The 259750-nt window shown below is 40.8% G+C and overlaps 2 protein-coding genes across 2 annotated transcripts; one reads left to right on the top strand and one right to left on the bottom strand.

Moving 5' to 3' along the window:
- The first annotated feature begins 42585 nt into the window (after window positions 1-42585).
- On the top strand, window positions 42586-142335 carry LOC132821356 (rho guanine nucleotide exchange factor 4-like). Its single transcript, XM_060833938.1, has 13 exons — window positions 42586-42669; window positions 47795-47908; window positions 52803-52955; window positions 64304-64486; window positions 66611-66673; window positions 71599-71712; window positions 77563-77757; window positions 96446-96625; window positions 114590-114822; window positions 116831-116960; window positions 121044-121175; window positions 136567-136813; window positions 142238-142335. The coding sequence occupies exons 1-13, from the start codon at window positions 42586-42588 to the stop codon at window positions 142333-142335; spliced, it is 1926 nt and encodes a 641-aa protein (XP_060689921.1).
- A 48812-nt stretch (window positions 142336-191147) lies between these two features.
- On the bottom strand, window positions 191148-237882 carry fam168b (family with sequence similarity 168 member B). The gene is made up of 7 exons (XM_060834913.1): window positions 237756-237882; window positions 209002-209086; window positions 208272-208352; window positions 204278-204420; window positions 202039-202216; window positions 198958-199089; window positions 191148-196435 (listed from the first exon to the last, which is right to left on the bottom strand). The coding sequence occupies exons 2-6, from the start codon at window positions 209069-209071 to the stop codon at window positions 198977-198979; spliced, it is 585 nt and encodes a 194-aa protein (XP_060690896.1). The 5' UTR covers window positions 209072-209086; window positions 237756-237882; the 3' UTR covers window positions 191148-196435; window positions 198958-198976.
- Between the last annotated feature and the right edge of the window lie 21868 nt (window positions 237883-259750).

Genomic DNA, 259750 nt, shown 5'->3' with positions numbered 1-259750 from the left:
GTCATCACAAGACTTCTACTCATTGCTGTTGAACGTGTCTTTCATTGGAATCAAAGCCTATGTTATGATAATAACTTTTATACCCAAATGTTGTTTAATCAAGCACTGAATTTAGATTTGGAATTACAATGTAATTTTGTCAATTCTTCAGGAGATATTGGTCAAATATATTGCATTAAATTAAATTGTACAGGATTAAGTTGCAAAGAAAAAATTTTGTTGTCCTACAATGAGAGATTGTCAGACACGCACAGAAGAAGCTGCAACGAAACTTAACTATGGGTTATTAAAAGTTTGTTAGGGAGAAATTTAACTTCCATAATGTCAAAAAATAAAGATTAGAAGATGTGGTGTCCAGTACAAATATTGATTGATTTTTTTTTTCCTTGGGCTTTAGTGGATAGGGAAATTGTGAAGGATGTATAATAGGTGGCACCAGCTGAACCTATTTTGCAGTCTTCAAACAATATGAGTTCTGTTGTGCAAAACAATTACAGTCTGAAATTGTTAACCTGATATTGTGAGATAAGGTCCACCCCTCAAGCACTGATCATGGAACAAGCTAATCAACTGGGTACCAGCATTGCATGTTTGTTACCAATTTGGTGTGAAAGTGTTTCAGTCACATTAATGTGTACTTCCTATTAGTTAAGTCAATTAGTTAAACGAACAATTATGTATTTCAGATGTAGTGTAAATAGCTATTAAGTACCATGCAATGAACCTTAATTTTCTTTCAAATATGCATGTCTACATATGCTAACAGTAGCTTAGACTCATACTAACAAGAAAGATTAGCACCAGTGAGTCGACCCAAGGTATCCCAGATGGCTCAGGTGAATGTAACCATAACATATATAATACTGGGGAGCAGCAACGTGCTCTCAAAACAAGTTCTGCCTCCTTCAGTGATTCTTTCCTACAAGTGGTACCACAGCTTCAACAAAACAGAAACATCGATGATAATAAAATACATTCTTTCTCTCTCATAACCATTTTTTCTAAGCCAAAACAAGTTCCCACAGTCTAGCTGTATGCGCACAAATGATCTGAAATAACGAACTACTGTATTACTCCAACACCTGTTGGGGTGTTGGGGTAATTCATTACTGGGGTGCCTTAGGTTGGGGTTAAACAATGTGCTATTAGTACTACAGCAGACATTGTCAGATTCAGTCCCTAAAGGGTTAAACACAGCCATGCAGGGAAAACTAACAATTGCAAGACTGTCTGTCTGGGACCACATTCCCTGATGATTAGATCAGGTCAGCCAGAACCAGACCATCCACCTGGGAATTCAAAACCAACAAAGGAAAACCGGTAATAGTTGAAAGGTGTAAATTATACCATCGAAACAGAGTATGGATAAATTGAATGCCGATGTCCCCGATGATGTAAATCCCCATTGAAACCAGCGATAAGTTATAATGACTGTTGATCAACCTTTGTAGAACTATTGTCTCAGTCAGGGAATACGCCTAGGCAGAGAGACGCATAGTAATGAACTTAACTGGCTAAACAATGGACTACTAATTACTGGGACGGAAACTACCGGACCCATGAGGGCTGAATCATTGTACAAACACAGTAGGGGCTCGACAGGCATAGTAAGGGTTTTGACAGGCACCTCAGTATGGCCAATGAGAGTCCAGGTCCACTGGCACACAACCGAATGGACCAACGAGGAGGCCTGACGAGGAAGGTGGAACTGAACACTCAGAAGAGCGGGGTTTAAAATATCGTCGGGTCCGCGAGGGATTTCAGAACGCGCGCCTTCTCCGGTGAGCAAAACTGCTCACTGTACAATTCGGTCTCGGAATAAAGAAGTCTTTGTACCTTTTGAATCTGGCCTGGTGTCTCATTCCTCTGAAACGAGCACGGGGTCGGCAGTCCCGACCTAACACACCTTACATTTATACACTGCCTTTAATATGTTAACACAGTCTGAGCATTTCACAGATGCAGAATGAGAAAACAAATCTAAATCACATAATAGATTATAAAATCTGAATCATGGGCTCATTCAAAAAACCGACTTTTCAGATTACTCTTAAAGACAAGAAGATTAAAAAGGGGTTAAAAGGAGGGATTTCTGGAGTATGAGGTGTAGAAGACAAGTGTATGGCATATGGCATTGCTCTGTCAACAAATGTGTGTGCTAATTACACAGTTCCTGGACATTGAATTTCAATGTTTGTGCTTTTTATTTTGATGTTTTCTTTGCTATATTGAGCAATGTACATAGTTGAGGTATTTTTATCATATAGGCATTTTACATTAAACTTTATTGAGAACATGCCACAGTCATTCAGGCACTCAGCATAAAGCCAGCCCTCCATTCTCCTAAACAATGATTGATTTTTATTATATTATTTCAATAGCTGTAATATTCCTTTTGGAATTCTGGTAGATTGTGACTTATCTGGCACAAAATTGATTTTTGATGCAACTACAGATTCCAATTTGCTTTAGGTGCGAGTGATACTTCTCAAGAGTAAAAAGGAACCTGTTGTAGAGTGTCAAAAAGTCTCCAAGACAGCATTGCTCAATTGATTGGCGTGCTCAGTGAGGCTGGGGACATTGTCTCCACAATGAAGTCAATTGTTTTGGATCCCTTAACCCAGACTGAAGTCAGTCTTAAACTCTCAAAACAGTCCCACCCTCTGGAAATAGTTGGAAAGCATCCACCCAGATGGTAGGACTAGGACAAAAACAGAAAGCGCTGGAGAAACCCAACAGGTCTGGCTCAACCTGTGGAGAGAAAAAAAAACATGGTAAATACCCTTGGGTCCAGTGGAGAACTTGCTGATTTCCAGCATCCACAGTTCTATCTGTCCCTTAAAAAGAAAGTGCTTTCCCAGCAAACTGGCAGAGGGAATGTTGATAAGCAAATTGGAACACAACTCCGGGTCCAACGGAAGTGCAAACCCAAAAATATTCTGGTTAATATTGCATTTTAAAAATAATGTTAAAGTCAAGTCATGGCAGAGGAAGCAAAGTGTGACACATTCCATTTCTAGGCATGTAAATCAGAGCAGAATATTTCTCACACTGAAATTCTACTTCTTACTACTTCGTGTATCCACAATATTTCAAAACTGTTTCCCTTTCCTTCGTGAGCAATACAATTTATGCCTTGATGCTTTTGAGTCAATTTGTGGGTGCTATATTTGAAATTTTATAAAAACATCAACAATTCTGAACAGAGGGGGTGGAGTTTTAACTTTCTGAACCCTGGCCTTGGGAGTCTGGTATAATGAGGGGAACTTGAATGTGTCAATGGCAGATTAACACAGCAATTGCATTTGTATCGGATATCCAGATGGCATATAGATAATGTTGTTTGACTAATAATGCAGAGTTAGGCTAGTGTCCATTAGTTATTCTATATCCTATGAATGAATTTAAAAAAGACCGCCTCAGATCCAAGTTTCTATTGACTGTGTTTGTAATAATTGCTTCAGTCATGATTTTGAAGAAGTACAAATGCTGACCTCGTCAGACACACAGACATTCAATGAATAGATTTTTTAAAATTACATCAGTTGGCATGATAACAACACTCCTGAGTCTATTTCATTTTGAACTATTTAAAAGGAAATTTGAACCTGCTCAGTTCATAGATGCCTCTCTAAACCTGACAATATATAAAGGAATATACTCTTCCCTGTCCAAAGGAGAAAATACAGGTCAAAGAAAAAAATTAACAAACAGTATCTTTTGTGGATATACTCATTTCAAACAGGTATGCTGTTTTGGAAAATGTAGGGGATGATGGATTCTCAGGGGAACGTAGCACGAGCAGCCAAGGTTCTGGTATTGAGACTGGCTCTAATGCAATGAGGGGTACGTCAGCTTCCCAGAGCTCAATTGTGTAGGGGATTCTGTAGTCAGAGGTACAAACAGATGTTTCTGTGGACAGCAGAAAAAAAGTAGAATGGTGTGTTGTTTCCCTGGTGCCAGGATCAAGGATGTCTCAGAGAGGGTGCAGAATGTTCTCACGGGGGAGAGGGGCCAGCAAGAGGTTATTGTCCACATTGGAACTAACGATATAAGAAGGGAAAAGATTGAGATTCTGAAGAGAGATTACAGAGAGTCAAGCAGAAATTTAAAAAGGAGGCCCTCAAGGGTAGTAATATCTGGATTACTCCCAGTGCTACGAGCTAGTGAAGGCAGGAATAGGAGGATACAGCAGATGAATGCATGGCTGAGGAGCTGGTGTTTGGGAGAAGGATTCACATTTTTGGTCATGGGAATCTCTTTTGGGGTAGAAGTGACCTGTACAAGAAGGATGGATTGCATCTAAATTGGAAGGGGACTAATATACTGGCTGGGAAATTTGCTATAACAGCTTGGGAGATTTAAACTAGTAAGGTGGGGGGTGGGACCAAGGGAGATAGTGAGGAAAGAGATCAATCTGAGACTAGTACAGTTGAGAACTGAAGAGAGTCAAACAGTCAGGGCAGGACAACAGCGTTTCTCTTTTTGTTCTCACTCTCTCTCTCTCTCTCTCTGTCTCTCTCTCTCAAACTTTGCTCGTTTGGATGTGATCTATCTGGACTTCTGGTCTCCTTCCTATTGGAAAGATGTTGTGAAACTTGAAAGGTTTCAGAAAATATTTACAAGGATGTTGCCAGGGTTGGAGGATTTGAGCTATAGGGAGAGGCTAAACAGGCTAGGTCTGTTTTCCCTGGAGCGTCGGAGGCTGAGGGGTGACCTTATAGAGGTTTACAAAATGATGAGGGGCATGGATAGGATAAATAGGCAAAATCGTTTCCCTGGGGTTGGGGAGTCCAGAACTAGAGGGCATAGGTTTAGGGTGAGAGGGGATAGATATAAAAGAGGCCTAAGGGGCAACATTTTCATGCAGAGGGTAGTACGTGTATGGAATGAGCTGTCAAAGGAAGTGGTGGAGGCTGGTACAATTGCAACATTTAAGAGGCGTTTGGATGGGTATATGAATAGGAAGGGTTTGGAGGGATATGGGCCGGGTGCTGGCAGGTGGGACTAGATTAGGTTGGGATATCTGGTCTGCAGGGATGGGTTGTACCGAACGGTCTGTTTCCATGGTGTACATCTCAATGACTCTATGACTCTATGACAGTAAGAAGATGTCACTGGAAATCTAAGGGGGATGGCAACAGAAATGTGGAATCATAACTTTCATTTAAGATCATCCAACTTTGATAATACTAAATTAATTTCTCTAATCTCTCATAGACATATGAAGTCTTCTGAAGAGGTGGTGCAGAGGAGGGTGAAGACTCCTTAGAGGAATTCACACATTCAGAATGCACTCTCAGCATTTATTCAGGTAACACACACCAACCAAGATACACTAAGACAAGTAGCTGTGTTTTCATCTGGTGTTACATACATGACTATACTGCACAACTATTCAGTCATTAATTAGGATTTGGTAAGCTTGAGTGTGATCACTAAAAAAAAGGAGAAACTAAATCATAGACAAGCAGCTGTAAGGTGAAAGCAGGTATTGTGTGAACAGATTTTATTCAGGAACTTTACAATGAAACTGGTATGTCACCTTTGCATATTTCTAAGTCTCAAAACACAATAACTGTGAGGTGATACATTTTGGAAGGTCAAGTACAGTTGGAAGCTATAAAGTGAATGGCAGAACCCTTTGAACTATTGAAATGCAGAGAAATCTGTGTGCGCAGATCCACAGATCACTGAAGGTGGCAGCATCTGTATATAAGGTAATAAAAAAGGTCTATGGCATGTTTGCCTTTATTGAAAGGGTATAAGGATAGGCAAGTTATGCTGCAGCTTTATAAAACTTTAGTTAAGCCACACTTGGATTATTGCTTACAGTTTTGGTCACCATACTATCAGAAGGACGTGGCTGCTTTGGAGAGGGTACAGTAAAGGTTTACCAGGATATTGCCTGGTATAGGGGATTCTAGCGGTGAATAAAGGTTGGATAGACTGGGTTTGTTTTCACTGAAATGCAGGAGGTTGAGGGGCAACCTGATAGAAGTTTAAAAGATTGTGAATGGCATGGATAGAGTAGCAGATATGAGGCTTTCTCCGCAGGGTGGAAGAGTCAATTACAAGGAGACAAAGGTTCAAGGTGCAGGAAGGGGTGGAAGGTGCAGGGGAGTTTAAAAAAAAATGTGCGAGACAGGTTTTTCACACAAAGGATGGTGGGTCCCTGGAACACGCTGCCAGAGGTGGTGGTGGAAATAGATGTAATAGTAGCAGTCAAGAAACACCATGAAAAATACATGAATAGAAAAGAATTGATGGATACGGATCCTGTAAGTGTTTTAGCATGGAAGGGCAAAATGTGTTGGCACAGGTTTGGAGGGCCTTAAGGCCTGTTCCTATACTGATTGACTAGCAAAGAGAAAATGGGAGGGAGTGTACATTTACTGGTTCCTACGCAGTTTCATTTTTCATATGGAGATCCAACCATACTGTAGGATTTTTCAGGTTCAAGACATAAATGTCACCATGGCATTAGAGTACAGATGCAGTAACAAGCTGCAAGATGGTAAATCTCACTGAGCTAAAGGCCTGTGACTACTTGAGCAGCTCACAGAAGTCATGCTTACTTTTGATACTGCAACTAGTGTGATGATTGAATGGTATACTTTTCATCTGAGATGCCAGATGTAAGTCCATAAAACAAAATGTAGCAGTACTATGATAATTGGCTTTAGGTGTTGCAAAAATGTGTTCATAATTGAGATGAATTGAATATAGTAGTTGGGAGGTCATGTTGCGGCTGTGTAGGACATTGGTTAGACCACTTTTCGAATACCTCCTGCAATACTGGTCTCTCTACTATAAAGTAGGATGTTGTGAAACTTGAAAGGGTTCAGAAAAGATTTACAAGGATATTGCCAGGGTTGGAGGGTTTGAGGGCTAGGAAGATACAGAATAATCGGGCACTATTTTCCCTGGAACATCGGAGGTTGAGGAGTGACCTTATAGAGGTTTATAAAATCATGAGTGGCACTGGTTGGGTGAATAGCCAAGGTCTTTTCCCCAGAGTAGGGGAGTCCAAAACTAAAGGGTATAGGTTTAAGGTGAAAAAGATTTTAAAGGGACATAAGGGGCAACTTTTTTCCACGCAGAGGGTGGTATGTAAGTAGAATGAGCTGCCAGAGGAAGTGGGAAGGGTGGTACAATTACAACATTTAAAAGGCATACCCATCCAGATATGATTGAGAAGCTTTTCGACGGATGTAGGTCAAGTGCTGGCAAATAGGACTAGAAGAATTTAGGATATCTGGTTGACATGACCAAGTTAGACCAAGGGGTCTGTTTCTGTGCTGTACAACTCTATGACTCTATGTTTGAAATGTACATTTTACCTTTAGAAACAAAAGTGTTAAAATGCAAACATCTGACTGAGAAACTTATAAGTAACCTTGAAATACATAGAATTCAAATGGACATGAGTTCAAAAGTGTTTTTTTAAATGATGTCAGACTGAGAAACAGGACTTGAAGCATGGATGAACTCATCACAGGAACTCTTAGCAGAGTTATTATATCTATAATTATCATGTTAAAAAGTTGATAGCAGCAGATTTGCAAACAGTGATTTGTTTGTCTGGAGAGAAGACAATTCCATCCATTAGAAATATCAATTATTTTAACAAGGCGGACCAATGGAAGTAGTGCTATACAGCCGCAACATGACTCTCAACTACTATATTCAATGCATGCATGTATTCAACATGGATGCTGTAACTGGAAGTCTGTTTGTGTGGGATTTCAGAGGGGTCCAAGCCAGGTGCCTCGCTTTCCGGGTTATAGATATATATCAATGAATTTAGACAGAAGTGCAGTGTATATGATTCAGAAGTTTGTAAAGGATACAAAAATTGTTTGTGTGGTTCATAGGAAGAATGCTGTAGATAGCACAAGGTTATTAATGGGCTTGTCAAGTGAGTATGGAATGCACAAATGAAACTCAATCCAGAGATACATATAATGTATAACCTATTTGTGAGAGCAAGGCGAGGAAATCTACAATGAACAGTAAAATTCTGAAACACGCAGAGCAACAGAGGTACCTTGCAGCACATGTCCGCAAAAATTGAAGGTTGCAGGATGCTAGTAGACAAGATGTCTAATAAAGCACATGCAAATTGTATTAACTGTCTAAATTTAGCCAGCTAGCACCAAGGGGATTTAGCTCAATGGTAGAGTACCTGCTTGTAGGTCATCTAGTTCCAGGTTCTGATCTACATATCCCCTTGGTAATGTGGCAGAATATGTTCAAGTGACCTGCTCCTATTTCTTATTTTCCAAATATTGTATGTCGTCAAAGTGAAAAAAAAAACTTTTTTAAAGAAGTAAACCGGTGCAGAGACTGAAAGCGCTACAAAGGAATAAATATGCATGGAAAAGACTTGAATTTAATTACTTCCTCTGTTAGCTAGGCATGAGAAGTAAGAGTTGAGGTTAGCATGATGTAAGACCCTACTTAGGCCAGAGCTAGAGGTTTTGAGCAATGAGTTACATGAAGGATGTGATCACATTTGAGAAAGTGCAGAGGAGATTTATGAAGGTTTGTTTTAGCTTTAAGGGGAAAAGATTGGGGTTGTTTCTCTTGGAACAGAAGAGGCAAGAGGATTTAATTGAATTTTACAAAGTGCTTACAGAGGCTGAGATAGAAATATAGGAATGAAATATTTCTCTTTAAAGAGAGATCAGTAACCAGAGGGGTAGATTTAAATGAATTGATAAGATTAGTGGGGTTGAAATTTCTTTCGCAAAGATGGTGATAGGTGCCTGGACCTCTGGATAAATTTGAAAAGCGATCAAGAGAAAAAAAGTTTTATCATATTTAAAATTTGATTGTAAATGAACTTGAAGTACGATAACTTGCAGGGTTCTAAGATTTGGTAAATGCAAATTAAGCCAGATCATTCTTTCCCAGCTGGTGCAGACATGATTAGCCAATGAGGAGAAAGTGAGGACTGTATGATCAGACAATGGCTAATTTTTTGTGTTTCTATTTCTACACAAATATTTTGCTCCAGCCTCGTGTTCTGCATGGATTCAATAATTGCAATAATGGAATCTTACATATTTAACAATCAGAAAATCTACAACATGTAAATCTTTTGTGCAGTGTGTACTGCAATTTAAAGGGGGGTGTAGGAATGCTTGCATTGAGAAAGAATGGATTGAATTAAAAGTCAAAGAAAGAATTAATACAGTTTTGACTACATATTACAATATTAGCAGAGACAGTGGTCTGTTGATAATATCATTGGACTAGTAAACCAGCGATCGTGCTAATGCCAAACTCGAATTGGAAGCTTGTCTCAGTAATGGTACTGAAACTATTATCAATTGTCCTAAAAACCCCATATGGTTCACTGAATATCTTTGAGGGAAGGAAATTTGCCATCCTTGCCCAGTCTAACCTTCATGTGATTTGAGACATATAGCAAGGTGGTTAACTCATACCTACTGACTGAAATGGCTTAGCAAGTTAAGCAGTTGTACCAAATTGCTTCATATACCACTCAGACTGCATGATTCAAGGTGGTGGCTCTTCATCCATCTTCTCCAGGACAAGGATGGACAACAATTTCCTAATTACCCACATTCCATCAAGAAATTTAAAAAGAATGCAATCAATAAGAAAAGAGATGTTTATCTTCAGGCACACTGAAGTGTCGAACAAACTAAGGGGTGATAGTGCTGAGTGATGTTAATTATCTAAAATTAGACAGAAAGCATGAAGGGGATATTGCTGGGTGGAAAAGTAATTGATTCAGGTCTGAAATTCCTTTGGTAAAATGGCAGAGCAGGCTTAAATGACCTGCTCCTATTTTATATTTCCAGGTAATGTACGTCATCTAAGCAGAAAAGAAAACCTTTTTGGAATGCAGCCAGCAGTGAGATTAGAGGAGCTAAAATGGATTTTTTTTATATATTAAAAAAAACCCTTCATCTTCATATCACCTTTCCCAAGTACAGGACATCCGACTATACTTTTGAAATACAGACATTATTGTAATGTAGAAAACACATCAAACAGCACATGCACAGCAAGTTCCCACAACTATGTGATAATGACAATTTAATTCATTTTTATGATGTTGATCAAAGGATAAATATTAACTAGATGCCAGGGATAACTTGCTCTTATTTGAAGAGTGCCATTGTATCTTTCACATCCACCTGAAAGGATATGTAACATCTCCAACAATGCAGCACACCCCTAACCAACTGACTCAAATAAAAAAAAACAAGAATGCTATAAACTTATACTAACAGCTGAGGACAAGCTAGTGAGACAGTTTGTTTTTGGACCCAACAATTTGATTTAGTTCTAAGATTTAAAATGGGAGAAATAACTAATATGCAACTTAGAGAAGAATGAGGAAATCATGATTACCTGACGGCATGTCTTGCAATGGCTTAACCAGTTGAATTGCCAAGGAAGCAAATGTTTTTGTTGCTCTTACATCTTGTCTAAGTTTGATATAATCAAGCAATGCTATTACAGTGAAGGCACCACTGGTTAAACTGCCATGTCAGATATATTTCAATTCAATTCAGGTAGATGAATCAGTACTGAACAATTTATGATACAGACACAATCATGTGCAAGCAAATGCATAGACTGGGTTGCTATAATCAGAGGTTGAAAGAGCTTATGATCATTAAAGGAAACGTAGTCCATATTTTAACATGGTGCTGGTATTCTGAAACAAGAACAGAAAATGCTGTAGTTTGGATAAAAATTCAAATCTCAGAAGGTTAACTTTCTCTTTCTGATGCTACCTGATCAGTTGACTATTTCCACAATTTTTACTTTCATTCCACATTTTAAATTGGACCTCAGAATGAAGCAAACCCTATTCTAACTGCTGACTGTTTACCACCCAAATACAAATATCAAAAACCATGCTGCCACCTTGGCTCAACCAGCTCGAGGAATAGACAGGATTATATCTGCCAAGAAAAGAATACTCCAATATTTCATCTGCAATTGATTGAAAGTAATCATGTGAGATTTGCTAGCAAACACTTACAATCTTATGTCTATGACAATATAAAAATAAACGGTACTTAAAAACTTACAGGAGCGTGAGACTAAATAAAAAGTCCAACTAGTTCACTTTCTACCAACATGATACAACAACAATGGAGGTGTGGCGTAATTGTAATGATCAATCCCTGCACTACCAGACCCTTTTTACTTTTGATTGATCTATTTAGATCAGTTGTGAATCAGCTATGTAGCATTTAGGACTCGTAGCCAGACCTTCTGGCTCAGACAGAGAAAAATCACTACACCAAAAAAAATGTTAGGAAACACGATCAAAGTTACTTTATTCCTCCCAAGCATGCAGCAGCTGCTGCTTATCATATCACAAATTACAGGTGTTTGCTATGATCACATTATCTAGTTCTTTTAGAATCCTGAAAGGAACAATCATATCATCTCTCAACCTTACCAACACAATTTGAAGTTAATCAATTTATGCCCAATGATTGCTCATTATATGCTAATCCCCTCAATTATTCTCTAACATGCAGAAAGCAAGGATTAAGGGCTCCTGTGGTGTAATGGCAGTGACCCTACTTCTGAGGCAGAAGTTTCAAGTCCCGCCTACTCCAGAGATATGCTGTAATATATTCAAACAGGTTGATTTGAGAATTCTTTTTCTTAACTTCAAAACATCAGCGATCCATTTTGATAGACAACGGACAAATCAGTACACTTCCAAATTGATTTAATTTCACCTCTGGCCAATGTGATATCTGTTAGAGGGGTCATCATTTCTTGCCAAGCAACTGTTTCTTTGAGATGATTCTGAAAATCAAATCTGCCTCCATCTCCTGCACTGCCACCACTCTGCCCCATCCTGAAACCTCACAACCCACCGCAACAAACTATTAGGCCAGCAAGCCATGAGCTTAATTCATTTTAATAAACAGAAAGTCGTAAGCTCCCTGACTGTAACAAGTTGCGATCTGTAACAAGGTGTTCCATCCATGGTGAATGCTCAATTACAAAATGACTTGGATGAAGGAACTAACTATATTGTAACCAATTTTGCTGTTGATCTAAAGATTGGCAGGGAAGCAAATTGTGAGGAGGATACAAAGAATTTTCACTCCCAAATTAAATTATGTAGAGTGTATCAATTTCTATTTGTGTCTTGAATGGTGTGATTTGTCTCCCAGAGTTGGGGAGGGGATGTGAAGAGGTTGCTAACTGGAGTTGGGGATGGCCTCACCAGAAACAGTGTGCATGCAACTACAAGGGCTGGCAGGTGTACAGGTGAGCTGGATGGAAGCCCTGCCTTGGTGATCTGGGACTTCAACCCAGTTGAAATAAGACCAGCAAACCAAAAAAATACAACTACGCCCTCACCCCTCACACTTTGTTACTGTCCGTACGCTCTCCATACCCCATCCATGCCAGCTCATGTCATCTTACTCAGCTTAAATCCATACCCCCATAGTCCCTCATTTCCTCCATGCCAATATATCTCCTTCAATTCATCCCATACAGCCTCTCAAATACTCCATGCCAACTTACCTTCAAATTATGTCTACCCTTGAGCCACCATTCATCCTAGAGTCCTTGTAGTGCCCGTATCAGTAGTTCCAGCTCATGCCAACTCATGACCCTCACCCACTACCTTTGCCCTTATGTTCTCAATGTCATCTCATCCAGCATTCACCTTAGGACCCATGCCAGTTATCAATAATACAATAAAGCATTTTCACTAATAAAAGCATAAACAATGCATTTAAATTCTTTCAAAAAAGGAAAACACTTCCTTTAAGTATTTAATTCCATGTAAAATCAAACATTGTACTCATAACCTACATCAAAGGTAGATAATTTATTTACAACCACAACAAGCTGTCAATCAAATTTGAACATTCAACCCTCATTGTGAAATTTACAGCCTGTGGAGAAAGTCAAGCAGAACCAAATCTGAAATGGTAACTCAGACTTAACTCAATGCTATTTTTCTCAACTTCAATGTTTTTTTCAGACTTAAAATGCTCAAGATTTAAATGACCTGACACTTGACAATTTGACACCAAAATAATCCACTTTTAACACATACCTATTACTAAAAATCCCAAAGGGGTTCAAAGGATATCTGAACATCTCCCAAAATACACCTCACCTTTCTCAAAACAATAATTAATTTTTTTGTAAAAGGATACGTGACCCTTCCCAAAATGGGCACTAGGGTCTATCCAAAAGGATACCATACATCTCAAAAGGATGATAGTACTTTTACATCTGTTCCTGAAATGTCAAAAGATGTGTTTTGAAAACCTTATAATGAAAATTGACAGCAGAAAGCTGGGAGCGGGTGGAGGAAGACATAAAGGAAAATACGGAAATTCCTCCCACTCAAATTTCCCTCCCTCCACTGCATCCTTCTAACAAAAATCATGGGTTTCATGGTGAGCAGATCAGGGGGAGCTGTTCCATTCTCATGAATTATCAGGTCAAAAAGTCTACAAAGTGCCATTGGTCAGTTAAGCAACTGGACAGAAAATTTGCAAATGGAGTATAATATGGGAATATGTAAGGTTGTCTGCTTTACAGGAAGGATAGAAAAGCAGAATATTGCTGAAATGGAGAGAGCTGGGTTTCCTTGTACATGAAACACAAAATGTTATATTAATGAAGTAGGGAAATCTTGCGAAAATGGATTATGATACACAGCTTTGTTTTCCTTACTTAAGAAGAGATATGGACCATTGGAAATATTTCAGAGAAGGTTGACTTCTGTGAAGAAGTAATTGTCTTTTGGGAAGAGTTTGAGCCATTTTGGGCATGGACTTAGAGCCATAGAGTCATAGAGATGAACAGCACAGAAACAGACCCTTCAGTCCAACCTGTCCATGCCGACCAGATATCCAAACCGAACTTAGTCCCACCTGCTAGCACCTGGCCCATGTCCCTCCAAACCCTTCCTATTCATATACCCATCCAAATGCATTTTAAATGTTGCAATTGTACCAGTCTCCACCATTTCCTCTGGCAACTCATTCCATACACGTACCATCCTCTGTGTGAAAAAGTTGCCCCTTAGGTCTCTTTTATATCTTTCCCTTCTCACCCCAAAACTATGTCTTTGGTTCTGGACTCCCCCACCCCAGGGAAAAGACTTTGTCTATTTATCCTATCCATGCCTCTCATAATTTTGTAAACTTCTGCAAGGTCACCCCTCAGCCTCCCGACAGTCCAGGGAAAACAACCCCTCAGCCTCTCCCTATAGCTCAAATCCTCCAACCCTGGCAACATCCTTGTAAATCTTTTCTGAACCCTTTCAAGTTACACAATATCTTTCCGATAAGAAGGAGACCAGAATTGCATGCAATATTCCAACAGTGGCCTAACCAATATCCTGTACAGCTGCAACATGACCTCCCAACTCCTGTACTCAATACTCTGACCAATAAAAGAAAACATACCAAATACCTTCTTCACTATCCTACCTATCTGTGACTCCACTTTCAAGGAGCTATGAACCTGCACTCCAAGGTCTCTTTGTTCAGCAACATTCTCCAGGACCATACCATTAAGTGTATAAGTCTTGCTAAGATTTGCTTTCCTAAAATGCAGCACCTCACGTTTATCTAAATTAAACTCCATCTGCCACTTCTCAGCCCATTGGTCCATCCGGTCAAGATTCTGTTGTAATCTGAGTTAATGTGGTTCTGTTCGCCGAGCTGGAAGTTTTTGCTGCAACGTTTCGTTCCCTGGCTAGGGAACATCATCAGTGCTATTGGAGCCTCCTGTGAAGCGCTGCTTTGATGTTTCTTCCGGTATTTATAGTGGTTTGTTCTTGCCGCTTCCGGGTGTCAGTTTCAGCTGTAGTAGTTTGTATGTGGGGTCCAGGTCGATGTGTCTGTTGATGGATGTTCTTGCCCCTTCCGGGTGTCAGTTTCAGCTGTAGTGGTTTGTATATGGGGTCCAGGTCCATGTGTCTGTTAATGGAGTTTGTGGATGAATGCCATGCCTCTAGGAATTCCCTGGCTGTTCTCTGTCTGGCTTGTCCTATGATGGTAGTGTTTTCCCAGTCAAATTCATGTTCCTGGTTGTCTGAGTGTATGGCTACTAGGGATAGCTGGTCGTGTCGTTTTGTGGCTAGCTGATGTTCATGGATGCGGATTGTTAGCTGTCTTCCTGTTTGTCCTATATAGTGTTTTGTGCAGTCCTTGCATGGTATTTTGTAAACTACGTTAGTTTGGCTCGTGCTGGCTATTGGGTCCTTTGTTCTAGTGAGTTGTTGTCTGAGTGTGGAAGTTGGCTTGTGTGCTGTTATGATTCCTAAGGGTCGCAGTAGTCTGGCTGTCAGTTCTGAGACGCTCCTGACGTATGGTAGTGTGGCTAGTCCTTTTGGTTGTGGCATGTCTTCGTTCCGTGGTCTATCTCTTAGGCATCTGGTGATAAAGTTGCGTGGGTATCCGTTTTTGGCGAATACCTTGTATAGGTGTTCCTCTTCCTCTTTTCGCAGTTCTGGTGTACTGCAGCGTGTTGTGGCTCTTTTGAATAGTGTCCTGATGCAGCTTCGTTTGTGTGTGTTGGGGTGGTTACTTTCATAGTTTAGGACTTGGTCCGTGTGTGTTGGTTTCCTGTGTACCCTTGTGGTGAATTCTCCGTTGGGTGTTCTCTCTACTAACACGTCTAGGAATGGGAGTTGGCTATCCTTTTCCTCTTCTCTCGTGAATCGTATTCCTGTGAGTGTGGCGTTGATGATTCGGTGTGTTTTTTCTATTTCTGTGTTTTTGATGATTACAAAGGTGTCATCGACGTATCTGATCCAGAGTTTGGGTTGGATTCGTGGTAGGGCTGTATGTTCTAACATTTGCATAACTGCCTCTGCTATGAGTCCCGAGATTGGTGATCCCATGGGTGTTCCGTTGATTTGTTCGTATATCTGATTGTTGAATGTAAAGTGTGTGGTGGAATGGACCCGGACCATAGAACAGGCTATCACTATAGGACAGAACAGGACAACACTTCGCAAAAAAACGGCACTAAAAGAAAAAATGGACAAACTAACCCACAAACAGGAGGACACTACAACACACACCTGGGTTAAAAACCTCTCCCACAGACATGGAAAGAACTATACTGGCCAAGGGACTCAAATACAACTACAGGGATGCCAACACAGCAGACTTCCTAGCAGCACTAGAATGCACACTCAGGAACAATGGACTGACAGAAGAGACACAACAAACAGTGAGACAAACGGTCGTACCTATGATGATAAGAAAACGACATACACATAACCTCAACACCAAGGAGAGGGAAGCACTGAAAGCACTGAAAAATGACAAAAACATAATCATACTACCGGCAGATAAAGGCAGAATGACGGTCATCTTAGATAAATCAGACTACATCAATAAAGCACAACAACTACTCGCAGACACCAACACCTACCAAATGAAGGATTCCGATCCCATACCACAACTCACCAATAGAATAATCAACACACTAAGGAATCTACAAAAAAACGGACAGATAACCAAAGCGGACCAGCAAAGAATGAAACCTGAAAGCAACAACACCCCCAGATTCTACGGACTACCCAAAGTACACAAACCAGACATCCCACTCAGACCCATAGTATCACTACCAGGGACACCAGCATACAAACTGGCCAAAGAACTACAACAAAAACTGAAACATCTAGTCAGCGGATCCAAACATTCCATACAATCAACACAGGAATTCTTGGACATCATCAGGAATACACACATAGACAAAGAAGAAACCATGGTATCATTCGACGTGACGGCACTGTTCACATCAATTGACAAAACCCTAGCCAGAGAAACAATAGCCAGCCTACTGGACATACATAACAGAACACAGGAGGCCGAACCTATCAACAAGGACGGCATACTTAAACTACTAGACCTGTGCCTCACCACACACTTTACATTCAACAATCAGATATACGAACAAATCAACGGAACACCCATGGGATCACCAATCTCGGGACTCATAGCAGAGGCAGTTATGCAAACGTTAGAACATACAGCCCTACCACGAATCCAACCCAAACTCTGGATCAGATACGTCAATGACACCTTTGTAATCATCAAAAACACAGAAAAAGAAAAAACACACCGAATCATCAACGCCACACTCACAGGAATACAATTCACGAGAGAAGAGGAAAAGGATAGCCAACTCCCATTCCTAGACGTGTTAGTAGAGAGAACACCCAACGGAGAATTCACCACAAGGGTACACAGGAAACCAACACACACGGACCAAGTCCTAAACTATGAAAGTAACCACCCCAACACACACAAACGAAGCTGCATCAGGACACTATTCAAAAGAGCCACAACACGCTGCAGTACACCAGAACTGCGAAAAGAGGAAGAGGAACACCTATACAAGGTATTCGCCAAAAACGGATACCCACGCAACTTTATCACCAGATGCCTAAGAGATAGACCACGGAACGAAGACATGCCACAACCAAAAGGACTAGCCACACTACCATACGTCAGGAGCGTCTCAGAACTGACAGCCAGACTACTGTGACCCTTAGGAATCATAACAGCACACAAGCCAACTTCCACACTCAGACAACAACTCACTAGAACAAAGGACCCAATAGCCAGCACGAGCCAAACTAACGTAGTTTACAAAATACCATGCAAGGACTGCACAAAACACTATATAGGACAAACAGGAAGACAGCTAACAATCCGCATCCATGAACATCAGCTAGCCACAAAACGACACGACCAGCTATCCCTAGTAGCCATACACTCAGACAACCAGGAACATGAATTTGACTGGGAAAACACTACCATCATAGGACAAGCCAGACAGAGAACAGCCAGGGAATTCCTAGAGGCATGGCATTCATCCACAAACTCCATTAACAGACACATGGACCTGGACCCCATATACAAACCACTACAGCTGAAACTGACACCCGGAAGGGGCAAGAACATCCATCAACAGACACATCGACCTGGACCCCACATACAAACTACTACAGCTGAAACTGACACCTGGAAACGGCAAGAACAAACCACTATAAATACTGGAAGAAACATCAAAGCAGCGCTTCACAGGAGGCTCCAATAGAACTGATGATGTTCCCTAGCCAGGGAACGAAACATTTGCAGCAAAAACTTCCAGCTCGGCGAACAGAACCACAACAACGGACACCCGAGCTACAAATCTTCAACCAGACTTTAAATCTGAGTTAACTTATTGCTGTCCACTACATCTCCAATTTTGGTGTCACCTGCAAACTTACTAACTGTACCTTTTATGCTCGCATCCAAATCATTCATATAAATGACGAAAAGTAGAGGACCCAGCACTGGTCCTTGTGACATTCCACTGGTCATAGGCCTCCAGTCTGAAAAACAACCCTTCACCACCACCTTCTGTCTTCTACCTTTGAGCCAGTTCTGTATCCAAATGGCTAGTTCTACCTGTTTTCTGTGAGATCTAAGCTTGCTAACCAGTCTCCCATGGGGAACCTTGACAAACGCCTTACTGAAGTCCATACAGATCACATCCACCGCTCTGTCCTCATCAATCTTCTTTTAATTCTTCAAAAAACTCAATCAAGTTAGTAAGACATGATTTCCCCCGCACAAAGCCATGTTGACTATCCCTAATCAGTCCTTACCTTTCCAAATGAATGTACATCCTGTCCCTTAGGATTCCCTCTAACAACTTGCCTACCACTGACATCAGGCTCACTGGTCTATAGTTCCCTGGCTTGTTCTTACCACCCTTCTTAAACAGTGGCACCACGTTAGCCAACCTCCAGTCTTCCGGCACCTCACCTGTGACTATCGACGATACAAATATCTCAGCAAGAGGCCCAGCAATAATTTTCTAGCTTCCCACAGAGGTCTAGGGTACACCTGATCAGGTCCTGGGGATTTATCCACCTTTATGCATTTCAAGACATCCAGCACTTCGCCCTCTGTAATATAGACATTTTTCAAGACATCACCATCTATTTCCCTACATTCTATATCTACCATGTCCTTTGCCACAGGATTCTGGGTAATCCAAGATGGGGGATGGGAAAAATTTCTAGCTGTAACAGCTGTTCCTTTTTTGAGGTATTTTAGGTGTTGGAAGTTATTTCCTTGAATTCCAGGAGCAACAATTACTGTTTATTATGCTGTTGCATTGTTTTGGAACTTTGGGAAAAAAAGTCAAAACAACAGCAGTTTTAAAAGGAAGAGGTACACTTTTAATGGGCGGCACGGTGGCACAGTGGTTAGCACTGCTGCCTCACAGCGCCTGTAGACCCGGGTTCAATTCCCGACTCAGGCGACTGACTGTGTGGAGTTTGCACGTTCTCCCCGTGTCTGCGTGGGTTTCCTCCGGGTGCTCCGGTTTCCTCCCACAGTCACAAAGATGTGCGGGTCAGGTGAATTGGCCAAGCTAAATTGCCCATAGTGTTAGGTAAGGGGTAAATGTAGGGGTATGGGTGGGTTGCGCTTCGGCGGGTCGGTGTGGACTTGTTGGGCCGAAGGGCCTGTTTCCACACTGTAAGTCTAATCTAATCTAATCTAATCAAAGGAAGCACATGGTGAGGTCAGTGCAGGAGAGAGAAAGAGAGGAAGAAACTGACACCACAGTGAACCTTCACAGTTACTGCCTTTGCTGTTTGAATTCGCTGGACGCTGGAATGCGTCTGGGAAAATCAATAAACAGTGAAATTCACAACTGATCTTGGAGGAACTATTTGTGCAAAGTCACAGCACAGCACTGATAAGTCAATAGTTTTAAGTGTGGCCTACAGAAAGTTTGCACATGTGGAGTTTGCACATTCTCCCCGTGTCTGCGTGGATTTCCTCCGGGTGCTCCGGTTTCCTCCCACAATCCAAAGATGTGCGGGTCAGGTGAATTGGCCATGCTAAATTGCCCATAGTGTTAGGTAAGGGGTAAATGTAGGGGTATGGGTGGGTTGCGCTTCGGCGGGTCGGTGTGGACTTGTTGGGCCGAAGGGCCTGTTTCCACACTGTAAGTAATCTAAAAGTCTGCAGTAGTGAGTAGAGTGGGTTTTTTCCTGATTATATGTTGAGATATGTCCCTTGATTAAACTTAAAATATAAGCCATAACTATTAATTTAACCTGGGGCAGTTTTTTGTAGAGGAATAAGATGGTGTTATTTACTGGGTCTGTAGATTGTGAAAGAGCAAAATTGGCCTTTGCTAGAGTGATATGTGCTCCTTGTCAGATGTGGGAGTTTAAGGAGAGTTTACAGGTTACTGTGGATTATATCTGCAATAAATGCTGTTGGTTGCAAATCTTATCAGATCGAATGGATCGGTTGGAAAGACAATTAGAGACAATGAGGAATTTGCAATAGCAGCAGAATGTGATGGATGGCAGTTATAGGAAGGAGGAAATGTCGCAGGCACAGAGATGGGTTAACTCCAGGAAAGGTAAGAGAGGTAGGCAGATAGTGTAGAAGTCTTCTGTGGCTATCCCCATTTCAAAGAAATATGCTGTTTTGGAAAATGTAGGGGGTGATGCATTCTCAGGGGAATGTAGCATGAACAGTCAAGTTTCTGGTATTGAGACTGGCTCTAATGCAATGAGGGGTACGTCGGATTCCAAGAGATCAATTGTGTTAGGGGACTCTCTAGTCCGAGGTATAGACAGATGTTTCTGTGGCCAGCAACAAAATATCAGAATGGTGTGTTGCTTCTCTGTTGTCAGGATCAAGGATGTCTCAGAGAGGGTGCAGCATGTTCTCAAGGGGGAGAGGGGAAAGCAAGAGGTCATTGACCACATTGGAATCAATGATATAGGAAGGGAAAAGCTTGAGATTCTGAAGGGAGATTACAGAGAGTTAGGCAGAAATTTAAAAAGGAGGTCCTTGAGAGTAATAATATCTGGATTACTCCTGGTGCTATGAGCTAGTGAGGGGAGGAACAGGTGGGACCCAGGGAGATAGTAAGGAAAGAGGTCAATCTGAGACTGGTACAGTTGAGAACAGAAGCAAATCAAACAGTCAGGGCAGGCAGAGTCAAAGCAGAGAAAAAGGTAGGACTGATAAATTATTTCAAAGCAAGAGGCCTAACAAGGAAGGCAGACGAACTCAGGGCATGGTTAGGAACATGGGACTGGGATATCATAGCAATTACAGAAACATGGCTCAGGGATGGACAGGACTGGCAGCTTAATGTTCCAGGATACAAATGCTTCAGAAAGGATAGAAAAGGTGGTAAGAGAGGAGGGGGAGGGGTATTTTTGACAAGGGATAACATTACAACTGTATTGAGGGAGGATATTCCCAAAAGTACATCCAGGGAAGTTAGTTGGGTGGAGCTGAAACTTATTGGAGTTTAGAAGATTGGCAAAGATGATCTTATTGAAATATATAAAAATCTTGACAGGGTAGATATTGAGAAGATGCTTTCTCTCTCAGGGTATTAAAAGTTAGCAGGCACAGCTTAAAAATAAAGAGTTTCTCATTCAAGGTGAAGATGAGAATGTATTTATTCTCTCACAAAATTGTTAAGTTATTGAATTCTTTTGTCCAGCGAGCAGATACGAGGAGATTATCGTATGATGAGAGGTTGGAGAGTTTAGGATTATACTCTCTGGAATTCAGAAGAATGAGGGGAAATCAATTGAGGCATTCAAGATGATAAAAGGTATGGATAAATAGACTTGCAGCGGATGCTTCCTCTTGTGGAGAATTCTAGGACAGGAAGTCTTGGTCATAGGCACGGGGTAGCAAATTTAAAACAGATTTGAGAAGAAACTACTTCTCCCAAAGGGTTGTGAATCTGTGGAATTCACATCCCCAAAATGTGGTGGATGCTGGGACAGTGAGTAAATTCAAAGAGGAGTTTGGCAGGTTTTAAATTGGTAATGGTTGAAGAGTTATGGAGAGAAGGCAGGAAAATGAGGGTGGAGAGCATATCAGACATGATTCAATGGCACAGCAGACTTGATGGGCCAAATGGCCTAATTCTGCTCCTATATCTTATGACCTTATGAACTTAGGAGCAGTAGAGATCAGGTCATTAAAATATACAAGCGTTGGAAGTGTGGGGCTTATTCCCAAAATGTCGACTCTCCTGTTCCTTGGATGTTACCTGACCTACTGTGCTTTTTCCAGTGGGACACTTTTCAACTTTAACTCTCCAGCATCTGCAGTCCTCACTTTCTGTGTTGAAATATACAAACCTTGTTTGGACAGATTTTTGATTGACAGAAGAGTGATGGGGGACAGGTAGAAAAGTGGTGTTAAGGCCATAATCAGATCATTTGTGATATAGCAGAATAGGCTTGATATTTCTGCTCCTATTTTTTATAAGCAAATAAGCTTAAGTTTATCAACACACTTCATCCATCAATGCCATTGATAAGGCATAATTATCAAAGTGTTTAAGTAAAGCTTGAAGGGGAAATATAAAGTCTTCTGGTTGGGAGATCATTATTTGCCAAAAGCTGGACCCCGATCTGCATCTGTTTATCAGAAATGTAAACAGTACAATATGCATAACAGTATTTCTCAGGAATATTGCAGACAAATCCTTAACAAAGCATCATGATACAACTATGTTTGTGTTATTCATGGATTGTTACAATACAAGATTGCACAAGGGCGGCACGGTGGCACAGTGGTTAGCACTGCTGCCTCACAGCACCAGGGACCTGGGTTCAATTCCCGCCTCAGGCGACTGACTGTGTGGAGTTTGCACGTTCTCCCCGTGTCTGCGTGGGTTTCCTCTGGGTGCTCCGGTTTCCTCCCACAGTCCAAAGATGTGTGGGTTAGGTGAATTGGCCATGCTAAATTGCCCATAGTGTTAGGTAAGGGGTATAAGTATGGGTGGGTTGCGGGTCGGTGTGGACTTGTTGGGCCGAAGGGCCTGTTTCCACACTGTAAGTAATGTAATCTAATCTTATGTTTAAAATGCTGCGAGTAAAGAGCCATGGTGATGGGCAAAGAAACTTTCACATTCTGACAAAAAAAAGAGAAATTTCCACATGTGTGTTCCACATTGTGTTTAGGTCGCAACATAGAAAACACCGTGGCAGGTAAATAGCAATAGCCAGCCTGTTGTGTTTTCAAGAGTCACAAAGCTCAGGATTGGCTCTCTTTATATTTGAGCTGGAGAGATCGTTGCCTGCAGTTATCTGGACAATATGGAAGAGAAGAAAATTCAGTAGTAGGTCTTAACACTTGATTTCCCACTTATTCAACCATAATCACACTAGATTTGATATCGTGAGATAGCAGATAGAAATCCAGGTCAAACATTTTTCCATGTTAATTTGGGCAGCACAGTGATTTACCACCACAAATTGGAAAGTATTTTGAAGATAAATCAATCCACTTCTTGACTTGGGAACAATCTATTCAATGGTGTTTAAATAAATAGTTGTTTTTTGATAAGGAATTTGAGTATTGCTGAAAAAAGACACATTTTGCCAAAGCTTTAAATCTTGCAATCAGCAGGACTTTGCAAGAGGCCTAATGTAAATGTTTTATACTGAATATGATGAGAGTGCCGATTGGTTGACAAGTGGACTCTGGTTGGTAGATGCATTACCATAAGAATGCACAAGCTAGATGATAACTGACAGTTAACTGCCTAGCTCTGAACAAAGTTGCCCCAGGTGGAGTCAAACTAGGGAAGTCATTGCACTGAACAACAAACCAAAGAATTTTTATCACCTACTTTCTTAACTTGAAACAGATGCAATGTGTGTACATGTTCTGTCTGCAAAGAACAGTGTGAACTCTGTGAATTAATATATGTTGTTTCTAAAGCTTTAGTTATGTAGTTTTTCTCTCAGCAATGCTCTTGTACGTAAATACTTGTAAGCTCACGATACAGCAGACTTCTGTTGACATTATGCTGTTTAGTCTCAGCTACTGAAGATGCCACAAATTTCCTTGAGTACCATTTTGCGGAAATGTTTCTCACCGAGTTGAATTTCCGATGATTGCTACCTTCACTCCTTGTGTGGCATATTGATGAGTTTGCCATCCTTTAAGGCAAGTCTTGAGTCAACAATGTGAATCCCTTGATGCTGTTTGAATAACCAACTGTTTAAACAAGAAACATCACCAAATCTGCCCAGCTTCTGTGATGTCACAAAGTACACTCCATCTCATACACACACGGTGTGAGGTATGACAATGTCACAGGCAATTTCCCTTCATTGTTATATTGTAACCAATCAACACAGCAGAGATGGCTTAACACATGGTGCGGAGTATCTCTGCTGAGCTGTTCCCAACATCTGCCAGCTCCTTGGCATTCTGAACAGATTTAAAGTAGCATATTCTCTCTTATCTGTTTGATACTGGAGGGACAGTTGAACCATTCAAAGTAGAAGGATTTCAGAGGTCATCAGTAGAAGGATGGCAATTCAGATTAATTAGGAATAGGCAGAATGGGATGAGTGGGAGCCTTTGCAATGCTATCTTGCTGTATGGCTGTAGCTGCACTGACATTGATGGGCTAACTCCTGTCCCACTATAACTATATACAGACTGTTGTTGGTTCTATATTTCTAGTCTGACAGGATGTCTCTCACTGTGATACAGCCTGAAACCATGAAGTGGTCTTTCCATCTGTATCCTCTCCTTCCTTTTTAATAGAGTCATTGCTCCACCTTATCAAATGTAGAGTCATTGATAAAAGTAGCTGTCAAATGAGGAACCGGTTATGCTTTATAATTGCTATTAGCCACCTTGCGCACTCATCAGCTTTTTCAAACATCTCTCCAGTGAGTCCCATTCCTATGCTCTTTCACTATGTTCATACAATGTTTTTTTGTGCTTCCCCCGTTTACCTAATTTCTTTAGAACACTGCTATTTAGTATATTTCTGCCACCCAGTCAAGCAATCCATTCTAAATCCTAACCGGCTATAGGGTTAGGGTTGAATAAAAAATGTTTCCTCCATGTTGCCTTTGATCCTTTTGTCAATCCTCCAAAATCTGTGTCCTCACTATCAATCCTGCAGTTACTGAAAAAAAAGTTCCCTTTTAATTTCTAAACTCTTTTTGATTTTAAGGCACTTCTATCAAATCTCCTTCTTTAGCCTAAGGAGAACAAACCCAGTTTCTCCAATTTATCTACATATGTGTAATCCTGTCATGCTCGATATCATTCTAATAAATCATTTCTGACAATTGTTCAAAGCTTTCACATTCTTCACAAAATATGGTTCCCAGAATTGGACACAATACTGCTGCTGAATGAGTGTTCTGATGAAGAATCCTTGATCTAAAACATTATACTTCTTTTGATTAGTAGCTGACAGATCTGCTCTGCATTCGTAGACTTTGTGTGTTTTCTTTCCAGTTCTGTTGTGATTAATCAAATATTAGGATATCATATTGGTTTGGCCTAAATTCCTGATTTGCACTCTACATCTGCAAGTCCAGAATCCCATATACTTTATTGCTTTGTTTACCTGCCCAGTCAACTTCAACAATGTTTGCACAAAGATCCCAAAATCTCTGTCTCCTTGCAACCTGTAACATATCGTGGACAAATGCTGTCCATTATAATTGCAAACATATTTTTTGTTTTTTCCATTTTATGTGGTGCTTTGAAGAGGTTCAATGAAATTCCAGTTAAATTGGTGCAGAAGAAGAAACAATTTATAAAGCAAGGAAAGACAGATGATGATAATCAGTGAGCTAAGATCAAGACTTAAGGGTATGCTTGTCAAATCAGGTTCAAACTCCAGATGCTAATGTCTGTGAGTGAGAGGTGTGTGCAGCTGCTGCCCATGGATTTTGCCCTGAGATGCTGTACGACACACTGAGATAGCCATCTAACACTTGGAGAATGTATCAGTTGCTTGTGTAGCAAATGTACTGCATGTTTATTCAAAGAAATGACCATGTCAGAAAGTAGGTGGGACTCATCCACAGTCCAGTCAAGTGTGGGCTATTGTCAGTAAGGGGGACCAAGTGCCATGGTGGAGGCAGATGGTGGGATTACTGAACTCCCCTTTCGCAGCTTGAACTGGTCTGGGAGGAGAGTCGTCCAGTAATGTCCGGACAGAGTGTGCTGCATCATCCTGGCATTCTGTGCTCTGCCCAGTTGCAACAATAGGCAAAGTGATCGATGCTGAGGAACTGGAGGGATTGGAGCTGCCCTCTGAGGAGGAGGAGGTGGAGGAGGACAAGAACACTGGGGAGGAAGAAGCTCACCATGTACATGACAGAGCTCAGATGTGTCAGGTTCTAGAAGCCAGCCAGGAGCTGATTGACACAGTTGACCATAAGACCATAAAATATAGGAGCAGAAGTTAGGCCATTCAGCCCATCAAGTCTGCTCCACCATTCAATCATGGCTGAAAAGTTTCTCAACCCCATTCTCCCACTTTCTCCCCGTAACCCTTGATCCCTTAATGCTCAAGAACCTATCAATCTCAGTCTTAAATATATTCAATGACCTGGTCTCCACAGCCTTCTGTGGGAGTGAATTCCATAGATTTATCATGCTCTGACTGAAGAAGATTCTCCTTATCTCTGTCCTTAAAGGTCTTCCCTTTATTCTAAGGCTGTGCCCTCAGGTCCTACTCTCGGTAGATAAGAATTGGGTGCAGCAGTCTGCTATGAAATATAAAGTAGCCGTTCGTCATGGTGCCAGCATTTGGTTGGCATTATGTCGGCAAACTGTAGCCTTTATTTGTTTTGTTTGTATTGACTTTCACCATCTGCAAACAAAAGCTTCTGTTTGGAATTGTCCCATTACTTGCCTATATGTGATGTTCCCTTCTGGATGACCACAAACAATAGGTCTCCAGTGCAATTTGAAGACAGAGTAGTGGTGATGTAAAGAGGGTATTTAAAAGGGATATTACTAAGAAGAGGTAAACTGTACGGCCTGGTGGTTAAAAAAAACTACCAGTGTGAGAGAATGGACTTATATGTGTGAGGAAGTATTAGCTGTGCCAACTAATATTTGTCTTTTTCTTTTAGCTTACAGCTCTGTCACAGTTTGATTAAAAACTTCATCAACTTCATCAAAATGAATGAAACAGTTACAAGTCTTGCTTTGAAGAAAAAAACAATTTTATTTCCTCAAGAAATGCACACAAACTATTGGATTAAATGATGTAGAGATGCTGGTGTTGGACTGGGGTGTACAAAGTTAAAAATCACACTACACCAGGTTATAGTCCAACAGGTTTATTTGGAAGCACCAGTGATCTGAGTGCTGCTCCTTCATCAGGTGGTTGTGGAGTATAAGACATTAAGACAGTGAATTTATAGCAAAACTTTACAGTGTGATGAAACTGAAATTATATATTGAAAACGACCTGGATAGTTTTTTCAGTCTCTCATCTTTTAGAATGAACATGTTGGTTTTAGTTCTTTCATATCTAGGTCGCAGTCAAGATCCGTAACCCTTTTGGGATCTTTCCTGCTTTCCTGCATTTCTGTAGAAACTCCTGTTCTTTGTATAGGTGTGATAAGGTGAAAAGAACATCAAGTTGTGCCAAACTTGGCATGTTGCCCTCATGTAGGCACTGAAATAAGCCAAGTCACTTAAAAATAAGGGACAGGGTAAATAAAAATGAGGGTTGCCTGGCTTGGAGTAGGAGGCGAAGTAAACAAGGGCGGAGAGCAGCTAGGCAGGGGCAGAACACAATAAGGGATATTGATAGGTTTGAAGGTCAATGAGGTAAACGGAGAAGTACTGAGAGAGACTCAATTAAACTGTATAAATTGTGGAGGAATGTTTGGATCGGGGTGCCTAATTTGTTAGCACCCATCCTTGCAAAAACGTTTCAATAAAATTGGCTGCTTCAGAATTTGTCCCAGACTGAAATTTATTATATTATGAGCTTTGTTTGTCATAATTTGGGCACTCGTCGGGGGTGTCCATCATCACCAGTGGGGTAGGCACCGTTAATGGCTGGGAAGATGCGTTCCGTTCCTTTTAGAACGGTCCTGTGTTCCTTGGCAGTGGGTTTCCCCATCTGGTTGACTGATCGAGATCCAGTGAGAATCTATCTGAACCAGGCGAAAGGTTGTAAGTAGGCACAGGAGCCAGTCATCTCCGTGCACGGACAAAGGTAGGAAAATTAACTTTTAAGTACTGCCTTGGTGGCTGGGATTGAGTTCTAGTGGTTAATAAGGGACTAACAAAGGAACTCATTATGAACTGTGCCAAGGGTAAGGAAAAGGCCTCCGGGAAAAAGAAAATGGAAATGGAGGCAGGGTCCCTGACAACATACCTGCAGAAAGTCCGTTGGGCCAGATGTTGTGGAATAGGAAAAAGATAGAGGGGAAAAGATAGGAAAAAGATGATTACAAGGCAAAAAGATCGGAAAAAGATGATTACAAGGTGAAAAAATAGGAAAAAGATGATTAAATATTGTTGCTTTGTTTGGACTAACGAATCCATTCTTCGTCCCGCCATCTTCTGGCCAAAGTACGGATCAGACAAAAACTGTGTTTGTAAATATTTGAATTTATATGTCAACGGAAAACAGCCTTACAGTCAGGAGGGATCAGATTATGCTTCGTGTCGGAAGGGCTAGTAGCTGAATGGCTACTGAGGGTACACTTTGTAACTAAATCATGGCCAGGCATCCAGAAAATGATTCAAAAGATAGAGGGGTGAAGTGAGAAGCCTCTAGAGGAGTCATTGTGGGAAGCTCAGAAAGTGTCTGTGAAATACGCTGTGTGTGTGTGAGAGAGAGAGAGAGAGAGAGAGAGAGAGAGAAAAAAAAAGAGCTGTACAGATAATAGAAACTGTTTGAATGCACATTTGTTTGTTGGCAATTGAATGTTTGTGGTTTGTTCCCTGCAGCTTGAGATCCGGGACTGTTTTGAATCTGATTTCTATTATGGAAACTTTACATGATTTCTTTTAAGCTTAACGATTTTACAGTGATTATGAAATAAAATGTTAACTCCTGTTCTTTTTACAGGTCATGACTGCCTCACTATCAGTTTCTAACTAATCTCTTTTATCCTTACATAAAAGTGATTTATGGGGGACAGTTGAAGTTTCAGTTCAACATTAGATCATAAAAAATCATCAAAAAAACTATGGTTAATATTGGCGACCATGGATTCGGCCATTATTCATGCATTAGAAGTTTTTTTTAACTTGAATAGACAAATCCTTTTAAGGCAGCTCTGGTTATTTCATGACCTATAGCATTATAATTGAGCAATAACTGGTTAGGACTACTTAAGAAAACTAATTTTGGATTTAAATTAAGGGACTAAAACTGTGTAATTATAGTGGATTTCAAAGTTGAGAGCTGTATGCATTTTACATTTTAAATATTAAATACTGAATCAATGAATTTGTAATATATAAATATATATTTACAAGTAAGGTTCCAAAATGTATGGTTAGGAACAGGCTTTAAAGTTAAGCAAGCATAAATCGATAAATTGGTATTTGAGAATACAGGGAGAAAGAGGCTTCTGGTAGTTGAAGTTAGAGGGTGAGGTTACAGGGAGCAGAGGCTCCTGGTATTTGAGGTTACAGGGAGCGAGAAATATGGCAATATTTCATTAAAAAAAAATCAAGGTCTAAACAAAACATTGGGGGAATGAAGAATGGCCATTAGGTGGCCCTAAAGCAGTTCAATTGGTTAAATCAGCTCAGCAAATGATCTGGCAACGTAATATGAGAAGCAGAAACAAAAAGGCAAAAATAATGATAGCCACGGTTGATGAGATAATAAAGAAAAGGACAAACCTAAAAGGAGCAGGAAGCCGGAATGGTGGCGGGCAGCATGTTGAAAATAAAGGGAGGAGAAAAGATCAGGAAGGAGGTGTTAAGGGGTCTGGTGGACAGGAACAAGGATCGAAGTGGAAATCCCCACAGTCGGGATGTTATTACTGTGGAAAGACAGGTCCCTTTAAGAGAGAGTGTCCAGATCTGAAAAAGGAAGCAAAGGCAGTACCGTTTATGAACCTTGATGAAGAATAGGGGTGTCAGGGGTTCCTGCCCTCGGGAACCCACCAGGAACCCTTGATAAATTTAAAGATGGGACCTTACACAGAGGACGTAGTTTTCCTAGTCGATACGGGGACAGCAAGGTCATCTTTAAATTTTAAGCCCAAGGCAGTGGGATTGAAAGGGTTAATTGGATTATGGCGACTGTTTTGTGATGAGAGGCATGAAGAATCAGTTTTGTGCTCATGACAAGATACTGCCACCAATTTGGGGATTGAATTATCTGCAAACGGTGCTGTGAAATCTGTCGCGGTTCTTAAAAATGAATGTGCTCAAGCAAAACAATTACAGACACAGAATGGGAAGTCACAAGTGACTGGTAAACAAACAGAACTGCTCAACTACAGGTTTTTAAATGTTTTAGTCACTTGTTGCGTTTTCACCCTGAATTATACAATATATAATTAATAATTAATATTTATAATAAATCAATTGTGTTAGCCTGAATCAATATTAACTGACATGATTCCTTCACACTCTCTCAGTGATCTGTCATATTGATTCATGGTTAATTTAAAACATGACTGCATTAATTCATTGTTAATTAAAGAATGGGAAGCTACATTACTGGCCAGAGTGTGTGCAGGCAGTGGCAGCAACAGCCTTATTGGTAGAGGAGAGTCGGACACTTACTTTTGGGGGAGCCTTAATAGTCAGCACCCCACACCAGGTACGGACCATATTAAATCAGAAAGCAGGACAATGGCTCACAGACTCTAGGATCTTGAAATATGAGACAATCTTAATAGAACAGGATGACCTTCTGTTAATCACAGACAGTTGCTTGAATTCAGCTGCACTTCTGTGGCTGTCTTACATCAGGGGAGCTAAAAATGTCTTGCGGGAAAAGCGCAGCAGGTCAGGCAGCATTCAAGGAGCAGGAGAATCGACGTTTCAGGCATAAGCCCTTCTTCAGGCTCATGCCCGAAATGTCGGTTCTCCTGCTCCTTGGATGCTGCCTGACCTGCTGCTCTTTTCCTGCAACACATTTTCAGCTCTGATCTCCAGCATCTGCAGTCCTCACTTTCTCCTTACATCAGGGGAGTCACTGGAGAGTGCAAGCAATGTGTAATTTAGTCTTAAGGAAATATGGATGCAAAGGGATAAATACAATAGCCAAATAGATAAGCGAGAGATGCATAATGTAAAAAAAACCAAGAAGGTATTAAGGAAACAAGTCCCAGGAGGGAGAGAACCTGGGCTAAGACCATTTCAGGGCATTCAGGTAGCTTATACCGAACTACCCTGAGTAGGAAGACTGAGGTATATGCTGGTAATGGTTGATCACTGATCTGGATGGGTGGAGGCCTACACTTTAACCACTGCCACCGCAAGTGGGGTGCCCAAGATAGTACTTGAACACATAATCCCCAGATACAGGATAGTGGAGTGTTTAGATTTGGATCAGGGAACTCATTTTACTTCCAGGGTACTCCAGGGAGTGATGAAGGGGTTAGGAATCTCCTGGGAATTCCACACCCCTTGGCACCCACCTTCATCAGGAAAGGTTGAGAGAAGCAGTTATCTAAATTAGTAGTAGAAACCAGACTCCCTTGGACTAAGTGTTTACCTATAGCCCTTTTGCGAGTATGAACGGCCCCAAGGAAAGATATGGGGCTGTCCCCTTATGAGATATTGCTTGGCCTGCCCTATCTGGAAATGAAAGGGGAACTGCCGACCCTGGAGACTAAAGATCTGTTCTTAAAGAAGTATATACTGGGCTTGTCCTCCTCTTTGTCTTTCCTCAGGAAACAGAGTTTGTTGGCACAGACTCCACCCCTTGAATTTACCATCCATCCGATCCAATCAGGGCATTGGGTCCTAGTCAAATCATGGACTGAGACCAAATAGCAACCAGACTGGGAGGGGCCGTACCAAGCACTCCAGACCACTGAAACAGCGATAAGAATGGCAGAGAAAGGCTGGACTCACTACAGTCAGATCAAAGGGCCAGTGGAATCTCCAGTTGAGACAGAAGTCTGGAAAGAACCACTTAAACTTAAGCTGAAAAGACTTTAAATAATAATTATACAGTAACGGCATGAGCGTGGGATAGTTCCTGTAGTATTGTATGCTCAGCTCTCGGTACTTCAATACCACTGTAGAATGGGAAGAATGTTTAGGTGCACTATATTAGCTTTTCTAGTCTTAGGATTCTGTCAGGCCATGGTGTCGTTGTCTTACTTAGTGATAACGGTTCCAAAAAGTACAAATCCACAAGTCATAGAAACGGATGCCTGCGGCCTGGTGGATTCTGGAGATGTAAGAGATCAAAGGCAATACAGTAACTCAGAGATACATCTTAGGTTCAATGAAAGAGGTCCCAAAAGGGAAGCATGGGGCAAGACTAACGGGAGGAAAGTGTCCTGGAGAGAGACGTGTAAGGGATATCTTTGGAATAAAGAATGTAAAGAATGGCAGAGGCAGGAAGGCCTCAGAGGTGACCTCTTGATTAATCTACTCATTACAGAACACCGAGGTCCCTTCCGGCCAGCTCTTGACTGTCTTGATAAAAAGTGTAACCCAATATATTTAACAATAAAGAAAGTCTCACGGTATGAAGCGGTTTTAGGGGGAGAAACCTATCAGGGCCAGTTAGACCAAATGTTTGGAATAGAGATGAAAGCAGATGGAAAGGGGTTCCTGGGATGTTGTTTAAAAAACAGGTAAAAATCAGAACCCGAGTAGGGGAAAGGAATAGTAGAGTCCCTTACTCTGATCTTAAGGTGATAAAAGTTGTAGAGGTAAAGGACTTAAAGCAGACCATTGAAGTAGAAACAGGATATGGGGATACAAATGCCTGGACTGAATGAGTAAAGTATACTGTGAAAAGTCTGAATAAAAGTAATTGTTATGCATGTGCCTCTGGGAGGCCCAAGTAGTCCCCTTTCTGCTCGGGGGGAAACGAGACAGGAGGGGCATGAAATGCATGATCGCCCTATATCAGGATGAGACTGCATGGAGTAATAAAGATTGTATGCCTCTTCTATTAAAGTTCCCTCCTTTAAAGAAGGAAGGTTTAAAGACGCCTCCCTTCCCGCTATGTTTATGGCCATGGTCGGAAATCACATATCATGTGTAAACAGGCGAGAAACAAATCGGTCCAGATATCTGGGGCAGCTGAAATCATGTACCAAAATTGAGTCAGTGACGGAAAAGGGAGGGAACTATTCAGCATTAAGGATTCTCCGAACAGATCTGTGGTGGTACTACGGAGGGAAAATATTGAGACCCACCCTACCTCCAGATTGGAAGGGCATGTGTGCGATTGTACAATTCGCAATTCCGTTCACCCTGGCATTTGAAAAGAAAGAGATAGTAAAGTAAGAGATCACTATTGGGTACTTCGTTTGATGATCAGGTATATCTAGACTCTATAGGAACCCCAAGAGGGGTACCTGATGAATTCAAGACTCGTAACCAGATCACAGCAGATTTTGAATCAGCCTCTTCTGGTGGGTAACAGTAAACAAAAATGTGGACTGGATAAGTTATATTTTCTATAATCAGCAAAGGTTCATCAATTACACTAGACACGCAATTAAAAGTATAGCCGAACAACTTGATGCAACCAGCAGAATGGGCATGGGAGAATAGATATGATCCTAGCAGAAAAAGTGTGTGTGTGTGTGTGTGTGTGTGTGTAATGTTAGGAGGGAGCTGTTGTACCTTTATTCCAAATAACACAGCCCCAGATGGGTCTGTTACCCGAGCCCTGCAAGGTCTAACAACACTAGCCGAAGAACTAGCTGAAAATTCAGGAATCAGCACATCACTCACCGGGTGGCTAGAATTGTGGTTTGGAAAGTGGAAGGGTGTGGTGGTTTCAGTCCTTACCTCCTTGATCGTAGTGATGGGAGTACTAACCGCAGTAGGATGTTGTATCATACCTTGCGCACGGGGGTTAATCCAAAGGTTGATTGAAACAGCTTTGGCCACACAAATGCCCCTAAAGAGCAATTGGGGGGAAGAGCTCTACCTGTTAAACAATGAGGGAATAAGTGACCTCGGGGAGATTTCCAAAATAAATGAAATTTCGGAAAAGATGCTGCTTAATTTGGAAGCGACATATAAGATAACAAATGATAATTAAAGAAAAAGAGGGAAATTGTGGGATAAAGGTAAAACAGTGTTACTTCTGCAACCATAATTGCTTATTAATATCAGTATATAATTGTTTCAGCCAAATCAACAATTGCTTATTAACACCAGTATCAGCAAAAAGCTGAATTAATAATTGCTTATGTAAGGTAAAATGAACTAACACCAAGAATGGAAACTATGTGAAAGAAATACATAATTGCTTTTCATTAGCTGAAATGTGCATACAGGAATGAAGTGTGCCTGCAAACAATGGTAGATGTTACAGACAAACGGATAAGGTGAAAAGAACATCAAGTTTTGCCAAACTCGGCACGTTGCCCTCATGTTGGCACTGAACTGAGTCAAGTCACTTACAAATAAGGGACAGAATAAATAAGAGTGAGGGTCGCCCGGCTTGGAGTAGGGGGAGAAGTAAACAAGAGCGGAGAGCAGCTAGGCAGGGGCAGAACACAATAAGGGATATTAATAGGTTTGAAGGCCAATGAGGTAAACGGGGAAGTACTGAGAGAGACTCAATTAAACTGTATAAATTGTGGAGTAATTTTTGGATTGGTGGGTGCTACTTGTTAGCACCCATCCTTGCAACAACGTTTCAATAAAATTGGCTGCTTCAGAATTTGACTCAGACTGAAATTTAATATATTGTGAGCTTTGTTTCTCACATTATCTAAGTGTGTGTTTTTTTATGATCCATCTACAGCCCCGATGGCAATCCTACTGGACTATAGATCAACAGTGTGGGCCCAGCAATTCAGTATAATTATGTTCTAATTATGATGACCTTTACCACTAATAATACCAGACTATCAATTATCACTGGGAAATTCCTCCATTTAAATATTTCTTATTGGTATCTGAGAACATGGCTGAAACCAAAGCACAAGCCAACTTAAACGATATAAAAAAGCTACTGGAGACGTGGGAAATTTGACAGAATAAAAAGCTCCTGAAAATATTCAACAGGTCACACAGAATCTTTGGAGAGAGAAACAAATTTAATTTTTCGGGTCAATGACTTTTGTTAATTTTGTTTTGACCAAATATCATCAACCTACTAGTAAAGGGGTGTTGTTTTAATATACTTAGAATCTATACTAAAGTTCAGGCCACAGCTGGTGAACTGTTGTTCCTCAGGTTACAAATATGACCTTCACAATGTATTTGTGTGAGGCATTGTGACACAGAATGTTCGCAACTGCAATCCTTGAGTCAATGGATTGCCCGATTGTCTTGAGATCACTTCCTGTTGGCATGTTACTAGAATAAACACTTACATCCCCATGTTGCCCACTTTAGAACTCAATGTGTTAAACCAGGACCTTTTGAATTACAACTCAGGTTGGAAAAAAGATTTAACTTGATTTAATCAAGATTAACTTCATGGGTAAGTTACAAGTTGATCTTCATGTGGTAAACTTCTTTCTTGGCCTTCAGATTTCCTGTGTTGTTTCTCATTGTGAGTTGGATTTAAAACTGTTGCTAGGAAAAGCACTGGCAATGGAGTACATAATTTGGAAAGAAATTTCTGAGAGATGTATTTAGGGAGTAAAAGCATTTATTGATTAGTTTTCAGCACATTTATATGGCATGGACTATATCAGACCTTTTAAACACCTTTTAAAGGCAATATGTGGTGACATTGCTGAAAGGAAGTGAGAGAATATGCTATTCATTTATTATATGGTCAATTTTTGACCCAATTAAAATATAAAAAGCTAGCTCATGGCTAAATACTAGCAGCTGGTGAGGTACTAAAACAACTCAGTGAGAATGGGTCACTTAATAGCAGACCAGGGCTAAACAGCTTAGGTCATGATAGAGAGGTGGAAAACTCATGAGACAGTATGTCAGAAACATGCAGCAAGGCTACAAGAGACCCAATGGAGGCAAGACTGCACAGTGGATCCTTTAAAGATTAAATAATCCATTGAATGCAAGAGAATTTAAAAGAACAAAAGCAAGAACGAATTTTAAAAGCTTCTTTCAGGTGAAGCTTTTGATTAGGCAGCAACGCAGTGGTATTTTAGCAAATGACCACAGCTAGCACCATGTGGTATTTGCCATCACCTCCAGTATGTGGAACTGGGTAATGGCTGCTGCAGGTAGTTCATTCCCATTAATCCTCTTTTGTTTTTGTTTGATCTTGGGTCTGTTTTGGGATAGAGAATACATTACCATAGATAAATACATGGTTCTAAGAAAATCATTGTATGATTGCAAAAAACAAACACATTTTGTCAGGCATATCACTGTAGGATCTTAATAGAGTCATATCTACTCCTTCCAAAAGCTAGAGTTGAATTCTTTTTATCTGTTCACACAGCATGTGTGACATAAGTGGAGAGAATGAGTGGAGTCAATGCAAAAATAGGATATTAACTCTTTACAAGCCATTATCTTAAACACAACCACCTCAAATATCGTTGGCTTCCATTGTCACTGCTGTAATAATTTATAGGAAATTAGCTGTAGAAGTATCTTAGCCAAGAAATATAAATCACATAAAAAGGGAAATAAACAATTAAAGGTAGATATATTAATAATCTTGATTGAAAACTGCATGTTTAAGCATAACAAACAGACACAAAAGAACTGGCATAATGGAAATAGTGCAACAGAGAAGTCCTTGAAAATTCTCATGCAAAATGTAATGGAATTGCAGGAGTATGATAGCTTACCTTGTTTGGTGATCATGCAGTGAATCAGAGCGTATGTTATTGCAACCAGTCTCTTTGACATTGACATTGGTGGTGGTAATGCAATTTGTAGTGATCCCCATCTCTGATCAGGACCTGATGGCTTTCATATAAAATGCAATGCTGATTCAATATTCCTGAATTTCAAAAGAAAGTCTGAGATCTTGTTACTGACAGTTTGAACCTGAAAGAGTTAACTAAAATCCCAAGAAAAGCTCTGCCCATCAAGAAAAAAAAGGATTATTCTTGGGAGGAGCTAACCATTTCCTGATTTGTTCTCAGTGTGAACATTGTGAATGAAAAATAATAATCTGAATGTATTCTTAATTGAACCTAAGGCTTCACAAAAGACAATTGTCTGTTATAGATGTAATGTAACTAGCTATGCAACATGCAATAAACCCTACTTATCATTCAAGGAGAATGAGCCTATCCTCTACCGAGGGAATCATGTGGACTTCCTTTCCCATCCTATGCAAGGCTAACAACAGCAGGAAGAATTGGTGATTGCAAATTTTCCCAAGATATCCCAGATCTTATTCGATATTTAAATGAGAGATTGCAGGTCTGACAGTCTTGAATTGATTTCCAAAAAGGTCACTGCACATCTACCTTTGCTCCCAAAAGGAAAAGGTAGGCCCCAGGATCTGTACACACACAGTATTGGAAACAAACAACCATTTAAAGGATGAATGGAATTGTTAATGAGTTAATTTTATTGATTCAGTGTTATAATTACTATTGAGTTCTGATTTTACCAAAGGTATCATTCGAAACAGGACCCTGTTTAATTCAGAAAATAAAACATCACTTAGTCTTTTTTTAAGACAATCACTGAAGAAGTAGAGCAGGAATCCTCTGACATATTCAACGAGATCCCAATTGAACCATTACCAAACATGCAACACTCTGGAAAACAGGTAATGATACCATTACTCTGATAATATAAGGGACAAATCATAAAGTTGCACTCGTCCAAGCAGATCTAAATTATTCATAACATGTTTATCTTTTAGCTCAATTGTTCCATGACTGACTATTTGGCTCAAAATGCAAAGTATTGCTGACATTATAAATCAGAAATATAACCAAAATACATGGTGAAACTCTTCAAAGGTATGTATAGAAAACAAATCAGCTTTTCAAGCTAAGAACTTCAAAACTAGAAAATACTACAAAGGTGACAAGTTTTGGGAAAATTGTTGAGGTGGAACAAGGTCTGGGTGAAAAACAGAAGGGATGGGAAAGGGATGACAGGTGTGAGTTAAGTAGTAAATCTGAATAACAAAAATGTATAGCACTGCTGAAGGCAGAAAAAATATGCTGAAGAAGGGGTTAGAGAAGTTGTAATATGATTTATTTATCAATTGACTGAAATATATACAAACCTAACAAATCAATATCAGCTTTATAAATAAAAACAAGTTGAAAGATTTTGCAATTTTCATTTTTGATTTTTAAATGGCAAACAGTCATGCCCATAGACACAAAAAAAATGATAATAAAATGTATTATCACATGCAATATATAGTGACACATGTATCAGATGTCCACCATCTTGGATGATGGGTTAACACAAATGGATAATCCGCTAACGTGATAAGCTATCCCTCAGAAATTACATTATCACGTGTAGCTTTCTTCCATTAATTTGATCAGTTTACTCCACCAGAACAATTAATGCTAAATATTGCTGAAAGAAGACACACTTTGTCGAAATGTTTACCTTGCACTTATCAGGACAATTCACAAGAATATCAATTTAATGAGAAAAAATATCATTAATAATGTATGTGAGGAGACTGTTGATTAGTTGGCAAGTGTACTCTGATTGTTAAAGGTGCTGCCATAGAGAATGCACAATTAATGCTGATCTGGTTGTCAGATCTGATCTAGCTGGATATAGTCAGTTGCTTGTTGTAAACAGTGGAAGGGTTATGCTGTTTAAAATAATCCATCAGTTTTTGAGACATAGAACAGCATTGAAATTCATTTTCCACGTTATTGATTTGTATTTTGAGTAGGAGATCTTTTTGGCTTGAAGTCAGGATCTGGTCAGTGACAAACACCACTTGTGTTGCTACTACATAGTATCCCAGCATGAAGCAGCTGGCTTAAACATTAGAGATTCTTCACACTTCCTGTCTAATCTGAAAGTAGACTAGGTACTTTTCAGTACCATGAGTGTCGCTGTTAGGGCATTTCTTGGTTTTAGGTGATACCGAGCAAAAAGTGACCAGGGTAGCCATTATTCCATAGGTTGACATTTATGTGCCTGATTTCAGCATCAGGATTGCATGGGAAACAAATGGCTTGGGCACTATTTATGACATTGCCTAAGAAGCTTTTATTATAAGCTGTGGAATGGTTGGAGTCCCAATGTGTAAACTTACCAGTGAAGGGAGGTTTATATTCGACACGATATCCTAACATTAGATGTGATTCTGCAATTGAACAACATGTTCTGGATAATCCTGAGGATGCAAAGAATGACATTGACAACCAATTTAGGATTGCAGTGCAGTGTACTTGTGTGTATTGGAAAATGCATATATTTATACTCAAGGCACTGTTCTTTGTAAGCAGAAAGAACACACATATTGCACCTGTTTCAACTCAAACATTGTAAGGTAAGTTGGTGAAATGGATTCAAATGAGGCAGAGTGAAGGTGAAGATTTGTTTTTGAAATTGGAAGCCTGTGATCAGTGGTATACCCCAGGTTTTGGTGCTGGGATCCTTAATGTTTGTTATTTGGATTCACAAATTCAAGAAGGAATTAGATATAGTTCTTAGGGCTAAAGGGGCCAAAGAATACAAGAAGAAAACTGGAACAAGGTTCTGAGTTAGATGAATAGCCAAAGTGAATGGCAAAGCAGGCTCAAAAAGTCAAATGGGCGTTTCTGTTCCTGATGACAAACCTGGATGGTTTGGCTCTTAAAGAAAAGGCCCAGGTTGACTTACTGTGATGAAGGTGTGAAGTTTGGTTAAAAAATTCTTTCATGGAATGTGGGCATCATTGATATGAACAGCATTCATTCTCCATCCATAGTTGGCCTTGAGCTGACTGTCTCTCTAGGCCTTTGCAGATAGCAACCATATCACAGTGATCTGGAGTCACATTTGGGAAGATGGCATATTTCCTTTGCTAAACCATGTTTATGAAGTGTGTGTGTTTTTTACAATAATTGACAGTGGTTTTATGGCCACAATTAGGCTAGCTTTTAGTTTCAGATTTTATTGAATTCAAATGTCACCATCTTCCATGGTGGGATTCAAACCCATGTTTCTGTAACATTAGCTTGGGACTCTAGATTACTAATCCTGTGATGTTATCACAACAGCACCACTTCCCCTATAGAAGTGAGCAAACATTTTTGACTAACGAGCTCAGTACTGTAATGCAGCTAGCTTTCTTACACCTCCAATGTATTCTCAATTTCAAGTGTATTCTCACACATTGTTGGGTGCACTACATATTTCATAAATACACAAAGTGAACTTACCCTCAGAAACAATGCAACAAATCACAGGTTAAAAATAAAGCGGCTAGCATAACACTTGTGTGAGGATCTTTCTCAGAAATGTGTTGGTGCTGGGTGGAATGCCCTGGTTCTGAATGTGGACTAGCAAATGTTCCTTGAAGGAAGACCCTTCCATCCAAATGGTAAGTGTAGTTTTTAAAACTTCTCTTAAAATGGAGGCACAAGTGGGGAAACAGAATTGCTGACCTGAGCTGCTGTGCCCTCCTTCCCTATCCTAGAATCTACAACAGGAAGACGTTTGGATCAATTTGGTCCTTTTTACCCAGAAAGCTTCCTTTGTGTGGACAAATAGGTCACCAGCCGTGTTTGAATGAGTTCCGAGGCTCAAACTGGAACATGCTTTCCACCTCCAGACTCCAGCACATGCTTGGTGTGTGATACTCGCTGCAAGAGTAACAAATTTATAGTCAACTGTATTTTCCCTGACTTTAAAAGACAGTTCCTTCTGGGAAAATTTATATTATTTTGATGCTAACATAAAATTCTCTTCTGTTTATTAAGCTAGATTATGACAATAAACCAAATGAACAGGTGTGGATGGCACAAACAAGGGCGGAAACTGTGAGAAAGCTAATACCCCTATCCCACATATACACAATAAATAACAATATATAATAATAACAATAATACAACATCCAAATAGCCACTATATTTTGTCTGCAATTTGGGGGCTAAAACTTTTCACCATGCTCTCAGTATGGTTTATTGCAATTTCATGTAACGTCTTTCCCAATTTAATGCCATTAGAAAGAAGAACACATGGGATTTAATACATTAATGATGACTATGTACCTGATTAAAGTACTCTGACATCAACTGTATACAGCGTCGAAAAGTGTGGCACTGGAAAAGCACACACAGCATCCAAGGAGCAGGAGAATCACCATTTTGGGTATTAGCCCTTCATCAGGAATTTGGAGGGGGAAAGGGGGCTGAGAGATAGAAAGCAGGATGGGGGTGGGAGTGGGGGGTGAAGTAGCTGGAAAGGTGATAGGTAAATGCAGGTCAGGTTTGATTGTGATGGGGAGGATGAAACAAATAAGTGGGAAGAAAGATGGACAGGTAGGATAGGTTAAGAGGGCATTACTAAATTGGAGGGTTGGATCTGAGATAAGATGAGGGGAGGAGACATGAGCAATCATGGTGAAATCGACTTTGATGCCATGTGGTTGGAGGGTCTCAAGATGGAAGATGAGGAGTTCTTCCTCCAGGCATCAGGTGGTTTGGGTTTGGCAATGGAGGAAACCAGGATTTGTACGTGGGAGGGTGAGTTGAAGTGGTCAGCCAACAGGGCAGTGGGGTTGTTTGTGTGCCAGAGATGTTCCCTGAAACATTCCATGAGTTGATGTCCTGTCTCCCCGATATGGAGGAGATCACATCAAGAACAATGGACACAGTAGGTGAGGTGTTTGGATGTGCAGGAAAATCTCTGCCAGATGTGGAAGGATCCTTTGGGGCCTTAGGTGGAGGTGAGAGGCGGGGTGTGGGTACAGGTTTTTGGTGCCAGGAGTTGGTGGGGACATAGACCTAAAGAGGGAGTCACAAAGGGAATGGTCCCTGCAGAATGCTGATAGGGTGGGGAGGGGAATATATCTCTGGTAGTGAGGTCTGATTGTAGATGGCGCAAATGGCAGAGGATAATGCACTGTATTCGGAATGGTCTTGATGTGTTTTCTTCTACACTGAGGAGACAGGATGCCAACTTGTGGAACACCGCCCTGAGGTTGGCCACTTCAACTCCCCGTCCCACTCCGCCAAGGACATGCAAGTGCTGGATCTCCTCCATCGCCAAATCCAAGAGACCCACGCCTGGAGGAAGAACCCCTTACCATCCACATTGGGACCCTCCAACCACATGGAATTAATGTTGATTTCACCATTTCCTCATCCCCTCTCCCCCCCATCTCATTCCAGATCCAATCCTCCAACTTGGCATCGCCCTCATGAATTTTCCTACCTGTCCATCTTCCTTTCCACCTATCAGCTCCACCTTCCTCTCTGACCTATCACCATCACCCTCCACCTGCACCTACCTCCCGCCTTCCTAGCTACCTTCCCCACAGCCCGACCCCCACTTTCTTAGATATCTCTCAGTCCCCTTCCACTCACATTCATGATGAAGGGTTTATGCCTGAAATGTCAATTCTCCTGCTCCTCAGATGCTGCCTGACCTGTGGTGCTTTTCCAGAGCCACACTTTTTGACTCTGATCTCCAGCATCTGCACTCCTCACTTTCTCCTATCAGCTGTACACGGAGCACAATGAGAGAGTCTCAAGAGAAACCTGTCATGGAGCTGGAGGAAGAAAGCAGAGAGGTTTATTTGGTAATGTGCAAAGATATACAGGTACATATAAAGAGAGTTATATTACAGAAAGTGAGAGACAGCCTCATTCTAACATAAGAATGAACCAGGGATGCGAGGAACTAAGAGTAGTGGCAGCCCAATAAAACCAAAGCATAATCAAAGAGTGCAAGTGATACATCCATTACCAAGTGAAACAAACGAGAGGAAAGCTATAATAAATAATACTCTCTTAAAGCAGGAAGAACATAAGACCATTAGGAATAGCTGCAGGAATGAACCATATTATCCTTGGGTCTTTTCTAACATTCTGTAAGTTAATGGCAGAATATATGTATTAATTCCATTCTTCTGTCCTATGTCATAGCTCTTGATTTCCCTATTGATTAAAAATCTATCGATATAAGTCTTAACTATAATCAGCAACTAGACAGGCACAAATCTCAGGCAGAGAGCGTTCCAAAGACTCATGAGCCTCTGAGTGAACAAAGTTCTCATAGTTCTAAATGGTAGACCACTTATCCCGAGGCAGCACTTTAAGACTTACATGTATTTTAACCTAATCACTTCTAATTCTTCTGAATTCCAGAGAACACAAGTCCATTCTACTCAATCATTTCTTAACCTTCAATCCTCCAACCCCGAATCAAACAGCTGAACCTTCAGTGCTCTTCCACTATAGCAATTATATCCTTGCTTAGGTAAAGAGACCAACCTTGTACTCCAGGGATGGTCCCACCAAAGTCCTTTTTGATTGCAGCAAGATTTCTTTCCTCTTATACTTTAATCATTGTGCAATAAATGTCAAATGTCATTTGGCTTCTCAAGTGCTTGCTTTTTCTCCAAGGACACACAGATTGTTCTGAATCTCAACATATACTGAATCTCTCAACTTTTAAAAAATTACTCTGCTTTTCTATTCTTCCTAATGAGTTGGCTAATTCCACACTTGCTCATGTCACATTCCACATTGCAAATTCCCCAGCCACCTCATAGACATCTAGTCATTGACATAGCTTGGGTTCTTGAAACATTCCTGGAGTGCTGAAAATGATCTGTTTATTCCTATTGTCAGATCCAACATGCTTCGTTTAATGTTTTTTCTAACCTTCTTCAGTTACGTTATGACTTTATGTGATTTGTTTATCTGTAATCCAGACCATATCATTCTTCTACTCCATTTATACTCTTATTTTTCAAAGTGTATATGACTTCCTTATTCTTCCTACTGAAATGGATGATGGTACTATCTGCAAAATAAAAAAAGATTTGGAGATTTCCTTGACCTTTATAGCCAATTATGAACCTCTTCCCATACTCTTAAGATTTAATGATAAGTAAGGGAAAAGTTAATGAAGTTGATGCTATGTTCACAACTTTGAAACAGGATTTGACAAGGTATCACTTAATGGATGTTATCAAACCTCTCAGACTAAAGTGATATGAATACAAAGATGATCAAGAAGCAGAAAGGAAAGAGTAATGGTGAACATTTGTTATTTTGAAGACTGAAAGTTTGATATTCAGAACACTGTTCACTTTAATACCTACTAATATCCCGACTTTAATATACACAGCGAAATTTCAAACATCGTAAATGAGACAAAACTCATATATAGAGTAAACAGTGACAATTCAGGAGGACATAGATTATCAAAATAGACGCACAAATGGAAGATTAGAAAGGCAGGAGGCTGGAAGAACACAACAAGCCAGGCAGCGTTAGGAGGCGGAGAAGTCGAAGTCAGGAAGCTCCTGAAAAATGGTTACATCCAAAACACCAACTTCTCCACCTCCTGATACTGCCTGGCTTTCTGTGTTCTTTCAGCCTCTTTCCTGTCTAGTTTGGATTCCAGTATCTGCAGTCTTTTTTTGTCTCTGCACAAATGGCAGATGACATTCAACACAAAATGAGAAATGACACATTTTGGTGGGAAGAACAAGGAAAAAAATATGAACTGAATGGTTAAATTTAGAATGGAGAGCAGGAACCTGGGATGTGTTCACAAAATCTTTGAAGGCAAGCCAATAAATTAAACAAACTGTGAAACAAAATCTTATGGACTATTGACCTACAAAAACAATGAGTGTACATTACAATTTTATAAATCGTTTGTCCAGCCTTAGCTGAAATACTTTATTCAAACCTGAGTGCCACACATGAACATATTTATTAGGATCTGGAATAGGCAACTTAGCCTCTCAAACCTGCTCTGCCATTCAACCAGACCATGGCTGATCTGATTACTTCACATGCCCGCCTACATTTGATTGACTATTTCTAACTTGTTCATCAGGAATCTATTTACCTTTGTCTTAAAAACACTCAAGGACTCTCTTTCTACTGCCTTTTAGGCTGGACAGCTCCAAAGACTCTCAATCATCTGAGGGAAAATATTTCCCCTTATCGTTATCTTAAATGAATGACACCTTATATTAAGTACTTGGTTCTAAATTCTCTCAGAGTAGGAAACTTCCTTTCAGCATGTCTGCTCTTCCCTCATAATAAGACAATACACCCATTCCAGGTATCAAACAGGAAAATTGGAAAATTTTCATTTCTCTTCTTCATTTCTCCTTCATAATTTACTTTCCTACATATCTTTGTGTCATCAGAAAATTTATCACACATGCCTTTGGTCCCTTTGTCCAATTAATATAGAAAAACTATAAAACATTGAGTGCCTAGCATTCATCCCTGTGGCAAACCACTTACTTTATTTTGCTAACTGAAAAATATTTCATGTTCACATATGCTCTGCTTCCGGTGAGCTCGCCAATCTTCATTCAGGCTAATAAGTCCCCCTGTATAACAGGAACTTTTATTTTCCTCGAATATTTTTGATGTGGCATCTTACCAATGCCTTCTTGAAATCTACATGCAGTATATCCACTTGTTCCCCTTTATCGACAGCACATGTTACAATCTCAAACAACACCAGCCAATTTGTTTACCTTTCATATAACCATGTTGATCCAATCTAATTCCTTGGCTTTTTCTAAGTGCACTGCTAAAACTTCTTTAATAATAACTTCAAACATTTTCCCATTGAAAGGTAGAACATAGAACATAGAACAATACAGCACAGAACAGGCCCTTCGGCCCACGATGTTGTGCCGAACATTTCTCCTAGCTTAAGCACCTATCCATGTACCTATCCAATTGCCGCTTAAAGGTCACCAATGATTCTGACTCTGCCACTCCCACAGGCAGCGCATTCCATGCCCCCACCACTCTCTGGGTAAAGAATCTACCCCTGACATCTCCCCTATACCTTTCACCCTTCACCTTAAATTATGTCCCCTTGTAACACTCTGTTGTACCCGGGGAAAAAGTCTCTGACTGTCTACTCTATCTATTCCCCTGATCATCTTATAAACCTCTATCAAGTCACCCCTCATCCTTCGCCGTTTCAATGAGAAAAAGCCTAGCACTCTCAAAATTTCCTCATACGACCTATTCTCCATACCAGGCAACAGCCTGGTAAATCTCCTCTGCACCCTCTCCAAAGCTTCCACATCTTTCCTAAAGTGAGGCGACCAGAACTGCACACAGTACTCTAAATGTGGCCTTACCAAGGTCCTATACAGTTGCAACATCACCTCACGAGTCTTGAATTCAATCCCTCTGCTAATGAACGCTAATACATCATAGACCTTCTTACAAGCTCTATCCACCTGAGTGGCAACTTCCAAAGAGCTATGAACATAGACCCCAAGATCCCTCTGCTCCTCCACCTTACTAAGAACCCTACTGTTAACCCTGTATTCCGCATTCTTATTTGTCCTTCCAAAATGGACAACATCACACTTGACAGGGGTGAATTCCATCGGCCACTCTTCAGCCCAGCTTTACATCATATCTAAGTCCCTTTGCAGCTGACAACAGCCCTCCTCGCTATCCACAACTCCACCGAAGATGTTAAGCTAACAGGCCTGCAGTTTCTTGTTTTCTATCTCCTTTCATTTTTTTTCCAAAAAATTAGTTATTTAGCATTTTATGAAATATATCATTGTCTTAAAGTGGGTGCAGAAGGAAACCACTAGAATTAAAGCAGGAATGAGGGATTACAATTACTTAGAATAATTGGATGGCCTGTCGTTATTCTACTCAGAGCAGAGTAAGTTAAGAGGAGATTTGATTCCATTGTCCAAAATCACACATGGTAGAAGAAATGAGAAGTTTCCAGTGTTAGATATGTTGGTAACCAAAAATGTTTGCTAAAAGAATCATCGGCGACATGAAAACACAGTAATTTACACAGCAAGTTATTCTGATCTGAACTGCACTGCGTGGCAATGTGTTGGAAACAATGTCAATGATAATCTTTAAATTGACGAAACAGGTGAAGGTGAAACATAAAACAAGCCATGGGAAATGCGTAAGGGGTGGCATGGTGGCTCAGTGGTTCGCACTGCTGCTTCACAGCGCCAGGGACCCGGGTTTGATTCCAGCCTCGGGCAACTGTTGTGTGGTGTTTGTACATTCGTCCCGTGTCTGAATGGGTTTCCTTCGGGTGCTCCAGTTTCCTCTCACAATCCAAACATGTGCAAGTTAGGTGAATGGGGCATGCTGAATTGCCAGATGTGCTCATGGATGTGTAGATTAGGTGGATTAGTCAGGGATAAATGTAAAGTAATGGGGAATGAGCTTGGGTGGGATACTATTTGGAGGGTCAGTGTGGATTTGCTGGGCCGAAGGGCCTGTTTCCACACTGTAGGGATTCTAAGAAAAATTTTAATTTTATAATTCCCACGGGGTCAAGATGATGAGGCTAATGACCTTACCCTGTGCAATACTGTTCTAGAATTTGATTGCCTATCCTCCAGATTTCCATTCTGAACACACTTTAAGTGCATTAAAAATTTTTGTTACACTAGGATATCAAATAAGCTGCTTTTCTAACCAAAATCTTAATCCATATTTAATTGAAGCTTGCAATGAAACAAATCCCCGCCATTATTTTGAATATATAATTACTGGCTCTTTCTTCACAGCCAGTTTCTTTATTTGCATTAGTTGTTATTATTATAATTTGCTGTTGACTGTCAAAATATCTTACGAAGCAACAAGGGATTATCTTGTTATAATTTTGATGATATCTGATGGTGGCAGAATTATATTTTGCTTTAGATTTGAAAATAGCACATGTTTCTTCTTTTGAAGCCATTAACTGCAAAAGATTCTTATCAGATGGCATATAAGGACCATGTGTATGAACTGATTGAAAAGGGAACCACAACTAAAGATGTACAGAAACCTGAAGTATCTGAACGAAAGGTAAGCAGTAGTTCTGATGAATGGAGGAGACTGTAGTAAAAACTTGAAGGTATATGTCAAATATGTGGTCCAGGCAGCAATTCACAAAGCACAATATTTGCATATTTATGACAGAATTCACTACTAACTTGAGATCTTAATCAAAAACATCACAGAAAAAGCTTCAAAATATTCTGGTTACTAAATGCTCAAAAAATAGGTACAAGGATCTGATTGTGTAAATAACCTACATCCATTGCTTCTAATGCAGTCAGCAGGCACACATCTGGCTGTCAGTTAATTTGCAGATTCAGACCAGATAGCCATGATGGGCAATGCCAAGAATTACCCCCAACAACCCAGATGCAGCATTCCAAAAAAATTGTGGACCTCACATGAATTGTCATGGTCAGTGAATGTTATATTCAAATGCCATACCCTATTCTACAATTGAAATAATACTGGGAGAGCCACTGCTATTGGCATATGCACGGGAAATGGAAGAGTAGGATTCATTCTGAAATGTCATCTTCACTCACGTCTGGGGACTTCTGCTAGAATTCAAAGAACTGTCCAATGGACAAGCTAAGCAACAGCCTGATGTAGTCAAATTCACTCAAACTCAATGTCCTACACGCTGCGACAACCGTCAGCATTTGGTGACCTGCCACACGATGAGTTTTCATAGCAATATACAATCAGAAGTAAGGTGATGTTCCGATTCCAGTGACCCTTCTTCAGAACTGATAATAGCTCGGAAAATATATGATGTCAGGAGGTGTGTGGGGTGGTGATGGACTGAGTGGGTACGTAGAGATGGATCACAGAGAGAAAGAATGATAGTTAGTCAAAGAATTGAATGATCGTCAGCCAGGAAAGGAAAAAAGTGGTTAGCAATGCTACCTCACAGCGCCAGAGACCCGGGTTCAATTCCTGCCTCAGGTGACTGACTGTGTGGAGTTTGCACATTCTCCCCGTGTCTGCGTGGGTTTCCTCCAGGTGTTTCGGTTTCCTCCCACAGCCCAAAGATGTGCAGGTCAGGTGAATTGGCCATGCTAAATTGCTCTAGTGTTAAGTAAGGGGGTAAGTGTAGGGGTATGGGTGGGTTGCACTTCGGCGGGTTGGTGTGGACTTGTTGGGCCAAAGGGCCTGTTTCCACACTGTAATTCATCTAAAAAGCTGTAAATGGGGACCCTAAGCAGGTGAAAATAAGTTGGCTGTGCTGAAAGAAGTACACAACATGACAGGGCCTAAGGTTTACGGGTGGGGAACGGATGTAGCAAAAAGCATTCAGGTTCTAAAAGTTGTTGAAATTAATATTAAGACCTGAAGGCTGCAGGGTCTCCAGCTGAGCTTCGCGGGATCACATTGCGTAGAGTACAGTGGTCTAGATTGACAGATGTGCAGGTAAAAATCACTGCTTCACTTACAAGGTGTGTCTGGAGCTAAGGATAGTGAGGAGGGAAGAAGGGCAGCACGGTGACTCAGTGGTTAGCACTGCTGCCTCACAACACCAGGGACCCGGGGTCAATTCCTACCTCAGGCAACTGTCTGTGTGGAGTTTGTACATTCTCCTCGTGTCTGCGTGGGTTTCCTCTGGGTGCTCCGGTTTCCTCAAATGGTCCGAAGATGTGCAGATCAGGTGAACTGGCCATGCTAAATTGCCCATAGTGATAGGTGCATTAGTCAGGGGTAAATGTAGGGGATTGGGTCTGGGTAGGTTGCTCTTCGGAGGGTTGGTGTGGACTTGTTGGGCCGAGGGGTCTGTTTCCACACTGTAGGGAATCTAATCTAAGAAAATCTAATCTAAACGGGCATGTGTTGCACATTCTGTGATAGCATGGAAAGGTCCTGTGATTAAAGGCGTAATTCAATTAAAGGTGTATTCCAATCTTGAGTCAGATTGGTTCTATTTCCAAAGTAGGTATTTGTAAAATGTCATATGGATTATAAAAAAAAATTGACTGCCTACAGATTGTGTACTTTTTGAACAAAATAAAATGTATCTGCAAATACAATTCTGCAAATGCAAATTCGCCCCATGGACTTACATGTGTGTGAGTGCATGTGGGAGTGTGAAAGAATGTGCATGCGCATTTGTTTGATAGAATGTGCACATGAGTGTGATGTAGTATATGCGTATGTGCATGGATGTGAGGGTAGGTGGTGTATGTGTGTGTGCCTGAGTGTGTGTGTGTATGAGAGAGGATCTGCATGAGTGTGTGTGTAAGTGTTTATGTGGGCCTGTTGTGTGAGTGTGTGTGAGAGTGTATAGTGTGGTGGGGTCACTTGAAGTGTGACATGAACCCAAGGTCTCAGTTGAGGCCATCCTCATGGGTATCGAACTTGGCTAACAGTCTCAGCTCAGCCACTCTATATTGCTGCATATCAAGTCCAGCTTAGAGAATGGTCACCCAAAGATCTGAGGCAGAATGTCTTTGACTGCTGAAGTGTTCGCCAACTGGGAGGGAACATCCCTGTCTTATGATTGTTGCATGGTGTCCATTCATCCATTGCCGTAGCGTCTGCTTGGTCTTGCCAATGTAGCACACCTCGGGGCATCCTTCCCTGCAATGTATCAGATAGACAACATTAGTCGAGTCACATGAGTACCTGTCGTGTACATGGTGGGTGGTGTTCCCACGTGTAATGGTGGTATCCATGTTGACACTCTGACTCATCTTGCAGTGGTTGCCATGACAGGGTTGTGTGGTGTTATGGTCAATGTTGTCCTGAAGGCTGGGCAGTTTGCTGCGAACAATGGTGTGTTTAAGATATGGTGATTGTTTAAAGGTGAGAAGTGGGGGTGTAGGGATGGTCTTGGTGAGGTGTTTATGCTCATTGATAATGTGTTGTGGGCTGCGAAAAAATGGCCTAGTTTCTCTGCTCCTGGAAATTACTGGACAATGAAGGGTACCCTATCAGTTGCATCCTGGGTCTATCTCCTGAGGAGGTCATTACGGTTTCTCACTGTGGCACATTAGAACTGGTGATCGATGAGTTGAGCATCATACCCTGTTCTTATGAGAGTGTCCTTCATGACCTTCAAGTGTCTGTCATGTTCCTCCTCATCTGAACAGATCTTGTATGTATGTAGAGCTTGTCCGTGGGGGATGGCTGTTTTAATATGTTTAGGGAGGACACAGTTTAAAAATACGGGGTAGACCAGTTGAGACAGAGATGAGGAGAAACTTCTTCACCCAGAGAGTGGTAGATGTGTGGAATGTTCTGCCCCAGAGGGCAGTGGAGGCCCAGTCTCTGGATTCATTTAAGAAAGAGTTGGATAGAGCTCTCAAGAATAATGGAATCAAGGGTTATGGAGATAAGGCAGGAAGAGGATACTGATTAAGGATGGTCAGCCATGATCATATTGAATGGTGGTGCAGGCTCGAAGGGCAGAATAGCCTACTCATGTACCTATTGTCTATTGTCTATTGAAGCTGGAGAAGTGTAGCATTGTGAGGTAGTCTGTGGGTTAGTGGTCATGGTAATCAATGCAAGATGTGTTAGAGTGTTGACATGGATTGTATCATTACACGTGGGGACACCACCCACCATGTATGCGGCAGGCACACATGTAACTCAGCCAACATTGTCTATCTGATATACAGCAAGCAACAATGTCCCAAGACAAGGTACAATGGTGAGACCAAGCAGATGCTACAACAACAGATGAATGGACACCATGCAACAATCACCAGGCAGGATTGTTCCTCCCCATCAGGGAACACTTCAGCGGTCAGGGACATTTGGTCTTGGATTTTCACCTGATCATCCTCCAAGATAGACTTTGGGGTGTGCAATGATGCAGAGTAGCCAAGCAGAGGCTGGTAGCCAAGTTTGGTTCTCATAGGGATGGCTTCAACTGGGATCTTACGTTCATATCATACTGCAGGTGACCCAAGCACACTATACACTCTCACACATACTCCTACATACTTATAGATTCATGTAGACCCTCTCTCATACACATATTTTCTCTCAGGCACACACATGCACACCCCACACACTCATATCCTTGCACCCACCCTCTCACAGGCATATACTCCATCACACTCACGCTCACACTCTATCAAGCATGCACACACACACACACTTACAGTCTTTCTCTCTCACTCACACACACATACACACAGAGACCCCCCCCCCCCACACACACACACACACACACTCTCTCACTCTCTCTCTGCCACATGCACGCACACACACAGGTAAGTTGATGGGATGAAATTGCATTTGCAGAATTGTATTTCAGATACATTCGGTTTTGTTCAAAAAGCACACAATCTGTAGGCAGTCAATATTTTATATAATCCTTGTGATATTTTATAAATTCCTACTTAGGAAATAGAACCAGTCTGACTCAAGATTAGAATACAGACAGACTGTAACCTCACACCTTTAATACATTGCCTGAGCTGAGATGTCACCTTTTTACCTCAGGAATGTGACTTGAAAGAAGTTCTGGGATTAACATGTTAATGAATCAATACTTGCAATCCATTCTAAAAGATGAAAGACTTAACAGCAACCTAGGTTTGTTCAGTATATTGCATTAGTGTATGACACTATGATCTTTTGCTATAAATTCTGTGTCCTATGATCCTGCTCCACTAGTTACCTGATGAAGGAGCAACATTCTGAATGCTTGTACATCCAAATAAACCCGTCGGATTATAACCTGGTGTTGTGCGATTTTTAAGTTTGTCCACCCCAGTCCAACACCAGCGCTTCCACGTTCTGAAGGCTAATTAGGGATAGACAGCAAATGCATGCTGCAAATCTCATATCACACAGAGAAATAATTAAAAAAGAAGTCTGGAAAGTATTCTCTCTGACTTTTCACAGTTGAGCTTTATTAATGAGTGAATTTTTTTATTTCAGTAAATAAAATTATTTATTTCTGTTCTTGAAGCTGGAATATGAGCGAAAACAATATGAAAACATTAAGAAAAAAGAAAAAACTAGACATAGCTTATCAAAGAAATCTCAACCACACACAGCACAGGTAAAGAACAATGATTTTTCATCAGCAATAGAGATGAATGAAACATTAATTGACAGTAAGGTATCGGTGACAAGGCAAAATGTCCAATATTCTAATCCTGTTCTTTTCTTTTGTACAAATAATTTTAGTGCCTAGTTTAGAACTATTTTTAAAACTTTGGGTCATCTAATATAGCTGCATTTTTACCATAAAATGAGCTGTTTCATTCCTTTTCAATTAAAAAGCAATGCAAATGTTATACACCAGATGCTGAGAGTATAAATAAGAATCTTTTAATGGCACAGCCTTTGCATTGAGCATTGTACCTGGCAGAAGCTTTTCAATCTGACAGGATCCCTGATAAAGAATCAAATAAAATCTAACAAAGACCTAAAAAATTGTATTTCCTATTTTTTCTAATTACAATTATGATTATGTTAAATTCCTTGAATTGTCTTTTATATGTTCTAATAGCATGATTAAAATTTTGACTTAAAGTGATACATTTCTCTATTTAGGCTCGGAGTTAATTTTCTACAGTTGCATTTCTGGTAGCTAAGGGCAGATGCTGCCATTATGCACATGTGTCATGCAGAGTTTCTCATAATTCTGGGGAGTTTAAGGAGAGTTTTCGTGTTGCTGATGATTATATCTGCAGGAAGTATCTTTGGTTGTAAATCCTATCAGAACGCATGGATTGGTTACAGCGGTAGTTAGAGGCAATAAAGAACTTACAGGAGCTGGGGGGTGTGATGGATGGCAGTTATTGGAAGAGGGAAAAGCTGCAGATACAATCAGGTAGATGGGTTAACCCCAGAAAAGGAATGAGAGGAAAGCAGGTGGTGTAGGAGTCTGTTGTGGCTATCCTCATCTCAAATAAGTATGCTGTTTTGGAAAATATAGGTGTTGATGGACTCTCAGGGCAATGTAGCATGAACAGCCAAGTTTCTGGTACCGAGGATAGCTCTAACATAATGAGAGTAATGTCAGGTTCCAAGCGATTGATTGTGACAGAGGACTCTAACAGAGGCACAGACAGACAGTTCTGTGGCTAGCAGTTAAAAATCAGAATGGTGTGTTGCATCCCTGGTGCCCGGATCAAGGATGTCTCTGAGAGGGTGTTAAATATTCTCAAAGGGAGAGGGACCAGCAGGAGGTCATTGTACACATTAGAACTAATGACATAGGAAGCGAAAAGGATGAGCTTCTGAAGGGAGAATATGGAGAGTTAAGCAGGAATTTAAAAAGTACGCCCTCAAGGGTAGTAATATCTGGATTACTCCCAGTGTTATGAGCTAGTGAGGGTTGAAATAGGAAGACAGAGCAGATGAATGCATGGTTGATAAGCCGGAGTATGGGAGAAGAATTTACATTTTTGGATCATTGGAATCTCTTCTGGGGTAGAAGTGGCCTGTACAAGGACAGATTGCACCTGAAATGGAAGGGATCTAATATACTGGGAAGGAGATTTGCGAGAGCTGTTGGGGAGGATTTAAATTAGTAAGGTGGGGGTGTGGGGAATAGGTGAGACCTAGGGAGATAGTGAGGAAAGAAATCAATCTGAGACTGGTACAGTTAGGAAAAGGAGAGTGTCAAATAGTCAGGGCAGGCTGGAACAAAGCAGAAAACAAGACAGGACTGATAAATTAAATTGAATTTATTTCAATGCAAGATGCCTAACAGGGAAGGCAGGTGAACTCAGAGCATGGATAGGTACATGTGATTGGGATATCATAGCAATTACAGAGATGTGGCTCAAGGATAGACAGGACTGCCAGCTTAATGTTCCAGGATACAAATGCTACAGGAAGGACAGAAAGGGAGGCAAGAGAGGAGGGGGAGTGGTGTTTTTGATAAGGGGTAGCATTACAGCTGTACTGAGGGAGGGTATTCCCAGAAATACATCCAGGGACATTATTTGGGTGGAACAGAGAAATAGGAAAGGGATGATAACCTTACTGGGGTTGTATTATAGGCCCCCCAGTAGTCAGTGGTAAATTGAGAAACAAACTTGTAAGGAGATCTTAGTTATCGTCAAGAATAATAGGGTGACTTTGGTAGGGGATTTTAACATTCCAAACATAGACTGGGACTGCTATAGTGTTAAGGGTTTAGATGGAGAGGCACTTAAGTTTTTACAAGAAAATTTTCTTATTCAGTATGTGAATGTACTGCTCGAGAAGGTACAAAAACTTGACCTACTCTTAGGAAATAAGGCAGGGTAGGAAACTGAGGTGTCAGTGGGGGAGCAATTTGGGGCTAATTAATGTAATTTTATTTGTTTTAAAGTAGTGACGGAAATAATAGACAGGATCTAAAAGCTGAAATTCTAAATTGTTGGAAGGCCAATTTTAACAGTATTAGACAAGAACTTTCAGAAGTTAACTGGGGGCAGATGTCCACAGGTAAAGGGACAATTGGAAATTGGGGAGCCTTCAAAAATGAAATAATGAGAGTCCAGATACAATATATTCTTGTTAGAGTGAAAGGAAAGGCCGATAGGTATAGGGAACTGGATGACGAGAGAAATTGATGTTTTGGTTAAGAAAAGGAAGGAAGCATATGTCAATTATAGACAGCAGAGATCAAGTGAATCCTTAGAAGAGTATAAAAGCAGTAGGAGTATACTAAAGAGGAAAATCAGGAGGGCAAAAAGAGAACATGAGATAGCTTTGGCAAATAGGGTTAAGGAGAATCTAAAGTGATTTTATAAATATATGAAGGGCAAAGGGTAACTAGGGAGCGAATAAGGTCCCTCAAAGATGAGCAAGGCAGCCTATGTGTGGAACCACAGGAGATGGGGGATGTACTAAACGAGTATTTTGCATCAGTGTGTACCGTGGAGAAAGACATGTGGGGAAATAGATGGTGAAAAATGTCCACATTATAGAGGAGGAGTGCTTGATATTTTAAAATGCATAGAAAGATAAGGTGTACCCTAGAACTCTGTGGAAAGCAAGGGAAGTGATTGCTGGGCCCCTTGCTGAGATATTTGTGTCATCGATAGTGACAGGTGGAGGTTGGTTCATGTGCTGCCACTATTTAAGAAAAGCCAGGGAATTATAGACTGGTGAGCCTGACATCGGTGGTGGGCAAGTTGTTGACGGGTTTTACATCATTTGGAAAGACAAGGACTAATCAGGGATAGTCAACATGGCTTTGTGCGTGAGAAATTATGTCTCATGAATGAGATTGCATTTTTTGAAGAAGTAACAAAGAGGATTGATGAGGGCAGAATGGTGGACGTGATCTACATGGACTTCAGGAAGGCGTTCGACAAGGTTCCCATGGGAGACTGGTTAGCAAGATTAGATGTCATGGAATACAGGGAGAACTCGCCATTTGGATACAGAACTGGCTCAAAGGTAGAAGACAGAGGGTGGTGATGGAGGGTTGCTTTTCAGACTGGACATCTGTGATCAGTGGAGTGACATAAGGTTTGGTGCTGGGTCCATTACTTTTTGACATTCAGACAAATGATTTGAATATGAACATAGGAGGTATATTTGGAAAGTTTGCAGATGATACCAAAATTGAAGGTATAATGGAGAGCAAAGAAGGTTACCTCAGAGTACATCAGGATCTTGATCAGATGGGCCAATGGGCTAAGCAGTGGCAGATGGAGTTTAATTTAGATAAATGTGAGGTGATGCATTTTGGAAAGGCCAATCAAAGCAAGATGGTAAGGTCCTGGAGATTGTTATTGAACAGAGAACTTGAAGTGCAGATTCATAGTTCCTTGTAAGTGGAGTCACAGGTAGATAGGTTAGTGAAGAAGACGTTTGGTATGCTTTCCTTCATTGGACAGAACATTGAATATAGGAGTTGGGAGGTCATGTTGCTGCTGTACGGGACATTGGTTGGGCTACTTTTGGAATGTTGTATGCAATTCTAGTCTCCCTCCTATCTGAAGGATGTTGTGAACTTTGAATGGGTTCAGAAAAGACTTATAAGGATGTTGCCAGAGTTGGAGGATTTGAGCTACAGGGAGAGACTTGAATAGGCCAGGGCTGTTTTCCCTGGAGCATCAGAGGCTGAGGGGTGAGTTTACAGAGGTATATAAATTCATGAGGGGCATGGATAAGATAACTAGACAAGGTCTTTTCCCTGGGGTGGGGGAGTCCTGATCTAGAGAGCATAGGTTAAGGGTGAGAGGGGACAAATTTAAAAGGGACCTATAGGGAAACGTTTTCACACAGAGGGTGATGCACATATGGAATGAGCTGCCACAGGAAGTGGTGGAGGCTGGTGCAATTACAACATTTAAAACGCAATAGATGGGTATATGAATAGGAAGAGGTTGGAGAGATATGGTCCACAGTGCTGGCAAAAGGAACTAAATTAGGTTAAGATAGCTGGACCGAAGGACCTGTTTCTGTGCTGTACATCTCTATGACTCTGTAACATTTAGTCAGCTCACCTAGTCTAATCTTTACAGAAGTTATCTGTGTCTATTTTGTTGTTGTTGTTGTTCATAATTAGATGAAGAACACAGGAATAGCAGTAGCCATTCAGCCGATTAAGTTTGTTCCATAACTGAGTATAATCATTGGTTTTCAAATACTTCTATGCTTCTTACCCATATGTACCCCATTACCATTTACCCCACTGGTAATTAGAAATCTGTCAATCCTTTGTGGAACACACTCAATGATTCAACTTCCACATCCCTATGGAATAAAGAATTCCAAAAATTCATAACCCTCTGAGGAGAAAATAAGTGTCTATATCTCAGCCCAACGTGGCATTCTTAATTTATGCCCTTTAGTTCTAGACTCCCCGTGTTGGGGAAACAACCCATCTGCATCTATCTCATCTATCCCTTAGAGTATTTTGTAGGTGTCAATGAACATGTTAGAAGATGAATTTACACACCTTAGAATTTTTATTTCTTCTTGAATTAAGGCATTGTATTTATTTTCTCAGTGATAATTCAGATTGTGTGCCTGAAAAATGTTATTTCAAGTTGTGTAAATTTGACAATGATTTAAATATGAATTGGCAGATTATTAGAGCAGGCCTTCAGCTAAATATCAATGTTAAAGTTATTTTTATATTTCAAAAACTGTACCAAACTGAGATTGAGAGATAAAAGTCACAGACGTCTATATACACACACCAGCAGAGAAAGAGACAAGATAGGCTGCATATTTTCATGACTTAATTCAAGTTGTTAAAGGACTTTTGCCCAAAATGTTGATTTTCCTGCTCCTTGGATGCTGCCTGACCTGCTGTGCTTTTCCAGCACCACTCTAATCTTGGCTCTAATCTCCAGCATCTGCAGTACCCACTTCTATCAAGTTGTTAATTCCTTTCTGATGCTTGAGATATAAAGTGAAAGGCTTTGATGAACATTACCTGCAGTTTGTTAATAGAATATATAAAAATCATTGTATTAGTAGCTGTAAGACAGAGGAAATGAAAAATGAACAGACATTGATACACATATACTGAAATTAGTTATCAAATGTTCAATAGAATTTGTGCTGTTGGATTCAATAATCAATCCAAAAACAAATCATGCTGAAAGTTGTGTGAATTATAAGAGCCATTTCTCTCCCTCAAATTTCCTGAAACACATTCGAAAAACAGCAGAAGCAAAATTTATTGTGAGTCCAGAGCAATAGAGTCATAAATTAGAGTACAATTAGCTTCTTTTTAAATATTGCTTTTCAAATTTCCTTGATATTAACAGTTATAATTTATGCAGTTTCATTAATCATTCTGAAAATGGGTTTATTATCAAAAAACTATTTGCAATATTATGATAATAGTAATTTAAAATAATTTAAACTGAGATGTGTCCCATTTGGTGGATGAAGCTGCTTAAACCTGATGTTTTTAAACTAATGAGAAAGATCTCAGAAATTCAAATGGCATTGATCATAATTTACAGTTCTGTGAGTTTTGCCTACATTTGGCCAATTCCAGGCAAACTGCACTGACAAAAACAATACAAACCTGCAGAAAATCCAGTTCAAAATTTAAAAAGCATTCTTAGTCATTTATAAAACTGTAAGCTGACTATTGTTATGACCATGGATTGTAACCCAGATCATCTATGGATATATTGAACTTTTCCTCACAACAAGTGCTTTTTAAAAGGATGTCAGAGAGCCAAAAATGACTAAGAGTGTAAATTTTGACCAAGATAATTCATCAACAGACTGGAAGACTTTTGTGGATTATCTTCAGCTTTGAAGAAGACTGATAATTTCACACCTAATAGATGTCAAGGAAGTTCCAAAATGAAGGACTTCAAAGGGAGAAAGACATTGCAAACCAAATACAATCTCCTATGTGTTATCAGAGACTGAACATGATGTGAGAAAAGACTGCAGTCTAAGAAAGGCATGTTTGTGTTATCCCCTTTCAAGAAAACACAAGAAAGAGATTAAAAGTCAGTTTTAACCCGAGCCTGCATGTGCTAGCTGTTGAAAGTGTGTGCTGTGAGGGTTATGGTGGAGAAAAAATTCTGGTTATCCCTGCATTGCTGGTAAAAGAAATTAAGTCTACCCTCTCTCTTTGTTGATAGCCAGAAGGAAGAAAAAAAACATACAAAAATTGCTCTTTACTTTTACATGAATTTGATGGAGAATATGCTCAAGTAGATTTTGGTACTGCCTCTTTGTCCTTTCCTTGAAAATAGAAGACAATTCTAAATTTACCACTTAAAAAGAAAGCAAAACACTTCAAGGCACAATTCAGGAGTGTGATGGAATACTCCGCACTTGCCTGGATGGGTGCAGCTCCAATAACACTCAAGAAGCTTGACACCATCCAGGACAAAGTAGTCCACTTGATTGGCATCACGTCCACAAGAATCCATTCCCTCCACCACCGACGCTCAGTTGAAGCAGTGTGACTATGTACAAGATGCACTGCAGAAATTCACCAAAATTTGTCAGACAGCACCATCCAAACCCACAATCACTTCCATGTAGAAAGACAAAAAGACGGGATGAAGCAGTGAAGGGTACAGGCTCTGAACCATGTAGATGCCTTCAGGCAAAGCACTAATAGAATTGAAATATCTTATTACAAACCATCAGCTCAGATGAATAAAAAAAGATAAACAGAAAAAAAGAGCCAGGTGTATGTATCCTGTAGGAGACAGTATTAACGTCACACATGAAGTCATGTAGTCATTCGAGTCATCAACATATGATATTCTACATTATGTTAACCAACTCCATGAAAATAAAAATGGCATCATGATGAGGGGAGAGAGACTTACTGACAATGTGGAAAAACTTAGAGGGTAGTAAAAATTGCGCACTTTATTTATAAGGTTATTTTAAAGGGGCAACGTTTTCACGCAGAGGGTGGTGCGTGCATGGAATGATCTGCCTGAGGAAATGGTGGAGGCTGGTACAATTACAGCATTTAAAAGGCATATAGATGGGTATATGAACAGGAAGGGTTTGGAGGGATATGGGCTGGGTGCTGGCAGGTGGGACTAGATTGTGTTGGGATATCTGGTCGGCATGGACAAGATGGACCGAAGGATCTGTTTCCATGTTGAACATCTCTATGACTCAATAACTCTAAATGCAAAATGCACTCTGTACTTTGAACTTATCTCCTAACCACCTTGTCCTCTGTATGTATTATGTACTTGGACTAGTGTAAGAAATCCTTACTTCCTGTTTCACTGAACTTTCATATTGCAGAAAGTAGGTTTTCATTGATCCATCTATCTGTGATCGGTAAGTAGTGAGTAATCTTCATAACAGACTATTTGCATTATTAAACTATAAAGGGCAAGGAATGGTTTCACATTAAAATCATTCCTGATCGCAAGTGTTGTACATCTGGTTACAGAAGTGCAAGAACATTGCAATGTGTCAGGGAATGACATTACCTGCATTCTTTGTACCAGGCAGCAATCACATGACTTACAATATGGTCTCTGATTCAGACAGTGATCAAAGACAGAGAGTGTGACTGTGGTAAGGAGACCCAGAATGCAGGAGTGCCAGCTCCTGCAATCATTCAATACGTTTGAAATTCTCTCAGTTTTTTTTGAGAGAGAGTAGAATCTGTGACCAAACTGATCATGGATTCAGCAAGGAATAGTGTAATCGTTACAGAGGATTAACACCATTCTCTGCAGCAAAGAGGGAGAATTCAGATGGTTGCACTATTGCCTGGTGTCAGATTTCAGAATATTTGCTCAGAGATGGAAAGGAAATTACAGCAGGTAGGAGATGATCCAGTGCTCATGGTCCATGGAGGGAGCAACAACGTAGTGAGAACTAGAACAGAGATTCTGTAAAGAGAGTATGAGAAATTACTCTCTAAATTAAAAATCATAAATTCAAAGATTATAATCTCTGAATTATTACCAGAGCTGTGTGCAAATTGGGATAGGACACACAAAATTAGAGAAATGAATATGTGACTCAAAGACTAGGGTAAGAGAAATGGATTCCAGTATGTAGGCTTCAATTTATGGGCGTCTGGTGACAGTCGAGAGTAGGTGCTGGAAAAGCACGGCAGGTCAGGCAGCATCTGAGGAGCAGGATAATTGATGTCTTCCTGATGAAGGGCTTATGCCCAAAACATTGATTCTCCTGCTTCACGGATGCTGCCTGACCTACTGCGCTTTTCCCGCACCACACTCTCAACTCTGGTCTCCAGTATCTGCAGTCCTCACTTTCTCCCACTGGTAACAGAACTGGGGAAAATAGGGTTGTACCGGTGAGATGGTCTACACCTAGACTGTGTTGGGGCCAATATTCTTGTGAACCATGTAACTGGGGAAGTAGAGAGAGTTTTAACCTAAAGAGTTGGGGAATGGGATCAAATGTAGAAACAAAGTTAATAGGAAAATAGCAATACAAGAAATGAGAGAATGGTAAAAAAGGAAGAAAGAAAAAAAAACAGATGTTACAAAGGTAATAAAAAGATTAAACTAAAGTATTTGTATCTGAATATGTGTAGCCATGAATAAAAGTAGTGCATGTTAAAATCAATAAATGTGCTGTGATAGACATTATGGAGATATGTTTGCAGGATGATAAAGATTGGGGATTCCTGAGAATGAAAGGTTATATGGCATTCAAGAACAATAAGAAGCTAGGTAAAGGTAGAGGGGTAGTAGTGTAAATCAAAGTTGACATTTGTACCATATTTAAAGTTGACCTTAGTTTAAGAGATCAGGATTCCTGATGAAGGGCTTATGCCTGAAATGTTGATTCTCCTGCTTTTCGGATGCTGCCTGACCTGCTATGCTTTTCCAGCACTACACTCTCAACTTTAAGAGATCAGGGTGCAGAATTGGTCTGCATGAGATAAGTAATAGAATGGGAAATGAATCACTAGTGGGTGTTGTCAACAGGCCTCCTAACAGCAATTACAATGTATACAGGAAGAACTATTAGATATTTGTGTTAAAGGAATGGCAATAATCAAGGGTGATTTTAACTTACATATTGGAAAAACTAGATTGGCAGTAGCAGCCTAGATGACATGCTTATTGAATGTTTTCAAGGTATTTCTTCCAGCAGCACATTATGTAAGTGTATTGAGAGAAAGTTATATTAGACTTGGTATCCTGCAATATCACACAATTAATCGATTACATTAGAGTAAATATGCTCCAAAATAGCAGCAACCACCAGTATAATTGGATTTTACATGTAGTTGGAAAAAGAAAAGATATTGTGTCCAAGGTTAGTTTTTCAAACCTAAATAAGGGCAGCTACTGGAGCTTGAGCTCACTAAAGTGAACTGACTTAATAGCCTGTGGGACAGATGAATAGCGACACACAGTAACAAGTATTTAAGAGCATATTTCAAAATATTCAGAACAAGTATATTCCTGCTATAAAGGAAAATACGAAAGGGAAGACCCCACTATTTGTGGTTACCAAAAGTAACTAGGGAGAAGATCAAAATTAACGAAAAGGAATGTAACTGAGTAAAGATGAGCAACAGGCCAAACAATCAGAAAAGAACAGTATAGAATGACTAAAATGTGAATCAGAGGAAAGATTTAGAGAATGAGAGGATGCTAGGTGGGAATGTATAAATAGATAGCAAGAATTTCTGCAGACGGCTAAAAATAAATTCAGTAAGTAAAGTAAGTGAGTGTTGGTCCTTTAGAGGGTGAGAATGGGATGTTAATAATAGATAATAAGGAAATGGCAAATGAAGCAAGGAAACATTTTGCTTCTGTCTTCACCATAGAAGGCACAAGAAAACATTCCAGTAGTGGCTATAAAACTGTAGGTAGAAGGGAGAGAGGAACTTAGCAAAGTCATGATCACTCGGGAAGGAACTGATGAAGGCACTGATAGAGCTTTGGAATGACAATTTTGCCAGGTCATGGTGGACTTCACCCTTGGTTATTAAAGGAGGTTGTTAATGAGGTCATGTAATGGATGCATTGGTGCTAGTTTTCCAAAATTTCCTAAATTTAGGAATGTTTCCATCAGACTGGCAAGTCGAAAATATAACCGTCATCCTGTTCAAAAAGGGAGAGGGTGCAGAAAACAAGAAATTATAAGCCTGTCAGTTTGACATCTGTCATGGGGAAGGTGTTACAATTAATCATGAAAAAGATTATTATTATGCACTTCGAAAGATACAAAGCAATCTGGAAGCATCATTAAAAGATTAAAGGTAATCTTATTTAACCAATTTCTTGGGAGTTCTTTGAAAGAGTAACATTGCATTGTGGATAAATGAAAATCTTTAAATTTACAGGACTTGGATTTCCAGACGGCATTTGATAAAATACCAAATCAAAGGTTAATTTAGAAAATAAAGCTCGTCTGTAGGAGGTAGCCGATAGAAGATTGGCTGGGGACTGGCAGAAAACAGAATATGCATCAATGGATCTTTATCTATTTAACAGGATATAACAAGTGGAATCCTGTGATGTTTGTGCTGGGTCCTCTACATTTTATATTAAATAATAGGAATATATAGGGCAATGGCGGAAGAGCAGAGTAGAGCAATAAATTGAAGAGATACACTAAAGAACTAGTAAAAATAGAGAGTGATGAATAGTCTTTTGTTCTGTATCATGCTATATCCTATAACTGCATCTACAAAAAATATATTTCACAAGGTAACATTAACTTCACTGAAAGTTATTTTGGAAAATAAACACTTCACTGTGGATCATTGTGTGTGTCTATAAGGTTTTAAACATTAATTTTCAATTTAGGTAGGTCAGGCTTTGACTCATCCAGTGGCATGTACAGATTGAAGGAAGTCCATTCTGAGCAATTATGTAGCTGCTTTAGAAACATGTTATAACAACCAGAATTCCATATTGATCTTTACTTTGTAGCTCCTGCTAAATTGTGTAAACAGCACTTGAGGGTGGACCAAGATCTCACTATGAAAGCAACTGTATGAGATGAATTGAAGCAATTTCAGAGACTTTAATACTTGTCTTGCTTTTGTTCTTGAAGCTGAAACCTGAAGAACATGTATATGACCCAGTTGCTGAAGATTCCGAGTGGCATGAAGAACACATCTATAATACAATAGCAGAATATCAGAATTGGGAAGAAGAACCTGTATATGAAACAATAGTGTCATATAGAGACATCATGAAGCTAAGAACAGATATTATTGATACACAGGAAGATAAGGTAACATAAAATATTTAAGGAGAAAATACAATTTAAAAAATGTGGGATGTTGCATTAATATAGTATCTTATCATACAATCAGGCTGCTCCAAAACGTGGAATGAATGATATTTGAAGTGTAATGGCTTTGTTATGTAGGCAAATTCAGGAGCCAACACGCAAAGAGCAAAATGGCGCAAATAGCAAACATGACAAATAGACGAATAGCCTCTTTGTATTTCATGATGCTGATTGAAATGTTTGTCAGAAAATGTGGAGAACTTGCTTCTTTGGAGACTATATTTGATTGAATACATATCTAGGTGATACTACAATAATGTCTCATACAAATGATGTCGATGCAGTGTTCACCTAGTATGTGTTCATTTCCCAGAAATGGGGTTTCAACGCATTGGAGTGGATGATCATTTCCTGTTTTGCTGGGGCAGTAGCAGGATATAATTGGAGACCAATTATCATGGGCCCACTTGTGACTTTTGAACAAATCTAATTTTAGAAAAACAGCACTTTACATTGTAATCTAAAACCTGGGGACTGGTGGTTAGGTTGGCTGCTGGTTTTTGGTGCTGTAATACAGTAAAATGAGAATCCTAAAATGACTTTAGGAACCAATTACCATTTTCACATCAATTAATGCTGGTACCATTGCTTCCTCATATTACCCAACCAACCATATATGACGCTGATTGAGAAGTAGCCATTTACTGCTTTTAATGGGATCATGCTGATAGATAATGCTTAAAGTCAGTATAGCAGTGATTTCTGATTAATCATAAAATTCACTGGTAACTTTCAATGTCTGGGTTCCTTATATCTTTGCTGCTGTTTCTATCTGCCTTCCATTTCAGTATGCCATTTCTCCTTTTCCTCCCCTTTATTGGATTTCTGCGATCTACTTCAATTTCTGCACCAGCAGAATTCTCAACTTCCCAAAGTCACTGGGCTTCCTATAGGCAGGGTGAAAATGACGGGTATTGGGTGCCCAGCATTTAGGTCTGATTTCAAACATGGAGATCAATTGGTGAGATGCTCACCCAACTCCTTCTCAATCTTGGAAAATCACAAAAATCAACCCTACAAGTTTGTGAAGCACAAGAATAAGCCATGTTCACTCTCACTGACTAAAGAGAAAACAATGCACAAGATACAGTCTGTCACGATGATCAGTGCAATGTTATAGCAACAAAGGGATTTTGATGTAATGAACTTTTTTCAACTGGATTTCTGAAAGACAAAGAGGACATGATTAAGACCTTCACGACTACAATAGTCATGATATGAAAAGTATTTAATATGTTTCTCTTCCCCGAAATATAATCTAATAAAAAGGAAATTGACTTGTACTTACTTGTATGCCATTTTTTACTACTGTAAAATATTCCAAAGCACAGCACACAAGTGAAATAGTTTTGAACTTTAGTCATCATTGAGGTATAGGAAGCATTGCGGCCATTTTGCACACAGCAAGCCCTCAAAAATAGCATTGTTAAAATGACTGGGTAGTCTCTGCTTATGATAATGATTGAGAACCAAATACTTGGGCCATGACTTCGAATAACATTCTGATCTTTTCGAAATTATGTCATAGAATTTTTTACACTTGAGACTATAAGCATGTTGTCAATTTAACATTTCATCTAAAAGATAGCACCTCCAAAATCACAAAACATCATCACTACTCTATTGGAATATCAGCCACAACTTTTGTGTTTGAGTTCTAGTCTGAACAATGAACCTGCATTCTTCTGTAACAGAGACAAGAACATCATAGCTAACCCCAGAAAGAGAATGGAAAAAGATCATATGCCCAGCTTTGGCATTATTCACACCAGATTCTAAGCAACTGAACTAACTGATGTTATGAACCAGTCAAGACCCATCTCAAAATATTTTAAGAAGGTAGCCTAGATCTTAACTTTTTCTTATGTTAAAGGCAAAAGTAGTGTGCTGAGTTCCATTTGCAATTCGATTGGCCAAACTATTCGATGTTAAGCAAAACACAGTTTATTTAAACTCTATGCTTAATATACAACAAAAGAAAGAACTTAGAATAACTTAACTGTATTGGAAAACCTAACTGAACAATAGATAAAATAACTACAACTAATTACTGTTCCATTATAGGAACATCCCATAAACATTCCCTTTGGCAAAAAGCAAATTCCGAAAAATAGATTTGTTTCACAGGTAATCCAGCACCAGAGAGAAATCCCAGCTTCTGGCTGTAATTGAGAGAGGGAAAAGATAACTTCTACTTCTTCAAAACTCCAGTAACTTCTGCCCTGTTGAGACTCCCATAGCAACTGCTTAAAACTAAACCTAAAAACTAAAAGAAAACTCGAAATCCTAGTCTGTGAGAGCTGGCCACACCTACCCAGCCTGCTTCTATTGTTCCAACTTAAAGAAGAATGCCAAAGCCTCACAAGCTGTTTATATTATGGGTCTTCACTAGCCAACTCAACATCTCTGCCTTAAAACCGTTCTTCAAAAAAAAACTCAGGACAAAATAGCTTCTTAAAGCGACAGCATTGTAACACTAACCATCATAATGAGAACATTTCTGTATTATTTGAGAACATTCCTTCATTGAAGGAAATGCAACAACAACAGTCTGAAAAAGAACTGTATGATGTAGGCAGAACAACACTTAAAATCAAATGAATTCTGCGAGTATTCCTAAAATAAAGAGACAAATACTATTTGGGACAGCTGTATATTATCAGAAACCAACATCTCTTACCTCTGAACAGAAACACAAGCTTCACTCTTAAAATTCTCAGTATGTTGAAGAATCTCAACCAGCTGAGAAGTCAAATTCCACTGATAAATGTAAATTTACTCATCAAGAAGAAAACTTTATCATTCTCAGAAGTATGCTCTTGAAAGCTAAGACAAAATATGCACCACTCAAAATCAACCTAGCAGAGTAACTCTTCACAATTGAGAGATCAGAAGATACTAATAATTTTACTGGTATGAAGGAAGAATTTAACTGTCTTTCAACATCAGACAAATAATTAAAATATGATCATTGGACATCCCACATGCCACAACAATTAAGAGTGAGTAGTAGAATATGACACTGCCAATTTAGATATTTAGAAGACGCAGTAGCAAAATAACATAGTCAGTTTTACTGTCAATGGCTGAATCTGATAAAATAATGAGGTTATCCAAAAAAAATCTGTGAGGATGGAAGGATCATTGCAACAGAATCTTATTACAACATAAAAAAGGGAGTATTAGTTTTTTCAGAGACACAACTACCTTCTGTGATATGACTTGAGGAAACTAAAGATCCTCCAAAGGAGATGAATGTTGTGGTATTGAAAAAGGACATTTAAAATGGCATTACAAAGATCTGCTAAGGTTCAGGTGGACAAACAAACTGAACCTGAATGTTACATCTGCAAGCAACAGACTTTCAACCCAACCAAGCTGACCTGGATTGCATAGTCAGAAGCTTGAATATTAATGAACTTTCTTTCCATATTTGAAACATAGTTGTGAAAAAGAATTAATAATTGAAGTAAGCTTTTGTGGGAAATGTTATGTAAGACAGTACTGGAAACTGTTAATGACATTATGAGACAAGGTCTCCCCACCAGGATATAAAGCACTGTTCCTGGAATGAGATATTTACAATTTAAAATATCTCTAAATTGTTATCAGAATGCTTCATGAGCAATAATATGCATTTATTCTAAAGTGTAGCCTAAGGTCTTACCAAGGATTCTCAAACATCTTTGATGTAATGTAGCTCGCTGTTAAGTTCTGTTTGTTAATCCTACAATGTTAATCAAAAATGATCAAACTTCTGCTGAAAACACTGAATGAACATCCTCTCCCATTTGACCTTGTAACTTAGACTAATATTAATAAGGTGGATTTCAGACTATAAACCAAATGGCATCCCAGATGCTTCCAGTGGACATGACCAGAACATAAAGCAAAATTTGCCACCTGTTGCAACTTCCAGGTTGATTTCTGCATTGCTAGTGGCTTTGAAGGTGAGAGTAGCTGAGAATGTTTATGCGTCAGGAACCTTTCAAACCAAGTCTGTGTATACATCTCACCAGTTTTTATTGTCCACTGTCATCTGAGGGTGATCGCTAATGCTCTCAATTCATTAAGAACTAATTACGTTTCATTTTCTCTTGCTGTGGGACAGTGGGCAAAGTTAGATGTTGCTTCATTAGAATTACAGAAATTAATTTGTTAAAAGGTGCCAACATACATCATTTGATTGACACTGCATGTCAACTTTACCCTATGGCATAATCAAAAGGAATTCCATTCTCTAATGTCTGGAGAGTATGCAACTACAAAACCAAGGAGGTCAGGGCCGAGTATCCTTTTAGTGATCAGTATGCCATTGTTCTGTAGTAATCTACAACACCAGCATTGGAATCATCACAATAAGTCAAAATGAGCGACAAGGGTTATTTCCTGACCACGTGGATAAAAATTCTAGTGTGTAACCCACCGAAAGATATGTAACAAACGTATAGTAAGAACAAACCCTATCACCTGAAATGCTTTTTGAGCAGGTTAATGGGGTGCTATAACAGCATATCCGCTGTCTGGATTGCTTTGCCGTACTCAATAGACTTCATATGCTGATTCATTGTAGTCTGCTGCTTGTTGCATCACCTCACCATGATGAAGGAATGGTCACTACCACCAGCTTTATTGTGAGAAGCTAAGGGGCATGCGGAGGAGCAAGAAGAACAGAAACACAAACATGGAAAAGTGGGAATAAGAGAGGGCAATGTAAACACTGTGGGCGGCACAGTGGTTAGTACTGCTGCCTCACAGCGCCAGAGACCAGGGTTCAATTCCCACCTCAGGCGACTGACTGTGTGGAATTTGCACATTCTCCCAGTATCTGCGTGGGTTTCCTCCAGGTGCTCCGGTTTCCTCCCACAGTCCAAAAATGTGCAAGTTAGGTGAATTGCCTGTAGTGTTAGGTGAAGGGGTAAAGGTAGGGTTATGGGTGGGTTGTGCTTCGGCGGGTCGGTGTGGACTTGTTGGGCCGAAGGGCCTGTTTCCACACTGTAAGTAATCTAATCTAATCTAATCCTGGTCAGTCTGATCATTGGTGAACAGGACAAATATGATGCCAGTAAGTGCAACTCCAGTAGCCCATTCCATCTGACAGAATCCACTTGGACACAATGGAAAATAATAAAAGTCACCACAAAATCAAGATTTCAAACCAACTTATAATCAAACTAAATCATTCTGATTTGCACTCAAAAGTCAACTAAACAGCCTTCTTCATTTCCTCAGTGTTTATGCTCTATCTGCCAAGACGTTTCTTTGTGCTCATACACAAAGCTGTCCCAATAGCAGCATCATGGTTGATCAATATCTCTGACTTTCAGCAGTGGATATTGCCGATGATCTCAATCTACATGGGTGGCACGGTGGCTTACAGAATCCTGGACCTGGGTTCAATTCCATCCTTTGACAACTGTCTGTGTGGGTTTGAACATTCTCCCCATGTCTGTGTGGGTTTCCTCCAGGTTCCCTGGTTTCCTCCCACAGTCCAAAGATGAGTACGTTAGGTGGATTGGCCATGGTAACTTGCCCACAGTGTCCAGGGATGTGCAGGTTAGGTGGCTTAACCTGCAGTGCTACAGGAAAAGGGGACGGGGTGTGGGTCTGGGTGGGATGGTCTTCAGAGGGGCAATGTGGACTTGATGGGCCAAATGGCTTATTTCACACTGCAGGGATTCTATTCTGCACTGGGTTTTGAAGGTCCAGTTGCAGGTCTGGGAACAGAAGTCTGGGTTTACTGACTGGCCGGCAATGGGAAGGGCACTGATGGGGGTGGCACTGATGGGGGTGGCCCTGTTGGGAAGATTAATGCTGTCAGACCAAGAGAGAACAACAGGTTCATGCTCCACTGGGCCGCTTAGCAATGCTAGTAGTTAACTTGCTGGAAGACAGATTGCTGAACTGTTGCAAGAGCTTACCGCGGTGTGAGAACAGATGCCTGAGGTACCACTGTGGAACTCAGACACTGGCTGTTTACTGCTTGTACTATAGTGTAAGCTGCAACATCAGCCACCAGATGCCAACACATGGTTGCATCCATAAGTGTGCAACTGAGCACCATTTCCAGGCTAGAAAGAATGTGTTTCATGCTTTGAAGAAAGCTTTGTGTCTCACCTTTGTGGGCTGTTACTTCAGCGTCTTCAGCCGTGGTATTTAATCTGACAAAACAGTGATATTTAAACTTAAAAATAATGAGATATCTATGATGTGAATAGATTCTATCAGAGTCAGTTCAGCTGAATCAATAATTTTCCCTGTGGATGCTTTTGGTATATTTTCTAGTTGTGATTCTTTGCCATATTGACACTACTTTTGCTGTTTTCAAACTTCTGCACAACATCTAGAAGCGACCTATTGTTTTACAAATATAGCATTCTATTATCATAGCTGGGCACTGTTTGTGTCTTTGAAGCATTCTTTTTTATTGCACAGCATTTACTAACTCATGACTAATTGACCTCGTCTTAGTGTTGGCTTGTCCATTGTGTCACCAAATAAAATGCCTAGGTTTTTTTCTGCATTCTAAGGCAATATCATCCTTCTTTCAGGATTTGTTTGCGTGATGTGTCTTCCAGGTTTCAGTTGCCAACAATTCTGAATAGCTTTTTCCAAAACAAATCTTCTGGGAACTGTAATGACTCTGTCAAAAATATTATCAATAATGCCAAAGAGTTTGCCTCTTACAAATTCTGCTTTCAAACCACAACATTCACAGGTTTTCACTAATCTAGAGACAGTCTAAATGAAGTTATCCAGATTTCTCTGGATGCTGAACTCTTCTGTTAATCTTGGTCTTTGAAGAATTTTGTTTGTTCCCAAGTTAAATAATTATCAGATGCTGTCAGAACTGTGATTGCTTTTAGATTTTGGCAAATGATTATATCATCTGCTTTAGGACTTATTGAATACTATAATGTATTTACTTGTTCAATTTCAAAACGGATCTTGGCTTACTCCAAAATGTCCAGTCCTACATTCTGTCCAGCTCAGCCCATTTCTTAATTAAGTTTTCATGGCGTTTTTTTTTAAACAATCTTTCTTCTTAATAGGATTATCGGTTTTCTTTTAATGCTGTTTTAAATCTGTGGCATCTCAATGCTATTATTTTTATTGTCCTCAACAATTTCATGATTCTGCAGTCGGTAAATGATGATAGCTTTAAAGTATGTAATATTACATTAAGACAATTTGTATTCTCCTTTCTTAACATCTACCCAAATTTTAAACTCTGTTTAATAGCAATGTTGTCATATGTTCTTTGTCTGTAAAATTTTCAACAATGATCCTGTATTATTTTCCTGTAATAAACCTTTACATTCCAGTATTATAGCATTGTTGATGTGTTTTAGTTCTCAGTTTCTGTTTTTTATTATAACAATATTGTATCACTATGCTGCGTACAAATTTTCCTGTATTTTATTTTATTACCACAGCAGTTACCCCCCTTTTGTGGCAAAAATGGGGATTTTGTGTTTCTTCATGGACAAAGTGAACAATTACTTATCTTTCACAATGCACATCCCCTTAACAGTGGTTTGAAAAAATAAACTTTTGTTCCTACAGCCTTAATCATTAATCCCACCAAAATCGGGTTTTAAACATTCCAATTTTGTCACACTCTTAATATTCTTCTGTCTTCTTCCATTAGACTTAGTGTTCAAAATCTTTTTAATTGTATTTTTGTCAACTTAAATGTAATCTTCAACTTTTCTGATACTTTTCTGAAAATTCTAACCCTTTATTTATAAAGTTGTGTCTTACAAAGTTGTGCTGACCGTAATGATCAATTTAAAAATAAGTATTATTTTTTCCTCTATCCCTTCAGTATTTTGTTTTAGTCTTTATGTTGGTGTTCCTGCCCTTGCCCATAGGCTGTTCCATTGCTCGTGTATTTTTGAATTGCTCCCACAGATTCTTCTTCCATAAGGGGTCCATCATTTTCCAGTGTGACTAGCTATTACTCTCTTCTTAGTTTATACAGAGAAACCTCGATTATTCGAATAACAATTATCCGAAAATTGGATTATCCGAAGGAGGTCTCAAGGTCCCGACAGAAAAGATGTATGTCCAACAATGATCGCTTCTTTTGTTTACAGTGATTAAAAGTACTGCCGAGAATAGTCCTGGACTGATGGGAGCACAGGCACCGTTTCTAAATGACTGACCTCCTACCCTCTCTCTCTCTTCCCACACTTTCCCTGGAGTTGTACACAGGTGTGCACCCTAACCATCCCCCTTCCCAGATAATCTCTACAACATTGTCCTTTCCAGGGCAAAGGTGGAACCTGTCAAAAAGTTGCAGTAAAAAGGTGTGTGTGTGTGTGTGTGTGTGTGTGTGTGTGTGTATGCTATTTGAAGACTCACCCACCAAAAGGCAGTTGCAGCAGCAATCTTGTTGTTGGTGTCCAGTATGGCTGCCCCAGAGAGGTGGGGGGAGTAGTGAATGGAGAGGCACCCAGGGGTTGGAGGTGGGGAGGATAGGGGGGGTGTTGGGGTTAGTCAGCGGTCTTGGATGGGGTTGGGGGTGGGTGGGTGCATGGCGGTGTTGGATGGGGTTGGGGGATGGCTGCGGGGCGGTGTTGCATGGGGTTTGGGGCCGAGGGGGAGTGGTGGATGGGGGATGGTGTTGAACAGGGTTGGTGGTGCAGGTGGTGAAGGGCGGGGTCTCACGCGTGGTGTGCTGCTGCCTCATCTCCTGAATGTGGAGCGGACTTAACAGAAAACTCCGAGCCCCAGAGGAGAGGCATTGAATCAATTAATCGAACAATCAATTATCCGAACGAAATAGTGCCCACCCATCTCATTCGGATATTCAAGGTTCCTTTGTGCATGGTTTTTGCTGCTTTTCCGGGCAATCCCGAGGTGAATGTTTTCTTCTGGAGCGCTGCTTTTGCCCTGCTACTGCTTTCTGCTTGTCCACTCATGTGTTTTTTAGCTGCTGGTGGATTGTCCAAACCTTCTCAAAGCAGTAATGTTCTTAAAGTGATAAATTCACTTTTTTTTTCTCCTGGTACAAATGATCTTTTTTCCATCATTGCGACTTTGAGGTATTTATGTAACAATCCCATTGCTGGCCACCATGTTGCATGCTGCAATAGATTGTGGCTTGTGGTTAGGTAGACTGCAAGCTCTAATTTTTTTTTTCTATATCAAGTCTAAGGGCTATCTAATTAGTGCAGGTAGAGGTTGCATGATTGTTGCGTTTTCAAGTGAAAGCAAAGCTATCTTAATGACAAGGTGTAGTTTATTGGGTGACAGCAATGGGTACAAGAATGTTGACTAGTTAAATATGATTATAAGGACTACCAGGAGCCAGAATGATACATCTATCTCCATGTGAGACCATCCATTCTCCTCACCATCATCAGACTGAGTGGGCACTTTATGTAGCTTCAACATTTATTCTTTCAGAACCACTACTTTATACAACAGTTTTAAAATACATCTACCAACTTATTGACTAAGATTTTTATTCAGAAAGAGTAAGAACAGGACTGGCCTAATCAATCCTTTCAGCTATTCCATCATTCTATTGGATCCTGTTGGATCTATAATTCCACTCAAAAAATGTGTTCGTAACAAACGAATATCTGATTCAGCAATTAATCAAATTCCAAATGCTGGGATAAGATATACACTAGACAAATGACTCAGGACCTGTTGTGTGTGACATCATTAGAACTTGACAATAAGAATGCTACCTTGGATTCTATCCAAGCTGTATCGTGTAAGTTTGTGTACTTAATTAGAACAGTTCAACCAACGTTTAGTAGGGGCTTTCTGTGAAGCAAACAAACCTCTTCCAAGAGGCCTTCTGCAAATAAAACAGTGTTATTGTAACATAAAATGAAATTCATAACCCAAACAAGTGAACTTCATTCATTTTTGAAATCCACGGAGCCTGGATGTATAAGAAATTGCTATTGATGAGGTTTTCAGGTTATGATGGGTCAACATTTTACCTCAAGTTACAGAAGTGACCTATCAGCCATTGTATGATACAATTATGACACAATTTATCAGCAAGCTATTCACCCAGGGTTGTAGCTGTACATAAAGTATACAATTTCAGTCAAAGCTGGCCATTAAGCAAAGTTCAACCAAAGCTGATTCACATAAAACAACAATTTGGTGATTTGACACACAAATGGAAGCCTGATGTGTGGAGGTGGAGCCTTCTCTATCAATTCTGACTACGAATTAGAATGGCTGGACCAATAAGCTTTGTCAAATCGAGGCTGAATTCATTTGTAAGTACTGCCACTGGTAAAATAAATACCATGTTGACAATACTATTTTCATGCAATTTATACTTGTCGGTTTTCAAGTATCTTTCTTAGCAGGTCAGAGGATAAATCCCTCTGACAAAACAACACCTTTATTGAAAGCATTGAGAATAAGCTCTTTTTAAGAAACAAAAAGATGGTGAAAGATAAAAAAAATTGTTTCGAGAGAAAGCTGAAGTATTTTTCATATGTTCTCTTTCAGCAAGATATCAATTTCCCAAAAGGTTTTTCATATGGTGTATCAACAGAGAAAACTGCTTCCCTCCAATTTCTCATACTCATTGTAGTCTGCCAATACTGCATGCTTCATGCGTGCTAGTCACCTCAACAGGCAAATATGCAACTGTTTTGGGCAATGGAGTAGGAAGATAATGGTAGTGTAAAAGGGCAGGAGGGGAAATTGAAGGCAGTTTGAAAGAGGGTCAACAGTTCTTTGGAGACTGAAACTATTGAGCAATTTCGGGCATGTATCGAGGAAAACGATCACAAATTTTGTGTATTTGAGGATGGAGCCTGATTTAGACCAGAAGGCTCCGTAATTCTTGAATTCGATTTCCTTGCCCCATCTCACATACCATTAATACTCTAATTGTTAGAGAATTTTTTTTGCAACTGTAATACAATCAGAGGCACAAACAACACTGGGTTTTTCTATTATTGTTGAAGATGTAGGACATGATTGATTACATCCATGTGGACATTAAAGTAATTTATGACCAACTTATCAGATTTATATGATCATAAGACATAGGACTAGGAGTAGGTCATTGACAGGAGCAGCACAGTGTTGACTTAGTGGTTAGTACTGCTGCCTCACAGCAGCAGGAGCTGTAGGGACCTGGGTTCGATTCTACCTTCGGTCAACTGTCTGAGTGGCGTTTGCACACTTCCTCTATTTCTGTGAGGCTTTCCTCCGGGTGCTCTGGTTTCCTGCCTCCATCCAAAGTTCGATATATTGCCCATAGTGTCCGAGGATGTGTTGGCTAGGTGGGTTAGCCATAAGAAATGCAGGGTTACAGGGATGGGGTGTTTCTGGTTGTGGTGCTCTTCAGAGGGTCGGTGTGGATTTGATGGGCCAAATGGCTTGCTTCCACTCTGGAGAGATTCTATCTTTGCACTAATTTTGTGGTTTTCACTACCTCTGTGTTAATTCTTTATTATTTTCATTCCTGTAACATACATCTCTCCCCCCTCCAGGTTATTGAATTCTATTTGCATTTCCTGGTCTTACATCCTGAAGTTAGGCACCTAGAATTGAACTCAGTTCTCTTTACCCTTCTCCTACATGTGTACATTCAGCTCAGCTGTTACTCTCCACAAGCTACTTGCCTAGAGTCCTATTATTGAACATTTATTTAGCATCTTTACAATATCATGATGATGCAAAGAATTTCTATTAATGTAGCCACTCTTGTAACACAGGAATACCACAAGAAACAATTCAGGACATTGGCTTGATATTAGTGCTGTGCAAGAGCAACTCGCATAGCCCCATTCCACTGCCTTTTCTTTATATACTCACATTTTCCTTTTTCAACTCTTTATGCTGTTTCCTTAATGAAAATATTAATGTATGGGAGGTGAACTTTAAACATAGGGAGTCCATGTGATTGCAGACTCAATGTAGAAATACCAGGGTTAGGTGAATCTTGCAGGCAGGACAGGTGGTACAGGGTAAAGTCAGAGAAGGGAGGAGACATGGGAATTGAGGTCAATATGTGTGCAAAATAGTAGATGAGAGGAAAGCCCATGAATGGGCTCACATTAGCAGAGTTATGGTAAGAACCAGTGACAAATGAATAATTTGAAATCTGATTTTAAAAATGAGTACATAGAAGCCACTTGGAAGTTGTAACTATGAGGGGAGATTCAACAAACTAGGTTTGTTTTCGCTTAAATGTCGAGGGATGAGGGACAACCTGATAGAAGTTTACAAAATTATGAGAAGCATGGATAGAATGAATAGTTGGAATCTTTATTCCAGGGTAGAAATGTCAATTACTAGGGGACATAGGTTTAAGGTAAAAGGGAGTAAGTTTAAAGAAGATGTGAGAGACAAATGTTTTACACAGAGGGTGCTAAGTGCCTGGAATGTGTTGCCAGAGGTGGTGGTGGAGGTGGATACATAGCAATGTTTAAGTGGCATCTAGATAGATATACGAATAGACGAGGCAAAGAGGAATATACCGTGTAGAGAGAAAGGTTTTTAGTTTAGAAAAGCAACATGAGTCAGCAGGGTCTTGGTGGGCTGATGGGCCTACACTGTTCTTTATTCTTTGTTCCAACATGATGTTACACCTCAAAGTGTCAATAAATCTGAAAAGTTCCCCTGCATTGCCTCCAAACTATTATCATACTATCAAAACATTTGTTAATAGATAAAATTTGGCAGATGGGCAAATAATGTAAATGTGAGACTATGAACATTTCTTAACATGGTCTGTTTGAGCAGTTAGGAGTGCAGGTCCCAATACAATAGCAGAATATTCCATTGAAAGCATACATGGATGGAGTTCTGTTTTCATTAAAATGGTAATTAAGTGGAAGACCTATTAGTAACACACATCGGGAACTGCAAGTGCCAAATTTCCATGTGCGCATTTTGTTTGTAAGATCATAAACCATTGGGATAATCAATGTTCAGTGCATTCTCTGGTCTCATTAGGAATCTGGTTCAAGAGGATTATATTTATTATAGATGTTAAAGTTTATCCTCTGTTTTTAAAGTTAGGATATGATGAAGAGAAGAATGATTATGTTTTCTATGGAGAGTATAGTGAAAGTGAGTCTCTCCCAGTGTCAGCTCCAAAAGTGCCTACTTCTCCAGAACAGGAAAAAAGAAACCGTCACAGGGCTAATGTTGTCAATGAGATCATCACCAAAGAGCGAGACTATGTCAAGAACTTAAAGGACATCTATGAGGTAAGGAGCGGTTTCTTTTATGTGTGAGATTGCACTGATTTTATTCCTAGGCAAAAGTGAGGACTACAGATGATAGAGATCAGAGTCTAGATTAGAGTGGTGCTGGAAAAACACAACAGGTCAGACAGCATCTGAGGAGCAGGAAAATTTATGTTCCGGGCAAAAGCCATTCATCAAGAATAAGGCAGGGAGCCTCTGTGATGGAGAGAAGGACTTTATTCCTGCCACTTTTTCCATCCTCTGCCTCATGGGAAGAATTTTGGTCTTGTGGTGGGAGTTGGTGGTGGGTGAAATTGTTGGATTCCACTCATCACTTGGGTCATGTTCTGGAGATAGTATGGCCCACATCCACATATTGTGCAATGTCCTCCCATGTTCATCCTCCTACTTGCTTTGGCAGCTGCTCGATGTCCAAGACAATTTCATTCTATCCCTTGCATTGATTGAATTTGAAAAAAAACTCACGGCCTGGTCAGGTCTCTACTTGCTTTCAGATATCACCCTGCAGTTTCACAATACTGTTTCCCATGATGGCAAGAAAAGAATGCAGCTCCACTCTAAGGTCTGACCAAGCCCATAATCACCTTCAGTAATGTTCATCTCCTAATTAGCGAGCTGCCTTAAAGGGAGCACACATCATGCTCACAATACTGCTCCTTCAAATAAATAAGTGGTATCCTGAAGGCTTATTCCTTTACTCACTCCCCCAATCTGCCATTGCTCTTAACTTCTCCAGCATGGATCACTGATCTCTGAGAACTCACTCCCTTGAAATTACTGACTTTCTGATAACACAGGCAGTAACACAATGGAAATACTTGTGAGGCTAGACCTACTCTGGAGACATTGAATTATGGCATTCCCATTCTAGATTCGTTTTGGCCCCACATTCAAAATCAAGAACATCTCACAAACATCTGGGCGATCTCCAGCATCCTCTTGCCTTCTGTGTTGCAGACAAGAGCAATCACCTGACAGAGACACTACAGGAAACATCGCCTCAAACTGCAATGGCTATCTGGAACTGAGTGATAATATGCAAGTCTTTCTGCAACTCATTAAAAATTGTTATCTAAAATATTTGCACATGGAGAATATTCCTAGTGATCTTGCAACTTTGAAAATTGTGCACATCAGTTTGGATATGTGGCTGGCATTGTTGTAGGTTTGAAGGACTGGGACAGATATTGGAATGACTGTTACATGAGGGGAATGCAAATTCTGCAATTTCGGTTCAGCTCAGTGAATTTTTGCCAAGGAGATCAAGTTGCAAAACTTTGGCTCCTTTCACTTTGTTGAATTCCCTCTCCCCTCACTGTTGAGAGAACTTCATCCAACAGCAGCTTATGGATTTCTCTCCTTGAAGAGCAAAATTAAGCAATATGCAGCAAATGAGTCAAATCATATCAAATATAACAATAGCTTGAATATAAATAGTGCCATTAATAAAGTAAAATTGTTCCAACACACTTCATGAGCTTGACATTAAATAATATTTGACCCCAATGCACAGCAGAGATATCTGGCAGATGACTCAAAACTTGCTCAAGAAAGTTTGGAATAATCTCTGAAAGGAAAAGGTAGAAGTAGAGAGTTCAAAAAAGATGGCGGTAATTCTAGATTTTAAGGCTGAGAAAGTCTGAACAGCACGGTAGGGCATTTAAAACTGGAAATTCTCAACACATCAGAATTAATTGACATTGGAGATCACAGTGGAGGCAGGGCTGAGGAAACCTACAGGTATAGTGTTATGAAGGTGTAAAAGTGTACTGTACCTTTAAGAGAGTAAAGGACTTGGCAAGCACATTGAGTGCCAGAGAATTTACAATGTTACATTTGATTCAGAACAGATAGCACTGACTGAGTTGCTATGAGGAAAAACAAATTTGAATTCAGCCAAACAGTTTACATTATACCCCGAAAATACTAGATTCCAATCAAGTTTGATTTAGTATATTGACAATCTCAAAAGCCAATGATATAATCCGGGGGTACAAGACCAAGGAAGATCAAACAGTTAGGGGGAGAACTGCCAAGCCAGCATCTGCAAATTGCCCAGAGAATAGCTCTCTTAAAGGCATCTTTATCGAACAGCAACCTGTGAAGCTGAATCCCCAAGAAGAAGAAAAAAAGACAGGAACATAGAGAAGAACCGAAAGCTGCCTGGCTTTGAGATAAAGAAGTATTTTTTTGTAAATCTTAATCGGTGGTTTTATCAGACCAGTATTATAGAAAGGAAGTTAAAAGATAGGTTAGAGGAAGAAGTTGTAAATAGTTGTTAGTTATTTATCTTTCTTATACTTTAGGAAATAAAGTTCTTAGTTTTTACTTTAAATGGTTCTTGGCCTCTCGAACTTTCACAGATTACTGCATGGGATAAATCTTTTCTGAGTTGCGGGTTTTAAATTAGCAAAGGGGTTTACCCCACGTCGAAACAGTTTGGGAGCTCGTCATTGGGAATGGAACTGTTTTAGACAGATTTGAACAGATTTGGGTGTACAAAAAATCTCAGCATATTTAAACACTTGTGGGTTAGTGTTTAATAAAACACTTGCGGGTTAAGTAAAACATAGATGAGAGAATTTGTTTAATTTCGGTGACGTGTGGCCGATTAAATTAAAAGTGAGAGAAATGGCTCTTAAAATTGCTAAAACATTTCTGGAGTTGAAGATGATTCTCAAATTTGCCAAGAAAGTTTAGAAGGAAAGAAAAAGGCTATACTTTTTGAATAAGTTAGATTTAGGTTTAACCAAGGCCAAAAGTAAAGCCAAAGTTGTAACCAATCAAACACCAAGGTGTGTTAAAGAAACAAACAAGTGTAGTAGAGGTAGAAAAACTTAAATTACAATTGAGGAAAATGGAGATAGAAGATAAACAGAGGGAGAGAAAAAGAGAAAAAGAGAGAAGAGAGAGAGACAGAAAGAGAAAGAGAAAAAAGCAAGAGAGTAGGTTCTTAGCTGAGCAAAGACAGAGAGAAGAAAGGGAGGGAGAGAGAGAATTTGAACTTGAGAAGTTGCAACTTAGACAGCAAAGTCAAGATAACAGAACAGAGATTAAAAGAGAAGGTGGTAGGGTGTGTGTGTGTGTGTGTGTGTGTGTGTGTATTATATATATATATTCTGACGCATTTTGATGAGAAAGATGTTGAAGTCTTCTTTATTTCATTTGAAAAATTGGCTAGGCAGGTGGAGTGGTCTGAGGATTTATGGGTAATGCTCATTCTAAACTGGTGGCAGAGCTAGTGATGTATTTGCTGCACTGTCGGAAGAGCTTACACAGGCTATTTTAAGTGCTTATGAATTGGCACCATAAGCATATAGACAGCAGTTCATAAACACAGAGAATGTTGATTTTGAAAGAATTAAACATAGCAATTTTGATCAATGGGTGAGTGCTTTGAAAATAGATAAGACCTTTGAGGGTCTAAGTGAGATTATTCTGCTGGAGGAGTTTAAAAACATAAGCTCCAGAGAGGGTAAGAATTCACGTGGAGGAACAGAAAGTTTAGGAAGTGAGATTGACAGAAATAGCAGATGAGTACATCTTGGTATATAAGACCAGCTTCCAGCCAGAATTTTGTCCTGTGAGATATAGAAGTTGGGAGAAGAGGAAATCCTACACTATGAAACCAAGAGTAGAGAGCACTGGTAAGAATTTACCACAAGATAAAAAAGAAGCCCAAGAGGGTGGACAGGAGGTTAAAAGCCTCAGGTGTTTCCACTGTGGTAAAGTGGAAAGCCACAGTGCTGGTCGTTAAGGACAGGCACTGTGGGAAAAGATGTGGTAAAAGAAGCTAAACCAGTGGCATTAGCAAAGATAGTAAAAGAGACCCCAAGAAGACCCAAGGAGCTGCAGGAGAGTGCACAGCCTAGGCAGGGGCTGGGTATGGAGTTAGTACCTGACAAAAAATTCACCTTTATGGGTAAAGTGTAATCAGAAAGAACAGGGGGAGAAGGACAAAAAGTCATAATTTTGAGAGATACAGAATCTAACCAATGGCCGATTGTAAGAGATGAACAATTATGCACTCTTTCTGATCTGTTACCCGAGAGTGTGGTAATTTGTGGGATAGATGGACAGAAATTTAGCATTCCCCTATGTCAGGTCAAGTTGGAGTGCCAACTCAAGACTGGGGAAGTTATAGTGGGAGTGATTGACAGAATGTCAGTTCCAAGAATTCAGTTTGTTCTTGGAAATGATTTGGCAGGATCCAAGGTGAGAGTAAAACCCCTTGTTGTGGAGAAGCTCAAGGAAGACCAAGGAACTGAGTGGAATTTTCCCAGACTGTGTGGTAACCAGATCGCACTATCATAAGTTACAGCATAAAGCTTAATGTAAAGGGAAATATGACAGAGTTTAGGTTGAGTTAGCAGATACTCTTGATGTAATGGTACAGGAAAAACCTGAACAGACAGAGGTCAGACAGAAGTGTTTACTCCTGAAAGGCTAAGATAGAGCAAGACAAGGCAATAAAAGATATATATATATAGAATATTCCAGAGGGTTATTACCTGAATGATAGAATCCAAAGATAGAAATGGAGACCACGGCAGGTTAGTGCAGAGGAGAAGTGGACCGAAGTGCACCAGACTGTGTTGCCGGTAGCATACATACATGAGGTATTACGGGTAGCACATGAACTACCTGTAGGAGGTCACCTAGGGGTACAAAAGACTCAGGCTGATGTACAAAAACATTTTTATTGGCCTGGAATGCGCAAGAATGTGGCTAATTTTTGCTGTATGTGTCATACATGCCAAATGGTAGGCCAGCCACAGGTCAAACAAACCAACACCTTTATTGCCAATTCCCGCACTTAAAGAACCTTTCACGCTGGTTGTAACTGACTGAACTAAAGATGGGAGCCAGTGCTTGTTAATCATAATGGATGTGTCTACAAAATTTCTAGAGGCAATTCCATTACGGAGTATCAAGGCAAAAAAGGTGAGAGAGGGGCTAGTAGTTTTCTTCACACAGTATGGGTGACCCAGAGAGATTCAGTCAGACCAAGGGTCAAATTATACTGCTAGGCTGATTAAGGAGATTATGGAAAGCTTAGGTATACAGCACTTTAAATCCAGTGCATATCATTCTGAATCCCAGGTAGCTTTAGAAATGTGGCATCAAACTTTGAAGACCATGTTGACAGCATACTGTCAGAACTACCCGAATGATTGGGATAAAGGTATCCCATTCATATTGTTTAACATTAGTGATGCCCCAAATGAATCTACTCAGTTCACTCCCTTCGAATTAATATATAGTCATGAAGTGAGAGGCCCTTTGAAATTAATTTTTAAAAATTGACAGGACCAAAGTTGGAGATCTCATGCTTAGATTATATATCAGAGGTGAGGGAGAGACTAAATCAAGTAGGTGAGTTAGCTAAACAGCACCGAAAGAGGACACAGTATAGAATGAAGCAGGTGGCAGATAAAAGCTCTGAGACTTGGCTGTTTTCTGGAGGGGTTAATGTGTTAGTACTGTCACCAGTGATAGCAGATCCCTTCAAAGCCAGGTTTAGTGTTCCATGCCAAATCGAGACAAAGTTGAGTCAGGGTGAGCTATTTAGCAAAGATGCCAGATAGAAAAATACAGTATCGAGTATATAATCTAAACATGTATTAAAATAGAGAGAAAGAACTAGATAACTGGAGTTACTGCCCTGCAGAGTGTGGAATCAAATCCAGACGATGTGGATTTTGAGGTGCCTCAAAATAGATTAAAAAATGAAGAAGTCCTTGACGAGTGGGATAGGTTAGTAAACTATCTGTCTCAGTGGCATAGAATGCAGTTGAAAGATTTCTTACTACCATATAAGAACATATGAAAGAATCAGATGGGGAGGACTAATGCTATTGTACATGAAGTAGACTTAGGGAATACTGCTCTAATAAAACAACATCCCTATTGGCTTAATCCTTTCAAAGTCAGACTGGTCCAGATGGAGGTGGAGGCCATGCTTGACGAGGACATGATCAAACCAAGCCTGAGTGAGTGCAGTTCGCTGATCATCTTAGTTCCCAAACCGGCGGGACTCAACAATTCTGCATGGATTATCGGACAGTCAACATTGTTACAAAATCAGACTCATATCCAATTTATAGATTGGAGGTCTGTATCAAGAAAGTCAAACAAGCCAGTTACATCATCAAGTTGGACTTAACGTGTGGTTCCTGGCAGGTACCTTTATCAGAGGTTGTGAAAGAAATTTCTACATTTGTAACCCCAAATGGCACTTTAAACTGATATGTCCTTTGGAATGAAGAACACACCCAACACATTCCAAAGACTCATCAGCAGACTTATGGCTGGGTTAACAATCTGTGCGGTCTATTTGGACCATGTAGTGATCTTTATTAAGTCCTGGAAAGATCACATGGTACAGTTGGCAGAGCTCTTTGAATGACTACGAGAAACAAAATTGCTGATAAGCTTAAAATGGAATTCGCGAAAACAAAGGTGATGTTCTTGAGACATAACATCAGTCATGGAAGGCTGATCCTACGGAACGCAAAGATGAAGGCCCTGAGGAATTTCTACAACTGACCTCGAAGAAAGAGGTACTTCGATTCTTAGGACTCAATGGATTTGATTGGAAGTTTGTTCCAAACTTCAGCAGTGTAGTTGCACGTTAACTGATTTGCTGAAGAAGAATACAAAGTTTCAGTGGACAGAACCATATCAGGAAGCACCCGATCATTTGAAATCAATATTAACCACCAAACCAGTTTTAGCTACACTAAACTTTTCAAAATCTTTTAAAGTCGCCATCGATGATAGTGACATCGGAGTTGGAACTGTACTCCTACAGGAAGATGAGGATGGGATTGAACTGCCAGTTGGTTACTTTTCAAAAAAGATCAACATCCACCAGAGGGAATACTCCAAGATTGAAAAGGAACTAATGAGTGTGGTACTGGCCTTACAACATTTTAATGTGTATGTCACAAACAATGTGTTGGATTCGGTTGTGTACACAGATCACAGTGCGCTTTCATTCTTAGAATGGTTTAAAGACAAGAATATGAGACTATTTCATTGGAGTCTTATGTTACAGACTTTTATTTAAAAATCATACATGTTGCGGATTGTAAGAATGTAACTGCAGGTCCATTATCATGGATTTACCTGATAAAGTTTAGGTGAGATTTGTATTCATTTAATTTTATTTATATACAGTTATATGGGAAGAAGATAAGGTGAACTTAGATTAAAGTTATCTGTACGTTAGGGTAATGCATTTAAAGAATATGAAGAGAAATTAAGCCATCTTTTTTCTTAAGTGGGGAGGTGTTATGAAGGTGTAGAAATGTACTGTGCCTTTAAGAGAGTGAAGGACTTGGCAAGCACACAGAGTGCTGGAGAATTTACAATGTAGCATTTGGTTCAGAACAGATAGCACTGGCTGAGTTGCTCTGAGATTTTAAAAGACAATGACATAATCCGATGCTTTGGCGGGGGGGTTAAAAGACATGGGAAAATTGAACAGTTGGGAGGAGAACTGCCGAGCCATCAGCATCTGCAGACTGCCCACAGATTAGCTCTCTTAAAAGGCACCTTTATTGATCAGTAACCTATGAAACTGAATCCCCAAGAAGAAGAGAAGAAGTCAGGAATATAGTGAAGAACTGAAAGCTGCTGGGTTTTCAGATAACAAGTTTTGTTTTGTAAATTTTAATCAGAAGTTTTATTGGACTAGTATCATAGAAGGGAAGGTAAAAGATAGGTTGGAAGAAGGAGTTGTAAATAGTTGTTTGGTATTTATTCTCTGTTATACTTTAAGAAATAAATTTGTTAGTTTTTACTTTAAATAGTTCTTGACCTCTCCAATTTTCACGGATTACAGCACGGGATAAATCTTTTTTGTGTTACGGGTTTTAAATTAGCAGAGGGTTTTACCCAGTGTCATAGCAATAGAGAGAGGTGAGACCAGAAAGGGATTTGTGTATATGGATGAAAAATGATCAAATTATCAAGGCATTGTTAGAATAAGTGCCCACGGAGGTTATTGAGTACATGAGTAATGGGTGAATGAGGCTTAATTCAAATGGGAATTTGACATGTTCATAAGTACCCTCACCAACATTTACAGATGCACCATTGAAAGTATACTGTCCAGGTGCAAAACCGGTATGGCAACTGTCATCCACAGGATAGTCAGAAACTACAGAAGGTGGTGTGTCATCGAAGACTCTCCGCACCCCAGCAACACTCTCTTATAACTCATTCCAACTCCCAGAAGATACAGAAACTTCAATATACACACACCAGCAAGCTCAGGAACAGTTTCTTCCCAACGTTCTCAGATTGACGAGTGAACTCTAACTTCAAATAATGCTGACACTCTCCTATAACTCATTTCAACTCCCATAAGATACAGAAGCTTCAATATACACACACCAGCAGGTTCATGAACAGTTTCTTCCCAGCGTTATCAGATTGACGAGTGAACTCTAACTTCAAATAATGCTGACCTTGCTGCTATTGATCTTGGTTTGCAGATGCTCTGTGTGGTGTAACTTGTCTGCCTCTGTCTAAGATTTTTTTCACCCATGACCTATATGTCCTTGCTTGCTATGATCTACCTGTACTGCTTGTAAACAAAGTTTTTCATTGTATTTAGGTACATATGACGATAAATAAGTCAAATCAAACCAGACAACAGACATTTGAGTGAGCTCGAGTTTGTTGAGGGAGTAAAGTGAGAGGCTGGCCAGGTATATATTAAAATACTCATGTCTAAAGAAAACAAAGACATGGATGAGAGTTTCAGCAACAGACGAGCTCAACAATGCAGAGTGAGCAATGTTTTGGAAGTGGAAGTAGACAGTCTTAGTTAAAGAGTGGATATTGAAATGAAGGCTCATGTTAAATAATAATAATCATTGTTGCTTGGAAACTTGGCTTTTAAAGTAGACAAATAAAGTAATGACAACTAATGTAATGGATTGCTTTAAATTTGATTCATATTTCTATACTGTCTGTGTTAGTAAGAGAAAATTATTTTTAGTTCTATTTTCAGTTCTGTGAATGATGTCAATTTGTATGGGAAACGTGTTTACATGTATTTAAGTGAAACATTTTTAACATTTTTGAGGTGAATACCTCAGTGCCTTACAAACAAGGGTAGAAAAGAGAGAAATAAGAGCTGTTGCCAAGTAACAAAATGCCCTATGAGCCAGAGAGAAAGAGATATATAAGTCTTCTTTTGGAAAACCAGAAATATCCAGAAGACAGGTGAATGTTCAGATTTGTTCCAGAGAGAGAATCATTCAGAGAGAAAACAAAAAGTCTTGTAACAGTAGCAATGATGTTTAGCATTCTCCAAAACAGCCAGACAGAATGAAACAAGTCTGGAGTGGTTAATGTTTGTAAGAGAAAAGTTGCAGAAACAAAAAAACTTTGGAAGACTGATTTAAAGAACCTATGCTAATAAGGAGCTGTATTAGCAGCTTTTTTATGAGTCTCAAGAAAGCACATCAAATAAATGCAGAAGTTTCCTAAATAAAATCCAGTAGCATCCATGCCCACTGAACAAAGGAATCCAAAATGGATTCAGATTATCTCTTCCCTGCAGTTCAAGTCTCTCTAAAATTGTTGGTGAAGGCAAAAGGGTTGAATCTATGCTTCTGATGTTTGTAATATATTCATTTTATGTTGTTCTTTTCCTTTTGAATGTAATAAATATTGATGTGCTTCTGTTAAAAAGACATTGGCTGCCTCTTGTGAATGCGTAAACTATGAAAGCTAATGATGAAACTGTTTATTGCAAGGAAACTTGAATTCAAAAGTAAGGAGGTTATGCTTCAATTATACAGGGAATTGGTGAGAGCATGTGGACAGTATTGGTCTCTTTATTTAAGGAAGGATGTAAATGTGTTGGAACCAGTTTACCAAACTAATACCTGGAATAAGTGAGTGGTCTTACAAGGAAAGATTGGACAGGCTAGGCTTGTATCCACTGAAGTTAAGACGAGTAAGAAACGTAAAAGATTCTAGAGGGTCTTGGCACTGTAGGTGTATGTTTCTTCTTGTGGGAGAATGTAGAATGAGAGGTCACTGTTTAAAACACAAGGGTCACTCTTTAAAGCTGAGATAGTGAAATTTACTTTTTCAGAGGATCATAAGCTATTGGAGCTTGTCCTGAACAGATGATGGAAACAGAACCTTGAATATTTTTTTAAGACAGAGATAGAAAGATTATCGTTAAGTAAGGGGTGAAAGCTTAAGAATGATGAGAATGTAGAATTGAGGTTATAATCAACTTAGCCATGATTTTGTTGAATGGTGAGGAGGGCTCAAGAGGCTGAATTACCTATTCTTACTCCCTGTTCATGTATTCATGATATGCTTAGTGATCGACCACTATGGTAGGTAAATGCTTGAAATAAAATAAATAGTCTAATAAGGCAGGCTTTGCTTTGGGATCAGATCTGTCCAGTTTTACCAGTAGCTGGGATCACAACAACATGGGGTTTGAAGCCCATCTTGGGGTCAAATATGATGACATCAAAGTTGCACAGCCTCAGACAGGGTGAGGGGTATAGTTAACATCTGTGGTGCCAACGTTGCTGTAGATACCAAAGTCAATTCCTAATACATAGATGGAGAAAATGCCCACTCATCCAGTGCTGCATTTTTGATAAATATTTTGAAAATTTAAGGTAGTGGAGGAGTCTTTTTGGATTGCAAGTCATGGGACCTGTACGGGGATCTGAACTGCTCCCTGATATTTGCAGGAGTCTGCTTGCAAGTCAAGTTGATTCATGGATTAAATAGTTCAACTGCCAAAACATAATCATCACCATCACCCAGCCCCTCGCAGGTTGTGCAGTGTGAATAATGGGGTTGTAGGACTGCTGCTATGTAAATGCATGATTGAGAAACAAGCAAGGAACTAAATGTTATGCTGCTAGACATCACATTTTATTTGCTAACCCACAGACAGAAATTCTTTACAATTCATGGAGATGATTGTGTTGTCTGAAGTTGGGTACATCTCTCGAATTTTAGAAATTAAGTTCCAAAATGTACAACCTGACAGCAATGTTTTTCTGTGTTCAGATATTCATGGTGAAAGCTGGGGATGTGTTTTCCCTAGCTAAAAAGAAATCAATCCTCACTCTTATGGAATCACAGACTGGAAATTGACTGATGATATTGCTGTCCGGAACTGACAACCGGAAGCGGCAGATTCAAACCACTACAAATGCCGGAGGAAACATCACAGAAGTGCTTCACAGGAGGCTCCCAAGCACTGAGGATGTCACCTAGACAGGGGATGAAACATCTGCAACACAAATTCCCAGCTCGGAGAACAGAACCACAACAGTAGTGTTCAGTATTTAGACCAGAAATACCATGAAATCCTAATGTTGTTAGATCCTAATTTGTATTCAGAGAGCTCAAAGTGGGATTTCCCTGCTTTTAACTATGGGGATAACAGATTGAGATCTGTGTGCACCCGTTCAGGTTGAGATGGGCACAATGGAACATACTTGCTCTTACTTAATTTGCATGAACATTGCAACTCTTGTGTTGCTGTTTGTTCCTTCAACCTGCCTATGACACATGGATATGACAGGGGTCTGCAGAACAGTTGTGGAGCCTCCCTAAAGGCAGGTGCAATGTGAAAGGGATACTGCACAAAAATATTGCAGCAATGGGAAATCTTTCACCATGAGCATCAGGTTAGGCAAAGGGTTCCAGAGTGACAGCTGCAGAGCTGGAGACATTCATGTTACCAGTGGGCAGGGGGAGAGATGCTAGGGTTGCAAGGAAAATGAGAGCAAAAGGACCCAGTAAGATCAGCCTTACATCAGCTGGCAGTAGATGACCTGGGAGATGAACTCCTGAAGTCTGGAGCAGCACTACAGGAAATCTAATGACCTAATTGAAATAACCCCACAGAGGCCAGTTCCCATTACGAAGTCACCCTTTATTTACACATGGTTAATTCTTGACTCTAACCCACTTTCCTCAGAGCCTGCTCTCAGATTGAACAGAATGTCTGATGCTCCTGTTTATATCTGTCAGCCAGGGCTCCCTGATTGGGGCTGTTAACCTGGTCCAGTCAGGGATCGCATATTCTATAAGGTCTATCTGGCTGACCCCATTACAATTGTTACATCCCTCAAGAGCCAAGTATGAGGACATAGGCTGGTTCTGTTTTGAAGCTCCTCCCTGGGTGTTTCAGCACCAGGTCACATTTCTCCAACTCTGCCTCTGATGCAGGCGGCATGTAGCACCCAGTAGCTCTCCTCTTCCACCAGGAGCATCTTGGTAGAAATTAATTTTCCTCTTCAGGTGACAAAAATGTCAAGTTGGTGACATCTGCCATGCCTATCTCTGATTCTGAGGTAGCTTCAACACTTAATAGAAAGAGAGAACCCATGGGTTCTGAAACAGTCGGAAAGGCTGTTGTGGAACTGGTCATGTGTTGCTCTTGCACTGTTTGTGAGGGAGAAACTTTCAGGTGATCCACTTGTTTGTGTAGGACTGCCTCACTTACCCAACATCTTATGTTACTGGACTTGACTTCGCACCAACCTTGCTTCTTACGCATGCAGGGCCATTCCCGTGGTTCCTACAATAAACAATGTCCTCTGAAGTAAACTGACTCTCTTGCTTAGCAGAGTCTTGTATCCAGCACTGGAATTCCTAATGCTGTTTCACGCAGCCCCCAGTTTCAGGAAGATCAGGTTTAATCCAGTTCAGAGTCTTCTCCCCATTAGCAACTCTGCGGTTCTGAGGTTCCACGAGGGGTGTCCTATAATCAAATAGGAACTGAGACAGTTTAGTATTTAGTCACTCTGTAGGCTGTTTCTTTTCGCTTGCCTTCAATGTTTGAACTGCTTTTTCTGCTGGACCACTAGATGATGGATAGTATGGAGCTGTCCTTACATAACCAATATCATTTGACTTTAGGGAATACTCCAAGTCCCTGCTGGTAAATGGTGGCCTGTCATCTGTGACCAACACTTCTGAGACTCCATCAACTGCAAAATATGTGCACAGTTTTTCTATCCTCACGCCCATGTTTGATGCATGAACTCTATGCACATCCAGCCACTTTAAATGGGTGTCCAAATGACTAAGAATATTGAGGCAATGAAAGGGCCTTCACAGTCGATGTGAAATTGAGTCCAGGTTTACCCTGCCATTACAATTAATGTGGTGCCAGCAGTAATTTGTGTCCTTGTACGCACTCTGGGCACTGCCTCACCAATGTGGCCATGTCTGCATCCAATCCTGGCCACCAGACATAACATCTTCATTTTGGAAACTCCTGGATGATCCTAGTGGAGTTTAGCCAATATCTGGCGACGACTTTTACTCAGAACAATCACCCCTGCTCCTCATAACAACATGCCAACCTCTATTGTGATCTGGTCTCTCTGGGTCCAAAAAGGTTTTAATTCCGATTGTGGTGGCTGTTTGATATCCCCCATCACCACCAACTGTTTCAGTTTTTTTCTGGACCGGATTTTTCTGCATCCAATGTCTGATATTGTCAGCTGTGACTGCAAAGGTGTCCAGATAGTTTAAAACCATTATGCTTTCTTGCATTAGTGGTACCAATGATAGTGTATCTGACAGTGGGAGGTGGCTCAATGTGTCCGCATTTGCTGCTTAACCTCCTGGACAGTATTCCAACCTGTAAATATAGGCTCTTAGCATTACAGCCCACCACTGAATTTGGATTGAAGCCATGGGCAACACAGCCTTGTCCTCTTTCAGTAGACCGAACAGGGTTTCATCCATATAGATACTAGAGGAACTTTGTAAAGGAGAGTCCCCCTGCCAACTTTGCAAATAAATCCTCCCTGTGACGGACTGGGCATTTATTCAGCTGTGAGAAGTGGTTTACCATCTGTTTCAAATCCCACAGAAGTGAAACGACCCATTGGCTTCCCCATCGATATGACTGGTGCTGTCCATTCTGCAAACTGGACTGGTTTGATCATGCCTTCACTTTCCAGCCTTCTGATTTCTGCCTCTCCTTTTACACATAAAGGAAATGGAACTGGAAAGTGCTTGTAGAATTGTGGAATCACTTCCTGGTTAACATGCAAAGTGGCCTTGGCTCCTAAACCTTCTTGAAAAACATCCTGATATTTAATTAAGATTTCACTCTGGCAGCCATTTTCTAATTGAAAATGTTGAGCCAATCCAGGTGAATCTTTCTCAACCAATTCCATCCCATCAAGCATGGGCCCGAGATTTTTACAATAATCAATGGTAACTGAACCAGCTGCCTGCTATAACAGACTGGAACCAAAGATATACCCTTAATCTGTAAAGAGTATGGGTTCTCAGTCTAGCCAACATATTGCGCAAACTTGAAGGCTGGTGTACTGAGCGAATTTTGTTAAAGACTAGTTCTATAAGCACAGGCAGAGGCATGCCAGTTTTGGCCTATATCAGAACTAGCTGACCATTTAACCAAACATTACTTTGATTGGTACTATTTAGATGTTGCTTACCAATTTAACTGTTCCATGACAGAAGTAGATGGCCTTTCCAGGGTGTGTACTCTCCTGGATGTCAGCCGATGAGTTCTTACTCCATTCAGGTCTAGTGGGATTTTGTGTCTCAAGTTTGCACACTGGCAGCAATGGCTTGCTGGTCTGGACCTTGGGAAATTTTAATCCCTTGGCCGAGACTTGGCTTTGTTTTGGGGTTTTGCTGTGGGCTGACCTGTGGGCATTTTCCAATGATAAAGCTAGTTGTGGTGCTTGTTTGAAGTCCATTTGGGCTTCAGCTGGTCAGTGCTTTTTCATGGTTACATCATTAAGCCCAGATACTAAATGGAGTCTCAGCATTTCATTAAGAGTTAAACCAAAGCCACAAGCCTCTGCCAGTCATCTTAACTTAGTCAAACATCCCGATACAGATTCCCCTGGTTATCGAATTGCTGAGTAAAACTGATCACATCTCAGAATTAGAGGAAGCTTGGGGTCATAATATTCCTTAACTAAACCCATCAATTCTAGACATGTTTTAGTATCTCATGCCAGAGGCAAATGTAAACTCCTAATAACCGATAAAGCTGTGGATTCAGAAGCAGTCAGGAAAATTACTTGAGGTTGCTTTGCATTTGTCCCAAGACATTTGCCCAGAAAAAAATAGCTCATTCTTTTTGAATACTGGACCCAGTCTTTGATGGCAGGATTGAATAAATCAAGCTTCCCAAATAACGGCATGATGCTAGAAATGCTTACCCCAACTCAACAATGACTGTTGCGAGTGAGTTTCTTTAGGACCATGCCTTTCTCTCATTGCTACTGAAAATAACTCCATTGACGCTGGTATTCTATCACCAAGCCACCCTTTATTTACACGTGGAGAGCCCTTGACACTGATCCAGCTTCCACAGAGCCAGCTCTCAGAGTGAATAGAACCTCTGACACTCCTGTTTATATCTGTCAGCCAGGGCTCCCTAATTGGACCAGATTAATAGCCCCATTCAGGGAGCTCACCTCTTAGATCCACCTAGCTGACCTGGTTACAATCATTACATCCACTGGGCAATCAAAGCCTGCTGTATCTTTGCAGGATGTTACACATCACAACATCAAATTCTCATGCTGCATTATGCGCCAAAGACCAATATTCATCCAGCAGCCCTAGCCAACATTTAAGACCTATGAATACCAGCCAAATGCTCAAATTCATTTTTGTTCACCCATCAGTCTCATCTGCCATTTCTCTCTGCCTACATATCATAAAGATGTTCACAAATAGTCAGCACATTATCCAAATACTACCATAGACATTGTCTCTTGCAGAACAAGGTAGCATACAGTGGAAGGCAACGAAAGAGTATGAGGGAAGGAAAGGACATTGGGATTTCATAGGGACCAGATAGCTCTCAGCATCATTGTACAAGTTACAATGGGCCCATTGTATAGACTGCAGTGTCAACATTGAGGCTAGCAAGTCTTCCTGTCTTAGGTCCCTCATCAGCTTCCTTAGATTAGATTAGATTACTTACAGTATGGAAACAGGCCCTTCGGCCCAACAAGTCCACGCCGACCCACAACCCACCCAGACCCATTCCCCTACATTTGACCCTTCACCTAACACTATGGACAATTTAGCATGGCCAATTCACCTAGCCCACACATTTTTTGGACTGTGGGAGGAAACCGGAGTACCTGGAGGAAACCCACGCAGACATGGGAAGAACGTGCAAACTCCACACAGTTAGTCGCCTGAGGTGGGAATTGAACCCGAATCTCTGTTGCTGTGAGGCAGCAGTACCACTGTACCACCGTGCCGCCCCACCGTGCTGCTCTTCCCATCCAGCTGTTAAGTGTGATGAACAAGTAGCTGATGGTGTCACCATGGCCCACTAGCTCACATTTCCATCCATTCCTTTACTCTGACCTTCCTCTTCTGAGTTCCTGCTTTCAGATACTCAGGAACTACCTCCTGAGCAACAACAGCTGCCGAAGGAGGAGAGAGAACATCTGCATAATATTTATCAAGAGGTTTAACTGATTGATCTGACTCTTACAGCCAACAGCACAGCCACTGGTACTTCACACAGGTTAGAGATGGGAATAGAGTTGAGTTTGGCTTGTCTGGCAGCCTCCTTTCACTGCTAATAGAAGTGAATATGGAAGCATAATACACAAAGTTAGTTTAATGTTAATATTTTTATTGCTATTTTATTGATACTAAAACTGATTAAAAATAGAAAAGGGAAAAGCAATGAGGCATTGCTGGAAAATCAGATGGAGCAACGTTTCACAAGAGATGGCAGTAATGTTGGAGCCGAGCCAAAGTGTATTATGTTAAATCTGTGTGCTGTTTGCAATTCACTTCTATCATGTGCATGATAAAAGTTGGTTATACCCACATTGAATCAAACGTATTTTGCATGCACAACATTGGCACATAAAATTTGAATGATGATCACGTCAGTAAAGAACAAAGAAAGAAACGACAACATTCTGGTTCTGGCATCATGAATGGCCACAGTTGGAAAAATCTCAGCCTAAGTAGATCGGGAAGGGGAAGTAGGTCAGTCCTTGGTGTGCAATTACAAGGTTAGCAAACTGTGAAGATGTGCTGGGAGAAATTTCTGTAAATAGGGATATTTAAAAATAGGGTAATAATACCAGACAGTTCAAATTTCTCAAGGTCAGTTGAAATAAAAGTAATGCACATAATCCAAGTGGAAAACATTTTTAGACAACATCCAGGACCACTTCCTAATTCAATATGTCTCACATTCAGCAATGAAACAAACGTTGCTTGATTTTAATCTGAGAAATTAAACGGAACAAATTATTGATGCAAGAAGAGAATATGGGAAATAGTTACCATTATATAGTTTAAATGTAATAGTAACAAAGATAAGAATGCTGTAAACAATATAGAGGAAGATCAGTGAGATGAGAAAACATCTGACCCAAGCTAACTGGACAAAATGATTGATGGCTCAATAGGAAATGTTTCCATTACAAGAAGGATAGAGTAAATGCATTTGCATAAAATGTAGAGTTGTGTGGATAAATTAAGTTTGAACTGCAATTCAAAACGGATGTTAATCATGAGCAAAATAGGCTCAATACATGGGAGATGACGACATAATGGGAGAAATTAATGGGAACAGGAAAATGATAAAAACATCAACAAAAATAAGAAAGAAGAGGTAGGATTGCTCAGAGGTGATGGGAGGAATGTAAAGGAAGATCACAGGGAAAAAAACTATATAGCTTACAGCAGATTTTACAAATGATGAAGTGAAAACATAGGCATGTGAAAACAAGATATATAACTATTGCCATGAATAGACTTCTTGAGGAAGGATGAATATGATAGCATGGTACTTATGGGTTGTAGAACCTTCCTGCTACTCATTAGCTGTTTGGTGTTTGCAAATTAATCAATTTAAGATTATTCATAAGTTGCAAAATACTTTCATTTGTTCTGAGGACTCAGCTTTATGTCTATAAAATACCTGAAGTAATATTAACTTGGGTACTATGTACTGTAATAGGTTAGGACAACTCCAGGCTCTTTGTTTGAATCAGGATGAAATTTAAATTCTCTTCTAGTTGCTATTCAGGCATAAATAAACTATTTCAGTAATTTATTCTCAGTAACCATAATCCACAGCATAATACTTGCCTTTGTAGTTCACAGTTCGAGCACTCAAAGACATCTAGCAGAGTCAAGGAAGTGTGAGGATGATGTATCACAGCTATTCTTTTCAGTTATGAGTTGCTGATATTTTGGGAAAATTTGAATCTATAGCACAAAAAACATCTGTAAGAGTGTGTGTGTGTATGGAGCATGGGAAGAAAATAAATCCTTTCCATTTCTCTATGAAATTCATAAGCAAGAACATTCATGCTCTCCCCAAAAATATTCATGGAAAATATTCCAATTGGATTTTGAAAAAAATTAAGAATTTAGTAAATACTGTCCTGAACGCTAAACTATTAATATAATTTCTTTCCTGGTAATGTGTCAGCAGCGGGGATATAAAAAGTAAACTGCCAGATGTTCAAAATAATTTTGTTACATTATTTGAGGTCAGTAAATTGGGTATGACAGAATCACTCCACAAAATATTTTATCATGTTCTCCTGCTTCAGTCAGTTTTGCTTTGAGATAGCTAAGTTGCAAAAGGAATATTGAAATAAATTATTGCTTGTTTAACCCTCAGGGTTACTACAAGCAGTGTCAAAAAAAGCCTGAAATGTTCTCACAGGATCGACTGTACACCATCTTTGCAAACATTGAAAGCATTTACAAATTCCAGAAGAAGTTCCTGAAATGTCTGGAGAGGACGTACAATTTACAACAACCATACTTGACTGAGTTTGGCTTCTGTTTTCTCGATTATGTGAGTAGTTATTTAAATTTCCTTTGATCAATAGGCTAGCTCTTTTAATTTGAGTTTTTTTTTCAAAACTGTTTAGAGGATTCCTCACTGCTACTGATGATGACTGGTTATAACAGTACTTATGTTGTGCAAAACCCATGAATCTTGGGGAACGAAAGACAGTGGTGCGATTCTATCTTTCACATACATGGAGATTTAACCACAATTGACTGTTAAAACATTAACTAGGGACCAATAAAAAGGTGCAATCTAATAACAGTTGGGGGGTTTGAGCTATATGGAGAGGCTGAATAGGCTTGGTCTGTTTTCTCCAGAGCGACGAAGGCTGAGGGGTGACCTTATAGAGGTTTATAAAGTCATGAGGGGCATGGATAGGATAAATAGACAAGGTCTGTTCCCTATGGTGGGGGAGTCCAGAACTAGCGGGCGTAGGTTTAGGGTGAGAGGGAAAGAATTAAAAGGGACCTAAGGGGCAACTTTTTCACACAAAGGATGGGGCGTGTAAGGAATGAGCTGCCCAAGGAAGGAGTGGAGTCTGGTACAATTACAACATTTAAAAGGCATCTATATGAATAAGAAGGGTTTAGAGGGATATGGGCCAAGTGCTGGCAAATGGAACTAGATTAATTTAGGATATCTAGTTGGCGTGGACAAATGGGACTGACGGGTCTGTTTTTGTGCTGCACATCTCTGTGACTCTATCAGTCTATAACAGGTTCACTTATTTAACAGACCATCTCAGAACTTCTTCAATTTCATGCAATCTTGTGGACTAGGCAATCAACTTGAGGTCCTACAGTGACAGCACTGTACAATTTTCCGCCAATCCCTAAACGCAATTACATTAAACTCCATCATATCAACCCACAATCCAATTTGGAAAAAGGTGAGTTCTAGATTTACAGGGCACCGACCTGATACAAGGAACAAAAGACTTGTATTATGACAGCTGGGGTCCTAACAGCAGTTGGAAGACCCGAATCAAAAGGATGGCATGGTTGCTCCAAGTTTATCACTGTGGCCTCACAATGCCAGGGACCTAGGTTCAATTTCAGTCTCAGGCAACTGTCTGTGTGCAGTTTGCACATTCTCCCCATGTTTGCGTGTGTTTCCTCCAGGTGCTCCAGTTCCCTCCTACCATCCAAAGTTGTGCAGGTTACGTGACTAGGCCATGTTAAATTGCCCATAGTGTTCAGGGATGTGTAGGTTAGGGGTAAATGTAGAGCAATGGTGAATGGATTTGGGTGGGATACATGTTGGAGGGTCAGTGTGGACTTGTAGGGCCGAACAGCCTGTTTCTACACTGTAGGGATTCTAAAATCTGTATTCTAAATTCTAAAAAACTCATAACAGCATCAAGCATTTATATAGCAATTTGAAAGTACTAAAATATCCCAGATGCTTCACAGGACATTTATCAAACAAATTCTGTTAATTAATGGACCAGTAAATGGACCAAGTTAATACTACACCTACTTCTCCTGCTTTGAGTTATTTTGTTGCTGGATCAGAATACACTACACACAATTATGTTTTCTTTGGTTCTGAGAAGCCAGATGTCATTAACTGATCCTCCTGGCTCTACAAGTAATACAGTGAGCCACTACTTGCATATCACCAACCGTGAAATTGTCATACATAGATTTTGAATGGGTTAGCTTTGAGAAATATTTCTTAGTTGCTTTGAAAAATTAAAATATGTTTTTATCTGATACATTGATCTATGGATTAATATATCTCACTTTTAGCATCAGAAGTACGTAAGAATTAAGAGCAGGAGCAGTCATATTACTTTAATGGCCTGTTCTGCAATTCAATAAGATCATAACTAAACTTCTACTTAAATTACCCTTTCCCAACCAGAGCCCCTGCCTTTTTGTTTTGCATTCAAAATCTGTCATCAACTGTTTTTGAATATGGTTAACAAATAAATATCTTTGGGGTAGAGAATCTCAACGATTGACAATACATTGAGTGGATGCATTTTTCCTCCTCTCAGTCCAGTTGTAGATCTGTATCTGTCAAGTGTGTGGGTTCTTTCGGAGGTTAAATGATTTCATGTAGACGGTAGCCTTCTTGTATTTTAAAGAGCAGTGCGTTGTAAACAATATGCTGTTTATTGCATCTCTATAACAATTTATACATTATAAAAATAGACTTTACATTACTATGAAGACTGTTGGGGGAGACAGTCTTTCTCTCCTTTCTTTCTCTCCCCTAAGTTTGCAATATGTCAAGGTGCTTATTACACTGAATCAAGTACTAATCCTTTCAGATCCATGTAACATCTCTATATTTTCCAAATAATACTGTTTTATACTAGCTTATATAACGGCGTTTACTAATAATCCATCTCCAAGGGCGTGTTTGACTTAGTAAACTAAGACAATCTGGGGATTTCACTGTTCTCTGTGAGCTTGGAAGAATGGTCATTCATTGGTGAGGAGGTAGTTGTCTTCCTTAAAGTCTGAAGTTCTCCTCTGTTGTCAATTTTGCCATTCATTTCATCCCAATCAATAATCTAAAATAATGCTCAACTGTACTAGGGTGAGGATCTTATGAACTTTCTTGTGTCTTATTCAACAGTACCAGCAATATATGACCTTAATTTGTTTGCATCTCCACAGATAATCGAACTTTTCTGTTTAAATCCCTGAATCTCACCTCCTGAGCCTTCCCTAGTGTTATACATACCAATACATTTTGAGTTAAGCAGCAAAAAACTTTTAGGCACTTGCAAAGGTTTTACTGCAAATCTATATTATAGATCTTATACTATATTATCGGACATAAATAAGTTTTCATGTTCCCCTTCTGGGCCCTGGCCCTGTCTAGAAACCAACACCTCACTGGGAAGGAACACAACTCCTACAGACTTTCCTTCACCACCTGTTCAGCGATATTATTACACAACTCTGGTACTTGAACCTGGGTCACTGAGCTCAGAGAAAGAGAGAGACAGTAACACTACACCATAAGGTCAGTTGTAGGTATTTTTTCCTAATCAACCTGCTTAAGCATTCTCAGGGACTTTCTCACAGGGTCTTCTGGTGAGAGGTAGAGATACTAGCACTGCACCACAAGAGCCCCCAAACTCAACTCCTACATATTTTCTAATCAACCTGTTCAGAGATGTCATTCCATACCTCAGGAGTGGGTGGGAAGTGAACCCATTCTTCCTGATTCAGAGGTGGGGACAATATCACTGAGCCACAAGAACACTTCAAACTCAACTCCTTTACTATGTTTTTTCTCCATATCTAGAAATGGTATCTCATGCAGCTGAGCATTTTTTCCTCCTCTTTAGATTTCCCTGTTTCCAACGAATTATTTTATTCTTCAGAACGCAGTGAGAACCACGCAATCAAATCAAAGTGTTGGGAGCAAGGGAGGGGATTAAGTCAAAGTGGAATTGGAGGGGGAAATAAGGCACTCCACCCCCTGTGGTGCCCAACTTTTAAACACAACTTCTAAGTTTTCCAATCAACCTGGTTAGAATGTTGTTAAACATCACTGGCGCAGGTAGGACTTGAACCCAGTGACACTATCACTGCACTGAAATAGCACTTTAATATCTTGAAGAGCTCCAAACTTAACTCTGAGATTTAATTTTTCTGAACAACCTGTTCAGGGATGTTATGGCACACATTTAGTGTGGGTAGAACTTGAACCCAGGTCTCCTGTGTCAGGGGTAGGGACACCACCGCCACTGTGCCACAAAAGCCCAAACTAAACCTCAACTCCAAGACTTTTCTGAATCAATCTGTTAAGCATTGCTTTTACGCAGCTCTGGAGAAGATGGAACTTGAACCCAGGCTTCCTGGCATAGAAGTAAGAACACTACCATTGCACCACAACAGCCCTCCAACTCAAAACTTTGCTTTTTTCTTTTATATCTAGAAGTCTTATCACACACAACTGAATGGCTTTTCCCAGCACCAAATCTGCTGTGGCAATTTTCACCCATTAACCACCACCAGTATATTCTGCATTTTCCAAATAAATTACACACAAGCCAATTAATGGTAATGCATTTAGATATTTTCAAATCGCACTGTTATTACACACCTCTGGAGCAAGTGGTACTTTAATGATTTGGAGATGCCGATGTTGGACTAGGGTGTACAAAGTTAAAAATCACACAACACCATGTTATAGTCCAACAGGTTTAACTGGAAGCACACTAGGCCATATTGTCTAGCTAACATCAATTGTTACAGTTAACCTGAGAATGCAAATTTTAAAAAAAGGTTTTGTGATTTACACATGAAAGAAGTGAAACTATCATGGTATTCGAACAGATGAAAGACTCAACAGACAATCAAGGTATTTTTCAATGTATCATTTCAGTTATACCACACTGGAAACTTTTGCTATAAATTCTGTGCCTTACAATTGTGTCCTCCACTATCACCTGATGAAGGAATGGCACTCCGAAAGCTAGTGTGCTTCCACTTAAACCTGTTGGACCTGTTTAACCAATTAAACCTGGTGTTGTGTGATTTTTAACTTTGTACTTTAATGCATACTTCCTAGCTCAGAGGTAGACATACCACTACTGCACCATTGGAACCCTTCAAACTCAGCACCTAGAGATATTTTAATTAACCTGTTCAGAGATGTTCTTATCTAGGCTCAGAAATGACCCCAAACCCAACTTGTTGTTTTCTTTTCTTTTGTGAATCCAGTTTTCTTGGAAAGGATAGGAAGTTGGATCTTCTTCTTTCTATCCATCAGTAAGTCAAATGGTGCTGGAATATATTGCAATTCATTAGTACGATATAGAAATTGGAATTCTTCTTCAAGAATGACTTAACCATTCTGACCCTATGTTCAATTGTGGGCAAAATGGTGAGGATGTGACATGCTCAAATCCAGACTGGCTGCAAAATTGCTGAACCACTCAATGCATTGTGTGAAACAAACATTACTTTCTACGTACCAGAAATATCATATGTGAGACTTAGATGACTGCTTGCATAGTTGTTGTATTCAATTTCTTAACCACGATCGATCAGGAGTAATTAATCAATGACAGTCAAATAAGATCTCCTGTCAAATAAAAAGAAATCCCAAGGCCTGTTAGGCATTTGGTTGATATTAATAATTCTTTTTGCTCTGGCATGTGGATGGTGCATGTCTCACAAATGGTAATAAGTTCCTTAATATTGCTGAGGACCCCAGGACACCACACTGTAAACTGAATAGATCACTTTTGGTGACTCCTAGGTGTCCTTGATGGAACTTCCCCGAAACTTCTTCTCCAGTTGAAGCTGGGATGTTTTTCATACACAAGCAGGTGTTTAACAATTTTAAAACTATTCCTGTGCTCAAAATATGTTTTCATGGCCACATCCCACTGAAGCAGCTATGCAAATAACTCTTGTTGCAATATCACCTGAATTGCAGACATTCGTGGTCTCTCTTTCATTCTTATTGAATCTGGCTACACTGATTGTAATTTACTGGCTGTTGTGCTACTGTGGACCAAGTGTATGACTTGATTTCTCTGGCTATTGATGGTCACTCAGGAGAGCACATCCACTGTTGCCAGTTTCCCTGTGTGTAGACTGCTTCAGAAGTGACAGTCATGAGAAAAAAACTTTCCATCTTTGGAAGCATTCTTGTGCGTTCCTTCTCATTGAGTTGATATCTCAGTGATTGAACTGCTCTCAACTATTATCAAAAGTAGACAATGAAGTCTTTGTTATCTAACCATTTGTTTCAGAGCCAATAGATCTTTTTGTTTCAGAGCCAATGGCCCAGCATGATTAAGCACTTAAGAAAGACTGTAACTTTTGAACTACTATCTTTACTTCTTTATTTACTACTTAATACAAAGAATGACTGTGATGTTTAACTTTTAACTTCCTTCTTTAATTCTTTCTATTCTGTTCTTAAGATTTTGTACCTAGATAGTTGTACCTAAGATGGTACTATGTGTGGTGATATTGTACACTTTTGATGATACTCCTGTACTTTTGTGCTTGAGTATATGTGACAATAAAGTCTAAACCTAAATCTTGATCTAGACCAGCCGTTGACTTCTATTGAGGTACTTCCCATTTGCATTTAACTAAAAATGAATGAATTTAATTCGAAACCAAAGATGAGATGAGGAATTTTCTTTTAACATAGCATATCATTGTGATCTGGAATGTACCACCTCAAACATTGTTGGAAGTAAATTCAATGACAATGTTGAAAAGGAAATTGATCACAATGTTTGGACTGGAAAACTTTGCAAAGCAACCGAAAAAAGTAGGGGATTGGAGCTATTTGGCTTTAGCAAAGGATTGAAACTAGCAGTGTGGTCTGAAAGAGCACCTCCCCCCCACTCCCCCCCCCCCCCCACCCCTGTACTATATATCAATGCATGATTACAGAATTTGTACTATTGTTGATATTGTTGATCAAAGTTTATCAAGTTTCAAGTCAGTGCTTCCAATTGAACCAGTTTGACTATAACCTGGTGTTGCGTGATTTTTAGGAGAAAGTGAGGATTGCAGATGCTGGAGATCAGAGCTGAAAATGTGTTGCTGGAAAAGCGCAGCATTCCTGAAGAAGGGCTCATGCCCGAAACGTCGATTCACCTGCTCCTTGGATACTGCCTGACCTGCTGCGCTTTTCCAGCGACACATTTTCAGTTGTATGATTTTTAACCAAGTCAGAAGAGATACTGTTCCTTTACCAAGTTATACTTATTTGCCTGTTTCCTTGCATAGGAATGACGTTCAACTGTCAGTTTGATTTGATGTAACGAAGTTAACACTAGTGTTGAATTGCTGTATTATTATTTTTATTACAAAACAACACTAACTATGAACAAACAAAGATTCTAAAATATGCTCTCATGTTTTCACTTCTGTTTACTTAATTCAACCTTTGAGCAGTCTTTGGATATCACCTCCTATCACTTGACAGTAATAATTACAAATTAGAGTTTTAATGAAACCTCTGTTGCAGCCCAAAATAAATTCTGTGCGCATACTTTGTTCCTGCAGTTGAAAAGCTATAATTTCCTAATTAACTGTCCTTAACATACACGTGTACCCCCGATTATTAACAATTATCTCACACACACAGTATTCTGAATATTTGACTGGATTTTGCTAAGTTGCATTCAGGATTTTGAACCCAGAATATTATTTAGAATTAATTATTGAAATGAAGAACTTACTTAAAATGACAAAAGTTAAAAGTGCAAAATTCTCAACGGAGGTAAAAAGTATTATTCCATGAAAATCTGCAATCCATCTATTTTCCCCCCGCAGGAAATATTTTGAAGAAATGGAACAGCTTCAAATTGTTCATGAAACAATCTGGTTTTCTTGATGAAATGTAGTCAATATATCCTTCTCCTCACTTCATTAGTGAATAAAGCCAATTTCAGAATGCATCATTGCTAATCTCTGCAAGAGATTATGCAAGGGACTGGAGCAAAAATAGAACATATGGCTTGGCATGTATGCACCTTATGACTGATCTTGGGCTTTAACTTCACTTTTCTGCTTGTCCCCCACCTGCTTGTCCCCCACATCCCTCAATTACCTGAGAGCCCAAAATTTCTCCACCTCAACTTTAATGTATTCAATGATGGCACAGCTACAACCCTCTGAGGTAAAGAATTTCACACATTCACACTCCTCATCTCAGTCTCAAATTATTGACCCTTCAGCCTGAGACCATGCTGTTGTGTTTGAGATTCCCCAGACCACAGACTCTTGAACTCTCATTATTTATCCTGTCAAGTCTCTTCAGTACCTTACATTTCTCAATGATATCAACTACCATTTTCCTAAATTAATGAACTTATCAACCAACGTACTCAGCCTTTCATCATAGGCCAACTCTCACTTCAAAGTGACCAATCCAATGAATCTTTGCTGTACTATCTCCCAAGTACTTCCTTTCTTAAAACACTATTTCAGGTATGACAAAACTCTCAAACTGCAATTGTCAATTTGTTCAATCTTTACATTTTAACCATAATGCTCTTTATTTAAGGACAGAACAGCTTACCTAGGACTACAGTTACTTTTGGAGTCCATATCATCAATCCTCTTGAAGTGCTTCCAACCATTTCTTGATTTCACGTGGAGGGAATCAAATTGGCTGAAATATTGGCATCTGCAATGCTGGGACCTCAGGAGAAAGCCAAGATGGATCATCCACTTGGCACTTCTAGCTGAAGATGGCTGCAAATGCTCCAGCCTCATCATTTGCTCTGATATGCTGGGTTCCCCCATCATTGAGGTTGGAGATATATGTGGAAAATCCTTGCAATGTTTGGGAACGTAATCTGGGAATTTACAGCATCCACTATCATTAATCCATGATGAAGGCTGACATTTTGTGTGAGAAAGAGGCATGCATCAATTGCTTCAAAATACAAGTTGGTTTGTTTAATCATTGCATGTCATTACTCTCACAAGAGTTCATTATCTGTCTCCAAGCCTTTCTGAATGATTTTTTACAAGTTAATTTTTCTATCTCAACTATCTCTCCTCCCACTATGCATTATTTTTTCTCTTTGTTTTGGCCAACTGTTTCTTATCAATCCTGAATCTCCTTAAATTTCATTACTCATGAGATAGACTGTTGGATCCAATGTTCAAGGCATCCCACTTACCATACTGACCTCACATCCCTATTGTCAATCTACACCTCCAGAAAATTGCAGCTCAAAAAATAAGATGACCTGTCAAGTTTAGAAGAAATTTCAACTCCAAATTCCCTCCATAAGGCAGGACTGCTACCACTAAGTCAAAATGTTACTTATCAACAGAACATGCAAATAGACAAATAAATTAATAGTACAAGTGTGAAGCTAAATAGAAATGATACTATGTGCAGAATGAAAAACAAACTTTTTTTTGCTTCTGATGTAATTAAAGCTCTTAACAATTAAATAACTTTATACTTCCTTTTAATTGTGGCTGGGATATCATTCTCAACTTTATAACAAAATGGCAAATTGGACACACCCACGCCAGCCCATTATTGAGCCAAGCCAATTGGCTTTGATTCAGTTGGAATAGAAATTGGGCAGCTGCTGCAATGGATAGTTGATTCACTCAAAGTGTTAAACATCCAGATGACAAAGGTAAATATTATCCCCATTGTTTACATTTTACAAACAAACTTAGAGTCATAGAGTCAAAGGCATGCATAGCACAGAAACAGATCCTTCGGTCCAACGTGTCCATGCCAGCTGGATATTCTAACCTAATCTCGTCCCATTTGCCAGAACCCGGCCCATATCTCTCTAAGCCCTTCCTATTCATACACCCATCCAGATGCCTTTTAAATGTTGTAATTGTACCAGCCTCCACCACTTCCTCTGGCAGCTCACTCCATACACGCACCACCCTCTGCATGAAAAAGTTGCCCCTTAGGTCTCTTTTATATCCTTCCCCTCTCACCCTTAACCTATACCCTCTAGTTCTGGACACCCCCACCCCAGGGAAAATACCTTGTCTGCTTATCCTATCCATGCCGTAAGATTTTGGAAACCTCTATAAGGTCACCCCTCAGCCTCTGATGCTCCAGGGAAAACAGCCTAGCCTATTCAGCCTCTCCCTATAGCTCAAATCCTCCAACCCTGGCAACATCCTTATAAATCTTTTCTGAATCCTTTCAAATTCACAACATCCTTCCATTAGGAAAGTGACCAGAATTGCATGCAATATTCCAACAGACGTCTCAACAATGTTCGGTACAGCTGTAGGACCTCCCAACTCCTGTACTCAATGCTCTGACCAATAAAGGAAAGCATACCAAATGCCTTCTTCACTATCCTATCTACTTGCGACTCTACTTTCAAGGAACTATGAACCTCCACTCCAAGGTCTCTTTGCTCAGCAACACTCCCCAGGACCTCACGAGTAAGCAAATAAGTCCTGCTCTAATTTGCTTTTCCAAAATACGGCACATCACATTTATCTAAATTAAATTCCATTTGCCCCTCTTCAGCCCATTGACCCATCTGATCAAAATCCCACTATAATCTGAGGTAACCCACCACACCTTCGATGTGGATGTCATCTTCTAGCTTATTAACTATATCTCCTATATTCACATCCAAATCATTTATATTCATGATGACACGTAGTGGACCCAGCACCGATCTTTGTGGCACTCCATTGGTCACAGGCCTCCAGTCTGAAACACAACCCTCCGCCACCACCCTCTGTCTTCTACCAAATGGCTAGCTCTCCCTGTATTCCATGAGATCTAACCTTGCTAATCAGTCTCCCATGAAGTCCATATAGAGCATGTCCATTGCTCTGCCCTCATCAATCCTCTTTGTTACTTCTTCAAAAACTCAGTCAAGTTCATGAGACATGATTTCCCATACACAAAGCCATGCTGACTATCCCTAATCAGTGCTTGCCTTTCCAAATACATGTAAATCTTGTCCCTCGTGATTCTCTCCAAAACTTGCCCACCACTGATGTCATTACCATCTTTTTAAAACAGTGGCACCACATTAGCTAACCTTTAGTCTTCTGGCACCTCAGCTGTGACTACTGACGATACAAATTTCTCAGCAAGAGGTCCAACAATCACTTCTCTAGCTTCCCACAGAGTTAGAGGGTACACCTGATCAGGTCCTGGGGATTTATCCACTTTTATGCATTTCAAGACATCCATCACTTCCTCCTCTATAATATGGACATTTTCAAGATGCCACCATCTATTTCCTCACTTTCTATATCTTCCATGTCCTTCTGCACAGTAAATACTGATGCAAATTACTCGTTTATTGTCTCCCCCATCTCCTGCTGTTCCACACAAAGGCCGCCTTGCTGATCTTTGAGGGGCCTCATTCTCTCCCTAGTTGCCCTTATGTCCTTAATGTATTTATAAAAACCCTTTGGATTTTCCTTAACTCCTCTTGCCAAAGCTATCTCATGTCAGCTTTTTGCCCTCATGATTTCCCTCTTAAGTATACACCTACTGCCTTTAAATTTTTCTAAAGATTCACTTGATCCCTGCTGTTTATACCTGACATTTGCTTCCTACTCTTTCTTAATCAAATCCTCAATCTCTCTCGTCATCCTGCATTCCCTCCACCTATCAGCCTTTCCTTTCACCTTAACAGGAACATACTGTCTCTGGACTCTCGTTATCACATTTCTGAAGGCTTCCCATTTTCCAGCCATCCCTTAATATCTGCCCCCAATCAACTTTTGAAAGTTCTTGCCTAATACTGTCAAAATTAGCCTTTCTACAATTTAGAACTTCAACTTTTAGATCTGGTCTATCTTTTTCCATCATGATTTTAAAACTAATAGAATTATTGTGGTTCTGTTCGCAAAGCTGGGAATTTGTGTTGCAGACGTTTTGTCCCCTGTCTAGGTGACATCCTCAGTGCTAGGGAGCCTCCTGTGAAGTGCTTCTGTGTTGTTTCCTCCGGCATTTGTTGTGGTTTGTCTCTGCCGCTTCCGGTTGTCTGCAACACAAATTCCCAGCTCGGCGAACAGAACCACAACAACGAGCACCCGAGCTACAAATCTTCTCACAAAGTTTAATAGAATTATGGTCACATACCCCAAAGTGCTCCCCCACTGTCACCTCATCATCTGCTCTGTTTTATTTCCCAAGAGTAGGTCAAGTTTTGCACCTTCTCTAGTAGATACATCCACACACTGAATCAGAAAACTTTCTTGTACACGCTTAACAAATTCCTCTCCAACACCATGGCAGTACCAGTCTATGTTTGGAAAGTTAAAATCCTCTACCATAACCACCCTATTATTCTTACAGATAACTGAAATCTCAATATATAGACAATAGACAATAGTCAATAGGTGCAGGAGTAGGCCATTCTGCCCTTCGAGCCTGCACCACCATTCAATATGATCGTGGCTGATCATCCTTAATCAGTATCCTGTTCCTGCCTTATCTCCATTACCCTTGATTCCACTATCTTTGAGAGCTCTATCCAAATCTTTCTTAAATGAATCCAGAGACGGGCCTCCACTGCTCTCTGGGGCAGAGCATTCCACACAGCCACCACTCTCTGGGTGAAGAAGTTTCTCCTCATCTCTGTCCTAAATGGTCTACCCCGTATTTTTAAGCTGTGCCCTCTGGTTCGGCACTCAGATTGAATCTTAAAATTAACATTAAGATTACTTACAGTGTGGAAACAAGCCCTTCGGCCCAACAAGTCCACATTGACCCGCCGAAGCGCAACCCACCCAGAGCCATTCCCCTACATTTGTCCCTTCACCTAACACTACGGGCAATTTAGCATGGCCAATTCACCTAACCTGCATATTTTTGGTCTGTGGGAGGAAACCGGAGCACCCGGAGGAAACCCACGCAGACACGGGGAGAATGTGCAAACTCCACACAGTCAGTCACCTGAGGTGGGAATTGAACTCGGGTCTCTGATGCTGTGAGGCAGCAGTGCTAACCACTGTGTCACCGTGCAGCCCATCAGCGGAAACATGTTTCCTGCCTCCAGAGTGTCCAATCGTTAATAAGCTTATATGTCTCAATCAGATCCCCTCTCAATCTTCTAAACTCAAGGGTATACAAGCCCAGTCGCTCCAGTCTTTCAGTGTAAGGCAATCCTGCCATTCCAGGAATTGACCTCGTGAACCTACGCTGCACTCCATCAATAGCCAGAATGTCTCTCCTCAAATTTGGAGACCAAAACTGCACACAATACTCCAGGTGTGGTCTCGCCAGAGCCCTGTACAGCTGCAGAAGAACCTCTTTGCTTCTATACTCAATTCCTCTCGTTATGAAGGCCAGCATGCTATTAGCCTTCTTCACTTCCTGCTGTACCTGCATGCTTGCCTTCATTGACTGGTGTACAAGAACACCCAGATCTCTCTGTACTGCCCCTTTACCTAAATTGATTCCATTTAGGTAGTAATCTGCCTCCCTGTTCTTGCCACTAAAGTGGATAACCATACATTTATCCACATTAAACTGCATCTGCCATGCATCTGACCACTCACCTAACTTGTCCAGGTCACCCTGTAATCTCCTAACATCCTCATCACATTTCACTCAGACACCCAGCTTAGTATCATCAGCAAATTTACTAATGTTATTACTAATACCATCTTCTATATCATTAACATATATTGTAAAAAGCTGCGATCCCAGCACTGATCCCTGCGGTACTCCACTGGTCACTGCCTGCCATTCCAAAATGGAGTCGTTTATCACTATTCTTTGTTTTCTATCAGCCAACCAACTTTCAATTCAAGTTAGTACTTTGCCCCCAATACCATGCGCCCTAATTTTGCTCACTAACCTCCTATGTGGGACTTTATCAAAAAGTCCAGGTACACTACATCTACTGGATCTCCCTTGTCCATCTTCAGAGTTACATCCTCAAAAAATTCCAGAAGATTAGTCAAGCGTGATTTCCCCTTCATAAATCCATGCTGACTCTAACCTATCCTGTTACTACTATCCAATGTGTCGTAATTTCATCCTTTATAATAGACTCCAGCATCTTTACCACCACTGAGGTCAGACTAACTGGTCTATAATTTCCTGCTTTCTCTCTCCCACCTTTCTTCAAAAGTGATACAACATTAGCCACCCTCCAATCCGCAGAAACTGATCCCGAATCTACCGAACTCTGGAAAATAATCACCAACGCATCCACGATTTCTTGAGCCACCTCCTTCAGTACCCTGGGATGTAGACCATCAGGCCCCAGGGACTTATCAACCTTCAGACCTAACAGTTTCTCCAACACCAATTCCTGGCAAATATAAATTCCCTTCAGTTCAGGTCCTTCAGCCACTGTTACCTCTGGGAGATTGCTTGTGTGAACACAGTGAACACAGATCTGAAGTACCAATTCAATTCTTCTGCCATTTTTTTGTTCCCCATAATATATTCCCCTGTTTCTGTCTTCAAGGGTCCAATTTTAGCCTTGACCATTTTTTTTGCCTTTCACATTCCCAAAAAAGCTTTTACTATCCTCCTTTACATTATTGGGCAGTTTACCTTCGTACCTTAATTTTTCTCTGCATATTTCCTTCTTAGTAATCTTCTGTTGTTCTTTAAAAGCTTCCCAGTCCTCCGTTTTCCCACTTATCTTTGCTATGTTGTACTTTTTCTCTTTTAACTTTATATGTTTCTTAACTTCCCTCTTCAGCCTCCTAACAAACTTGTTTCTCAATTTCACACTGAAATTGAGTGTGAAATAGGGTGTCTAAAGTACAATCCCAGTAAGGTATCATCCCTTTCTTATTTCTCAGTTCCACCCAAATAACTTCCCTGGATGTATTGCCAGGAATAACCTCCCTCAGAACAGCTGTAATGCTACCCCTTATCAAAAACGCCATTCCCCCGCCTCTCTTGCCTCCCTTTCTATCCTTCCTGTAGCGTTGTATCCTGGAACATTAAGCTGCTAGTCCTGTCCATCCCTGAGCCATGTCTCTGTAATTGCCATGATATCCCAGTCCCATGTTCCTAACCATGCCCTGAGTTCATCTACTTTCCCTGTTCAGCCTCTTGCATTGAAGTAAATGCAGTTTAATTTGTCAGTCCTGCCTTGTTTTCTGCTTTGTTCCTTCCTCCCTTGACTATTTTACTTGTTCCTTTTCACAACTGTACCAGTCTCAGATTGATCTCTTTTCTCACTATTGCCCTGAGTTGCCCCCATCTTACTCGTTTAATTCCTCCCGAGCAGCTCTTGCCAGTCTCCCTGCCAGTATATTAGACCCCTTCCAATTCAGGTACAATCCATCCTTCTTGTACAGGTCACTTCTACTCCAGAAGAGATTCCAATGATCCAAAAATGTGAACCCTTCTCCCATGCACCAGCTCCTCTGTCACACATTCATCTGCTCTCTCCTCCTATTCCTACCCTGACTTGCTCATAGCGCCGGGAGTAATCCAGATATTACTACTTGAGGACCTCCTTTTTAATTTCCTGCCTAACTTTCTATATTTTCCCTTCAGAAGCTCATCCTTTTCCCTTCCTATGTTGTTGGTTCCAATGTATACAATCACTTCCTGCTGGTCCCTCTCCCCTTTGAGCACATTCTGCATCCTCTCTGAGACATACTCGATCCTGGCATCAGGGAGCAACACACCATTCAGAGCTTTCGCTGCTGGCCACAGAAATGTTTATCTGTGCCACTGACTACAGAGTCCCCTATCACAATCGATCGCTTGGGACCTGGCATACCCCTGATTGCACTAGAGCCATTCTCAATACGAGAAACTTGGCTGTTCGTGTTCCATTCCCCTGAGAATCCATCATCCCCTACATTTTCAAAAACAGCATACTTGTTTGAAATGGAAATAGCCACAGGATACTCCTGCACTACCTGCCTACCCCTCCTACCTTTCCTGGAGTTAACCCATCTTTGTGACTGTATCTGTGGTTTTCTCCCTTCCTTTAACTGCCATCCACCACACCCTCTAACACTTGTAAATTGCTCGTTGCCTCTAACTGTCACTCCAACAGATTCATGTGGTCCAATAGAATTTACATCTAAACACACCTACTACAGGCATAATCAACAGTAACATGGAAACTCTCCCAAACTTCCGCATCTGACAGGAAGAGCACATCACTTGCCACCTTGCTCCGTCACAATCTATAGACCCAGAAAATAGCACTGTCCTTTTGCCCTAAAAAAACATTACTCCAGGCTAACTTAGTACTTATGGTTTACATTTAAAAAAAATCAAGAGACAGATTTCAATAAAACACATAATCAAGAAAGAACCCACTCTCTTCACTACTGCAGACTTACAGTAAGGTCACACGTTAAAAACTATGCACTTATATATTCCTGTGCTGTAAGCTGTCCCACACAGGACCCTCTAAGGTCAGCTGTGAATTTTGCTGTTTGTTACTTTTATTTTAGATGTACTTCAATGTCTGGAGGTACATGAACTCAAACAGCAAAAGCAGTAACTGTGCAGATTCACTGCTGTGTCAGTTAGCAGTGTAGGTTTCTTTCTCTTTCTTCCTCCTGACCATGTGCTCAATGCCTTTATCTGTTTGTCTTCCTTTTAAAAGTGTCGTGTTGACTTTTTTCCCAAAGTTCCAAAATAACGCAAAAGCATAAAAATAGTAATTGCTGCTCCTGAAATCACCTCCAACACTTAAAATGCCTCAAAAAGGGAGCAGCTCTTACCACCACAAATTTTTCCCATCCTCCATCTTGGATTACCCAGAATCTATTTTTTTTCTTTTGGTTTGGTTTCATGCAGCAGTGAGTTTATTCCATGCTTTTAATTTACTCATGGGATGTGGGCATCGCCTGCTGGGCTAGCATTTGTTATTTATCCTTAATCGTCCTTGAGAAAGTGGTAGCGACTTACTTTCTTGAACCATCACAGCCGATTTGCTTTGAGGTACACATACAATGCTATTAGGAATGGAGCTCCAGGATGTTGACCCAGCAACACTGAAGGAACAGTGATGTACTTCCATATCAGGATGGTGAATGGCTTAGAGGGGAACTTGCAGATGATGATGTTCCCAAACATCTGATGGTGTTATCCTTAGTGACTTTCTGCAGTGCATCTTTGTAGTTACTACTGATATTGGTAGCAGAGGTACTGAATGTTTAGATATTGTACCAATGAAGCAGGCTTCTTTGCACTGAATGGTATCAAGCTTCTTGTGTCTTGTTGGAGCTGCACGCATCCAGGCAAGTGGGCACATATCTCAACATACTCCTGAATTGTGCATTGTAAATGGTGGACAGGATGTGGGAAATCAGAAGGTGAGTTACCTGAAGCAAGATTCCTATCCTCTGACTTGCTCTTGAAGCCATGATATTTATAAGGCTAGTCCAGTTCACTTTCTGGTCAGTGGTAACTCTCAGATATTGATAATGAGTGATTCAATGAAGGTAATGTCAAGGTTAGATCATCACTTATTGGAGATGGTCACTGGCTGGCATTTGTATGGCATGAATGCTTATTGTCATTGTCAGCCCAAACATGGATATTGCTCAGGTATTGCTGCATTTGCTTCTTGTGTCTTATTGGAGCTATACTAATCCAGACAAATGAGAATATTTCAACAAACTCCAGAATCTAAGGAGTCATGAGCAATGCTAAAGGTTGCGCAACCATCAGTGAACACCCTCACTTCTGACCTTATGATGGGGGGGGGGGGTTGGCATTGATGAAACAACTGCAGACGATTTGGTGTAAGACACTCCCCTGACCAACTCCTGCAGAGGTGTACTGGAGCTGAGGTGACTGACCTCCAACAATCACAACCGTCTTCCTACATGGTAGATATAACTTCCAACAGCAGGGAGTTTCTATTTACTCCAGTTTTGCTTGGGTTCCATGATGCCAAGTTTGATCAGGTGCGGTTTCAGGGAGTCGCTAGCAAAACTTACTTTTCTTTGCTTGGAAGTTTCCAATCAGTCAGATATACGGAACAATAATGTGAGAAATTGGCTTTACTTTTATTCATTGCAAGTTCCATCTTACTCAACAATAAATAAAAAGTACAGGGTTTTGTCTCACTCAAAACAAGACAATAAGGAAATGTAAATCATGTATGACACAAAACAGCTGACTTACATCTCACTGTCTGCTCACTTCAGTTTTAAAATTTAACTCAATTTAAGTGACAGGAGTTGCAGCTGGAAATAACTAGGAGCTTATAGCTTATATGAAACCCTTAGTAAAATAATATTGTCAAGACTTTGATCTCTGTAAGTTGAAATGAAAAGCAAAAATGTAAATATACTCTGTTCTTACTGCTTCAGTTTGATCAAACACATCACAACGTATCAATTTTAAGAATCTCTCAGAGACATCAGAAAGTACCAAGTATATGCAGTGAAGGCCAAATTACGCTATGTAACCAATTTTGTAGTGTACAGCAAGATTGCATTTTGTTCACACTTAGTTTATCTCAACACTAAATGCAAACAACTCAGATTTTTCCTTTAATTGAGCTTGCCTTGGTTTGTTACTTTCTTCTTGGCTTTGCAGGCTCAAGGTTTCCTGATCTATTCTGATTACTGCAACAACCACCCTAATGCTGCCTCAGAAGTCAGTAAACTCCTGAAGATACAAGATTATGCCTTATTTTTTGAGACCTGCCGACTGCACCAGCACATGTTGAACCTTTCGCTGGATGCCTTTCTGATAATGCCAGTGCAGAAAATCTGTAAATACCCATTGCAGCTCATGGAGCTACAAAAGGCCACCGAATCCTGTCACATGTAAGCATCAAAATGCTCATTAGTCTATTATCATATCAGAAGGAATAGTCCCATGTGATCAATTGGTATTCAATCTAATAGCTAGATTTTTGATTCTCAATCCAATTTTATGAATGATCATTTAAATCTGTCCTATTATTTTGCTTATTTTCACAACATTGGATGGAACTTCTAAAAAGGAACAGTAAGATGTTCCATTTTTACCACACAATCATATATGATCTCAGCCTTAAGGTCAAGGTGCTCTCAGAGATGACCAACGGATGAGAGACAGTGCAGGCCACATGAAGAGATTATGCTGAGGTTGTTAAAAAAAAGAGGCAAATCTATCCTCATGCTGGTGAGCAACAATCTCTTATTGGCTATTCACATGAGGGGGGTAGGACAGAGCATTCACAGAACAATACAAGCTCGTTTCTGGTTCTAAATATACTCACCAACAGTCATCACTGACAATGTGCACAATGCGTTAATACAATGGGATTTACCATTATCCGACAGGCCAGACCTGTTCATTTCAAAGCAACAGGCTCAAAATCATGTTTGGCTTGTGCTTACCATTCACACAGCTTGGGGACCTGTAGATCAACTGATTAATAAAGATTCATTTGATCAGTGGTTTTTATTGTTACCTCGGTAATGATTTTTAAAAAATGACAAATACCAAAAATCATGCCTTTACCTTTGAAGTGACTGGATTGTCCACTGTAGCTCAGGCTTTATTTAACAAGTATGAACTGATCGCAATCATTGAATGCATTCAGCAAAGCAATGTTGGCATTCCTGATCAGTTACATCTTCAATTGAACCAAGCAGATTTTATCAAAGTTTTAAAAAATCAAATGCTGTACATTGATGAAAATCTTCATTGTACTGAACAACATGATTTACACTATTCCAAAGACTGGAAGTGTTACACCAGTGCCAATTCCCATAATCTGCCAATGCAAGTCCAAACTAAACTGGTCAAAGTTGACACTGCTTTGTTTAGTTTCTCAATATTCTGGGCATTGTTGTGCAGTAGATGTAAAGGTAATTGTCTACCTCACTGTTGTCACTCATGTTTTTCAAAATGGTTATAACAATCAAGCCCCACAATTCCCAGGCTCACTATTTGGATAAAAGCTTTGATTCAATCACCAAAACAGCTGCCAATTTTTTTTTGTCCTTTTGTACTACTATCCAGGATAAAAGTGACTTTCATATGGCTTTTAAAAGGAACTCAAAATAATCTGTTTATTATAAAGCAAAACCTATCTCTAAAAGCAAGTGTAAAGCAATGGTTAATATCTAAATTATAATTTGGGATTAGAATTATATCCTGTTTTAATCTCATACAGACACACAACACAAAAGACCACAGACTCTGCAGTAAATTTAATGTGATAAAGGGTCAAAAGTAAACCTCTGTTGGTCAAAAGTCCAAAAATAAAGGATAGAATTTGATGAATTCTGAGATTCCATTAGGTTTCTTGTCATCGATAGCAAATGCTTGATAGTTATCGACTGATGAAGTTCCAAATGAAATCAAGCTGGGTCCATATCTTTGGAAAGCGGTCACAGTTCAGCTTTTCAGTGTTTATAAAGTATTCAGACATACTGATATTTAGAAACTTTTCTCAAATTTCTATGAACTTCAATTTAGAGAGACAGAAAAGGATTTGCAGCTTCTGAAGTTTTCTTTCTTTCTAGGTCTAAGTCTCTGAAAACAGAAAAGCTTTGTGAGGCAATCACCTGTTTATAGGCCCCCAAAGTATATTTTTACAAAGCTGAGCTTTCCAGCAATTAAGGGCATCAACACCCAACTCTTAACTAGCTGAAAGTCAGTAATCAGCAGGTAGATCACTGCCCATATTAAAAGGTAGACTTCATTTCTGAAAAGATGTGACATCAGAAAGTGTCCAAACAGTTCAATATCGTCCATTTTTTCACATTATCCATAAATATAAAAATACTTTCAACATCTGAGACATACAATATACTAATTGTCACTTCTCCGTTCATTGAGGGATTACAAAAACGTAGGTTCTGCCACAACAGCAATGAAGAATATTGCCAATGTGATTAATGAACGCAAGAGACGAATTGAAGATCTTGATAAGCTCCCGAGGTGGCAGAATACCGTTATGAATTGGAAGGTACTAACTGGGATGAATCAATAAATCTGACTCCTCCTAATCTTCTCTACTTTTTAATCCCTTCTCTTGAGTAAGATTAATTTTGTTATTTCCCTTTTATAAATTAATATATAACTAATACTATAGGAATGCATTTATTTTCATTTTCATTGAGATTATTGTGCGCATTAATCAATATCATTATATACATGAATCTACATTAATCTAAATTCATAATCTGTAATAATACTTCTTCAATTCTTTTCAGTCCTGACTGAATCAAGGACTAAAAACTGCATGTTCATCATTCATTTGCTTACCACTTGCTTAACATCAATCAATCAATGCCTTCTCTCAGATATTATAACTGCCCCGATTGCTCCTTATATGTATCATCCCTGTTAGCACCACCGAAGAATTAAGACCTTCCCAATGATCTGCTGGCTTCTGTTGCCTTTCGCTAGCATTTGTTTTGGAAAATGGCACTTGACTCTCACAATCTCTTACTCCAAGTGAAAATCTCATCCAGCACATTCCTCAGAGTCACCTCAGTGGTCCCTATCCTATTCAACTCTTTCAAGGTCTTCAGTTTGCTCCTATTGACTGCTTCCCTCCATCTTGACAAACTGAATAAAACGTTTGCAAATACACAAACTTACCAAAGGAAGAACTATTGATATACTAATCATCACTTAAACATGGTGTGTATCCTATTTTTTATTCTTATCTTCAAGCATACTGAATCGATGTATCTTCCAACATTTACCATTCCAACATGGCACCAGTCACAAAATTATAACTATCACCAAATCACACCTTTCAGTCAACCTTGTAAACTCCATTCCACGTTCCTATGAAGGCTCATGTCAACTTGGTAACCTTGACATCCATCATTTACCTCAACATCAATCATCGTTGCAAACATTTATTAACTTCAACCAATCCCCTCTCCTTTCATTTCTTTTACCTCCGACAGTCACTCTCACTATTACAAAAGATTCTTTGCACAGATGCAGAGTGATTCAGTCAATCACCCCAAACTCTAATCATTGAAAAGTCTTCTTCACCATCTAATACCAACCACATTGCTTTGGCTTCCCATACTCACAAAACCTTTACATTAGATCTCTCATTAATGTGCAAATTTACCATTCTTCAATGTTACATATATCTAACTGTCACAAGAGAACCGACTTAGTTGTCATCTCAGTTCTGCCTATCATATCCTTTTCCCACCAAACCACTCATCAGCTTCTATGTATTTTTACTACTGTTGTAGTCACTATCTTAATTCCCACAGATCTGAAGACTGTAAATTCTAACATAATTATGACGCATCCATCAGCCAACTAGATCCTGTAAACATATTTTCCACATGCACTTTTTGAAGACTTCTCTGGAACCACTTTACCTTGAATAAATCATCTCCTATTCTTCTAAATGCCAGCAGATACAAACCAACTTTCCCTCACAAGACAGCTTGCCTATTCCAGATATTAATCTAATAAATGCTCACTGAAGTGTTTTCAACACATTTACCTTCTTCCTTAACAAAAAGATCAATACATTGCACAGAACGCTAGGTATGTTCTCAAGAATGACCTATATAAGTAAAGCAACACATCTATTTTTGTATTCAGCACCCCTTACAATAAATACCATTCTACTAGCTTTACTTAATACCTTCTGTATCTTCAAAAGATTTTCACACTAGGATGTCCAGACCTCTCTGCATTCCAGAGCTCTGCAATCTCTTATCTCTCATACGTAATATGTTTATTTCTTATTCTTCCGGCCAAAATGGACAGTTTCGCATTTCCCTATAATATGCTTAATTTGCCACACCTTTACCAATTCAGTTAACCACACCCTTTTGCAGCGTCCTGATGTTGTCTTCATACCTTTCCCATTTATTGTTGTGTTATTGGCACTGGAAAAGCACAACAGGTCAGGCAGCATCCAAGGAGCAGGAGAATCAACATTTCAGGCATAAACCCTTCATCAGGAATGCAATGTTGGGTGGCAAGGGGGCTGAGAGATAAAGAAGGTAGTTGGGAAGGTGAGAGGGAAATGCAAGTGGGGGATAATGGTGATAGGTCGGAGGGGAGGAAGGTAGATGGACAGGGCGGACAGTTCAAGAGGATGGTGCTGAGTTGGAGGGTTGGATCTTGAATAAGGTGGGGGGAGGGGAGATGATGAAACTGGTGAAGTCGACATTAATGCCGTGTGGTTGGAGGGTCCCAAGGCAGAAGATGAGGTGTCCTTCTGTCCTTATTCCCTGACCTTTCATCCAAATCACTCATAGAAATTGAAATATGTTGAGGCCATAGCACTGGAATGTGGCACAATTTGTCAACCAGCAAATGACCCATTTATACATACTCTCGGCACCTATTAGCCAGAGAATTTCCTATCCATACCAAATGTTATCTTTACACCATGAGCCTTTACTTTCTACAATGACCTTTGATGAAGCACCTTATAAAATGCCTTCTGGAAGTCTATGTATGGTAGATTGAATGACTTTTTCCTTTTGACAGATGTTCAACTACTGGTTGTAGTTTTCTCCTTCCTGCCTCCCTCCTTTTTCAATAAAGGACTTACACTTCTTATTTCCCATTCTAAAGGAATTATCCCAAAATCCAGGTAATTAAAAAATTACCATTGCATTAACTGTCTAACTAGTCACTTCTTTTAATACCTAGGATGAAGTCCATCAGGATCCTGAGGGATATTTTAACTTTGCAGACACAACTGCTTTCTCAGTACCATTTCCCCAATGACTATAATTTTTTTTTGAGTTCCTCCTTCCCTTCCATTTCCTGTTTTATAGCTATTTCTGCGATGTTGCTAGGTCCTCTATTGTGAAACCTAGTTCAAAAGATCTGCTCAATTCATTTGCCATTTCCTCATTTTCCATTATAAATTTATCAAACTCACTTTTTTATAGGACCCCCATTCATTCTATTAACTGTTCTTTATTAAGTATTTGTAGTAACTATTACTAAATGTTTTTTACACTGATGTGCCTTCATAACTTTTTAGCCAATTGTTTATTTTAAAATAAACTGTCCAATCTTCTGACTGGCCACAGTTCTATGCATAATTACACGTTTTTTCTTCTGGCTTGGTATTACTTTTCAATGTTGTATTTAATCATGGATAGTGGGTCCTTTCCTTGGACTTTTTCTTTCTTGTTGGAATGAATGTGATCTGTGTTTGTTGAAATATCCCTTTCAATGTCTTTCACTTTACTTCTATCGACCTGTTTCTTTACCTAATTTATTATTTCACTTTAGTTCTATTCCTCCACTGTGTCTCCTAATCTGGTAACTGACACCATATCATCAGACTGTCTTACTGAGATCAAAACATGGATGTGTCACAACATCCTTCAAGTTTTAACACTGGGACTATCAAAGCTTTGTTTTAGGCCATTAACACAAAGTGTAATCAATTGTCGATGCTTCCATTCCCTCTCCTACCACATCCCCAGAGTAAATAAAGAGATGTTAACCTAGGTATCCCACTGGAGCTTGAATATCGTCGAGAAAGTCTAATCCTATTAAATATGCTCTACCTTTGATCACTGTGCCACTGAAATTCTTAGCCACGCTTTTGACACCTGTTTAATTAATTATTACATTGCTTTCCTTCTTCATAAATACCAAAACATTGCAACCCAAGGCATCCGTATTTTCCTCAGCCATCAGTCACTTTCTCATACATTCACATTGATTTTCCAATTAATGCTTCACTTTTTACTGAGCAATGATGGTAAAGTTGTTGGTGATTGCCAACAACCATTTCATCCAGAGGAAAAAGCCTGAAAGAGACAGAGATGCAATTCATACCTCACATTCATGACCTGTAAGACATTAATTCAGCACTAGAGTTAACATTGACAATATATCCTTGAATTTAAACCCTATTATTTTGAAAAAAAATCATACAAATAATCCAAAATCATTTTACAAACTTTCTCCTGTATAATATGCATTTAGTTGAAACCTTTTGTTGATTCAGTCTATTCTTCAATGTAAAATGACATGTTGTGTGCTAACTATTATGGGAAAGTGGTCCTCATAGATTTCTTTCTGTTAGGGAGAAGATCTTTTGGAACGTAGCTCTGAACTAATCCAAAGTGGTGAATTAATTGTGATCATGAAGCCACAAGGCAAGAGCAAAGACATGATAGTCTTCCTCTTCGACCATCAAGCAATCTTATGTAAGAAGGTAAATCACAGCCAGGCAATGACCTTTGCTTAAGAGCAAATTCTGTCCATCAATGTTACTTACGAATAGTCATAAAAATTTGTAGAAGGCGTTTAGAAGATTTTGAGTCTTTGAGAGATGCAAATGTTTTGTGTTAGTTTGCAAAACATTTTTATAGCGTTAAAATACACGTCCTAGAATGAAGCTTTAGGCTGTTGGTGCTGGTAATTAGAATTTGGACAATGGGTCACCAGCAATGTTTCCTCTCATTCCATACATGCCTCCTCACTACACTCTGTGTAAAGAGATTACAACTCTCTATATAGTTCTCCCAATCAAAAGCTCCAGTTTTTCCTGCCTCTCTCATTGAACTATTTGAGGTGGGAAATTAGTTGGTGAGGGTGGTAAGGGTGGCAGTGGCAGTTAGATTGTGTTGGGTTGAATAGAATCCTTACAGCATGGAAACATGCCCTTCAGACCAACTAGTCCACACCAACCCTCCTAAGAGTAACCCTCCCAGATCCATTCCCTTACCCTATATTTACCCCTGACTAATGCACCTAACCTACACATCCCTGAACACTATAGGAAATTTAGCATGGCCAATTCACCCTAACCTGCACACCTTTGGACTGTGGGAGGAAATTGGAGCATCTGGAGGAAACCCATGCAGACACGGGGAGAATGCGCAAACTCCACACAGTCACCTGAGACTAGAATTGAACCCAGGTGCCTGGTGCTGTGAGGCAGCAGTACTAACCACTGAGCCACCATGCCAGCCGATAGGGCAGGAGTGTTGAGGTCCTAATAGACTCCAAAAAATCAGCTATGCCTCTTTAATCTCAAGTGGACTATGTCAAAGGAAGGAATAGTAAAAACTTTCGATGAAAGATGAGAAAATTCAATGCAGTAAGTCTCAAAAGAAGTTCCAAACTATACCCTCGTACCTCATTAGGAAACCTTCAAATTATACACTATCCACTGCTCCTGAACAACGGCACTCCCATTGATGGTGAGAAGAGCCAATTATGCCCTGTCACTATCACATTGGACACCTCTAAGATGGATATTGTAAACATCTGTGACATTTGAAATCATAGGAATCAAGAAACACATTTTTTCCATGAAAAAGCAAACAGCAAAGTATTTGAAAAAAGGAATTGGGAAGTTATGAAGTCATAGAGATGTACACCATGGAAACAGACCCTTCAGTCCAACCTGTCCATGCCGACCAGACATCCCAACTCAATCTAGTCCCACCTGCCAGCAGCTGGCCCATATCCCTACAAACCCTTCCTATTCATATATCCATCCAGATGCCTCTTAAATGTTGCAATTGTACCAGCCTCCACCACATCCTCTAGCAGCTCATTCCATACATGTACCACCCTCTGCATGAAAAAGTTGCCTCTTTGGTCTCCTTTATATCTTTCCCATCTCACCCTAAACCTATGCTCTCTAGTTATGGACTCCCCGACCCCAGGGAAAAGACTTTGTCTATTTATCCTATCCATGCCCCTCATAATTTTGTAAACCTCTATAAGGTCACCCCTCAGCCTCCGACGCTCTAGGGAAAACAGCCCCAGCCTGTTCAGCCTCTCCCTACAGCTCAAATCCTCCAACCCTGGCAACATCCTTGTAAATCTTTTCTGAACCCTTTCAAGTTTCACAACATCTTTCCGATAGGAAGCAGACCAAAAATGCACACAATATTCCAACAGTGGCCCAACCAACGTCCTATACAGCTGCAACATGACCTCCCAACTCCTGTACTCAATACTCCGACCAATAAAGGAAAGCATACCAAACGCCGTCTTCACTATCCTATCTACCTGCGACTCCACTTTCAAGGAGCTATGAACCTGCACTCCAAGGTCTCTTTGTTCAGCAACACTCCCTAGGACCTTACCATTAAGTTTATAAGTCCTGCTAAGATTTGCTTTCCCAAAATGCAGCACCTCGCATTTATCTGAATTAAACTCCATCTGCCACTTCTCAGTCCATTGGCCCATCTGGTCCAGATCCTGTTGTAATCTGAGGAAACCCTCTTCGCTGTCCACTATACCTCCAAATTTGGTGTCATCTACAAACATACTAACTGTCATCCAAATCATTTATGTAAATGACAACAAGTAGAGGACCCGGCACCAATCCTTGTGGCACTCTACTGGTCACAGGCCTCCAGTCTGAAAAACAACCCTCCACCACCACCCTCTGTCTTCTACTTTTGAGCCAGTTCTGTATCTGTATTACAAGGATTTTCTGCTATAATGTGACAGTTGTGTTCTGCTGTGACCTCACGCCATAGAGAATCGCGCTATACAATATCGCTAATAGAAAATCTCTATGCTCATTCAGTAGTAAGTTTGCATTATCCAAACAATGTCCAAAATTCATTAATCGTGTTATAGCCAATTCATGCTGACAAGTGCACATTATAGCAGAACAACCTGTATCTAAACTAAAACTCTTATTTTTGTGGAAGGAGAGCATGAAAATTATTACTCTTGTGAAAGATAATCTGAACAGATGTTTTCTCAAATAAATCTGGATGCCACGAATCACTTAGAATCATATTTTCAGACAATTAGCCATAACACACATGTCAGATAGAAACATGTCAACAATGTTGTGACAATAAGGAATTACTTTAAACTGACAGAAATAGCATCAACTAATGTAAATTAAAAACTTGCATTCACTCAGTTGAGAACTTACGATGTATGTGACATATATAAGCATGCAAAATAGTGAAAGGCATTGGATATTGATTTGGCACTGCTAAGAAAAGCAGGAACCCAGAACAGAACAGGGGTAGTGTTGAGAAAGTCTATTTATGCATAGTAATATGTGTTAACTGCATATTAATTAAGTCATTAACTACAGAGGTGGAAGGCATTGAAATAATAAACACTTAGAGCACCTACAAAGAGACATTAAGATTTTCTCTTTAGCCACAGCATCCCTTTAACACACTGTTTGCTGATTAGTTTGGTTATTGTTTAACTGAGATTACGACTGCCTGAAAGGGTAGTAGAAACAAGTTCACCTGTAACTTAGCAAATAAAGAAATATATTTTAAAAATGTTTGCAGTATGGATAATTTACAGCAGTAGAGTGGCAACTGCTGTATTAGTTAGTTTTCCAATGGGCCACATGTTCTCCTTCTAATGCTGTAAGATTCTATAGACTGAATTTTAAGGGCTATCTGTAGATGGGAAAATGGATATGTGAACACATAATTTAGGGTGCCCTTCCATCATTGACATGCCCACTTGCCAGCCCACCTGAAATAACTCTAAACGGCTGCTACCCCATCACTGAGTCACTACCTAATTACATGTGGGGAGTCCTTGACGTTGATCCAGCTCCCTCAGAACCAGCTCTCAGAATGAACAGAACCTCTGACATTCCTGTTTACATCTATCAACCAGGGCTCCCAAGTTGGACCAGATTAACAGCCCCAATCAGGGAAATCATACTCATCGAGGTCCATCTGGCTGATCTCATTATCATCACTACAACCCTCCCCCTTTGAGTCTGAGGACATAGGCTGGTTCTTTCTGTTGTGACTTCTCCTGACATGTTTTGGCACCGGGTCAAATTCCTCCAACTTGGCCTCTGATATGGGCTGCATGTAATGCACAGTAGCTCACCTCTTGTGCTTGCTCTTGAAGCATCTTGGAAAAAAATCATTCTCTTCTTCAGGTAGAACATGGACAGGAATGGTTCTTGCAGGTTCCGGGATTTAGATGTTTCAGTAAGAACAGAGAAGATGGCAAAAGAAGTGGGGATGTGGCATTGTTAGTCAAGGACAGTATTATGCCTGCAGAGAGGACGTTTGAAGTCTAATCAACTGAGGTAGTATGGGCTGAGATTAGAAACAGGAAAGGAGAGGTCACCCTCTTGGGAGTATTCTAGGCCTCCAAATAGTTCCAGAGATTTAGAGGAAAGGATAGCAAAGATGATTCTCAATAGGACTGAGGGTGACAGAGCAGTTGCTATGGGGGACTTCAACTTCCCAAATATTGACTATAGTTCAAGTAGTTTACATGGGTCAGTTTTTGGTATTGGGTAATGAACCTGGCCAGGTGTTAGATTTAGAGGTAGGTGAACACTTTGGTGATAGCGACGACAATTCAGTTATGTTTAATTTAGTGATAGGTATACACCAGAGGGGAAGAGTTACAGCTGGGGGAAAGACAAGTACGATACAATTAGACAAGATTTAGGATGCATAGGATGGGAAAGGAAACTGCAGGGAATGGGCATGATAGAAATGTGGAGCTTATTCAAGGAACACAAGTATGTTCTGTGTGTCCTTGTTAAGCACGTACCTGTCAGACAGGGAGGAAGTTGTCAAGTTTAGGAGCTATGGTTTACTAAAGGAGTTGAATCTTTTGTCAAGAGGAAGAAGGCGGCTTATGTTTGGATGAGATGTAAAGGCTCAGCTGGGGTAATTGAGAGCTAGAATGTAGCCAGGAAAGACCTAAAGGGAGAGCTAAGACGAGCAAGGAGGGAACATGAGAAGTTGTTGGCGGAGAGGGTCAGAGAAAACCCTAAAGCTTTCTCTAGGTATATAAGGTGTAAAAGAATGACAAGAGTTAAGATTAGGGCCAATCGAGGACAGTAGTGAGAAGTTGTGCATGGAGTCAGATGAGACAGAGGAAGTGATAAATGAACGTTTTTTTGTCAGTATTCACTCTGGAAAAAGACCATGTTGTCAAGGAGAATACTGAGAAACAGACTACAAGACTTGATGGGATTGAGGTTCACAAGGAAGAGGTGTTAGAAATTCTGGAAAGTGTGAAAATAGATAAATCCCCTGGTCCAAATAGGATTAGATTAGATTTCCTACAGTATGGAAACAGGCCCTTCAGCCTAACAAGTCCACACCAACCCTCCAAAGATTAACCCACCCAGACCCAGTCCCCTACCCTATATTTACCTCCTGACTAATGCACCTAATGTTATGGGCAATTTAGCACGGCCAATTCACCAAACCTCCACATCTTTGAACTGTGGGAGGAAACCAGAGCACCCAGAGGAAACCCCCACACACACAGAGGGAGAACGTGCAAACTCTACACAATCACACGAGGTGGGATTTGAACCCAGGTCCCTGGCACTGTGAGACAACAGCATGGGTGCCACCATGCCACCCACAATGGGATCTATCCTAGGAGTTTCTGGGAAGCCAGGGAGGATATTGCTCAGCCTTTGGCTTTGATCTTTATGTCATCATTGTCTACCGGAATAGTACCAGAAGACTGGAGGATAGCAAATGTTGTTCCCTTGTTCAGGAAGGGGAGTAGAGACAACCCTAGTAATTATACACCAATGAGCCTTACTTCGATTGTGGGTCAAGTGTTAGAAAAGGTTATAAGAGATAGGATTTATAATCATCTCGATTGGAATAAGTTGATTAGGGATAGTCAGCACGGTTTTGTAAAGGGTAGGTCAAGTCTCACAAACCTTATTGAGTTCTTTGAGAAGGTGACTGAACAGGTGGATGAGGGTAAACTGCAAATGTGGCATATATGGATTTCAGTAAGGCATTTAATAAGGTTCCCCATGGTAGGCTACTGCACAAAATACGGAGGCATGGGATTGAGGGCAATTTGGTAGTTTGGATCAGAGAAATTGGCTAGCTGAAAGAAGAAAGAGGGTGGTAGTTGATGGGAAATGTTCATCCTGGAGTTCAGTTATTAGTGATGTACCACAAGGATCTGTTTTGAGTCCACTGCTAGTTGTCATTTTTATAAACAACCTGGATGAGGGCGTAGAAGGATAAGTTAGTAAACTTGCGGATGACACTAAGGTCAGTGCAGTTGGGGATAGTGCAGAAGGATGTTGTAGGTTACAGAGGGACATAGGTAAGCTGCCGAGCTGGGCTGAGAGGTGGCAAATGGAGTTTAATGCAGAAAAAGTGTCAGGTGATTCACTTTGGAAGGAGTAACAGGAAGGCAGATGGGCTAATGGTAAGATTCTTGGTAGTGTAGATGAGCAGAGAGATCTCGGTGTCCATGTACAGAGATCGTCAAAGTTGCCATCCAGGTTGATATGGCTGTTAAGAAGGGATATAGTGTGTTAGCTTTTATTAGTAGAGGGATCAAATTTCAGAAGCATGCAGTCATGCTGCAGCTGTACAAAACTCTGGTGTGGCTGCTCTTGGAATTTTGTGTGCAGTTCTGGTCACCGCATTATAGGAAGGATGTGAAAGCTCTGGAAAGGATTCAGAGGAGATTTACTAGGATGTTGCCTGGTATGTAGGTAAAGTCTTGCGAGGAACGTTGAGGGACTTGAGGTTGCTCTCATGAGAAAGAAGAAGGTTGAGAGTAAACTGGACTGGTTTGATGACTTAATTGAGACATACAGATAATCGGAGGGTTAGACAGGATGAACAATGAGAGCCTTTTTCCTTGGATGGTGATAGCTAGCACGAGGGGGCATAGCTTCAAATTGAGGGGTGATAGATATAGGACAGATGTCAGAGGTAGGTTCTTTACACAGAGAGTAGTGGGGGGTGGAATGCACTGCCTGCAACAGTAGTAGACTCGCCAACTTTACGGGAATTTAAGTGGTCATTGGATAGACATATGGACGAGAATGGAATAGTGTAGGTTAGATGGGCTTCAGGTTGGTTTCATAGATCGGCACAACACTGAGGGCCGAAGGTCCTGTACTGTGCTGTAATGTTCAATGTTTGTTGGTGGCAAAGGTGTTGAAGTGGCGACACCGCCATGTCCATTTCAGATTCTGACATATCCTCAAAGCTTGATGCACAGGGAGAAACCGTGAGTTCTGGAACAGTCAGAAAGGCTGTTGAGGAGACGAATGCATTTTGCTCCCACTCTATTTGTGAGTTTGAAACTCCCACATGGTCAGGACTGTTGCCCCTACTCAAAGTTTATACATCGCTGGACTTGACCTCATGACAACAATGCCTCTTATCTATGCAGAGTTAATCCCCTACTTCTGACAAATTTCCTTTCATGAAGTAAACTGTCTCTTTTGCTTTATGGACTCTGGAGTTTGGCACTGACTTTCCTCTTGCTGTTTCCCCCTCTCCCCTATGTCCTGGAAGATCAGATTTTAACTGGTGTGGAATCTTCTCTCCATTAGCAACTCTGTTGGAGCTATTCTTGATTTTGCATGAGCAGTGGTCCTATAATCAAATGGGAACTGAGACCGTTTTGTATTTAGTGAAGCTGTAAGCTTTTTTTTAGGCTTGCCTTTGAAGTTTGGATTGCTCCTTCTATCACATAATGGATGATGGATAGTACGGAGTTGTCCTTATATGTCGAAAGGATATATTCCCTCCCCTCCCCTATCAGCGTTCCGGAAAGACCACTCCCTTCGCGACTCCCTCATCAGATCCACACCCTCCACCAACCCAACATCCACTCCCGGCACCTTCCCCTGCAACCGCAAGAAATGCAAAAGTTGTGCCCACACCTCCTCCCTCACTTCCCTCTAAGGCCCCAAGGGATCCTTCCATATCCATCACAAATTCACCTGCACCTCCACACACATCATTTACTGTATCCGCTGCACCCGATGTGGCCTCTTCTACATTAGAGAGACAGGCCGCCTACTTGTGGAACGTTTCAGAGAACACCTCTGGGACACCTGCACCAACTAACCCAACCGCCCCGTGGCTGAACACTTCAACTCCCTCTCCCACTCCACCAAGAACATGCAGGTCCTTGGACTCCTCCATCGCCAGACCATGGCAATGCGACACCTGGAGGAAGAGTGCCTCATCTTCCGCCTAGGAACCCTCCAACCACAAGGGATGAATTCAGATTTCTCAAGCTTCCACATTTCCCCTCCCCCCACCTTATCTCAGTCCCAACCCTCAGACTCAGCACCGCCCTCCTAACCTGCAATCTTCTTCCTGACCTCTCCGCCCCCACCCCCTCTCCGGCCTATCACCCTCACTTTAACCTCCTTCCACCTATCGCATTCCCAACGCCCTTCCCCCAAGTCCCTCCTCCCTACCTTTTATCTTAGCCTGCTTGGCACACCTTCCTCATTCCTGAAGAAGGGCTTATGCCCAAAACGTCGATTCTCCTGCTCCTTGGATGCTGCCTGACCTGCTGCGCTTTTCCAGAAACACATTTTTCAGCTTGTTAAGTAGACCTAGCAGGCTTTATGGTCTGATATCACAAATTTATATCCTTAAACATATTGCTGGAACTTCCAGACTCCAACAATGATTGCCAAATCTTCCTTCTATATCTGGGCATATTTCTGGTCTGCATTAGCCAAAGTCCTGGATACATATGCTATTCGGGCATTCCTCTCCATATGAGCACCTATGGTCTACAGGGAGGTATCGCATGTTAATACCAGATGTCGCTTGGGATCATAGTGTGCCAGCACCTTAGAGGATGATGGCTGTATCTTCACTTCCCTGAAAGCAATTACTTGGCCATGACCTTTCCAAGGCTGACCCTTTTTAAGAGTTGATGCCAGGATGGAATCCAGGTAATGTATGAACTTTCCATAATAATTCACCAAGCCAAGGAAAGATCTCAGCTCTGGTACAGATATGGGAGCCGGAGCACCTTTAATTGCCCTTTATCTCCCAACGGGTGTAACCTGGTCTTGTCAACATTGTAGCCCAAGTAGTTTATTTGGGGTTCCTGGAATACACATTTTTCCCCTCTGAGGCATGCATGTGCCTGGGAGAAACATCTAAGGACCATATACAAGTTCTCTAAGTGCTCCTTATTGTTATTCTCTGTTATTACATCATCTACGCAAATGGTGACCAGGTGAACATCTTGTAAAATGTTCTCCATCATCTGCTGAGAAGTTCCACAGGCTGATGATACCCAAATGGCAGTCTCTTAAATTGGTACTAACCCTTATGGGTATTAATTGTAGCATACTTCTGGGAATTCTCATCTAAGCGTAATTGCAGGTATGCATAGCTCATGTCCAGCTTTGTGACAGACAGCGACCCTGCCAGCTTTGCATATACATCCTCTATGTGAGGGACAGGGTAATTATCCTGCTGTGAAAAGCTGTTTAAAATCCCCGCAAAGGTGAACTGACCCATTAGGCTTCAAGGTCGGTATGACAGCAAACTGGACCGGTTTGATGATTCTTTCATTTTCAAGCCTTCTGATTCCTGCCTCTAGTTTTACCATAGGTAAATGGAACTGTATGGGCCTTGTAGAATAGTGAATTTGTTTCCTGGTCGACAGGCAAGGTGGTCTTATCTCCTCTAATAGTGCCTAGTACTTCCTAAAAACTTCTAGTGTTTTAATTTGGACTTCACTCAGGCAGCCATTTTCTAATCGAAAAATGTTGAGCCAATGGAGGTGAATCTCACCACAATTTCACCACATCAAGCTTGGGGCCAAGCCTTTTACTACAGTCAGTGGGAACTGAACCAGCTACTTCTCATAGAGGCCATAACCAAAGTTGTATCCTTAATCTGTCAAGGTTCCCTGATATAACCTCTCAGTCTAGCTGAGATTTTGCACAAAAATCAGAGTTGGAATCCAGAGCAAAGTTTGTTAAAGATTGTTTTTGTCATCACTGAAGTGGCTGATGTCGACCTTCATGAGAAATGGTGACCATTTAACCAGATGTTTATTTTGATTGGTTCTGATTTGGATGTTGCTAAGCAATTCTACTGTTCGAAACCAGATGTAAATGGACTTTCCATGGTGTGCAGTCTCCTTGATACCAGCCTATGAGTTCTCTTATTCAGTTTAGATCTAATGGGACTCTTTTGCTGTCTCAAGTCTGCATACTGGCAGCAACACAATGGCTTTCCAGTCCATATCCTGAAGAAAGCTTTAACCGTTTGGCCAAGACTTGACTTTGTTTTGGGGTTTTACTGTGGGCTGACCAAGAGCCCCTGTGTTCAGGGTATGTCTAAAGTGAGGCTATGCAATGCCGACACTCAAGTGATGTTCCCCAAGTTTAGCTGGACAGGTGGGGGGTCTCCATTTCCATCAGAATAAACTGTAACTTTTGCCTCATTCCCCAACAATAAAGCGAGTTGTGGTGCCTGTTTGAAGTCCAGTTGGGCTTCAGCCAGTAGACGCTTTTGAATGGTTACATCATTAATCCCACATACCAAATAGTCTCTCAGTATTTCAGTAAGCATTACAGCAAAATCACATGCCTCTACCAGTTGTCTTAACCTCGTCAAAAATCTCGATACAGATTCCCCTGGTTCTTGAATTGCCAAATAAAACTGATAGTCTCAGAATGGAGAAGGTATGGAGTTGGAATATTCCTTAACCAAATCCATCTACTCTTGAAAGGTTTTAGTATCTGGTGCTTCAGGGAAAGTCAGGCTCCTAATAACCTGAAAAGCTGTGGGTCCACAAGCTGTGAAGGGAATTATTTGTTGCTTCTCATCTGCTCCAATGAAATTTTCCAGCAAAAAATAACATTCTTTCTACATACTGGGCCCAGTCTTTGATGTCAGAATCGAATGAGTCAAGCTTCCCAAATAACGGCACGATGACAAGAATGCTTAACCCAACTAAAAGCTGACTGTTGCACATGAATTTCTCTCGGAGTGACCTTTTCTCTCATCACCACCGAAATAACTCCACACAGGCCAGTATACCATGTCCAAGTGACCCTTTATTAACATACGTAGAATCCTTAACACTAATCCATCTTCCTCAGAGTCAGCTCTCAGAGTGAACAGGACACCTGACAATTGATTAACAGGCCCAATCAGGGAACTCATATTCTTTGACGTCTATCTGACTGACCTTGTTACAATCATTACACTATCCTTCTCTATCCTGCCATGATTTTACAGGCATGAGGGAGCCATTGAATGGGTTGCCTCTCCATGGCCCAATTCTGGCCCCTATTTGCGCAATTAATGCCTAACTGAGAACCAGGTCATTCAACCAGATCACTCATTTAACAGATACTGATAGGTGTCTACACCCAACTTATAGATCAGGTGGTTAATCCTGTCCAATGCAGATCAGTGAAATTGAAGAGGTGGATGTCCTCCCCATGGCCTCTGTGCATTAGAAGGGACTACATATCTGCTTTATTAGACATTAAGTTGGAATGGAAGCTAGATTGTTAGGTAACTGAAATACCAGAAACGCTTTGCAACTTGGAAAGTCAAGTGATGCCCATTTTTGGTGACAGAAAAATATTGCTGGCAGAGCAGTGAAATTATTTCATTATTCAGTCAGAGTAGCATTAAGAATCTTTGAGTTAAAGAAAAACCGCCAGATGATAGCCCTCAGAGCTGTAGTTCGCTACAGATTGGTGAAAGCAGTGTAACTGGAGCAATCCTAAGCTAGAATACAGAAAACATATTTTCCAACATGATGCAGCACCTTACATTTATATAAACTAAATTCCATCTGCTGCTCCTCAGCCCATTGGTCCAACTGACCAAGATCCTGTTGTACTCTGAGGTAATATTCTTCACTGTCCACTACACCTCCACTTTTGGTGTCACCTGCAAACTTATTAACTATACCTCCTATGTTCACATCCAAAGCATTTATATAAATGATGAAAAGCAGTGGCTCCAGCATTGATACTAGTGGCACAACACTGGCCTCCAGTCTGAAAGGCAACCCTCCACCACCACTGTCTACCTTCTACCTTCGAGCCAGTTCTGTATCCAAATAGCGAGTTCTCCCTGTATTCCATGTGATCTAACCTTGCTAACCAGTCTACCATGAGAAACTTTGTTGAGTACCTTTCTGAAGTCCATCCAGATCACGTGCACCTCTCTTCCCTCATCAATCTTCTTTGTTACTTCTTCAAAAAACTCAATCAAGTTCATGAGACATGACTTCCCAAAACATGCAAATCCTGTCCCTCAGGATTCCCTACAACAACTTGCCCACCACAGATGTCAGGCTCACAGCCTATAATTCTCTGGCTTTTCCTTACCAACATTCTTAAATAGTGGCACCAGGTTTGCCAAGCTCTAATCTTCTGGCACCTCACCTGTGGCTATCAATGATACAAATATCTCAGTAAGGGGTCCAGCAATCACTTCACTAGCTTTCCACAGAGTTCTAGGGTACACTTGATCGAGCCCCAGGGATTTATCCATCTTTATGTGTTTTAAGAATCCAGCACCACCTTCTCTGTAATATGAATATTTTTCAAAAGGTTGCTATTTATTTCCCCTAATTCTCTTTCTTCCATATTCTTCTCCACAGTAAACACTGATGGAAAATACTCCTTTAGTATCTCCCGCCGTTGCACGCATAGGTAGACTTGCTGATCTTTGAGGTGCACTATTCTCTCCTTAATTACCCTTTTATCCTTAATATTTTGTAGTATCCCTTTGGATTTTCCCTAACCCTATTTGCCAATGCTATCGCATGTCTCCATTTTGCTCTCCTGACCTCCCTCTTAAGTATAGTTCTACTGCCTTTATACTCTTCCAGGGATTCACTTGATATGTGTTGTCTATAGCTGACGTGCTTTTTGTTCTTGACCAAGACCTCAATTTCTCTTGTCATCTAGCATTCCCTGCACCTATCAGCCTTGCCCTTCACCCTAATAGGAACATACTGTCTCTGGACTCACGTTATCTAATTTTCCCATTTTCCAGCTGTCTGTTTACCTGCAACAACCTTTGAAAATTCTTGCCTAATACCGTTAAAGATGACCTTCCTCCAATTTAGAACTTCAACTTTCAGATCCAGTCTATCCGTTTCCCTCACCATTTTGAAACAAATAGAATTATGGTCACTGGCCCCAAAGTGCTCCCCCACTAACATCTCAGTCACCTGCCCTGACTTATTTCCCAATAGTAAGTCAGGTTTTGCACCTTCTCTAGTAGGTACATCCACATACTGAATCAGAGGGGTTTTTTTTGTACACATCTAACAAATTCCTCTCCATCCAAGTGATTAAAACTATGGCAGTCCCAGTCTATGTTTGGAAAGTTAAAATCCTATACCATAACCACTCTATTATTCTTACAGATAATGAGATCACCTTACAAATTTTTTATCAATTTCCCAATGACTATTGGGGGGAGGATCGATAGTACAATCACACTAAGATGATCATCCCTTCCTTATTTCCCAGTTCCACCCAAATAACTACCCTGATTATATTCCAGAGAATATCCACCTTAAATACAGCCACAATGTTATCTCCTATCAAAACTGTCACTCTCCCTCCTCTCTTGACCACCTTTTTATTCTTCCCACAGCATTTGTATTCTGGAACATTAAGCTGCCAGTCCTGTCCATTCCTGAGCCATGTCTCTGTAATTGCTTTGGTATCCTAGTCCCATGTTCCCAACCATCCCCTGAGTTCACCTGCCTTCCCTGTTAGGCCTCTTGCATTGACGTAAATGTCATTTAATTTATCAGTCCGACCTCGTTCTCGACGTTGTTCCTGCCTGCCCTGTCTGTTTGACTTACTCTTTTTCCCAGCTGTACCAGTCACAGACTGAGCTCTTTTCTCACTATTTCCCTGGGACTCAATCCCCTCCCTAAATAGTTTAAATCCTCCTGAGCAATTCGAGCAAATCTCCCCTCCAGTATATTAGTCCCCTTCCAATTCAGCTGCAATCCGTCCTTGTTGTACAGGTCACTTCTATCCCAGAAGACATTCCCATGATCCAAAAACGTGAACCCTTTTCACCTGCACCAGCTCCTCAGCCATGCACTGATCTGCTCTATCCTCTATTCCTACCCTCATTAGCTCACAGCACTGGGAGAAATCCAGATATTATTACCCTTGAGAGCCTACTTTTTAAATTCCTTCTGAACTTCCTAAATTCTCTCCTCAGAATCTTTTCCCTTCCTATGCTGTTAGTTCCAATGCATACAATCACGTCCTGCTGGTCCCTCTTCCCTTAGACAATATTCTGCACCCTCTCCAAGACATCCTTGATCCTAGACCCAGGGAGGCAACACACCATTCTGATTTTTCACTGCTAGCTGCAGAAACGTCTGTCTGTCCCTCTGACTGGAGTCGCTATCATAATCAATTGTTTAGAACCTGACTTACCCATTGTTACATTAGAACTAATCTCAGTACAAGAAACCTGACTGTCAGTGCTACATTCCCCTGAGAGTCCATCACCCTGTACATTTTCAAGAACTGCTATTTGTTTCAGATGGGGATAGCCACAAGAGAGTCCTGTAATACCTGCCTCCCTCTCCCACCTTTCCTGGTAGTAACTCACCTATCTGACTATCTGGGGTTTATCTCCCTCCATATAATTGCCATCCATCACAGCCCCTAGCTCCTGTAAATTCCTCATTGCCTCTAACTGTCACTCTAACCGATCAATGAGATCTGATAGGATTCACAAACAAACACATTTCCTTCAGATATAATCATCCGTAACACGAAGCTCTCCCTAACCTCCCACATCTGACAGGAAGAGCACACCACTCTACTAAACACCATCTTTGCACCTTAAGAATGTACAGATCAAGAAAATAGCATAGTCTTATGCTCTAAAAACAATACTCCAGGCTAACTTAGTACCTACATTTTATATTTTTAAAGTTTAATCAAGAGACAGATCTCAATAACATATAATAAAAAACCTCTACTCCCTATTGTAGATTTACAAAAGAATAACTGTAAGGTTACAGCTTGAAAGCACACCTAACTACTCCCCAGCTGTGAGCTCCCACACACAGCTTTTTCCAAGGTCAACTGTGAATTTCACTTTTTGATTATTTTTCTTAGAAAGAACTCTGATGTCCAGAGATCCTTGAAACCAGACACCAAAGGCAGCAGCTATGCATGTTACTGCTGGGTCAGACAGCAGTGTAGGTTTCCTGCTCTGTTTGAGTTGCTGCCTGTGTGGTCACTGCCTTTGTCTTTATTCCTCCTTGTTAAAGTGCTGTTGTTTGTGTGATGACTTATGAAACGGGGGCTCCATTGTCAACACATGTAAACTCAGTTAGAGCATAACAGTTTCCACTCTACCCCTTCTTGCTCTGTCAAACAAGACCCCATTGCTTCTCTCCAGGGTCTACAAACTAAGCTCCATAGAGATTGCAGAATTGCCCAGGTATGGGAGAATTCATGATTCCTCTTCATCCAATACTCCTTACATACCAGATATGTCCAGTGATCTTGATGGGGTGCCTGGATTCCAATTGGCTGGCAACTCCATAAGTTGGAACTTGCTCTCTCGAATGTGGCTTGTGCTAATTAAAGAGCTAGCATCCGGAAAATTAAAGTGGAGAAAATTGGCCAAAACAAGAACCCCCTAAATCTACAATGGATTTCAGGGTACCTATACTCAGTGTATATACTCTATATACTCAGTATATACTCAAGCTATACTCTAGCCTTATGATTCTGTGAAATGGTTTTAGCTGTTGTTGCTAATGCTTGTCAAGTTTAATAGATCAACAGATTTTAAATAATCAATTGCATTGTGTACCATATTTCATAGGATATTCTACGTCGTGACATCTTGTACTACAAGAACAGAATAGATGTTGACAATATTCTGGTGGTAGACATAAACGATGGAAAAGATTGGGAATTCAATGTCAAGGTTAAAAATGCTTTCAAACTTCAAAGTAAGCTTGTAGATGATGAGGTGCATCTATTCTGTGCAAAGAAATCTTCAGAGAAACTGCTGTGGCTTCATGCCTTTGAGGATGAAAGAAAACTGGTTAGAAATGATGAAGAATCAGGTAAAATATGGTTTATGCTTGAGTTAAGAATACTTGTAGTTTGACCTATGGCAAACGGGATTGTGTGCAGCAAATCAATAATTGGTTAATATGAAACCAAGCTCTAAGTCACTCTTGATCTCTCAACAAGGTTAACTTTTGCCTTGAACTGACAAGAATCCCATTTGATGGATCTATCCTCTCTGAGGCTGATAGAGTTAAAAATCACACAACACCAGGTTATAGTCCAACAGGTTTAATTGGAAGCACACTAGCTTTCAGAACGATGCTCCTTCATCAGGTGGTAGTGGAGGGCTCAATCCTAACACAGAATTTATAGCAAAAATTTACAAGTGTGATGTAACTGAAATCACACATTGAAAAATTGATTGTTAAGCCTTTCATCTGTTAGAATACAGTGATAGTTTCACTTCTTTCATGTGTAAATCACAAAACCCATCTTTTTAAAGTTGCATTCTCGGGTTAGTGTGCTAACCCGAAAGCTAGTGTGCTTCCAATTAAACCTGTTGGACTATAACCTGGTGTTGTGTGATTTTTAACTTTGTACACCCCAGTCCAAATCATGACTACTGTTAACAATAGTGTTAGCTAGACAATATGTTGAAGGTGTTGGCCCCCTGTGTTCTCTGTTTATGCAATGATGTTTAGATTGTTTCTAATCTAAAAAAAGTGAGATAATGGAGTTTGACATAAATTCATGCAGTTTTTGAGCTCAGAGTTCTACATGAATGCATGCAGTTTTTGAGCAAAGTACAATGGGACTGATAAAGACAGCTCACCACTGCCATCTCCAGGGTAACTGGGGATAGGCAATGAATACCGGCCTAACTAGTGACAACCCACATCTCATGAATGAACTTTTCAAGCCTGTCTGAACCCAAGAAGTAGCTCTGCATAAAGATGCTATGTTTTATTACAGTAATTCTGATTGTTTTGCTTACGCCAAATTCCTGTCTCTTCTGGCTGATTAGTTACACTCGTGGCTCCAAAAATATATTAGTAAACAATAGAGAGAAGGGTGGAAGTTACAGTCGGTCCTGATATGACGTGATAGTTCCATTGTGCGATCTTGCTTTATAAGAAAATCATGCAATAGCCACGCCATTTAAACAAATGGGGCTAGAATTGTATTATAGCCCATACAGGTAAGGAAAGTTCACGTTCTACAAATAACAGTCTAAATTATTCAATCGCGTGAAAGTCAATTTGCGCTGAAGAAACATGCTTTATATCAGAACCGACTGTACTCCATTACATTGCCGATCATTTCCCTCTTAAATTCCCATGCGCTGCATGATGCAAGCATTCATTCAAAGCAAAAACAATTGATCTGCCAAGAAGTTAACTCTAAATATACATGTGATATGGTATAGCAGGTAAAGAGAAATGGTTGTGTTTGAAGCTAGAATTTATGTCTGTCTTTCCCAAGGTTGAATGTGACATAAGACATTTCAACTGCCTTTCTAACTATAATGTAGAGCGATAGTAGTGGCAGAGTGGAGTTTATGGGCAAATATTGGAACAGCATTGATTCCAAAGCTCTTTCTGTCAAGGCAAAACTGATGTACTCCTGCAAGCATCAAATGCAAGGAAGATTGATCTTTGGAAACCCTTCCCAAAGAGCAACGATGCAGTTATACTTGATTGTATGTGACAGGTAGTGACTACATATTCTGAAGATATGTAAAAAGATGGGACTTTAGTAATGTGCCAGGCTGGATTTGTGTGTCAGTTGCTCTGCAATTGCTTAAGAAAGAATGGCACATGCTTGTTAATCATTGCAAGTATGGGAACTAGAGTTGAAAAGCATGGTGCTGGCAAGACAAGGCTGGTCAGGCAGCATCCGAAGAGTAGGAAAGTCAATGTTTCAAGCATGAGATCTTCATCAGGAATGGGAGGGGTGGGAGGGGAGAGAGAGAGGGCAAGGGGGCTGAAAGATAAATGGGAGGGGGATGGGGCTGGGGGGCAAGGTAGCTGGGGAATGCAACAGTTGGATGAATGTAGGAAGTGGTGATGATGATGATAGGTCGGAGTGAAGGGTGGAATGGATAGGTGGGAAGAAAGATGGACAGGCAGGACAGTTCAAGAAGGTGATGCCTAGTTAGAGGGTTGGATCTTGGATAAGGTGGGGGAGGGGAAGTGAGGACACTGTTGAAATCAACATTGATCCCGTGTGGTTGCAGTGTGCCAAGGCAGAAGATGAGGTATTCTTCCTCCAGGTGTTGGGTGGCTAGAGTTTGGTGTTGAAGGAGGCCCAGGACTTAGATGCCCTTCGCGAGGTGGGAGGGGGAGTTGAAGTGTTCAATGACAGGGTTGCGTGTGTGTCCCAGGGAAATTCTCTGAAATGTTCCACAAGTTGGCTTCCTGTTTCTCCAATTTAGAAGAAACCACATCGAGAGCGACGGACACAGTAGATAACACAGTAGACACAGTAGGTGAATCTCTGTTATATGTGGAAGGATCCTTTGGAGCCTTGGATGGAGGTGTGGGTGTGGTGGCAAGGGAAGGTGGTGGGAGTGGAGGGTGGATTGGTGGGGGGCATGAACCTAACAAGGGAGTCGCGGAAGGATTAGTCTCTGTAGATTATAAATAGGGTTAGGGAGTCGAATATATCCCTGGTGGAGGAGTCTGTTTGTAAGTGGCAGAAATGGCAGAGGATGATGTGTTGTATCCAGAAGTTGGTGGGTGAAAGATGAGGACAGGGGGTTCTGTGCGTTGTTGTGATTGGAAGGATGAGGTTCAAGGGCGGAGGTGCAGGAAGTGGAGGAGATGCACTGGAGAGCACCATTGACCACTTGGGAGTGGAAATTGTGATCCTTGAAGAAGGAGGCCATCTGGGATATTCTATGGTGGAATTGGCTCTCCTGAGAGCAGATGCAGTGGAGGTGGAGGAATTGGGAGTAAGGAATTGGGAACTACAGTTAGGTGTACAAACATTCCAGAGACTTTACCACTCTTTCATTGTTTACTGAATATTTCCATACTCCAAACAGACATACTCCTCAACACTGAAGCTTCCAATACTTGAAAGATTTGTGCACTGATATCTTCACATGCAATTACTCTTACCCAATCTATGTTTAGAATACATGACCCAAGTACTGACACATATTATGGATTACAGGTTAGTGGTGTATCTGTAACTGTATCTCCTTCTCCACTACCTCATATCTACTTTAACAACATCCATGTTAGTGGAAACAATGATTGCATGAATTTGTGACAAGATGAGTTTGACAGGCTGGTCAGCACAGTTCCTGATGCGCCTCCAGTTCCTGAACTCAAAACAGCTCTAAAAAGCACCACTTGAGGAATTGAAAAGCAAAAATGATAAATATGCAGGCTTGGTCTTGGAATTTGAGGAACATGGTCTTATTTGCAATCAGTGGGAGTGGTCTTGTCTGAAAATGCATCAAAATACCTTCATTGAGAAGAAATTTGTCAACTGGCTGATGGAAGTCAAAAATCTTGAAAAAGCTGCAACAATTGATATAGCAAAAGATTTTATGGGCACAAGTTTTTGAATCTCTTAAATGGAAAAGAATTTGAAGACAACAACATACGGTACGGATTGATAGAGCATGCGTTTACTGTATCACAAAAACACTGACGTTACAGCAGAGTATGATGCAATTTCTGCTTTTCTCATTACACCTGATGGCAATTTTATAGATTACAAACCCATGATGAACAGTCCAGTTTTTGATGAATACAGTGAACTTGCAACTAAGCTACAATGCTTGGATGTTGAAAGTCTCACGGGGAATGAGAAGTCAGTTTTCTTCATCAAAGTGTACATCGTATTAGCGATTCATGGAAATATTAAATGAGGATCAGTAAAAAAACATGTGGCAGAGATATAATTTTTTTAAAATTCTGCAAGTTACATGATTGGTGGAGAAGTTTTTACATTGCAAGTTATTGAAAATGGTGTACTTCATGGAACCGAAAAGGCATAGATCAGAGATCGAAACCATTCTTAAAGGGCGATCTATGTTTTAAGCTCACCACTGAATGAATAACACAACAAAGTGATTCCAAGATGGTGACATAATAGGAGCCCTCGGCTGAAGCTTGTCCACTCTGTCCATTTCTTTTCTTTTCTCTTTTTTTCATCGTTTGTGTTTTTTTCCCTTCTTTCTTCTCCATTACGTCCTGAACTCTTGACCTCAGCACAAATCTGGCATGGTGATCTCTTGGCTCAGTGTGGTGGTCTCCAAGCCCCGTTTGACAGCCAGGTGTGGCAGTGTCCCGGCTCAGCACGACGGTCTCTTGGTGGCCTGGCATGGCAGTCCCTCAGTGGCCTGGTGTGGTGGTCTTTCAGCCTGGATGGCCTCTGTGGATAAACAGCATTGAGCTGGTTCCAGAGTGGCCATGAGAGCCTCGAGGTAACCCCAGTGTGGTCTGGATTCAAGACCTGACATGGACTAGAGGCTAGATGCCAGCTGTAAATGACGACTTGTGAACTTTACACTGTATACATTTGAGTACATGTGATAATAAAGCTAATTCTAATTATACTTTGGACTTTAGACTCATTGTATGCTCATAATAGTTCAAGACACCAACAAATTGGAGAACATCATGAGGCCAGTGTTTTTCAGTCTCTTTCAGGATGTCATCTTGGAACATCCTTACCTCTAAGAGCATTAAATGAATGGAAAAGGTGAAGATAGAGACTTCTCTCAAGCTTCTATTATGTTTTGTTCTTCTCACTCTGACACAGAACACAAAGCACCTTTAACAACTCCTTCAATGTACCCAGCTACTTTCTTTTATATGGAAGAAAACCCCTACCTCAATGCCAGTAGCCATGATCAAGACAACATCCATCCGACATTATCTGTAAGGAGAAACACAGCAACCTACCAAGGTTGATGAAGTTAGTGATTAACATGTAAATAAAGGCAGAATCCACAAAACAAATAACAATCACAAAAATCTTTCACAAGTCAATCGTCATTTTGTAATCTAAACTGCACTGAAGTGCCCCTTCCATACTGACTGTGAAAGAAAGGTGCATTACAATGACAGAAGAAAGACACTGGAGAAAGAGATGCTGAAAACCACAATATTATTTAAGGGAATAGAATTCACTCTGGTAAATAAGGAATACCCGCACTGGTTTCTTGAAATTGTCACTCACAAGGAGAAAATGTAACCAAAGTCTCTTCCTGTGGTAAGTAATCCACCCCAACAATTACAGAAAATTTCCCAGCTACACATTTAGCTTGATATTACATTGTTATTAATGAGACATTCTTTCTTTCCATTACTTACCTTAGTTTAAATATCAAATACTCAGATGCAGATAGAACAGATTGAATTGGATTACTTTGTACTTACTAAAAATAAAGACATTTGAAAACTTATTCCAAAAGTTTTGAGTTGCATTAATATATTACACTTTGCTACTTTTTAAAGGCTTTGTCATCACGGAAGCCCAAAAACAGAAGGCGAAAATTCTTGCAAAAAAGCCAATGAAGAAGAAAAGAGGTGATTTGCTGATATTAAATAAATAAATCATAGACATCCATTCTGGGAATAAAACAGAAGATATGAAGCAGCCACTAAATTTCTGTGTGCAATGTAAAACTTCATTATGAATTAGATGGGAAAGACTTTCTCTTATATCATATATAATGAAATTGCAACCGATTTTGAAGAATAGATTTGTAATTTTCTTCTGCATTAACGCACAGAGAAAATGATTTGGCTATTTTTGAGAGCAGTTGAAATTTTGTGTTTACTAAAAATTCAAGTTATTCTCTTACTGATTTTTTAAAGTATTAAGTGTTTACTAAATTCAATTGTAACGATAGACAAGACAGAACAATTATTTAAAATTATGCTCAAGTTTGGTCTTTTCTGGATACTATGGTCACATAGTTCAAAAACATTAAGACTAGTGTTAGCCAAGTAGTCATCATAAACAGAGTTAATGTGGTTTAGAACAAATAAATGGAATGGATGTGACATTTATACTATATAAATCAGTCTCCCATGGATTATATCTAAGAAATCAAGAGAAAGATTGTTTGCAAATTTAATGCGATGAAATATTTTGCTTTTATGTCTAATTTGGTAGTGATTTTAAAACAATATTTCCAGTTTTTTTTTAATACATCAATTTTATACCATTATTGTTAAATAGTAAAACTCATCGTAATTTGCAAGGTGAAGACATAATTGGTTGAAACCTTGGAAACAGAGTGAAGAGTTTGAAAATATATATCCAGACACTTTGGCATCATTATTGGTTAAAAAAATTGACAATTTCAAATAGGAAATGTCATTATCTATGTGAACGTGGCAGTTTATAAGTGAAAATAAGACTAGGGTGAAACTATGGGGAATTGGAGAGTTGGGGACAAAGAAGGCAACTTATATAGCACAGACAGTGTAGTTACCTCCAATGCCCAGTTTTTGTTCAGGTCAAACTTTAAATGTCCAACATGATGAGAAAATTAAAAATTGAATACATTCATTGCAGTCAGCTGTGGCATACCAAATTTGTTACTTTCAAAATTAATGTAAGGGATCATGATCCCCAGCAGTGTTAGTGTCTCACTTACATCAGAACAGGAAAAGACCAGAGTCTTTCTCAGGCAGAATTCATCACACACTTAGACCATTGTTAAAAATCACACAAAACTAGGTTTTAGTCCAAGAGGTTTAATTGGAAGCACACTAGCTTTCGGAGCGACGCTCCTTCATCAGGAGGATGTCAATCACCTGATAAAGGAGCGTCGCTCCGAAAGCTAGTGTGGTTCCAATAAAACCTGTTGGACTATAACCTGGTGTTGTATGATTTTTAACTTTGTACACCCCAGTCCAACACCAGCATCTCCAAATCACTTAGATCATGATCAACACCCTGACCTAATAAATTCTGTCAATCTCAATCTTTAAATTGACTTGGTCTATCAGTCTTTTTTGATGACCAGTAGAATTTCACAACCTGCTGTCATATGTTAAACTAATGAAACTTCTTTGGGTTTCAAGTCCAATATCATAACCACAAGACTACCATGTAAATGTGCACTGAAAAATGTGGGATAGGGACATGGACTTAGAAATTTTAGAAACTGCAAAACCTCACAAAAAGGTATATCTTGTATCAATAAAGTGTGACATAGCTCAAAATGAACAGATATCGGAGTGTGGTATTTTCAGACAGGATGTGGCAGAATTACAAATCCAGTGAGGCCATCTCAACATCAGGAGTAATTCATGTCATCTTTCATGTCTTTCACAAGCAGTGTGATGAGTTTCTTGCTTGGCAGAGGCAGTTTGCCAATTGACAGTGATTATTGCTTGTAAATACCATGTTAACACCCCATCTTGCCTAATTAATATTCAGTCTCCCATCATATCAAACTTGACAAATAAGTCCAAGATCAGGAAAATTCAACAAGGAAACTAGACCATGTGGTGAAATCAACTCACAACTTGTTCTGAATGTTGGAGACCAGGCATGAACATCTTAAGGCAACCTCTGTGGGTACCACATCCAAACACTGGCATCTAACATGTGTCAGCATCTAAGAACCCTTATGGCATCTCTAATCTACTTACAGCTTCTGCTTTTTAATGTAATACCTTGGGCTGCACCAGCAACTATCATTGGAATGCTGCAGCAAAGATACTGTGCACTCAGGGACACACACCCAGCTCACGGAGTGGACCAGGTTGCGTCTCCAGATTATGCACTCACTGTCATATCACTCACTTATTCAAACCTTCCTGGCCTGGATGCTCATGATTTCCCTGTCTTGCACTGTTGTTCCTTGTCTTTTTGTACACTGTTCCCTAAACCTGAGTCTGATGTTACTGTTACTTGCACACTACCAATTGCACAGACACAAAACCAGAAGGCTTGTCATGTTTCGCAGCAGGACACCGTCAAATCAAAGGGAATAGCTTTACCTTTCACTCAGGGGTGTCTCCGGCACAATAAGTCAAGGATACCCTCCAAAATCAGCCCAGTGTCTGTTCAATGGGAAAGAACCAAAATCCTTTCCTTATTAATGGTGAGCAGCTGAATTACAGGCAGTGCACTGCCAGTCTTAACCCTTTGTGACCAGTTGTGGCCTGTGTTTCTCACTGGATGCCAGGCAGGTAGCTATTACAGGAGGTGAAAGTACGTGGCACAGCTATTGATGTAGCTAGTGTTCTACCCTGAGCAAGTGAGTGAGAAGCACTGACAGTATGCAGGTTAATGGTTTCAGGGTTGAAATGGGTGACAGTGAGTTGGGAAGATGTTGCAAGCAGTATTGAGAGTGAAGATTCATACAGTCATAGAACTGTGCAGCATGGAAACAGATCATCCACGCTGACCAGATATTCTAAATTAATCTAGTCCCATTTGCCAGCATTTGGTCCATATCCCTCTGAACCTTTCCTATTCATGTACCCATCTAGATGCCTTTTAAATGCTATAATTGTACCCACCTCCACCACTTCCTCTGGCAGCTCATTTCATACATGCACTACCCTCTGTGTGAAGACAGCATGAGCGTTGGTGAGAAATGTATACAGTGGCAGAGTCAAAGAGTGTGGAGCTGGTCAATGGCTAGATTCCTAATGAAGGCCTTATGCCCGAAATGTTGATTCTCCTGCTCCTCGGATGCTGCCTGACCGTCTGTGCTTTTCCAGCTCTCCACTCTTCGACACTGACCTCCAGCATCTGCAGTGCTCACTTTCTCCCTTCTTACAGTGGCAGGGGTGGAGTGTGTGTGAGGTATTAGAGAGAAGATGTAAGGTGGAATATAACTGGCAAAGTGGAGGACATTTACCTTCTTCTTACACTGCTGAGCATTCCTTCAGGTGGCTTAGACTGCTTTAACCCAGTTGGCTATCTTGGAATAGATCTGCTGTCATGATCTCTCCTGTTAAGGCTGCACCTCCAAATCCCTGCCCCGGCAGTAGGTTGCCAACTTCTCCCTGTCTGCCATCTCCAGGCCAACTGTCAGAAATCACCACAGGTCAGTTCTGGACTGACAGTATTTGTCCAGGTGCACATATATGCAAGCAATGCTGGTGAATTCTATGATATGCAAAAAAGAGCGGGTTGTGCCAGGAACAGAATGTCGTGAGATGGGCCAGAAATTAGTCGTGAGAGACAACATAAGCGCTTGGTAGGATTTGGCAAGTGAATTTGCTTGGACTCACAATGAGATATCTTCCAAAAAATCTGACACAACTCAGACTTAGCCAAAAAATGTGAAGTTCGGCCCATTGAATTTTGAAGTGCAAAAAGAAGCCCTTCATCCCATTGTGTTTGCACTGGTCATCAACATCTTTGTAGTCTAATCCCATTTCCCAACATTTGGCCCATAGTCTTATATGCTATGGGATTTGCAGTGCTCATCTAAATATTCCTTAAATGTTGTCTATCATCTTTCAGTCCACAACTTCCAGATATGCCCCAGCTCTGGGTGAAAAAATATTTTCCTCAAATTCCCTCTACACTCCTACCTCATACCTCAAACTATTGCCCTATGTCTATTAATCCCTCTACTAACGAAAAAACATTTTCCCTTTAAATCATATCTATGTCCCTTAGAACTTTGTACATGTCAATTATATTGCTCCTCAGTCTTCTGTGCTCCCAAGAAAAATAAAGCCAGTCTATCTGATATTTCTTCATCGCTGAAACACTCCAGACAAACCAATAGCTTGATGAAAATATTTGCTCCCTCTCTAGCACAATCACATCTTTCCTAAATGTGGCAGCCACAATCACACTCAATACTCTAGCTGTGGATAAACTAACACTATAGTTTCTGTAGTTTCTAAGGTTCTACCATTCATCATGTATTCCCTTCGCTTCTTCATCCTTTCAAAATGCATCACCTCACACTTTTGCAGATTAAATTCCACTTGCCACTGCTTGTCCATCAGACCAGCCCATCTATGTTACCCTGTAGACTACTGCTTTCCTAATTGTTATTTAGCACAACCTGAAAAATTTCTGATCATGCCTTTTACATTCATATCTGATCATTAATATACACTACAGCAAGGAACATCATTGGACACAGGCTTCGAGTGATAAAAGCAACATTGAACGATTATCATCTGCCTTTTGCTACTAAGCAAATTTTTTAATCCAATTTGCTAAATTGCCCTGGATCCTGTGGGCCTGTACCTCTAGATCAGTCTATTTGTGACACCTTTTCAAAACCTTGACTGAAGTTCATGTAGACTACATCAACTACACTATCCTCACCTACTCATTAAATCACATTCTCGAAAATTTAATCAAATTTGTTAGATGCACTCCCTCTTAAATTTGTCAATTCCATGTAACTGGTCAGCAACTCTACTTTAGTGTATCTTTATTTGACATCAATGAAGGAAAGTTAAAAATTTCAACAGTGAAATTTTGTGATATGAAACCGTCTGGGATCGAGTTTCCTGATACCTTTAAAAATCTTGAGGTTTGATGAGTTGGATTCCCTGCCAGCTCATCCTGTTCTTCTTGACAGCTGAAATGGACAATCTTCTCTTATAGCTCAGCACTCTGACTTTAGTAATCAGGCTCATTTCTTATCTCTCACCTCTGCAACTGTACTGCAGCCATTCCGCACAATGGAAATCAAAACAAAATACAATACTTCAGATATGTTCTCATCAAAGCCACATAAAACTCAGGATCACCGCTTTTGACATATAAATCCCACCCTTCATAGTACATTCCAACATTGTAGTTGCTTTTTTATCACTGCCTATGAGCACTGAATTGATAGTTAATAATCCAGCTAATAAAAAAAAATCAAAACTCCTAAACTTCTGACTTTCAATTTAACTCTAATTTTAAAGTGCACTTTTCACTTGCACCTCTTCTCTCTAATCCAATACTTTGAACTTACCTTTGATTTCCATTCACTACCTCTGCTTATAGATCTGGCCTATTTCAGAACTTTGGTTAATGTGACTGACCATTGCAATTTCTGACCATTGCAATTTCTGACCATTGCAATTTCTTGCGTTACCTACAAACTACATTATGTAACAGTCCCACCTCTTAGTCCCATTTAAATTATAATGGTGGCTCAAAATCAACTCCTGTTGGACTTGGCTGGTGAGTCTGATGCTTTCTATTGCAGAACCACCACTTAGTGCTGTCTGCCTGGCAGACCCAGCCTCACACTACATACTGTCCAGTTATAACCAGAACAGAGATATACAATTGCTTCGGAAATCCATGCCGAAACAGAAATTAGCATAAGGAGGAATAGACATTATTGAGTCAAACAACAGTTGAAACTAAACCAGAGAAAATCGCACTTAGTAAAATATAATCATGTTGGTAGGATGTGTTACAATATACAAACAAGTGAATACAGCAAATGAAGACAAGGCAGAAGGATTTTGTTCTGCTGAAGACAGACTTTGGTCAAATTCACCAGTTGAACCTGTTCTTCACTACTTGGCAATGCTATATTACTTAACAGTATTATATAAAAGTATAACCAGTATGACAGCAATCCTATCAGATTTGGAAGGCATAGATTATTTTCATTATTTGCATGCAATGCTCCATCGTTAAGGAAGCTTGAACCATTATGGGGGATAAACCACAGTTAATAGTCTCTGTCAGTATATGGGTGAATACTATGGGGATACAGGTGAATTAAGAATTACAATTAAAGTTCTCAACATTTACTGTTTCATTGAAATGGACAATCATGTTGAGAAAGGACACAAAAGCACTTTTTAAAACAGTGTTAACCTTTTACTCTGGCCAAGAGGAGTTGACCAGCATTTGACCTACTCAGCCTTTCAAAGGCTTGGCTGATCTAAACATTCTAAGGTATTAAAATTGGTCTAGCATAACAGCTCAACATTGACTCATAGCAAATTGGCAGGATGTTAAACAATTTTTGTTTCCATTGACTTGGAAAGTATTGCTAAGATTTTTTAATTCTAGGACAAATAAATAATAGTGAGATTAGGAAAACAACCTTCAAAAAGAGTTTGCATCATCAAAATGCAAACTTCAGCAGAATGAAGATTAGGCACGGTGAAAAATCAACTGCCGATTTACTACCAAAATGGTTTCATCCTCTTAAACTAGGCCAATATCACTTCCATTATCTTTATTGACATCTTGACAAAGTCAATTCTAACCTTTTCTTCTCTCTCTGTACTACTTGCAAATCTGTCATAGGATCATAGAATCATACCGTACAGAAGTGGCCCATCGAGCCTGTGCCACACAAAATACACAACTACCTACACTAATCCCACTTTCACACATGAGGCCCATAGCCTTGAATGTTATGCTACTTCAAGTGCCCATCCAAGTACTTTGTAAAGGTTGGGAGGTTTCCTGCCTCAACTACCCTCCCTAAGGTAGTACATTCCACCACCCTCAGATTGAAACAAAATTCCCTTACATTCCTTCTAAACCTTGTGCCTCTCACTTTAAAATTATGCTCCCTTGTCACTGACCCTTTGATGACCCAATCACTATGTCAATGCTCTTCGTCATCTTATGTACCTCTGCCATCAGCCCATCAGCTTTATCCACTCCAAAGAAAACAACTCAAGCTTATCCAGACACTCTTCATAGCTGGCAACATCCTGGTGAATCTCCTTTGCACTCCATCCAGTGCAATCACATCCTTCCTATAGTGAAGTGATCAGAACTGACAACTCTGCACAGCTCCAATATAACCTCCTTGCTCTGATAATCTATGCAATAATAAAGGCAAGCATCCTGTGTGCCTTCTTAACCACCTGTTAACTTGTCCTGACACCTTCTGAGATCTATGGACAAATACCCCAGGAACTCTCTGTTCCTCTGAGCTTCCTAGTGTCTGCCATTCATTTTGCACTCTCTTGTTCTTTCTTTCCAAGTGCATGATGCTACAATTATTAGGGTTGAATTCCATCTGTCACTGATCTACCCACCTGACCAAACTCTTATATCCTCCTGTAACCTACCACCTTTCTCCTCACTGTCAACCACCCAGCTAATCTTTGTGTAAGACTTATCATTCTCTCCTCATTCTCATCAACAACATTTATGAATATCACAAACAATACGGGGACCAGCACTGATCCTTGTGGCATGTCACTGCACACTAAGCTCCAGTCACACAGTCATCTATCACCGCTCTCTTCCTCCTATCACTGAGCTAAGTAATTTTCCAAGTTTCCCTTATTTCCTCATAGCTCATCCCATCTACATTTGGCAGAATTCCTGTTCTTCTCTGCAGAATTTCCAATGTTTGCAAATTATTTTATATAGTGATGTGATTAAAATTGATCACAATTATCCAGGTGTAGCCTGGCCAGTGGACAAAAAGCCTTAGCATTAATTTGTAGTCCAGGATCCTGGTTGTACAAGACAGCAATTTAATTACTTCATTGTGTGATCTGGACCTTGGGTTCCTAAGTTTTCTAATTTACTGATTTCCTCTTTGGAGATCAAAGGCAGAGGCCTGACAACCTCTCACAAATGAGTGAGAAAAGTGCCTATTTGAACAACATGGGAGTTGAACACAATAAACTGCTTAAGTTCGCAGAAGAGTGCAACATTGAATGCCTACCATTTCTCGAATGCATGCGAGCACCATGTGGAGCTCTTTCATTAATAAGTTGAACAAAGACGCCATCAGTAAGTCCCATGTTGCACACTTACCAGATACAAACTGATATTTAAAGCTGCAGTATAAATGGGGTTTCTATTGTATCTTTGTTATTCTGTCATAGGATGTGAGCATCACTAGCAGGGTTTGTATTTGGTTCCCTAATAATCCTTGAAGTGAGCAGCTTGTTAGGCCATTTTAAAGCCAACCTCTTTATTCTCGGTCTTGGATCACATGTAGGCCGGACTAAGGATGACAGATTTCCTTCCCTAAAGGACAATATTGCATCAGATGCATTATTTTTGACAACAATTATCAATAATTTTATAGTCACAACTACTGCAATCAGCTTTCAATTCCGGATTAACTAATTTTAAATTCTAAATAAAAACCAAAAGATCTGTGAATGCTGTAAATCGGAAACAGAAACAAAAGTTGCTCGAAAAGCTCAGCAGGTCTGGCAGCATTTGTGAAGAAGAATCAGAGTTAACGCTTCAGCTCCTCCTCCGGAGTGCTGCTGCTGAGCCTTTCCAGCAACTTCTGTTTTTGTTTGTGGTTGTTAATTTAAATTCTATTCAGTAGAACCTTGAACATATGTCAACAAAGCATCAGCCTCTCATACTTATCCAGTGACATTACTAGTATATTACCACCTTCCTTATGGGAAGGATAGTGTCAATAGAGTGAGATACCCTGACCACTCTTCTGCTACTCACATCAAGCTGATTTTTCCATACTCTCCAATGGGAACACCCACCAGTTTGGGAACATATAATCAAGCCAATAACACTACTAAATCATTGATTAATAAGCACGTTTCCAAGTTCCATTAATTATTTATCAATTATTATATAGAAATATTTCACATTTTAACATACCTTATATTTGCTACTAGGAAGAACAACTCATTATTAGTTTGTCCAACAGTGTAGCTGATCTAAATTCTTCTCTCAGGTCATGAAATGCGTGATCAATTTCAACATAGAGTAATGGAAACAGACCTGTCGGTCCAACCCGTCCATACCGACCAGATAACCCAACCCAATCTAGTCCCACCTAACAGCACCCGGCCCATATCCCTCCAAACCCTTCCTAATTATATACCCATCCAAATGTTTCTTAAATGTTGCAATTGTACCAGCCTCCACCACATTCTCTGGCAGCTCATTCCATAAACGTACCACCCTCTGCGTGAAAAAGTTGTCGCTTATGTCTCTTTTATATCTTTCCCCTCTCACCCTAAACCTCTGCCCTCCAGTTCTGGACTCCCCGACCCCAGGGAAAAGACTTTGTCTATTTATCCTATTCATGCCTGTCATAATTTTGGAAACCTCTATAAGGTCACCCCTCAGCCTCCGATGCTCCAGGAAAACAGCCCCAGCCTGTTCAGCCTCTCCCTGTAGCTCAGATCCTCCAACCCTGGCAAAATCATTGTAAATCTTTTCTGAACCATTTCAAGTTTCACAACATCTTTCCGATATTAGGGGGCCAGAATTGCTTGCAATATTCCAACAATGGCCTAACCAATGTCCTGTACAGCTGCAACATGACCTCCCAACTCCTGTACTCAATACTCTGACCAACAAAGGAAAGCATACCAAACGCCTTCTTCACTATCCTATCTACCTGCGACTCCACTTTCAAGGAGCTATGAACCTGCACTCCAAGGTCTCTGTTCAGCAACACTCCCTAGGACATTACCATTAAGCTTATAAGTCCTGCTAAGATTTGCTTTCCCAAAATGCAGCACCTCGCATTTATCTGAATTAAACTCCATCTGCCACTTTTCAGCCCATTGGCCCACCTGGTCCAGATCCTGTTGTAATCTGAGGTAACCCTCTTCGCTGTCCATTACACCTCCAATTGTGGTGTCATCTGCAAACTTACTAATTCTACCATTATGCTCGCATCCAAATCATTTAATTAAATGACAAAAAGTAGAGGGCCCAGCACCGAACCTTTTGGCACTCCACTGGTCACAAGCCTCCAGTCTGAAAAACAATCCTCCACCACCACCTTCTGTCTTCTACCTTTGAGCCAGTTCTGTATCCAAATGGCTAGTTCTCCCTGTATTCCATGAGATCTAACCTTGCTAATCAGTCTCCCATGGGGAACCTTGTCAAACGCCTTACTGAAGTCCACATAGATCACATCTACTGCTCTGCCCGCATCAATCTTCTTTGTTACTTCTTCAAAAAACTCAATCAAGTTTGTGAGACATGATTTCCCACACACAAAGCCATGTTGACTATCCCTAATCAGTCCTTGTCTTTCAAATACATGTACATCCTGCCCCTCAGGATTCCCTCCAACAACTTGCCCACCACCGAGGTCAGGCTCACTGGTCTATAGTTCCCTGGCTTGTCTTTACCGTCCTTCTTAAACAGTGGCACCACGTTTGCCAACCTCCAGTCTTCCAGCACCTCACCTGTGACTATTGATGATACAAATATCTCAGCAAGAGGTCCAGCAATCACTTCTCTAGCTTCCCACAGAGTTCTCGGGTACACCTGATCAGGTTCTCGGGTACACCTGGGGATTTATCCACCTTAAACTGTTTCAAGACATCCAGCACTTCCTCCTCTGTAATCTGGACATTTTGCAAGATGTCACCAGTCTATATCTTCCATATCATTTTCCACAGTGAATACCGATGCAAAATATTCATTTAGTATCTCCCCCATTTTTTGTGGCTACACTCAAAGGCTGCCTTGCTGATCTTTGAGGGGCCCTATTCTCTCCCTAGTTACCCTTTTGTCCTAAATGTATTTGTAAAAGCTCTTTGGATTCTCCTTAATTCTATTTGCCAAAGCTATCTCATGTCCCTGCTTTGCCCTCCTGATTTCCCTCTTAAATATACTCCTACTTTCTTTATACTCTAGGTCTGCAGATGCTGGAGATCAGAGCTGAAAATGTGTTGCTGGTTAAAGCACAGCAGGTCAGGCAGCATCCAAGGAACAGGAAATTCGACGTTTCGGGCCAGAGCCCTGATGAAGGGCTCTGGCCCGAAACGTCGAATTTCCTGTTCCTTGGCTCTGGCCCGAAACGTCGAATTTCCTGTTCCTTGGATGCTACCTAACCTGCTGTGCTTTAACCAGCAACACATTTTCAGCCCTCAGCCTCTGATCCAAGAATAGCATCCCTCCCAGATATTAGGGCCCTGATATACTCTCTTGTCTTGATTCCAGCTCCAAATTTTTTTCCTGAAAACTTAATTGAATTGCAACTTTGTGAATGTAAATAAACCACAGAAGGCTCCATCACTTGTTTACTTTGTAATGCTTAAGGGAATTTGATCTGCTTCTCAAACACAATCCTCTGGTCCTAAGTCTATGCAGTTTCATGTAAAGTTACAATTCTTTGAATAATATTATGTCACTCGCTATTCTTATTAGCGTGAGTTAGTTTTATTTGAGTTCTGTTTAACTATTCTATGGGAAATAACTTAATAATATTGTAAGCAAATGCTAAACCAAATTTTTAAAGTACACATACAAGTTTTTATGCTTCTGAGCCACTTAAATGTCTTCATTATGTTGCACCATCCTAATCTAAATACTGTTGGTAAAACTGGATAAGTAAATCCTACCCATACTTAACTATCCAAGCTTCAGATTGGTTATGATTCTGACTAACAATAAATTCATTTTTGTTTCCAAGTAAACCTACACTAACAAAAAGACTATTCAAATTAATGTATCATCTCTTTCTAACAAATCAAGGAGTTAAGGCAACACAGGCCAGGCCTTTTCTTGAAATGGATAACCAGTAAGTTATGCTAAAGCTTTTATGTTCTGGCTTCCTCCACAGTCCAAATATGTGAAGGTTAGGTGGATTGGCCAGGCTAAATTCCCGTCGTGTCCAGGGATGTGCAGGCTATTGGGAATTGCAGGGTCACAGGGATGGGAGGTGGTCAGGATGGGCTGCTTTTTGGAGGGTTGTTGTGGACTTGATTGGCCAAATGCCTGCTTCCATACCGTTGGGATTCTATGATTTTATTCCAGAATATTTTTGCTGTTCTAATGTGATATTAACTGTAACCAGCTATTCCTGTACTTCAGCATTTCCTTTTCTCCAACAAAATACCGGACTGATATATTATGCACTTATCATAATATTTGTATATTGTGCATAATGCAAAGGACAATTGCCTGGCTCCTGACCCTGTGTTAGTATAATTAAGACTGTTAAGCATTAGACACAGGAGGAAAGGTATACCATTCAGCTCATTGAGTGTGCTCCAACATTCTACCAAATCTTAGAACTGTTGAATTGTATTAGACTAAATTAGTCATGACTAGTTTCCATTTACCAAACTGGCCTTAATGATTCAAGTGCATTCTTTGCAAAGCTACCATATTTACTGTCAATTCACCTGACTGTTTATCCATTAGAGTTACTGAGCCAGAATCCTTCCTAAACTTCAGTCTTTTAAGTCTTAGTGGTTCACCAGCTTATCATGCAGCAATTCAATTTGAAAGAACAAGAAAACCTTTCTGACATTAAACGATTAACCATGTTCGCTTAGAGTTACTAGGGCATAATTTGCAGTTCTTAGTGAAAATCATATCTTACAAGTTAACTCATTCTGCAAGATATTTTAACTGCAAGACAGTACAAAAAAGCATTCTTCAAATAGAAGTAGGAATGGGGAAATAAGCAAACCTGTGATGATCGAATTCAGTACAGCTATGCTGCCCATCGTATAAAATTCTTACTTACATCAGTATCTGGTTACCTGCTATTATCTGCCTACAAGTTGTATAGCTTATCATACCAATAAAGTCAGTATTGGAGACAAGTGGTCTTTACACTTATCTATTCAGAACCTTGGTTTATAATAGCTACACAAAGAATATACATTTCCAGTATAAATAATATTCAAGTTCCCTTTAAAACCAAGTAATGTGTAATATTAGTGTGATATATGACTGCATCAAAGTATCTGCTTTAAAGTGCACTTGCCTATATTGCTGAATTATTGAATTAACAGTATGTTTTCTGAAAAAAAACCTATGTGTTCCATTGTTTTCTAAAACATCTTTTTGTATTAGACATTTTTCAAATATTTACTTACACAAGGAACAAGTCACATTGCAATTGGTTGCAATTTGTTTTTTAAAGTGATGCATAAGTGACCTGGTTACATTAGTGAGTGACACAATATCATAATCAAAACAACATTATATTACTGCCATACAATGTACCAGTCAGATCCCATTTTAGGGTACAATGTATCATTCTGTTCTCCATATATAGGACCGTTATCATTCCTACCAAGAGCATTCAGAGGCAAATAACAAAGGTGATCTCAGTTACAAGGAATTTGTTTGGATGAAAGATAAAGTTGAGCCTATTGTTTTTGGAAATTTGGAGAATTGCAAGTGACCTATAATTGAAGTTTTCGACATGTTGAAGGAGCTTTTCGGGCCAAATTCAAGTCTTTGCCATGATGAACAGACACATAGGATTTACAAACATTTCAGGTAGGAATGAGAAAGAAAATCAGGAAGAACATTTATTTTTCACATTGGACAAAATAATTGTGAAATATGCCCCCAGCAAAATGATTTCAAATAATTATAAATATCTTTGGAATGCAAATTAATCAATTTGTAGAGAAGAAATTGAAGGATTATGGTGAGATGTTTGGCATACGCCTGATCTTCTATCTCAAGATTTATATGTTTAGAATATTATATAGAGGGTTGGAGGGTAGCAAACATAGTGAGGAACAATCTTTTGACCTCTTATGATTAATGTTTTTTTCTATATCTTCCCAAAGTAGGGAAACCCAAACGGAAAACTTTGTGCAGAGCAGATTCTGAATGTGAGCAGTTGCCAATACATGCTACAACATGCCCTCATCAACACAATCGTCCAATGATAGAAGTGATTTCTTCTTCCTCCAGCTCCTCTTCAAGTACGAGCACCACAGATTCATCGTCATCGCTAGACCTGGAAACTGAATCAGATGCAATTTCAAACCTCAGCACTCAATAGCAAGGAAAGTTGCTTTGCTTAAAAAGAAAATTGACACCAAAATACTTTGTATTGAATGTCTGCCTATGAAGCTTGACTGAATGCAGATAAAAAGGGTAATGAAAACGGTATATTGGAACTAGCATGTTCAATACCATGAATGGCATGATAGGTTAAAAAACATCTGAAAGCATGGCAAAACTGCATGGATGAATGCTCCTCCTGGCTGATCAGTTGGAGTAGATCATCTGCTCTGCCTTCTGACCAGCATTTTTGACCATCTTTACATCTTTGTCCTTCTCAAATATATTGCCAATGGCCTTCTTTCTTATTGCTCCTTATGAATAATACTTCCCAAAGTAGCACCATCTGAATCCATCTTGATGTAGACACCTGATTTATTGTTTTGGGGCATTTTTTTCTCTCTCCAATTCTGGTTTCCACTTTAGCATGTGCTCACATTTGTCTATTTTCTGTTTGGAAATATTAAAAAGGAAATATACTCTACTGAATCACCCATAAGAAATGCTTTGGAGAGATACCTGTACAATTACTTTGTTTAGAAACAGCCCAGGAGCAGATACATCACGAAAGGGAAGTGCTGCTCCCAATGAGTCCACATTCATGAATTTAGCATAATCTTTCTCAAAATATCCTTATCAAATGAGGTAATTCAATACAGGATGTTTCTATTTTAAGCTCAAGTGTTAAAGTCTTATGAATGCAATTCTCCATCTGTTACCACCAATAAAAATCAAATCGGATTTATAGTTAAAATAGTTTGTTTCCAATTGTTAAGCTGTTTTATTGATTTAACTACTGCCAACCCAAGATAGCTGCAACAAAAAAAATAAAAGAAGCAAACTGAACATTAGAGATTTAGATCAAATATATCTGATGATATCTTATGAGTATTTAGTGTGGAAAAGAGCCTAGTTCATCATTGTCTCCTGATAACCCCATTAGTTATGTTTAAGTAGCCGAAGTAATGTGTACTTATTGCTATCGTGCAATAAACTGCATCTTGGTAAGTCAAGTGCCGCTTCCTGTTAAGACTCACTAATGGTTTATCTTCCATCACTACAAATCAATTACATAAAGAGTAAAAAGGAGGGTTGAATGGCTCCAGTGATGCAGGTGACCTCGGTCTCAATCTCATCCATTCCAGAGGTGTGTCACAATATCTCTGAATAGCTTGATTTGAATTCATTTTTTCCTTTAAAAAAAGGACTAGGTTTTTGCAGTGCAGTGATAATGTCTTTGGGCTAAGAGTTCCAGGCTCAATTCCTATTTTCCTCAGAAGTATGTCAAAACATGTCTGAACAGGTTGATTAATAATACTTAAGAATTGGCTGGTTGGTCTAGGGGTATGATATTCATTTTGGAATGTGTCATACAATTATGGGAGGCTGTGTTGATGGTGTGGTAATGTACCTGCTTCTGAGCCAGAATGTCTGGGTTCAAGTCCCATCTGTACCAGAGGTATGTTCTAACATGTCTGAAATACCTACACAGTTGGCCGTTGAAGGTAATTTGGCCCAACATGATCAAGACGAGAAGTATCTATTAGAAAGCTCCTCCTCCTATATATTTGTATAATGTATAGGATTCCTCCCTGTCAGACAAGACAATGGGTTTCATTTGCCTGATGGAGATAGAATACTCTCTGATTGTGTGAAGAAGAATACTATAATTTTTATGGAGATATGTGGATTGGTGGCAGCCTCATCAATCAACTATTAGTTGGAGAGAAAGAGCGAATAGGCAATAATGCTGCCAAGAGATTTGAATTCCATTTCACATGACCTTGCTTCACCCTATTGGCCAAAGCTTCCCATATTTTGGCTAAGTATTATTTTCTTCCAATTTCATAGAGGGCTTCTCTCAATGCAGTTGAACACGTTTTCTCAAGCTATCACCCCATTCGCTACCTACCAGACCCTCATGACATTTGTCTTGCCCAGTGCTAGCCTTTTTCCACCATTCACTGTGTTTGGAAGTTCTCGCTACTGCTGTGATATCCATGATTCCAGCACTGTTGTCATCTTTAAAGGGTCATTGAGCACCCTGTCAAGTATTGTCAGCCCAGACCTGCCTTGCACCATTTGGGATGTTGGCTCCAGGTGTGTCAGATAAGGAGAAATGGACCCATCACTTTGAGGACAGAGACCTACAGATCCTGGTGGATGGGGTGACACAACAGAGGGTGGTCTTCTTCCTTCATAACAACAAGAGGAGGCTACAGTACCAGAACCTGCCAGCCTGGTCCAAAGTTGCCACCTAGGCCAGTGCAATCTTAATTGTCCAGAGGAACATGCAGCGATGCCATGGAAAGTGAATGACCTCCACACTGCCTGAGTGCTGCCATCTTCACTCTGCTAACTGACACTCAGCCTATGTCTACTTCTGCATCTACCTCCCACCAAAATCTATGCTCTGAAATTCTTATTGCATACTACATCTCCCCCTCTCATCATCCCATTTGCCCATCCCACTAATGCTGCATGGCCTCTGCACCCTCACTCATCTGGGACAGCTTATGCTCAAACTTCATAAGTAATTACTTGTACGTTAGACATATTTTCCTATGTTTTTTTCAGTAACCTGCCTAGTAAAATTGGAACCTTGGATAGCTGATAGCTTAAAACAGTTGTCAGACTTTCCCAAACAACATAAGCTCAAGTGGTATGGGTAAGTTTGCATTCAGTTCAACAAATTGTTGTCCTAGATGTTGTGTTGTGACCTGCAGATCCTATTGTTTTGTTTAGTCTGACTTTTAATTGGCTTGAAAATGAACATTGTACGTTTTCCTAGAGAGCAGAATTGCATCCTCTATACGATGCAAGACTGAATCTCCTTTAAAACTATATTAAACAGGTGTTGTAAATTTGATATAGTACCATATTTTCGATTGTGAAGTGAAATGGAAAGAGGACTATTTTAAAACCAAAGGTTGTGGAAGAAACTGCTGCACTTTCAAAAACGAATTCCTATAACTCATTATGTGTAATGCTTACATTACTATTTTGTTCAATTAGTCAGAGTGGGGGATGGGGATGGGGAATTGTTTACAGGTGACCCAGCACCAATGGCTGTACATAGAATGTGATTGAGATTTAGCCCGCAACAAACAGCTAATTGATCTTTGCAATTGAGACCAGTCATAGATGTCAAGGGGCATCAGCCTGACGACATCCCTTTAAAGAGGTTTCTAGTTAGCTGAATGGCTTCTGAGTATAAACAATACAGAGAAGCCTTCAGAGTGTGAAAAAGGTAGATGGCATGTCTCACTTGATTCAGTAAAAATACCTGAAGTCTGGTAAAAGCCAGTGATTTTCTCCAAGTAGTTATTGTAAATTATTGACTTTGTAGTTCATATACTATACCACCTATGCCTCCTACAAAGTAACAGAAAATTGAGAAAAGAGACTAAAGAACATAAAGGGTGACTCAGTGGTTAGCACTGCTGCCTCACAGCGCCAGAAATCTGCATTCAATTCCACCCTTGGGTGACTGTCCGTGAAGTTTGCGCACATTTCTCCTCTTGTCTGCATGGGTTTCGTCCGGGTGCTCCAGTTTCCTTCCACAATCCAAAGATGTGCAGGTTAGGTGGTTTGGCCATGCTAAAATTGCCCATAGTGTTCAAGTATGTGCAGGCTAGGTTGGAAATTAGGGTGGGGGATGGATCTGGGTGGGATGCTCTTTGGAGAGTCAGTGTGGACCAACTGGGCTGAGAGGGCTGGTTTCACACTTGTAGGGATTCTATGATTCTATGAAAGCCATGGCAAGCCAAAAGAATCATCTCACTGAATTCTGTAAACTGGTGCTATCAAACTGTGGTTCTTTCCCCTCCCTCTAAAAAAATACATTTGTTTGTCTTTGACTATATGTGTTTGCGGAGGTTTTAAAAGGGAGTTGGCGATTTAACTAATGCATAAAATATGTTGATAGTTCATTGTTTTTTCTCTTGTGATTAACTGTGTAATTGTACAAACTTAAGGAGGCCATAGTTTAAGTCATTGAACTAGTAAGCCAGAACCCCAGGCTAATGTTCTGAGGAAGTGTGTTCAAATCCCACCATGGTTGATGGTGAAATTTGAATTCAATAAAATTCTGGGACAAACAGCTGGCCCAATGGCAGCCATGTGACCATTGTCATTGGTTGTAAAAACACCCATCTGATTCACGAATGACCAACCAATTGCACTGTGGGGAATGAGACAGAGTGAGGAGGCTGGGATCATCTTCAAATGGATGTATGAGAGTGCTTGACCACTGGGTTTGCCAGTTGAGAGAGAGCTGGAGAAGGGAAGATTGACCTACATGAAGGGGAACAGTTAAGGTAGATATGGAGAAACTGTTGTCACTGGCTCGGGAGTCCAAATCAGGGTATTGTGAAAACACTACAGTCAGAGCTTGCAGGAGAGACATTTTTCACACATGGTGTGGCATATGTTTGAAACTGTCTTCTTTAAATTCCAGAAATTTTAATTTTTAAGAATTGATAATTTGTTAGTCAAAGGGCGTCAAAGGTAGGTATCTGGAGTTAGATTATAAATTAACCATGTCCTGATTGAATGAGCAGATTCAAGGGGCTAAATTGCCAAGTGAATTGCAATAGTATTTGGATTTCACGTTTGAGGAGCAACTCAACCGAGTTTTTCTTAATATCGGGCATCTCTACTGGTACCCAGTTAGACCATAAGACATAGGAGTGGAAGTAAGGCCAATCAGCCCATCGAGTCCACTCCGCCATTCAATCATGGCTGATGGGCATTTCAACTCCACTTATCTGTATTCTCCCCGTAGCCCTTAATTCCTTGTGACATCAAGAATTTATCAATCTCTGCCTTGAAGACATTTAACGTCCCGGCCTCCACTGCACTCTGTGGCAATGAATTCCACAGGCCCACCACTCTCTGGCTGAAGGAATGTCTCCACATTTGTGTTCTGAATTTACCCCCTCTAATTCTAAGGCTGTGTCTACGGGTCCTAGTCTCCTCGCCAAACGGAAACAATTTCCTAATGTCCACCCTTTCCAAGCCATGTATTATCTTGTAAGTTTCTATTAGATCTCCCCTTAATCTTCTAAATTCCAAAGAATACAATCTCAGGATCCTCAGCCGTTCCTCATATGTTAGACCTAACCTTCCAGGGATCATCCGCGTGAATCTCCGCTGCACACGTTCCAATGCCAGAATGTCCTTCCTGAGGTGTGGGGACCCAAAACTGGACACAGAACTCCAAATGGGGCCTAACCAGAGCTTTATAAAGTCTCAGTAGCACAACGGTGCTTTTATATTCCAACCATCTTGATATAGATGACAACATTGCATTTGCTTTCTTAATCACGGACTCAACCTGCATGTTTACCTTTAGAGAATCCTCAACTAGCACTCCCAGATCCCTTTGTACTTTGGCTTTATGAATTTTCTCACCATTTAGAAAGTAGTCCATGCTCATATTCTTTTTTCCAAAGTGCAAGATCTCGCATTTGCTCACATTGAATTCCATCAGCTATTTCCTGGACCACTCTCCCAAACTGTCTAGATCCTTCTGCAGCCTCCCCACTTCCTCAGTACTTCCTGCCTGTTCACTTAACTTCGTATCATCGGCAAACTTTGCTAGAATGCCCCCAGTTCTATCATCCAGATCATTAATATATAACGTGAACAGCTGCGGCCCCAACACTGATCCCTGCGGGACACCACTTGTCACCGGCTGCCATTCCGAAAAAGAACCTTTTATCCCAACTCTCTGCCTTCTGTCAGACAGCCAATCCTCAATAAATAATGCCATGAATAATTACAAGCTTCGGATCTTTCATATTGGTAGACTTGTTATAGCTGGGCATTATGTATTAGCAAGGTTAAAAAAAATGTGATAGCCACACTGATTGTAGCTGTATTTCAGTGTGATTGGACAAATGAATGTGCAAATTGGACAAACTAAGTTGTGGTTGAGTATACCACTACTCTTCTACATTAAGGTTCAGATCCTTCAGTGAACTTTTGAGAAAGGATATTGACATTCACCCTGATATCAATTTTGGCCCTCAAGATGTGTTTATCCAGTCCTCCTAGGACACACATTAATATTATAAATGAGTATGATTGATGTGTGAAGGGAATTAAACCTTTAAGTGTAGCTACTGAACATGTGCAATGGAGTGATGTCATGCTGATGTTAGATCACATTTTGGTAAAACAAAAGGGCAGGACTCTTACAATTAAAAGTAGGGCCTTGAGTAGTGCTGTGGAAGAGAGACACCACGTACATAATTCTTTGAAGTTGTATCAAATGTAAACAGGATGGTTAAGAAGGCATTTAGCACGCCTTAGACATGTGAGTGTGGCAGTTGGGATGCCATGTTGAGGTTGTACAGGACGTTGATGAGGCTTCTTCTGGAGTATTACTTGTCCAGTTCTGGTCATAGTTATATTATTAAGCTAGAGAGGGTTCAGAAAAAAATTACCATGGTGTTGCCAGCAATGAAGGGTTTGAATTGTAAGGAAAGGTTGGGACTGTTTTCACTGGTGCATAGGAGGTTAAAGGTTGATCTTATTGAGGTTTATAAAATTATAAGGCAGATATCTTTGCTCTAGAATGGGGAAATTCAAGGCTGGGATGCATATTTTTAAGAGGAGAAGAGAAACATCTAAAAAAAGATACAGGGGCAACCTTTTTTTTTTTACAGAGAGTGGTTTGTGTGTAGAATGAACCTCCAGAGGAAGTGGTGATGTGGGTCCAGTTACAACATATAAAAGACATTTGGATAAGTACATGAATAAGAAATGTTTGGAGGGTATGGGCCAAGCGCAGGCAGGTGGGATTGATTAGTTTGGCTTTATTGTTGACATGGACAAATTGGAGTGAAGGGTCGTTTCCATGCTGCATGACTTTAAGAACAGTCATTAATGGAGGAAGACATTACACCTTCAAGCATATTTAGAAGCACAGATCCTTCACACGCAATTGAACTGGACTACATGGAAGAGACAATTCATGTGATGTAGAATTGTATCAGAAACACAGAAGAACAGTTCAATACACTTCTTTGTTCTGGAGAGAAACAAAATGAACTGTGGCGCTGGAAATCAGACACAAAAACAGAAATTGCTGGAAAAGCTCAGCAAGTCTTGTAGCACCTGTGGAGAAAATCAGAGCTAAGTTCCTCAGAAGGGTCATTGGACCCGAAACGTTAACTCTGATTTCCCTCCACAGATGCTGTCAGGCCTGTTGAGTATTTCCAGGAATTTATGTCTGTGTTTCTTTATTCTGTATGTCTGGCTGCAGTTTTTAAATCAACAGAAGCCAATGATCATTTTCCCAGTGTAAATGGGAGTTACTCAAAGGGAATGTGCAATTTCCCATCATATCACACGGCAAAGGAATTGCCATCAGAGGGAGAAAGTGAGGACTGCAGATGCTGGAGATCAGAGCTGAAAATGTATTGCTGGAAAAGAGCAGCAGGTCAGGTAGCATCCAAGGAGCAGGAGAATCGATGTTTCGGGCATGAGCCCTTCTTCAGGAATGAGGAAAGTGTACCAAGCAGGCTAAGATAAAAGGTAGGGAGGAGGGACTTGGGGGAGGGCATTGGAAATGCGATAGGTGGAAGGAGGTTAAGGTGAGGGTGATAAGGTGAGGGTGATAGGCCGGGGTGGGGGTGGAGTGGTCAGGAAGAAGATTGCAGGTGAGGAAGGTGGTGCTGAGTTCGAGGTTTGGGACTGAGACAAGGTGGGAGGAGGGGAAATGAGGAAACTGGAGAAATCTGAGTTCATCCCTTGTGCTTGGAGGGTTCCTAGGCGGAAGATGAGGCGCTCTTCCTCCAGCCGTCGTGTTGCTATGGTCTGGCGATGGAGGAGTCCAAGGACCTGCATGTCCTTGGTGGAGCAGAAGGGGGAGTTGAAGTGTTGAACCACGGGGTGATTGGGTTGGTTGGTCCGGGTGTCCCAGAGGTGTTCTCTGAAACGTTCCGCAAGTAGACGACCTGTCTCCCCAATATAGAGGAGACCACATTGGGTGCAGCGGATGCAGTAAATGAGGTGTATGGAGGTGCAGGTGTATTTGTGGCGGATATGGAAGGATCCCTTGGGGCCTTGGAGCGAAGTAAGGGGGGAGGTGTGGGCGCAAGTTTTGCATTTCTTGCGGTTGCTGAGGAAGGTGCTGGGAGTGGAGGTTGGGTTGGTGGGGTGTGTGGACCTAACGAGGGAGTCATGGAGGGAGTGGTCTTTCCGGAACTATGGTAGGGGAGAGGTAGGAAATACATCCCTGATGGTGGGGTCCGTTTGGAGATGGCGGAAATGACAAAGGATGATATGATGTATATGGAGGTTGGTGGGGTGGTAGGTGAGGACCAGTGGGGTTCTGTCCTGGTGGTGGTTGGAGGGGCGGAGCTCAAGCGCGGAGGAGCAGGAAGTGGAGGAGATGTGGTGGAGAGCATCGTCGACCATGTCTTGGGGTAAATTGCGGTCTTTGAAGGAGACCATCTGGGTTGTACAGTATTGGAACTGGTCCTCCTGGGAGCAGGTGCGGCGGAGACGAAGGAATTGAGAATATGGGATGGCGTTTTTACAGGGGACAGGGTGGGAGGAGGTGTAGTCTAGGTAGCTGTGGGAGTCAGTTGGTTTATAGTAAATGTCCGTGTTGATTCGGTCACCTGAGATAGAAATAGAGAGGTCTAGGAAGGGGAGGGGGGAGTCTGAGACAGTCCAGATAAATTTGAGGTTGGGACGGAAGGTGTTAGTAAAGTGGATGAACTGTTCAACCTCCTCATGGGAGCACGAGGCAACGCCGATACAGTCATCAATGTTGCGGAGGAAAAGGTGGGGGGTGGTGCCAGTATAGCTGCGGAAGATGGACTGTTCCACATATCAGACGAAGAGGAAGGCATAGTTGAGGCCCATGCGGCTGCCCATGGCTACTCTTTTGGTTTGGAGGAAGTGGGAGGATTGGAAAGAGAAGTTGTTCAAAGTGAGGACCAGTTCAGTCAGTCGAAGGAGGATGTCAGTGGAAGGGTATTGGTTGGTGCGGCGGGAAAGGAAGAAGTGGAGGGCTTTGAGTCCTTCGTGATGGGGGATGGAGGTGTACAGGGACTGGATGTCCATGGTGAAGATAAGGCGTTGGGACCCGGGGAAGCGAAAATAATGGAGGAGGTGGAGGACGTGGGTGGTGTCCCGAACGTAGTGGGGAGTTCTTGGACTAAGGGAGACAGGACCGTGTCGAGGTAAGCAGAGATGAGGTCAGTGGGGCAGGAGCAGGCTGAGACAATGGGTCGGCCGGGGCAGTCAGATTTGTGAATTTTGGGCAGTAGGTAGAAATGGGCGGTATGGGGTTGTGTAAAAAATGAGGTCTGCAGATGCTGGAGATCACAGCTGCAAATGTGTTGCTGGTCAAAGCACAGCAGGCCAGGCAGCATCTCAGGAATAGAGAATTTCAAGCATAAGCTCTTCATCAGGAATGAGAGAGAGTAGCCAAGCAGGCTAAGATAAAAGGTAGGGAGGAGGGACTTGGGGGAGGGGCGATGGAGGTGGGATAGGTGGAAGGAGGTCAAGGTGAGGGTGATAGGCCGGAGTGGGGTGGGGGCGGAGAGGTCAGGAAGAGGATTGCAGGTTAGGAGGGCGGTGCTGAGTTGAGGGAACCGACTGAGACAAGGTGGGGGGAGGGGAAATGAGGAAACTGGAGAAATCTGAATTCATACCTTGTGGTTGGAGGGTTCCCAGGCGGAAGATGAGGCGCTCCTCCTCCAGCCGTCGTGTTGTTATGTTCTGCCGGTGGAGGAGTCCAAGGACCTGCATGTCCTCGGTGGAGTGGGAGGGAGAGTTAAAGTGTTGAGCCACGGGGTGATTGGGTTGGTTGGTCCGGGCGGCCCGGAGGTGTTCTCTGAAGCGTTCCGCAAGTAAGCGGCCTGTCTCACCAATATAGAGGAGGCCACATCGGGTGCAGCGGATGCAATAGATGATGTGTGTGGAGGTACAGGTGAACTTGTGGCGGATATGGAAGGATCCCTTGGGGCCTTGGAGGGAAGTGAGTGTGGAGGTGTGGGCGCAAGTTTTACATTTCCTGCGGTTGCAGGGGAAGGTGCCGGGGGTGGAGGTTGGGTTGGTGGGGGGTGTGGATCTGACGAGGGAGTCACGAAGGGAGTGGTCCTTGCGGAACGCTGATAGGGGAGGGGAGGGAAATATATCCTTGGTGGTGGGGTCCGTTTGGAGGTGGCGGAAATGGCGGCGAATGATACGTTGTATGCGGAGGTTGGTGGGATGGTAGGTGAGAACCAGTGGGGTTCTGTCTTGGTGGCGGTTGGAGGAGCGGGGCTCAAGGGCAGAGGAGCGGGAAGTGGAGGAGATGCGGTGGAGGACATCGTCGATCACGTCTGGGGGGAATCTGCGGTCCTTGAAGAAGTAGGCCTTCTGGGCTGTGCGGTGTTGGAACTGGTCCTCCTGGGAGCAGATGCGGCGGAGACGAAGGAATTGGGAATATGGGATGGCGTTTTTACAGGGGGCAGGGTGGGAGGAGGTGTAGTCCAGGTAGCTGTGGGAGTCAGTCGGTTTATAGTAAATGTCTGTGTTGAGTCGGTCGCCCGAGATAGAGATGGAAAGGTCTAGGAAGGGGAGGGAGGAGTCTGAGACAGTCCAGGTGAATTTCAAGTCGGGATGGAAGGTGTTAGTAAAGTTGATGAACTGTTCAACCTCCTCGTGGGAGCACGAGGCAGCGCCGATACAGTCATCGATGTAGCGGAGGAAAAGGTGGGGGGTGGTGCCAGTGTAGTTGCGGAAGATGGACTGTTCCACATATCCTACGAAGAGGCAGGCATAGCTGGGGCCCATGCGGGTGCCCATGGCAACTCCTTTAGTTTGGAGGAAGTGGGAGGATTGAAAAGAGAAGTTATTCAGGGTGAGGACCAGTTCAGTCAGTCGGAGGAGGGTGTCAGTGGAAGGGTACTGGTTGGTGCGGCGGGAAAGGAAGAAGCGGAGGGCTTTGAGTCCTTCGTGATGGGGGATGGAGGTGTACAGGGACTGGATGTCCATAGTGAAAATAAGGCGTTGGGGACCGGGGAAGCGAAAATCCTGGAGGAGGTGGAGGGCGTGGGTGGTGTCCCGAACGTAGGTGAGGAGTTCTTGGACTAAAGGGGACAGGACCGTGTTGAGGTATTGGGAGATGAGTTCGGTGGGGCAGGAGCAGGCTGAGACAATGGGTCGGCCGGGGCAGGCAGGTTTGTGGATTTTGGGCAGGAGGTAGAAACGGGCGGTGCGGGGTTGTGGGACTATGAGGTTGGAGGCGGTGGATGGGAGATCCCCTGAGGTGATGAGGTCCTGGAAGGTCTGGGAGATGATGGTTTGGTGGTGGGAGGTGGGGTCGTGGTCATGGGGGCGATAAGAGGAGGCGTCCGCGAGCTGGCGTTTGGCTTCAGCGGTATACAGGTCAGTGCGCCAAACTACCACCGCGCCTCCCTTGTCTGCGGGTTTGATGGTGAGGTTGGGATTGGAGCGGAGGGAGTGGAGGGCTGCACGTTCTGAGGGTGAGAGGTTGGAGTGGGTGAGAGGGGTGGACAGGTTGAGTCGGTTAATGTCACGGCGGCAGTTGGCTATAAAGAGGTCGCGGGCGGGTAGGAGGCCAGCACGGGGTGTCCAGGTGGATGGGGTGTGTTGGAGGCGGGAGAAGGGGTCGTTAGAGGGTGGGCGGGAGTCTTGGTTGTGAAAGTAGGCACGGAGGCGAAGGCGACGGAAGAATTGTTCAATATCTCGCCGCGTGTTTAACTCATTAATCCGAGGGCGTAGGGGAATGAAGGTGAGGCCCCTGCTGAGGACTGATCTTTCATCCTCAGAGAGGGGGAGATCTGGAGGGATGGTGAAAATCCGGCAAGGCTGGGAGCTAGGACCTGGTGTGGGACTGGAGCTGGGGCTGGGGGCGGGGACAGAGATCAAAGTAGGGGCGGAGTTAGACGTGGTGACGTTGCTCGATGTGGGGGCGGAGTCAAGCATGGGGGCGGGGTTGTGGGACTATGATGTTGGAGGCGGTGGATGGGAGATCGCCAGAGGAGATGAGGTTGTGGATGGTCTGGGAGATGATGGTTCAGTGGTGGGAAATGGGGTCATGGTCAAGGGGGCAGTAGGAGGAGCTGTCCCCGAGCTGGCGTTTAGCCTCAGTGGTGTAAAGATCGGTGCACCAAACTACAGCACAAGATATAGGAGCAAAAATAAGCCATTCAGCCCACCAAGTCTACTCTGGTATTCAATGAGGTCACGGACGTTCTGATAACCCTCAACTCAATTTTCATGCCTTTTAATCCATAAGCTTTAATTCTGTTATTGATTAAAGATTTTGGGAAATTAAATAATTTACTGGGAAAACCCCTTAAGTGCATCTAATTATGCAGGTTAGGATTGGGAATGCTAAATTGCCTGTAGCTTCTAGGGATGTTCAGGCTAAGTGGGTTAACCATGGGAAATACAGCGTTAGAGGGGTAGCGTGGGGAACTGGGGCTGGGTGGATGCCCTTCTGAAAGGTTGGTGTGGACTCGATGTGCCGGATGGGATCTTTCTGCACTGTAGGAATTCTATGATTTTAATTAAATTGCAGTATTCCATTGAAATTATAGATAGAAGTACTCATGAAAAGTTAGATTATGGAAATATTGGATTAATCCTGAGTAACTATTAATTCAAATAAATGTGAGGTACTGCATTTTGGGAAAGCAAATCTTAGCAGGACTTATACACTTAATGGTAAGGTCCGAGGGAACAAAGAGACCTTGGAGTGCAGATTCATAGCTCCTTGAAAGTGGAGTCGCAGGTGGATAGAATTGTGAGGGCGGCATTTGGTATGCTTTCCTTTATTGGTCAGAGTATTGAGTACAGGAGTTGGGAGGTCATGTTGTGGCTGTACAGGACATCGGTTAGGCCACTGTTGGGATATTGCGTGCAATTCTGGTCTCCTTCCTATTGGAAAGATGTTGTGAAACTTGAAAGGATTCAGAAAAGATTTACAAGGATGTTGCCAGGGTTGGAAGATCTGAGCTACAGAGAGAGGCTGAACAGGTTAGGGTTATTTTCCATGGAGCGTCAGAGGCTGGGGGCAGACCTTATAGAGGTTTACAAAAGTATGAGGGGCATGGATAGGATAAATAGACAAAGCCTTTTCCTTGCGTCGGAGAGTCCAGAACTAGAGGGCATAGGTTTAGGGTGAGAGAGGAAAGATATAAAAGAGACTTAAGGGGCAACGTTTTCACGCAGAGGGTGGTACGTGTATGGAATGAGCTGCCACCAGGATGTGGTGGAGGCTGGTTCAATTGCATCATTTAAGAGGCATTTGGATGGGTATATGAATAGGAAGGGTTTGGAGGGATATGGGCCAGGTGCTAGCAGGTGGGACCAGATTGGGTTGGGATATCTGGTCGGCATGGACAGTTGGACCGAAGGGTCTGTTTCCATGCTGTACGTCTCTATGACTCTATGTGACCCCCTTACCCACCTCACACATCCCCCAACTGCAGCACATCACCTACACAGGCCAGAGCATGAGCTGGCATGCCCTCTGATACCCCTAGGATTCAACACCACCACTCCACTCCAGACCATTCATCCTTTCCATCCACCCTGGACCCACGACCTCCTTTCTCAGCTTTAGATACACTCCTTCCATTCACCAGCTCTACACCAACTCCCCCCTGCACCCTCTCTGGATCTGCCAATTCAGCATAGCCTGCTCAGGATCGTAACTACCTCATCCTGGTACCCACTCTCTCCTGTCCACACACCAGACCCAATATGCCTCCACGGACCTTTTCCCCCTCCCCAGGACCAAACACAACCCCTTCTCCTACCACTGGATCCAACATATCCAGTATAGGGCCTCCAACCTTCATGCTGGCCCTGATAGCTCCTGCCCACCTCAACCTACTCTGAACACTGCATCACTTATTTGGTCTCCTTGCCACCTTTTTCCCATCTACCTGGCACCTTACATATGGCCAGTCGGCATTCTACATATTTGGTTCCTTTACCTCTGGTACTGTGCCTCCTACCCATTTGGCACCCAACAGGCAGCTTATACCCTGGTATTCTATTGCTGCTCTTCACTTGGCATTATATCATATACCTACCTAACACCCTATCCAACCTAGCACCTTATTTACATGGCACTCCATTCCTCCACCCATCTGGGACCCTAACATTATATATCTACTATTTGACAGCAGACATCCAAGTGGCTGTCTGTGTTTCTCAAACTTTAAGATTCTGAATACAGCAGCTGACTGTTGTGAAAAGGCTGTGTGGCTGTGTGGTTTGCCTTCCTGTCATTGCTGTACCATGAGGTAACTGCAACAAAAGAAGTATGGCTCCACATTTCTGAAGGAGCCTTGATCAGATTTGGGATGGCACAGTGGCTCAGTGGTTAGCACTGCTGCCTCACAGCACCAGGGACCCAGGTTCGATTTTATCCTCAGGTGACTAGCTGTGTGGAGATTGCAGAAACTCTCCATGTCTGCGTGGATTTCCTCCAGATGCTTCAGTTTCCTCCCACAGTCCAAAGACATACAGGTTAGGTGGATCGGCTGGCCATACTAAATTGTCCAGAGATGTGCAGGCTAGGTGGGTTAGCCATGGGAATGACAGGGAAGGTGGAGGGATGGTCTGGGTGGGGCGCTCTTTGGAATATTGGTATGGGCTGAATGGCCTGCTTCAACGTTGTAGGGATTCTATGAATCTCCATTCAGAAATGTAGAGCTCTCTCCTTTTGATTAAAAAAAAGTGATGGAATAGAAATCTGCATCAGATCACTTTTTCAGAGATGTTTCAATCAAAGAAGGATTTCATATTGGAAAGAGTAGTCCAGATAGTGGAAGAAGCTTAAATTCAGAAAGAGTATAAGAGCATGATGACAGTAGAAAGCCAATCTAGCTCGAGAAGTTCATGACACTTTGTTGACTTTCGAAGATACAAAAACAGCAAAACATATATCTTGGGCATACTCAAAACATCTTCAAACAGATTAACGTGAGAAGTTACTGTTCCAGGTTTGGAATTTAAAAAAACACACACATATAAACTAAAGCAATGTTCAGTATTATCACACCAATGCAACTTTTCGAAGAAAGTGCAACATTTTAGGAGAATAGGCAGAAGTCAAAGACAACTATTCAACCACATAATTAAGAGTGCTAATGCGCACAATGAAGTTATCATCTCATAGCAAGTATCTTTGGAAGGAGACCTAACATGCTAAAGTATATCTTAATTAGAATGCTGACATTACATCCCATCTTTCGAACATATGAATTGATCATTCTTATGCAGTTTCTGAATCTGATATGACACAGGACATACAGGTTTACTGTTATTCAACTAATTTTAAACTTGTCCCTAGGGTAAGTGCCACGATGTTATCTGAAATAAATTCTTGTTTGAGGAGAATGAAACTGCAAACTTCTGACAAGGAAATGCAGAGTTCAGATCAAGACCAAAGTAGTGTTGAGTGTTCTCTTAAAGTACAGAGACAAAGTGGAATAGGTAAAGATAATTTAAAAATGAAATGCCTCACTTCTAAGAAGAAATGCAAACTTTGTTGTTACAATTTGAAAACGTAAAGTCGCTATAGTCCTACAGGACCACAGAGCTGCTCTAACATTAGAGAGACAAATCTGATGGTGATTTAAGCTGAGGGTCACCAAATCTTAGGTGAGAAAAGAGGTTGAGAAGGAGAGAACTTTATGGTAACCTCAGCTGGAGTGGGAATTGAATCCATGCTGTTGATATCACTCTACATTGCAAACCAGCCATCCAGCCAACTGAGCTTCAAAATTTACAGCATATTGAAGAAACTCGACCAGTTCAGAAGCTAAAAAAAGCAATGATCAACATAACTTTAGTCAACAAGGGAGAGACTTTATAGGTCTCAGAATCTTGTTCTCTGGACTTGTGAGAAAAAATACTCCACTTGAGATTAATTAGTTTGGAGTCCAACAACGCTGATGAAATTTTAATTAATTCTTATTTTAAATTCACTCACAGGACGTAGGTATCGCTGGCTAGGCCAGCATTTATTGCCTACCCCTAATTGGTATGAGTCAATCACATTGCTGTGGATCTGGAGTCACATCTAAGGCAGACCAGGTAAGGATGGCAGTTCCCTTCCCTGAAGGAAAATAGTGAAGCAGATGGATTTTTCCAACAATTGGCAATGGATTCATGGTCATCATTAAATACTCGGTTCCAGATACTTATTTAATTCAAATTCTACCATCTACCCTGGCAGGATTCAAACCCAAGTCCCTAGAACATTACCTGGTTTTCTGGATTAAGCATCCAGTGATAACACCATTAGGACATTGCCTCCCCCAAAATAGTGATAAACCTACTTTATTCACTTCATAATGGCTTGAGAGGAAATGTTATATATGACAGTTAGTACCTGACAGGGTTAATTGACATCACAAGTTGCACTCATCATGTTATACTGAATTATCTTGGGGAGGACGTAGACTATGTCTTAATACGTTCTTCAACGTTTCTTCTTAGTGTTAACAGGATGCAGCTGAAGTAGTAATATATACTCTTAAAATAAACCTGATGCTACACAAAATACAATAGTGTATCTGAGTTGTCATGTAACTAGCTAGTAAGTACAATATAATAAACATTTACTGTTTATCATGTTTAAACTTATCTTGTGCCAAATATATTCAATTGTAATCCTTCTTCACTCGGTATCATCAGCACGATTAATGCCAATAAGAAAGACTGGTGGCAGAGAAGCTACCTATAAAATGTTGGCAGTGCTGGCAACTCCCGTTATAATACTTCTACGGAGTAAAGAATCTGGTTTACCTTGCCAGTGCCCTTTGCTGTTATTTGTTGGCCAGCTAGCCAAGGGTGTTGCTGCTGCTGTCAAGGTGGAGATACAAGATGGTATCTGCAAAGCCATCTTTAGTCATCTCCAATAAATGTCAGCAGCCTTCTATCTTTGGCTCTACCAGCTATGCTGTAGCCACTGGGTTGCACTGTGTAAGAGCACGAGGGTAGGCAAAGTCAAGATGGGTGCTCTGGTGCTGAAATCTGTGATCCAAGTGTGTTAACATTGTAAAGATGTTCCTCATTAATGTGTTTGCAACTTAGCTAGAGCTCATGCACTCCCTCTTCACTTTATCATTAATTTTAATCGGGTAGTAATTTTTCTACCTCTTCCAATTTAGTCAGGATTTATTTGTTCCTGTTCATTGGCATTTTGCTTCAATTCAAATGTTAAACTGTCCTATAAGAACGTTCCCAGTATTTGAAGACTTTAGCAACTTAACATTGCAACAAGCAGTGCAGTTACAATTTTGCCATCTTATCTTTTTGGCAAAGTTGCTGCTAAAGAAAGTGGTCTTAGTTAAAATAAATAAGAATGTATTAAAAGCAACTAGTCTATTTCGTACAAAACAATATATAGAAACAAAGACCACTGATAGAAACTGAGAATGGTAACCAAGACTACTTTTGTGATATCACCATGCATGAACATGAATATTTGAAAAACAAACATTGAGATATGTAAGCCAGATAGATAGTGCAACTAAAATCAATCTGTTGCGGCAAAATTCCTTAAAAATCGAGTTGCGAAAATGAAATCTTTCAAATTTTTCAATTAATCATTAAACACTCTATTGTATTGGGGTTGCGACAAGGGGAGTGGTAATGGGCATTGGGGGACCAAGAAATGAGGAATGTGAAATTGCATCAAGGGCCGTAGGAAGTATGGTAAAGGTACAGTCACCATAATCCCACACTCTTATTAGAGAGAGACAAAACTGGTGGTGGATTTAATTTGAAGGTCATCATGCCTCAAAAGAGGAGAGAGGTTAAGAAAGAAAATTCTTCTTTGTGAGTGCAGGTATTGAACACATCCTTGTGCCATCTGCATTGCTCTCCTGGTGGTTGGTTTGCATGTCAAAATGCAAATGGAGGTGAGGAGTGGTTAAGGGTCATAACATGGAGATAGTTATGGGCCACGGTGTAGGTAGGGCAGAACTAGAACATTATTAGGTTTGCTTTTGTCTTAATGCAGGAAACTGACTGTACATCACTGCCAGTGATGTTACCAGCACTGACACTGCATCTAAACATGCAGGAAGTGCTCCCCCAGATTATGCAACTCAAATAAACTCAGCTTTAATAAAAACTGAATGCAGAGTGAGATAGCTATACTGCAATAATACCCAAAGTTTCCAAACATAACACATTTTTCCCTAAAACTCCATTAAGAATTTGGAGTGCATGACAAAAAAAAATCCTCTTTTGAAGCTGATAAGAGGGTCTCATGAGGGATGCAATCAGCTCTGTTTGGATCAACTATCTTTACTCGCAAAAGTTTGCATCCTTTGTTTGGACCCACAGTGAATTTCAGGTTAGTCTCAATTTCTCGGCTGCAGACTGACATCCAAACCTTGCATCTGATTTGTCATGTCATAGAATCATAGAAATGTACAGCACAGAAACAGACCCTTCGGCCCAATTCGTGCATGCCGACCAGATATCCCAACCCAATCTAGTCCCACCTGCCAGCACTTGGCCCATATCCCTCCAAACCCTTTCTATTCATATACTCATTCAGATGTCTTTTAAATGTTGCAATTGTACCAGCCTCCATCACTTCCTCTGGCAGCTGACTACATACACGTACCACCCTGTGTGTGAAAAAGTTGCCCCTTAGGTCTCTTTTATATGTTTCCCCTCTCACCTTAAACCTATGCCCTCTAGTTCTGGACTCCCCCACATTATCTATTTATCCTATCCATGCCTCTCATGATTATATAAAGTCACCTTTCAGCCTCCCATGCTCCAGGGAAAACAGTCCCAGCCTGTTCAGCCTCTCTTTATGGCTCAAAACTTGGCACCATCCTAGTATATCTTTTCTAACCCTTTAAAGTTTCACAGCATCCTTCCGATAGGAAGGAGACCAGAATTGCACGCAATATTCCAAAGTGGCATCACCAATTGTTCTGTACAGCCACAACATGGCCTCCCAACTCCTGTACTCAATACTCTGACCAATAAAGGAAAGAATATCAAACGCCTTGTTCACTATCCTATCTACCTGCGACTCCACTTTCAAGGAGCTATGAACCTGCACACCAAAGTCTCTTTGTTCAGCAACACTCCCTAGGACCTTACCATTAAATGTATAAGTCCTATTCTGATTTGCTTTTCCAAAATGCAGCACCTTGCATTTATCTAAATTAAACTCCATCTACCACTCCTCAGCCCATTGGCCCATCTGATCAAGATCCCGTTGTAATCCGAGGTAATCTTTTTCGCTGTCCATTGCATCTCCAATTTTGGTGTCTTCTGCAAACTTACTAACTATACCTCTTGTGCTCATATCCAAAACATTGATATAAATGATGTAAAGCAGTGGACCCAGCACTGATCCTTGTGGCACTCCACGAGTCACAGGCCTCCAGTTTGAAAGGCAACCCACCACCAAAACCCTCTGTCTTCTACCTTTGAGCCAGTTCTGTATATAAATGGCTAGTTCTCCTTTATTCCATGAGATATAACCTTGCTCACCAGTGTCTCATGGGGGAACCTTGTCGAATATCTTACTGAAGTCCATATCGATCATGTCCACCGCTCTGCCCTCATCAATCCTCTTTGTTAATTCTTCAAAAAAACTCAAATCAAGTGACTTCTCCCACACAAAGCCATGTTGACTGTCCCTAATCAGTCCTTACCTTTCCAAATACATGTACATCCTGTCCCTCAGGATTCCCTCCAACAACTTGCCCACCACTGATGTCAAGCTCACTGGTCTATAGTTCCCTGGCTTGTCCTTACCACCTTTCTTAAATAGTGACACCACATTAGCTAACCTCCAGTCTTCCGGCACCTCACCTGTGACTATCGATGATACAAATATTTCAGCAAGAAGCCCAGCAATCACTTTCCTAGCTTTCCACAGAGTTCTAGGGTACACCTGATCACTTCCTGAGGATTTATTCACTTTTATGCATGTCAAGACATCTAGCACTTCCTCCACTGTAATATGGATATTTTTAAAGATGTCATCATCTATTTCCCTACATTCAATATCTTCCATGTCCTTTTCCACAATAAACACTGACGCAAAATACTCATTTGGTATGTCCCCCATCTTTTGCAGCTCCAAACAAAGGCCGCCTTACTGATCTTTGAGGGGTCCTATTCTCTCCATAGTTACCGTTTTGTCCTTAATGTATTTGTAAAAACCCTTTGATTCTCCTTAACTCTATTTGCCAAAGCTATCTCATGTCCCCTTTTTGCCCTCCTGATTTTCCTCTTAAGTATACTCCTACTGCCTTTATATTCTTCTAAGGATTCACTCGATCTATCCTGTCTATACCTGACATATACTTCCTTCTTTTTCTTAATCAAACCCTCAATTTCTTTAGTCATCCAGCATTCCCTATACCTACTAGCCTTTCCTTTCACCCTAACTGGAATATACGTTCTCCGGATTCTTGTTATCTCATTTCTGAAGGCTTCCCATTTTCCAGCCGTCTCTTTACCCGCGAACACCTGCTCCCAATCAGCTTTTAAAAGTTCTTGCTGAATACCATCAAAATTGGCCTTTCTCCAATTTAGAACTTCAACTTTTAGATCTAGTCTATCCTTTTCCATCACTATTTTAAAGCTAACAGAATCATGGTCACTGGTCTCAAAGTGCTCCCCCACTGACACCTCAGTCATCTGGCCTGCCTTATTTCCCAAGAGTAGGACAAGCTTGCATCTTCTCTAGTAGGTACATCCACATACTGAATCAGAAAATTTTCTTGTACACACTTAACAAACTCCTCTCCATCTAAATTTTTAACATTATGGCAGTCCCAGTCTATATTTGCAAAGTTAAAATCCCCTATTATTCTTACAGATAACTGAGGTCTCCTTACAAACTTGTTTCTCAATTTCCCTCTGACTATTGGGGGGTCTATAATACAATCTCAATAAGGTGATCATCCCTTTGTTATTTCTCAGTTCCACCCAAATAACTTCCCTGCATGTATTTGTGGGAATATCGTCCCTCAGTACAGCTGTAATGCTATCCCTTATCAAAAAAGCCACTCTCCCTCCTCTCTTGCCTCCCTTTCTATCCTTCCTGTAACATTTGTATCCTGGAACGTTAAGCTGCCAGTCCTGTCCATCCCTGAGCAATGTTTTTGTTATTGCTATGATCCCAGTCCCATGTTCCTAACCATGCCCTGAGTTCACCTGCCTTCCGTTAGACCTCTAGCATTGAAACAAATGTAGTTTAGTTTATCAGTCTACCTTGTTCTCTGCTTTGTCCCTGCCTGCCCTGACTATTCGACTCACTTCTTTTCTTAACTGTACCAATCTCAGATTGATCTCTTTCCTCCGTATCTCCCTGGGTCCGAGCTAAAACCATCGCGCCCCCCCCCCCCCCGCTAACGAGACCTTAATAGTTTAAATCTTCCTGCCAGTATATTAGTCCCCTTCCAATCCAAGTGCAATCTATCCTTCTTGTACAGGTCACTTCTACACCAGAGGAGATTCCAATAATCCAAAAATGTGAATCCTTCTCCCATACATCAGCTCCTCAGCCATGCATTAATCTGCTCTATTCTCCTATTCCTGCCCTCATCAGCCTGTTGCCCTGGAAGTAATCCAGATATTACTACTCTCAAGGACCTCCTTTTTAAATTCCTGCCTAACTCCCTCTATTCTCCCTTTAGAATGTCATCCCTTTCCCTTCCTATGTCGTTGGTTCCAATGTGTACAATGACCTCTTGCTGAGCTCTCTCACACTTGAGAACATTCTATACCCTCTCTGAGATATCCTTGACCATGGCACCAGGGAGGCAACACACCATTCTGATTTTTTGCTGCAAGCCACAGAAATGTCTGTCTGTGCCTCAGACTAGAGAGTCCCCTAACACAATTGATCTCTTGGAACTCAGCATATCTCTGATTGCATTAGAGCCAGTCTCATCCTGAGGAAAAAATTATTCTTGGTGCACATTATGTACACACGATGATCAGGCAATTTTGTTTTTTTATTCATGGAAGTCTAGGTGTCTCTCATATCTTTTTTTCATCATTGAATCTCTAGACTGTGGAAGCAGGCCATTTGGCTCAACAAGTCCACACACACCCTCCGAAGAATAACCCACCCAGGCCCGTTCCCCTGCCCTATTACTTTACATTTACCCCTGACTAATGCACCTAACCTATACATGCCTGAACACAATAGGCAATTTAGTATAGCCAATTCACCTAATCTGCACATCTTTGGACTATGGAAGGAAACCGGAGCACCCAAGGAAACCCACACAGACACGGGGAGAATGTGTAAGCTCCACACAGGGAGTCGCCTGAGGTGCGAATTGAACCCGGGTCCCTGACGCTAGGAGGCAGCAGTGCTAATCACTGAGCCACCGTGCTGCCCAAAGCCATATTCTTATACTATTCCCATATCCCTTGACGTCTATATTAGCTAGAAGTCTATCAATCTGTCTCTCGATATTACTCAATGACTGAGCTTCCACTCCTTTCTGGGATAGAGAATACAAAGGATTCACCATCCTCTGAGAAAGAAGTTCCTTCTCATCTCAGCCCTAAATGGTTTAGCTTTTATCATGCATGTAATCATCCTCTCTGCATATACATGGTATATCTCTAAGTTTCCATAAGGTAACCTCTTATTCTTCTAACCTATAGAGAATATACTTCCAGAATTGTCAAGCTCTCCTTATTTGACAGTTCCACCATCCCAGGAATCAGTCTGGTGAACCTCTGTCACACTCCTTCCATGAAGTGAATAAACTGCAGCTGTGGTCTCACCAGTATACCATAGAATCAAATATAGATTTTGCTCCTGCAGTCAAAACCTCTTGCAACAAAAACTGAGATGTTGATAATGATGGATTCAAGGTTATCTATGACTCTTATCTCAGTTTTTGCATTCGGTAACGCAGTTAGTTAGCCAACTATCTGCCGCCACCTGCAGCACATCAGCAGTATTGCAGCTGAAGCTGTGTACAAATCAGAAAAAGAGAAACTTCTGTGAATACACAATTAGCACAATCTGTGCAGCAGGGCTTAATGCTCCACCTAATTTCCTCTAACGTCTCTCCTCTTTTATCCACCTCGCCCATGGGCTGCCCTATCTAATCACAACTACTACCATAGCAAGGATACCTCCAGAATTCTATAAGGATCATCCCTCGGTCCTTTTCAACACATCATCAAGCAACTACCGAGTGAGTCGAGAGCGTGGCACTGGAAAAGCACAGCCGGTCAGGTAGCATCGAGGAGCAGGAGAATCAACGTTTTGAGCATCCTGATGAAAAGTTTTTGCTCAAAACGTAGATTCTCCTGCTTCCTCGGATGCTGCCTGACGAGCTGTGCTTTTTTCAGCACCACATTCTCTACGCTGATCTCCAGCATCTGTCATCCTCACTTTCTTCTACCTACCGAGTGATATCATCCAAAAGCTTGGGGTTAACTTCTCATGTAAGATCACAACACCCAGCTTGATTTACACCACTTCTATAGTGGTGTAACAGGATGTCGTCCTCAATAAAACACTTGAGTACAAATAAGACCTCATCGAGACTGAAGAAAACCTTAAAACCCACAACAGCTTGCTCAGTAAACTGATCAGTACCTTATGGGGCTCACTGGCCAAGATCCTGAAGACCTCTAGCATTACAACTGTGAGCTCAGCTGCAGAAAAGTGCACTCCAGCCTGTTCACACCAAATGTATCAATACTCAACTCAATATTGCACATCATCACATTCACTGTTCACAAATCTCACCTCTTCTGGTTCCCAGTCATTAGCAGCACTGTCCTGCTTCTCTTCACGTCAGAAGGGTCATTGCAACAGGTAGGCTACCAAAGAAAATCTACTCCAGCCTGAACCTTGCCCTTATTGAATGACCTTCTCAACTCACCAGCTGTGCTCCATTCTCCCACATCACCCTGTATGTTTGAACTTATTTCACGAAGGATTCCATATCGAGGAAAATTCATGGCTGAGGTCCTCTGGTAAGGAGGATTATCAGGATGACACATCCATCACTTTCTCATTCCAGATCAACTTTGATCTCCCACAGTGTTCGAGTGTCTTTTTAAACCATTTCTAGACTGGCTAATGCGTCTGTGCAGTCTCCCAACAACAGTGAGTTGCCAGGAACATATATAGCAGCTGAGGCGAGGCAAAGCAAATAATGAGTCACAATGTTGAAGAGTACCCTCTGGGCAAACTTGAATAGCTTAAAAAAACTATGTAGCTACTGACAATTCTATTGCTTGGTTCTGAGATGAGACACCCAACACAATAAATAATTAATTTGAAGGAGTCAGTGGAATGCAGTGGGATGAGGTGAGGTGGAATGGATGAATGCTGTCCTCTCTGTTGATTGGATGGTGACAATGTGTCCAGCAACCAGGATTGGAGAAGAAAGGATGAAGATTAAAGTCATGGAGAAACCACAAAGTTAAGGGTGAAGTTAGATAAATCAGTGAGAAATTGGAAAGGGTGTTCTCTGAAGGGAGAAATAGTCACAAAGTGGTGATCAAAAGAGCAGTTTATCATCGAATAAGAAATTAATGATGGTCTGATATGGCAAAATGGCTATACTGGGTTGCAATGATTTGGGGAATAGTGTAGCCAGATTTAGATACTTCAGAAAGAATCAGGTAGTTGCCATTTGCAACTCAAGTTTGCCAAAATTAGAATACCAATGCAGTCATCCATAATAAGCTTATAGATCACAAAACTTTTCTGAGTGTATAGGATTTGTTTTGGGGGAGGGACAGTGACCATTTGTCAGCTGAGGGTCCATAGTGAGTGAGAGTTGGACTGTGGGACAGGAAGATTGGGATTAAAGTCTTCAGACTTCTTGTGATAGCTATAACAGGTCTGCAAATAGGCACATACAAAATACAGCCACATTCATTGACCTTTAGCCTTCTGACTTAATGCTTAAACCTAGAGGAGCAACAACTTGTATTTATATAGCAGCTTTAATGTCGTAAAATATTTCAAAGCTGCAGCAGTCATTAGTATTACCAGGCATCTGGTATCATTCACAAGAATCCCATGAGATTAATTATATTCTTCCACAACACTGCTGGTTAATATTCAGTTCCAGATGGCAGCTTTCAGTTCAGTGCTTCAGATGTTACTGGAGATGGGAATAAAATCTGGAAATAGATTCAATACATTGCACCAAGGAAGAAAATAAAGTTCTACAGCGCAGAAAATAAATTCCCACTGGTATTTCATCAAGACAACCAGACCAGGAGTTAAAAACAAACTGCTGTAGATGCAATTCATCTTAGAAATATGTAATAACTTCAAAACATAGAATCTTACTTTCCACACCTGACTGTTCCATGAGATAATGGGAAATTTGGTCCCAGTACAACATCTCATACTTTCTCCTACATGGTAATAGAACATAGAAAAATACAGCGCAGTACAGGCTCTTTGGCCCTCGATGCTGCGCCGACCCGAGCCCACCTAACCTACACTAGCCCACTATCCTCCATATGCCTATCCTATGCCCGCTTAAATGCCCATAAAGAGGGAGATAATATGATGATTACATGGATACATCCAAGAGTTACTAAACTGCATTAACAAACCAAACTTTTAAAAACAATTCATTGAAAGCTGGCTGAATTTTCAGAAGACACAACACACCAATGGGAAAGAATTGAACTGGAACCAACACGAAGAGCTTATACCACGTCAGCCCTTAAAGTGATGGCAGATGACAAATAGTAGGGTTAGATATACTACATAAAATCTAGCATTCTACTCTGGTCCCAGCTGAGATCATTCAATCCTTTGTGTTGTGTCCTACTCCTCTGTCCTTTACCCTGAGCCTTACACATATTTCCTGTTCAGATAATTTTCCAATTCTTTGTTGCCTTCACCACTCTCAGATAATGCATTCAATATCCTGAGTGGTTCACTGTTTATAAAGGCTTTTCCTCAGCTCACACTTGTTTTTCTTTCTTACCATTCATCTAAAACATGTCCCTCTAATTTTGACTCTTCCACCAATAGGAGCAGTTTCCCTCCATCTTCTCTGAACAGATCCCTCATGCCTCTGAGCATCTCTAGTAAATCTCCTTCGCATTTTGAGAACAGGCCCAGCTTCTGTGATTTATTCTAACTGAAGTCTCTCTTGCCTTGAACCATTCTCATAAATCTTTTCCACACCTTCTCCAATGTCTTCATATCCTTTCTAAAGTATGGTACCCAGATTTGGGCATGATCCTCCAGATGAAATCAATCATAGTTTCATGATAACTTCTTCAATTTTGTACTTGATGCTTCTATTTATAAAACCCAGGTTACCATTCTTAATAAACGCATTCTCAACCTGTCCTCTCACCTTCAACAATTTAAGGGCGGCACGGTGGCACAGTGGTTAGCACTGCTGCCTCACAGCGCCTGTAGACCCGGGTTCAATTCCCGACTCAGGCGACTGACTGTGTGGAGTTTGCACATTCTCCCCGTGTCTGCGTGGGTTTCCTCTGGGTGCTCCGGTTTCCTCCCACAGTCACAAAGATGTGCGGGTCAGGTGAATTGGCCAAGCTAAATTGCCCGTAGTGTTAGGTAAGGGGTAAATGTAGGGGTATGGGTGGGTTGCGCTTCGGCGGGTCGGTGTGGACTTGTTGGGCCGAAGGGCCTGTTTCCACACTGTAAGTCTAATAAAAAAAAATAAATAATTTAAGTTCAAACACCACAAGGTTCCTTTGCTCTTGCATCATGTTTAGTATTACACTTTGAATTAACTTTGTCTTTACTCAGCCTTTCTATCAAAATTCATCACTGACTTGTTTGCATTAACTTTCATGAGTGTCTGCCCATTCCATCAACTCAACTATGTTCTCATGAAGTCAATCACAAATCCTATCATTTCACAATACTTCCATGTTTTATGACGTCCACACATCCTGAAATTGTGCATTGCACACTCCAAGTCTAGGTTAGCTAAAGTTGATCAAGAAATACCATGGGCCCAATACCAACACTTGGGAACCCCACTATATCCGAAATCCAATTAGAAAAGTAAGTTATTATCACTTTGTTTCCTGTCACTGTCCTTTTATCCCTTTTAACTTTGCTATCAAATCTGTTAGGTGATACTTTAACATAAGAGTTTTGGGAGTTTATGTACAACATATCAATTGCATTACCTTCATGAAGCCTCTTTAAAAACTACTCTAGCATGTTAGCCGTGATTGTCATTAATAAAGCCACAGTGGATCGCCTTAATTAACACCCCCCCACCCCCCCCACCCCAACTGTCCACAAGACTGTTCATTTTCCATTTTAATGTTCCTGAGTTGTCTCAACACCAAGGTTAAGCTGGTTGCCTTGTCATTAGTGAACTTATCCATAAACCCTTTCTTGCACAAAGGTCAGCCTGCACAACTCTTCATTTGTCTGGCATCATCCATATCAGAATACTAAAAGTTTATTACACATGCAATTCCCTTCCCTGCAATCCCCTTTCTGATCCTTAATCTGTCCTATTCCTCCTTTTACTGTTTATATGTTAATAGAAAACTTTTGGGATTTATTTTTACATTAGCTGCCAGTCTTATCTCATACTTGCTGTTAGTTTCACATTACTTTCTTCACTTCCCCTCTGAACATTACTTTCAGTCTGGTTCTTATCTGTAACCATCAAAATGAACTCGATCACAAGCAATGACTGAGAAAGATAGAGAATGAGGTGAAGCAACAATGTCCAAGGTACTCTGACTTTCTTTAAACTGCCTTTCTTTTGGGCCTCCTTCACTAGTTGGCTGTTCCTCCCATTCCCTAACTGCTTACAGTTATGATATGCCCATCATCAGAAATCCAAGAAACTGTCAACCTTGTGAATGAATCACTGTGATGTCATCTATTCAAGTTCCAAAGTACGGAGTTGAAGCTACTGTGCCTGGTGACACTTCCTGCATGTTTGCTTACTAAGATACAAGGGGCATCTTAGAGTTCCAATATGGAATAAGATGGGCATCCACTCCTGTGGGTTGAGATGCTGTGCCGTATTTCCACTTAAGCGATTTGTCAGCAATTAATAACCTAAGGCTTCAATAAAGACACACTGGTCACTCAGCAATCAGCTGCTTATTTTGGACTGCCATTTTATTTCACAACAACATTAATTTATTAGATTAGATTAGATTACTTACAGTGTGGCAACAGGACCTTCGGCCCAACAAGTCCACACCGACCCTCGGAAGATCAACCCACTCAGACCTATTCCCCGACATCTTACACTACGGGCAATTTAGCATGGCCAATTCACCTAACCTGCACATCTTTGGACTGTGGGAAGAAACCGGAGCACCCAGAGGAAACCCACGCAGACACGGGGAGAATGTGCCAACTCCACACAGACAGTTGCCTGAGGTGGGAATTGAAGCCAGGTCGCTGGCGTTGTGAGGCAGCAGTGCTAACTCTTTTCTGTATATCTCGAGTTGTAACATACTGAAAAATTCAGAAGTCTTAGTGTTATTTATTATTCAGTCGATATTTTACTCCTCCATAACTAATAAATTAAACACTGACAGTAATTACGATAAATAATCAAATTGGCATTTTCATTTGACTTTTATTTTACGTGCACTGTGCAAAAAAAGAGTGAATTTAAGATTGAGCATTTTGACAGCTCGACAATCAATATATCCAGCTGTTGCAAAGGAGCAGACTTAGCCAAATCTGAGTACAAGACATAGAATTTCATATTGAAACAGTGCAGTGCTCTCATTGGACCACACCTTGAGTACTGAAGTCAGTTTTGTCACATCTTAGTACCTAAAATCCAAAAGGAAAATCTTAACCTTTTTGTATTAATTCAGAACACATTTACTAAATATAATAAACTGAGAAAGATACCCATGTGTAGAACAGAATAAGGTGTAAAGATTCAAATTGCATAAGACAAATGTAACACCTGAATGGTCATATGGATGAAAACAAGAAAAATGGAGATCACAGAATGTTAGGCAGTGCCAATGAAGAGAAAGCAAGCTAATATTTTAAGTCTAGGTGAAGTGTTAATTTTGCAGCTGCTCGAGTTTGACTTTGTATTATTCTTATGATTCTTACATTTCGGAATCATACGATTGTTTATTTTAATCATTTGGAACTTTTGTGGCCCAAATAATTACAAAAAAAAATGCAAAGTAGTAAGAGATTTTTTTAAAATGGAGTTTGTGCAGGAGGGACCTCCACGTGTTTGTCATGTATCGATCTGCAGAGGGGTTTTTGATTTCTCTTTGCCGGTTTTAAACTTCCCGGACATATATTTTTCAAAAAATGTTTTTTTTTAATTTAAAAAAAATCAAGGAAAGCTTTTTTGTTTTGAACTGAGTTGTTTCTTTTCCAAATGGAGTTTGTGCTGATTTGTGTTTCGGCAGGCAAAGTAACTTTTATAATTCTTTGATGAAAAAGATTTACGTAAACCAATGTGAAGGAAATTGCTTTTGGATGGAGCTTGTGGAGAGGCCAACATTTGGTCAGCTTTGGAAAGAGTTTTTTTATCCCTAGATCGAAAGCTGAATGTTGGATTATTTGCAGAGGAGTTGTCATTTTGTTTAAACTAAGCATTCAATTTCTTTTTGATATTGTTTTATAGGTTTTAACTTTTTAAATTTTTTTGCATGCTTAGTATTGAATCTGTGGGGTAAGGACATAGTTTATTTTACATATAAAGGTGCTTTTGAGTGCTTATTTCTAGGCTTAATGTCACTGAAGGCAGACAAAAGACACTGTTTGATGACTGGTAGATTTAGAGAAGTGATTACACGGCAGGATCAGTCAGATAGACGGTTCGTTGCTGGGAAAGATAACAAGGTAGTTGAGAAGTCTCCTGCAGCTATTCCCCTCTCAAATATTCTATCTTAGATACTGTTGAAAGAGATAGTGTCTCAGAGGAAAATAGAAGTGTGGTCAGACATTGGGTATAAGAAATGAATCTTACGTTAAACTGGGTTTGTCAAGATTCACAAGAATATTTGTTTCAGGGGACTCTCTTGTCAGGAGCACAGACAGAAGATTGTGCCAAGGAGCATGAATCTTGGATAGTATGTTGCTTTCCTAGTGCCAGGGTTAAGGACATCTCAAAACATTTGAAGCATATTGTCAAAAGTAATAGGGAAAAACCAGAGGTTCTTGTACACATTGGTGGAATTATAAAGTTAGGGAAGGGGTTAAGGTTTTGAAGAGTGAATATAAGAGGTTAGGTAGAAGGTTAAAAAGCAGAACATCAGAAGTCATCATCTCTGGTTTTCTTCTGGTGCCAAGTTCAAACGAGGGAAGGAATAAAAGAATCGGAGAGAGGTGATGGTGCACGGACTCAGTTTCTTGAATAATTGTGATCTCTTCTAGGAAAGACCTGTTCAAAATGAATGGGTTCTACCTGACCTGAGAAGGAACCAAGATCCTGACAGGAATACTTGTTAGTTCTGTTTTGGGAGCCTGAAAACTTTTGAGAGGGAGGGTTGGGGGCCTTCTAACTAACAAAGAAAATACAAAGAAAGATGAGGATAGTTCTAAATCAGAAAAAAAAGCAAGATATTTAGAAAAAATAGACCACAGCAAGTGAGAGTATAAAGTAACGTTGAAGAATTAAACTGCATTTATTTCAATGTAAGGGTTTTAGAGGTAAAGCTGATGAACTCATGGAATGTATGGGAACATAATACTGGGACGTCGTAGCTATTACAGAAGTTTGGCCCTGATCATTTATCAATCCCTTGCCTATAAGAATTAATCTGCCTTAAAAAAAATTCAACATTCTGCTTCCACAACCTTTTGAGGAAGAGTTCCAAAGACTCACGATCCTCAGAGAAAAATAATGCAATCTTTATTGCATAAAAGGAAACATCCTCTCCACATTTACCCTGTCAAGACCCTTTAGGCTGCTGTGTGCTTCAAATAAGTGATCTCTTATTCTTCCCAAACTCTAGCCAATACAAGCCTAGCCTGTCCAACCTTTGTACATTTGACAATGCACACCTAGCCCCCTGCATTCCAAGTATTAGTCCAGTAAACCTCCACTGAAATGCCTCTAACATATCCATTTTCTTTCGTCAATAAGGTGACCAATACTGTACAGTACTCCAGATGTGATCTGACCAGTGCTCTGTATAACTGATGCATAACATTCTATTGGTTTTCCTAATTGCTTGTAGTACCTGCACACTAACATTTTGAAAATCATACATGAGTACACCTTCTCGCCACATCACAAGCTCTGTAATCTCTCAAACCTTACATAACTTGTACGTCTTTATTCTCCCTGGAAAATTGTCCTTAAAAATATTCAATATTATGCTTCCACCACCTTTTGAGGGTTCCAAAAATGGACAATTTCACATTTTCCCACAAATTCCATTTGCATAATCCTTTTGCATACTTAACCCGCCAATTTTCTTTTTGTAATTCCACATCCTTTTTCCTACTTACCGTTCACAGCAAATTTGGCAACTACATCTTTAATCCCTTCATCCAAGTCATTTATTCAAATTGGAAACAGTTGAGGTAACAGCACTGATTTGTGACACATTACTTGTTGTATGTTGCCAACCTGTAAAATACCAATTTATTTTCCACTGTTAGCCAGCTAATCTTTTATCCGTTCAATATACCACCTCTTACAACACGAGCTATTATTTCCTTTAATGATGTTTTAAGTGGGACCTTAACAAATACCTTCTAGAAATCAAAGTATAGTCTACCTACACTTTTCCCTTTATCCATGGCATGTATTATTTACTCAAAGAACTCCTATACAAAAAAAAACATTATTCCCCCTTCACAAAACCATTCTGACTTTGCTCAATTACCTTGAACTTATCTAGATGCCCTGCTATAACATCTTTAATGTTTCTAAACTTCTCCCGGTGACTGACATTAAGCTAACCAGTTCCTTGCTTTCAGACTTCCCTTCTTTTGAATGATGGAGTTAAATTTACTATCCTCCAACAAAATAGGGCCAAAACGTGTGGTGCTGAAAAGCACAGCCAGTCAGGCAGCATCTGAATAGCAGCATAAGCTCGTGATTCACGGACAATCCCTGAATCAAGGGAGATTTAGATTAGATTAGACTTACAGTGTGGAAAGAGGCTCTTCGGGCCAACAAGTCCACACCGACCTGCCGAAGCGCAACCCACCCATACCCCTACACTTACCCCTACCTAACACTACGGGCAATTTAGCATGGCCAATTCACCTGACCCGCACATCTTTGGACTGTGGGAGGAAACCGGAGCACCCGGAGGAAACCCACACAGACTCAGTCGCCTGAGTCAGGAATTGAACCCGGGTCTCAGGCGCTGTGAGGCAGCAGTGCTAACCACTGTGCCACCGTGCCGCCCACTAATTTCAATTTAGATAATTGAAATCATCTCATTATCTCACTAGCCCGTAAGACTTTGGGATAAAGTCCAGCAGGATTTAGATGCTTGTTAGCCATTGCGCCAACAGTTTACTCTGCACCACTTAGAGTCAGAGAGATGTATAACATGGAAACAGACCATGCCGACCAGATATCCTAAATTAACCTCGTCCCATTTGCCAGCACTTGGCGCTATCCCTCTATGTCGTTCCTATTCATATGCTCATTCAGATGCCTTTTAAATGTTGTAATTGTACCTGCCATCACTTCCTCTAAAAGCTTATTCCATATATGCACCGTCCCTTTTATATCTTTCCCTTCTCACCCTAAATCAATGTCCGCTAGTTGTGGACTCCCCCACTCCAGGGAAAATACCTTATCTATTTAGCCTGTCCATGTTCTTCATGATTTAATAAACATCTATAAGGCCACCCCTCAGTCTCCAATGCTCCACGGAAAACAGCCCCAGCCTATTCAGCCTCTCCCTATAACTGAAACCTTCAAAAGCTTGCAACATCCTTGTAAATTTTTTTTCTGAACCCTTTCAAGTTTCACAACATCCTTCGCCATAGCATGGAGAGCAGAATTGCACGCAATATTCCAAAAGTGACCTAACCAATGTCCTGTACGGCCGCAACATGACGTCCCCTTTTGTATACTCAATGCTCTGACCAATAAAGGCAAGTATACCAAATGCGTTCTTCACTAACCTGTCTACCTGCAAGTCCATTTTCAAGGGACTATGAACCTACACTCCAGGGTCTCTGCCCTAATTTGCCTTTCCAAAATGCAGCACCTCATATTTATCTAAATTATTTCGAAGTTACATTACCTGATGGAGCTTTTCCGGCAACATTGTTGTCAGGTCTTAAATTGTCCTTTGTTAATAATATCAATCCCTCTTGTTAGCAATATAACAGATCACAAAGTAAACATATCGAAACTGTCATTGAAAAAGTCCCCAGTTGAGACCATCTTCTCTGATGATTGTAATTTTCTTCATTCCTTCTTTCCATTTCCTGATTAATTGCTACTTTTGGGATGTTTTGTATTCTCTGTAGTGAAGTCGGGAAAATACCTTTTCACTTCATCCAATATTTCTTGTTAATCACAACTATTAATTCCCTAGATGGATTTTATGGTATGTAGGATCAACCACTATTTTGATTAAGCTTATTTAAATAGTTATTAAAAACTTTTGATGTTATATTTCTGGCGAGCTTTTTCTGTCCATTAATATTTTGTTATCTTTGCTGTTATATAAATTCTGCCCAGTCAGCTTTTATTTCACTTGAGGTTTGATGGCTATACATTGATTGAGCTAATTGTTGCAGGGTAGAGAAGAAAGAATAGTTTAATACTAAAGTAGTTTTTAACATTGATAATATTGTGTGTGATGGGCCAATACATGGTGTAGTTAGGATTGTTCAAATTGCGCAGGGAAACGTAAAGCAGCAGTTGGTGTCAGGCTAACAATTTAAGCAACAAAATATTTCTAAGAATTCTAGCTGCTTTTCAGCAACATGCATATACTTCAGTTGGTATTCCATTATAAACGATGGCTGCAATTGTGGAAAGTTCTCTTCCACAAGATTACATATATTGCAATGAGAATAAAGCCTATGGTCCATTACCATCTTCTGAATTGGTTTAACAGTTTAGACACATTTACATAAGCACTGCCTCAGAATTGATAAGTTCAGAATAAAATAATCTGTTGTTGATCCCCAGGAGAGAAGAACGCAGTAGTCTGTTGGCCAGTGTTTCAGCCAATGAGCTGATGGTGGAGCAAAATTTCGAGTCAACTGTATTTACAGCAAAGACTAATCAGTAATTAAGCCTCGAGACTGAAACTACACTAAATGCCACCTGCAAGTCCCCAACATATCACATACTACCCTGAGTTAGTAGAATACCTCTGTTCCATCAACATTACTGCGTCAAACTCCTACTATTTCCAGGCTAACAGCACTGTAAGTGTATGTATACCAGAGACTGTAGCAACAAGTAGGAACAAATTACTGCAGATGCTGGAATCTGTACTGAAAATAACAAATGCTGGAAATCACAGTGGGTCAGGCACCATCCATAGAGAGAGCAAGCTAATGTTTCATGTCTGGATAACTCTTAAGGAGGCAGCTCACCACTAACCTTTTAAGGGCAATTAGGAATAGGTAACAAATGCTGGCCCAGGCTTTGACGTTCAAATCCTGTGCGTGAAAAAGAACACTTCCCCTAATGCTGGCACAAATTTATCTTGAATCAAACTTTAAATACAATATATTGGCAGGTAAATCAGTTCTCTGGATTAAAGCACAAGTAACTTCACAACACAAAGTAAGCAACACAAGTCAATCTTTATTGAAAACTTAAGTATTAATACATAACAATTCTTGTTACAATAAACATGCCTTGAAGTTTCTTTTTAAATCTGAGCTCATCTACTTGTCAGATTGCTTTTAAAAAAATAACAATGTATGAATTTACACATAATTGAACTGGCTCAGAAAGGAATTGTCAGAATTTCTGGTTTATGTTATCCAATGTAAAACGGTGCTTTATAACTAATTTCCGGAAGACGACACTGACTGAGACTAAATAAGTACCAAAATAATATTCTTTTTATTAAGCATAGTGTTTGAAAGTCAATTTTTTTAAAAAGTGTGCCTCTAACAAAAATGTACGTAACTCTCACTGGGGTGATTCTGCTGTGCCTATGTGTTGCATATGCTCATTTTATTTTGAACAGAAAAGCTGTCATACAGCACTACACTGCACACCAAACACAATCTACTCATTCTGTAAGATGCTGCTATTCAAATCCCAACTTTTTTAAAAAATTAGAACGGGGAAATAGTTCAGATTACATCCACCTAGACTACTGCTGAGCAGCTGTGTACACTGAATCACACCAAGTCTGATAAGAATGCAAGCTGGGGAGGGGGTCAGGATTAGGTTGAAGAGTCTGAGAACAGATGGTAGCTCCTTTATATTTTGTTTTTTTAAATGATCTTTAAATTCTAATTGGTGTTTGCTTCCCATAAATGCTTTTAATGCAAAAGGAGGGGGGAAAGCAGAACCTCTACATCCAATAAAAAGAATGGTTAGAAAAAACAGCATTTCATTGCTTGGCTGGGATTCAACATTTGAAGGGTTAGTCAATCCAGTTATAAACTGCTGAGAAAGACCATGCAAACATATACAACGTATGAAGAGACATTTTCCCCAAAGATCCGTACTGATTACTAATATTTATTATACGGCTCTTCTTTTGCCTCAACCCAATATTTAAAACGAGTATTTAACTGTAAAGTACTTCAGTTGAACACTGAATTGCATTGAAGGAACACACCCAATTTGAGTGTGAGAATTGCTGAGGTGTTAGGTTAAATAGAAATTACACTTCAATGACATACAGTATTCATGAACCATGGTAAAATACACAATCTTTAGCTCAACACAAGGTGGTCATTCTCAATCTGTCCCTGAGCATATGTGTTACCCCAAACAGCTTTGACAAATGCTTTAGAATATTTCCATGTCTCAAAATTGCATGAGGCTACAGATCTTGCAGTATATTTTATCCCTCATGTAATTCTATAAATCAGTTCAATACCTTCTTCAAACCAGAATGTTTGAGAGAACAAATAGAATTAGTATGCCAAGCATGCATGTTCCTTCAACAATGCAACAACAGCTCAGAATTAACTTGAATGTCTCCCAATCCAAAGTGCAGAAAGTTGGATGGCCATTCGCAAATTTCAAACTTGGGCACCCAAAAGTTTCTGGATGTTAAGAGACTGAAATTTTGGATTCTCTTCCACCCACTTTATGAAACAACACTAAAATCATCCCAAGGAACGACTTGAAATGCCAAAAGTAACCAGTATGAACACTAAAGAATGGCCAAAGCACCAAATGAGTGTTCTGTCAAAATTTGTGCAACAAAGCATAATTTGGTCTACCAAGTTTTTTTTAAATACAAAAAGCAACTAAATTTAAAACTTAACATAAACTGCATTATTTCAAATGAGTGCATGTACAGCAGTGTAACATGAAGAAACTCCCAGATTTAAACAGTGCTCTATATTAAACATTGTCCATGGCAGGCTTCCATGGTTGATTTTTCTTCTTCTCACTACCCATTATTTTCTCCTTGAAACATACATCGAAAGAAAAGGAATTGTATAAGCTAAATGCTGTCTCAGCAGCTGTGCACTATGGATTTAGCCTTCATTATTTGATTAGCCACTAACTTCTGTAATGCAGCAGTACTACAGAAGCACAACTGATGCCAAGTGATCAAGATGCAAGGGCTGCATATTTGAAAAACCACACTGAACAAGAAAATTTCCATGCTGCACTCAGTTACAAAGTCCACACTGATGCCACGATAGAAAATATTTCAGCATACATTACACCATAGCAGGTGAGGTGAAGCACTGAGAAGGATGTAAAAAGAAAGAAAAGGTTAAAAATAAGGAAATTAAAGGAAATCATATTAATCCAGTGTACAGTGTTAATTATAGGTTAGCTATTTATGTTCAATTTTTGTTTCATTCTAAGCCCTTATTGGCAACTTATAAATCTTTAAAGGAACTATCAATTACACTTTTCCTTTAAAATTTACATAGTGTAATAAATTTTTATTAGTCAAAATTGGAATCTTTGTACTTTTTGAGAATCTTTTAGAAGGTTGATGTAGTCTGTAATGATGCATGTTTATAGAATGAAAAACCATATTATAGTGCGAAGTATCTCAAAAGTTTCCAAACCCTGTCAATACTAGATCAAAAAACAAACCCTGACCGATGTAACATCACACAACTTTACTTAGAACACAAGTGAAGAATTCATTACCTAACTCAATTCACTCTCCAAAAGGAATGAAATGTTTATGAACACAATTTTAAACTCCCTCCTTGATCATGTAATTTTAATGCAGGATTTATAAAAGGTAACCTTAGAAATACCTGTTCAAACACGCATTGCTTTTCTGAAACCTAGTTACTCTGTAGGCCTGCAGGACACCACTATCAGTGAAACCTCTCGCAAAACTACTGCACTTGGCACACAAACGGCAGTGAGTGCAATCAGATATATTAAAACTTGAATTCATGTTCAATAAACAACCCAGTAATTTCATACTGCTCCATTTTTTTTAAAGTTAAATGTCTTTTTCATTACATTCCCAGTAGCATTGCTGCTGGCTATCCAAAAACGGGTTAAGAAATTGGTCGTGGAAGTATTTTAAAATGAAATTAACATACATGCTAAATCCATTATAAAAGTTCAATATAGAAAAATGGAATAGGAAATTTACGAGTTCTAAAAGTTATGTGCTTGTTCCCCTTGACTATTTCTTTGCTAGCTACTATCAAAAACAATTTCAATTCATTAAACTGACTAATTCCTCTACATTAAAATAAGTTGTTCAATGGTGTCCACAACTACTTTCCTCAATTTGTGCTAATTCAGGTAAAATTTGACAAGTCTAGAAATAAAAACTAACTCAAGAAGTTGGATCCTCTTGCATCATGTATGGTGCCAGAAGCAATCCAAAATACTCCCCTGCATTACTTATATCACAAGCACAACCAGGAGGACAGCTGAATGCTCTCAGCCACACTGCTAGACAACCCTAGTGCACAGACACAATTAGATTTCATCACAGATTAACTGTCATTTCTGTAATTAACTTGCATGGTAATTGAAGGCTTTGTGTATTATCAATCTCCAAGAGGGACTGGATATTGACACGGACGAGATCTTACTCAATTTTATCAATTAGTTTCTTACTGTCACAAAAAATTTTGCATTGAAATTATTATGCAGTGCTTAGGGGCTTTGAAACATCAAAGAACTGAAGAGATTCCTGGCCATTATAAACACAAGGAGTGGTTAGTTCATCCATTTGACCTTTCAGACTTGCATTATTGATTTGTTTTGAACAGGAAATAACAACTGAAAAAAGTATGCAAGTGGAACTCAGTATTTTTACATTGGATATCATAATTCAAGATTTTCAAGTTTCATTTTCCCTGTAATTCCTCATCCAATGCAGTGAGGTCTGGCTCTTAGTCAAGCTGATTGGGTAAGGCAATAAGCCCAATAGGTAAAGCTGAAAGATAAGTCAGCCTACACTATTCACTTGTATCTTCTGACAATAAGCTCAAGAATGGCATTACCCAGGTCATTGGGACTAAGAAGAGTTATTGCTCATTGAATTGCATGTAGAGATTGGGGAGAAAGCTAATATATGCAGTATAAAGGGGATCTGCCTTTTCTTCAGTTAATAAGCAGATGTTTTCTGACAGTTGCAGTCTGTTGTTCAATTCAAACATGACTGTTGCAAAACCAACAACTCCTATGAAAATCCAATGAAAATTATGGGATCATGTAACGGACAGATTTCCAAACCAACATTAAGAAATTTACCTCCTTTGGTTTCATACTACAGTTTAAATATTCAGAAGCATTAGTCATAAATGCCTTCAAAATGTTATTCAACTCTGCTTGACTAATGAAGTCATCCTATGTGATACACAGCCTGGAACAAATCAAATGAGACTGTGACAAAAATTATGTGAACTTGATAAACATAGTTGCCAATATTGTGCCAACACTTAAAAGAAATGAGGCCTATAACTTGAGGAGACAGATATGAAAAAAATTGTATTTTATACTATCTATTGACCAAGATGATAATCAGTGATTTGCATTTGACAATAACTAATGGGAAAACTTGTCACACGGAAAAAAAGTTACCAAATTAAAAGGCTAAAAACCATCAAATGTCATGATTTTAAGTCAGAGGCATTTATAATGATACTGCAATATTAAATCAAAGAATAGAAAAATACTTCTATTTCCCCTACCAGCTGTTCCAGATGTGTTTAAAATATGCCTGCACATTTGCTCCATTTGTCTCATTTTAATCTCTAATGCTGCCTTTTTCTCTAATGTCACACTGAATCTAATATCGTTTAAAAATGGAAAAAAAATGACTGTCAAGACAACACCTGTAGGTTCCATTTCGTGCCTACCTGAACACCACCTCCAGGTGCTGTGCTGTAAATGCAAATTAATAATCTGGCTAAAGAAATTTTAACTGCTCCCATTAAAAAAATTCCAGTCCAACAGATCAGCCAGAAGCTTTGTATTCTGGTGAGCTCCATAAATTCACTTGCACAACTCTTTGTTTAAAACATTACATACAATAAAACTCTGCATTATTGAAATTAAGTTGCAAAATATTTTTGAACCTCAGTTCCTTTGGATTTTGCATATGATGGTTTGCATTAGTCATTGCAGGTAGACTTGAGCAAGCATTTTGTAACATGCATTGAACTAGATATGAATCCAAATATGCTTATACTCCCTTTCGTGTAATCTATAAAATTGCAAGACAGTCCACAAAACAGGTTTTGCTGTTAAGACTTGAGTACTGCTGAGTTCCAAGATGCAAGATATGCAGCCATGATAATCTTCCAAGAATTTTTTTGGTAGTGTTTGGCAAGTGTTGAGAGCATTGATGTGCTGGAAGGAAGGATCCTGGTTGGAGACATGTGGGATTCAGCACCAAGTGTTAAGACTTGTTTGATTGCATATCTCCCACCTTTCAACCTGTGAAAGAGATGTTTTTAAGAAAGAACTTAATTGCAAATAATTCTATTTCAGTGCCCAAGTCAAAATGAACCACAACCACTGAACACAGAAGCTGCCTTACAACAAGCTATACATTAAGCGCTTACTGAAAAATGTTCAGAGCTTGATTTATTTGAAATCCTACTAATTCCGAGTATGGTGACTCTCATTTAACTATTCTGTGCAAGACTTTGAGAAAACATGGATTTATCTTTCCTCATTAATCATACGTGTGCTCTAACAGTAAAAGCAGGGCACACTGGTATAAACAAAAGCTTTAACTTCCCAGTGAACAAATCTGGTCAATAGTCCAAACCATAGAGAGTCAAGAGTTAACTAAATCAGGAAACATCACAAGTATCTTAAGTAATGAAAATGTCAAGATTACATTTTAGTTGTAAGACTGTGTCAGTAAATACAAAATAGAGATACCAACAAATAGATTTTCTGTGTAAACACTCTTGTCTCACTGGCAAACAATTATTTTTCCTGTACATCAATTGATCTGTATTCCAAAAGGAAGTTTTTTTTTGGAAAATTCAAATAGTTTAATTGACAAAATGAACAACTGAGCTATATAGTTCAGTAAAGTGTAACATGTAGACAATTAAGAATTGCATAATTTACTTTGACATATTTCAGGTTTTTTGCAGATTTGCAAACATCAAATTGTAGACCAGTGCTTATGAATGGATTGGAAGGTGAAAAGTAATTAAGTATTCTGACTCCATGAGGGATGTGAATTATTCTGAAACTTGAATTTACTTCAAAACATTCCTCTAAACAGTGAAGAATAGGAAAAAGTAGAACGGCCCATGCTTGAGCCAATCACAAAGATGAAAAAATTCTCAAATAAGAGCATATGTATACGCAAGACTTCCTGTTTCTCAAACTCATCCTTTCTGCTGTCACACACGACACATTTTGGTATCAAATTTTTCCAGTGCAAGTTCTATGCCCACAGTTATAATGAAAAATGAAACGTGATCCTATCTTGTAACTTAATCCTTGCACCAGCAATAGTGCTGTTTGTACCTCCGAACTCTTCAGAATATGCCATGGAGAAAACTAATGCTCCATTGCTAAGCATGTCAAAAACTATTGGTGACTAATAAAATTCAAGCATTAAAATAAAGACAGACGCAGAGAATTTGCCTAAATGGTAAACTTGGCCCTAGCGCTGTTGGATCGTGGAGCTCCCTGATATTCTACTGGCAAACCCGTGGCAGAATTTGCCTAGAATGTATAAAGATATGTCAAAGTGAGGATAGCAGTCATTGGAAATGGTATAATTGAGTAGATATTTCCCATCAGCTGCAATTTAGATCACATGAGCAACTGCTCATTTTTATTTTGGTAAAAATATGCATTTGACTTGAATTATGATTTATGTATTTCCCACAAATCTAATGTTATTAATGTTGTTTTTTCAAAGTTGTGTAAATCGAATCCTGGCCGTAACATGGATTGCAAATTCACATTCATGTGCCCTGAGGTAACTGAAGGTTTCTCATTTGTAACTGTTTTCAGATGTTAGTGACACATTCATTTCAAAATGCATGCCCTGCCTTTTACAGAGAAATATATTAAAGTCTCAATACAACCTCTGAAGGGAGTAATTATTTCATAGCACATTTCTCAGGTATTGCTACCCTTCACTTCAGAACAGCTGCATAGTCTCTCATTTATCTTATCGCCCAATAGGTTTATATTCTACATTTATGGTCATCTATATTAAGGAACCAAAGATTAGTGATTGGATGTAAATATTCAAGAAGTATTGAAAATTCAATTCAACAGAACACATTCCAGTCAGTATGTATGAAATTAAGTCTTTTGTATTCGTTAAATAGATAGCGACGCTTGATAAAGAGACAACTACGTTTAAGGTAAAGCAATCAATCTGCATCTACAAGGTCAATAACACAGTCTGCTTCAATTAAAGGGTTAGCCGGGATCAAAACTGTTATCTAGCAAATTGGATATCATTGATTTTGTGTAATATAAATCACTCATGCCCCAATATTGTGGGAAAATGACATCACAGCTCTGCTGTCAGCTAAGATATACATTAATCCAGCAAGAGTTACTTGATGACTATAATTGGTTGAGATTCTTTGGGCAACAACAGTCATCAACTGCTGCACTGAAAAAAATGGAGTCTACCATCCAAATGCATAGATATGAAGTGCTTGTTCCCATTTTAATAAAATGAGCTTAAAGTTTATTTAAAGAGGCTGTATCATTAATTGAACTGAAACTCTTGCAAATTCAATGTCCAATGCTAACAGCAGTTCTGACAATGTAATATTCCAGAAATGATACAATTAGCAGCACAACACAAATCTGGCTGACTGAATTGCTCTTGAATTTGAATTTCAGCTGAAATTAAGCCAAAACGTGGTATGTTATCTTGACTAAAAATATTAATTTCTTAAATCAGCTATGATTGGCCAAAGTTTTAATAGGGACTGCTCCACAATGAAAGAAGGCAGACTTGCATTTTCAGTTACTAGCTGATCACCACTGTGAGGGTACGTAGTTGTAGGTAGGCGTTCCCGGAGTCCTATAAGCAGGCAAGGAAACTGGATGAGGAGCTACTGGTGTTGGGGAATGAGTCGTCAACAAAGTGCCTGCAAGAAAATAATTTATTTTTAAATGAAACGCAATCTCAACGCCAGATTCAGTTGAAGCACCAATCACGCTCAAAAGACAAGAGTTACAAAAAACATCCATACCTTCAGAAAATAATGGAGTGACAGATAAACTTTTAACCAAAGATCAGACAATATGAATTCTAACTGCTACACTTATTCTTCCATCCACAAACTCTTCAATAAATATCTTAATGACATACTATTGAATGTAGAAAAGAAACTAGGCTTATGCTTAAGTCAATTCTCCTTCTCAAAACTACGATGAGCTCAAGCCACAAAGTCTTTAGGAAAATTAACACAGAACTGTAGATGCTGGAAATCTGAAACAAAAACAGAGTGCTGGAGCAACATAGCGGGTCTGGCAGCACCTGTAAAGAAAGAGAACAGAGTTAAAGAACACTTTGAAGTGTTACTGGATTCAAAATGTTGACTATTTTCTCTCTACAGATGTTGCCAGACCCCACGTTTCTCCAGCACCGCTTCTGCTTTAAGAAAGTTACTGGTTTGATGGAAGTCAACTGTATTTATTACTCAAAAATAAGCCACACAAATTTAAGCATTTTCTCACTTGTGTTTGACCACAATTTTTTGTAGACAGGAAATTGGGTTGGTTCAGCTTCCAGAAACAAGTTGGCACGTACATGTGAAGTCTGACAAACCAGATTACAAACACTCCTAAAAGCAGCCAGAAGCTTCATACATACTTATAAGGATTCCCATTACATCAACAAATTAACAACTCATTACATAAGGGAGACAACCTAGTTAAATATTTCATGGTGCTTTTTACAAGAGAGTTCAAATAAAAGTTTTCACTGAGTCACAATGGGAGCCATCAGGTTAGAGGACCAACAGTGGAGGTCAAAGATGCAAGATTTAAGCTTAATTTTAAAAGGAGTAGTAAGAGGTAGAAGAGTTCAGGGAGTAAAAACTAAAACTTAGGATCAAGGTAGCTTAAAACATATCCAAAAATGGTCGAGCAACACTATAACTCAAAGTGCCAGAATCAGAGCATCTCAAACCCTTAAAGCTGGACAAGGTTACCTTTATTCATGGGATTAGAGCATTGCTGGCTAGGCATCTACTGCCCGTCCCTAATTGACAAGAGGACAGTTAAGAGTTAACTACATTGCTGTGTATCTGGAGTCATATGTTGGCCAGACCAGGTAAGGATGGCAACATCCTTCCTTAAAGGATATTAGTGAGCTAAACGGGTTTTTCCGACAATCAGCAATGGATTCATGTCATTAGACACTTAATTCAGATTTTTTAAAAATTGAATTCAAATTCCACTGTTTGCCAGATCAAACCCGGATCCCCAGAACATTATCTGGGTCTTTGGATTAACACTTCAGGAATAATATTAATAGGCCATTGCCTCCGCCCAAGAGATGCGGAGGGGATAGGCCTTGTAGGGATTCAACAACAATGAGAATTTTAAAGTGAGAATTTTAAAACTGACGCACATCAGACCAACAGCTGATATAGGTCAACAAATACAATCATGCTGACTAAATATAATGGAACAAGTTAGAACAAGGCACAGCATTTGATTAGATACAGTGGAAGCTTAGACCAACAGAGCATTAGAGTTGCCAAGTTTAGATCTATCAAAAGAACGTATGAAAGCTTCAACAGATGAGGCGAAAGTGGTGAGATCAGCCCTGTTATGAAGGTGGAAGTAGATCATCTTGGTGATGGTTCAGAATATAGTCAGAAACTCAACTGTGTCAAATATGATACTATAATTCTGAATGGGATGATTAAATCTCAAGACAGCTGCCAGGCATAGGGCTGGTGTGGATGGCCAGCAAATGGAGTATAGTAAGGGACCTGAGACAATGGCTACAACTTTCTCAAGATTCCCTGAAGGAAACTTCTGCTCATTCAGTACTAAATTCCAGCCAAACAGTGGCATGAATCAGAGACAATGGAAAGATCAGAAAAGTTTGTTATGAGGATGATATTGCAGATGGACAACAGAGAAGATGAGGAACAGGGCAAGCATAGATCTTCATGGAAACTCCAGTGATAACTGTCCATGAGCAAGTGCAGAAGTTATTGCAGATGATTCATTCATTACAATTAGATACATTAGAATAAATTTAGATTAGATTAGATTACTTACAGTGTGGAAACAGGCCCTTCGGCCCATCAAGTCCACACCGACCCGCTGAAGCGCAACCCACCCATACCCCCACATTTACCCCTTACCAAACACTACGGGCAATTTAGCATGGCCAATTCACCTGACCCGCACATCTTTGGACTGTGGGAGGAAACCGGAGCACCCGGAGGAAACCCACGCAGACACGGGGAGAACGTGCAAACTCCACACAGTCAGTCGCCTGAGTCAGGAATTGAACCCGGGTCTCAGGCGCTGTGAGACAACAGTGCTAACCACTGTGCCGCCCACAAATGTGACAACAGTAATCCTACCTAGCTGGACAATGAAGGTACAATACTGAAGGAAGATGATATGGTCTCACCCAGTCTGAGGCAAATGAGAAGGCCATTGCCTCTGCCAGAATTACAGTCGCATAGGCGATCATTTGTGACTTACAACAGTCATTTCAGTACTGAAGGGATTTACTCATGGAGTTGAGAGAAAGGGGCAAAGAACTAAACTTGTAATTAAAATTCAATTTTTGAAGTTGGAAGCTAATGTGAGAAATGTAATGTTCTGAGAATTAAATCTTCCATAACTGATGCCAAGATAGTGATTTTGTTTCTTGGAAAAAATGTATCCTTTAGTTGGATAGTTTAAAATATTTAATATTTTTATGCACAACTCTTACTTAATCTTCCGATATATATATTTTCAAGTTGCTCCAGTTGAAGCACATTACATTTAACACTTGCCTGCTAAATCTTAAGAATACATTGCAAGAAATGTACAAGAGTCTAGTTTATGCTGATACACACCTGCTGACATTGCCATAGTGGTCCCAGCTACCATTCCCATGGCAACACCATTTGCTCTGGGTGATGGAATTGGTTGTGGGTACATGGCAGCAGGCATTCCATTAGGTTGAACAACTGTGGTGTGATGAATTACATGAGGCGGTGCAGCATATAGAGGCTGTGTGTAGTAAGTGCCTTGCTATTGCAAGAAGGAAAAGAAAATTAGCACAATTACTCAAGGTCATGATATTTTAACAACTTTAAATTGTATCAAAATTATGTAATTCTCTTCCAAATGTCTTGCTACCACAAAAATAGCCCTGAAATATTATACTGCAGACAATGCAGCACAGAACTATAAAGCTTAACCACAGCCTGCTTCCTAGTCACATGTTATCTCTGACACTACTGTAGTTACTGCAATCAGAAAAGGTAAATCCTATGCTCTGGAAGATCCAGATGCTTTTGCAGGTCGGAATTATTGTATTAATAGGTACTACCAAGTTGCACTTAAACTCCTCAGAAACTTGCTCTCATTTGATTTGAGAAATGAGAATGATGAAATAGTCAGTGACAAACCTAATTTTGATATTTTTGGCGCTGGAAAGTATATAGTGAACTGTAATTGGTTAGGTTTTGTTTTCTTGATTCAGTGACTGCTGTTCCTATTTAGCAAACACTTCAGATTTTACAAATTCTGTGGGATACTTCGAGCTTTAATCTGAATGTATGTAGATCAGATGACATTATTTCAGTTCCTCTTCAGTACCAGTAAGAAAATGAGAAGTTATTTCCCAGTGTGGCCCATTCTTATAGAACAATCAGCAAGTTCACAGTTTTTGAATCATACATTCCAAAGTTGATCTGTGCAAACTGTAGAATTTCAGGACCTAAAAATTGCTCCATGCTTTGAAGGTTTGGCCATTTTGGGTGCTTTTCAGATGAAGGGATTATTACAATCTTTTGCCTCAGGCAGATAACTGCGCTTCGTTTTAGTAGGCTAACTTACTGTCCGCAATTTAATTTGCTAGTTTTGTCATTGAATGTTCTTTTAGATTCATGATCAACAACATGAATTCCTGACCAAAATACGTTCCTTGATGAAACATTTGGAGTTTAGCACCTTAGAGGTAGCTAACTGAACAACCACACGCAGAACTAATTTACACAACTCTGACGCACCCCACCACTGAACAGCAGAGAATTTATGAATCAATGCAGAAACTCTGCCAATTCCCAAACACAACAGCTGCAGCCAATATTGTCAATTAAGATCCTGTACAGTAACTTCAATAAACTGCATGTTTTTATTCCATCCAACCTCATGGAAAAAGAAAATCAGGAGTTGAGTTTTTCAATGCTGGTGAATTTCAATCTGTGCAGGAATTACGCTAACTAAGCAGAAACCTCAATAAATTTTTCAAAGAACTGTCAAAATGTTTACCTTAAATCATTTGTTGGAATACAGGCCTGCTTCTTCTCTATTAAAAAAAGGATATTTCTGCAATACTGATTTTAGGAATTAAAAATTTCAATAAACAAGGGCTGTTATTAGAATGGAGGGTATGAAACTGCTTACATTCCTACACCCAACAATGAACTGCAATACACAATCAGCCACCTCACAACAATAAAGTTATTTAGAAATTAAATGTATTCCTCATCATCCAACAGTTAAAACCATGTGGGATATTCCTGGGTCCACCTTGAAGAAGTTTTAAATAAAATGTGGGTTAATCACCTAACATTGAACAAGCCAGGGACTCAAAACAATCTCCATGGTATATGAATATCATTTCTATCAATTTATTCAGTAATATTCCTGCCCGAAGACCTATGATTAATTCCTTCAGACATTAATAATGCATAATTAGGACATATTTTAGTGATTAATATTTCAGACTCACCTAATGTAAAGTTGGGAAATGTATTGGTCCACAATTTAGAAATGAAGTATTCAGGATTTCTAGTGTGTTTCAAAATTGCATAAACTAAAGAGCAAAAAAGTGCTTAAAAATTGTACCTAAGGAGGTTCCAATAATTTGGTGGAAATGTGTACATTTCATTATGAACAAATCAAGAATATTTCTTATACAATAACAGACATCAGCCTACACAAACCAATTTTTCAAAAAACCCCAGAGTTTCAAAGCAAGAAAATTAGTTCAATCTTTAACAGAGATCTTTAACAGCCCAAGCTGTTGGCGTTGGAAGTGATGTTATATCTAATAGATTTTTCAGCAAAGGACCCATGCCTGACCTGCGCGTAAGGGTTCTGCTGTGGATAGGCACTTCGAACCGGGTATACAGCTGTCTGGTATGGGTTGGGAGAGGAGGAGTAAGGTGGCACCGCTCCACTGGTTGGAGAACATGAGACTTTATAAGGTGTGCCTGGTGTGTAACCTGAAACAAAAAAAACAGTAGTTTTAGAACAATACTAAACCAGAGCTTAAAGCCACTCTAAGAAGCAAGGTTTACAGAGATTAGCTGTACAGAACGGTTCCAGGAAAAAGGGCTGCCATTTAGTCTAATCAGTCTGTGTTAATCAATAAAAAGAAAGATATTTAGCCTTATTCAGTCCTTGGTGCACCACCTTGAAATGTTGAGTAAATAATTAAATATATATAAAAATTAGTAGATATTAATGAGGGTTTACCATCCATGTAAGTGGTGTGTCCCAGACCCCATCCTCTGGGGGAAAAAAAAGACGACTTCTATTCTTAAAATTACTTTTAATGCCCCTCGCTACTGGCCACTAATTGAAGGAAAATGGTCCATCAAAATACATATGGGTGGTTGGTGAATCTACCCCTAAAAGACACCAAAAGTATCTGAGAAACACAATCACAATGGCAACCATTGTTTAAAAAGTCACCCCAAAACTGAAATGGACAGAATTAGTTCAGACCTGCTCCTCCAATTACAGGTTCCTTCTCTCAGGCACTTGCTGCTGATAGGTAAACGAGAGATTCTAACAACAAAGACAGGAGGAAAACAGCTTGTGATTGGAGGAACAGCGAGCAATTAGTAAAACAGTAGAAGTGAGTGTGTCCCTGGGCCTGAGGCCATAGCTTCTGCCGAGGGCTGGACAACTTATCCAGCAGGGTATCTGCCAGGTCCGCGTGGACGTGAGTGTTGACTAATTGGGGGACGAACAATTACAAGAGGAGTGGGGCAGAAGGACTATCCTGCAAGAAGGGTTGTGGTGGTGGGTGGTGCAAAAGGGTGAGGTGGAGGTGAGTGATGCTATCATGGAACAAAGAGGTTGAAACGGGGGACGAAGAGAGGGTGGCGGCAAAGGAAACAATGTGAGCCTGTCAACAAATAAAGTGCTCAGCAAACTGAAAGCCAAAATAATGAGAGAAGGACTGCAGCTATTCTTGAACTGCTATATAGGGAAAAATATTAAATCGATGTTGTTACAATGAACAGTGTGCATTAATTATTAAATTTATAAGCGATTGAGATTGGAGATGCAGTAAAATAGGTAGTAGCTTCCTAATTAAAACATTCCAGATTGATATTTGCAATGAAAACTCATTAACTGTGAACTCATTAGTCTGCAGAAGACGTGTTCAGGGTAATGGCCTATTGTGTGTAGAAGTGTTACTTTGAAGAAGTTTTTGTTATTAACTTATGTCTACTGTATTGTACCAAATTAAATACTACAGAAAATTAATGTTTTCCTTATATGTGGAGGTTTAAGTGTAGAGGAGAGCTAATAAAACTATTGAAGATATTCATGAACTCTTCTAAATCTGCTTCTGTGCAAAGTCAAGCACCTTATATGTCAAGAGAAATACAGAAGCTATTTTTGTGATGTGACTAAATCATTTAGTAAATGAGTGAGTGCACAGAATTAAAAATGAGGCCTGGAAAACTAAAATAATCTTCAAAGTTAAAAAACAGCCCTGGAGTAAATCTAGGTCCACTTGATTTTATATAAGTCAATTAAAACTAATCTCAGCCCCTGCTGATTCAGAGAAAACAAACTCAGCTAATTAAATCTTTCTTTATAAACAACATTCTTCATTTCAAGCAAATTGGTCATAAATCTAATCAGTGTCATACATTTCCCCCATAGCAATAGCATAATGCTGTCTTCCTTTTCTTGGGTCTTCCAAAAGCGATCGCCTTACTTTTGGAAGACCAAGATAAGGAAGAACAGCACTACGCTCATTGCTATCTTCAACAATCTGTAGATAGATATATTCTACGATACTCATTTTGACATCCCTTTGTTGCTCTACATTTCCATAACCTACCCTTACTTGTATTATTTTGCATTGCGTGATCTCTAATTTACTCGACCTGCATTTGTCTAGAACAAATTCCGTTTGCCAATTTCAGCCAACCTGACCCATTCATTGATAACATCCTACATTTTATAGCTTTCTTCCTCACTATTAATCTCTCAAACAATTTTTGTTTAATCTGCTAACAAATTAATCACACCACTTACATTTACATCATATATCAAAGAGACATCAAATTCCTTGCTAAAATCCAGATATTCATACATTCAATGTGCAACTTTCATTAACACTCTTTGGGAGTTTTAAATATTTACACAAATGAGGAAAATACAACGTTGCTTGACGCATCCATAAATATTGATTAATTGTCTTTCTAACTGATGACATGGATCCTCAAGACTTTCTACAGAACATTTTGCCATATCTAAGGTTAGGATGGCCATTCTGCAATTACTTGATCCATTCATGTCCCTTTTCAAGCAGCTGCATAAGTTGGCAGGCCTCTAGTATTATGTAAATACCCAGACAAAACTGCAAAATGATGCTGAGAGCTTCTGCTGTTTCTTCCCTTGCCTCTCTTAGCAGGTTATTCAGGTTTAGTGATTAATCCTTTTCTAAAGATGCTAAACCCCTTTATATTTCTTTTCACACTATGGTCATATCAACCAATATTGCATACTCAACCACAGTGTTTCCATCATTCCCCATTTAATTAGGTCAATAATAGGATAGCAATTCTCCAATTGTCCTCTTCCAATCAAAATTACACAGCTGTAGATCATAAATCAGCCAACTAATAAGCAACCATATGTAATTGCCTTCATCTATTCAAATAAATAAGAGGCTGAAGAAAAATGCAACATCTCTAATGAAATCTTACATTTTACTTTCCAAAATCCACAGATGTTTTACACTTATTACCTCAGTTATTTTAACGTCTCCCTAATTGTAAGTATCTACAATTCCTAACTCTAGTCTACTGCTTGGCATCTCTACTACCTCAGTGTGTTTAGCAATTTAAAATAAGAGAGTTAAACAAATTTAAGTTAATCAGAATTATGAATATGATCTGCTCTTACTTTCAGAACACTGCATATGTCTCCTGTTAGAATAGACAGCTTTTCATATGTAAGACTGGAAAAACAAATCCCTATTCTCTAACACATGTGGGATTTGAAATTAAAGCAGAGCTGTAGGTTAATCATTTTATTTGCCAAAATGAAAATGGAATTCAATTTAAAACATCATCTCTGCCTGCTGCAAATGTCCTCAGCAAACTTACTGGGAGTACTACTGACCCAGTGCTATTTATTTTGCAAGAAGTCTCAAGAACATAAGAAAGGAAGGCTCTGGAGAGCACGAATGTGGCTCATTAGTTGGCTATCAGCTCACGCTGCAACTTCAGCACATCATCAAGACTTAGATTTCAGCTAAGTAGTATAGAAGTGACACGTCCATTTGAATAGCTGAGATATCTTCCCCTTCCCTCCCTCCCCATCTGCCCACCCCCGAAAAAAAATGTGGCTAACGTAAATGCATTAAGGTTAGGCCAATTATCACATCCTACAAATATTAGTGTTACATGTTTATGAAACAGCTTTTGCTTTTTCCATAACAGTAAGCTTCAAAATAATTCTTGTTTTGGAATGTTTGGGATGCAAGCTTTTGATTTCACTCAAGGTCGGGGTCCCCTGAATTTGGGGCTAAGCTTCGTGTCAAATCAGAACAAACTGAACTGGTATCGCTCAACTAAATGAGTACATAAATTCCCAAACAATGCCTTTAATGATTTCGAGACACATGACCAGTCACTTATTACTTTGACCCTTTTAAGATTAAATCTGCATATTCACAGAATATTTTAAATTGCTCAGCTTCATTCCAAACTAAGATGCTAAGAATATAATTGTGGCTCATAAATCAGTGCTTTAAGGTTAAAAAGATATTTTTACTACGTGTGACCATTGATATGAATGTAATCATTAACAAGTGTGATACCTGTCTGGAAGGCTGGGTTTGTACCAGCATACATAGTAGGAGAAAAGGCAGGAGCAGCTGCTGCATAACCCACTGGAAAACCTGCAAAGTTTAAAAAAATGTGAATTTAAAATTAGCATAAAGAATTACCAAGAATACAATATAATCACAAGCCCATAACACAGAAACTAATCCTCACAGAAAACAAACATTAAATATTATCCAATATAAATCCAGACATTTGCTATGTTTCAGAGTCATTATCTAAAGGCAGAAGAAACAATGGTTTAAAAATTAATGTTACCAGTTCCTCTTTACAAACATTATAAAGAACACTGACTAACATGCCCACTTACAAGCACAATTCTTCAAACTCTCAAACTCCAAATTCTAATGACAGGGTGAATGAGAGCGAAGTGAAATTGGAGGAAATCACTGAAGTTGACAGTGGAAAATGGACTAGAATGAGTCTTGAACATGATGACAGAACGTTTAAAGTCACAGCAATAAAACTTCTCAGCCTTTCAAATCCAGTCCCAGAAAGGATGGTAGCCACACTGGTCCAATCTTCCAACAGAAAGCAAAAATGTGGTGTTCTTCAGTCAAGGTGCCTAAACTAGTTCAATGTATTTTTGGAGTTAAAGTCACAAGCATTTAATACTTCATCTAATCTTTTACCATTAAACTCCCCATTTCCCAGCAATAATTAACTATATTTCTTAACTGACATAGCATTAATGTATCAACTTGCCTGGGTATCCAATTCCTTTTGGATTTGCATATGGAACCCCTGAAGCAGCTGAACTGTATACTGGGTTCATGGTGTTTCTAAGGAGCTGTGCAAAAAAAAAACATATTCAGCATCTTACTGTTTCTACTGGCAAATCATTTAATCAATAGAGTATTAAATAATCAATTTTCAGTCAAAACTAAACCAAAGTTTGAAAAAATATTTTATTTCCCCTTTTGCTTGATAGCATTCATCATCCTATAATTGTATACTAGAGAACAATTTGAAAATTTCAAATGAGCAGCAGTGGTAAAACAAAATCTTTCACCACAAAATAAAAATTTTGGAATAAGTACATTCCATTCCATTAGCTGGAGTTGCACAATGAAGGAGCATTAGCTAACTTATTTCTTCACCATCCATAGAAATGACTGGATTAGACCCACACAGTGAACACACTGGCACGCAGCTTGAGAAAAATAACATAAGGACTTCCAAACATAAAGAAAGAGATGCAGGCTTAATTTTCCATTTTAGCATATATGCCTTACTTACAATACAATTTCAAATCATGTATTTGTTTTGGAGTGTTGTAGGGGAAGGGGGAGGATGGAGTCCCAAAAACTTTCCCTGAGAATTTGCATGGTCTTCAGATTTCTGTGTTTCACCAAAAGTTACTTTTGTTGCTGTCTGGTCACAGTGGCTCAGTGGTTAGTACTGCTGCTTCACAGCATCAGGAACCTGGGTTCAATTCCAGCCTCAGCCAAATGTCTGCATGCAATTTGTATGCTCTCCCCGTATCTGCATGGGTTTGCTCCGGCTGCTCCAGTTTCCTCCCACGTCCAAAGATGGGCAGGTTAGGTGGACTGGCAATGGAAATGCAGGGATAGGGTAGGGAGATGGGGTGTTCTTTGGATTGTCAATGCGGATTTGACAGGCTGAATGACCTTTTCCACACTGTAGGGATTCTACAATATGCCAAAACATTATTTTCTGTCATGCTTGATAGCAATAAAAGACCCAGCTAATAGGCACTGATCTGCCTGCACCATCAGTGCCAATTCCTGGTCCAGGAAAATAGGGAGGGCCAGTGGTAGGAAGGATATCTGACTGTAAAACCAACTGCCAAATCTAAAAATGATTGTTTGTTACGCACCTTTATAAGAGCTTTGTGGTGAATCTACATAACAGCAGCAAAGTTAAAAGAGAAAAGGAAAAGAACTGAGCAATACACAAACATTTCCAGGGAATCTCTCATACAGGGATGGCTTGAAAACGGAGTTTAAATTCCATAAGAAGCTGCACTGGGAAAAAACTAAGTGAGTAATTTCACCAGAAATATTTTGGTTCAACTGAAATTGTTGAGCCCTCGCTGAGATATTTGTATTATCGATAGCCACAAGCAAAGTGCCGGAAGACAGAAGTGTGGCTAATGTGGTGCCATTATTTAAGAAAGGTAATAAGGAAAATCCAGGGAACTAAAGATTGGTTAGCCTGACATCAATAATGGCTAAGTCATTTGAGGGGATTTTGAAGGACAGGATTTACATGCATTTGGAAAGGCAAGGGTGGATAATGGAAAGTCAGCATGGCTCTGTGTGGGAAATTTCACATCTCACTGACTTGACTGACATTTTTTTTGCAAAAGTGACAAGGAAGACTGATGAAGGCAGAATGACAGACATTGTCTGTACAGACTTCCACAAGGTTCTGTATAGTAGACTGCTTAACAAGGTGAAATCACTTATGACCCATGGGGACTAGCCTATTGGATAGTAAATTGGCTGGAAAGTAGGAGACAAAGTGCTGTTTGTTGGACTGGAAGTCTATGTCGAGTGGTATGCCGCAAGGATTGGAGCTGGGTCCACTGCTTTTGTCATTTATATAAATGATTTGGACATGAATACAGGAAATCTGGTTAGTGTGTTTGCAGATGACACCAAAATTGGTTGTGTAGTGTAAAAGCAATCTTGAAGTGCAATGGAACCTTGATTAGATGGGCTAATGGACCGAGGAGTGGCAGATGGAGTTTAATTTAGATAAATGTGAGGTGTTGCATTTTGGAAAGGCAAATCAGAGGACATACAGTTAATAGTGAGGTCCTGGGGAGTGTTGCCGAATAAAGGGACTTGGGGTGCAAGGCGTAATTCCTTGAAAGTGGAGTTGCAGGGAGCAAGTGGTGAAGGCAACATTTGGCACACTTGCCTTCATTGGTCAGGGAACTGGGTTAGGACTTGGGGCATCACTTTGCAGACATTGGAGAAGCCACATTTAGAATACAGTATTCAATTCTGGTCTCCCTGCTTTATGAAAAATGTTGTTAAATCTGAATGGGTTCAGGAAAGATTGGAGGATGTTGCTTGCATTGGAGAGTTTGAGCTATAAGGAAAGGCTGAATAGGCTGTTGCTTTTGTCCCTAGAGCAGAGGATGAGAGATGACCTTTTATCGGTTTGTAAAATCATGAGGGGCATGGTTAGGCTGAATAGCCAAATATCCTTCCTATAGGAGGGAGATCAGAATTGCATACAATATTCCAATAGTGGCCTGACCAATATCCTATACAGCCGCAACATGACTTCCCAACTCTTGTACTCAATGCTCTGTCCAATAAAAGAAAGCATACCAAATGTCTTCTTCACTATCTTATCCACCTACGATGCCACTTTCAAGGAACTGTGAACCTGCACTCCAAAGTCTTTGTTCAGCAACACTCCCCAGGATCTTACCATTAAGTGTTCAAGTCTTGCTCAGATTTTCCTTTCCAAAATGCAGCATCTCTCATTTATCTAAAACTTCATCTGCCACTGCAGAGCCCATTGGCCCATCTGATTAAGACCCCGTTGTACTCTGAGGTAACCTTCTTCGCTGTTCACTACACCTCCAGTTTTGATGTCAGCTGTAAACTTACCAACTATACCTTCTATGTTCACATCCAAATCATTTATATAAATGACAAAAAGCAGTGGACCCAGGACCGATCCTTGTGATACATCAATGGTCACAGGTCTCCAGTCTGAAAGGCAACCCTCCACCATCACCACACGCTTAGTTCTACCTTTGAGCCAGTTCTGTTTCCAAATTGTTAGCTGTCCCTGTATTCCATGTGATCTAACCTTGCTAAACAGTCTACTTCGAAGAGCCTTGTTGCATGCCTTACTGAAGTTAAGGGTACAGAAAAGATTTACAAGGACGTTGCCAGGGTCGGAGGGTTTGAGCTACAGGGAGAGGCTGGATAGACTGGGGCTGTTTTTCCTGAACTGTCGGAGACTGAGGGGTGACCTTATACAGGTTTATAAAATCATGAGGGGCAAGGATAGGACAAATAAAAAAAGGTCTTTTCCCAGGGGTGGGAGAGTCCAGAACTAGAGGGCATTGGTTTAAGGTGAGAGGGGAAAAATTTAAAATGACCCAAGGGGCCACGTTTTCATGCAGAGGGTGGTGGATGTATGGAACGAGCTGCCGGAGGATGTAGTGGAGGCTGGTATAATTACAACATTTAAAAGGTATCCGGATGAGTATATGAATAGGAAGGAGAGAAAGTGAGGACTGCAGATGCTGGAGATCAAAGCCCAAAGGTAGGGTACTGGAAAAGCACAGCAGGGCAGGCAGCTTCCGAAGAACAGGACAGTCAATGTTTCGGGCATAAGCCCTTTATCAGAGTTTCAATAAGCCCTTCGACACATGAATAGGAAGGGTTTAGAGGGATAGCAGCCAAATGCTGGCAAACAGGACAAAATTAATTTAGGATATCTGGTCGGCGTGAACGAGTTGGACTGAAGGGTTCGTTTTCGTGCTGTTCATCTCTATGGCTCTATAATAGTCAAGGTCTCTTCCCCCCAAGGTGGGGTGTCCAAGGAACGGATAGGCTTAAGGGGAAAAGGAAAAGATTTAAAAGGGACCTGAACGGCAACATTTTCATGAAGGCGGCACTGCATTTATGGAACAAGCTGCCAGAGGAAGTGGTGGAGGAGAGTACAATTACGACATTTAAAGGCATCTGGATGGGTACATGCTGGCAAATGCTACCAAATGATACGGACAAACTGGACTGAAGGTTCTGTTCCATGTTTTATAACTCTATCTGTACAAGAATTAAAATTTCTATATGAAACTTATCTTGACAGAAGATTGTGATTTCCTAAATATATCTGACAGATAAATTGTCATTAGTTAACAAATCACCTTTAATGACCAAAAGATACATCAAATTTGACAGAAACTTGGTTTTTTGCAAGTCAAGTTCAGATAAAACTAAAGTAAATTTCATTGCTGTAGTAAGCAATAATTTCAGATAAATGGTTAGTTCTAAAGTTATTTCTAAACCTATGTAAATTACTGCATAGATCAGTAAACTCAAAAATCTATAAGAACATCTAACCAAGGTTGTACTGGAAATGTTTCTTTTAGGCAGAAGATGGATAATATAAAGAGGACTACAGTTAACACTTGGAAACGCATGTTATGTTTAAGGCTAGATTGACAGCCCCAACAAAATGACACTTCCAGCAACAGATTTGAGGGAGGAGGCATTAAAAATTAAACATGTTGTATGCCACATTTCTGGAGATAAACTTGTCTAACAACTGGATTTTTTTTAATTACAAACAAGGGAGTTTGTGACACTTCCTTCTCCAAGGTAACATAATTCTGCCAGGGGGAAAATTTATAATCTCTATTCTGTTCATATCACTTTTATCTTTCACAATTATAGATAAATAATACAAGTGAATTTTCATTTTGCAGCAAGTATGATTCAATTGTTTTATTTTCTCTCATTTTTTTGAAAGGGATGGGGTAGCAAGGAAGAGGGGGCAGATCGATCACTGCGTAACTTACACTGAGGATGACAAATTTGTGCATAATCATTCCTAGCTGAAAATGTGTTGCTGGTTAAAGCACAGCAGGTCAGGCAGCATCCAAGGAACAGGAAATTCGACGTTTCAGGCTGGAGCCCTTCATCAGGAATGAGGAGAGGGTGCCAGGCAGGCTAAGATAAAAGGTAGGGAGGAGGGACTTGGGGAGGGGCGATGGAGATGTTATAGGTGGAAGGAGGTCAAGGTGAGGATGATAGGCCGGAGTGGGGTGGGGGCGGAGAGGTCAGGAAGAGGATTGCAGGTTAGGAGGGCGGTGCTGAGTTCAAGGGAAGGTGGGGGGAGGGGAAATGAGGAAACTGGAGAAATCTGAGTTCATCCCTTGTGGTTGGAGGGTTCCCAGGTGGAAGATGAGGCGCTCTTCCTCCAACCGTCGTGTTGTTATGTTCTGGCGATGGAGGAGTCCAAGGACCTGCATGTCTTCGGTGGAGTGGGAGGGAGAGTTGAAGTGTTGAGCCACGGGGTGGTTGGGTTGGTTGGTCCGGGCGTCCCAGAGGTGTTCCCTGAAGCGTTCTGCAAGTAGGCGGCCCGTCTCCCCAATATAGAGGAGGCCACATCGGGTGCAGCGGATGCAATAGATAATGTGTGTGGAGGTGCAGGTGAATTTGTGGCGGATATGGAAGGATCCCTTGGGGCCTTGGAGAGAAGTAAGGGAGGAGGTGTGGGCGCAAGTTTTGCATTTCCTGCGGTTGCAGGGGAAGGTGCCGGGAGTGGAGGTTGGGTTGGTGGGGGGTGTGGACCTGACGAGGGAGTCACGAAGGGAGTGGTCTTTGCGGAACGCTGATAGGGGAGGGGAGGGAAATATATCCCTGGTGGTGGGGATCATGTCTGGGGGGTATCTGCGGTCCTTGAAGAAGGAGGCCATCTGGGCTGTACGGTATTCGAACTGGTCCTCCTGGGAGCAGATGCGGTGGAGACGAAGGAATTGGGAATATGGGATGGAGTTTTTACAGGGGGCAGGGTGGGAGGAGGTATAGTCCAGGTAGCTGTGGGAGTCAGTCGGTTTATAGTAAATGTCTGTGTTGAGTCGGTCGCCCGAGATAGAAATGGAAAGGTCTAGGAAGGGGAGGGAGGAGTCTGAGACAGTCCAGGTGAATTTGAGGTCAGGATGGAAAGTGTTGGTAAAGTTGATGAACTGTTCAACCTCCTCGTGGGAGCACGAGGCAGCGCCGATACAGTCATCGATGTAACGGAGGAAAAGGTGGGGGGTGCTGCCAGTGTAGTTGCGGAAGATGGACTGTTCCACATATCCTACGAAGAGACAGGCATAGCTGGGGCCCATGCGGGTGCCCATGGCAACTCCTTTCGTTTGGAGGAAGTGGGAGGATTGGAAAGAGAAGTTATTCAGGGTGAGGACCAGTTCAGTCAGTCGGAGGAGGGTGTCAGTGGAAGGGTACTGGTTGGTGCGGCAGGAAAGAAAGAAGCGGACGGTTTTGAATCCTTCGTGATGGGGGATGGAGGTGTACAGGGACTGGATGTCCATCGTGAAGATAAGGCGTTGGGGACCGGGGAAGCGAAAATCATGGAGGAGGTGGAGGGCGTGGGTGGTGTCCCGAACGTAGGTGGGGAGTTCTTGGACTAAAGGGGACAGAACCGTGTCGAGGTACGCGGACATGAGTTCGGTGGGGCAAGAGCAGGCTGAGACAATGGGTCGGCCGGGGCAGTCAGGTTTGTGGATTTTGGGCAGGAGGTAGAAACGGGCGGTGCGGGGTTGTGGGACTATGAGGTTGGAGGCGGTGGATGGGAGATCCCCTGAGGTGATGAGGTTATGGATGGTCTGGGAGATGATGGTTTGGTGGTGGGAGGTGTCAAGGTCATGGTCAAGGGGGCAATAGGAGGAGGCGTCCGCGAGCTGGCGTTTGGCCTCAGCGGTATAAAGGTCGGTGCACCAAACTACTACCGCGCCTCCCTTGTCTGCTGGTTTGATGGTGAGGTTGGGGTTGGAGCGGAGGGCTGCAAGTTCTGAGGGTGAGAGGTTGGAGTGGGTGAGAGGGGTGGACAGGTCGAGTCGGTTAATGTCGCGGCGGCAGTTGGCTATAAATAGATCGAGGGCGGGTAAGAGGCCAGCACGGGGTGTCCAGGTGGATGGGATGTGTTGGAGGCAGGAGAAGGGGTCGTCAGAGGGTGGGCGGGAGTCTTGGTTGTAAAAGTAGGCACGGGGGCCTACTACTACATAATCATTCCTAGAACAGTACTGGTTGTCACTGTTCATATAGTCACCCAAAGCCACATCTCTGCAGTGTCACAGGGATCAATGCTGGGGCCGTAATTATTGACAAAGAATACACTACAAGTTGAATGAGGAAAGTGAATGCAGTATAGTGAGGTTTGCAAACAACAAAAATAGGAAGGGAAAATAAATGTGAGGATGACAATCTGCTGAGGGACATATACAAGTTGAGCAAGTAGACAAGAATTTGGCAGATGGAATTATAAAATGGGAAACTGTGAGGTTATGTACATTAGCAAGAAGAAGAGAAGCTGATAATATGTAAATGGAGAAAGACTACAGAAAGCTACAGCACAAAGGATTTAGAAATCCTTGTGTATAAATCTCAAAAATCTGGTATACATATTTAGCTGGTGATAAGAAAGGCAGTTCAAAAATAGGGCAGTCTTGCTGCAGCTATATAAGGCACTAGTCAAGACCACTGCTGTAAAACTGAATAATTCTGTGCAAGGTAAAAACAATGGCTGCAGATGCTGGAAACCAGATTCTGGATCAGTGGTGCTGGAAGAGCACAGCAGTTCAGGCAGCATCCAATGAGCAGCGAAATCGATGTTTCGGGCAAAAGCCCTTCATCAGGATGAACGTCGATTTCGCTGCTCGTTGGATGCTGCCTGAACTGCTGTGCTCTTCCAGCACCACTGATCCAGAATCCTGAATAATTCTGTGCACCTAAGGAAAGACACACTGGCAATATAGGTCGAGACAGCAGAAGGTCCCCTATGCTGATCCCAGGTATGGAGGGACAATCTTATGAGGAAAGGTTTAGTGAGCTCGTTGTGTACTCACTGAAATAAAGACAAGTGAAAGGACAGCTTATTGAAACATACAAGGACTTGACAGGTTAGATATGGAAAGGTTCTTCTCCCTTGAGAGTCTAGGACCACAGGGCATAATTTCAGAATAAGGGGTCATCCATTTAAGATAGAGATGAGGAGGAAAGGAAGAATTTGTTTTGAGGGGAGTGAATTTGTGGAATTCTTTACCACAAAGAGCTATGTAGGCTGGATCATGAGTATATTCAAGGTTGAGATAGATTTTTAATCAGTAGAGAAATTCAGATTTATAAGGAAATGTAGGCACTTGAAGTAGATTATCATCAGTAGCATCGAGACGTCCTATCAGTGTGCAAAGTCCAGTTTGGTGGGACTCCAACTTCAGTATTTAACTGCATGTTCCAACTACTGACTTAATGCTGGTTCTAAACATAAAAACCAATTTTTTCGTCCACTGCTTCATCCTTCGAAACCGACTCAACTTCTGGATGCTTCTAATATTTCCTGTGTAAACCATTCTTCGAGTTAGCACACCTTCAGCAAAATATAATTTGATTGTTACCTGACAATCTCAGAGATGCATTCTCTCAAAATTTCTGGAATATCAGGAACACAGACAACAACTTATGTTCCCCCTTCACTAGCCTATAGTTGGAGATCAATTCAAGTTCTTGCGCTATTGCAAGTAAATTCAAAAGTTCTAAAAAATAGATTGCATCTGGGTCCTTCTAGACATCTGTGTTGTACAGTACAAAAGCATAATGTGCTTACATCATGACTCATTGAAAAAATTTTGCTATTTGTGAAGGGAATTTACACAGTAAATTCCAAACTGGCATCATATGATTGCTTAGATTGAAACATGGATAAAGACATTGAATTTCCTAAATGAAGGAGACCACTCTTGACATCAAGACAGCATTTGATTTTGTATTCCAGCAATGAACGGATGCAAAACTCAAATCAAATTAACCAGAACAAAATCTGAACTCTCCATTTTCTCATTTTCACATCTTTTCACCATTTTACATCCTCCGATCACCATCGGTATCAGCCTCTTTGTCTTTGGCTCTGAGCACCTTTTAATCTGTTCCACTTATTCCTCCTCCTCCCACTGTCTACAGTATAAAAAAGTTTTCCATACGCTTTAAGTTCTAAATGAATCAGAATGAACTTAAAACAAGTTCTTGTTTCTCTCTCTACTGATGGTGCAAGACCTGCTCAGTTTGTTCAACACTACTTATTTTAAAACTCCATTGGATGGTCTCATGCCTACCACAAAAAGGTAATTGTGGTTATTGGAGGATAACCATTACTGTAGCTGTTCAACATTTAGTTCAAGGCCCAACAATCTTTAGCTGCTTCAAAGGCATTCAAAGATAAAGTTAGAACTGATCTGTGCACATGTTTCGTTTATTTGCAACTCCTAAGATATTGAAGCAGACAAGCTCACATTCAAGTACTGGACAACTTTCAAGCATGGGTCACAAAGTGACAAATAACCTTTGCACAAGTGCCAGGCAATTGCTCGCTCAACAACAATCTAACCATCGAGTCTTGACATTCGTCAATATTACCATTGTTGGAAGGTGGTGGAATTTGAATTCAATAAAAATCTGGAATTAAGAGTCTAACGATGATCAAGAATCCATCGTCATTTTTTGGAAAAAGCCATCTGATTCACTAATGCCCTTCAAGGAAGGAAAGTGCCTTGCTTACTTGGTCTGGACAACGTGACCCTAGGTAAAAACAAGGGCTGCAGATACTAGAAACCACAGTCTAGATTAGAGTGGTACTGGAAAAGCACAGAAGGTCAGGCAGCATCCGAGGAGAAGGATGAAGGGCTTTTGCCTGAACCGTCGATTTTCCTGCTCCTTGGATGCTGCCTGACCTGCTGTGCTTTTCCACTACATATGACCCTAGACCCACTGCAATGGGGTTGACTCTTAACTACCCTCTGGGATGGGCAATAAATGTCAGCTACACTCTAACCCTATAAACAAAATAAACAAAAGTCATGACTTAATCCATGACATACATAACAATGAATTTTTATAAAGTGCCATTTACTCCCATTGTTGTACTGCAGCATAACTCCAAACCATGTTCTTAGGAGATAAATGTCTGAACGGATTGACTAGTCATGACAGGCTATTTCCAATCATATTAGAGAAATCACTCAGATGCAATCATGGAGCAATCAATGAATCATAGAGTCATATAGCACAGAAACCGACCCTTCTATCCAGCCACTCGTGCCAAACATAATCCCAAAGTAAACTTGTCCCACTTGCCTGTTCCTGGCCCATATCATTTTCCCATTCACATACTTATCCAATTTTTTTTTAAATGTTGCAGTGTATTCAGATTCACCACTTCCTCAGGAAGTTAAATCCACATGCAAAACACCCTGTGTAAAAACTATCCCCCTCAAGTCTTTTTAAAATCTCTCTCCTCTCACTTTAAAAATGTGCCCCCTAGTCTTGAAATCCCCAATCCTAGGGAAAAAGCAACTACCATTAACTCTATCTATACCCATCTTCATTTTTACAAACTTCAAGGTCATCTCTCAACTTCCTATGTATGATCAAAAGATTGACTTACTTCGGTTTAGTGGTAAGCCCGAGGGTTAACTGCAACTGAATTTATGAAGTTAATGCAAGCTATAGTGAAATTTGCATTTTAAATACAAGGTAGTGCACAGTCTGCTTTTATAATAGCAATGCAAGGAATACCAAGTTCCAAGGATAGTCCAGTTTCCCCAAGATCTAATATGTAAATAGAAACTAACTCTCAATCCAAGCATTTCCACGTATTACCTACTCAAAGGAAGGAAAATTGGATTGCTTTCAAATTATTCAATGCCTGCTCATCATTTGATCAATTCAACTGACAGCTCCCTCCCATGATATAAACATTTCAATCAGAATTAGTGAAGTAAATTAGCCTGAGACAGTCAAATCTAAGCTTAAAAATTTTGCATCTTAATCCTAAATCAGAAACTTTCCGAAATATAAACTGAATAGCATCTAAATAAGCATTAATTTAAAATGTTCTGTCGAAAAGAATATTCTTTTATTAATTCACAGGATGCTGGTAATGAAAGCATTCATAGAATTTAATGCTTGTACTTAATTGTCCTCAAGAATGTGCTCAAGGAGCTGCCTTCTTGAACTGCCACATCTTTGAGATGTATAAACACCTACAACATGAGGCAAGATATTTTAGGATTTTTACCTGCTTACAATGTAGGAACAGCAATAGTTGTTCCAACAAGCAATTCCAAATCAGCACTGACAGAAACTTAGAAGGTAACTTGTAGATGGTAGTGTTTTCATGAAACTAATGCTCTCATCTTTCTAGGCTGCCTTAGATGTCACATACTGGAATCAAGTCGTACGAATCAGGGAGTGAGCAAATAAGGTGGTGGATATGGAGCCAAAGGGGTTGATTTGTCTAGGTTGGTATTGAGCTATTTGTATGTTGCTGGAGCTGCACTCATCCAGGCAAGCCGAATGTATTCCACCCTGTCAGAGGCCTTTCCTTGATTCAATTCCATTCTCTCTCGTTTTCCTTGCTTCTACTTCAAACCAGTTACATCTAAAATGTTCAATTTGTTTCTCTTCATAGATGTTACTCATCTGGAACATTTACAGCATTTTATTTTTATTTCACTTCTCACTGCCAGCTAGATATCAGTGCTATAGCTGTAGTGGAATTAACTAGTTTCAGGCAAGGCTATGTTTCGAGCACAATTCTTCAGCACTGCAGATGGAACATGCATGGAACCCTCAGTTCCTGCAGTGCATTGAATGCATTTTTAAAAAAATTCACATAAAGGGAACTAAATCAGCTAAAGGCTGGCTTTTGTAACGGTGAGAAACCTAGGCCTAAGAATGGACTACAGTATTTACTTGGCAGTTCTGGCTAAATATAATTGTGAATGCTTCAAGCTCTGTCTTTTATATTTACATACTAGATTCTGCCAGCATTTACAGTAGGGATGTTCAGGCAGCCTTCTTCTGTGTGACAAAAAGATTGGAAGAGAGAAGGACCCAAAGCAAGAGAGCTTTGTGTCACTGAAACAGTGCATGAGAGTGTGAGATAGCAAGCTCATAATGAGCAAGAAAGAAAGTGAAATCAGCAGGTTCTCAAACAGCATGAGAGAATGCAGGATCATACCTTCATAAAGAGAAGAGCTGCATGCATAAGAGGACAGCCGCAGGAGATAGCAATCAGTGTCAGGGAGCTCTGTCAACTGGTTTCTTTGTGTCAAAACCAAAGTGCAATGTCACAGGAAGAAAAAGGTGGGTATTTCTTCTACGTCTCTTCTATTGGTCAATGGTTTAAACCAGTGGCTGAAGAATACAACTAAGAAATTCACTTTTAACAAGTTTAACATCCAAATTAATTAACAGAATAGAGATAGCAAGGTTGGCTAAATATTGCAGCTCTAGAATAAGAGCACTGGTGGACACAGATGCACTTCATAGCAGCCACATTTGCAGCACGTGACAGCCCTCAAGGTGCTTTCATAGCAAGAGTAGACCCTTCAGCCTGCTCCCCAACCACAGTTGTGCGTTTTTCCAGGGCCCTAAACATAGCATGTTTCAAACGAAGCCTATCGCAACGCAAAAACTCTCTTTTTTCCTGTACTGGTAGTGAATTTCTCACACCAATCTTTGTGCCACTATGTTTCAGAAAGCAGTCATGCACCACACAGGCATAGAATGGAGGAAAATAGAGGTAAGTGACAACAACACCATGGTACAAAGTGCCATTCAAATGAGAAAAGAGAAATATAGCACTAATTGGGGATAATATAGATAGGGGAAATTGATATTGCTCTTTGCAGCAAAGACACAGTCACCCACCTGGTGTTAAGATTCAGACCATTTCAGTCTTGGAGTCATAGAGATGTACAGCACGGAAACAGACCCTTCAGTCCAACTTGTCCATGCCAACTTGATATTCTAACCTAATCTAGTCACATTTGCCAGTACTTGGCCCATATCTCTATGAACCCTTCCTATTCATATACCCATCCAAATGCCTTTTAAATGCTGTAAATGTACCAGCCCCCACCACTTCCTCTCGCAGCTCATTCCATACACACACCACCCTCTGTGTGAAAAAGGGGAGAGTGGCTAGGGTTTCTGGATGTGTTTGGCCTGCTTGTTTAGGTTTGTTGTTAAGACGGCGGTGGACTGTGTTCATTGGCAACCTGTTCTTTTTGAATACGCTATATAGGTGCTTTTCCTCTGCTCTTCGTAATTCCTCTGTGCTGCAGCGTGTGGTGGCTCATTGAAATAACGTTCTAGTGCAGCTGAGTTTGTGGGTGTTGAGATGATTGCTTCAGTAGTTCAGTATTTGGTCCATATGTGTTTTTTTCCTGTAGACGCTGGTTTGAAGTTTCCCATTAGTTGTGCGCTCTGTGACACCTAGGAATGGCAAGTCTGTTGTTGTTTACCTCCTCTTTTGTGAATTTTATGCCAGTAAGGATATTATTGATGGTCTTGAAGGTTTCCTCTAATTTATTTTGTTTAGTGATGACAAAGGGGTCATCCATGTAGTAGACTTAAGTTTGGGTTGGATGGTTGGCAGAGCGGTTTGCATGAATATCTGCATTACTACCTGATATCGGAGATCCCTGGGTTCCATTAGTTTGTCTGCAGGTTATGTTATTGGAAGTGAAGTGGGTAGTATGGCATCGGTCCACTAGCTTGACGATGTTGTCTTTGCGGATGAAGTTGGTGGCGTTTGATGCGTGTGTCTTTGGTTCTTCTAATAGTATAGTCAGTATTTCTTTGGCCAGGTTGATGTTCATGGACGTGAACAGGGCTGTTACGTCAAAGGAGACCATTATTTCAGCATCTTCTACCTTGGTGTCTTTGATGGTGTTTATTCACTCCACCCAAGAAGTCCTAAAGAGGCATGAGTCTTCTACTAAGTGTTTTAATCTTTGGTGTAGTTCCCTGGCTAATCTATATGTTGCTGTTCCAAATGGTGAGACTATGGGTCTGAGGGGAGTTCCTGGTTTCTGAATTTCAGGTAATACATAAAACAGGTGTTGGATCTGTCTAGTTTCATTTTTTGGAAGTCGGTCTGGTTTAATTCTCCAGATTTCTACGTTTTTTGAGTAGGGCTCTGATTCGATTCTCTCATTGTGGGATCGGGTCTATCGCCACCAGTTGGTAAGTGTCAGTATTTGCAAGATTTCTCAATGTAGTTTAAAATGATTACCCAACCAGCAGGATGATTGACAATGACACTAAAGTACCAAATACTACATTGGACAAACGGACAGAAAAACTAGCCACTAGAATACACGAACATCAACTAGCCACAAAAAGACATGACACACTATCACGGGTATCCTTACATACAGATGAGGAAGATCACCACTTCGGCTAGAACAACACATTCAACCTAGGACATGCCAACTAGATTCATGCACAAGAATACCTAGAAGCATGACATTCCAACCAGACCTCAATCAACAAACACATCGACTTGGACCCCATATAACATCCTCTGAGAAAAAGAAAAGGAAAGAACATCACCAACCCAAGGAAACCTAAACACAAAAGAAAGCAGGTCATAACACCAGTGCTTCACTAGAAGCTCCCTGAAGATGCTATAGACTCAGAGTCATACAGATGTACACCATGGAAACAGACTTTTCGGTCCAACCCGTCCATGCTGATCAGATATCTCAACCCAATCTAGTCCCACCTGCCAGCACCCAGTCCATATCCCTCCAAACCCTTCCTATTCTTATACCCATCCAAATGCTTCTTAAATGTTGCAATTGTACCAGCCTCCACCACTTTCTCTGCCAGCTCATTCCATACATGTACCACCCTCTGCATGGAAAAGTTGCCTCTTTGGTCTCCTTTATATCTTTCCCATCTCACCCTAAACCTATGCCTTCTAGTTCTGGACTCCCTGACCCCAGGGAAAAAACCTTCTATTTATCCTATGCATGCCCCTCATAATTTTGTAAACCTCTATAAAGTCACCACTCAGCCTTCGACCCTCCAGGGAAAACAGCCCCAGCCTGTTCAGTCTCTCCCTATAGCTCAAATCCTCCAACCCTCGTAACATCCTTGTAAATCTTTTAGGAACTCTTTCAAGTTTCACAACATCTTGCCAATAGGAAGGAGACCAGAATTATTCCAGCAATATTCCAACAGTGGCCTAACCAATGTCCTGTACAACCGCAACATGACCTCCCAACTCCTGTACTCAATACTCTGACCAATAAAGGAAAGCATACCAAACGCCTTCTACACTATCCTATCTACCCGCGACTCCACTTTCAAGGAGCTATGAACCTGCACTTCAAGGTCTCTTTGTTCAGCAACATTCCCTAGGACCTTACCATTAAGTGTATAAGCCCTGCTAAGATTTGCTTTCCCAAATTGTAGCAACTTGCATTTATCTCAATTAAACTCCATCTGGCACTTCTCAACCCATTGGCCCATCTGGTCCAGATCCTGTTGTAATCTGAGGTAACCCTCTTCACTGTCCACTACACCTCCAACTTTGGTGTCATCTGCAAACTTACTAACTGTCATCCAAATCATTTATGTAAATGACAAAAAGTAGAGGACCCAGCACCGATCCTTGTGGCACTCCACTGGTCACAGACCTCCAGTCTGAAAAATAACCACCACCTTGTCTTCTACCTTTGAGCCAATTCTGTATCTAAATGACTAGTTCTCCCTGTACTCCACGAGATCTAACCTTGCTAATCAGTCTCCCATGGGGAACCTTGTCAAACACCTTACTGAAGTCTATATAGATTACATCTACTGCTTTGCCCTTATCATTCCTTTTTGTTACACTTTTTCAAAAACTCAAATCAAGTTTGAGAGACATGATTTTTCAAGCACAAAGCCATGTTGACTATCCCTAATCAGTCCTTGTCTTTCCAAATACATGTACAACCTGTCCCTCAGGGTTCCCTCCAACAACTTGCCCACCACTGAGGTCAGGCTCACTGGTCTATAGTTCCCTGGCTTATCTTTCCCACCCTTCTTAAACAGTGGCATCACGTTTGCCAACCTCCAGTCTTCTGGCACCTCTCCTGTGACTATCGATGATACAAATATCTTAGCAAGAGGCCCAGCAATCACTTCTCTAGCTTCCCACCGAATTCTTGGGTACACCTGATCAGGTCCTGGGGATTTATCCACTTTTACGTTTCAAGACATTCAGCACTTCCTCCTCTGTAATCTGGACATTTTGCAAGATGTCACCATCTATTTCCCTACAGTCTAGATCTTCCATACTCTTTTCCACAGTAAATGTTACCTAGGAGAAAGTGAGGACTACAGATGCTAGAGATCAGAGTTGACAGCATGGTGTTGGAAAAGCACAGCAGGTCAGGCAGCATCCGAGGTGGAGAATCAACATTTCAGACATAAGCCCTTCATCATGGCTAATAGTCAAAATGTTGATTGTCCTGCTCTTCGGGTTCTGCCTGACCTGCTGTGCTTTTCCAGCATCACATTTTCGACTGATGATGTTGTCTAGTATGGTGACGAACATCTGAAAACCAACCTTCCAGCTCAGCAAGCAAACTTACATCCACAACCTCAACCTGAGCTACAAATCTTGCCAAAACACTTCTATTATTCTAAACTCATGTTCATGAGAGACCAAGTTAGCATGCAGATGCAGTATGTGCATTGAGTAAATTACCATAAGAAATCAGGAAGGCAAATGGAATTCTGGCCTTTACTTGCAGAGTTAGAATTCTAAAATAAAAAAGCCTTCTTCTCACTATATAGACTGTGTGAGAGGCTGTATCTAGAATGCTGTACAGTTTTGGTTCCCCTATATTTAAAATATGTACCAGCTTGGAGACAGTTGAAGAGATTGGGTTAGGTGTTGATATATTAGAATTTACAAGAATGAGGGTGATCTCCACCAAACATGCAAGATTCTGAGATGCTTGACAATGTTGATTTGGTGGGGGAAGAAGAGTGATTTCTACTACTGGGGAATCTCAAAATCGGTGACAAAGTTACAGAATAAGGAGATACGCAGTTAAAACCGAGATGCAAGGAATTTCTTCTCCGGAGAGAATGGAATGGATTGGAATTCTCTACCCAAACTGGTTGCAGAGGTTAGATCACTAAAGTAAAGAGAACATAGATAATTTTTGAACCATCAGGAAGTTGAGGGACGTCCTGAGTTGGCACAAAAAAAAGTTGAGATCTAGGACAGATCAGCCATGATCTTATTGAATGACTGAACTGGCTTATGGTGGGCTGAATGGCCAATATCTGTGCCAATTTCTTGTGTTATGACCTTATCTCAGGGAGACACTGTTACAATACTGTCCATGTCAGTACACATGAAACAGATTCGAGATGAGGTAAATAATTTTCTCCCTTGTGTCATTTCCTTTGCCTTCAAAAACAGCAGAACAGCTCTATTTGCCAAAAGGGTCAGCCAGACAACAAAGGGAGAGCTAGTACCTGAACAAAACAAATACAATTGTAAAAGTTTGAAACTGACTAATGGGAAAACCATTAACCACAGCAAAAGGTAACAAAACAGATCATAAGAGCTACAAAAAGGGAGCATTAAAAGAAATTTGTCAACAATATTGAAACACCCCAAGTTAACTACTATGTTTGGAAGTGGATATTCAGGAACAACCTCAGCCCTGAAACTGTTATCAGTAATATTATTAATAAGAATTAAGAACATGCTTAAAAAGCTATGCAGCATCAATATTTTGGTAGAGAATGCAGTCAGTTTGCCAGAAGATCGAAGGGAACTATTAAAATAAAATCAAAGATAGCCCTCATTAAAATTAACAAAATAAAACATCACTGAAAAGTGTCAAATTCCCAGAATCAGATTGTTTCTATACAGGGTAAATTTAAAGACTACAAACGTTCCATCTACTATATTCTAAAGTTTGGATTTTAGAAACATTCCTTAAATAGGAAAATTGTGCATAACACTTTACTATTTGAGAGAGATGACAGGGTGGAGGAAAGAAATCATAAACATGCTAGTTTAACATTTGTTTCTGAGAAATCATTGGTCAATAATTCAGGTGACAGTGAACGAACGCAATGAAATAATTCAGCTAATCACAAAACTAACATGCGCAAAGGGTATTTCATACCTGATGAACCTGATACGTCATCTTGTAGAGGTAACTGAAGTATGAACAGACTACATTATGAGTTACATGAACTCCCATAAGGCATTTGATAAAATATCGTATTAGAGTCTATTAGTCAAAGTTAAATCCATGGATTTGAAGGCAAACTATTGATGGCATGTACACACAATTGGCAGGTAGTCTAAATGGCAGGATGTGACCCAAAACACGCTAGGACCTCTATTTACAGCATTTATTCATAACTGTGATGAAATAACCACATACCCAACTTTGCCAATGACAACATTAGACAGTATTTTAAGCAATGTAGACGACAGTGTAACATTATAAAGATATGTGAATAGGTTAGAGAAATGAGCAAACCATGGCAAATGGATTTCAATGTCAGCAGATAAGCCACCCACTTTGGACCTGAAAATGGAAAGGACACTTTTGAAAAGATGTAACACTTGAAACAGACAAGATCCAGAGTGACTTAGGTACTCAAATACGTTCTTAGGAAAATGTTATTAACAGGTAGAGAAAATAATAAAATGGATTAACGGGATACAGGTTTCCTGTCCTGAAGTATTCCCAGGTGCATTTTAAGAATTCAGTGACAGTTCATTGACCGAATTCAATTTCACAATCTGCCTTCTACTCATACTCTGAGTTATTACTCTAGTGTTACGAATACTAAATTGTCTAGCTAAATTAAGTTATTGAGAACTCAGTGTAGGTCTTTGAAAGAATGGGGATCTTGCAGTTCAAGGTGGATTTCTTTTGTAATTTAGACTGGAGAGCCAGAATACCATAATAGAAAACTCTAATTTGTGACTCACCTTTAAATCACTCATAAGTCTATTATCACATCCAATCATGTTATGGTCACAGTGATTTAGGAGTCCCTTATCATTAGATTGATCATTAATTAAGACTTGTCATCACTAAACCTAACATGGTCCTGCTGGTTCAAGGACATAATTTTCCATGAAATTTTCTCAAAGTCATTTAAGGAATTACCTGCTTTTGGAACTAGTTACTGCAGAGGTCACACTTTCTCAACTTATCCTCTTGCTGCGGGGTGGTGACTCTCAGATTAAACTGCCACCAGTCATCTACATCTAATGAGAGTGCAACCCTATGATACTCTAGGACTAAGGCAACTTCAGTTACTTGTATTATGGAGTAATGGAGGTTTTGAGGTTTGGCAGTGGTGGGTGATAAGCATATGATCACTGCTCTAAACAATCTGGCCTGAAGCCAATATACTGCATTATTTCATTTATACAGCATTTATAATAGCAATATAGCAGCTAAATGTTGGAAGGTGGGACAAGATATATTGCTTTTTTTTTCAAATTATAAAGATAATTTCTTTGGTTACCCTTCCACTCTTGTTCCAGCAGGTTTTGCTATCCAGAATCATACAGTATATACAACATTGAAACAGGATCTCTGGCCATCCATCAAACATCAAACTACACTAATCTATTTACTTGCACTAGGTCCACAGGCTACTCTGTCCTGGTATCTTAAGTGCTCATCCAGATGCTTCTTGAATGTTCCGAGTGTACTGGACTCTACCGTCCTCTGGGGCAGCACATTCCATATATCTACCACCCTATGGGTGAAAAAAAACATTTATCTCCGATCTCCTCTAAACTATTTGCTCCTCACCTTAAGCTTATGCTTTTTGGTCTTAGACATATCTGCCATGGGGAAGAGATTCTCATGATCTACCTTGCCTGCGCCTCTATAATTTTATTTACCTCAATCAGATCACCCCTCAGCCTCCTCTGCTCCAAGGAAAATAAAGCTAGCCCATCCAATTTTTCCTCATAATAGAGACTTTTCACGTTGTTGAATTCAATGATTAAGATTTTTTTCATCAGAAATTAAGTATGCAAATTTCCCTCACAAGCATGTTTCCTATGTTACTTTTAATAATTTACAATGCTCGTGCTAACATTCAAAGGGTTTTAACAAATCCGAACTAAAACTGCAACATCTATGTACTATTACTGCTCCTGAGCAATTAGCCAATAGAACCAGTTAATTTGATGACCCACATCCAAAAAAATCCAAGAAAATGTTTAATAAACCTATTGATTCTTGGTATTTATTGGATCATACATTTTAAACTTTGTGTAACTACCTGCTTTCAGTGACCTATTTTCACACTAGACCAGTATACACGCTCCAGAATGGAATTTTTATAATGTTCCAAAGTTTGCTTCTTGACATTGACCAAGGATTCGCATAATGGTGGGGAAGGACTGGAAGTATAATCATAAACTTTGGTATTTTATGCTTGCCCATTAAATGACCTATAAGTACTACTAAGCCTTTCAAAATCCAACACACATCAAATGTTAGTTACTGGTACTATACTCACACCACTGTTTCAATGAAACAGCAACTGAAACTTGTCCACATGATTGTCAGATCATGACTGATTAAATTATATCAAGTACAAAAGACACTAAAAACACAATTGTGTAATTTTCAAGTTTTATAACAGTTCTGAACAAAGAATACAAAGAAAATAGCATTCCTGATATTACTGTCCAATATACACTGATATGGGTCAGACAACAAATGGAAGGCATGCACACATTTTTGTCCACTGTAATAATGGAGCTTCCACTCCCCGTCCTCACTAAGACATTTTCAGCTTCTGCCAATTAAAGTTGGCAGAACAGACCAAATACAGGCTCAACAACAACTGGCATTGATACAACAGGACAACACAAAGGAAGAATTGCTGCACCTTGTAGTTTCAAGAGTCTGGTCACTTTAAACAAGTTTGCAAGACAAATCACTAATGCATAACCCGTGTCACACCTTGTTTCATCATAAGAATATTGCAAAACCGTTCATTTCTTTTCTGTAACAAGGTGCCAAAAGCAAAACAATTAAGATGGCTATGTCTTCATCATTATGAAGTCAGTCCCAAGGCAAGGCAACACTCAATGCCATGTTGTATTTAATCAAATGCAAGGTGCATGGTAAATTCAGGTTATACCAATGACTTGAGGAATACAGATAGCTGTAATGCTTAGGGAGGAGCCAAAGACTGGACAAGTGAGGCCTTGCAGACACTTCAAAACAGTAGCTAACCCTTCCAACTGCAATATAAACACTACAGTGATGTCAGCAACGCTTTCTGAGTCTGTACCATTCAGCTATGCAAATCCATATTGAATCCAAATCTCAGCTATTGATTACATTGAGTCATAATCTAAAACTCTGCAATCTCAAACATCGGTCCTTCTGCAATACCTACAATCAAATAGACAATCGAAAGTAGGATAGAAGGGTGCAATATTGCAATTGTGCACCTTAAAGATAACCTGTAATACAAGCACATAAAGTTCATGCTCTCCAGTTATTTCATCCATGCTAACAGATAAGTGCAGTTATTCAGTATTACGTTACTGTTGAGATTAATCAGAACTCAAGGTACATGTACATAAGCTGTAGCAAGTAGAAATTCCTACAATAGTAAAAGACGACTAAAGCAATCACCATTTTCTTTTTTTGCTGCAAATTTGAAAATTTAATGTCAGCCACTTGCAGAAGTGATATCACTTCAATCATGACAGAAAACTTATGGCCCACTACACAGTTAGTATTAATGCCATACAAAATGTCACATTGCAATTGTCAATCCTAGTTTAAACATTGCCTTGAGTAAATTTTTAAAGAAATATTTCCATACATTTATACTGAACATTAGTTTACTGCACTTTTGTAGTCAACGGAAAACCAATTCCAATGACAATACAACCAACCTAAATGGAATAGTTTGGGGAACAAAACCTGCAGAGGAACCAAACAGTTACTTTGCAATCTTTGTGGTGGAAGACATCAGTAGCATACCAGAACTTCAAGACAGTCAGTGGCAGAGGTGAGCGTCATGACAATCACTAGGGAGAAGCTGTTGGGGAAGTTTTAAGATCTGAAAGATAAATCACCCAGACCAGATGGTCTACAGCCAGATTTCTGATGTATTGCTGTTGACCTTTCAAGAATCACTGGAGTTAGGGAGGGTCACAGAAAACTGGAAAGTGGCTTATGTAACACCCCTGTTTAAGAAGGTAGGGAGGCACACAACAGGAAATCATGGGTCAGTTAGCCTGACTTTGGCTGTTGGCAACATTTTACAGTCCATTATTAAGGATGAAATTATGGAGTACTTAGAAGTGCAAGGTACAATAGGGCTCAATCAGGACGATTTTGTCAAGGAGGTTCATGTCTGACAAATCTGTTAGAATTCTTTTGGGGAGGTACTGAGCAAGTTAGACAAAGAGGAGCCAGGGGACGTGATCTATTTGGATTGCCGGAAGGCCTTTGACAAGATGCCCACAAGAGCCCGTGAAATAAAACAAGAGCCCATGGCATTAGGGGCAAAGGTAGAGGCAGGGATAGAGGATTGGCTGACTGGCAAAAGGCAGGCAGTGGAGATAAAGGGTTTTTTTTTCAGGATGGCAGCCAGTAACAGTTCACAGAGGTCAGTATTGGGACAGCAATCATTCATATTATACATTAATAATCTGAATGAAGGAGCTGAGGGCATTGTTGCAAAGTTTGCAAATGATACAAAGATAAGTCTTTCCAAACATAGATGGGTACTGCCATAGTGTTAAGGGTTTAGATGGAGAGGAATTTGTTGAGTGTGTACAAGAAAATTGTGAGATTCAGTATGTGGATGTACCCATTACTGAGGGGGCAAACTTGACCTACTCTTGGGAAATAAGGCAGGGCAGGTGACTGAGGTGTCAGTGGGGGAGCACTTTGGGGCCAACGATCATAATTCTATTAGTCTTAAAATAATAATGGAAAAAGATAGACCAGATCTAAATGTTGAAGGTCTAAATTGGAGAAATGCCAATTTTGATGGATTAGGCAAGATCTTTCAAAAGCTGATTGGAGGTAGATGTTCGCAGGAAAGGGACGGCTGGAAAATGGGAAGCCTTCAGAAATAAGATAAGTGTCCAGAGAAAGTATATTCTTGTCAGGGTGAAAGGAAAGGCTGGTAGGTGTGGGGAATGCTGGATGACAAAGGAAATTGAGGGTTTGGTTAAGAAAAAGGAGGAAACATATGTCAGGTATAGATAGGATAGACTGAGTGAATCCTTAGAAGAGTATAAAGGCAGTAGGAGTATACTTAAGAGAGACATCAGGAAGGCAAAAAGGGGACATGAGATCGCTTCGGCAAACAGAGTTAAGGAGAATCCAAAGGGTTTTTACAAATTCATTAAGGATAAAAGGGCAACTATCGAGAAAAGAGGGCCCCTCAAAGAACAGCGAGGCAGCCTTTGTGTGAAACCGCAAGAGATGGGGGAGATCATAAACGAGTAGTTTGCATCAGTATTTATTGTGGAAAGGATATCCCCACGAAGATATAGAACATGGGGAAATAGATGGTGACATCTTGTAAAATGCCTATATTACACAGGAGGAAGTGCTGGATGTCTTGAAATGCATAAAAGTGAATAAACCCCAGAACCTGATCAGGTGTACCCTAGAACTCTGTGGGAAGCGAGAGAAGTGATTGCTGGGCCTCTTACTGAGATATTTGTTTCATCAATAGTCACAGGTGAGGTGTCAGAAGACTGGAGGTTGGCTAAAGTGGTGCCACTGTTTAAGAAAGGTGGTAAGGACAAGTCAGGAAACTACAGACCAGTGAGCCTGATGTCAGTGATGGCAAGTTTTGAAGGGAATCCTGAGAGACAAGATGTACATGTATTCTGAAAGGCAAGGACTGATTAGGGATAGTCAACATGGCTGTGTGCGTGGGATATTGTGTCTCACAAACTTGATTGAGTTTCTTGAAGTAGTAACAAAGAGGATTGATGAGGGCAGAGCGGCAGATGTGATCTATATGGACTTCAGTAAGTTGTTCGACAAGGTTCCCCATGGGAGACTGGTGAGCACGGTTAGGTCTCATGGATTACAGGGAGAACTAGCCATTTGCATACAGAATTGGCTCAAAGGTAGAAGACAGAGGGTATTGGTGGAGGGTTGTTTTTCAGACTGGATGTCTGCGACCAGTGGAGTGCCACAAGAATCGGTGAAGGGTCCACTACTTTTCATCATTTATATTAATGATTTTGATGTGAGGATAAGAGTATAGTTATTACGTTTGCTGATGACACCAAAATTGGAGGTGTAATGGACAAAAAGATGGTTACCTCAGATTACATCAGGACCTTGATCAGATGGGCCAATGGACTGAGAAGCAGCAGATCGAGTTTAATTTAGATAAATGTGAAGTGTTGAATTTTGGGAAAGCAAATCTTAGCAGGATGCACACATTTAATGGTAAGGTCCTAGGGGGTGTTGCTGAACAAAGATCTTGGAGTGCAGATCCATGCCTCCTGGAAAGTAGAGTCGCAGGTAGATAGGACAGTGAAGAGGAGGTTTGGTATGCTTTCGTTTCTTGGTCAGAGTATTGAGTACAGTGGTTGGGTCATGTCGGACATAGATTAGGCCACACTTGGAATGTTCCATGCAATTCTGGTCTCTTTCCTATCAGAAAGATGTTGTGAAACTTGAAAGGGTTCAGAAAAGATTTACAAGAATGTTGCCAGGGTTGGAGGATTTGAGCTACAGGGAGAGGGGGAATAGGCTGGGGCTGTATTCCCTGGAGCTTTGGAGGCTGAGGGGTGACGTTATAGAGATTTTTGAAATCATGAGGGTCATGGATTGGATATACAAAGTCTTTTCCCTGGGGTGGGCATAGGTTTAGGGGTGTGAAGGGAAAGATATGAAAGGATCTAAGGGGCAACTTTTTCATGCAGAGGGTGGTACCTGTATGGAATGAGTTGCCAGAGGAAGTAGTGGGGGCTAGTACAATTCCAACGTTTAAAAGGCATCTGAATGGGTATATGAATAGGAAGGGTTTGGAGGCATATGGGCCAGGTGCTGGCAGGTGGGACTAGATTAGGTTAGGATAGCTGGTCGGCATGGATGGGTTGGACCGAAAGGTATGTTTCCGTGCTATACATGTCTATGACACTAAGTGGAGGGACATGTTATACTGAGGAATAGAGAGCCTGCAGAAGGACTTGGACATGCCAGAAGAATGAGCAAAGGTGTGGCAGAGGGGACACAATGTGGGAAAAAAAACAGACTATTTTATAAATAGGGACAGGCTATAGAAATGTGAAGCACCAAGGGACTTAAGATTCTTTTAAGGCTAACATGCAGATTAAGTTGACAGTTAATGCAGCAAATGAAATGTCAGCATTCATTTCAAGAGAGCTAAAACACAAGAGTGGAACTGCACTGTGGAGGCTGTATAAAGCTGTGTTCAGACCACACTGAAAATATTGCGAATTGTTTCAGACCCGGTATCGAAAAGGGGATATGCTGGTAATGGAGGGGCTCCAAGGGAGGTTTACAACAATGATCCCAAGGACGAGGGGCTTGACATGAGGGATCAATACCCTGAATTTAGAAAATGAGAGAGGGGGGAGGAACCTCATTGAAACTGAGATATTTGGATTGAGTGGACGTGGAGAAGAAGTTTCCACCAGTAGGAGAGACTGGAACCCAAGAACATGACCTCAGAATATCAGGATGACCTTTTAGAAATAAGGTGAGGAGGTATGGCTTCAGCCAGAGGGTGGTGAGTCTGTGGAACCCACTGCTGCTGAGGCTGTATGGCCAAGTCATGGAGTGCAGTTAAGACAGAGAGAGAAAGGTTCGTGAGAGAAAGTTATTCCAAGCATCACCTAAAAATACAATATAAGGAGACACTACATCTAGCTCTTCTGGGGAAGAGAGGCAAGGAGCCAAAGCACACAAAACAAAAGCAAAGTTGTATGAAAGTCAACCTACCCCTCACTTTGCTGACCACACTACTTCAAAGAAAAGTCTCGACAGTCAAATGACAGATGTACAAACATGAAAGCTCTCATTTTCTTACCACATAAACATGCTAATTATGAGGAAGAAGAGAAATCTGAATTTCAAATTGACAAAGATTTATAGATACTACCACTAGAATTTCAGTGCTGCAAAATGGTGAGGGGCAACACGACCTCAAAACAAACCAAAGAACTTCTTCTTTGAGAACCGCAATGTGATCAGTGCAAAAATCAAAGTATTGATAATTTTTATATCCTGTTTTGGAAAAATACGCAGTGAACAAGAGCAATACTAACCTAATGGTAAGTTAAAATCGAGAATTCTCCAGGCTGTGAACAATAGACCATTCGAATTTCCCCATTGCAAATTAAAAGATAGTGTTAAATAAGGCTATAGAACTAAATTGAATAAATTGAGGTAAAGTACAGCCATGACCAAATTGAGTAGTGGAAACTGTACAATAAGCTGACAAGCCAAAGTCCCCCAAACAGAATTGAGGGCGACATCAATTTTCAACTTAGATTTTGAACACTAACAGGATCCTTCTTTGTTGTTTTCTGGAACAGCATATTCCAAATTTACTTTCTAGACCATTAGCAATTTTTACCTTTTAGACACAAAGATTTATCTTAAGAGTAGACAACTATTTGGTCCTTCTAGTCCGCTCTATTGTTCATTAAGATCAGAGCTAATGTGATTGTGGCCTCAACTCCGTTTTATAACCAACCCCTATGAATCTTAGATATTTTTGGATTAACAAGGGAGTCAACCTATATTTGTCTTGAAAATATTCCAGGGTCTCATGCACCATTCTTTGGAAAGAGTTCCACAAATTCAATCGACTGACCATAAAAATGTCTCATTTCCACCTCCAATGGCAGGTCCTTTGCTGAACTGTTAACTCATTTATATCCTTTCCTAAATAAGGAAACTCAAAACTGTATGCAATAGTTCAGATGCTGCCTCGCTGAAGTACTGTGCAATTGCAGCAAAATGTGCCTACTTTCACAACCCACTGCCCTCACATTCCATTTACCACCTTAATTGCTTGATGTACCCACATACTATGTTTGAGGTTCACATACCAAGACTCCCAGGTCTCTTTGTACTTCATATCTCAGTCCAGCTATATAATGATGCACTTCTATTTTCCTGCCAAATGAATAATTCACATTTACCCAAATTATATGCCATCTGCCAAATTTTTGCCCATTTGCTTATCTAGACCCTAATGCAGATTGCTGTTTTTCACATCTCACTTTGATTAGTATCCTTAAGTTTACCAGCAAATCTAGCTACCATTGATTCAATTCATTCACCTCCCTATTCATTGAGATAAAATATCAAAACCCCAACTGAACCCTATGACACTATACACATCAAAAACTCCAAATACAACTGATCAGTACCAAACAAAATTTAAACAAAAAGAAGCGCTTTGCAAATTACTGTAAAACAATGTGTTTAGTCCTTTACTGGAAGCAAAAATGGAAAATATAAAGCAAAATGGCATTTATAATTCTGGTGGAGATTTTATTATTGAGTGACACAAACTGCAAATATGCTGACAGAACATAACTGACCATAATTGACTTTGACAACTTCAATAGAGAAAAACAAACTTACTATTTCCAGTAATTTTCATTCTCATTCTAAATTAATGCCAGGGTCTGCAATTAACTGATTTCCATTTTTATAGAATCCCTACAGTGCAGAAGCAGGCCATTCGACCCATCGAATCTACATCGCCCCTCTGAACAGCATCCTAACCCAGACCCACTCCCCAACCTATCCCCACAAGCCTACATTTCCCACGGCTATTCGGCCTCCCCGACATATCTTTGGACACTATGGGCAATTTAGAATGGCCAATCCACCTAACCTGCCCATCTTTGGGCTATGGGAGGAAACCGGAGTAAACCCACGCAGACACGGACAGAATGTGCAAATTGCACACAGTCATCCGAGGGTGGAATCGAAATCGCTGCTAGGCATTAGTGCTAATCACTGAGGCACCGTGCCACCCATTTGCTCAAAAGCAAACGCAGTGTATTTCTTTTCTGGCTGTTGTAAGTGGTGATCCTTCAAAAACCGCAGACGATCAAAACAACGTTGTGTGTTTCGACTGGGGACGTGAGGCTCAAGATGACAAGACAAGAGCTGTCGACAACAACAAAGCAAAGTGGGAGCAAATTAAAAAAACGGCAGTGGGGGGGGGGGGGGAGAGAAGAGGTTTGAACAGAAAACCCTTCTTCTATGCAACATCGGTAAATCTCAATTCCTCCCCACCCCAAACAAATCCACCAGCCGGTCTGAACCATTTGCGAGGCCGACGTTGTGCGTGACAAGTCAGGAAGCAGTCAATTGTCAATGGCTGCAACCAGAGGTTGGGAGGGAGGGAGGCAGCGCGGACATTGCAAAGGAAACACCTCCCTCTCTCCCCGCCCCGCTCCACAATAACCATCGCCATACAGGACGCCCGAAACAACAGCCTTTTTCCCCCGAAACAGGGCCCGAAAGGGATGCGAGGGCTCGATGAAATAACACCAGCAACAACAACAGCACACCACACCTCTCCCCCCCCCCCCCCCCCATCATCATCCCCGGGGAAATCAGCCATCCGCAGAGCCCCGGGGGCCCGAGGGAAAGGTGGTGGTTGGAGAGGTGGACAGAGGGGGCGGGCTCGCCAGGCCCCGGTGTCAAAGTGACGATCAAAACGACGATCAAAACGACAACGGACCCGGGACACCCCCCCCCGCCCCCGACAATCGGACGGCGGAGGCAACGAAACGGAGAGGCCCGGATTCTTCTCTTCCCCTCCCCCGGGGTGTCAGCGATCGCAGCCACGGGCCGGAGAAAGGGGGGAGGGGAGAGGAGGGCAACCCACCCTGACTGAACGATTCCAGCGATGCAGACTCTCCTCGCTCACTCCGCCTCACATCAGCGACGCTGCGCAACAACTGCAAGCCTTCCCCTCCCCCCCTTCGCTTGCCTCACTCCTCCTCACCTTCCCGCCGCCACTTCCGGCCAGCCCGTGCCTGTCCACGCCCCTTCCGGGCCTCACGCTGACGTCAGATGGGCGGGTCCAGCTGGTGACGGCGGCGACAGTAACGTCGAGGTAGAAAGTGCGAGAAGGATCTAGCGTCGTCTGTGCAGAGCGTGAGAAGGGAAGGGATGAGATTTACCGCCGACAGCCGCAATGTGAAACTGCCTCCGAAATTTGAAAGAAGACGGTTTAGAACGGATGGGTTTTTATTTTGTATATTTTATGTCATGATACACCTCTAGAGCAGGTGGGGCTTGAGCCCTGGATCTGAATTAGAGCCACTAACACTACACCACCACAGCACTAATGGTTGGGTTTTGGTACTGTAGAAAAATGGAAGGGGGACAATAAGACAATGAATGGTATTGATTTTTGGACAATCTGATTACCTACTGCAGTTTTCCCATTACTTCAGGCACTGATGGAGACCATTTGGCGCCTCAAATGTCCCATGTCAGCTTTGTAGGAACGAATTTAAGTTTAATTTTTATCTTTTTAACTGTCAGCTTTCCATATGGCAATCCAGCCAATCTTTTTCCCTCACTTAATCTCCAATGTTTGGCCAGTTTTCTGTTCAAATCGTCAATTGTCTCACACAAATGGTCAACATTTTATTGCTGGCTAAACCACACTTTATGCCCCCAGTGTGTTTTGCCACCACCTAATCAGAACGGAACAATTTTTCCTTCTGACAGAACTTACTTGGGAATGTTGCACCAATAATCATACGCCACTGTTCCACACATCATTACAAGATGTGTAAACATATAAAACTCAGAATGAGGACAGCAACACCCAATTTCCTTTACTGACTGCTTTCTTCAATAACGGTAAAAGACAAAAAGATCTGAATCTGCTTAACATTCAATGAGATTATGGCTGATCAGATAACCCCCAATTCTGTTTTTATGCCTTATCCGCATAGCCCTTGATTCCCTTATTTAAAATCATCCATTTTAGTCCTAGTAATAAGTAAAGATCTTGTTTCTATAGCTGTCTGCAATAAAAAATGCCAGAAATTAAATACCCTCTGGAAGAAGAAATTCCAACTCATCTCTGTTTCAGCAGAGTTTTAGCATTATTGCACCTTCTGACTGTAGACTCCCACGAGTGGAAAGCACCACACTGCATTTATCTTGTCAATCCTCTGAAGAATTGTACATATTCCAATGGGTTGCCTCATTCTTCAATTCTGTCTTCAATGAATATAAGCCCGACCTTACTCAATCTCTCCTCATAAGAAAACCACTTCATGCTAGGATCAGCTAGTGACGTTTCTCTGGATTGCCTACAGTGCCACAAAGCTTTCCTTTTTTAAAGGGAACAAACATTTCACAGTGTTCCAATTGTGATCTAACGAGTGCCTTATAGTTTTAGAAAGTCCTTCCCGTATTTATACTCAACTCTCTTTGCAATAAAAGTCAACGTTCCATTTGCCTTCCCTGTTATATGCTGAATTTGCATACAAGCTTTCTGTGATTTATGCTCAAGAAACTCCAAATCGCTCTATGGTGCAACTTCCTTCCATCTTTGCCATTGAAATAATATTGAGCTCCTTTATTCTTCCAGCAAAACTGCATAACGTCACATTTTCCAACATGATTTTCATTATACCAAGTTGTTGCCCAATCGTTCAACATAACAAAAAACACAATAACTGGTGACAAGGATGGGAGTTGGACCACAAACTGTGTGTGAACTTTGTTTCTTTCTATCGGAAAGAAAGACATTGCCCCGATTTCGTAAACAGTGCAAAATTGTGGTAGGAACATCAGGAGAAACGTCACAGGGATGAAGTCGATGCTAGGGAACAGGGAATGCACTGGGGAGCAGGCTGAAAGTGGTGGTCATGAGGGGACTTGGGCCACAGCTGAAGGCAAAGAGGGCAGTACTCATCCAGGAACTTAATGATGTTGTTGTGTGTCATGAGGACTGTCAGGCTATGAGGGATTTTAGGGAAAAGTGGTACATTAACCAGTTGGTAAGGGAACGGTAGGTGCAGAGGACATTCATCTAGGGAATTCACGTACTGAATGGCTGCTCAACACACGTGGCAGGAAAAGTTCCTGATGTTGAGAAACAAAATGGTGGTAAATATTGGAAGGATGGGATATTTAAAAGAGAAAGATTGTTGGATTCTGCACACTGAACGTTTTAATGCATGTTTCAAGATGAATTGGTTGGCTGAGGGAATAATGGTACTGTCTGAGTACCATTAAGAGTAAGACCTTCATGATTCTGAGGGTTGTGGTGCAACTGGAGAAACCCATGGAGAAGACATACCAAGAGCTGGGGAGTTATTTTGAACCAGTGTCACTAATGATCACGAAATGTTTCTGGTTTTATAAATGGGTACAGCATGAAGGATACAGCATGAAGGAGAGAGAGGTGCTGAAAAAGCACCGCCAGTCAGGCAACATCTGAGGAGCAGGAGAGTAGGCGTTTCACACATAAGCCCTTTGTCAGGAATGAGCTCATTCCTGATGAAGGGCTTATGCCCGAAATGTCAACTCCCTTGCTCCTTAGATGCTGCCTGACCGGCTGTGGTTTTCCAGCACCACACTCTTTAACTCTGATCTCCAACATCTGCAGTTCTCCCAGCATGAACGAGAGTGTACCACCAAATTTGTAGCCCCCTTAAAGACGTTGTCGGAATATTACAAGGGTATCTCCAAGGTGCCTCGCAAAATTGTTTGGTTAACCTACAAACAAGGAGAGACCTGGATTTGAAGTCATCTTTCAAACTTGCTACCTCGATGGAATTGGCTGCCAATGAAGCAACATGGTTGAGTGACTAAGCCCAGGTGCATAGGATGTCAGAAACTCAGCAGAGTGTAGTACCAACAGTAGAATGCCATCGATGAGGCAAGAGTGACCGCAAAGAGTCAACGTGTCGGACTCGAGAAGCCCTGTGCTGCAGGCGTAAGCAAATGGACCACATACTACAAAATTGCCAAGTACAACTCTAGCAAAGGAAGGTTGTTTAAAGGAGACAATTCAGTGTATAAGGCATAAAGTACATGCTGCCAGCAAGGGAGTAGACTTGGCGTCACTGGGTCGGCGCAAGAAGTAACGTCCCAGATTGAGCAGGGTTTTGGTTAAACATCCTGTCGAAATGGGGTGAAGCTGATTGCTTTATGTTATTCCCAAATTAGAGGGTATGACAGTAAAGATGGAAGTCATTATGGTGTAATGGTGCCTCCAATTCCCATTTTATAGGATAAAGTTAAAGTCAGTGCCATTGAAGCTTGCCAAGATTACACTATAGACGTACTCAGAACAAGTGGTGCCACTGAAGGGTTGTGCACTGGTAAAAGTACAGCTGAGGGACAAATGTGCCAAACTGCCTGTGTATAGAATGTAAAGGTGACCACCGTACATTATTTGGGCAATCCTGGTTAGAAAAGTTAAAGTTAATTGGGTTATGGTTAACAGGCTAGTAGACTCAAAGGCACATCTACTACTGTATATTATCCATCCTAAAGTGAAAGAGGAACTGGAATGGCTGGTGAACCTGAGAGTGTTGGAATCAGTAACCACCTGTGAATGGGCCACTCCAGTCACCCCAGTCGTAAAAACAGATGGTGCAGCAAAGATTTGTGATGACTCTAAGGTCACAGTCAACCCAGCCCAATGTGCAGATCAATATCCACTTCCATGCATTTCAGATTCTTCACTGGGGAAAGAAATTTTCAGAAATAGATCAGTTGCAGGATTACCATGCAAAGATGGACCATGCAAAGGTGTCCCAGCCACTGCTGATGACTGACACACAGGCGACTGTTTTGCTATGACTAGCTGTCTTTTGGATCATGTCAGCACCGGCTCTATTTCAGAGGGCCATGGACCAAATTTTTAATGGATTGCAAGGGGTCCAGTGTTATTGGATGACATTTTGATAACTGGATTGTACAAAAAGGAGTAATTGAAAAGCCAAGAAGAAACTCTAAAAGGTTAGCAAAACATGGCCTAAAAGTAAAAAGGGAGACATGCAAGTTTTTCTTAGAGGCATTCATGGAGTTCCAGGGCCATATGGTCAATGATAAGGGAAGATGCAATGTGCCACTGAAGTTGGAATGTCCAGTACCACATGCCATCTGGCCTAATGTGAAGGTGCAACTGGAACTGAAACCTGAGAGTGTTGGAACCAGTAATCACCAGTGAATGGGCTATTCCAGTTATTCTGATTTTGAAAACAGATGATGTGGTGAAGATTTGTGGTGACTTTAAGGTTGCAGTTCACCCAGTCCAATGGATGGATCAATACCCACTACAACACCTAATATGGTCAATGGAATGGAAGAAAGACATTCTCAAAAGTGGATCTGTCGCAGCCTACTTACAGATGAGGCAAGCAAGGGAATCCCAGCCACTATCGTTAGATAGTGACACACAGGCAATTGTGTCACTACTAGTAGCTCCCCTTTGTCATCATATTAGCACTGGCTCTATTTCAGAGGGCCATGGACCAAATTTTGAGTGGATTGTCAGGTGTCCAGTGTTATTGCATGATATTTTGGTCAGTGGATCAACCAAAGAGATGCATTTGAAAAGCTTAGAGATAAAAAGAGGGAAATGTGAGTTTTTTGTTTTGAAAATTCCTTTGAGTTTCTGAACTATGTAATTGATGTTAAGGGGCTACACGAGGTGCCAAAGAAGATGGGGGCTGTCATAAAGGTCCTAAGACCAGAGAATGTATCTCAACTGAGATCATTCTTGGGACTTGTAATTTCCGATGTCAAGTTTATGTCAGAGAAGCACAGAAATGCAGATGCTTTGTCTAGGTTCACAATACTAAGAAATAAGGATGTTCCAGACTGGAACCTGAGAATTATGTACTTTTCCCAGGAAGACAAGGTTATGGTGTCAGCATGTCAGGTATAGAAAACTACCCAGAATGACCAGCCTTGAGCCTAGTGGTGCACTTAGTCCTGAGAGGACAGACTTGTCATAGAGATCGCCCAGAATTATTCCTGATGAAGGGTATTTGCCCGAAACATCGATTTTCCTGCTCCTCGGATGCTGCCTGACCTGCTGTGCTTTTCCAGCACCACTCTAATCTACACTCTGATTTCCAACATCTGCAGTCCTCACTTTGCCTTATGACTCCACCTATCCAGGAGTTGGGAGTTGTCTGTATCAGATGGGTATTTAGTGTTGGAAATGACAGTTGTTATTGCTGTCCTGTTAAGAGGAAAGGTGTTGGGAAAAGTGCATACCAGTGTGGTGTGCATGAAAGAAATAGCCAGAAGCTGTGTCTGGTGATCAAATGTGGATTCGCAGGTTACATGAAGCTGAATCATGTGAATCCTGTGCATTAATAAGGAAGGGCCTTTGTTGTTACCTCTTCAACCATGCGAGTAGGATCATTCAACGTGGTTGCATTTTCATGTCAATTTTGCAGGACCAGTAGAGGGATGAATGTTACTAATGGTTGTGAATACTCGCTCCAAGTGGCCATAAGTGACAATCATCAAGTCAGTATCAGCGGGAGCAATGATGGACTGACGGTATGAAAGATTTGTCAGGTTTGGAAACCCTGAACAACTTGTGAGTGACAATGGTCCACCATTTGTGGTGTATGAGTTCAAAGAGTATCTGGAAAATCGTGAAATTAGGCATATGAGATCAGCTCCATATCAACCTGCGACAAACAGTCTGGGCAACAAGAGCCAATCAGAGGCATAGTTGCGGAACAACCAGAGATTGTGGAAGCACAGGAGACTACATTAGAAAATGTTCCTGAGACGGGGAGATGGTCTTCTAGGAATCACCATCCCCTGAGAGACTGATCGTGTCAGTGTAAACTATGCAAGGGCCGTTTTCTTTTTCTAATTTTTTGCACATGTTCCTGATGATGTGTATATTTTAGCTACAATGCTTGCAACATCGTCATAGGTGTTGAAGATATATGTAATGAAATGAGGACTATGGAAATGAAGGCTGAGGGATTTTACACATGTAGTTGGGTGTGTGTAGCCCCTTTAAATGAATATGTCTTGTGACCCGGAGGCCAGAGGTGGAGGAGATAGAGACTGTAGAGCTGAGTGGACACACAATTATGTGCTCCTTGTTCAAGTTTACTGTCTGTCTATCTTGTGTTCTATTTTTGTTTCTAGAGATGCAGGCCACAAACTGTGCAAATGCCTTTTTTTTTGTCGGGAAGAAAGATGTCACCCAGAGTCCGAAAAGAGCGTTGAATCATGGAGGTAACATTGAGGGAATCGGTCACAAGGGCACCCGGACTGATGTTGATGCCAGGGAAGAATAGTATGCACTTTGGACCTGGCTGAATGCTGTGGTTGTGAGGAGTCTCAGACCGCAGCAGATGGTTGATGAGGGGAGTACTCACCCGGGAGTTTACCAAAGTTGTTGCAGACAGCGGTCACAAGAGTTTTTGTGCTGTGGACATCGCTAGGAAAGAGCAGCACACTAGTACAGTTGATGAGGTTGCTCATGTTATGGTGGGCAATCACCAAGGGGATTGGGACTGCGAACGGCTACTTGATTCGAGTGGTGGAAATACAGAATGATGGGCAATATTGGAGGGATGTGATATTTGATGAAGGACAGAATGTTGAATACTACACCGAATGTTTTGATGTATATTTCAAGGAGAATAAGCTGAAAGCATAATGGCACTGACTTTTCTTGAGTACTATCGGGAGCAGGACTTTCAAGATTTTAAGGAGTCTGGTGCAACCAGAGAAATCCATGGAGAAGACATACCATGAACTGGGGAGTTATTTTGCACCATTGTCATTAATCTTTGCAGAATGTTTCTATTATTCAAAAAGAATATAACAAAATAGACAGTCTATCGCCCAATTTGTACAAGTCTAAAAGAGGTTAGTGAAACATTGCAAGATCATAGAGTTTCTCCAAACTACCTTGCAGGACAATTTGGCTTGTGGCCTCTGACACAAGGCCATCCAATGGAAGTTATTAACAAGAAGAGACCTGGATTTCAGAGTTGAAGTTGCTACTTGATGGAATTTGCCATTAGAGAAGCAGCCCAGATGGGTGATGGTATTCAGGTGCACCGACTAGTGGAAACTCAGCAAAGAGCGATAACAATCATAAAATGCCTTCAATATGGCAAGGGTGCCACAAAAAGTCAACGTGTTGGACTCAAGAAGTGCTGTGCTGCTGATGTAAGCAATTGCTCCATATTCCCCAAATTGCTGAGTACAAATCAAGGAAGAAAAGGCTGGTTAAAGGAGACAATTCTTGGACAAGGCATAAGATACATGCCACCAGCCAAGGAGCAGATTGGGAGTCAGTTCGGTTGATGAGAGAAGCAGAAGGCCCAGAGTCAGCAGGGTTTTGGTTAAACAACCTGTTGATGTGGAGTGAAGCTGATCGTTCTGGGTTCTGCCAAATGAAAAGGTAAGACATTAAAGATGGAAATTGAAATTGGGGTGTAACAGTGGCTCTGTTATAGGGTAAATCAATGTATAGGGTAATTTAAAGGCACTGCCATGGAAGCTTGCCTGGATTACACCACAGACATATATGGAACAAATGATGTCACTGAAGGGCTGTGTGCTGGTAAAATTACAATAGAGGGAACCAGTGTGGTGAACAGCCTGTATATGAAATGCGACTTCCCTGCATTATTTGGATGTTTCTGGTAATAGAAATTACAGTTAAATCGGAACATGGTTAATAATTTGGAGGACTCAAAAATGAGTTTGCAAGAGATTTTGGACAGGTAAAAGGATATTTTCAGAGGGAATTCTGGGGGAAATGAAAGGAGTTGGAATTAAACTTTGATTGAAGCAGGAGGCTTGTCCAATGAGTGTGAAGGCACATTCACTACGATACGCCGTCCAGCTGAGAATGAGGGTAGAAGTGGAATGGCTGGTGAACCTGAGAGTGTTGGAACCAGTAAGTAGCAGTGAGTGCACTAATCCAATTGTCCTAGTCTTAAAAGCAGATGGTGTGGTGAAGATTTATAGTAACTTTAAGGTTACAGTCATCCCACCCTGATCTGTGGATCAGTACCCACTTCCGCAGAATTAGGACCTGCACATTGGACTGGCTGCAGAAAGAAATTCTCAAAAATTGATCAGTCGCAGGCCTACTTAAAAATGGAACATGTGAATGAGTCCTAGCCGCTGCTGATGACAGTGACACACAGGTGATTATTTGGCCACAATTAGCTTCCTTTTAGCATCATGTCAGCACTGGCTCTATTTCAGAGGGCTATGGACCAAATTTTGAATCGATTGTGAGGTGTCCAGTGTTACTGGCTGATATTTTGGCTGCTGGATCCTCTGAAAAATAGTACTCACAAAGCCAAGAAGAAAGCATAAAATGGTTGGAAGAACATGACCTTAGCACTACTGGGAAATATGTTCTTGACTGGAACCTGAAAATTAAGTACTTTTCCCAGGAAGGCAAGGTACAGGTTTAATGAGTCAGATGCAGAAAGCTACCCAGAGTGAAATTAATTCTGAGAAGAAGGACCTTTCATAGAGACTGCCCAGTGTTATGACCCCACCTGTCCAGGAGGGGTCATAAAGATGTGTGCTTAATGTGGGGAATGAGAATTATTATCCCTGTCCTGTTAAGAGATAAGGTGATAGAAGAAGTGTACCACAGCATGGTCCGAATGAAGGAAATACCCAGAAGCTGCTACTTATGGTTAAATGTAAGATCCCAGATTGACGAGAAAGCAGGATCATGTGAATCTTGCGCATTAGTCAGGAAGGGTCCTCCATTGTCGCTCCATCTCCCATGGGAACGGCTTCAATCACCGTGACAATGGATTCATTGTCAATTTTGCAGGACCAGTAAAGGGATGGGTTTTATTAGTAGTCATGGATGCCCACTTCAAATGGTCTGAGATGGCAACCATGAAGTCAGTGTCAGTGGAAGCAATGGAAACCAACTGGATGAAAAAGTTGCCAGGTTCAGGAACCCTGAACAAATAATGAGTGACAGTGCTCTGCTGTTTGTGGTGCATGAGTTCAAGGAATACCTGGAAAATCATGGAATTAGACATATGAGATGGGCTCCTTGTCACCCTGCAACGAAAAGCCTGGACAACCAGAGCCAATCAGAGAGAGGCATACTTGCCGAATGACTGGAGATTTTGGTAGCCCAGGAGACCACATTCGAAAAGGTTCCTGAGAGGAGGAGATGGTCTTCTAGGAATCAACATTTCCCCAAGAGTTTGATGGTGTCAGTGTAAACTACGAAAAGGTTGTTTCCTTTTTCCATTATTTTGTACGTATTCCTGATTATGTATATTTGTTATTTATTGGATCCATATATATTATGTAAGAACATAAGAGCAGAAGTAGGCCATCTGGCCCATCGAGCCTGCTCTGCCATTCAACAAGATCATGGCTGATCTTTTTGTGGATTCAGCTGCACTTACTGCCCATTCACTGTAACCCTTAATTCCCTTACATTTTCAAAAATCTATCTTTGCCTAAAAAAAAATAGTAAAGGATGAGAGATGTTACATATGTAGTTGTGTGTGTTGCCCACTAAGAATCTCAGGTGCCACAGGTGACCTAGAGGTGGGAGATAAAGGGGCTGTCTAGAACGGAATATAGAGCTGAGTGTGCACACAATTAAGTATTCCTTCTTGACGTTTGCCATCTGTCTGCATCATGTTCTATTTCTTTTTCTAGTAAAGCGCAAACACAAGAATTCATGATGAGGATAGGATTCAGGCCTCAAGCTGTGAGCAAACACCATTTTTTTTCGGTTGGGAGGAAGCATGTTGCCTGGAGAATGAACTCAGCACGGTATTGTGGAGTTAACATTGAGGAAGGTGGTCACGAGGGTACTTGAACAGATGTTGATGCCAGGGAAGAACAGTACACACTATGCAGCACACCAAATGTGGTGGTCATGAGGGATCTCGGGCTGCAGCTGGTGGCTGAAGATTGGGATACTTACGCAGGAGCTGACCGAAGTTGTTGCAGAGATTGGTCATGATGGGTCTCGAGCTAGAGACGTTGCTTGGGAAGAACTGCACACTAATACTGTCAGTGAGGACGTGTTCGGTGTGAATGGGGTTCAGGGAGGGGACTAGGGCTGTGAACGGCTTCTAGACTCAAATAGCAGGAATACAACATGGTGGATAATATTGGGGGGATGAAGAGACAGAATGTTGGACATTGCACTGAAAGTTTTGATGCTTGATTTTTGGGGAATAAGGTGGCTAAAAACATAATTGGACTGGGTTTTCTTGAGTACCGTTGGGAACGAAACCTTCCCGATCGTAAGGAGTCTGGTGCAACGAGAGAAAGCCATGGCGAAGACATACCAAGAACTCTAGAGCTATTTTGTGCCAAAGCTACTGATAATCACAGAGTATTTCTGTTTTTATGAACCTGCGCAACATGAAGGAGGGTCAGTTACCCAATTTGTCATTGCCTTAAAGAAGTTAGTGGAACATTGCAAAGTTGGAAGGTTCCTCCAAGTTGCCTTGCAGGACTATTTAGTTTGTGGCCTCTGAACACAACAGTCCAGTGGAAGCTACTAACAAAGAGATTTGGATTTCAAGGCAGCTTTTGAAATTGGTGAAAAAATCCAGAAGAATTGCAGATGTTGTGAATTAGAAACAAAAAAATTACATTGCTGGAAAAGCTCAACAGATCTGGCAGCATCTGTGGAGAAAATCAGAGTTAACGTTTTGGGTTGAGTGGCCCATCCTCAGAACAACCCTTCTTGTGACGATGATGGGTGGATACCTTGTCTGAAGCTCAGCAGAATGTGGTACCAACTGGGGAGTGCTGTTGATGTAGCAAGAGTGGCCAGATGGAGTAAACGTGTCAGACCCAAGAAGCCCTGTGCTGCAGGTGTAAGCATATGGGCCACATAACACAAAATTGCCAATTGCAACTCAAGGAAAAGAAGGGTTTTGAAATGAGACAATTTGGGGGACAAATGATAAGGGACATTCCGCCACCTAGGGAGTATGCTGGGAGTCAGCTGGGTCGGCATGAGAAGCAGAAGGCCCAGATTCAGTAAGGTTTTGGTTAATCACCTTGTTGTTATAGGGTGAAGCTGATTGCTCTGGTCCTTCCCAAATTAGAGAGTAAGACAGTAAAGATGGATGTCGATATGGGTGTAGTGGTGTGTCCAATTCTGAATTCAATGTATAGGATAAACGTAAAGGCATGGCCATTGAATTTTGCCAAGTTTACACTACAGAGGTGTACGGAACAAGTGGTGTCATTGAAGCACATCCACTTCCGCACTCCATCTGGACTAAAGTGAAGGTGCAACTGGAACTGGAACCTTTGAGTGTTGGAAGCAGTCAGCTCCAATGAATGGGCCACTCCAGTTGAGCTGGTCTTAAAAACAAAAGATGTGGTGAAGAATTGTAGTGACTTTAAAGTTGCAGTTCACCCAACCCATTGGGTAGATGAATACCTACTATAACATGTTTAGGATTTTTGTTCAGTGACCTGGTTGGGGGAAAGAAATTGTCAAAAATGGAGCTGTTGCAGCCTACTTATGGATGGGGCATGCAAGGGAGACCCAGCCACTATCGTGAGATAGTGACAGTCAGGTGATTGTTCCACTATAAGTAGCTTTCCTTTGTCATCACATCAGTTGTGGCTGTATTTTAGAGGGCCAAGGACCAAACTTTTAATGGATTGCCAGATGTCCGCTGTTATTGGATGATATTTTGGTCAGTGGATCGTCCAAGAAAGTGTGTTTGAAAAGCCAAGAAGAAACACTGAAAGATTGACGGAACACGGCCTACAAGTAAAAAGGAAGAAATATGAGTTTTTTTGAAGACTTCTTCAAGTTCCTGGAGCATGTAATTGATGGTAAGGGACCACACAAAGTGCTACAGAAGATGGAGGCTATCATAAAGGCCCTAAGACCAGAGAATGTGTCCCAATTGAGATCATTCTTGGGACTTGTAAAAATTGCTGTGTCAAGTTTGTGTCAGAGAAGCACAGAAAAGCAGATGCCTCGTTTAGGTTAGTGCTAAGAGGAAATAAGGATTAGATTCCCTACAGAATGGAAACAGGCTCCTTTCGCCCAACAAATCCATTCCAACCCTCTGAAGAGTAGCCCACCAGCCCCATTCCCCTACCTTATATTTACCCCGACTAATGCACCTAACACTATGGGCAATTTAGCATGGCCAGTTCACCTGGCCAGCACATCTTTGTATTATGGGAGGAAACCAAAACACCCAGAGGAAACCCGCACAGACACGGGGTGAACATGCAAACTCTACACAGACAGTCACCCAATGTGGGAATTGAACCCGGGTGCCTAGTGCTGTGAGGCAGCAATGCTAACCACTGAACCACTGGAACCTGAAAATTATATACAAGGCTATGGAGTCAGGTGCAGAAAGCTACCCAGAGTTACTCAGTCTTGGGCTAAGTGGTGAATTTGCTCCTGAGAGGACAGACGTGTCATAAAGATCACCCAGAATTATGAACTCACCTGTTCAGGAGATTGGAGTTGTCTATATCAGATGGGTATTTAATGTGGGGCATGAAAGTTTTTATCTCTGTTCTATTTTGAGGAAAGATGCTGGGACAAATGCACCCCAGTGTGGTATGAATGAAAGAAGTAGCCAGAAGCGACTTTGGTATTTGAATGTGGACTTCCAGGTTGACAAGAAGTGGGATCATGTGAATTCTGTGCATTCATAAGTAAGGGGACTCTGTTGTCACTCCTTCACTCATACAAGCAGCCTCAGTCACCATGGCAGTGAACTCAAGGTGTTTTTGCAGGAGCAGTAGAGGGACGAATGTTAGTACTGGTCATGGATGCCTACTTTAAGTGGCCTGAGCTGGTGATCATGAAATTGGTATCAGCGGAAGCAACGATTGACTGGATGAAAAATTTTCGAGTAAAAAGTGAGGTCTGCAGATGCTGAGATCAGAGCTGAAAATGTGTTGCTGGTTAAAGCGCAGCAGGTCAGGCAGCATCCAAGGAACAGGAAATTCGACGTTTCGGGCACAAGCCCTTCATCAGGAATGGATGAAAAATTTGCCAGCGTTGGGAACCCTGAACAAATCATGAATGACAGTGGTCAACAGTGTGTGGCTACATGCATTCAAGGTGTACATGGCATGTCATTCGTAGTGTGTTGCCACTGTAAAAACACGGTCATGTGACTGGGAGGCGATAAAGGGGTTGACTGAAACTGATTGCGGAGCTGAGTGGACACGCAATTATGTATCCCTTGTTCACTTTCCATCTACCTATCTTTGTTTCTAGTGTACCACAAACACAAGAATTAGCGATGAAGGTGGATTCAGCCCACAAACTGAGTGAACGTCTTTTCATTTGTTGGAAGGAAAAATGTTGCCCGGAGTTCGAAAGCATGGAATTGCGAAGGTTACGCTGAGGGAATTGGTTGTGAGGGCAGACTGGCTGATATTAATCCAGCAAAGAATGATATGCAATAAGGCGCAGGCTGTGTGCTGTGATCATGGGATGTCTCCACCTGCAGCCATTGGCTGAAGAGGAGAGTATTCGCCTGGGAGCAGCCCAAGACCCATTATTAACCCTCTCTGCAACAACTCTGGTCTGCTCAGACTGCTAGGGAACAGTAATACTCAAACACAGTTGGTGAGGTTGTGGTCAATGTGGAGGGCGTTCACAAAGGAGACTGGGTTGTGAAAGGCTACTAGATTCGAATGATGGGAATAGAGAATAATGGATAGTATTGGAGGAATGGAGAAAGTGAGGACTGCAGATGCTGGAGGTCAGAATCGAGAGTCTGGTACTGCAAAAGCACAGCTGGTCAGGCAGTATCCGAGGAGCAGGAGAGTCGATGTTTCGAGCATAAGTTCTTCAGGAATAAGAGGTTGGCCCAAGGAGACTGAGAGATAAATGGGAGGAGGTTTGATGCTCGGGTAAAGGTAGCTGGGAATGCAATAGGTAGCTGAAGGTGGGGAGTGATGGTGATAAGTCGGAGAGGAGGGTGGAGTTGATAGATGGGAAGGAAGACAGATAGGACAGTTCAAAAGGGCAGTGCTGAGTTGGAAGGTTGGATCTGGGATCATGTCGAGGGAGGGGTAATGAAATTGGTGAAATCAACATTTGATCTCGTGGTTGGAGGGTCCCAAGGCAGAAGATGAGGCATTCATCCACCAGGTGTTGGGTGGCTAGAGTTTGGCCATGGAGGAGGCCCAGGACTTGCATGTCCTTGGTGAAGTGGGAGGAGAGTTAAAGTGTTTGGCCACAGAGGGGTGTGGTTGGTTAGTGCGTGTGTCCCAGAGATGTTCACTGAAATGTTCCACAAGGTGGCATCCTGTTTCTCCAATGTAGAGGAGACCACATCGAGAGCAACGGATACAGTAGATGACTTGTGTGGAAGTACAGGTAAATCTCTGTCTGATGTGGAAGGATCCTTTGGGGCCTTGGACGGAGGTGAGGGGGGAGGTGTGGGCGCAGTTTTTGCACTTCTTGCGGTGGCAGATGGATTTGCCTGGAGTGGAGGGTGGGTTGGTCAGGGGCGCAGACCTAACAAGGGAGTCACGGAGGGAATGGTCTGCAGAATGCAGATAGCGGTGGGGTGGGAAATATATCCCTGGTAGTGGGATCTGTTTGTAATCTGGATGGATTAGAGGAACGGGATATTTGATGAAGGGACAGAATGTTGGACAGTGAACACTGAAGGTTTTGATACATATTTAAAGGCGACCACGGTGAGCAAGACCTTCACGATTCTGGGGGTTCTGGTGTAACCAGAGAAACCCAGGGGGAATACATGCAAGAAGTGTGGAGTTATTTTGTACCAAAGCCACCAATGATTGCAGAATGTTTCTGTTTTTATAAATGGGTACAGCACAAAGTAAGCAATTTGTCACTGCCTGAGCAAGGTTAACAAAACATTGCAATGTTGGAGGGTTGTACAAAGGTGTTGTGCAAGACTATTTGATTGACACAAAACCATCCAACAGATGCTATTAACAAGGAGAGATGTGGATTTCAAGGCAGCCTTTGAAATTACTATCTAAATGGAATTGGCCACTAGCAAAGCAACCCAGTTCAGTGATGATGCTGTGGTGGATAGTGTGTCAGAAGCTCAGCAGAGTGCGGTACCAACCTTAGGTGCTGTTGATGTAGCAGAAGTGGCCAGACGGAGTCAGTGTGTCAGATCTGGGAAGTCCTGTGTCGCAGATGTATGTGAATGGGCAATATTCCCCAAAATTGCCAAGTACAACTCAAGAGAAGGATGTTTAAAGCAGACAATTCAGGAGACAAGTGATAAGGTACATGCTGCCAGCTAGGGGTAGACTGGAAGTCAGCTGGGTTGATGCGAGAAGCCAGTCTTTGGGTAAATATCCTGTCGTTATGGGGTCAAGCTGATTGTTGTGCATTCTTCCCAAATTAGAGGGTAAGACAGTAATGAATGAAGTCGATGTGGGTATTGTGGTGTGTTCATTTCCCAAATCTATCTATAGGGTAACGTTAAAGGCACTGTCATTTAAGTTTTCCAAGGTTACACTGCAGACATGCATGGAACAAGTGCCACTGAAGGGCTGTAACCTGGTAAAAGTATAGCTGAGGGACCAATGTGGTGAATTGCCTATGTATGTATTGTAAAGACAATTACTCTGCATTATTTGGATGTTCCCTGGTCACTGAAATTAAAGTTAAATTGGGTATGGTTAAGAGGCTGGCAGGCTCCAAAAAGCATTTGCAAGAGATTTTGAACAAGTAAAAGGCTGTCTTTGAGAGAATTCTAGGGGAAATGAAATTAAACTTAGTTTGAAGCAGGAGGCTCATCGAAGGAATCTGGAGGCATATCCATTACCATGCACATGTGGCCTAAAGTGGAGGTGAAACTAGAATGGCTGGTGAACCTGTCAGTGTTGGAACCAGTAACCACCAGTGAATGGGCCACTCAAGTCGCACCAGTCTTAAAAACTGACGGAGTGGTGAAGATTTGTGGCGACTGTAAAATCACAGTCAACTCTGCCTAATGTGCTGTTCAATGCCCACTTCCATGCATTTAGGATCTGTTCAGATTGGCTAGGAGAAAGAAATTCTCAGAAACTGATCTGTCGCTGGCCTTATAGATGGGGCATGTGAGCTGCTACTGACGATAGTGTCACACAGGCGACTGTTTTGTAACAAGTGGCTGCCTTTTGTCATCATGTCAGCACTAGCTGTATTTCAGAGAGCCATGGAACAAATTTTTAATGGATTGTGAGGTGTCCAGTGTTATTGGATGATATTTTGGCATTGAAATCTCCAAAAAATAATGTTTGAACAGCCAAGAAGAAACCCTAAAAGGCCTGCAGGAACAGAGCCTAGAAGTAAAAAGGGAGAAATGCAAGTGCTTTTTGAAGATAATCAGAGGGTTTCTGGGCCATATACCTGATTGTGAGACTTGACAGAAGGTGCCCAAGAAGATGGAGGCTATCATAAAGGCCCTCAGACCAGAGAGTGTGTCTCAACTGAGATTGGGACTTGTAAATTACTATGGCAAATTTGTGTCAGATTTGGCAATCATGCTAAAACCCATACGTCAGTTGCAGGGAAAAGGACAGGCATGAAAATGGACTCAAGAATGTAAGGAAGCCTGGAAAGTCCTAAAAAAAAGGATGGAAGTGTTGACTCATTTTGATCCAAAGTTGCCAAAGCAGTTAAACCTATGGGGTTGATGCTTTTCTGTCACATCTTGCTGAATGGAGAGCATTGAGTTCAGTGAGAAGAAGTTCACCCATTTCTTTTATGGCAGGCACTTCTGTGCTGCTGACTGACCACAAGCTGCAAAACTCCATTTTAGTTTCTTATATGGGAATACCACCAATGGTGGCATCATGCTTGTAGAGGTGAGCTCTGGCTCTGTCAGCCTACTTATATGAGATCAGATACTGACAGTCAGAGAGTCATGGCAATGCAGATGTTTTGTTTTTGTTAGCTCTGCCGGGAAGTAAGAATGTTCCCAAGTGGTGCCTGAAAATTATGTAGGTTTCCCAGGAAGACAAGATACCAGCGTCAGCAAGTTAGCTGTGGAAAGCAACCCAGAGTGACCTGGTCTTGAACCCAGTGGTGAACTTACTACTGAGAGGAAGGATGTTTCATGAAAATCGCTCATAATTATGCTCTGACCTGTTCAATAGGTGGGAGTTGTCTGTATCAGACTGATGTTTATCATGGGGAATGAGAGTACTCTTAAGAGGAAAGGTGCTAGGACAAATGCTCCCCGGTGTCATATGAATGAAATAAATAGGATCTACTTTTGTTAGTCGAATATGAACTCCCAGATTGATGTGAAGACAGGATCATGTAAATCCCACTTATTAATTGTCGCCCCCTCCATCCATTCAAACACTGTAGTGGTGGATTATGCCGATTTTGCAGAACCAGTAGGGGACGGATGTTAGTAATGGTTCTCGAAATCCTTTCTAAGTGGTCTGAGGTGGATTATCAGCAGAAGCAACGATAGACCGACTGAATTAAATATTTGCTAGGTTCAAGAACCCTGAACAAGTCATGAGTGACAATGGTCCACTGTGTGTGCACATGCCTGCAAAAAGTACATGGCAAATTATGAAATCAGACATGTGAAATCGGCTCTGTATAACCCTGTGGCAAATAGCTAGAACCACAAGAGCTCATTAGAGAGAGGCATACGGGTGGAATAACATAAGATTTAGGAGACTATATTAGAAAAGGTTCCTGAAATGAGGAGATAGCTGGTCTCTAGGATTCAACATCCCCTGTCACACTAAATGTGTCAGTGTAAAGTGCGGAAGGGTCATTTTCCTATGTCTTTTGTAGGTATTCCTGGCGATATGTATGTGTTAGCTATAATGCTTGCAATTATAGTGAATTATTACGTATATATATATATATATATATATATATATATATATAGACAAAGAGATTGTGAAAATAAAGGGTGAGGGATATTACATTAGTTGGGTCTGTGTTGCCCCTGTAAGGGAATGGGTCAAGTGACCCGAAGGCAGGAGATAGAGGCAGTCCAGAACCGACTGGAGTGGAGTGGACACACAGTAATGTATTCCCTGTTCACATTTATCCTCCGTCTATCTATTTCTGTTTTTAGTGAACCACAAACACAAGAACTAGTGACAAGCTTGGGAATCAAGCAACAAACTTGGAGCAAACACCTGTCCTTTTTGTCAGGAGGGAGAATGTCACCCAGAGTTTGTAAACATCGTGGAATTGTGGAGCTAACATCGAGGGAGTCAGTCACGAGGCACTTGTACTGATGTTGATGCCAGGGAAGAATGATACCTACTGAGGAGCAGGCTGTATATGATGATTGTGAGAGGTCTCCGACTGCAGATGTTGGCTGAAGAGGGGAGTTCTCATCTGGGAGCGGTTGTGGAGAGCGGTTAACAGAGACATTGGTTGTGGTATGTTAATAAGTGACATTGTGGTCAGTGCTGAGGGCGTTTGTCATGGGTACTAGAATTGAGAATGGCTACTAGACTCAAGTAGTGGGAATAAAGAATGATGGGATATTTGATGAACAGATACAATGTTGAACAGTGTTACACCATGTGTTTTGATGTGTATTCAAAGGTGAATAAGCTGGCTGAAGGCATAAGCGGACTGGGTTTTCTTGAGTACCTTTGTGAGCAAGACCTTCGCGATTCTGAGGAGGCTGGTGCAATCAGAGAAACCCACAGACAAGACATACCAAGAACTGGGGAGTTATTTTGCATAAGCCTTAATGATCATAGACTATGTCTGTTTTTTATAAACAGATAGAGCAAGAAGAAGGGTCTTCCACCCAATTTATCACTCCCTTTAAGAGATTGGCAGAATATTGCAAAATCGGAAGGTTCCTTCAAGGTGCCTTGCATGACCATTTGGTATGTGGCCTCTGATACATACCCATGCAACTAAAGGGAGGCTTGGATTTCAAGCCAGGTTTTGAAATTACTGCCTCAATGGAATTGGCCACTAGCAAAGCAGCCCCTGTTCAGTGATAATGCCAGGATTGACAGCATATGGGAAACTAAGCAGAGTACAATACTAACTATGGAGTGCTGTTGATGTGGCAAGAGTGGCCAGAAGGAATCGTGTCTGACCAGAGAAACACTGTGCTGCAGTTTTAAGGAAATGGGCTACATTCCCCAGAATTGTGACATACAACTGAAAGAAGACAAGAGTGTTTAAATTAAACAATTCAAGAGATAAGTCATGAAGGTACATGCCACCAGCCAGGGAATAGACTGGGAGTCAGTTGGGTCAGCACAAAAAGCAGAAAGTCTAAATATCCTGTCAGGGTGGGGTGAAGCTGATCATTCTGCGTTCTTCACAGGTTAGAAGGTAAGACAGTAAAGTTGAAAATCACTATGGGTGTAATAGTGTTTCCTATTCCCAAATCCATGTACAGGGCAAAGTTAATGGCATTGCCATTGTAACATGCCAAGAATATACAGCAGACATACATGAAACAAGTGGCGCCACTGAATGGCTGTGCTCTGCTAAAAGAAATGTTGAGGGACCAGTGAACTGCCTGTGTATGTAATGTAAAGGTGACTACCCTACATTATTTGGACATTTTTGGTTATAGAAATTAAAGTTAAATTGGGACATGGTTAATATGCAGGCAGACTCAAAACCAAGTTAGGAAGAGATTTTGAATAGGTAAAAGGATGTCTTCAAGGGAATTCTGGGGAAAATGAAAAAGTAGAAATTAAACTTCGACTTTAGCAGGAGGCTAATCAAAGGAATCTGAAGGCACATCCACTGCTAAATGCCATCTGGCCTAAAGGGAAGATGGAACTGAAATGGCTGGTGAACTTGAGATTGTTGGAACTGGTGACCGCCAGTGAATGGGCCATTCCAGTTGTCTCAGTCCTAAGACCAGATGGTGCAGTAAAGATTAGGGTCAACCCAGCCCAATGTGTGGATTAATATCCACTTGCATTTTTTAGGACCTGTTCAGTGGACTGTGTGGCGGAAAGAAATTCTCAAAAATGCATCTGTCGCAAGCCTACTTACAGATGAAATATGCCAATAAATCCCAGCTGCTGCTCACGATAGTGACACACAGGCGATTGTTTCTCTAGAAGCGGTTGCCTATTGGCATTATGTCAGCACTGGTTCTGTTTCAGAGCGCCATGGACCAAAATTTGAAAGCATTGCAAGGTGTCCAGTATCATTGGATGATATTTTGGTTACTGGATCTTCTGAAAATGAACATTTGAAAAGCCAAGAGGAAACCCTAAAAAGGTTGCAGGTATCCACCCTATAAATAAGAAGGGAGAAATACGAGTTTTTTTTAAAGACTCCATAGAATTCCTGTGCCATGTATTGGATGGTAAGGGTCTATGCAATGTACTCAAGAAGATGGAGGCTATCATAAAGTCCCCTAGACCAGAGAATGTATCTCTACTGAGATGGTTCTTGGGAATTATAAATTATTATGGGAAGTTTATGTCAGATTTGGGAATCGTGCTAAAACTTCTGTGTTGGTGGCTGGGAAAAGGTCAAAAGGTGAAAATGAACTCCAGAATGAAAGGATGCTTAGCAAGCCCTAAAAAGGATGGAAGTGTTGACTCATATTGATCGGAAGTGCCATCTTATGGGGTTAGTGCCATACTGTCACATATTTTACAGAATGGAGTGGCACTGTGACTTAGTAGTTAGCACTGCTGCCTCATGACATCAGGGACCTAAGTTCGCTTCCACCCTTGGGCGACTGTGTGTAGTATGCATATTCTCCCTGTGTGGGTTTCCTCCAGGTACTCTGGTTTTCTCCAACAGTCTGAAGATGTGCAAGTTAGGTGGATTGGCCATGCTAAATTACCCGTACTGTCCAGGAAAGTGTCCCATAGGAACGGTTTAGCCATGGAAAGCAGGAGTGCAGGGATAGGGTAAGGGGATAGGCCTTGTTGGGATGCATTTTGGAGGGTCAGTGTGAACTTGTTGGGTTCAGTGGCCTGTTTCTCGGCTGTAAGAATTCTATGAAAAGGCATTGTGTTTGGTGTTAAGAAGTTCACCCATTTATGGCAGGTACTTCGTGCTGCTAGCAGACCACAAACCACAAACCCCTTTTATTGTGGCTCATGCGGGAATATTATCAATGGCGGCAGTACACCTATAAGAGATGGCATCTGGCTCTGTTAGCTTATTCATGTGAGATCAGATACTGACAGTCAGAGAAGTGCGGCAATACAGATGCTTTGTCGAGGTTAGAACTACTATGAAGTAAGGATGTTCCAAACTGAAACCTGAAAGTTATGTACCTTTTCCAGAAAGACAAGGTACTGGTGTCAGCAAGTAAGGTGGGGAAAGCGACCCGTTATGACCTGGTCTTGAGCCTAGTGGTGAAGTTGATCTTGAGAGGAAGGAGCTTTTATGGAGACCGCACAGAATGATGACCCCATCTGTCCAGGAGGTGGTAGTTGTCCATATCAGATGGGTGGTTAATGTGGGGAATGAGAGTTGTTACCCTTTCCTGTTAAGAGGAAAGGTTCTGGGACACCTGGCGTGGTGTGAAAGAAGTAACCAGGAACTACTTTTGGTGGTCGAATGTGGACTCCCAGATTGACAAGAAGTTGGATTAAGTGAATCCTGTGCATTAGTAAGGAAGGGGCCTCTGTTGCCGCTTCCTCTCCCATGGGAGTGGCATCAGTCACTATGGCAGCGGAATCATGTTGATTTTGCAGGACCAGCAAGGGACAGATGTTACTATTGGTCACGAATGCTGACGACAAATGGCAATTGGTGGTGATCACGATGTCAGTACTAATGGAAGCAACGATATACTGACTTGATGAAAATTTTACCAGGTTCAGGAACCCTGAACATGATTGACAACTGTTTGTTGTGCATGAATTTGAGGAGTATCTGGAAAATAATGGAATCAGACATGTGAGAACGTATCC

This window comes from Hemiscyllium ocellatum, chromosome 13 (genome assembly GCF_020745735.1).
Source record: "Hemiscyllium ocellatum isolate sHemOce1 chromosome 13, sHemOce1.pat.X.cur, whole genome shotgun sequence".
NCBI lineage: Eukaryota > Metazoa > Chordata > Chondrichthyes > Orectolobiformes > Hemiscylliidae > Hemiscyllium > Hemiscyllium ocellatum.
This window is presented reverse-complemented; position numbering and strand designations above follow the sequence as displayed.

Coding starts and splice junctions, on each gene's coding strand:
- LOC132821356 (XM_060833938.1), top strand. CDS start 42,586: ATGAGAGAGTCTCAAGAGAAACCTGTCATGGAGCTGGAGGAAGAAAGC. Junction 52,956..64,303: donor AAACATTAATTGACAGTAAG/GTATCGGTGACA, acceptor TTGTTCTTGAAG/CTGAAACCTGAAGAACATGT. Junction 71,713..77,562: donor TAAATGATGATAGCTTTAAA/GTATGTAATATT, acceptor CTGTTTTTAAAG/TTAGGATATGATGAAGAGAA.
- fam168b (XM_060834913.1), bottom strand. CDS start 209,071: ATGAACCCAGTATACAGTTCAGCTGCTTCAGGGGTTCCATATGCAAAT. Junction 202,217..204,277: donor AGCAGAACCCTTACGCGCAG/GTCAGGCATGGG, acceptor TTCTTGCAATAG/CAAGGCACTTACTACACACA. Junction 199,090..202,038: donor CACTATGGCAATGTCAGCAG/GTGTGTATCAGC, acceptor ATTTTCTTGCAG/GCACTTTGTTGACGACTCAT.